The sequence below is a fragment of the Falco rusticolus genome, chromosome 12 (assembly GCF_015220075.1).
Source record: "Falco rusticolus isolate bFalRus1 chromosome 12, bFalRus1.pri, whole genome shotgun sequence".
Taxonomy (NCBI): domain Eukaryota; kingdom Metazoa; phylum Chordata; class Aves; order Falconiformes; family Falconidae; genus Falco; species Falco rusticolus.
The window spans coordinates 20,173,833-20,462,190 of NC_051198.1; the positions used below are offsets into that span (position 1 = coordinate 20,173,833).

The 288,358-nt window shown below is 41.1% G+C and overlaps 1 protein-coding gene across 6 annotated transcripts; it reads right to left on the minus strand.

The window, feature by feature from the left end:
- Positions 1-34,024: 34,024 nt before the first annotated feature.
- On the minus strand, positions 34,025-196,873 carry EML4 (EMAP like 4). 6 transcript variants are annotated; one of them, XM_037405244.1, is made up of 24 exons: positions 196,538-196,873; positions 107,513-107,695; positions 95,796-95,925; positions 89,915-90,088; positions 87,656-87,784; positions 84,370-84,395; positions 83,884-83,916; positions 71,184-71,307; positions 66,473-66,622; positions 64,895-64,964; positions 63,436-63,546; positions 60,959-61,054; positions 58,679-58,813; positions 58,311-58,446; positions 56,350-56,501; positions 54,725-54,850; positions 54,454-54,585; positions 53,760-53,827; positions 49,222-49,310; positions 47,945-48,042; positions 43,232-43,319; positions 41,874-41,972; positions 37,362-37,492; positions 34,025-36,864 (listed from the first exon to the last, which is right to left on the minus strand). In XM_037405244.1, exons 1-24 carry the CDS (start codon positions 196,560-196,562, stop codon positions 36,400-36,402), a joined length of 2,970 nt encoding a protein of 989 aa, XP_037261141.1. In that variant the 5' UTR covers positions 196,563-196,873; the 3' UTR covers positions 34,025-36,399. The 6 variants fall into 6 exon arrangements, with proteins under 6 accessions (XP_037261141.1, XP_037261140.1, XP_037261138.1 ...); XM_037405243.1 differs by lacking the exon at positions 196,538-196,873 and adding an exon at positions 158,015-158,054; XM_037405241.1 differs by lacking the exon at positions 196,538-196,873 and adding an exon at positions 128,629-128,761.
- Positions 196,874-288,358: the final 91,485 nt, after the last annotated feature.

Here is a 288,358-nt window from a genome sequence, read left to right on the forward strand (position 1 = left end):
TTGACTGTTGCTCATACAGATAGTTTCCTCTTCGAAAAACAAAATCAGTTCAAAGTGAAGAGCAGCAGCCGATTTCAGGTAACATACTTGATCAGGATCTGCACCAAGAACATCAATAGATCAATGCCATTTATAAATGACAGCTGGGGCACAAATGACCCTGCCACATGGTTATACAGGAAGAGTCTGTCAGTGAAACAAAACTGTTTATATTCAAATGAAATTATTTTTCCCACATCTATGATGTTTGCAAGAAATGACCAGCAATCAGAGCACCTTCTGCCTGCATGGGAATGGTGATATTTCTTTATTTTTTGTAGATGCTCGGGTGACACCAAACGGTTAATGGAAAAGACATTTTGTTACTTTGACTTTTTGCCAGACTGGTTTAGAGCATGCACAGGTCTTCTTATTTGATAAAAAGTTACCTGTTTTGGTTTTGCTCTTTTATCTGGTACATTGTAGTGCTGGAATGAGGGGCCTAACAACCTTTTATTTGTTCTATCACATGTCTCAGTTTTCTATTCTTACACAACTTTAATTTACCCATCAGTACAAAATGTTTGATTAAAATAGACATAGGTGGGTGTGAGCATAAATTGCACTTAAAACAGCAATCTAAAATGTGCTTAAAAAAAATGATGTCCTTATGATTAATTGCAGTACTTTTTTATTTGATGTGAGGTACATGTTAATGACTACTTTCAATATATTCCTGTTGCTTCTTCGTTATTTATCTGTCCACAAAGGCATTTGACTGAGTAACCGCTGTGAGTGGGGCTTCATATAAACATGCTTTAAAAAACCAGATGAATAGGATTACAATAGGTTTCTTGAAGCAACAGATGCTGGCAGCAGCAGTCCAGCAAAAGCAACAAATTGAGTATGTCAGCCTTTAATTGTTCTACACTTTCAAATAACTGATGCTGGCACAAAAGCTCCATTCTGCAGACAGTGGGAGTTGAAATTATGGGAGGGTGGGTTCAGTCTGTACTGTAGATGTGTATATGCACAAAAACTGTGTTCGGTTTTGGGCCCCTCACTTCAAGACAGAGATGGAGGTGCTGGAGCATGTCCAGAGATGGGCAGCAGGGCTGGGGAAGGGGCTGGAGAACAAGTCTGATGAAGAGCGGCTGAGGGAACTGGGGCTGTTTGGCGAGGAGAAAAGGAAGCTCAGGGGTGACCTTATCGCTCGTACCACTGCCTGAAAGGAGGCTGCAGGCAGGTGGGAGTTGGCCTCCTCTGCCAGATAACAAGCAATAGTACAAGAGGAAATGGCATCGAGTTATGCCAGAGGAGGTTTAGATTGGATATTAGGAAAATGTCTTCACTGAAACGGTTGTCAATCATTGGAACAGGCTGCCCAGGGAGGTGGTGGAATCACCATCCCTGGAAGTGTTTAAAAACCACATAGATCTGGTGCTTGGGGACATGGTTTAGTGGTTGGACTTGGCAGTTCTGGGTTAATGGTTGGACTTGGTGACCTTAAAGATCTTTTCCAGTCTAAATGATTTGATGATTCTATGATTTTTATTGTGAGAGGACAGCAAAGGGACTGTAAACTGGTTGTTGACCCAGGGTGGCTCAAGTTTTGGTCACTCCCATCATTGTAAGTGCTGTCTGCAGGTCTGGTACAAGCTACCAGAGATGCCAGAAGCAACTGTCACCAAAAGCAAAGAACACCTACCCTCCATTGCTCCCACATGCACAAACAAGCCAAAACATAATAAATAGTATCTATATTTCACCCCTAAGAATAACAAAAGTTACATGAACAATATATAGACAAATGAAGTTGACCCAACTGGTTATTTTTCAGCCTGTTTGGGATCTCTGAAATACTTGTAAAGAGGCCATGAGAGCTCACTGAGGAAAGCAAGTTCCTTCTCCATAAGCCTACATCATTTGCCTGGAGTCCACACATCCACTTGAGAACTTTAGGAAAAAGGTTTGAAAAACATTTATTTCGATTACACCACCAGTCAGGTTTCTTTTCTTTGTAAAAAGAGAGATCTATCAGACAAGCAAGATATAAGAAATAAATGCCTATTGAAATAATAGCTTGTTGAATTTTACACAACTTATCTTCTTAAGTATGGGAAATTTAAAGCTGTTTTTTAAACCCACACATTTCTGGTCCCAACAAACTAGTCACAGAAACCGCACACACAAGTGTAAAATAGATTATATGATGAAAAAGATTTTAAAAATCAATCCTTTCTGCAAGGAAGATGCTTTTCTTTCCTTCCAATGTGATAAAATACAATTGCAGTTCCTTCCTGACAGTCAGTTTTGATTTCTAATGACATTTCATGGAAGACCCCCCATGCAAGGTAAAACAAACGCCACATGCCTCAGTGCTGGCTGGCAGCAAACTCCTGTCCATAAGTCAGGACAATACAGTATATATCCCCTTCTGAGGTACATCAGATGGAGTGTGATGCCCTTCTCAGCTGCCATCTCACCTCAGAGATCAGATTTAAGCCACGCACTTAAATGTCAAAGAATGATCAGGACTACATCTGTGATGCTGGAAGCTTGGTGCCTAACTCACACTCTGCTGAGATTCAGAGGTGTGGCTGTCATGCAATCACAAATGTAGACTTCACAGTTAACCCTGTAAGAAGGGTGAAAGGTGAGGGAGATATATATTCTGGTCATCATAGCCATGTAAGTGGGATTCAATGGGCTAACAAGTGACAGAGGAGACGGGGTTTGCAGAACCATTGCTTCTAAATTTCTTCCCTTTGTATATTTATTGGGGTTTTTGTACAACCAGCAGTCTACCTCAGTCAGCTCCCACAAAAATGCTATTTGGCTTACACACCCCACTACTTTTTTATTATTATTATTATTTACTTTAAGTTCTGTTGAAACTCTGGTGATGGAGAGGTATATTTCACTGCAGTATGGCTGATAAAGCTAAATCCAAAGTGTGGCTATCTTACCTTTGTAAAGATTAATATGACTAAGTGAATTCTGTTTGAGCTCAGTTCAGTTCATCATGCAGCAATATCATAAATTTTCTGCCATTATCTACCCTTCTGAACATCACTGTTGTCATTGAGGGCCTCCTTTATTCAGCACCCACTGAGACACAGAAATCACAGTTTGCACATCTTATAAGTACCTCATGGAACAACAGCACAAGGACTTGCATTCACAGTTTTTAAATAAATACAAGTGTTTGACCATAATCAAACATATCATTGTGTGCACATCCTTTTGTTCATTATTTTTTTTTTATTTTTTGAGTCAGATATACATTTACCACTCCTGAGTTCGCAAGAAAATTGCTTTAGTAGCAATTTGCCAGTACAATCCTCAGCTTTTGTGACCTCCATGTTGCAGACATTAGCTAAATTCTTCCTTTTGCCAGCATTTTAAGCCATAACCCTCTGTTCATTATTAAATCATACTAAAAAATACCATCAGCTAAAATGAATCTTTGGGAGGCAGAAGAGTTAGCTGCAAGACTCCATATGTTATCAGTTTTAATTTTATTCCCTCCCAGTCTCATAATCCTCCTTCCATTTGTTCCAGTAGTTCACTTATCAGCTCCCCGAGGGTACCTCAGACTAGTCCCTTCTTATCTCTTTACCGCAAATGTGACATTACTTAAAGTACAAGCTTGAACAATGATATCAGTCACCGTGTTTTCCTCTCCCTTTCCTTGTTAAAGCACGGTACTAACTCAGCCCACTCTTTTGCACTCGATATTCACTGAAATAAACAGTTAACAAATACAAGCTGTTTTCTGTGGGTTTTTTAAATAACCGTATCTCTTGCTAGATCACGATGAATTTGAAACTATTTGCCTATGTAAGATAAACTAATTTAAATGTTTGTTCAGCATCTTTCATGACAAACATGGCTTTTTACCAGTAAGCTTGAGAGCAAAAACTGACAGCTGGGCTGATGGCAGAGTAACCTCTTGTCCTGTGGGATTATTGGCAGGGCTGCTGACGAAAGTAAAGTTAGAAAACACTCCCACACTGAATATCTACCCCAGGATGCGCAAATCAGAACACTGACTCCCGAACATAATGCTATCTGCCAAGATCAGACAAAATGATTTCAACTCACAGGGTCAGGTTTGGAAGGCATCAACAGTAAAGGCTCCAGCACCATGACTTCAAGGACCAGATGGCAAACTAGGGAAAAATACAGAACATCAGGATTATTCACCATCAAAAAATTATGAGATATGCATTTATATGATACATACAGTTTGATAAAACACGTATTCTGCAGCTTGCAAGGGAAAAGAAAAGGCTGTTTACTAAGAACAGCTTTGAATGGAGAGCAAGTTGAAAAGAGCTGGCCAAAGCCATGCATCAGAGAAGACATGAGAAAGGATGAGGTTGTCCAAGAGAAGAGTAAGTCAAGAAGCACCAGCCTGTGGTGGCCGATAGAAAAGCTGGTGAGGAATAGGAAGGCAGTTAGGAAATCTAGGCCTTTTATGGAGACAGGAGAAGAGGAACCAAAAAGTGCAGACATGGTCAAGCTTCAGGGTTGGAAATCAGTTTTACCAGCAGAACATCGGTTTGACTCCAGTTATAAATGTAACACATCCAAACCGAACAGAACAGTAGGTGGTTTGTTGGTCTCAGTTTTTTTTCCTATTAAATTTCTTTCAGAAAATCCCCAATAAAAAGAAGTTTAAAAACTATCTGATCCTTTCCAAGTGTCTGTCTTTGCAAGTCTGATGTGATTTGGTGACCAGTAGCTAACAAAATTAATTTCTAATGGCTACCAGTTCAATACTCAGCTGTTTTATCTGCAGCTCCCTAGAAAATTTGATTTTTTCCGAAGTACTTTGAGTCAAATGTTTAGAGGGCAAGTTTAAATAGCTAATCCTTGACAGATAAATCCTTTCTACCTGTAACTTAACCAACATTTGCAGAGCACCTGTAGAAAAATAACTACATTCCTTCAGAGCTCCTGGTGAAACAAGCCATATGTCTCTGGGAGATAGGTCCTTGTTTAAGTGCATCACTCCTAGAACAAAGAGCAGAAAATACATGGAAATAAAGACCTAGTAATTATGATTGCACAAGAACACATCACAGTGTTTACTGAGAATTGCAAATTTTATGTTGAGTCTTTTGATTCTTAGCTTTTTGTGCCAGGGACAGTACCTGCTCTCTGTGGCTGTACAGTCAGCACAGGCAAGGCAGTTGCCATCAGAATAGGCTTTGAGAGCACTAACGTGAGAAAGCACTTACTATTATTGAGAAGCCTGGAAAATACAGCCACGAAATAATAAAATGCAATTACTGGGAGAGCAAGGGAGAAATTGCCTGCCTGCAATCACTTATATTACACCTTAGAAGCGATCGAATTTTTAATCCATTCTTGAATACCAGTGGAAAACAACCGTTGCCAGCTCAGACAAAGGCTTCAGCTTGCCCTGGTAGCCCTCCGCCGAGGCTGGTGAGCCCTGCCACCCGTGGACGGTGGGTGCACTCTGCCCTGGCCACAGGCACAGGCGGAGGGGCACTCGAGGGTGAGAACGAAGGTAATGGCAGACCTGGGGAGGTACTAAAATTTAGAACTCCACAAGCTGCCTAAATTAGTCTAGGAACATTTCCAGCTTTGAATCAGACCAGAAATTAGCACATAAAATACAAGGTCTGTTTTCCAACATATACCTGCGGGAGGCTAGGCGCAGCATTTGACCTTGGATTTAATATCTAAATGTCCTTTTCCACATTTCCCTGAACACCACCAGGGATCTGTGTTCCCCCATCTGTGCCATGCACCTCCTTACAGCACGCGCCGTTTCTGACAGCTTGTTTTATGAACTGGGATGATTTCATTCCCACTGTGGAAAGCGAGAACAGGTCTCTTCTGGGCCGAATGGATCCTGTATGCGTCTCTCACAAACCACCATTAGCTCTTTCAGCTCATATAAGGCAGCTTCTGACAAATTTGTACTTTAGTTAACTTAGTCATTCTTAGTGCATGCTACAGAATCTCTCCCTCCAAATGAATTCTATATTTCAGCGTAACATTTACAGCATATTATGTAGCCAATTTTCAAAAATATGCAGGTCTGTCTTGTGAATTTATGGAATAATATTTTGTACTTATTTTAGTACCAATGTTAATAATTGTTAAATACAATTGTAATGTATATTTTAACTTTAAATGTACAATAAATATTATATTTAAATATTTGAAATTATTATTTTTGAACTCTAAGAGGGTTTAGAATGATTCAAATACATACCCACAGCTTACCAGTACAGTACAAGTAATCACCTAAGTTTGTATTTTAAGTTTGGTCGCTAGGACTATATCTGGCTGGACTAAACCCTAGCTATAATTCCCACGTGTATGATAAAGTAAAGCATATATGTAACTGTAGTTCAGTGAGCTGTCCACACTTAAACCTGATTGAAGCTTAAGTAGATGAGGAAGATGGTCAGCCCGTGACATACTCTCAAAGCCCTCAGATTGTAGTAATTTATTTTCAAATTGCTTGGCTAGTCAGTCCAAACCAAACAAGGAATATGTTCTAATTAAACAATCAAAAAAGACTTTGAGACCTATTATCTGGCAACTTGGACAAAATGACATGCTTATGTTTCTTTAGGAGGGTTTAATGCTTTTAATCCTGGCTTGTATAACAGTGCTTTAATCCACGATAAATTGCAAGGGAGCAACAAATCCAAGGACCTTGAAAGTTTTGATTTTCAGATTCAGTTTGGCCTAAAGGCGCTCTGTGCTCTCAGACTACGTCAGCAGAGGTCTTTAGGTCTCAGCAAAAGCTGTGGCTGATTTGGCATTGTTTCAGGCTTGGTCCAGAAAATATAGGCTTTTACCTTTTACGCTCTGTACGGTTACAAAGTTTGATCAGTCTTGGGTGTGCATGTCCAGAGTGGTGTGCGCACTTAAACACAGTTCAATGTCATTTTGCTCTTCAGTGGGACAAGTTTTATTCCTCATCTCAGTCTCTGGTGTCTGCTAACTGTCTCTTCAGATCCAAACAGTCCAAAGTCCATTTACACAGGCAACCAGCAAAGCAGTTTTAGTCAGTAAATTGTTACTTTTCCATACTGCAAATACCAAATATCCTGCTTGCAGTTAACTCCTACAGCTAACGCAAATAATACTGAACAAATACTAAAAAAAGCCAAAATCCATACCTCTAAAGAAAGACAAAGAATATAACTGAGGAATATTCTAAGTGCTCATAGCATATTTTGAAAAGTTAGATAAGGATAAATGCTGTCATGTTACAGATATAAAGACAATTATACACAATTTTATTTCCTTGATCCTTGTTATGGCAGAGGTGAGCAATGTCTTAGACAAATTCACAAAATATCAATATTTGCTGAGGTTAGATTTCTACCTAGGAGTGAGTTTTAGGCTCAAGAAAAATGAAAGCTTAAAACCCAAAGACTATAGGTAGATAGCACACACCAGAAATGCAAGGTTTGGGTGAGGGGTCTCCCAGATTTGATTCGCTTCCCTAGAACTGGGCCTGAAAAAGGACCTCAGAAAGGTAGAAGAAGATTCCTTCCAATTCAGTTGGCCTCATCTGAGACTGCAGAAAAACGACAAGAAAGTGTCACATAATGCAGTGGTTTTTGTAGTCGTTCCTATTCGGAATAAAATGGGAGCCATCACACCACTGCTTTGTAATAACAGACCTCCAATCAATCATCATTATGATGACAAATGTAAGGCACTATTCACCTGAGCTGAACGTAAATTAGAGACTGCACTATAATAAATCCTGGCTAAAATATTAAACCCAATGAAATTACATTCATTAATTCAAGAAATAAATTATCCCCTGACATGTGAAAAGCTCTGTGCTGTTATGCGAGAGCGACTGAAATCTTTGGGGACGTTTAATGGAGAACAACAGAATTTTGTTATGGAAAGTCTGCCAAGTGTTTTAGAGAACGTCCTCTCAGGATACACTTGAAAATATGAATAAATACTTTTATATTCATAATTTACTGAATGGTTTTAAGTAAAAATAGATTGTATTTTGTGAAGTTCTACCTCCTCATAAAGAAGGGAGAGGCATTTATTGAAAGAGCATGTTGACTCCCAGGGGGTATTAATGTAAAGACCACAACCCATTGCAAAGCACATCTTTAGCACGGGTTCTCCTACACAATCTCCTTTGAGTCCTCCTGCTTCCTGCCAGCTTTTGACCTTGCAACCACTCAAGAAATGTCACACTGGAGATGAAACTGGTAAGCAATTTCCCTCCCCAGTTTACTTTCTCTCCCGTTCCTCACTTGCGGCCCCAGGATATGTGTCAGCTGGGTGTATCAGCAGATTATTTCAGCAGTAAGCTTTCTGAGGCTAGGTCCCTGCTTGCAGAAAAGTGTCCACCCCCTAGCTAGATGATGAGCTTACATATAGGGGGGTGTCCAGCTTTGATTTCTGCTCCTGAAACATATCTATGTTTTACATAAAAAGGCACAGGCGCAGCATCCATGGCTTCCTCCTCCTAAGTGAGAGACCCTGGGCTGCTGAGCCAGGATCACACTTACTCTCGCAATACTGAATTCTTCACCGGACACTCCTGTACTTGAAAAGAAGACACAGAAGATATGTCTTCCACCTACCTTACCCTGACCTGTAGGATTTTCTGAGAACTGGAGAAAAAACTGAAAAACAAGAGGTCTGTGGATTCATCCCAGCTTTCCTGCTTTCTGTGTGAGAACCCTATTTGCTATTACTAGCAAACTACTTCGGACATATTTCTTCTACTGAACTGACTATCTGAGCCAACTGCAAAGACATCAAAGAAGAATTTTGTATAAAACAAGAAAGAAGGTGAGCAATATGTCTGTCCAGCTTACAAAAACTGAGGCAAAGAGGCAACAATGACAGTTGTAATATTTAGAAGACTGTTAGGAAAAAGGATGCAAGTACATTGTTCTCTGTAAAAACAAAAAAACTTGCCAGAGAGGTGGTGGGTTGAAGACTGGGAAACAATTCTAATACAGGTGGACAAACACAGGAGCAGATTACCAAAATGGTGTTTCTGAATTCCTAGTCAGGGGGGATTTTAAGATCAGGGCATACCTCAGGCGAGGACAGGACTAAAGAAACTATCTGAAGTGGAAATGCAGGTGGTCTCTGTACCCCAGTGGCCTATAACCGCCGGCACATGTTCCCACGCTGGGGGCTGGATCTGGCCCCAGGGGCATGCTCTCCTTTTTGCTTTGGTGCAGAAGGCACAGCACAGCCAGGCACAGCGCAGGAAAAGCAAGGGTGGCAGTAAGGATCAAGTGCTACCACATCTTGCTTTTTCATAAACAGGCATAGTCAAGCAGTTGAATGCAGCATACTTGTTAAAAGCTCCAAGTTAAGGTCTGAGCACTCAGTTTGGCCTTTCCTAACAGCTGCATGACCGGCATTCACTGCAGGGAGGGGAGCCTCTAAGCAACATCACGCTGCCCCCTCCCCAAAGCTCCACCATGAAACCTCCCCTTCCCTGCCATCCCACACGTCTCCAGAGCCTGGGAAGGTCCATCCACCAACAGCACAGTTCCCAGGTGCCTCATCACAGCAACCTGCCCTGTGTGGCTCATCCAACAGATGATTTACCAGAACCCGAGAGCTGTGGGTTCCTGTGGACTTTCATTTCCTATTTCATAATACCGCTAGTTATCCGCACTGGAATGCGTGATGAATACATCCATACGAGCTTAGTGGAAAAAACATACTGGGCATTATCCATTTGATATTTTCAAAGGCTCAGAAAGTTGGCCAAATCAAACCCAATTTCCACTGAAACTCTCCAAAGTCCTTCCCAACGAAAGCTATAATCCCTGCCATATGTCAGTTCTCAACTAAGCTATTCAAATATTATTTTTTTTAATGTTTTCATGAAGGGCAAAAATATTAATTTTTTTTTCTTTTTGCATTTACAAACAGAATACAGGCATCTCATCAACATTTATTGACGACAAGAAAGGGCTGCCTTTTCCAAGCAACATTTTAGCCTCATAAGGGAAAGATTCTGCCTGAATGAAAAGAGGTAATTTTGACGGCTGCCTTGGCTACCTGCATCATAAGATCAGTCTCTGTTTTTTGCAAGATCACTGCAGTAAGTTCATAATCAATGACATTAATGTTAATTCCTTGCTGAAATGAGACACAATGCTATATCATACCCTGACCAGACCATCATCTCCCTGCGTGGGGGAAGCAGCAGCACTGACATCCCAACCGCTCATCCCACGCCTGCCCTCACACCTACTCAACTCAGAAGGTCTAATAAATTAAAGCAATAAACTGACAAATCACATCAAAAAATTAGCACTAAATCATCCAGGAAAGAAAGAAGACCAGCAAGCACATCATGACTCATGCTTATTTACATATTTGTTTTCGCAGACTCCCAAAAGCTTACCGATAGTTTGCTGCATATGGACTGTACTCAACTGCCCACAAAAGGTATGCACAAACTACAATATAATTCATCATTTTCACTCATATGCTGACAAAACCTTTATTAAGCCAGCAAAACGGATATTTCATTGCATCATTTCATTAAAAGAAAATGTCAGGTGTTTTGTATGTTTATGTTTTTTTGTTGCAGTGAGGTACAAATTCCAAGACATCAGTTTTCAGAAAGCTCAGGTTTTAGGTTAAAAGAAACAAAGTACAGGTGACTCAGGCTTACTTGGTAAATCTTTCTGACTGTCTGAGACTTCTTTAGTGTTCTGGTTCAACTCTAGCTTTCACCTGTTGTTTAAAGGATCTTATATCATTAGCCTGTGGGAGGAACAAGGTTAATAAATGATATTCCGGGGGAGGAAAGGGAAAATGATCATGATTAATTTTGTACCTTTTTAAAAAATGGTTTCTTATTCTTTGCTATTTTTATAGGCTTAATTAGAACACACAGTGAGGGAACTTCCATCTACTTGTGCTTGGTGGTTTAGTGGTTTTATGTACAAAAGAAAATCCAAAAGAGAAAGGGAGAGAGGTGTCCTAGCAGAGAACCTGGAGTCACCCCTTCCTTGGTGACAAAGCTCCTGACTGACCTGCTGCACTGCTGGGGACAGTCGCTTCTCTGGGATGCTGGCATCTCCAGGAGTCAAAGGTATGTCACAAACCCGGCCTCGCCAGCCCACTTGTAAGATTGCAGTGCCAAGATCTGGAGGGCTGATCTTCAGCCATAGAAAGCAACCTGGGGAGGATGAAAACATGCAAGAAAGTGTAGCCGATTCTAATCTCAACCTGTTCAGCTTTTCCTGATTTTTTCACACTAAGAATAGGCAATATTTTAGTGTTCATACTCCACTATCATCTTGTAACTGAGTTTGAAACATCTCTGATAAAAGCCCTTGTATCTGTATTTTACTCGGTTTCCACACCAACATGACATTTCCAACTGTCTCAATCCTAAAAGTGAAAGAGATGTTCTATCTCAACTAAACCTATAGTCAGCAAAGTCCAAACCAGCTACCTGTATGGGATCATGGCCAATCTTAAAAATATATTTGTGGACCTTGGGTTGGAAAATGATTAGGCTGATTTCATAGGAGATTCTCTCTAAACGTGCCACCACACTGTCATCACAGTTAGCTCATGGTCTCCAGAAGAGCTGACAAATTTTTTATGGGTGAACAAGAACAAAAAACAAAACAAAACAAAACAAACAAAAAAAAAAAAAAAAAAAAGAGGCAGTAGCTGTTGAAAGGCACCAAATGCTGAAATATGCTCCCCTTTCCTCATTCCACTAGCAATCTAACATCCTGGATATCTAATTCTTTGACCGTGGATGGATAATTCTCTTTACCTGAGCCTCCAACTTCCTGTAATCCGTGTTTCCAGCACATTAGAACACCTCTAGTCTAGGAGTTGCTGGACTAACCAGTGCCCAGTGCAGAATTTTAAATTAGTCCATACTGTCAAGCATAATTATATCCAGTAGATCTGTGTCATCCTCTCCCAAAATCTCAGTAAATTCAACTGACTGTCATCATCCCTGTTTCAAAGTAGTGCTCTTCTCTACCATTTTCCCAGCAGACCAAAATCCAAGGGTTCACATTGCTCACAGAAAGCAGAGGCTGGTTCAAGGACTGAACTACCATTTTGTAATAAAGATTCCTGTTTTGAAAAAAAAAAAAAACGTCTCTGCTGCTTACTGAGGCATCTGGTAAAATTCAGTCCCGCATCAAGATTATTTTTGGCTGCTGCAGACAGTGTCTAAATAAATCCAGAATAAATTTTAATGCTGATTTATTTAAATTAATTGAATAGACATGCATATTAATTGTATTTTAATTTTACTTTCAGATGTTTTTGGTGAATGATGAAAGCAGGAGGGAAAACATCTGTTTCAGGTGAATGAGACACATAAAAGCCATCAGCAGGAATATGATACAAAAGCTGGCTGAGACACTAACATTTCTCTACAAGTGGTGTCTAATGCATCTCCATAGCCTAAACCTAGAAACCATAAGAAAGCCTTTGTTTCTGAATAGTTATGCTAATCAAGGTTAAATATACATAATTAGATATGGAAGATAAACTCAGCGCACAGAAAACCAAATGGATCAAAGACAGGAAATTCTAATGAGGTACTTAATAAAACAAAGGCCAAGTTCTCCTTTCAGCTCTGCTAATGCGCTCGTTTCAGTGTCATTACTCCAGATCTACAGCAGCATAGTTAAGATCTGAATCTGGTCTGATCTAAGTATAGGTCAAGAATTAAATGATATCCCAGCAAAGGATGTATGTTATACAATGTATCAGACTTCTATGAATCCTATCTTTTTTTCCCCACCAGGTCTAGAATTACAGTCATGTCAAAAACGTGGTGTAAATCGTTAAAGAATTAAATAGAGTCAATTAAAGTTTTCCAGAAGCAAATATCATAGTAAGGAAAAAGGAAAAAGGAATGACATAAGTATATTAACTGAAAAGCATCCACTTTTGAAAAATGCGCTAGCTAGTCAGGATGACAAGATACTTAAATGACTTAATTAAATGAAAAAGTTTTTTTATCTAACTAAAAGTTCATCCAGTCCACTCACAAGTGATACATGCTCACCATCATGCTTTAAAAAAATTAAGGATGCCCAATTATTTTGTGTGCTCTTGCACACTGCAAGTAGGCGTGCTCGTTTAGAAGGGCTGCTTTATACTTGCAGCATTTCCCTAGAGGTGCATTCCTGTTAAAAGGAGAGAGTGTGCACAGTAAACACTTAAAGACTTATCAGCAAGCAAAAAACACTTTCTTTAGACAGGCACCCTTTTACACCAATTTGATTTTTTCCATAAAGCTTTATTTTTTACTCGGGCTTCCACTGCTTCTATTGTCAGACCTTAAGCCGGCACAATAGATAGAGGAATGAATATATGTGGAGTTAATTACAGACGCTGGAGAAGAGCCAAGAAGATAGACTGCTATGAAACATTTACTCACATTCCAGAGGTCATATGAACAACAGTAATGGGATTCCCAGCTTCAAAACTGCATGGAAATGAAAGTGGGGAACCTCCCATAGGAATATAAAAATGTAAGCTAAAAATGGAAAGTCAGACAATAGGGAGGGAAGCTTTAGGACTTACTAATGCAAGGAACTGCGCTGTAATTAAGTGAACATGCACCTTTTTTACTGATATGCAGAAAATAGATTTTAAGACCCAGCATGTGAGTATGCAGTATTAAAACACGGGGAAAAACCTGCTGCCAGCAGGTGAGTCCTCTCTTTTCGGTTTCCTGGCTTTGAGAGAAACACTCATGCTCATGTAGTAAATAACAAACATCAGGTGGATTTGTTCCAATCTTCCTTTCTGACTTCCTTCATGTTGATTTGATACTGACAACTGCAGCCAAGATCCGGAAGATCCTGGTTTGGATTCCCCGGAATGGAATTCCTCTTGGTTAAATCCCTTGTTTCTCTACAGTTAAGCTGTGGAAAGCAGGGGTGCTTGGCCAAGCTCCCCAAAGCCTCCAGCAGGACAGACTGATGGATGCACAGACACAAGCAGGGTTCAGATTCCCAGGTACAGTCCTCCCAAAAGCAGGAGAGAGGATAAATTGCATGGCCTGGAGCATCTGTGTGTTCATTGGGGTCAGCAGCACAATTTTGAAGCAAATCTCCTGGTTGATCCCACTCACTGTGTTTTGGTTCATATCCCAAGACTATTTCAGAGCACACAATTAATTCCTCATGCATTAAATTCAACAGGATGATGGACTCCAGGAGTGTGCATGCTGTGCTAATGGGCAGCAAGTCCACAGGATCAGACTAGAGCTATTCAAAAATAAAATCCCTCTAGGCGTATGCTGCAGACATCAGGCTCCCCAGCACTAACTGTTTTACCTTACAGATCATCTCCTACTGCAAAGCATTTTTTGTTAATGTCAGCATAGCCTTAGAGGAATAATTAGCTCATCCAAACCAATCTGAAAAGGAATCAAGTGAGACTTGAAAAGACTTACTCTTCCTTGTGTTGCCTATTCATAGACACTGGATAATCCTTATTCACCTTCTTTTGACTGTTTTTCCACCTGCACTACCTCACCTACACATATACCTCTCTCAAATATACCTCTTTTATACCCCTCAATATTTGTCATGGTCACAGTGAGTCCCATGATTGCTGTTAGGAGAGGTAGGTGTGTCGGTCTCTGTAGATGTACAAATATCTCAGGAAATACCTTCTAGCATGTGTCCTCATGAAGATGCTGTCAAAGGCATGGGTGTGCTGTGGAATACACTACCAAGGCTTCTAAGGATGAGATCACCTATCTACAGATTCACACGTCTTTTTATACTTAGAAACTGTTTTGCCAACAAGTAGTCAGTGTATATCCAACACAGATTACTCAAAGGCTTGTCAGCAGTCTTTGAAAACACTCAGGTTTGTTGAGAAGACCAAAATTTGAGTTCCTCACTGCAACAGAGAAATTGTATATAAAAAAATGAAGCCACATCCACAGCACAGACCAACATCTGATTCCATAATTCTGCATGGAAGTGTTAGAAAAATATTTAAGTACCACAAAACATTAAACTGCTATGAAAGTTCCCATTTGAAGAGTAGACTTGGATCCACATCACCTAATTCAAGAAGACTCACTCTGTAGAACATTCTCTGATTCTTCAAAGAAAAAAAGAGTACCACAAAGTGATGTTTCACTTACATGCCAGGTAAATAATGTCTTCCTCTGCCCAGCAAAATTCCGATGGGTGGGATGACAGTTTACATGTTCCCCGTTCCAGGTGTTTTGCCTTATCACTGTTTTCCAGGAAATTGTTATTCCTGCTCAAGGCATAGTTGACACATTGCTCATATTGCTCCTGTTTTAGCTTTTATACAATAATAGTAATAAAAAAATGTAAAGGACGTCCTTTATTTCACTGTTCTTTCTTCTTGGGATCCTCTTAATAGGCTCTGGGTATTGGTGTTCTCTTTCTTGGTGTTTTCCCTCAAGCCTTTTTCAGGAATCAGTAACTTTTGGAAAGATCATCTCTTTCATCTGTTGGTTACATTTTCACTTGCTTTTTAAAATAAATTTCTAGTCCTGCTAGCTGTAAAGGAAAGCTTTATAGTGTAATCCAAGAGCATCGTTTCATTTTGTGAGCCAGAAAAAAAAAAAAAAGGCAGCCCGAATATTTAAGATGAAAATAAATTCTCCTTATTGTAATTTATCTGGGAAGGGGAGGCAGGGAGAGAAGGGACTAATGCTTAAGCCATGAAATCTCGTGGTTGACAACCCCTTCATCCAGCCCACATACTGACCCAGCCCCATTACAGTTATTTGCAAACATTTTTTGCAAAGTGAGATCTGTACATTGTGCATGCAAAGCACAGAGCTCTCTTAATTGCACAGAATTCAGAACCCAACCAGGTATCTTTTCAACAACCCCAAAAACCTGACTGGAGGTATATGGAAACTCATCCCTTTCCAGATACAACAGACTGCCGAGTAGCAATGGATTTCTCATCTCAACTGCTGCATGAATTCTGGATGAGCTAAATTCTCCTGTGTGAAAACTAACAGCAGCTGGCAAGTGCGGTGGCTTCTTAGGAGGTTCACAGCTCCTTGTACAGAATCTCAAAGTGACATAAAAGCATGTGTGTGCTTTGGTTCAAATAATGAAGTATGCAGAATCTTTTCATGTGCATTACAGCACAGTAACACCACTGACTTCAACAAAGTTGCCTCTGCTTTCATATATGAAAGATCTGAACCTGGCCTCTCACCTTAAAAGGTCTGAAGCTTTCTTCTGTCACTCAGCCAACAGCACTTTGAATGTGCCTTGCTGACATCCCATAGCCACAATGTACATCCACGCCATATCGTGCTTTCCAATCAGACTTATGTATGTGTGGGATGCAACTATATCCTTAATGCAGGCCTCCAAGAGAAATGCAGACTATTAAAAGCATTCCTTCCAATTTTAAACAGGATTCTGCCAAAATACTTAAATATAGCTGGTCAGCAGACTGCACAGTGGTTACTGTGATGAAGTGAGACACCGGCTTAAGCTCTGTCTGCACCACAAATTTAACCAAGCTGGTAGCTAGTTAGCGGTACGGTCTGTTGATCTGGGCTCATCTCTTGGTATAATACATCCTAAGTCATATTTTCTCCCATCAACAGATTATCTTAACGTGTCTGTGGCTCTAGGAAGGCATGTGAGTGGGTGTGTGCCATTCACAGATGTGATGCTATAGACCTTCAGGAATGCAATAGAAGAAATTGCTGAGGGTTATTTATCCTCTAATTTAAGGCCAGACTTTTAAAAGTAAAGAAAAAAATAAAAGAAAGATTGGCTCCCAGCACTGCTTTGCAAACTGAGACCAGGTGAGTTTGTCTTCAAACAGCTGGATGACTTACTTTCTGATTTATAACGCTGGATGCTACCCTCTCCTTTTTCTCACAACACTGACGCAAAAGATTTGCTAAAACAACACAAGAGCCAAACGATAATTAAAACTTTCCATCACATTGCATTGACATTATCAAGCTGTGGGTGGATTCACTGACACAGTAGTGGAAGTACGAAATCAGCATTGGTTCCATTCTTCAGAGATGCAGTGCTGCTGGCACCCATACAGAAACGCCTACAAGTCTTGAGAGAATATGATAGTTGACCTAAAATATTTGTATACACTAGGTTATTCAAACAGTTTTCGAGATATTTCTGAGAGCGAGCCTTATTTCAGTTTGATCTCTGGCTCCGTGCTCGAGAAACATCTTGCACTTAACTGAGAATTTGCTGGGAATCTATATTATATCCCAGTGCTGAATGCTTGGCCAAAGAGATCTAGGGTCTTTGCCAGCAGAAATACACACTGGAAGACAGGCTGCCTCAGTGTGTTTTACCAGTACTCCACCACATATTGGACTGATTTGAAACCACCAATTGCAGTTGGATTCCACCACAAGGAACAGTTAACTAGAGCACATTTCACCACGAACCACCTCAGAAGGATTTGAATTTATATGGAAATTTTTGCAATGTAATCTTTACAGGGAGGGAAGCAATAGCTCACAGAAAGATTAAAGAAAAAAAAAAAGTAGCCTTTACACAAGTGTGCACAGATAACCATTTTTTCTCCTTTGGCTTTATCTTTCTTTGTACGTATGTCTTCAGATAGAAACACAGAAGTTTTGGGCTTTCTTTCCCTTTAGAAAAGAAGAAATCTACAAAATATGCCCCTTTTTGCCATTACACCAACCAAATATCTGTAATGGAACCGAAATTTAAGCTAATTATTTGCAAGTATTTGAAGGGGAACAAATAATAAAGGTATTCCAAAATATCAGAGCTGTCTTCAAGCACAAAACAAGCCCTGGGCTAAAATTCAGGGGCAAAGAAAACAGTCCAGTAAACTAACTATTGGGAAAAAAGTGCTAAACAAATTATATGGCCAGATAGCCAAGGAAAATAGCACCAGTCATTTGGGCCAGTAAAGAACTGGTCTACACAGAGCACAAGAAAAGGTATTTCAGGAGGGAGCCTTTAATATTAGGGACAGGACCCAAACCACAAGGGTCGCAGACTAGCATTAAACCGTCAGCGTTCACCAGCAAGAAACGCACAGACACACACCCACTTGACATGAAACAGATTTGTTCTGTTTTGGCAACGTCTGGCGTTTAGAGGGACCTGAAGCCCGGTTTTCCCTTCCGAACAAATGCCCTGGGCTGGACCAGGCTCTCTCCCTTTTCCCTCCACCCTCCTACCCCCTGGCATTTCTTCAAGCGGGGGGTGGAAGCCCCGCAGCTCCTCCAAGCCCGGTGCTGCAGGTGCTGCCCTGGAGCTCTCTCCCAATGGACGGCGATTCTGGACATGCACCTCCACACGCCGAGGAATAAAGCCAGCCCAGGGTTCCCAAGATATCTGGCAAAGATATCTAACACTGAAATTAGTTCATAAAAAACAGTGCCCTTCTCTGCCAGCCCTGTTTTCAAGGACAAAGAGTGATTCTGGTTGGCTTTCTTGGAAAATGCCTTCAGCTGCCTCCCTGCTGGGAAGACACTGGGCTCTGGCTCTGGAGGGGACAGGTACCTCCAGCAGCCTCAGACATGCCTTTCAAGCTCTGCCAAACACAAAAGAAATTTCCCAACATGCCTCAGCTTAACCACCAAAGCAGAGATGCTTCGTTTGTCCATCTCACATCCTAACTCTCATCACATACTGGCTGCAGTCTCAGGTCCTGAACTCTGTGAGTAGGGGGATGGGTTAGGCTGAAGCAGCTGAGCCTTTGAATCCAGCCATCATGTTCACGGTCACATAGGAAATCTGTGTCATTAGCCTTCAAACATCAAAGCGGTAATCCCAAGATGGGTTTATGTTCTGGGCAATAGGTCACCCTTCCCCTAAAGCCACCCAGAAATAACATTGACTAAGATCAATGGTTGACAGTCATTTTCCAAGTCAGATACTTTCCTTAACAGCACTCATGAACTGGGGTTTTCTAAGACCATCTGTTTCTTCCTGAGGAGCAGCACATACACAAATTCTGTCCCATCCGTGAATAAACCAGGTTTGAAGGTATGCAGAGAGCATACGCAGCATTTGTGCTGCCCTGCCAGGGCTGATCACCGATACCGGCTGACAGCCTACGACACACCACTTGGCTGCATGGGATGAGGTAGGAGCTACAGAGAACAGTAACACCTTCCCATGCTTTGCTCACCTCCAAGGCAGGCAGGAGGGTTCCATTTCTAGATGTCGGCCACCCTAGACACAGTCTTACTGCCTCTAGGCTTTTTAAAATTTTATTTTCTTTTTAGCTTGGTTCAGGAGAGAACTTTTAAAACAAATCCGATTGCCATCACCTGAGCGTGCTTGGGTTCACACCCCCAAGCAGTCTCACTAGTTGCAAACCAGGTTTCCTTCCTGTGAAACCTGCTTAGAAGATGAGCCTCGAGAGGACATCATCCAGCTGGCAGGGGCACTCGGGGGCCCCGGGCTAGAGCTAACCCAAAGTATACCTGTGCACTGAAACATGTAAAGCATGGGTGCTAAGAGTTCAGCACCGCATGTTTAGATTCATGGATTTGGTCTTGCTGGGCCAAGTTACTTTTTAGCATCAATGCAACTTCTGTTAACTGAAATTCTGGCACCTGATTTGGTCCCTGAAATACCTGACTGGAGATGATTTTCACCCAGTCATGTTCCAGGAAATTGTCTTATTGCCTGTATTTAGCTCTGCGAGAGCATTTCAGAGCTCCTTCTCAGATGTGTGGCACATGAGGCACCCCTCTTCCATTTGTCATGCTTTTGATGTCACTAGAGGGGAACTTGAGCAGCATTCCCAGACACCACCTCTTCCTGGAATTAAACCTTAGACGGGTCACAATGCCTCGCTCCAAAGTTATTCTTTATCACTAGAACTGAGTTCCAGCACTCAAGTCCTACATCCATCCCTTCCGTTTCCTCCTCTAATGATTCACCCTGCAAACATACCCACATCATTAGCCGCCACCAGGACCCTGTCCTCCCCTCGGACCCATAGCTGGTCCTGTACATGCCCAGGTAGCATTTGTCCCAGAAACCCACCTGTCTCTCTAAAAAAAAAAAATTATCTTCACACCCCCCCCCCCCTACATTCAGTCCATTAAAAAAAAAAAAACCGATGGCAATGCAAATCCATGAAAATTATAAACAGCGCAGCTTCTCCCCCCCAGCCTCCATGATGCAAATGTACTAAGAACAAATGGGGCAGAACAGACACTCTAGTAGGGGTATTGCAATCACCATCCTATTCTCTGCTGAAGTGGCCTTGATTTATTTTAGAATTGCAACACTTCTCTAAAGGGCACCACATTATTTACCCCACAAAACACCATACTGGTTTCTCAGCAGTAAGTACAAGGAATGGCTCAATTAGAATAAGTAGATGGATCTAGTTTCCTCCCTGCTCTCTCATCCCATGGACATTACAGAGGCTCGACAGCTTTACAGTCTAGTGAAAATTCCCCTCCTATCAAAACACGGGTGCCTACCCTGATAACTTGCTAATGAATCTAATCTCTTTTTGTTGTTCCCCTTGCTAAAATGTTTACCAAACTTCTAAACTAAGGCAAACTGATTTAGATTATAGCAGAGTGCCACCTAGTGCTAAGCACGTTGGAATCCAAAAGGCATGCTCTTATCTGTAAGAAATTATGGACCAAAAATTAAGTCCTCAGTTGCACTGGCAGTATAACGCACTTTCTGAGATCATGCAAGGAAAGCATATGAAATAACAGAGGGGGAGATTATGAAAGAGTGAAATAATTACCTTTTAAGGTTGAGAAGGCTCTGCCATTAACAAAGCCCTGCAGTTCTTAGGTGACTACGTTTAGACTGTTACACGTGCTCTAGATTTTAGCACATAACATGACGTATGCGAATGGAAGAACTAAATGTGACAAAAATATGCTCGAATTACTCTAGAAATGCCCTGAAATGGAGGAGAGGGCCGGGGGGAAAAACCCAAAAAAGTCATGTTCATTTCAAACTTTGCTTTATGGGATTTATTTTCTGTCCCACCAAGACAAAATCCAAATCCCTTACTGAAGCGAACACATTACACAGGACCAGGAACATCTTCTGTATTTCAGATGAAAGGCACCTACTGACCCCAGCAAGCATCAGCTGAAATCTTTATATGCCCCACAGCTCCCTGAAGAGACACAAGGTGAAAACTCTGCTTGTGGGTTCTGAAAATGGCCTTAGACATGAACAGAGATGAGAGACAAAAGTTTTTGCTCCCTACATGTTTCTAGTGGTGTTTGAAGGGAGATTTTAGGCTGGCAGAGTGTGGGGGCAGGAAGAAGTTCTCTGATAGCTCAAACAGAGATTAAGTATTTCCTAGTGCTAAGCTAGGGAAAGCATTTTCCTGGCCAGGATGATGTTCCCATGCTGCAGAAGTTCTCCGAGACCAACAAAGGAAAAATTGAGAAGCGTCAACTTTTAAAAGAAATTTCTTAAACCTTCCACACACCCAACAACAGGTGTTTGTAAAACAAGATTTCCCAGAAAATGATACCCAGACTACAGAAACCTCAGTCCCTTCTCTTGGTGACGGCTACACGTGGTTATGAACAACTGGCTCACACAGTCTGTCGGGGTGGAGCACAGATATTCCCAGGAAAAACACAGTCTGAGGTAAAGTCTATTTGCTGCTCAGTTCTGTCTTCTTCCTTGGGTGTGTTTGAGAGAAAGCTGAGATTGACAGATTTGTTAAGAAAAATACAGCCTATCTTAGGCTAGCAGAAAAGGGCAGAGTGGACTAAGATATAATTCCATGAATTATTCTGAATTATTATTCCGATTCTTTTCTCATCCTGTTTGGTGCTTTCAGACTGCAGCAAAGACATGGAATACCACTTTTGCTGTCGGTGTTTGGAGCCTGTTATAATTTAAAAGTATGGGCTGTGGCATAAAAGTTACCAGATTCTTCTGGTTTAGAGGACAAACAAGATTTCGTAGCTGCTTAGTAAATGCTCCCAAATGAGGCAAATACATCCTCGCGGTGCGAGAAATCAGCATGATTCAGGGGTTGCTTTTTCTTTTTTTCTTTGGTTAAAACCATTTGAGTTTGAGAGGGGTAAGACACAAACATGTAGCAATTTGAACCCTTTGCCTGCTGTGTGACTACTGTGTGAACAAAAGCACCCTGAACTACTTTCCTCATGTTGCAACCAAAAGTCCTCTGTTCTGACCCCTAAAGCCTTATCTTGAAAGACAAGAGAGATGCCACCCTGCTGAGACTGTGCCTATTTGTAGCCAGTGGTGGAAGAATTTCGTGCAAGTCTAGCAGCTCATTAGCAGGCAGGGTGTGGAGATGCTTCTGTAAGCTAGTGGTCTGGAGAAGACTTGCTCGTAACCACCCTTTTGAAGCATCAAGCTGGTCTCACCACACACCCTCCCACACCCCAAAGCTTAGGACAGGTGGCTCCAGCTAGGAAAAGTGTTGCATACGGCTCCGTACTGCACTCTGTGTGACAGAGCTCATATCCTACAGATAAATGAAGGTATCATGTCAAGTCTTTAAAAGCAGAATTCCCTTCACTCAAACCCTAAAATATTAAAGACAAAATTGAACTTGAACTGTGGCTGATTCCAATTGCTAAATAAAAAGGAAGGATGCACTCCCACCCTCTTCTCAGCATTATCCCAGCGTCCCCCAGAGAGACTGTATTTTTCACTAACCTCAGCATCTCACCACCTCCAGTACGCTGCAAGAAATGAAACCACTACAGCTGGCTCAGCTTTCTGGTCCTGAGAATGTTCCTGCTTGAGATAGAGAGAGAATTAACTCCATCCTGGTTAGAGTAATTGGCAAAAAGCTCCCTTTCCTCTTACAGGATGCCCAGATGGAGGCAAAGGGTAGTGCTGCTGTCCCTCACATTTCCCATTTTACTGAGAAGGGTGTCTCACGATGCGTGGAATGAACCTAGTTCGGCCCAAGTACAACCGGCACAACGTGCTATTTCATCATCTAAGTTCCTGGCCCACATGCCAATTTACCATGGAGAAATTTGTGCATCTTTGCAAGTAAATATCATCATCACCACAGCTATTTTTATGTTTTAAAACGTATTATTTAACACAATATTTATCTTTATGTAAATATATATATGCACACGTATTTCTGGCAGGGCAGCACACCTCAGCATTACCGAAGTGAGACGCCCTCATTCTACACACAGGGAAACTGAGGCATAAGGGTGAAGCCCTGTGGTGAAAGTTTGCCCGTTGAGTGGGGAGCAGCGCTCTGATGCCACCAGCCGAGGTGTCTGCAGCCAGCCACAGCTATCCCCATGGGTGCCCCGTAGGTGCAATTTGCACTAGGTCAGCCGCCTTCGCTAAGCTGGGAATCTAGTTTAACACAAGGTCACAGTTGCCTGCCCAGGACTCCAGTTTGAAAGGCTGCTCTCTGCTGGGAAGCTGCTGTCCCAACCAAGGACCTTTAAACCCAATGCAGCAGTCAGTGAAGAGTCCCATCTTACAAAACTGCGCAGACAAAACAAAGGGGCTGAGCCCAAAGGGTCTGCGTGATACCCTGTGATGGAATCCTCCTCCTTGGGTTACTGCATCTGAACCATTCAGAGCAAAACGCAATGCTCAGCTGTAAAATATTTTCTTTTTGGCAGCTCACAATCTTGTTCCAAAGGCACATGTGAAACACATTCCTGGGTAATCTTGGAGTGAAGTGGGCCAGATGGTAGCAGTCAGATGTGACCCAATTCTTCTTAAGCTCTCATATTTTCAAAGACGTGCGCTTAAAAACCTCATGCTTCTCTCCCACAACGTTATATACATATTTCAGGCCGGGTTTTTTGAGGCGGTCGCCGGCACGTACAGAACTGCCACCTTTCAGCTGTGCCCTGGGGACAGGGAGCTATGCACGTCTGTATCAGAACAAGTCATCCCATCGCAGTTTTCATTCCATCTCTGGTGGATGCAGGGGCTATCAGGCAGCCTGCTGGTTTAAGGAGGCTGAGGGAGAGGAAATACTTTCTTCAGACTTTACTGAAGGAAAACAGATAAAAGAGGGATGGAGGTGGAAACTGGTTCCAGTTGTTATATCAGCTGGAGGGGAAGGAATGGTTTTCAAAATGGCCTTACGGCATTTTAGCTTAAGGTTTAGGCTTGTTTTTCTCAGAAAGGCTTTAAAATGGCTGATTCTTGTTCAATTAAACATGCACACAGGCCCTCCCCTCCTTCTGGAGGGTTTACTTTTTGTTCTTATTTTCTTTTCACGTATCTGGCACGGGCATCCGAGTCATATCCCCAGTGCCTAAATGTTTCAATGTTTCAACATGCACTGCAGTATCGTGGAGCTCAGGGTAAGCCCACGCAGCTGATGCTGCAAAACCCACAGCTGTAGGAGGGCCACCTCCCAGAGCCGGGGAAGGAAAAGTCCCACCAGCCGGGATGGAGACTGGAGCTGACCAGTGCCAGAGTGGGGGTAGGACGGTCCCTGACCCCACGTTGTGCTGGACTCTTCACCCACCGCACAGCAGTTTTCGGATGGCAGGTCCGATTTCACGTGTGTATGCAGACAGACCTCTCCATAAACCTTTTCTCCACAAAACTTGACCCTTTCAGTGCTGTCCTTTCTGACAAGAAACTATTAGCACTCAATCATCACTACTGCGTGTAATCATGGTCCCTTCAGAAAAATAAACCAAATAATTCACTACCAAGTTTGTCTTTTCCAGATTGGAGAGACTCAGGGAGAGTTTCCTATTAATGGCTTTTCCGCCCATCAGGAAAGTTCAGCAAACAAATCAACACATGCCTGCCTCCAAGGGCCTCGGCTGGAAATTTTAAAGGTGCGGTGTCCTAAGAAAACAAAACTAATGTTCAAACACTGCTGCCTCCAGCCCGCCATGGCAAGCATGCCTTTGGAAGGTCTGTGTGTGGATTTTGGGCTTGGTAGGAAATGCAATGTCATGGAGCTGGGCCCGTAGGTGCACTTTCCTGTGCCCTGCATACTTGCAGCTGCAGACTGTGTCCATCCCCCCGCCCCAGGCTGGTCCTGCACAGCCCTCAGCACCCAGCCTCACCTGGACCTGGTAATCGCCAGCATGGCTACACCGAGGCGCAGGGATGCTTGGCTGCCTCGCTTGGTTTGGAAGGTTGACTTCCTCCTTCAGCAAATAAAGCTGAAAGCAAGCAACCTGTGCATTAGAAGCATAATATATACAGAGATTTTCAAACTTATACAAACATTTGGTTCTGTATTGTGGATGACCAGATCAAGCAGCTGAATGTAATTTACAAGGCAGAGTTCAGCCTCCCTGGTGGTGGCCAGGTGCAGCTGCTCGCTGTGGAAGGGCTCACACCCATGTCAGGCACTTCTTCAGCAGCAAGAAGTGCGATGCAAGGATCTGACACCTGCACTTCATCAGTGTGACAATTTTTCATTGTCTGCAAAGACGAGATCAATACCTTTGATTTAATATGTTGCTGAAAGTATCTAGTGGAATTTCACTTGCCCTTCACAGTTTCTTGGCAAAGCTGCTTGCAAGATGGGGACTGAGCTGGAGAGAAGTGTTTGCTCACAAGCCAACATGGCAAAACCCCACAGTTAGTGCTAGCAGGATACCTGCAGCATTCCTTCCCGGAAAACGAGCAGCTTAAACATGAGCCTTATAGACCAGCTACATCAAAATACAACTTGCTAATTAAACAAACAAAACAAACAAACAAAAAACCTACCAGCAACAAACACCTATCTTTAAATGTTCTCGAGAGGCAAAATCCTACTTCCACACACTCACAGTCTACTCTCAGCTGAAAACGAGGAAGAAACACCTTTTTGGCCACTGTCCACGCTAGAGGTCCTGATGACTGATGCCATTCACCATGGGGTCAAAGTTTTCATAAAGAAGTTAAACAGTTATTAGTTTCTAGCTGCAGCAAAAAGAAATACCACTTGTTCTACAAGTGAATGAGAAAATAAAAACCATGAAAAATATATCCATATTTTTGGAAGACATTTCTTAAGTTAAAAATAACTGTGCGCACTGTTTAGTGTCAGTAAGTACAAGTGTACACAAAGCCCATTTAGGCAATTGAAGCTATAACAAAGGTACTGTAAATTAGTCAAAATATTTAATCAAGAAAGGGGGAAATTAAAAAAAAATATAATTGCTGAAATGTCTTTGTAGAAACTTTTGCAAAGCTCTGGGGTTTCCCAAGATACATGCTGCTCCAACATGAAAAAGGAAAGAGTCTTATTGTGTATGCTCCTGTCTTCACTGGGTACCAGAGTTTTACAGGTCTAAGTTGGGAGGTGTGAGCATCTTTCCATAGAGGCAGATTTTCAGCTGCTGGTAAGAAAGGCAGCAACACAGCTGGTTATCAGTCCAGCTTTAATTTATACTGACATGGTGGTCAGAGATGAATAAGGGGCACTATAGCACAACTGAAACAACAGGGCTGGCCATTGCTATAAACCAGAATATCCCAGGATCTCATAGTCAGAGGTGGCCTGTATAACAGATAGGATGTTCAGAGGAAAATGGGAAGGCAAAGTTGAAAACTTAGGCTTGAATATCTAATTCCTCAATGGCAATGTGTTTCCTTTAAGCGCAATGGTCAAATGAACCATTATATATTTCTGTATGTTAAGGAAAGTGCCAATGCAGAGCCACAGAATATCTGAGGGATGGAAGATATTCAGAACCTGCTTGAATAGAAAAGCAAAATAATGAAATCCAGGTCTCCTGGAGCGTGCAGCTGAGGGCGAGGGCACGATTTCTGTGGAACAGAGAGAGAATTTCTATCCACATACTGACTCTACGAGCTCTTTTTAAATGGAACAACATCCCCAGATAAGTGTGTCTAATTCTAATGGCCATAGACTGAAAAAGCACTAAAAAAAATGGTTAAAAACAATCAGTGAGAAAAATCCTTTAGGAAATTCTGCTTTGTAACAAGTTTTGACAAGGCATAACATACTATTTGCATAACATACTATTGCCTTTTCTCTACTAGAATATAAAAGAACCTTTTTAAAGTTCAAATTCTTGTAGTTTAGAGAATGAGAATGACAACACCACTATCTAGCCTGCAATGTGCTGTGTGGTGAGCACACTCCTTTGCTAAGAAAAGTAGGATGACCCATCCATGCAAATCCCCTTTTACAGCTTTCTCCTTCCTTCCAGTTTTCAAATTACTCAAGAAACGTATCATTATTTCCTAGAATACACCCACTACTGAATTAACCTGGCTGCCTATACCCGTGTCTGGAGACCACTCGGTTATGATTAAGAAAATTCAGTGGTGCACCCCCTTTTTCCTTGTGTCAGTCACATGAACCCACGTATTTCCTTCCTGTAATCAATGCTCAGAGTCACCTTTCCACTTCAAAGCTTAAACTTGTACCTGTGAAATTTCTTATGTGAATATTTGTTGATGCTAGCTTAAAATTTTCCTGGCGTGAAGTATTCACCATAAGAAGGGAAGGATCTTGAGCTTTTTCTAAATGAATGTCAACAAAAAGCCCGAAGTTCATGTGCGGCCCTACAGGTCAGGAAGGAAGAGTTGTCTTTATACTCATATGTGGTCAGTGGCTGGTGCATGAGAGTCAAGGAAAAACAAGTGTCAGCATCGCTCAGCCAAAGCAACTGCTAAGGGCAAACAAGTCTAATAACCATGTCTACACACCTGCACTACAAATGGTGGTATACCTTTACTGCACTTGGCTTTTATTTGCCATTACAGTTTCAATCGGCTTTTTCTCACTACTATATTCAGTAACTGTGGAGCCTCACCACTGTAATGTTTCATCAGAGCGTCAGCAGTAGCTTGATCGATTTTGGATCACAGGAGGAAAAAAATGGTGCATTTTATTACTGTTTAAACGCAGCTCTGCCCTGAGAATCACTCTGAACTGGAACTCCTTGAGAACTACCAGCAATAATCCTTATGGAGGGCGTTTGAAAATTTGCAGGAAGAAGGGAAAACAAACAGATTAGGTTAAGGATTACAGAAAAGTCGCATGTTGGGCTGATCAAAAACTTGCTTATTCCTTTGCACATGATATTCATTCCCTCCATCTCATGTACATTTCATTAAATACATATTTTACAGAGACACGGCAGGACAGATGTGCAGCAAGGACATGTGCACAGCGCACAGTACCCCCAGGCCAAGCTCTCTGTGTATGCAACTTCATGCGGATATATCCAGCCTGAAACTTGTGAGCCACTTCCCATGGATTTCAGTGAGACAAGTCTCTACAAATGTTTTCAATTCAGCAAAAAGTTAGACTGTCAAGTAAGCAGTTTGTGGCAGCTCTCTCCATCTGCAGGCCTCCCCCTGTGCACCCTTCCCGCGGGGTGATTCTGGGGAGATAGTGCATGCAGTGGGGAAATATTATAGTTGGCAATAATTTGGGAACCAAAAATGGGATATGGCCCATAGCTCCCCCATGCCTTTTCTTATAGCGGAGCTAAACCAGAATTTCTCTCACGCCATCTGTGACATTAGTCAGGCTCCAAAGAGACAGGGGTAACATGGAAATAAGCTCTCCAGCCAAACCTGCGGCAGGCTTTGTGACAAGGTGTTCCTTCACCCATTTCTGGTCAAACAGATTTAAATCCATAAAAGAATGAAGAAAAAGAAAGCAAAGATCAAAGCAGTAAATGAGAATGCTGCATATGAAAACCTCTTACCCTCCTCTCTGAGAAACTCATGGGTTGCGATAGCCTGTGTGCTGCCGCTAAACTGAAAACACTCCAGGAGAAAGCAATCCATGGAAATGAAACTGCTCCAGGAATATCACACGGGTTGGTAAGGATGATGCGCCACAGCACAGTGCTCTACCAAACCCCAGGGAGACCTTGGTGGCATTCTGTAAGCCCCCGTGGGCTGGAGAGCCCTGCACAGCCCCACACCCCACCGGTCCCCTAAGGGTACGCACTTACGTACATACACAGCCAGCCTGTTCCGTCTGTAACTGCAACAGTGGCAGAGGGTAACTTCATCTCGGCAGCTGAAGCCTTAACCAAAATTTTCAGAAGACAGGAGGCCTGTGCGAGTCGCAGCCATTCCCCTCTTTGATGTGTAGGGAGTCAGACTCCCATTTAATCACTGGAAATGCCGTGGAAAGCCATCATGTTCTTAAGAGAAAATCAATTTTGAAACATTCTGTATAATCGAATAAAAAAACCCATCAGAGCAAGAAGCCTGCTCAGGGAAAGATGTTTCAGACGCACAGCTCTAGGAAGGCTTCTGATAGGGTGATTTGGATGATAACTATTCGTGGAGTTTGTTTGGTTTTTTTTCATAGAGAATTACTGAGTCTAATTCAAAATACTCCAATATAAGCAGAACTTATGTGTATACACACACACAAAATATAATGTAAGCAGATTTCTATGGTCCCAGCAAAGAGTGGAATGGATATCTTTCTTGAAAAATCCCTCCTAGGTATGCTTTTTTGAAACTTTAAAATGCTTCACACCCATTTCCCTCCCAGCCGGCAGAAAATCCACGGGACTGCAGATCTCCTGATTTGTGAATCAATCTGAAAAATACATTGCAACTTTTGATGTAAGAAGCCCAGCTTCACACATTCAATTGACATTTAATTTTCCATTTGCCAAACTTGGGGGAAATGGGATCCTCTCAAGAGCCCTGTCTGCCCTACAGCCATTTCAAGTCAAACATCTGTGACGAATCTCTGTTTAGCATCAGCAATGTAGGATACCTGTGCACGGACAAGATGATGACTGCTCTCTCCACTCTTAATTCTGCATTGTCCAGTTCTTCAAGGAAAAATTCTAATCAATGCAGTGCTGAAAACAAGGTTTTCCACAGAAATTCTGCCTGTGGTAGAATCTGCAGCATCACTAGAAAAGAGGGAGCCCACTCACAGTGGGGGTGCGGCTCGTACCCACCTCTGGACCAGAAGAAACACAGTAAGAGCAATTTTGCCACAGTTATACCTCCTCTGTACACACACTACATAGCTCTGTTTGCTCCCTCTTCCTCCACTGTCAAATTGTAAACTTTTTTTCCCCCGCTGCCCTCCTAAAGCCAAAAGCTTTAGCTGGTATTTTGTGGGTTTGTTTTTGTTTTGTTTTGTTTTCCTAAGGTATGAGGCAAGCCTCCAGGCCTCTCTGATATGGCAGTAACACCAGTTTTGTTCCATGTTCCTTTTACCTAGGATCTCAGTTAGTTTTTTCAGTTCCCAATTCTGCTGTCTGTGTCCACACAACACCGGAGACACTAATTTACAGAATACAAAATACTAGGGATTTTTGGACCTACATACTGGATAGCATTTGCAGCTGTATCCCTTGTCTGATGCAGACAGCTTAAGACTTTCCTTCTCCATGACTTTCCTGTATGCAGCAGTTACAGATGCACAAGAAAGTGTGACGGGACTTCAGAGAGACTAAAATGAAAAATCACTGCCCGAGCAAGGACTGGTTTCTTCTTTGATAGAGTGGCAGGGGCTAAAAGGGGACACACACAGCACTAACTGGAATGACAAGACAGTGTATTTCAAGGAAGCTGAAATAAATTCTGAAGCAGCATTAAAAGCGAACGTCACCTCCTGCTTTTAGCCTGGGAGGGCAGCGATGGACACAGGTTGAAGAGCGTGCTGCGTGACAAGGACGATCCGGAGCAAGGTCGACTGGCAAAACAAGCGATGCATGACAAACATCAAATTACCGAAACATTCTGCAATAGGGAACAGAGTGTCTCAAGAGCTACCTGGAACACTTATTTGGCTACCGTACAAAAGCATGTTCTAGAAATAGTAACTAAAAGGTACTTTATCAAAAAATAAAGCTGGGACAACGCAACTGACTACACTTCAGTCAGTCCTTAAGGATTTATAGAAAGTGCTTTTTTACAGTTGCCCCAAAGAACCAACAAAGCGTGGCAGTTATCCGAGAGCAAAATACCGTGAGACACACAGAGCTACGCAGCGGCGAGGCGCGGACCTTGCTGACTCCGCGGGAGATCATTCACCTGGCGAGAGCTGGGAAGAGGCGCCTTCCGAAGAGGATACTGGGCTGTAAACCCCACCACTTCAGTCACAAGGACACGCATACCCCTTCAGGATGTAGACTCTTTCCAGATTTTGGTTTGTTAGGGAAACTTTTTGGAAAAAAGAACTGTTTTCTAGAATTGTTTAAAATAAAACCCTGGCAAAATCTCCATCAACTTCTTTGTTCTCAAAACTACCTTGTAACCACCCAGTACATCTAACAGAAGCAGTGAAAACTTTTCTAGGTTTTAGCATACAGACAAAACCTAACAGAGGGCAATCTTGGGTGTGAAGTGGGGAAAAGATTTTTTTTATTTATTTATTTTCTTTGATTTCTTTTTTATCAGTGAATAATTAAAAAAAAAAAGAATGTCTCCTTGGTCCCTTAAAATTAATTCATTCATTTTGATACAGTGCCTTAAGCACAGCATCAGGTTTTTGTTTCAGTTTGATTTTTCCCTTCCTTCTCCCATGGTAACCAGGGCCATCCCCTAGAGTCCCTCCTCAATGGGGCATTTCATCCCCCTCCCCGCAGCGCTCCCCAACACGCTCAGCCCTGCAGGAGCCAGCCGAGCTTCCCCATGTCAAGTTTTTCTCTTTTTATAAAGAGGGATCTGAGGTCCGTGCTCAGGTAACTATGCAAATTTAAGGTAATGAGCTTGGCAGACCTCTGAAGGGGCTTTTCATTTATCTGGAAGTGTCCTGTGTTTGCGAAATGTTGCTTAGGGTACTTTAACCTTTAGGGGATGTGCCAGGAGCTTCAGCTCAGTCCATCCAGATGGAGGGGGACAGCCAGACCTGCACAGAAGGGTACCGGGGACCCAACCTAGGAAACAGCTCTGGTACAACCACTGTCCCACCACTGCGCCTCCTCTCCCAGTCCTCTTGCCTTGCTGGGAATGCTTTTTTCCCCTGGGCTCCTAAAACTTCTTAATTCACGGCGGTGTGAAGTCATCCATGCTTCTCTCAAACGCCTTGAGCAGCTATATGTTTGATGCTTGCATATGTGTGTATGCACACAAGGACAGGCCATGCACATTAAATACATTAAGACATGTACACTGCCCAGTCTTCTAAAATGCATAATCCTGCTCTAAGCAGTTTTTCATTCTCAGTTGATTAAAGTATTAGTACATAAAACATCTGTCAGAAATAAAGATTAGGCAATGGGCTCAGACTTGTTCAGGAGGAAAGCAAACAAGCAGCACAAATACCACACAAGTAAAAATCCATCTCATGCAGTATTAATCCTTTCATTGCCAGGAACCAACATTTTATTAGCATGAGGCAGCAGAAAGGAGAATTTGTTTGGCTCGGCCAAGCTTAAATTTTACGAGGACATTCTATCCTGATTGAACTAAAATACTGTACTGAACTGAAGGAAATATAAGAGGGTGATACACATCTTACGGGGTGGCACAAAGTAGAAAATACAACATATTATTTAGCATAGACTATAATCAATATATCAATCAAAATTTAATTTTTGCCTTATTTTCAGAGACAAACCCAGAATCTATGCATTCCAGGCATGAATAAAAATGAGAGGCTGGAACTCGACAAGTATCATATGCAAAAACTAGTAATAGTTATGAAAATTACAGTCAGATCAAACCCAAGAAACGCTTGGTTCATCATTACCCATCCACACACCCAGCCACTTCCTGACCTATCCTGGAGCTTCTATGAGGAAAAAAAACCCACCAAAGCATGTGGCCATATCCTTAAAAGTGCCATTTCTATGTAAAGCCCAATTAAGACCACTTTGCAGGGCATGCACCCAATACGGACACACGCTGCAAGAATCCATAAGCTTTGCATTTCCTAACATTCAAGTATTTTACCATGCAGCCTATACAAAAATTTTAATGCAGAATTTTCTATTTAAATTTTCAATAGTGTAAAATGGGATGATGCTACAGCTTTACGCCTTCAGTGGAACTTCCAACCGGAACTTCAGCTCCATGTGACAAACACCAACGGTGCAGCTACCTAAAACGACAGCAGATTCTGCTGTCCCAAATAAAAGTGGGCACTTGAAGCCCTATCCTGCCTCCACCATGAGGGAGGTTCACAGAAGACCAGCTTACCTACTCTTCAGAGAGACTCCTGCCTTACCGAGCATCCCAGGAAAAGAAGTAACAAAAGCCTTGAGCTAAATCTGGAGAGAAAGGGAGCAGAGCCTAGAAAAGCACAGCACTGCACAGATGCCCCCAGGGCAAAGCAGTTCATGATGTTGCGGGTGTGCTGGAACCAGCACAGCATGACCTTGGGACACCTCCCTGTTGCTCAGGTTAGAATAGCAGCATTCTCCTGACAATGTGGTGGAAAATAAGAGTCACTGAGGTTTCCAGTCAAAGTCAGGGGGTAGCAACGATGGTTTTTTGTTGGCTTTTTAATTTAAGCAAGGATAAACATGAGGTATTTGTCTAACTTGCAGGTTTCCTTCTCTGCCCCACCCTCTCCCTTTGTCAAGAACACTGAAACCAGCTGCAAGAAATGGAGATGATTCAAAGCCTTTTTTTTTTTTAAAGACTGAGAATCTTTCACAAGGAATATATTCAACATTTTGTGACCTTCTGCATCTGCAATTGGACAGAGACTATCAGGAATGTGGAAGCATCATGGTATTTAACATGTTATATCCAAAATAAGCTTGTACTTTTCACTTGACTTGCAGAAGAAAGCTTCTGGCAGAACCCTGAAAGGCAGACTGCACTTCACACCAGGACAAAACGCCTATTTCTAATCCCCTGCTGCCCATCAATCACCTACAGGAGGATAATGCTAGTAGGCTATTAATCAAAAATGGAAAAGGGGAATGTCATAAAACTTTCGAAAAGTAAACAAGGTCGATACTTAGGAGTGTCAGCATTATTCATAATGCTGAATTAGCTTCTTTTTAGGCAGTCTGGGAGGTTAACAAAAATGCACAAGTTAAAAAGGTTCTTCCAAAATCATAGACCCAGACATTGCAACTGTATCACAGCATCCACTTTATATACAGAAGGAACCAGAACAGACATGGAGAAAAGACACTGCAACACATTATTTTGATTATTTTAATCTTCAAAATTTTCTGCCTTGAGACAGGAATGCATGATAGATAGAAATGGCTCAAACATCTTCACATGAAACACTCTTAATCATAATTCATTCACAATTATTTTTCTAAAACATCTACAGTTACGTAATCCCACCCATTTCCATCCATTATCACAGATTTAATTATTTGTTAAACAGTAGTTGCCAGCAATTGAAAGCTGTAAGGCTTTTTGCATATTAGTAGAATCTTCGGAACTACAAACACAAGAATATCACAACTATAACTCTCACTTTACATGGCAACCCCAGGTGACAGATGTTCCAAAAAGAAATGTGTTGCTTATGTGGAGTTCATAAAAATGACAGAGAGAGAGCTCTGTGCCTTGTTAGCTCTAAAATCCTTTCTCCTTTACTAAGATTATTTGCTAAACCTACAGCATATTCCTCATTTGGAACCAAGAACTTTGACGAGTTTTATCTTCCATTGCTCCTGTTTGGCAAATTTGCGAGTCAGGCAAACGAGAGCTCTCCAGTAAAACCCTATGTACAGAGCACAGTTTAAACAGATGGGTTGCTTGGAATCCATATCTCCCTCCATCTGAAGGGAACTACTTTGAGGTTTTCTGGAACTGTTGTAAACAAGAGGATATTTTTTTTATATATATGTGTGTATATATATATTTATATATTTAATATATAAATGTTCTAAATGTCCTTTGGGAGTCCATTTGTTTTTGTCTTTCCAAATGATGACTAAATACCTGATCTGTAGCATTTCTCCTGAGAAGATACTAGTAAGGGAATGACAGTTTTGATGCACTTTGGAATGGCACAATCACGTAAACGCTTGCACAATTAAGACTTATGAACTCATCCAAAGTTTCTAAACATGATATTCTAACTAAGAACTAAAATACGAGCACAATGCAGCAAGTTAAAAAAGAAAATTCTATGTAATCAAAATATAAACAAGTACATAGGAAATGGATATCTGTCAGTAAATCTATATCTTTTTAAAGTAGGAAACATATGCACTTTAGAAAAAAATGTAGCTATCTGACAAACTTCGTAAAAAAAGTACTTTCCAAATGCATAACAAATGCCAAGATATCCCGTAACTGGCCAGGTATAGCCACATGAGAGCTGCATGGCTTAGAGCAACCCAGGGAGGAGTGGGAGGAAAAAAAATATCACAAAAACAATAGATCAGCAAGTCTAGGAAAAAAAATAAAATCACATCATCATCATCTAAATTACTGTATGCTTATATCACAACTGCTAAAGGAGCTGGGGGCTGGGGGGGGGGGGAAGTAAGATTGCAGTTTAATGATTCTTAAGAGTTACCTCTAAAAATTCAGAAGAAAACTATCAACTTAATATACTAATCCTAAGCACCAATTTAATAATTTAAATTAATTGTATTTATATTTCTCCTACTAGGGATGGAGCAAGTTCTGCTTGAAGGCTTGAAGTTTAACTCTGGAGCCCATCTGACTTCTGTGTACTTGCCATGCTTCCTCTGCCGTTCACATCAAAGTCACTGTAAAGATTCTCTTTAAGTTTCAGACTCTCTAGGCAAGCAATTCTTTGAAGAGACAATTACATCCTACAGTTTAAATCAACTTTCAAGTCACGAAAAGTGAAACATGCCTGTATTTGGTTAGTCTGTTATTAAATATTCTATGAAAATGGAACAGCCGACAAAATTCCTCGACAGGATTTGCCTTAGAACTAGCAGCACCCAGGGCGGACCAACTGCGAACACATCCAGACTCCACTAGGAATTAGTAGTGTTAGAAAATTGCATATGTGTTAGATCAAGAAGGCATTGCCATACACATGGCACTGTTATGTTGTTTTCTCTTTTTTTTTTCTTAATGTGAAAAATAGAAACAACAAAGGAAAACAGCCCTAGAAAAAGCTTTTTGGTTGTTTTTTTCTGTTTTGTTTGTCTTCGCACCTGGAAAAAGCAGCACAGTACTCCCCAGCTGGAACAGCTCAGTGCTTCCCATCAGCTTAGTTCTTTCAGAAAGCATTTTCACATGGTTAAAGTGGTCTACTTCAGCTAATTCTCAGAGCACAATTTTTTCCAGTATGTATTTCATGCCACTTCCTGACACAGCAATTTCAGAACTGAAATGGATCTATGGTAATGTCCACTACTAACTGTGACCAGATCTTGACACAGACCATCAAGCCAGGCCCTTGGGATGGTTCCACACATCAAACTGAAGCTCAGACTAAAAAAAATCATCTCACTGAAACTCAAAAGCTGGAGTGGTCATGAATCTCAGCTACTTTTCCCTATTTGAACCCTCACCCGGTAATGAAAGCACGCACACCAAGGGAAAATGACAACTGCCTGAGCTGGGAGCATTAAGACACCGGTGAGTTATCTTGCTGCTCTTCAGTGACCGTGGATTCGCTGTGCTCCTCGCTCATCTCGTTGGAAGGCTCCTCATAGCCTGGTTCAGCAGGATCCAGGCTGCTCCCTTCACTTTGCTCCTCGCTTTGCTCTTCGCTGGCCTCCACAGACTGCTCCAAGTTGCTCTCCAAAGAAGCCGGAGAGCTGCCAGTTACACTTTCATTTTGGTTCATTTCGTTAAAAGGCTGTGGGAGAGGTGCAGGAGACTGTACAACGTTTTCACTGGCAGGGATGGGCACTTTGGTTGCACTGATGTCTACGACAATGTCATTCTGTGGTAGAGTTACCTTCTCCACAAGTTTCCACTGAATAATACTCATGTCTTTCCCTCCAGTTGAAATCAAGTGACCATCGCTATGGGTGAAGCTGACATTTGTCACATGACTACTGTGAGCGCTGTATTTGTGGCTTGGAGCCTATTGAAAACAAGCAGAAACGTAAATCACATGCTTGACTAGAAGAGCACATGATACCGAAATCTAGAACTCCTGTTATTTTTGCTTAGCCCTCAAGAAGAAAGCTCTTAATTCACATAGGAGTAAAGAACTATACTCATATTAGGTTTTCCCCCACAAGACAGCCTCTCTTCTTAAGGCTTGTAACTTGGGACAGACTTTATGCAAAAAGTCATGGACAACACCAAGGCTAGTGGACAGAAAGCATCAAGCAAGCCTCTGCTCCAGAACTTTAGGAAAATTATTGTCACTTCCCTTTTAGGCATATTATTTTATCTTTTCTATTTTATATATAAACTTAATGGAGAAAACCGTGCCTTTGTCTCTAGCACTGTTCTCAGATACAAACGAGCTATTTAGCTGCCAGGTTCTGAAATGACCAAGCTGGAACAGGTGCCTGGCAATGAAAGCTTCATGCAATGCAAACAAGCACACAGACTAGACTGGTCTAGACTTACCTTTGGCTTGGAACAGGGATACTGAAAGAGATGGACCTTACAAAAATCATCAGCAACTGCTATCACTTTTCGGTTATGGGATCTAACAAGGGCGTTTATGTCTGTTCCATCTGATCCTTCGGGCCAAACTCCTAGGAGAGAGTAGAGCAGATACTTAGTGATGGTAGCTTTGGAAACAAATTAAAAGAGAATTCATAAACAAAAATAAACTCCATAAAGCTGTGGGAAAAGGCAAGCTTAACAAAAGGTAAGTAAGACATTCAACTGGAAAATGGAATATGCATTGCATTAAATGTCATTAATATTTTGCTACTCTAATGCCACTCCCCCACGCCATTCCCTCAGCCAGGATAACCTCTTCAGCTTAATACAGGTTTCCTGTTCAAAACCTCAGTCTTGTTTAAAGCTTATCTAAGTTTACTGCTAAAACTGGCAACCCTTAATTTAGCACTTTCATTCATGCATAAACATTTTAAAGGCAAAACTGATGCCAAAGTGTGGAACAAGCCCAGGTACAGTACATTATGCAGAGATTTATTTTGGTTTTGTTTTAAATCTTAGTATTTGCGTGATTCAAATTTGCGTGATTGATGGTACTTTGCACAGAAACCTAGCCTGTATGGGCTTCGTAGATCTAAGTACTGTCAAATGCTTAAGTACAATTCAATATGCTTTTAAGTGAAAAGAATGACACAGATATGTCTAGACAAAAGAATAACAACATTGCCTGGACGAAAAGCACTGAACAAATTGGGGAGGGGGAAGCTCTAGTTTGAACAAAAAATAAAGACCCCAGAGATTCCCGTAACAAAACTGATGATTCACATCTGCAAGGAAAGCTGAAGAAAAGGTAAGCAAAGGGTTATAAATACTTATTTATGCAAAGGTATCATATTTTTACCGCTCAGACTTGGGCTTCTGATTAGTTCAAGAGTTAGGAGGAATTTCCTCCCCTCAAATTTCACATCCCCCCCCCCCCCGCCCCCGAAAAAGACCTGTTTGTCCAATTGACTGAGAGGGATGTTCATTATCAGATATGAATATATCTCCTTCCTCCCTTACAATCACTGACTTTGGTAAAATAAAAAACACGTGCTGTCTACTATTTTGTACAGCTCAAATCACCAACTTATTTTTTAACTCACACTATCTCTTCTTGTTTTTAAACAAAATGGCAAATAGTGTTTAACTTTTAAAGCTGTTTTTTTTATTCTTCAGTGGGCAGAGTAAGAATTTTATTTTCTCTTAAGAATAACAAAGGTAGCTTGTTAAGCTTGTTACAATGCCAATAAGCTACACTGTAGGTAATCTACTAAATAAAGACATGAAATGCTAAGGAAAGCATTCAGAAATATTTTAGTGATTTCACATCAATGAAATCGATCTGAAAAATATATACTATTCAAGACTTTTCAAGTAGCTCAAAATTAATGAATTTTAACTTTCTCCTGCATTCTATATATAGAACACTGTCATCAGCTGGGAATAATAACGAACTTCAAAAGAGTTTCCTGAAGTTTCAGCTACCACCTTAGGCAGACTGTGCCAAGCAGCTATGCTATTTCCTCTTATTTTTAATTTAAGATTAAAAAGACTAATATTCAAGATTGCATCTCTTATTAAACATCTTTTGTGTTCACAAATTACTTTAGCAGCTCTAAAGGTAAGACAACCCTCTGTCATAAGACAGCAGGATCTGCTTTCAACGTATCAGGCAAACATGGAAAACCCAAGACATTAATATGACCAAGTTCTTAGTTCTTAATAACTTTTAAAGTAACAAAATATATAAATATCAAAATAAAAAAATAACAAAAAATACAAAATCACAGGACGTTGTTATTAGGTACGACACCACCACTTCACTTTTAATAAATTCTGCTAGCCAGCAGTAAGCCTCTCAAAGAATCTGCTCAGACCAAAGTGTGGGAAATGTGCAGTAAGTCAGAGAATGACTTCAAGTGCGCGGGGTGCAGACTGATGATACTGCCGAGCCAACACAGTAACATCAACTGCCAAAAAGGAGCGATGCTATTCTCATCCAAACCACGCACTTCCATCCCCTTCTGCTGACAACAGTGCAATGCCTAAGCCTACGGACACACTATTCACAGAGCTAAATTAGTAAAACACATACCCCAAAAGCCCAAATCCCGTAAACTTAACCTTCTCTCCTGAACGTCGAAGTGAGCAGCCCCCAGCTTGTTTGGATCCCTGAGCCAGCTGACCCTCAGGTCAAAGCCAGACTTCTCCTTTGGGCAGCAAATATCTGCTAGGTTGGCTTAGCTGCACCGTCTGATTTAATGGGAAAATACTTGCCTTTGTCTGAGACTGAGCCATAATTCTAAGATTCTGCAAAGGGTGTCAGACTACCAGACAATATCAAATTAATGCATTACGAATCCTGGCTAGGAAGTTTAAATATATTTGTTCTGCCCCAGAATAACATCACATTATCTGCTTTATCTACTTCACTCCCAGGTCCTCTGGCACACTGAAGATTTTGAGAGCAGTTGAGACTAATTAAACTTAATCCAGAGTAGTTAAAGTTTGTATTAATCCAAAAGGGAATGCAGACAGGATCAGCAGACTTGTCTACTTTTTAAAAGCAAGAAGTAAAAAGGCTTCTTAAAACAGAGCTGCTCATCTCCAGCCTGGCCCCAGTCACCAGTAGCTTTTATCTGACAGCTGTTAGAGACAAAGCCAATGGTCTAGATGTGAAACGAAACTCCTTCTGCACACCCACACCTCACTCCTTAGCTGAGAAGTAAAGGACACTTCTGGGAAAGCGCTGGGATTCAGAGAGCTGCTCCTCTTATTCTGTCTGCTCTACCACCAAATGTAGTTGCCAAAGTTCAGCAGCAACAGAGCCACAGCCTGCTACCTCCACATTTCTGGTACATTTAAGTACTCTGCATAAAATGTAAAATGGCTTCAGCTCCAAGGCTATTCCAAGAAGGAATATTCAGTCCTTACAAAGTGTTTTCATTGCTCCTGCAGAAAGATGTCACATTAGCATCAAAAGTTTTGCTTTCCACTTTTGCTGGCGTCTCCCGAACCTTCTGACAACTCCGTTTCAAAGAAGGCATTTGTGTTGCACTATTATTTCAGTCACAGTAGCAAAGACAGTGCAGAAACGATTGCTGTGGAGCAATTCCTTGTCAGCCCAGGCTTACGTGCATAGAGCATCAGGAGGAAACAGACATGCACTCCACTTAACCCAGACAGACAATAAAAACCAAACACGTACACAACCCGAATCACAGTTTTCAGGCTAACGGGAGCCAACATTTTCAAACTAGCATTTTGCTTCAGAAACAGCACGCTACTGTTTATTTCTGCTACCTACTTCAAGTTCCAAACAACTCAAAACCACTCGCATTGTTTATCACCCAAGTCAGCTTCCTTCTCTGACCCCTTTTTCCCTGCTCTGCCTCAGGCCTTTGGTACTCAGAAAAGCAATCAAGCCTGGTTATGAAGCACCAAACACCATCCACTCAACCAATGTGCCACACAAGAGTCAGCGCTAGCCCACATATCAACTGCAATCCTTTTAAGGCTACTCGCTCATGAAGCACGTAACGGTCCTAAAACTGGCACAACAGGTGCCAGAAGCTACAGAAAGCACTCACAGTTAACTGATTTTCTTCTACCCTTCATAAAAATTAATCTTCACAGTTGAACTCCTAGTAGCTGTGAAGAAAAGATTTGTAGACCTAACCTTCACCTCTAACGAATTTGTTGATTTTACCTGCTTTTGATCTTTCCAGTAACGTGAAGGACAGAGGCAGGGTATCTTATCTCCGTGGTGGAAGTGAGATATTCGGCATCCTGCTCATACAACTCGGTTTTACAATACTGACAGGTTGAACCATACTTTTCCACCCCTCACAGAGCAGCTCCACATTTATGGCCAACAGAGCTGCGTTCAGCACAAGCAGTTTGAACTGCCTGGCCCGTCTCAGACCGCGCTATTAAAATCAGATCCGTCAGCTTTGTAAATCTTTTTGTACATTTTAAAAATAAACTACTAGGTAAAGAATCCTTTTAATCGTTAAAGCATTTTTACTCTTTAGAAGTAGCGTATGTTACTCCCCTTTGACTACAGGTATCAAAGTGCCACCATGTTTTGAAGTCACGAACTATAACCTACACTCACATAGTCTTGTTCCTATCCCAACACAAGCTTAAGCAAAGAGGAATGCACATGTGACATATGAGCACTTTAAAATACCAGCTTTTTGCTTCAGTGCCTCCAAAATTGGTAGCCTAAAATGACAGCAGAAATACCAAATCCCAAACTTCGAGACTAAACGGAAATCAATCGTACATTGCCTGCAGAGCACCCAGTGCTCTGTATCACAGACAAGTTTTATGGACAGTCTCTTTGGTCTGTCATCTCAAGACCATCCTCAATAGTCATTTAGAGCCTATTTCTAATGACAAATTGAAGCAAAAGGAAACACAAAAGCACAGCATGAACAGCTTAAAAGCAAGTTAAATGGTGCTTACCGAACACCTGGAAGCCTAGCACACAAGTATATGTTGTCCAATCTATATCCTTACAGTCAGAACGATTCCTGATTAGTTTACAGCCACTTGGAATGTCCCCTGTAATAAAAAAAAAGTAAATGATGAGTTATATGGCATATAAAGTTTTATTTACATATGTACTCATTGAGGGTGCTAAGACAGTAAATACATGCATCTTACAACCAACCTGGAATCACACTGTAGAGGCAAAGACAGATCAGCACCTTTATCAAATTCCAGATACTTGAAGCTTCACTTGATATTTAAGTCACATTTACTTCTCATTTCCGTCTTCGCATCAGCACACCTCAAAAATACTTCCCTGCAGCTTGAGTCCCCTGCTACCTACTCTACAAAACACTTTAACGGAGTCTGTAATAGAATAATTTCTCCTTCCTATCAGCTCCACTGATGTGCTAAAATTCAATCAATCATTCAGGGCGCTCTGCTTTTAAACTGTGAGCGATTACTGGCAGAGGAGCCTTAGGCTGCTTTTCAACCTCTAACTAGGAAAGGAAAGATTGTCCATCTTGCAGTATACCAGCCCAGTACTAATGGGTCACAGGTCTTTGCTTCTCTATACAGGCAGTTATAAGCACCAACAGTTCTTTTTGGTAGATTGAGATATTGCACTATCCAGATTTGAAACCGAAGTTGTGACAGGCAGAAATAACATGTTATAGTGACAGGTATTTAAAACTGCTGACTCTTCTTGCCTGTACAGGAACAGAACTACAATCCTCTTGGATCTAGTTAAAGCCACAGGAAGACAACAATACAAAAAACAATTTAAAAACAGGCTGATATGCACTATGCAAGTTGAACTTTTGACATAACCACTATATATTAAATTCATATTTTCACATATTAAAAGAGACAAACATTATTACCACTAACTCACTGAAATACTATTGCTTTGCTTAGTTTTCAACACTATCAGCCAAGATAAAGTTTAAAAGAAAAGAAACCCTAGAACAGACCGGTGGCACAGACCCACTGATTTTATTCCTCTAAAATAACTGGGTTTGTTGACACTAATTAGACAACTGTATCTATTATTTTCAATGTATAGAACTTTGGGCCAACACCAAAATGCAGTGCCACTTGTTCTGTACGCTGTTAAACTGATTTATGACCTTGTAAAGAAGTAAGCTATATTTGGCATTGCCATTAGGTAATACACAGCTCTGAATAACATCAGGGTATCAGGTTACTCGAGTTCAGATCGGTTCCTTTGTCAGTAAGCATCTCGTACAGTCCTGATCAAACACACTCTTCTAAATATTCGGACAGCTAACACATACTTTGGTTGCCAGTATATTTAATTTCATACTTACAGTATAGTATTTCATAGTCTCCTGAGTTTGACATTATATACTTGTTGTCTGGGGACCAGTCAAGGTGTGTAATATAGCTGGAATGTCCCTGGGGAAGAATGCAGTAACACCAGTGTGAAGCACACACTTTAATTCAAACAGAAGCAGAAGTTGCACCCACCGACGGGACAGCTAACGGCAAAAAAGCACCTCCGCACCCACCCCAGGTGTGCCGCTGCTGCTCTTTCGGGAGAGGCTCTTTACCCCACAGTGCCAGACGTGAGTGTAACAGCTAAACAGACCCCAGCTGGGCATCCCACCCCTGCCCCTGCACGGTGCAATCTCCACTTGGAAACCATGTCCCTCTCGGACCCCAGTCCCAATGGACTCCTAGAAAGTACTGCTAGAATATAGATGAACTCACAGTTGTACTTGAATTAAGAAAGTCAATGTAGCTACTAATTGAGAAAGACAAGTAACTTGCACAGGATCATTTTTAGAGCCCAACAGAAAAGTGACAGACAGGACCCGTATTTTACTTCTCTATCCATTCAAAATAATTACCATTAAATGCACGCTCATTCAAATAACCTTTCGCTCATCCTAAAACTTAGGATTCCTTGGTTACAAGGTTACAACCACCACATAAAACTACAAGATCAAGGACAGGTGTTAGAGAATACTCTCGTAAGTTTTTTGAAAGTTTCTGCTGTGCATCTTACACCGCATGCATGTTAGTGTCAGCTTTGAGAGGAGTCTTCCCTATAGGCACAGAGTCATCTATATAAAAATCAAACACTATGGCCTAATAGCTTAGTTATCACAATCAAGAACACACTGAGGGGTAAACACCCTTTCTTTTTTTTTTTTTTTTTTTTGAGGGAGAAGCTAAATGCAGCTGATCAGAATATTCTTCCTGTGCATGAGCTTTTTTGTTGGTAGTAATAATAACAGAAATAATAAAGCTATGAGAGGCTCCAGAGAAGCCATACATTTGTATAAAGGTAGGAAAAAAATATTTCTCTGTAGAGGAAAGGGTAGGAAATCAATGTGACATCCAAGTCGTTCTTTTTCTTCTTCTACCCTTCCATTTCTTCTTACTGCTTCTCGTCCTCTTTCAAGACCAGCCATTTTCTCCCCTTCCTAGTCATTCTGCCAGGCAACAAAATGCCACTTTCTTCGCTGGCTGATACCAATTCATCTCCCTTTCTCAGCAAGCATTATGAAAATAGCGTCCCTCGCCCCCCCTGCCCAAGGTCTCTTGGCCCAGCCTGCACCCGCTGTGCCAGGGCCACCCTGGAGCACTGCCCCAGCTGCCACCACCCGCCACACCATCCTCCTCTACAGAGCCCTAAGAGATGCTGACTGCTCCCAGAATTACGTGTAGAAATACACTGGGTCTGTCTCCCTGTCCCCAAATCCTCTGTGAGAGACTGCAAAAACATTTAGGAGAAAGGCTAGCCTTTAAGCTTTATTTACTTATGAACTAGTCTCTGCCTCAAGCAGAGGAACGGTGTATTGACATAACTGCTTTGCAGTCATGGGTGGGATATATGATATCGACATGCAAACCTGGTATTTTGAGAGAAAGAAAAAATAAAGTAAAAAAAAAAAAAAAAAAAGCACAATTGGCTAGGGTTTTTTCTCCCCCTTCCCCTTATTTTCCAAGTCTTCAAATCTGAAAGTGAACTCCAACATGGAAAAGAATTGGTCAGTCATTTACTAAATCCTGCCAGACATTTGGCAGCTGTTAAAATTCCTGGGGGTGGCGGGGGAGGGAATAAAGCAATTGGCCAGGGGGCTCCGTGCTGCAAAATCCCCTCAGGCAAGCAGTCACCGAATGATGAACTGGAACATAACATTGTCGTAATATTTTCAACAGGAGGATCCCCTTTTCTATTAAAATCTTTGTTTGGTAGCTGTCCACTGATACGGCAACTCTTTCCTTTTCTGTACCTTTATATACAATGAATACAATTACCTATATTATCACTAGCTAATAAAACTATTTAAATAAAAGGAAACTGCCCAATTAATTGGCAATGTTTATCTGTTTCAGACATAAGTAGTGCAAGGGTTGAAATGCCCACAAGCCTATAGGATGGGCACACTAATTATTTCAGGTTAAGTCCAGCGTATCAAACACTTCAGCACAGCTGCCTCCGGTGCTTTCACCCCGCAGCTCTCTCGGGTAAATGCACAGCACTTGCTTCTACTTTGCTAACAGACCTCTCAAGATGCAAGGCAAACAAGAGACAGCGCCAGCTACCCTGGAGCTGCTGACACGCTGGAAGCTCATACCCCAGCCCATACCTTCACCCTGCTGACTGCATAGCTGGAGCCCTCAAAAAACAGCTGCACTAGTCGCAACGGTTGTTTCGGCTCATCTGAAATTCTTTCTGGTCACAACCAACACTATCCCTCACTGTGGGAACACGCTCACAGGTCACAGACTGGCCTCCCCGGCAGCAGCAGTGAGCCTGTTTGTGGCTGAAAGGGGATTTAAATCTAACAGCGGGCACAGAGCCCTTAAGCACAAGCTGATGCCGGTTCAGTAGATAAAATCCTTCTGAAAGTATTCAAATAACGTATTCAAGTTGGAAGAAACAACCAGAAGTTGACTACCAGGAGGACTGAGTCATACTACTTGGAGGTCACCCGCGAGGCTACTGAATGACAGAAGAACGCCAGAAGGACGCGGTGCCAGGACCCCAGCACCGGCCAGGAGAGCGCTCCGGCCCGCAGCGTGCCTGGGTGTCCCTGCGGCGGTCAGCCGGTGCTGGCACGGAGCGGAGGGGAGGCGCAGGGTGCGGGACAGCGGGTGGGCAGCCTCGCAGCACGCTCCGGGCAGCCAACACGGAGCTGCCGCGCAGGCTGGAAGGGCTGGGGCAGATCAGCCCCGACAGAAACCAGGTTGCTAATTTTGGCTTCTACATGCAGCCACTCAGACTGAGAAAAGTGGTTAGCAGAAATCTGCTTTGAAGCCTTAACGCTTCTGCCCGAGTGTAACAACGCCCGTTTCTCCCATCCCCATTTTTACAAACCCCTTTCCTGCCAAGGCAGAGGGACAGACAAATACAGCTGCTGGTTTAAATTACAAAATGTTCTCTCCTGATACATAATTCATATGATGTACAGAAATCTAAGATCTCACACATATTCAAAGAGCTCAGAAAGACCTTGAAGTACACAGCAAGCTAAATATTATGTTTGTTAAGATTAGCCATCTCTGAGTGATTTTATCTTTTACGGTTAAAAAATAAGTGACGGGGTGAAATGCTGCACTGAGGTGCAGCCACCTGCTGCCAACCCCACCAGCCCCACTGGGCTCCCAGCCTGACCCCCCCCATAGGCTCAGCCTCTTCCCCACTGCCTGAGGTCCCTGGGAAGGCTGCAGATCTGATTTCTCATCTCATGACCGTTGTGCTATCGGCTAACCCCATCACCACCCTGCCTGGGGGCTGCAGGATGCTCTGACTTACTCCACACCACAACCCTGCCATTGAGGAGTCCCCAGCACACTCAACAGCCTCCCGTGCCAGCTGCACCCCATGCCAGCAGCGAGACCCCCCTGACCGCCCTGGCGGCTCCATGTCCCTGGCCACAGCTGAACACAGGCTGCTCTGGACCCCCATGCTCTAGCAGCACGTGGTATCCTCAGCAAATTATGGGTAGGAATCTCTCAAAGGCACCACGTGCGGCACTAGAAGACTGGCTAATGCATGTTCATTTCCCTCTACACTAAGTTTCCACTGCAAGACTTGCAGCAAACATTGTAGGAATATTTTTTTTTTCTTAGAAATAAAATAAAAAACCCCACCAAACCCCCACAGTTTAGCTTTATGGTCCCCTTACCTCCCATTTTCAAATCAACAAAGCAACTTCAGAAGTTATCTTATTTTCAAAACCAAAGAAATGCAATCAGTGACAAACACATGACAAGCACTTTGAGTGGGGGATGCATTCCTTAAAAAATACCCCCAAAACACTTCACATTTCAAATGTGAATCCATTTTTATGGTATCATTTGCAAAACCCATTAAGGTTCAGATGTTCTCTATGTAAATATTCCCATTAACCTTTAAGAGATAGCTGAACTTAAGGCCAGGATGTTAGATAACTGAACACTTCAGGGAAAAAGTATGTCTTTTTAGCACTGGGATAACGTCATGTAAATACAAACTCCACTACATGGGCTGCTACACTTACGGTTTATTTGTCCTGGGCCAGAAATGTATTGTTAACATAACCCCCCAATTCCAAATTTTCTAGTAACAATTACAACTGATAATAGCACATATTTGCAACCTCAAAATTACATACTCTAATGAAATTGCACTATCTAATACTATGCAGGTCCAAGGAGTACTTTATCAACAGGGGGAAAATACTCCCAAGTAAGTGTAATATTTTCCCCCAAAAAAGTTTCAGTATACAGGTACCAAGGCACTTCTCTTATCTTCCTGCTAATTTCCCATTTCAAAGAAAAAGTCAGTAGTCTGAGAAATCAGTCATACCTGATGCAAAAGTGTCCACCTAACACTAATGGTTGCAGTACCCATCAGACTGAAGCTTAAAATCAATCAAATATTGAAAAAAACCCCATAAAATGTATAACCAAAACTAAAAATGGAAAAGCATCATTTCGCATACAGTGCCACTGCTTAACATTTTAGTGTATGTGTAACATTGAAATGCAAGAACTGCTCTGATTATATTTGCTCCAAAACTTACAGTGCATTTTCCGTATCTGCTATACTTTCTTCCATTTTCTGTTACTACGTAGAGGTAAATAAAGTTGTCATGGGATCCAACTGCAAGTAAGGTGCCATCTACAACACAAAATATTTGACATAAATTAACAGAATGATTGTTTTCCAAAATGTAATGATTTCAGATTTATCACTAAGACAATAGTCTCAATTAAACTACTGCTTACAAACTGTATTTAAGGTTTACATAACTGTTTACATTATGTTCACATTTTCAGGTCACTATCTGTTTACTTTGTGGGTACAGGTTTTGGGCAAGTTCTTTCACTTATGCTTTTTCTAACTAAGTGTCCAATGGACAGGGTATTAATTCTCAGATTGCACTGGACTTCTGAAAATTGTCAACAGCAGGCAGGCTTGAGTTTTCTGTAACACAAAAAATGCAGAACAGTATTTACTCTACAGTTAGCTTAGCTTTGGAGGTGGAGAATGCGTATCAAGCAGCACTAAATGTCTAAAGAAGAACTAGAGCATTCAAACACCATAAGCAGTTTTCTAACCTATGTCATCTCCATTAAAAAAAAATAAAATACATGGGCAAGAGTTCCTTTGAATCACGATCAAATGCCTCTAGTGTCAATGAACATCAGTGCTTTAAAATAAATCGCCACACTTGGCAGATGTGGCAGTAGCAGTGGAACATTTTGCCCACTGACACGGCATGCTATCCAAAACCAAACAAGAAACAGATTTACAAGAGTGTTCTTCCATCCAGTTTTAACGGAGAGTCAGCCTCTGATCTGTCATGTCATGTCTGAAGAGGAGACTCAATACTGGCTTGGATTACAAATCCCATAGCAAATACCTAATAAACAGCTCTGGGTTTCAGACAGACCTGAGCTTAGTTTTATGGTTTTGTATTAATAAACTTGAAAATTAATTAAGTAGTGTATTAAAACATCACTGAAATACTAAGCTTCTTACAGACTTTTCTGTTAACCTGTTAACTAGTTAAGAACTTTTCATTTTTCTGGGAGCAAAGCTAACATTTATTATAACAGCACAGTTCGACATGCAGGAAAAGCTGGGAAAGGCAACTGTAATGCTTGCAGTTACAAACCCACAAGATTTAGCATACACAGACAAATCTGTAAGCAAGTACTCAGTATATATTGAGCATCTTAAGCGATTTATTTCAAAGCTTTGCCTTTTCTAGTGATTGGGGAACAGCTTAACAACATTCAACAGAACAGACACTGCATTTATCACCATTTATTCTGAATGTACAAGTGTGCCTACCTACTGAGTAGCGCATCACTGAGAGCTGTTCGTTGCCATCAGTGTGTATTGAAACCAGATCCCTCGTTTCTGCATCCAAAACAAACCACCTAGAGAGAGGAGAATTCCAATGAGTATCAGTCCCACTAAACAAGAAAAGCAAGGGAAACAGCAATCATCATTGCTGCCTTCATCTTCCCATGCTCGCCCCTCAAGGGCAAAACAGTGCACATCTGTTTTTAATGGAACATTTTTCTGGTTCATGAAGCCATACGAGTTTCAGTGAAGAATATATAAACGCTTCTAAACACCACCCAATTTTTTCCCCATCCCTTGGACACTGCAGTAATCACCAAAATGTCTACTGGATGATAAACATGCCACCAGAGAGCTAATATGACTGCACCTTATCATCCTGAAGCCTTAAGGCCACAGCTGAATTGTAAACTACTACTTCTTCCCTGTTCTGAAGAACAGCTGTGATATAAAAGAATGATCTTTCAATTTGCATGAAGCAAAGTTTAAAAAAAAAATAAAATAAGAGGAGGAGAGGGGAGTGGAGAACATTTCCATACTAATTTTAAACACAAAGTACATTCTAATTCAGTATTTTCCCCTCAGTCCTTTCCATTTCTTTGAATAATTTGATGAAAGTAAGGAAGAATAACCATTTACTGAAATTCAATGGTTCATAACCTAGCTTTTTTTTTTTATTTATCGGGATGGTTTATAACTAAGGTAACTAATTGCATTTTTAATTATTTAACAATAACTTTTAACCTGCAGTATTAGTTATGAGGCATATGTAAAAAGCTCAGAGAAGCTTACAAAAACTCTGCGGCCCGTACACCGAAACAGCCACTGACTGCACGACAGGCAAGGTCAGCAGAACCTGAGCATTTGGCTACGGTTCTAAAGCCCACCTAACTCCTAAGTATGCGAACATTAGCAAAGCAAAGACAACGATAATTTAATTTAAAAAAAAATATACGTGTATATAATGAAAACAGCAATGTCAACATGGCTAAATACATTAAAGCTGTACTCTGAATTTATTTTTTGGCTCCAAACCTCCGATCTCACACCTGTATGCATACACCACAGCCAGGTTTCCATCTCTAGTGGCAAACGGCAAGTTCACACACTGTGCAAACGAGTAAGGCTATTTCTGCCTGCTGCCTCACAGTGAACTCAGTGGAACGCTGCTAAAGCTAGGACCATTTATTCCACAACAAACCTACATAACCTAAAAGAAACTCCAGGAGTAACAGTGCGCATTGCTGCTTTCTATGGATGGAGATTAGATTCCAGCTCGTGCTGATTCAGTGTCCGACAGCTAAGTGTCTGGAAAGTTGCCTAGACCCCATTGGTTTAAAACCAGCTTGTAATTAGAGAACCACATGAAAGAAATTATATGACATACAAATGAAAAAAACCAGCCCCACATGCCACGGACTGCTGAATAATCTGTGTGCAAGGCAGATGGAACTGGTGGAAAACAGCCAATATGTTTCCACTGGGCAGCAGCAGAAACCATGCTTAGTTTCTCTGCTGTAATTCTCTGCTGAAAGTGGACTTCTGATTTCCAATCTTCAAAACCAAAGCTTTGCAGGTTCTATAAATACATTAGGAGCTTGAAGTTGATATTCTGCTATTTAGCTCAAACTACGCCCCTCCTTGGCCCTGCCAAACACTTCTACAATTTTACCTGGCTGATAAGGGTGTGGATATTAAAGACCAAACCAAAATAAATTGATAAATAATAAAGCCAACCGCAAAACAACCCCAAAACCCAATTAAAACCACAAAAGAGTTTGGCACGGGGGAAGAATCAGGGTACTTGTGCTATTTTGCCACCACAGAAAGAAAAACAGTCTTGTGACTGTTTTTGACCATGACAGCCAAACTGCTCTAGAAGTACATCCCAATGGGACAACAAGAGAAGTGGGAAGAACACACATGGAGGCATCACTGAGTTGAAGTCATCTGGGTTTCAAGCAACATGAGAAGCTTATTTTCTTATTTTTCTATCTTCCTGAATCCAGCACAGGGTGGAGGCTCCTCACTGCTTCAGCCCAGGTGGGCAGACAGCAAAACAGGTTTTTGCATTACCAGAAAACTTAGGCACTACACTGTAAAATAAAATCTATTTATCTAGACACTGCAAGATGCCTGTTTATCCTGAGCAGCATAATTGCAGTGCCTGGATATAAAACCTGATGATCAGCACAGTAACAACCAAAAGCAGCCTTCTTCCACAAGTGGGTGGGCACCCCTTTCCCATGCCCTCCTGCGGGTGACCATGCTGCACAGTGCTTCTGCCAGCCAGCCAAGGGGAGGGCTGAGCCCTCCGCATCCCAGAATACACAGCCAGGGCAGGGCAAGGCAGGGAGGCTGCTGCAGCAGGGACGTGCCTTTTGATGCTGGACCCCAGACCATCTCTTTAGGCTGGTCTTTTGAAGCTGCTACCCGAACCAGGTAATCCTCCAGTTAATATCATCTAAGATGAAAAAACACCCAAAGCCTCAAATACATGCAGATCCGCCCAATTTTACTGAAAGCACAGAGGTGGTATGGTATGGCATCAAACACAATGCAAAACTTCTGCTCCTCTCAACAGTGTACAGTGAACTTCATTTGGCACCAGGAAACAGCATTTTGTGACACCAGTCCTTCTCCAAAAATTCTTCTGAACAGGAGACCTAGCAGCAATCTAAGCTAACCATGGAAGGAGTCAGTGCACTGTGACAATTTTGATAATAATTTAAGAAAGGAAGCACTGGTGACATCTAGTTCAGCTGTTTCTTGATGCTTCCACAAGCTGTAATCAGACGTGCTCTCTTCAATCTTCCAAGCTCACCCAATGCTGTGGCAAACCCTGCAACTGCCAGCAAGTCTCCATGAAACATGTCTCCAGTCTAGCAGCTACAGCAGTTCATGGGGATGCCCCACACAGGCCCTTCTCACAAACAGCTGGGGTCCACCCTGAGGCTGTGTTTCAGGAGAGGAAATTCCTTCCAAAGTGAAGGAATGAAAGACGTGAACTGCAGCTGATCCTGAAAAAGTCCTAAGGGCTGTGAAATGCAAAGCTTGGCTGCCAACTGAACTTCTGAGCCATAGATCGGATGAAATAAGTGGATGAGTAGTGTGCCAGCTGTAACATAGTGACTCTTTGGCTTTTTATTGATTTTTCTCCCAACTGTTACCAAAGAAAACATGCTTAACTTGTTTGTGAGTTCGTGTAAACAAGAAAGAACTTTTGCCATGTTCATCTGTTTCTTGTCTTCCCATTCCTTTGCTTTAAAAAAATACTAATAATCTATCTATCTAAAAATTACATTAGAAACAAACCCCCCTAAACTACTCTCTTTTGGAAAACAAATTCTGACCCATGACAGACATTTATTACTGATAATTGACATCTGTGAATGTAGACTTTTTCTGATTAAATCATCAGGGAAATGGTATTCCAAAGTAGTAATATATTTTTTCACTCACACTTGCAATTCCCATGTTTACTTAATACTGAATGTTGAACCTGCAAAGCATTAATCAGAGTGAACAAATCAACCCATCTTAGGGTTCCCAGGGATATTTAGCCTTCTTCAGCTTAATGTAGTGGTAACAAAACCTGCAGCAGACTATCTGCACACAGTCCAAAAAGGGAAATGATACAGAAATACTCATCATGGGAAATGGTATGTAAAAAACACACCAAAACCATGATGTGCTGGCCTGATAAAAACACGCCACTGTGAAACAAAAAAGACAAGAAGGGGAAGAGAAGTAAAAATCCAGTTTTCTTCAGATGTCAGAACTTTAACTACCAAACCCAACTTCCTTAATGCCCTACCCCTGCGCCTTACTGACCTCCGTACTGGCAGCAGAGCAGCACCAGAACAGCAACAGATAAAGACACATCCAAGGTTTGGCTTTACTGAATCCTAAACAGATTAGACTCATTTAATATCTGCTTTAAGCATTTTGGGCTATGAATCAAGTTATTTAATTACTTGTAATGGGTCTGAGATTTCAAATACACAACGATTTCAGGAAGAATATGAACAGCTCAATAGCACTTCATTTCAGCAATGTGCCATGTTGAACTCTGTCTTACACAAAAATCAAAATACGAGCCTGTTTACCTGTCTCTCCATACCAATTTAAAATGTTACAAGTGTGTTTCATTTGGTAAAGCGAAAGATCTATACCGCACGCATCTTACAAACTAAGATAACATGCACACAATATTAAAATATATGATACTTGGTAAAGCCAATAAGTAGTGCTTACTGAAACCCCTGTAAAAAAATAGTTTAAAAAAAATAAAAATCAAGATCTGGGCTTTCATGGAAGAGTACTTAAAAAACCAAAACAGCCTAACACCTCTGTCTTCATCTAACCCATGTCAGAAAGATCTGCCCCCTTCGCCCAGGCTTTTTAGGCTAGCCTCAAGCAAAAAGAATAAAAAGCAAATTAATTCCAACAGATAAGATGCATAGTATCACAATGTCTCCTTTAAACTTTCAATAATCACAACTTAGCCAAAAGCTATTTACCTGCCCGAGTGTGTTCCTATCGCGACCACTGCTCCACTGGGATGGAAGTCAGCACAGTGCCCTGGTTCCTGAACAGAGAGGCACAAAAACATCACTCACCCACTCACTTCTCTACGGTCAAACATATCTCCTTATACCAAAGCTACCCTAAAAGTCTAAAGTGAACTGATAACGGAAAAACCAATCAGCTAGTAGCATGCTTGTACTCCTCTGACAGATTTTCTTTTAATGTATCAGTGGCATGTACTACATGACCTTCTTGAAAGTAAAAAGCCTAAATTTCTGTGTAAAAAGATACTTTTTCCTGGGGTATTAGGACAGAACTAGCCATGATATGAAATGAACAATGACAGTAAGGAAGGATATCTAAAGCCAAACCTTGCACAATCATACGATATCCTCTTAAGATTGTTTGAATAACTAAGAAAAAAGTTAAATTGTAACAAAAGCAAAGGACTATTTTTTATTCAACTTGGACTGTCAGAATGGCATCAGACAATGGTAACCAGATTACAGTCTATACGATGTCTGATGAGCCTCACTAAGTTTATTGAAGCTTCTGAATAGCCGTTTTCAAAGCCATAACTACAGGATTTTTGCTTATCTTGCAATCAGATGGGACAAGTGTGTTAAATAAAGCTAATGCTTTTTCCTATTTTCCAGCTTTCTATTTAACATTAAACGGTTGACATACATCTAGCAGCCTGGTCCATTCCAGCGTGTGGTCCACAGAGCTCCACATACAAACTTGCCTATCCTGGGCACATGTTAAAAATAAGTCTTTGAAAGGATGGGATGCTAGTCCCCAGAGTTCATCTGTATGTCCCTAGAAAGAAAACACATGTGATTTAACAATGAATAAAATAAAGACTCTCTTAAAATAACACACCAGCAGCGAAAGCCTTTACATTTTTGGGTTATAGTTTTAAAAAAAAAAAAAAAAAAAGGGAAAAAGTTATGCTCACCTGTACTTCTACCAGGAAACCATCATTGAAAGTTCCCCGCAAAACAAAGTTTCTTGAAGTACCCACTAGAAACTGATCTGCTTTTCCTTCTGCTACTGCTCTGATTGTTCCATACTGGTCAGGAACCTAGGAAAAGAAACATCTATAAAACCACATCACGCATCTTGATAGGTGCTTATTTTCAAAGGCCAGAAATAGCGCACAACAACAGTACCAGGACTGCAGTTCTCCCAGTAAAAAGGAACAATCCAATCATGTATACACCAGATCAGGACTTCACCAGAAACCTACCGCATTTATTTTTTATTTGTTCAGTACGAGCATACAAGACTATCTCACTGCAAGACAATCACAATTATGCCATTTTAATAAGTCTCAGTGGAAAAAATTTCAAATTAAATTACATGGATTTTAAAGCATCAAATACACCAAACGAACGCACTCCAAAATGTTACAATATCTCTTGTAAGGACAGGAATAATAGACAGTTACCGCTTACTTTCCAAAATACATTGTGAAAAACAAGAAAAATCTTGTAGCACAGTAAATGCTTTCTGATTTATTTAATGCTTCCTGATTAGCCTTAAGTAAATGTTCATATGCCTTATGTCAGCAATGACTCCAGATTTTATTGAATTTGCTTATTGCAAGCTTTAATACACTATTTTACAGTGTGCATTTATTCAGTTTTCTAAATGATCTATCTTTATAAAATAGACTAATATTAGCTACAAGATAGAATATCAATCATTCAGAAAGTTGTCTGTTAGGGTTCTCATAATATTTCTCAATATAAAAATTAGCTTTAACATAACATTATTAACAAAAGAAAAACCAAACCACTGATACGAAGAGAAGCCTAATGCTTGCTTACTCTCAGCCATGTTTTCTAAAGGTCAATGGTGGTTTCAAGGTAATAAATTCTAGATGTAACCTAACAGAAGTGTTAAGGAAAAAATGTTGCTATCAATGTGACACTAGGTAAGCGGAGTAATCCGTTATTAGCACATTATTTCAAAAGGTCACTTTATTGCCACGGGTGAAAAAAAAAAAAAAAAAATCCATAATGTACAATTTTTTCTAGTTTGTCCCTATTTACCTAGCATTGCCGTATAGCCAAAACCCAAAGACATACATATTCACTAAACACTTGTTTCAGAATAAAGTTAAAACAAGCTCCTCAACATAACCATTTCAACAAAATAATTAATCTCATGGAATTATCCCACATGTATCCTACCAATTATTTCACTTGTGTCAAAAATTCTGTTAAACCCCTCAATTCCTGGTAACATTGCCTTCCTCCAGACAGGCAAGCTTAACAAAAACACTGGCAACACTCAAAAGAGGGACGAATAAAAGAAACTAAGGAAAGGCTTGGAGGAAAGAAAAACTTAAAATTTCTGTTCATTTTAAACAGAGGAGAACTGAAGCCTTAAATAGGCTCACTTACAGGTTGAAAATCTAAACATTTTTGTAATAAAACTTTGTCATCCTCTAAAAAGACAGCAACCAGAAGATATTCTATTGTCCTCACCACCGGTCCTCCAAAGGGTGGGGAGGGCTTTGTCTGGCCAGTCAATATCTTTCTCAAGGCAATTTCCTTGTCACCCTTGCTTTCTTACCTCAATTTCCCTTTCGGGATTCAAATCATGATCCCACAGGATGATCTTTCGGTCTTTCCCACCTCCAGTTAGTAGCATCCCATTCCTCATTTGGCAGAGCGTGAACACACTGCCATCGTGAGCTTTGATTTGTCTGCTTATCTGATATACTCCTACATGCACAAAAAAATATAATAAAGAACACCACTTTTTTTTGACCTGGAGTTTACAAGAAGCTGTGCCTTTTGGGAGCAGAATTAAGTAACAGTGTATAATGAATAATTACGTTTGGACTGTCAGGCTATTAGTATTGCATTAGTATTGCAAACACAAGGTGGTAGTGTTTTCTTACAGGATAAAAAGATAAAACAAGGGGCCTGTCTTTTTGAATAGAGACTTTTTTTGACATTGACTGTCCTACAACTTGTAAAGGCAATAACAACAACTATCTGCAAAACACTTTAATTTCTCTTCTATCCAAGGGCGCACAGTTTTTCCAGATGCAAGAGAAACTGTCCTTTCCAGTCAGTAAGTATTTAGCAAGTGATTATTAGAAAAGAATTAACATTATTTTATTAAAAGAAACTCCAAGACGTGTTGTCTATAGTCTTATGGGAATAAAAAGAAAATTAATTATAGCAAAGTTTCCAGGATGCATGAAGCTAATGTCTAATGCTGGATGTTGCCACACTTAAAAATAGCATAACCAGCATCTGGCATCTATCAATATAGCAGTCTACCCAAAGGAGAACACTGGAAAGATCAAAAAGACAGATGAGAAAATTAAACAGCAAAGGTAGTAAAGGAAGCTTTTCGCATCCCAATCAGGACTTCGTGTCAACAGAACTCCTGCAGGAAAGCACACTTTTAAAAAAAACAAGATTCTGGTGCTATCAAATAGCAATCCCAGAAAAAGCCTAAAAAAACACCCAAAAAGAGCATCTTAACTTCGCTGACTCTGCCTATAACTCAAGTCAGTTCAAGTCAGCATGCTCTCACATTGTGAAAAAGAGTTTAAGACCAGGTCTGGAGACCAATCTAATGTGATAAACCAACTAAAAGATCCCATATTTAATTAAGCCAATGTAAATAAATCTTCTATTCAATCTGTTAAGATTATACCCTGAAAAGGTTATTTTTGCACAAGAACCTCAAAATTAAATGTCAGATAATCTGTTAAATTACTTTTCCACTGCAGTTAGTTTGAAAGACAAGAAAAAGATTTACCTTCAAAAACAGACTTAACATTAAAAATTTACTTTTTACATGAATGTTTTCCTGATGTACCAGTTTAAACCAGTGTTTTAAACAGCTGCCAAGTAAAATAAATACTCCTTAAATTTATAAGTTACCTAAGGGCTCAACCATGCCAGGTCTGCATATGTTGGGTAACAAATAATTTTCCTTTCTTTTTCACAGAAGCTTTGCCCTAAAGAGTAAGTTTAATCCAAATTTCAGATACGATGGGTTTTAACATATATTACAGCCAAGACTTGAGTATCTGCTAAACCAGATACTGTTATTTGTGTAACTGGTACAACTACACATTATATTTTTCCTTCACATACAAGTCCTTTTAACATCAACTTCAACACTTAATGGTATTCCTCTGAGACTAAGCATGGTACCACATAAGCCTTAATAGGCAAAGGCAGCCTGCAGAATCCTCAAGCTGATCCTCCAGCCTTTTTCAAATCTCAAGATGAAAGCAAAGCTGATTAACTGCACATTTTTTCAATGCAAAACATTTAGGCAAAGTAGTTTTCATTCGTTTCAGGCACAGTCTCAATAATTACTGAGAAACTCTAGATTGCTCTTAAGCGAGCAAATTCAAGTGACTTGGAGTTTCATACCACCTGTTAACAATAGGAAGCGTACACCCTTAGGCAGGCCTGTTTCCCTATCCCTTTTCTAATGCAAGCCTTTACGTTTGTCTTCTACAGACTACCTAAAATCTGCTATTAACTGTGAATGTATCCTACCTTTAGGTCCTTTTCCTGGAGTAGATTCTACAGTAGTTTTGCCCCATATAAGTATTATCCCACCTGAGTCTCCAGTGAGCACATCACCATTTCCCAAAAAAGCCAAACACTGAACAAATTTGGGTTTTTCATATTTCTGAAACAAAATAAGCAGAAGCGATAATTGCTTGTACTCTTTACACAATTAGTATAAAGTATCCACACCCATACACCCTGCATACACGTAAGCAGATTTTAACTTTTTTTCTTTGTTTACCTCTCTGCTCAAACAGTACATGGTAACAACAGAGCAAAGTTATAGAAAGCGTGAGCAGATCGTACCATTGATCATACTATTTAAAACAGACCTGACATCAAGACATTCTTACCCCAAATATCCCTTGCTTCCTTGATAATGAATTGCCGCTCCAGGTCCAGAAAAATATATGAGATTTGCCACATGTTATTATGGTATTTGCATCAGTTGGATGGAATTCTACAGCAAGAACAACTTCATTTGTAGTCTGCAACAACAACAGAAATACTATTTATTCAGATGAGACACTAATTACTGAAACCACATGTAAAATCCTAAGTTTCACAACAGAGATATGAAGAGCTAAGACAGCTCCTTGTATTCCTTAAGTGTTCTGTGCTAAATCAGATATCTGAATGACTGCACATATAACTTTATACATATATATATATTGATTTTTTTTACCTTTGTAAGAGATCTTAACAAAAATTCAGTAGAAACGTCAGGGGTTTACATTCACTTTTTCAATCTCAAAAGCTTCTGTTCTCTGCAATAGCTAAGACACTGCTGTGGAAAGCAAATGGTGTATAAAAGACACTTTTTGGGGTTGAAACCCCTAATTAGTTTTTACACAGACTAGTTTGCTGTTCTGGATAACAAAGCTGTGACAGAGGCAAGTGAGACAATGGTAGCATAGTAGGATTATATCCATCATTCTCTTTTTGAAATTCTATAAAAGCTCCTTCGGGTTCTTTCTTCCTCTCCTTTCCCCCTCAGGAAGAAGAGAAGGAACCTGCATAACTCAAAGCTCTGAAACATAGGGTCCCACTTTTTTTTTTTTTTTTAGTTTTACTGGCTGCATATACTGTTACTGAATTACCAACACCTCAGTGAGTATTTCATCCTTTACCAAGAGATTTTACAAATGTAAAAAACCTGAGCAGTCATTTATCTAACTTCTAACTTATATTCAACCAACTGACTTTGAAGACAACCTCCTGGAGGCAATGACTCCACAAACACCAGTAACCGCATCAGTGCATTTACTTCTACGGGATTTAAGCTCAAGCTTTACAGGAGTATCCGGAAAAGTGCTGCTGAACCAGCACCTGCGGGAGCACCCTCTCCTACCTGACCATTTCTGCCTCGCTTTAGGAAAACAGCTTGCTTCAGTTTCAGTTATTGATATCTGCATTTATCAAACTACACTTCTCACGCACAGTTCCCTCTATGCAAATGGATCTGATATATCCACAAACTGTATGGAAACCAAGGACTGAAAAATTTAATGGAGTTCAGCTGAGAAAAGGCTTCTGTTTTGCACCCTGGCTCAGCGGATGAAACTCTGCTCACACCACCTGTCATGGAAAGTGCTTAAGACACTGCAAGATCAAGTCCTAAATGTGAATAAGTGCTGAAGTGCAAGCTGGCCCTGCCAACTGTTTTTAGCCAATTCTGAAACACCAAGGAACTCCCTGGAGAGTGAAAATAGTCAAAACAGATGTCAGTAAAATGGGAAATACAAGGCACATGCCAAATAGCTTCACATTAAATATTAACAAGGAAATGAAAATACTGACACAGAATTGCATTAAAACTTACAAAAACAATATAACCAGTATTGATCAACATTACTTAAAGAAAAGGGGTCAAATCAACCTTATTTTATTATCTAAAACTGCAGGTTTATAATCATACAGACATATACATGTTTGTAGTGTATTCCACTTGCGGAATCATGATTCAAAAAAAATTAAAAATGACTCAGTTCCACATAATATCTCCTTGCTTGACATCGTGTAACACAAAGTAAGGTGTCTCAAATTATGGACTTCAATACTAAGTTATTGGACTGGGTGTTTCCAGTGGAATCAGCTTTAAATGAACATTGAGCACGACACCTTTGAATGCTTCTCATCGATCAGAATTTTAAAAGGTTACAAAAGAAACAGGAAAGATGACAAGATCACAATCTACAAAAGTAATAATGGACTTATTAAATGAGGAGAGATACATGTACCAAGAATCAACGTGTGGAATTCAATTTAGACAAAAATAAAAATAAGGAATGTCTGCAAGTATTTATTTCAAATAAACAACTACAGATAGAATCATCACTTCAGTTACTTAAAAGATCCCAGGATTATTATTTTTTTTAATTAGGAAAATATTAGAGAATTGCTTTATTTGGATGGGCTCCTCGGGATGAGCAAAATGTAATTGCAAGCACTCCAACATTCAAACCCCTTCCAACATACAAGTTAAGAATACATTTGTTTTGTGCCCTCACACAAGCCAGCAGTATTACACAGCTGCCGTTTCCAAGTAAGATCAAATGTGCATCTCACAAACTGTTCTATTTATGGGAATAAAACCACTTGTATTTCAGAATATTAATTTGTGCAATAATTACCTTTATTTCTGCTATTTTTGATTTCCTTTGCCAATCCCACACAGTGAGCATATGCTCATTAGAGTCATCAATTACACACAAATGAGTACCAGAATCCTACAAGAAAAAAAAAAAAAAAAAAAGAAGTGCTGACAAAGTACTACCATACCCTATTTTGAAACAGGGCAGTGCAGTAGCATCGTAAAAAACCACAAAAGGCACAAACATAAATAAGTCCTTTTAAAGCAATTATGAGCTTGATATAACTGTTACTTTCCTCTTTTCTTAAAGAGACATAGGGTTTTGCATTATCTCACAAAATATGAACGTTTCCAATAATATTAGAGGAATGATTTAGAAGTATCTTGCCAAGTCTTTCCCTTTTAGTTTGTTTTTGTTGTCTTTTTTTTTTTTCCCCCTTTCCTTCTTGTTTGCAGTATCATGCTAGCAGCAAAGAGGTTTCTCCCTTTTCTTGTTCTGCAAATGTTTTGTTTTTCCTCAGGTCTCAGAGGACGGACACACAGATCCTCTTGTTTTTTCTTAAACATCACCATAACATACACACAACTTTACACGATCGGATTTTGTAAGCACACCTCATTTTTTCCTCATTAAGTAGCAACAGTCATTATCATGTAGTTGGTAAAACTGCAGCAAAGGTAACGCTTTCTAAATAAAATAATGCTTAGAGAGCAGAAAGACTGTCATCTACGGTATTAAATAACTAAAAGAGCTTATTTTGAAGAATTTTACAACAAAATGGTAAAATGGCTATAAGGAATTAAAAGAACAGACAGCAAATCTTAGAACAAAAACGTACTTATTCAACAGCAACACATACTTGCACAAACCAGTCATTTCAAGGACAGGTGTAGAAAGATTTGGAGGCGGCCTTATTTATTTTAAAGTTGATTCTTGCAGTTCAATTGCATTCTCTACCAAATTATGAAAATAGAGGTGGCTGAAATTTTTATGCCCAGGTACTATTATGAGCAGTAATATGCAAATACACATGTAAATTATTAAGTGGAAAGAAACCCTGGAGACCGCACTGGCAATACACTCAGCTCTTGTGTGTATTAGTGAAATTACGTGGCAAACCCGTAGTTCTAGGTATGGCACATCTGTGTTTGGTGAGGAATCACATGAGACTGCAACAAGGCATCAAAATCAGTTTCAGCTGCAAAACAGAACTAATAAAAACTAAAATCTAGTCCTCAAAAAACTCCTTAGTGATCCGTTTTGTTTTTAACATTATGGAATGTGTATTTATTCTCCTTGGGGGAAAAAAAAAAAAAGTATCCGAGCTCAACAGTGTTATTGGTTTGTTAGAGTGACAGGAATGACAGTACTCCTTTCACATTATTCTGTTTTATTTATGTTACCCCCTATTTGCAGGGAAAAAAAAAAATTATTTTATTTACTGAATGACAGAAGCTAGATATAACAAACCTAGCAACATTTCAATGTTAATTGAAACTGCAGCAAGAGAGTTAAGCATTTTGTTTCCACAAGTCACCCAGCAACACTGAGTTTCCACCCTTGGTGACACTGGGCACCCAGCTGGGCTCTGGGGAGCCTGCTGTCAGCAGGGTGGTGGGACCTCCAGACCGCCCTGCCCACCTCAGCTGTTCTGTGAATCTTCTTCCCCATCAGCAAAATACAGCAGACATTCTTTCTCTGCATTTTTTAATTTTCATACATATTAATTCTGCAAAATCTGGGATGCAAAAATTAGAGTCTGGTTTTTCAGGAGGTCTGATATGTTTCAGCGCTTTGGTGAAAATACAAAGGCAGTGTAAAGATTAAAATATACACGTATTTTACAAAAAGATGGACTCGTGGCCAATTTTGAAATGAGAACTTTAGCAATGCCAAGTCGCACATCTTCATTTACTACTGATTTTTCTGATAAACGTTGCAGGCCAAGTAACAAGACTTTTTTTTTTTTTTTAATGTAAAAGTAGAGGCATAAATTAAACAAATTATTCCTCAGGAAAAAAAAACCCCACAATATAATGTGGGTTTTGTTGGTTGGTTGGTTTTTTGTTTTTTTTTTTTTCATTTCCTGTTGGTGGATAAAAACCAACTCCAGCTGCGCAAGCAGAAAAGTTATCCCTTCTACCAGAACCCACCAAAATTCATCTTCACAAACCTCACAAACTTATTTTTAACATCCAAACTAAAATCCAAGCCCCTCACAAACAAACTGAGCCACAAAACCCCACATGGACTTCCATTTCTAGTTAAGGCTTTTCTTGCCTGCTATTCATTCACTGTGCTAGTTTGTTACCACAATTTTCACATGTGCAGTTTCCAGTTTTTTCCAGCTAGCTCACCCTCAGCTGGTTTTATAAAGAATACATAGACTTTACCGACATGCTTTTAATACCAAAACAGATCAGCTAGACAAGTGCATAAAAAACATCCAGAGATTTCCTTCCTGTTCACATAAGATTGGGTAAATTATTTAGCATAAGTAACTGCACCCGTCTTACCGCTTTTGAAAAATCCAAACACCCCACTCCACGCTCAAAAGTCCCCAGGCCGATAACCTGCAGCGTCACCAGGCTCACCGAGTCCCACACTCTAACATGGGGCTGCAGAGGCTGCATGAAAAAGCAATGGGACAAACAGTGTCATCAACAGGGAAAGCATCATATGCAGACGTCAAGTTTCGTTAAGCAGGAGCTACCTGAATTACCAACGGCAGACTGAAATGCAGGATGACCTGTGTGGATGCTGCTGCTAGATAGTGTCTTGAAGCTCAAAGGTGAGAGTCTAGATACTCCTGCGCCCTGTGTCTGGGCTACAAACACGTTAGCAGTGCTGCTGAGGCAGGAAATTACGTATGGTGGCATTTGGTAGTTGTGAAAATAAATCTTTGCCCAATTTAAGTCATTGAACAAATAATGAAAGAGTCCTCTTGCATTTCAGACCCCAGATCTTACGCAACAACTGAAAACAATGATCAAACCTTCTTTTTTTATATATGAAGTAGGAAGAAAAAATAATTTAAAAAAATAAACCCTGGTGCACCAAGTCCCCTAACCATCACCAACCACTCAATGAAAATATCCATAGCTGTATTTCATACAATCACTATCCCAAACCAGCTTAGCTTCATAAATGTGAAAGAAACATGAATGAAATGGGAATTAAGTTGGCTTAAGGACAGCATTCACCACAGAAAGTGACAATAAATCATCCCACTGATGGAAAAACAAACCAACCAGCCCTAAGAAGAGTCAACAGATGTTCAGTTGAAATCGTAACAGCTATACAAAAGAATCAATTTCTTACAAAATCCATGAAATTCAGCTGAACATCTGAGTAAGGGTTATATTTAACATGCTCCTACACCTCATAGTATCTCTTCCTCCCACTTTTTTTTCCCCCCTCTGTCTATAACTTCATGAAGATAATCCAATTATTCAAATACTGACAGAATTTGCCAAGAGCCAGGGACAAGAGCATTTAAACACACCTGCCCTCGAATGAGCAAGTTTGTAGGAAAGCTTGACACACCTTCCATGAATTCTCAAAGTTGGTTTCATCTTCCACAAAACCTTAAGAGCACAGTGACCCACAGAACTGGGGGCTTGCTCTCTGCGGGAAGACTTATTGAAAGAAATGTGACAGAAATGATATGGCCTTATAAATTGATTACAAGCTTTGTGTTTGCTTGCAGAATTAAAATTGAGTTTCCTGTGTCACAGACAAAAGACTTTATGAGCTTCTGCTCTTTTTGATTCATGTCTCAGTGCTTAGCTGTTACTGTCTTTTGCTAGAGATACAGGCTGTTACCTTAGAAACAGCAAAATATCTCAGTAAACGTGGTGCATAAAATAAACCGCAAACAGAAGGTGATAATGAGATTTAAAAAAATAATAATCCAAACACTTTTTCCTGATTTTCAAAACAAGGATACTACTACTCAACAGCTCTATTACTTACCCTTCCATCTTTATCCACTCCAGCTAACTGTCCTGTTGCAATTCTAATTTTGTCTGGATGAACTGCAAGACTAAGACAGACAGAAATATGACTTGCTTTTTGCTGTCATAGGTCTTCAAAACTGAGAGGTTTTTTTTGTAAATTTTTTTTCTTTCTCAACAGAAGCCCATGAAGACACTTATGATCCTAAATCCCACTTTCAATGAGACAGCTTGAATGCTTTTCATCAGACTATTTCATTACACAAGGTACTGATGTAATGTGTATGGCTTTATGTGATGTACATTACAAGCCATACACAGGCTCTTGTGATGGCTGGTGGTGCACAGCCAGGAATGCCAGAAGAGCTGCCTCCACATGGGCACTGGCAAATCTAAGGTTTGCCCTGTATTGGGAGTCCACTGCAACAAAATACACACTGTCTCATGATGAGCTTCCTACACGCAGTTACGTGCCATATTTATAAACACTATGGCATGTTTTATGCCTAAACCTACAGATAGCAGGAACCTAGGGAAAAAAACAGCGGAGAAGTTGGCTGAGGGCTTGTGCACCCAGGAGTCAGGGATTACTGCCACCTGAAACGAGTTACTGATGTAATTGTACCTGTGAAGTTCTCCGGTATGTGCGGTACTAGTTTAAGTAAAAGTCTGATTTTGCTTATCACATATTGCTTTGAAGCTGATGGGAATAAACAGATTTCAGAGTGCACATCCTCTTAGTTAGTCCTAGCGATTTTTGACTGACCTTCTTATTTGCTTTCTCTGTAAAATTACCAAGGTGAAGAAAGCCATCAAAACAGGAAAGGGGGAGCAGGGGGAATCCTGAATGATGGACACCAAACACATTTGCAATTCGGTCTAGATTTTTGAATGAAAGTGAAGAACACAAGACTGACAGCATTCCTCCCACAGGGAGCAATTACAGTTATCAAAGCACAGACAGGAGAAAAAGAAGTTTAGATGGCAACTCTGCTCCATTCAGGTACGGTAGGGAGCTTACATTCACCATTACATTATGTGCCCTACTCTTCAAACTACCATTGTAAAGTCAGCAACTGCCTTTACACCCACAATGATGCTGGCTTCAGTTTCCTTGCTTCTCTATTCTGTTTTGCAAACATCTTTCTGATTTCCGAGACAGTCTTAATGGGTGAAGCATATATTAAAAAATGAGAAAATTATTCCTCACTTTTCCATTTGGTTTTCTAATTCTCCTTTAAGACCACAGCTTTACCATACTGCTTGTAAACAACTGATTTAGAATTAGGCTGCAAACAAATTTTAATTTCTGGGACATCTATTTAGAGTAATTTACGCAAAGATCCTTTATCTAATCTGGCACTCTTAGATTGCCTACACATCCCGTTGTTTTACATTTAAGCCAGAAATCCTAAAATAGCATGGACTGCTCTAGCACCATCCATTTGTGCAGTGTTTACTACTGGGACTGATGAAATGGAAAATAACTACAATTACGATGACATTAATGAGCTCATACATACAGTAGGAGAGAATAAAAGAAAAATTATTTCTGCATTATTACACACATACTTACATGCAAATGTTATATACTAACCATTTAACACAATCTGTATGACCCAAGTAGTGTCGCTGAGTTCTCTCCTCATAGTTAAACAGTACCACCACTGATGCTATGAAATATACAATTTCTCCGGTAGGAAGGAGGTAAACATTGGCTCGACAGTCTCTTCCACGATACCCATATCTATGTGTATTTTTTTTTAAAGTCAAGGTTTTCATAATCACTGTGTACCAGGAAAAAAAAACACCACCCAACTTTTTTTTTCTTAAAGGATTCTTGGGGACCTTTCATGTCAGCAAATGGCCTCTATGCTTTTCTTCTGGAACTACAGCACAATTTCACTAACAGTTTAAAAAAACAAACCCCACACAGTTGGACTTCAGGAAACCAAATCCCTTAAAAAGTGATGCTCATTGACATTAAAAATAAAATATATATGGCATACTGAAGTAAAAGAAATGTAGTGTTATTATTTTCAAAGCCCTCCATGTGAAGTTTCATTAAGGAACAGCAGGACTGGCCGTTCTGATTTAACATTTTTCACAGCAACAGAGCTGTGCATCTGCATTCCAGGCACCCGAGTATTATTTTCATTTGGCCTTTTAAAACAAGCATGTGAAAATTCCTAATGCCCTTCAGAAAAAGGCAAGCTTCTGCACAGCAGCTGCCAAGTTCAGGAAATATTTCTTTAGACCATTTTAGAGTATTTTTAAAACAAACAAAGCTCAAAAGGAACTGACACAGTGAAAAATACCCTATTCAAATCTACCCAAAATACATAAAGGGATGATTTTTGTAGGAATCCTGCATGACGCCAAATGACATTCAGAAGTTTTACAGCCTGCAAACCACCCTTGGTTAGCACTAATCAAACATTATTACAACTCGTTATTTCTTTGAAACAGGTGACATTTTCTTCATCTAGATTCCTAACGTGCCTGTCTGCCTGTATTTCTGTTCCCAGGGTCACTAGGTACAATTAATACCGTAACTCAGACTTTAACAGTAGCTCTGTAGCCTCAAAAAAATAGAATTTTCCTGTTACGCCCTGTGCTTCAGAGAGCTTTCCACTTCATTGCCAACTAAGGCACCTGCAACAGCAGCGAAAATACGGGAAATACATTAAGCAACTTTAGCTAAAGGATTCCAGCCTTAGGTCCTGGTTAACCAGGTAAGCAAAAGGGAAGTCAAAGTCCCACATGGAGAAAGCTAGATGGATGAAGCTGGCCCTTCCTCATAAATGAAAGCAGGTGCAGTAGTCCAAGTTTGGGAGTATCTAAACTGACCTCTCCTAAGCTGACAGCCTGGCCTCTATTCTTGGAAAAGGACTACTTTTCCACCAACAATCCACACACATTACCACATTCAGTGCCACCCCCCACCCTAAAAAATCCCCCTCCCACACTACTCTTCCTCTTGCGGTCCCACTCAAGCCCAGGGCTGCTGTACCACAGGGACACTTGCAAAATTAAACACATGCTGTAACTAAGCAATGGTTCAAAGAGAGACACTGCATTCTGGTGTCAATTAATCTCTTAAGAACATGGAAAACGAAATAGATTTTTATATTGCTGTCTTCCATTTATTACAGAAAAACACAATGGCTCCTCTGAAGCAGAGGTTATGCACTGGCTTGCTTAGCAAACGGTATCGAGGGAAATGCTGATACAACCAATGCTGAGGGCGGAAACAAAGGGATGCTTCTGTTTCTCCTGCATCACTATTTACTTTCCCACTAAATTTTTCTCTTCTTCTTTTAACCACCGATGGAATAAAAATAAACTCCAGAACTGCCTTTTATTAAAAACAACAACAAAAAACTAAAACCCCAAACACAGAGACACATAAAAAAAACCCCCAAACTAAAACAATCAGACCACTGAACTTTCAAAAATGATGGGCTACAAACCTATGAAAATATTTTTTCTATCTTGAAGCATCAAGAACGCTTCTCAGCGGAGAAAAGCAGATCTTGTTAGACTGCTTTATACAATAGGGAATGTATTGATAAGGATTTAGTAAGATTGACATCTTTGAACATTCATCCTAGAAAAAGCATTAAAGATTTATGCAAACCTGCCTTTCCACAGTAGAAATCTGCCATGCAAAGCTAAGGCTAAATATTTTGGCACCCACCATTGAACTCTGGCATTCACGAGGCTGCAAAAAACGGTCACGGTTTCTCAGTCCATTCCTTTCCTTTACCCCTCCTACATAATAAAGTACCAAAGAGCAGCTGTGTTTTCTAGGACCGTGTTTTTTTAAGAGCATGTAAAGGAACAACTTGTTTTGCAGAAGAAATTTTTTTGCTTTCTTCATTGTCCATCCCAAACTACCTTGAGAGAAAATGAGAGGGACTGTTGCTTCACACCCTCAGAACAAAGCTTGCTAATACAATAATTGACTGTCTCTCTCCACAGAAAAAGGGATGACGAATTTGATACTTAGTTTCCCCTAAATCTCAATATTCATCTTGCAACGAGACTGATGTTTCAACAGGAAAATTCAGAGATACTTGTCTTCATATCAGGAACGTTTCTCACCAGTTACAAGGACTGTTTTGTCACATTTGATATGCTGAAGAGATTTTAGTTTGGGGTTCTTGTTCTTTTTAATTGCCTAAGAATAGCCATGGCCCCCATGAAAAGTGATCCCCTGTACACCAGAATTCAACAGTATATTTACCACTGGCTTCAATTATTCTTAGACAGAAGAGCACCAGTGCTAAAAATAATCTTATAAAACAGAGTCAGAAATGCCCTCCAGAAACCGAGCTACTGTATACTGGGAGAAAGAGTATAAAGTCACTGCTTGTCCACAGCAGCACTGACTGTGACCCTGTAGCTGCTACAAGCCCACTTTGCTGTTACTAGAAATGCCAGATACACTTTAACCAGTTCCGAAGTGCAGTAGGGAAGACTGCACTACAAAGCAGGGATACACAAATTAAATTATTTAAATTAAATCACTCATGAACCAGACATAGTAAAGAGCTCAGACTTCCCCAGGAGCTACTTTATCTTGCCAAGCAGCTTAGGCATTTCTTCAATGGGAAGTAATCTGCAGGGCAGATAAAAACTAAGTGTGTTTTGTGAGTCTACAGTACTGGCTATCTAGTGGAATATACCTGCAGGACACAGTACATCTGAAAAGGACATCTCCTTCCCAAACCAACCAACTGAACAAAGAAACAAACAAAGAACCCACCCACCCCAAGAACCCTTCTGTTTTTGCTGTGAGGTTGATCATAGCTGATCAGCATCTTTGAAAACAGTAGTATCAAAGGAAAACCCAATTACAAACAAACATCCAGAAGGCAGGAGAATTAAAGGTGTTCAAACAAAAACGTATAGATCGAACAATTCAAGGCTCAATTGACCTTTCAGTTGCAAAACACCTGACATTACTAAAATATTCTGTGAACCACTATCCCCACATCTTTTTAATAAGGGGTACAGGTTTCAGTTTGCCTTCACATAGGGAAGTTACAGCTGGCTTGCAGTTTTCTTCCCCTTGCTAAACCTGTGCATGAAGTACAAGATCTTCTGCTGCTGTATCTTCCTGCCTCCAAAACTGAAGAACAATTTTGTGCAACTTCATAGAGACCAATATCAAGCCTGCAAATTTTACTGCCTTTTCCTCATCGTTTTCTTCACCATCCTATCCAGAAGATACCCTATGCTCATAAATATACTGGTCTGATTTAGGATAACGTTTCCTTAAACAGATCCCAAAAATATACGGACAGTCTGTTTAGACACTAGATTTATTTACCTTTAATTAGCCCTCAGCAGGAAACTGGTTTAACTTGAACTTAAGGCCTTTGGACATTAAATAAGTGTGTCCACATCGGGATTTGCACCTACTTAACTGAGGGTGTGATTTCATGATCAGTTTTCATCAGTCCAAACTGCTCACTGCTGCCGAAAAAGTAGATCTGATCTTCATCCAGCATGCCTGCTTTCAGCAACATCAGAAGGATCAGACTTGAGATTATGACACCAACTCAAGTGCTGCCTAGATGTGTTATTTTACTGAAACGCTAAAAAACTTACTTAATCACAGCTTACTGAAGAATCTGCCGAGATGGGGGGTGGAGGGGGGTGGGGTGACAGGAAGACCCAAACTTGTGCAGTAGCACCTCTCTTACAATGAACTTAACATCTGAACCACTAAGCCTGGAGAATTGTCAGCAGTCACACCAACTCCGTTCTTCAAATGATAGATTTATTTCATGTATTTAATGCAAACTGGTCCCCAAGAAATTAACCCCCTTTGCTTTGAAGCTGAAACACAGCAGCAGTGCAAAGGATGGCTGCTTCTGTAATCCTCACTCCATAGGCAAGGACAACAAGAAATGCAAGATCTTTCATAGCTCTAAAGCCTCCTAAAAATGAACAGAGATTGAAAAACTGAAAACTAACAATCTGAATGCAAAGCCTACGTTGATATATTGGGGGACATTTCTGAAACTCTAACTCTCCAAAGACTTTCACACTAAAAATAAATTGCAATTAGTTTCAACAGCAAAACAACAAAAGAAGTATGTCTTTTCTTTGCTTACATATTTTGCAGCTTAAAGTTGTACTATACAGTAGCTACAAACCATTTCAGTTGTTAAACTTTCTTCCGCCACTGTTAAGTAATTTTTATCTCTGAACAGAGAAGACACAAGACCAGATTGTAAAGGGAAGAAAAAGCAAGACAAAAGGGAACATCAAGTAGCTACTGATATTAAGGATACACCCACTCCAGTTTTAACTTTTCAGGAGGCAGCTCTGTCCTAATATCATCATAGTTTTCTACATCAGAAGGAATGAACATTGTGATCGGGCGGCCTCGCATGAACATCTTGATATATTCTCCCTCTGTTGAAACAAAAAAAGCATATTAGTCATGTGGCAAGTTTACACTACAAACAAGCACAGAAGAAACCAGTAATAAAGTACAGAGATGCAAATAACGCTTGTGATAAAACAATTATTTTTGAATTGTGAGCTTGGTAAAGGCTCAGTTTTTTGTTTTGTTTTGTTTGTTTGTTTTTTTTTAAACGGAACACTACACGTGAGCGCACACACACAGTGTTAGTTGAATTTGTGATAGAACAAACACAGCATGTAACATTTTAGACATGCAAATTGAATTATAAAGGCAAATTTACAACCCGAATCTGAAACTGAATAAGCAGTCACGGAATCACAGGATAGATATTTCAGGTTGAAGGTGACCTCAGGAAGTCTTTAAGTCCAACCTCTGGCTCAAAGCAAGCTCAGCCATGAGTTCAGACTAGGATGCTCAGTTTTGCCTCGTCCAGTCTTGAAAACTTCCAAGGATGGAGATGACACAACCTGTCTTGGCACCTGGCTGTCTGCCAGGACCCCTAGGACCTTTCCAGCAGAGCTGCTCCCTGCAGCCCTCTGTCCCCAGCCTGTATCCCTGCCAGGGAGTTTTCTTTCCCCCCTGTGCAGGACTTGGCATTTGTCCTTGCTTAATTTTGTGAGGTTCCTGCAGACCTATCCCTGCAGCCTGCTCAGGTACCAGGTTGGTAGCTCTACCCTCCAGCATATTAATGAGCCCCCTGGTCTGCTGTCTTGAGAGTGTGCCATGTTGACCACTCCAGGTCATTGCTAAAGACGTTAAACAGGAAGGGTCCGAGTCCAGCCCCTGTAGGCTCCACTGACCACCAGCTGGTTCTTTCACCCACCTAGCTAAACCATGACAGCCAAGCTAAGATGTAAGGATGCTGCAGAAGAAAAGTGTCCAAAGTTTTGCTGAGGAATATCATCTGAAATTACATATCATCACAAACTAATACACTAACCTGAATTACTAATTTACTGAAATCGTTCCAATTGCACGCTATCGCATATTGCACCATATCCTGAAGAATGGAGAGAAGCAACAGCTCCTAATGACTCCAGCTGTGAGACTGTCTATAGCTGTGACAAAATACATGCGTGTCCGTTGGAGCATCGGAGCACCTCACAAACCTTTAGGAGTTCCTTCTCAAGGAACACGAGGTTATTTTCCACCAAAGAAAACTAATTACTGAGTAGCTGAGTGGCTTGGTCAAACACATTAGCTAGCGGTTGGAAGGTAAGCGCATCTAGATTTAAGGAATACATGACTGCAACTAGTGTATTAGGTGCCCTACAGGAGTCTTCCCTCCACACTATGACAATAATCATCATCTGACTTCAGAAGACCAGAAACCCGTTGGAGACTTTAAAAGCCTTTATGTCCTACTCACACGGCAAAACCAGCACTGTAGTGCCGTTTAACTGTTGTTAAATCAGGCCTCAAATCCACCAGAAGTAATGCCAGCCTCCAACGCTGCTGACACCGCAGTTTGTTTCGAAACGCACGGATAGCAAAGGCCCAAGTATTTCGCTGATTTCACATCCAACGAAATGGCAACCTATCACTTTTCAACTTCTTCAGTTATTAAGACTCATTGTTAATGTAAGCGATATCACAAACCCAAAGTGATATAATATTCTGCTGTGAGTCTGGGACTCTGACATTTTTTTTTATGAGTAGGGATTTGAAAATCACAGCAGACAGAGGGAAGTCAGAGTTTCAAACCAAAATGAAACAGCCGAATAGGACTGGAGTAAAATAGCTGTGAATGAGCAATACAGTATTAAGAAATCTCTAATTGCATTCGATGCAACCAATATTGAGCTCTAAAATTAAGACCTTTAAACAATTACTATTGTATTTCTTTCAAAAGGCAAACATGAGACACACTTTGCCTTAAATGCCCAGGGAATGCTTGTAAATAATTCCCCAATTAAATGTAAGATTATTACTCAGACGGCATGATTGTGCAATCTATGTTTTGCATTCCATAGAACATCTAAATTTGAAAATAGGAGAAACTCAGACTTATTCCCACAGAATTATAGCTTCACAGCTCAAGTCAAACTTGGAGATGTAAATTGGCAAGAGAAAGCTGATAATTTCAGTGTCAGCAAAAGCAACGTAGACTCCAAAATAGTCTCTTGCTTAAAGAAAACATTTTAGAAGATGCAAAGATCAAGAAATGAAGTTGTGAGCAAGACCAACCTTAAGCCAGAGTCTCTACCCTTCTACAAATATGAAACACCCCTAACTACACAAACTGCAGAAACATGGTGTCTTACCGCCGTCAGAAGAGAAAGAGAGAGGAAGAGCCTGTAACTATTTTCATCCAAAATTATAAAGCAGTCTTGCACAAAGTTTGGAAATGAATTCTTGACGCTCAAGGTCTTTCTTCTACAGCCAGGTAAGATAGAAGACTGACAATCATCAGTCTAACAGAAAAATATAGTGAATATTTCAGGTTATTTAAAAGAAATATTTCTGATCATAGAGGATTTTATCAGAGCCGGGTGAAATTCTGTTGAATACCACCCCAGCTCTGAAAACACTAGAAAGCACTAACTTTGAATACAGCAGTGATGACCCTAGCACACAGCAATGGCTTGGACAGCACCGACACATCCAGGAAAAACCTGCGGTGACCAAATCATATAATATATTCAGTAACTCCCCCTAAGTTTGCATGGTTTTAACACTGCTTGTCACAGCATTTCCCAAACCTAACTAGGTCAATGAATCCACGCACCTGAACATAAGGCGGTTACAAGTATTCTACTATGTGCATGATACTCACTTTGAGGATTTCACAACATATACGGCTTAATTTGTCAAAACATTCTGTTTTTCTCCTTAACAGACAGTAGTTTGATTTAAATAGCTTAACTATTTAAACAGGTTTTTTTAAACTGATGAAACAGATCACAGTTTATCAAATTTAGCAACGATTATAAAATAAAAGACATGATTAATGTGACTCCTTTACCACTTTCAGTGTACTCAAGTCAACCTTCTGAGACCAACAATTCATTTTACTTGATTTTGTGTCGCTTTCGACCCTGACAGATTTACTCTGTGCTGGAGACAAGAAAAGGGAATTTTTCTGTAACAGTCCAAATATAACAGAAAACTAGTGCAAAACCACCACACGTTCAAAAACTATCCCTGAACACAATTTGTAAAAATTGAGCTATGTAAAATTAGCATAAAAGTTTTTCCTTGTTTAGAATATTAATATCATGAAAGCTGAGCCATTTAAGTCCAGCACCAATGGAACAAATACTGAGAAGATCAAAAACAGTTCTCCCACTTCTTTCTAAGAACAAATAAATATACCTCCTCTGAATGAGAACCTTGTGAGTCCCTCCACTGACAACACCAGAAAACTTGCCTCAGATCAAAGGACAAAGAAAATCACTGCCCAGGAGCTAAATTAGAAGCAATAGTTATTTTACCAAATGTGCACTGCTTAATTGCAGTGCTGAGAAAAGCTAAAGATTGGTGTTGTCACTAGTTTGACACAAACGTTTAGATAATTACTCCAAACTAGTAACACATCTCAATTTTCCATCAAAATATTTTTAATAGTATTTTTCTCTGTAAAATACAACAACACCGGCCAAACCCAACAGTAACGTATTAATGACCTTTCTATCAAGATCTGGCGCTCACACCCTTATAAATTAAAACACAGCGTAGCCTGAAGGTATTTAGAAAAGACCACTGGTTTGTGCAAGTCAAATTCTTGAGTTAACACTGAACTTGGCACTTCTGGTTCCACAAGACCAGTACAAAACGACTCCAGAAATGTAGGATCACATTTCTCATCGCTGCTTAGAACAGTGGAGACAAACTGCAACTCACATACATACAGATGGAGGCAGTTGTGCCTGTTGGACTCTGCAGACAAGAGATGGAGTGTCCAAGAGGAACTCAGTCAGGTCTTTGGCCAGAAGGGAAGAGGCTCTCCTGGAGCTCAGGGAAAAAAATATCTGCAGGGCATGCAGATACAAATTAGCTCTCTGAACTTCCCCACTGAAGAACAAACGTTTTTGCTTTTATTAGCTAGCTGTCACATTGAAGATACACATTTAACACACTTGTTAGAGGGGCACAGGCTAAGTATAACTTGATTCAGTCTCTCCCTACAGAAGAGGAAGAATTAAAAAAAAACCCACCCAAACAACTAAAGAGAGAATCCACTGAAAGATTTTTGCCTAAGACTAAATTTCCTTTCATCAGAATAACCTGTAGGGGAGATACAATATTAATGTAAAAATCTTTTGAAATACTAGAGAGTATGGCAGCATATCAACAAAGACATTCTCAAACAGCAATTAATTGCCTGAGGCCAAATTCTTGTATTTGCAAGTTAAGAAAATCAGTGATTTAACTCTTTCATAGCATACTGGCTCAGCTGAACGCTCAGGACCATTAGACTACCTGTTTCTTTCCTGCATTCTCACTACTTCCAGGTACAAAGTAGTATGTCAAGACTATTTTTTTCCTCACATATCTGTTGGAGGAAATTGGCCATCTCGTAACAGCAACACATAGGTAAGGGAGTATATGGGAGATAGAAGTTTTAAAGGAAGGGGGGACACAGACCCCAACAAACAAGAAGTCCTCAACAGTTCTGGTATCTACCAGCTGAAAACAGTAGGCATGAAAGTAAAAATTCTTTACCCCATATAAAGTGATGCTTGGACCCCACCACCCACTGTGCAGAAGCATTTCAGGGGTGGGGGGAGGTGGGAAGGTGCTAGAAGGCATACCTGAAAGGACCTGGGCACTTGCTAAGTTAACGAATCTGCAATGGCAGACATCCTAGAAACTCCTTCAAATATGGATCAAACCAATCCAAAAGTACAATTGAAGCTCTGTAAATAGCACACTCAGGTGCCAGGGATTACCCACACCACACAAAAAGAAACAGCTCAGGCCCAGGGTTGCTGCAAAAAGCAGCATCAAGTGGATGCAGTGCTCCGGCTTCAGGGGACAGCTCTTCACCGGGAACAGCTGTAGCTGCTTTTGTGCAGCTCTGAGCTCAGATTCACAGACCTTGCCAAACTCCTCTTGGCTCCACAATAATTCACCTCTGGAGCCTCAACAATCTCTTTGCACAAGTGCCAGAGGATGCAGGACCAACACTCCCAATTTTTGCTCCCAGGATTCAGGCTTATTAGCCTCACAGGGGAGCCCCCTGGGTGTGCTGGAGCCAAGCAAACTCCACGTAGGTTTCAGCTCTCTCTGTGGGATTCCCAGAGGACTGAGGAAATATATTAACTCAGCCCCAAAGATGCAGAAACACTTGATCTGACTACACCATGATTTCACCAGTCAGCTGAAGGGGCACAAAACATCACTCGGGAAGAATGACACAAAGACAGACGCAGCGACAAGAAAGATAGAGCCTAGCGACTCGGTGAGGGCCCACCTAAAGGTGGATTTGAGTGCTGATCAGCCACGAGGCTCTGCAAGCCCATGTCATGAGCTGGAGGAACATCACAGCTGAGCCCAGCCCAGCTCAGCCCAGTGGATGCACATCGTGTCCCCCAGTGCCCTCTCTGACCGACTGAAAATGGGAGTGATGCAGGCAGAGTACTGCAGCACTGACTTCGGTCAGCAGAGACTTGGCCGTCACTGGGATACACAGAAACACACTGCTGATTCTGGAACACCATGTGAAAACTTCCTTCTTCTAATAGTTTGGAGCCCTCAGCTCCCAGGTGACAGTAAAGCATAGCCAGGTCGTTCACTTTTTGTGCGTGCGGGCTGTTAACCTCAGCTCAGGTCTGCCCATCTGCGGCCCGAAAGTCCATTATGTGAGCATGAAAACAGTGATCATGCCCTTCCTCCTCTCAGCCTTCATGTGGCAAAAATAGAAATGTCCAGCTATTTAACTCTCTTTTTGTGTGATAAGGTTTCAGTCTGTCTCCACACCACCACAAAATTTACCTTGTTATGACTGTGGGTGCTGTAACAGCATGCAGTGTTACAGAGAACCCATCAGGGTTTTGATGCATTAACATTTTCCATAAGGCTGCATTTCTCCTTTAGCATTACTTCTGATAAATCCTGGGATTGCATTTGTGTTTTCCTAATAAGTGAAATAAGCTCAATCTTTGTATGAATAATTAGCATCTCACAGCCCTCTTCCTCGCCATTTACTTCTAGCAAATAACCAGCTAAAACACTGCCAGCAACTCCTGCATATATGATTTTGAATAATTTAATTTTGTCTTATACTAGTCCATGCCTCAGGAGCATCTAGGTCTTACTGTACTAAGATCTCAGCTTCCACCATATCAGTACGGTCTCTCAGTTTCATGTCATCAGTGAAATTCCGTCAGTGCTCCTACTTTCCTGTGTTAAGTTCATTAGTGTAAACACTAAGCCAAATAGGTCCCAGCAGGCTGGAGGCAGATGTTAGCAACTGGAGTATCTACTGCAGGTTCTCTGAGAGTTTATAGCCTGCTAGAGAAGAAAGGAATAAATACATCAGTGAAACAAGGTGCTGCTACTGAGAGGGAGGCCTAGAAGCCTGCCAGATCTGCAAGGAAACAAGTGCATCTTCTTCACAGTCACTCTAAGCCAGCGCACTTACCTTGCCTGCAAGGAAACTGCTGGTAAAGCATGCAACACCAAGAATCCAGGACTAAACTAGGGGCCAGTAAAAAAAATTGTAGACAAACAGCAGACAGTGGCTGAAACTTTTCTGCAAAGCCTCGTTGCCTCAAAAGGAAATTTCCATTAACATAAATAAGCTTTTAATCAGGCCTTATACAAGAGAGGAAAAAAGGGGGAAATAAAGAAAAAAGGGGGAAATACAGAAAAAAAAAAGAAAAAAGCAGCACAAAGGTTAACAGTAAAATTCAACTTCAAACAATGCCTATTAATTCACTCTTGGAAGAGAGTGTAAAACCCAGCAATTCCGGGAAAGCAAGCAGACAGGTAAGACCGATGAAAAACACGGCAGGTGATAACAGAGAGCAAAGATAGGGCAATATAAACCACCTGAAAGGCTGGAATTGGCGCTTCTCAGCACAGACTCATGCAATGACACTTAGGCAATTTATTACTTTCTGTGAATCATATTCTTAGGGCAATATGCGAGGTTTTCAGAGGACCATAATAATAAGAAGTGAAAGGAGTAGTAAAAAAAAAGAAAAAAAAGATCAAAGAAGCCTTTGTAGATTAAGTCAGAAGTACTTACAGAGAAGAGCAATTCAGGAGACATGAAAGCTACTGTTTAGATCCTTCTGAAATTTGAAGACAGTGACATAAAAAACCCAAAATCCTCCTGGTTTCCAAAAAATATGCATCAAAATGAAATTCTCAAGGAATACACAGGAGTCTCCTAGAGGCTTGTGAGAAGCCCTCATCTTCGATTACTGATTTCGTCAACAAAGCTAGACAAAATATTAGAAGGACGTATTTTATATCACACTTTTCCTCATTTAGGCAGACCTTGAGGTAGCCCCACAAATCTGTGCTGTAATACTCTGCTCTTCAGCTAGCAAGTGTATGCATAATGGAAAGTCTAATGAGTAGATTTTATATATAAAGTCTATTTTTATATATATATATACGCATACATACACAAAGTAGATAATAGTGACTAAATAACAAAATTATCTGGTTCTCTAAATGGTCATAAATTTAATTCTTAAGAAATCATTACAATAATCTTATCTTGCAAGTTATTAGTGACTATTTTTTAATCGGTCCCACCCCCCCTAGTTTGAAAAAGCAACATGAAGTGATGCATCAAATCCCTCAGCTCAGTTCTACTTGTGTTTAGCAGCTGAATCTTAACTTTCAAATGACTTCCAAGCAAATGATAAACCCAAAAAACCTCCAACTAGCTTGGCCAAGGAGAACTCTAATAATATACAATAAACTACCACATCCAGAGTACATTTATTCATCTGTCTTCACCTTCTAGTTACTTGACCAGTGAAGTTATGCTTTTTAATACTACAAATAGCTTCTTTCCCACAAGCTTTCTGCTTTCAGGCCTGTGTCCAAGAACTCTGTAGGACCACTAACCTGAGGGACAAAGGCTTAGAAGCCTGTTTCTAATTTAAACTAGTGCTAACAGCACAAAGATGAATACAATCAAATTCAGCCACCATACGCAGACCATTACATTTGAAGAAGGAATTCAAACACGGCTGCAGGTTTGCCGTCTCTCACCCTGAGCGACGTGTCAATGCTTGCTGAACCTGACAAGCCGACATGCACTGACACTATCGAGCGGTGCTGCAATGCAAGCCACACAGTCAAAAAAAAGCAGATGAGAGATTTGCCTTGGTTTGGAATGGTTTTACTGCTTTGCCTTGTGATTTTTTACTAGATCTTTCGTTATTAGTTTTATATAACTAGGCAAGTAAATCATAGTTAAACCCCTGCTTTCGCATGTACCAGGTGACATTAAGAATCTAGGTATTAACCAACAGTCACCATCTGCATTGAAATAATTCCAGTTTAATATTATACTCTAGCTTTTTATTAAGAAAAAGGACTCAAAAAGGAGTGCTGGACACAAGTGCAGTAAGACTGCATCTAAATGCTCCCTTCTTAAATAAAATCATGACTTCAAGAATCCACGACCAAAAATCCCAAATACCAGTTTCTTTTTCTGACAGTATCTGTGGTTTTTACTGCCAAGCACTGTGCCTGAATGACAGCAAGCAGCCCAATAATAATGAGATAAACAGGATCTCCATTTGCCCTCAGGTGCGTAAGCACCTTCAGTAAGCATGTGACAGAAAATCTGTGTCTGATGAAAAAACCTGATCTGTGGTGGTTACTGAATGTTGCACACTCGGTGGACAGGGCACACTGTCAGCAGGGTAAATTTTTCCATTGTGTGCTTCCCAATTGCTCTGTGAAGCTAGAACTATAGTACTAGTATTAAACTAACAGAAGAAAAAGTACTGGAAACTAATAAAGTGCAATCTAAAAAGAAACAAACTTAGGAATGCAGTGAATGTTTTTCATTAATGCTTTCACATATGGTTTTTATTGCCATCCAAAAACATCTAAGTGTCTCTTATTACTTTATAATAAGTGAACAAGTGATTCATATGCAGAGCTGCTATCACTGAAAACCAAACTCAAACACAGAACCTCAGTGAAAAAAATTACCTTTCCTCTTAAAATAAGCCAGGTCTTCAACTTCTGGGTATAAAAATACAAATACTTTATGATTAATACTTCAAAAATGTCTCTGCTGAAGTGAAAAGCAAGATGGCTTTTATAGGCAATTATAAACACCTGCTGGTAAAGGATTTAAAACAGTAACTTTAGTTAGTGTCCTTTTAATGCTTAGTAAGCACCTGTTCATTTCACCCACAGCTTTACTGGTTTTTCGCATAATTTTAATACCTCCTAGTACTGGATTTTATTGTAAAAAGGTTGTCCTGGTTTACAAAGCTAAACGAAGAAGTGTTCAAAAATAAGTTGAAAAACCTAAACCCAAAAATCTCTTCATCAAATATATGGAAGTGTGTGTATTTCCCTCATTGCACTGGCATGACCGAAGTGCTCCTGTCTGCATTACCTCTGCTTCAGCGTGTACCCAGCTGCATAAAGCCAGGACTAACCTTAACGTGGAGCAGATGCAGCTCAGCCCAAGCGGGAGCGAGAAAGGCACAGAGGGAACAAATGGGTACTGAGGCAGAAGGTAAGTGAGTAACACCGGTAACACACGCGGCCTGGGCACGGTGCTACACAGAACCTGAAGGGCTGCCTGGGGGCAGCTGCAGGGGAGAACTGCCTGGGTCTTGCTGTCACCCACATGCAACACCTTCAGCATGCTCTCTGGGGACTCCACACCAAAGGCGATTCAGACGTCAAAGCTAATGTCTTTCACTGCTGAAGCTAAGGTCCTCACTCGCTCCTCAAGCCTTTCACTTGTACAGCTAACACATGCTATCAACAGAAATCACAGTGAATGTGCACAGATGGTCACAACACAGATAATACTGCAGTGACTTCTGCTGCTCAAAAAATAAGATGTGCAAAAACATATTTCTCTATATTCTGTGGTACTGCACTATACTGACAGGTTCCAAAGCAGTTTCTTTAACAGATGAATCAAAAAAAGGAAACAAACTGATTCCAGGATGTTCAAAGCTACACAGAATTGTCATCTTCCATCCCGTTACCCCATGCAAACACCTTCTGCTGTGATAATTCGTGGTTGCACTACGTTTCCAAACTTGTTTCATGTGTGTATAAAGACAACGTATCTATGTAGATTTTCTTTGAAGCTTGACAGTTTGCACACCGGCAGTCTTTCCAAGAGCCTCCTTCACACAGGTTCTAGGAAGCGCACTGACACAATTGTTAGCAAGGAGGTGGGTGCCGGGGGTGGGGGGTGCGGGGGGGGTGGGTGCGCAGTGTTTCACACACAGCCCACTGACAAGAGCAGTTCAAGGGAGCTGCTGTAACTTAATGAACACCGTGCTAGAGACTGCTCGGGTCTGGCAGCAAAGGCTGGCAAGCTACAAGGGAGTGTTAAAGCAGCTGTAACTTTTCACACCTTTGGGTTGCAGAGCAGGAAGGTCCTGCCCAAGCGGCATGAGCAGAGGCTACCCTTCATCCCACCCTGCCTGAGCCAACTCTGTCCAGCTGCACAGGATTTACCTCCACAAACCATGTTAACTGCCTGTGCCATGCCAACCTCCTGACCCACTGAGTCAGGGTGCCAGCTCGAAATTGGTTATTTACGTGGCAACCAACAAGTACAAACCAGGCTGAAGTCAGCTGCCCTGAACAGGACATTGCACTACACAGAACCAGCTGAGTATTGCCAAACGTATACTGGAAAGGATGGAGGGACCCTCTGCAACTACAGTAACTAACAGGTGGTTACTTCTATGGCAGTAAACGCAACCCAAAACCTAACAGACCTTACGCACACACACAGACACATACTCAAAAGGCTGTCAAAAGATATATTCATTGGTCCATAAGAAACAAAAAACAAAACCCAAAACTTTGCAGGCTAAATCCTGCTAATTCTAACTTCATCCATGTTAAAGGCAGAATGACGTTCTGCCACTATAACATGTTTAAAATGTTAGTAAATGCATTTTCTATGACAAGACTTCCTCTCCATACACTTGGGGCCACGTCATGTGCATCATATTTCTCTTTCATTCCAGCTGGGCTCAGAACAGACTACGGCAGCACACACATGGAAGGTGCCTGTTCATCATTCAGCAAAAGTTCACATCATCTGCAGAGTAACACAACGGATAGCAGGGCACACATCGAGGCCACGTAAGTTATAGCTACCAGGATGAGAAAATTGAAGGATGGTCCATTTTTGGCAGAACACACAGAATTGTAAGCAGCACATTGTAAGAAAAGAATTAGTATTCAAAGTATTTTAGCTGTATGCAACCTCATTTTGTGAAAAGTTGTGTTTGCTAGAAAGGATGTTTTCAATGTAACAGTTTAATTCTGGGAAAGCTAAATTGCATCTGGTCTGGACAATACTGATTAGTTTTCTTTTTACGGTAACCATTGCTGCACATATGTACTGTTCCACAGCTGGAACATTCCTTTCTTTGTTCCTGATGCTTATACATCCTTTCACCCCTCTTGTCTTTGAAGGATGCTTTTGGTAAGTAACAATATAAACTGTTTTTAAATCTGTAATTTCTCTATGAATTAGAAAAAGATAAAGCAATTGGATTCAAGTTGATTTTGCTTTCATTACAACAATTCATATATTAAGTTCCTAAAAAATTTGAGTGTTTCTTTCTTTTTGAAAGAAAATCCAGAGGAGACCAAATGTAATCAAACCATGTATAATGTAATCTTGCTTACAGCACAGAATTTTGAGATTACAGATTTGTTAATTAGCAAAAAAGCATGACAGAAAACCTCTGTACATAGATACATGTTTTGTAAAGCATGCACTTGGGTTACATGCTTCAGTTTTGAAACTGCATGCTTCAGTACAGTTTGCAGGACATCAAAGCAGAGTAGTTTTGCGGCACTACAAGTGGGTTTCTTTTGTTGTCATGTCCCACCATGTTCAGATAGATGGCTCCTTTTTCTGTCTGAACAAGCCAGCAGCAGCAGGTAGCCACAGAATGCAAGATTAATCAGTGCAAAGATATACACGTTAGAAGAGACTAATTTTTCATTTTAGGAGGCTGTATTAAAACCTTCAGTCTCTGTTCTTGTCTAATCAGAGTGTATATGTTGTAACATTGGCAAGACAGCTGAGATAAAACAAATCTTTTAGTTGGCAGTTCTTAATATTCTAGTATCTTGGGCAACAATGCAAGACTTATAGAACCTTATTTGAACACATATTCTTCTCTGAGGAAATTATGTGCGTAGTAATTTATTTTAGACTACCCTCAAATAATCCCTACATAGACTGCGAAGTGCATATGCATACATATTTCCATAACAAGAAAGCTGAAATATTTATTTAAATGCTCAAAGTTTTTAAGAGATCGTGCACCGATGCTCTTTGATGGTGAAAAGCCAAATAAAAGATTTGTGAGAGCGCTAAATTAGAAAGCAACCAAAGGGCATAGGTTAATTCTTACCTTGGCTGTTTTTTTCACGAGTTGACATTTTTGCTGGTTATGGGACAGAAATAGAATATCTTAAAACTATTTCTAAAGTCTCACTCATACCTGCTTGGATGAAGACTGGCACATAGGTCAAAACTTTACTTTTTTTTTTTTCATAAGCTCTCTCTATTTATGCACATACACACAGAGAAAATAATCAAAAAGGCTTTTTGTTTTACAAAAGTAAAACGAATCCTCCCACCACCCACCGAAAATTTCTGTCCTTCCTAAAGATCCAATTTGATGAGGCATTTCTCCATAATTTCAAAGTTCCGTATATAGGTCTTGAGTAACATTTGGCCAGATGAATTCTTGGAGTAATTATTAATGCTATTTTAGTTCTATATCCCTGTTTCATAAGCAGATGTCCCAGTGTATTCATTTACAGGAAATACTATTCAGTCAAAAGCCAATCTTTTCAACTTCATCCAGTTTTTAAAAATAAATGTTTTTATTTACCTTGGCTGACAATGACATCTTTGTGCCTGGCAAAAAAAAAAAAAATAAAATTGTTAATAATATGTGAAATTCTTATCAAGCCCATACCATCAAGTTCTTACACATTATCGCATTTGGCAATCTCATCAGATTCTGCGTACAGTGTAACTGTAGTATAGGATGCTAAATAATAACTGTGGTCACTGCAGTACCTTTTTACCCATGTATTATTTTATGCAGTTCACTGTATCTTTTGAGTCATGTAAAAGTCTTTGGCCCTATAGCAAGGGTTCCTAATAATTACTGTAATAACAACAAAATACAAAAAGCTCTTAAAATTAAATGATGGAGGACGTATTCCTTGTGCATGGAAAATTCCATTTTGAGAGAACAAACTTGTAATAACCAAATGTTTTAAGCTGCCAAACACCCTCAGGCCTGCAGGCAAGGCATTTAACACCTGTCAAAATAAGCTGTCAGCACACAACAACATAAATTTTTCTAGGAATTAACCCTGTTGGATGCATGGATTAAATATTAGCAAGCTGTGGTTTCATTCACACTGGATCCATGCATTACTGGATGTACAACGCAAAGTCTTCAAAGCAGTGCAGTTGAGACTAAGAACTAAGAATGAACTATTGACAAAAAACATCAGTCCTTTATTTCCGAAGAGGGAAGAAATACTAATTTCCAGCTTCAGAGCTACTTCCTACCAGAATAACACTCCTTGATGGGAGAATGTATTGCACAAAAAACCCTCTTGAATTCAATTTGAAATTCAGCAGAAAGGTATGAATGGCATCCAGTATTTTTAGCTGGATGGAGGTCAAATTTTTGTAACAGTGACAAAGGGTCAAACATACGCATGAGGCAAGTCATCTCGGACTACTGGTAGACTCACCCTTCACCACACTCCACGTGAAAAATTAAAACTGGATTCCCAGCCTTGCCTGAAGAACACTGAACGATAGGCTGCTGTGGGGTGGGAACCCTCTTACTTCTTACGGCTTTATCAGGCTGATTTACAGCCAGTGCTGACTTAAAGACTGAGCTTACTAAACAAAGTTCATATCCTGGGCTGATAACACAAAGCATATGTAAAACATTTCTTTCCTGGGGCCCACATGAGGGGCTGAATTCTGCTCCTTGCACAAGACTCTGGTAACTTCAGGCAGATGAGGCCACCATTTCTTCACTGGGAACGACAAATGCAATATAACAATATGCCTTTGAACAACACTAACCAATTCTTTTAGAAAATGGGCACATAGGATGTGATTAAGAAATTAGTGTTAATGTGTGCTCTTGAATGCAAATAGTGCTTTTAGGGTAAGTCTGAGCTACGACCAAGGTATACAAACAGCCAGCCTTCAATCAGATGAATGTCTACAACTGATAATGTTTGAAGCCTTGTTTGTTGCCAAATCCTTTAAAACAAAATATGAACAGACAACTTTCTTCCACAATAATGAATCCCAATCTTTCCTTGTATGCTTTGTTGTTAGATACCTGATTTTTTTCTACATTAGATTGCAGAATGGCATCATTTAAAGTCTTTTAGAAAATAAGTAGAATCACAGGAAAATGCATCAAGATACTCTATTTTGACCATGCCTGAACCATTATACAAAATGTCAGTAAGAGTGAAATTTATTTTTTACTATTAGAAAATTTGAGTATACCACATTGTGAAAGATATTTTGGTAGCATTACAAAAACCAAGAAAAGAAAGTTGATAAGTAAAAATCAAGACAGAGGGTTTTTTCAGTCCAAAGTATTACCTAACAGCATCCTGCTGCAATCTGAATTGATTTTAAATTCTAGGGACTTTTAAATTATATTTTTAATTTTTAAAAATTATTTCAAATTATTAAAAATTAAAATTTTAAAATAAAAATAAAATTTAAGTAAGAATAAATAAGATAATAAAAATTAATAAAATATAAAAATGTTTTAATTAATTAAAATAAATTTAAATTCAAAGGGCTTTTAAATTCTAACAGTGAAAATCAATTCTAACAGGAAAAGAAGTATTTGCAAAATACGTCACCCAAAATCCCTCAAACACAGCACTTCACTGCTTTGCAGAACTCTTCAGGCTAAGCATAAGGCTTTTAGTAAATGTACCGATATCCACACCCAAGATTAATTTAAGATGTTTTTGTTCTACCCATTCCTAGGAAAGAAGGAATGCACTTGCACTACTCTTGACTCTAAGTATGTATTTGACAGTCTTACATGCAAGCTAAGGAGAGCGCCTACAGACACAATCATAACAAGACTGGTAATTACTCTGAAAGCTCTGAAGAGTTTTATTTGTCATAGTGGGAGGGATTTTCAAATAGTTTTGCCTTGGACTAGTTAATGGGTACTTGAATGAAGATTAACGAGCAGATGTATGAAATCTGCAGATAACATCAAGCTGCAAGAAGCTGCCAGCACACTGTGGGGATCTCGGCAAACAGGAGAGGGGTCAGTCAAAGAATCAGCACATCAATTTCAACAAATTCAGTGAAATAAAGTTAAAAAAAAAAGAAATTAAGTGAATATGAAGTGGGAAGCCCAACTGGCAAAGAATACTGAGGACAAGAAGTGGGTAACAATAGGCGTCAACAACAAAAAGCAAACTCCTGTCTCTCTTAATGACAGGAGTAGGAGAAGTAACTACTCCGTGCTCTTCATCCTCGGTGAGGCCTCCACTGGAGGCCACAAACTGAGAAAACCTGCTGCTGAAGAAGAGCATGAGAGGGATGATGGGCTATAGCACATCACCTCCTGCAGGTGAAGCTGAAAAGAAGATCCTGCCTATTACCTAGAACCTGCAATCAGGAACCTGTTAAACAGGTAACTTGAGAGACCCACCTGAAAAATAGTAAGAATATATTCTTACCATTACAGTCTACTTTAGAAATACACATACTATGTCAAACTCAGTAAATTAACTTCAAGGAAATAAGACTGATTTGAAAATGCAAGTGAAATGAGGGAAAAAATGATTGGAATCTTCACAACAGTGGCATTAAGCCATAAATCTTAACTCACAGTGCATAATTCTGCTAATCCAAATGGCTACCATTAAAACACATTTATACTCAAATCCTGTATTCACATTTTATAATGATTTTAAGATTCCACAGGCACCTAGAAGCACAACATCAGCAGGTTATGTAGATAATTACTCCTGGTAAAAACGAAAATGCAAACTGTCTCAGCATATTCATAAATAAATTCATTAAAATTATGCAATTTCATAATATTTTGACTGTAAAGTTCACTTGCTTTTATGTACCAAACTGATACATACTTGTCTGCATTCTTTGCCACTTTGGATATTAATTTAGATGTCGAGGCTACTCTCAGCAGCTTATTACGACTGTCATCAGAACTCTCCCAAGCACTGTGAGGTTTTTCCGCAGTCAAGGATTTCTTTATGCTAAAAGAAACAAAAATGTATTTTAAAATTACAAGATAATAACAATAACTGGAACTGGTACGCAACGAACAGATCAAGCAGCAGGAGACAAAAGCAGAGCTAGGTCTTCCTTCAAGCTGAAGCATGAAACAGGAAAAAAAGATTAGTCAAAAAGTTCTAACTGGATGAATGAAAACAATTGAGCAAGACAGTTGCAAAATGTCTTATCCATTCCTTTCCATTTCCAAATGCTCTTACATAAAGACTTGAACAAAGTAACTCTATACTTCATTATTATATTGCTAATGAATCACAAATGTGGAGAAAAGTGAGTCTACAGTATACTAGCCTTAAAGAATAAACAATTTTTTAAAAAAATCACTACAGAAGGTAGGAAAGAAAAGTAGAAATTTTTTTTCCCTTCTTGATTAACTGTTCACCAGATTTAACACACTGATTTCTGAGGCAGAACAGTTCTGTAAGATTAGTTTCATACGGCTGTTTTGCACACAGCACATTCTAAACCACATTAGTGGCTTTAATCTTCTTAAAACAAACATCCGCAAACTTTTTGCATGAATAAGGCAAGCTACGTTTGGCCCAATACTACGGAGGACTGAATCCATGAATACCAGTATAATTTTTCAGCAATCTTATTGTAGCCAATGTACATTAATGGGGACCTGCATGTTTTGCAGTCACTGGTTCATTAATTTCATGTACATTTTAATCATGGAAAACATGTTCAAAAGTGATCTAGCCCAAATTATTCTTCAAGCTGGTCTGCACGTGTCCTGCTAACAGTATCGTACTTCATCCCGTCAGAAATGCTTTTTGCAGGATTAAGTCCTGAGCTGCAACCTTAGAAACGGCAAGCAAGCTCCTTCCACAGCACCTCAAGAAGCTGAAAGATCCTGCGACAAACAAGTTAATCAAATCAAGTTAAACCATTAGGAGACTACAAAAGGCACCTTTTTTTTTTTTTTTCTCGCCACACTGCAAAAGATTAGTAAGCAAGACTTCAGACAAACATCTTTACAGTGAGATACCAGGCAGGAGAACAGGCCACAAGTTCAGCTTCAGACAACTGAGAGTTTGTGCAAGACATGGAGACAGAGCCTTTATGGAGTGTTATGACATGCATCAGTCAAGTGAAAGTTTAAATATTTATTAGAGCTGTGAATTCGAGCAATGCAAGACAACATAATCTTGTGAACTACAGTAAATGTCAGAAGAATAAATTTCATTTGAGAGTTTGTTTCAGTCTCCTAGAAAATTTCACACCATCCTAAACAAGGTGACAATGAAGAAAAAGAAAAAAAAAAAGAAATCACACGAAGTGATCTGCATAGTTTTGAAACTCAGAAGTAATCACCCAAATCTTAAAATCCATTTCCTTGACCTTAAAAAGCTATCTAAAAAAGGAAAAAAAAACCCCAACAAAAAACCACCACAACAAAACCAAACTACCAGTTTTTTCTGTGCCTAATTCCAACTAAAATGAGTGGGAACACAGAGGCAATCCTAAATAAAAGTCTACATTCACTCAGGTCAAGCAGTTCTATGATTTGGGTGTAAACTCAGAACTTCACTCATGTAAAGAATCAGAATAAAAGTGAACAACCCTGCAACTTAGCAGGACTTGAAAAGAGAAGGGCCACAAAAAAAAATAAATTTCTAACTGCAGTCACTGTATAGAATAATTTAAGAAGAAAAACTCCCAAAGGAAGACTTGCAATGACATTTAAAAATTGCTATTACGAGTTGTAGAACACAGCCATGTGCAAAACACACAGCACAATTCAGCTATGCCAAAGCCTGTGAAGTGTATTTTGAGAAGGATCAATTCAGAGTCACCATTAAATATTTTAGAATGATGACTGATTAAAGATAATCTACCGTATAAGAATTTCAGTCACAGAGAACAAAAACACCTCTGTAATCTTAAAAATTTACTCAAAGAAAAAAAATTGCATTTTTACATATGGTCTGTTGCAATGCACAGTGAATGCATCTTCTCTAGCACAAAAAGTATCAAACATTTATTAACTTGATCATGAGATCAGAACTATTTCACATGACTTGTTGTCAAATATGAACTTGGTATCATTACAATAATTTTCTAGTTCTGTACTGTGGTACTGTGAAAACCTTTTAGCTGGAGCAGAACTCTTGCTTTCTTGAGTTTGCCTGTGTGTTTGGAGAGTCTGTGAGGAGGGCTGGGGAGAAGGTGATGCTTGAGTTTGTGGACTTTGATCATTAGAATGAGATTCCTCTTTTTTTTCTTTCTGTCCTGGAGGTTTTTCCTTCTTTTTTTCTGTACCGCTGTAAAATAAAGTATAACATGGGGGGAGGGAAAAATAAAAATGAGAACAAGCAAATAAAAAGGTGGGAGAAAATGTCCTCTGTAAAAGATGGGAGAAGCATGTAGCAACTTACTGTATATAATCACCAAAAGAACACTTTGATTATTTACTCACTCTCTTCAGGTTAGCATTTGCTGAAATAGGATTTGTTCACGAGCTCCAAAAATCAAAAAGGGGAGGGAGGCATGGAAGATTATTTACTTATTATTACTATACTGTTGCACTAAGTTTACTCTGATTTTAAAATAGATACAACTTAGATTTGAGTGTGTTCTTCATTTGCAGGTGTTTCAACAACATTCGAAGCTGTCACAAGTTGATGCATGAAAACTCCGCCATCCCTCAGAAAAAACCCCATCCTCTGGTTCAGCTCACTGCCGACCCTACCGTGCTGCCAGCCGTGCTTCGGGGCAAGCGAAGGGCAGGAGTGTGACTTGCACCATTCTCTGATCAGCTTAAGCCTATAAAGAAGGAACTATACTTCTGGCACTGTCTTTCTGGACATGCATGGTACCGCTTATCTTTGCCCTGTCACTGAACGAGTGAAATGCTGTTGCTGGCCCCTGGGCTCTCCCTGGCTGCACCAGAATTCAAAGAAAATTATCCCCAACAACTCATCGCTATATTGATCTGTAGTTGACTAACATCAGACTGTCTTGCCACTTCTTTAATGTCTTCAGTAAATGACAGCTAAGAAAACATCTTAACTTCATATTGCTGTATTTACTAGGTTAACATTTGAAACAGCTTTAAATACGTCATTAACAACCATAAATTCATTAAAATCCAAAGCAAAGATCCATTAAGTAAACAGAAAGATTAATTAAAAGGCTTTTCTATAAAACAGCGTGCTTTGCAATATACCGAGTCACACTAACAATAACAGGACCTGAAAGAGAAGAGTATTCTGTAGTACACAGCCTATTTTTTTTTAAGATTAAAAAATAATAATATTCCATGGTAAATTTCTCAGTGAACAAAGTAAGATGGAAACACCAGCTAAAAAGGGAAAAGAGACTTTTTCTCTTAGGTTCAAAGCAACCTGCAAAGTAAAGAAGAATCAGCATCTTTCTGAAGGGAAGAATCCAGATTTCTATTCCCCCACATCAATTCCCCCCCTGCTCTGAGCCCATCTTGACTATTTGTGTTTTCATTCACCTTTCCCCCAAAAGCAAATTTAAAACAGTGAGACAACATAAAAAAAAAAAAAAGAGTAAAAATGGGCCCTTGATTTTAATACAACATTCATAAGACCCTTTTTTGTTTCATTTGCTATTTCAATTAAAATATATCATCTACCACCAAGACAAGGCCCTCAATGCTTATAATGAGTTCAACTTTTCTAAATGCTTGCAAAGAAGCACTGAAGAACAGGTCAAAATGTGAAAAATAATATAAAACCCAAAATACATTTTATAAGGATCACTCAGGATTATTTCTGTAAACCATATTAACTAGTTAAAAAACTCATATAATCCATCAAAGTTAATTTTCTTTTCAGAAACACAGATGAAACAAAACAGAAAGAGCTTTCACATTTCTTGAGGGTATATATGTGATCACAGAGAACAAAGCATGAAGAACTGTGGGGTTTTGGTTAATAATTTATAGCCAGAAGTCCTTAATTAACTAGAAGCATAAAAATTATTATTTTTTAATCAGAAGACTTAGCTTGCATTGCTGGATGCAAAAGCACACTACATGATCTTAATCTCTTCACAGTCTGCGGCAAGAATTGCATTATAGTGAAATAAATTATTGGAATCTTATCACTAAAGAAAACAAGAGTCACTAGTCCTTCTCCGACAGGTCCAACCACAGACCCCTGCACTCACTCTCCCATAAACACAGGATTTCTCATAATGAAGCCCATCTACTAGGACAGAGGAGTGTTGCTTTTGTTTTTTGGAGGGGTGGGCCTGTGTGTGTGTGTGTTTTCTTTTTTTAAAAGAAACTACCTTTTAGAAAGACAGGCTTCCAGTTTTCCCTTTCCCTGTACTTGGGGATTTCAAAATAAAGCCTAATAATAGTAAAAAAGATAAAGGAAGCAGGAGGAGAGAGAACACACAAATGATTCCCATAACTCCAGCCTGCAAATCTACAAAGAATGGTCCTACTCGGTCAGAGCAATGGCTCACCTGGCACCATGCCCTGTCTCTGAGAGGAGCATAAAAGGGGTCGTTGCCTGCAGCCCCTTTCACCACATTTTTTGTAATACCCTGTTACAAAGACACACCAGCAATCCTGCAATTCACCCCTGCGTTCCTCCAGCAGGCTCAGATGAATGACACCTGCTGATAGCAGCATATCACCTAACTTACCAATTAGGTCTCTTATTTTCTGTGTTCTTGCCCAAACTCATTTAGCTCATCGGATCCATCTCCTAGACACCACAGGTTCAGGGTGGCAACCTCTCCAATGTCTTCACCGAGCTTGTCAGCTGTTGACTACACATTTCACACCTCTGCCATTAGGTTCACTCCTTAACTTCTCTGCTGGGGCACAAGAACCACTGGACCGCTCTGCTTTCCCTCTGGGTTGCAGTGCAAGGTATACCTGGGCTTCCAATACAGTGCTTTTATCTACAACTAAGTTGCAAGTGGGCTTCTTTTTTTGACTGCACTTAAATTGGAAGGTGAATTATGTACATATGTGGCAGTCTGGGTATTGAGTATCTTTTGTGCTGAATTTACTTGGTTTGCTCACTACTGCTAAAATCTTCAACCTAATTGTATTATAACCGGCTATTACAGAGTGGCTCTCCTACTAACGCTTCTTCAACCAGGTCTTGTGCAACAACCGACACAAATCAAAACCAGCACCTTTTCTTGTGGGTTTCTAAAGACTAGTTGTTCCGGGAAGCAGTCATTTAATGCATCCAAAAATTCTTTCCAAATCCCAACTCAATGAGGCATTTCTTCAGTCTAAATGTGAGTAGTTGAGAGCTATTAGTATCTATCCTAATTGTGCAGATTCTCTAACTTCACTTTGCACGTTTCACCCTTTGAATCACAGCAGCTGGCAGCTATTGTGGAGGGTGGTCATTTCTGAAACATGAAGACTATTCCTACCAGCTGTTTTCAGAAGAACCTTTAGTCCCAAGGGAAATGATCAAACAGGTCTCTGTGACAGTCATCTGCAGTACAAAATACAAACCTGTTTCCAGCTCTGGTGATATACAAGCTATGCAGCATGTTTTTTTTTCTCAAGTGTTTTGACACCTCTATCACAAGTCAGTTCCAGACTATAGCACTAAAATTTTCCCAACATGTACATGATTTCATCTCTGTCAACTGGACATCTTCTACCAGCTGTTCATGGTACGTTCCTGGGCTGTGATTTTAGTGACAGTGGATATTTTAGCACACCTTTGTTGAAACGAGATGTGCTGCTGCTGTGCAGCTACGGAGCCATCAGACCATCTCCATGATCTCAGTGTTCAGGTTGGTAGAACAAGGATTAAACAGTCCAAGAAATAAAACTGTTTGTCTATAGAAGAAATTCTCAGAGATGGCAGGTCTACAGAGGCCAGAGCCCTAGAAATATACAATATTAAGACAGACACCAAACTTCAACAATAATGCTCTGGACACAAGTGGGCCTTCTGTTATATGTGACTAGATGTATAGCTACATACATTTAGAACACAAAAAGCTACAGGCAGGCTATGGGGTCTCTTTGGTAAGTAAAGCATAATTCTACATCAAGAGATGACAGTGTCCACCTGCTGCACTAGTTCAACCTCCAACCTAAAGAAAAGCCTGGACAAGCTGGGGTGAAGTATCCCATGACCAGCTGGTACTTCCTTTTGGCCTTCCTCCTCTTCACGGTAACAAGAGTGTTAGGAACAGTCACGTTTACCCTAACTTTGTTAATGAAATGGGACTACTATTGACATTCACTTGTTTCTACCAGGAAAACTATTTGGTGTTTAACAATTTTGTTGTTATTAAAAGCACACATCCAGAAAGCCTGAGGTTAGACCTCTTCTTTCACCTTTCTTAGCTGGTAATTTTACGAAAAGGCGAGTCTATTTTCTTCCAAATACCAAACTAATTTCATAGAAGAATGCATAGACAGGAAAGTGAAAGGAACTGCTGGTAAAACAGCTGAGGAGAGGACTCAGGTCTTCCTAAACCAAGCCTTGAAGAAGGGAATCAAGTACCTTCAGCTGCACCGGAAGCACCAAAACCTCCACTGGACAGTTATATGGGGGCCCAGGGAGAGCTGCCCTCCCTCATATTAAGGTTTTCCTTTTTTCTCCTTTTGGCCTGTCCAGGTCTTCTTTTAAAGACCTTAACTCAGATGAAGGAGCTGCTGGCCACTCCACGCTGCAATTCTGCTGCAGTCAGGTGCAGAGCACCCAGTGAATCAAGAAGGTGATTCAGCGCAAATGCAAACTGGACATGACGGGGAGCGGGCTGGCTCTCACCAGAGCGCCAAGAGCCACAGGAGCAAGATTAATGGTAAAGCGCTAACTAAGAAATACCTTCCTGCAGGAATGTCTTTTGTACTGGTGCCTGTCACACTAGCAGACAGAGACATACTGTGATCTCTTTGGATTTATTGCTGAAAAGTAAACATAAGAATTCAATAAAAAGAAAGATATGCAGTGCCACACAATGGAGAAGAGCAAAGAGCAGGGCATTACCCTTGCTCTCCAAATTCCAAAGGGCATGAAAGCTTTTCCTGGTTTATTCTCATACAGTTTATATTTGCACATAGCATTTTTATTCCCTGAAGTATATAATTTCCCTGTATTGTTAGATAGCAGTGTATTTACACCCATGGTGGAAGATAAACCAACCACTGGATTTACTACAGCACTCTACAAAAGCCAAGAATTTGTTCACGTAATTCACCACAGTTAAAACATTAAAGTATTCTCTGCCCTGCGGCTGTTTCTGGCAGCCTGTTCTTTTCAACAAATAGGAAAAGTTGCAAAAAGCTGAAAAAAAATGCAAAACCTACTAACTGAAGAACCCATGCAATGACTAACAGACCCGCAGAAGAAAGTTATACACAAACTTTGTTTGCTGTATGCAGCTGAAACCATCACATGGAGGGGAAAAAAGTTATTGTTTGGTACTTAGCTTAACTTAAAAAAATAAGCAGTGTTATTTCTACGCATTTGAGATCTGATACAGGTATTCTTCATGAAGATTAAGTAGCCATAATTTGTGTGAAGATTTTCTAGGCAAAACCATAAATTTATCTTGCACAATCCCCTGTTGTCTCACAGCTATTTTGCTATTGTCTACGCTTTACACTCCAGGAAATGAAGTCAGTTTTGTCCTTTAATTTCCTTGAAAAAAAAAGAGGATGAAAAAAAAAAAAAAAGATGCAGATGAATACCAGAAGGAAGAATTTTCCATTTCTATTGGAAATATATCTACCTGTTCTGTCCCTTAGTGAGAATGCATTTTGGACACTATACACTATAGAAATACCCTCCACTCATGAATTCTTTTAAGAACCTGCTGTAAGCAGCCTAACAACACGGTACATCTCAAAAGTTTATTTGTGCCTTACTGGACTTCAGGAAGCTCTGCTGAGAGTCATGCAGAGGCAAAAAAAATAAAATAAAATAAAAAAAAAAAATCAAACTTTTGCTCTTTGTTTTTGTTGTTTTTTTTTTTAAATCAAATTTAATTACAAGTCTGTACCTTTTTGCAGCAGATGAAAGAGTTTCTTTTCTGGCAACAGAAACAGATGAACTGTGGCTTGTTTTCCTGCTTCCTGTACTCCCGTTAGTTATACAGGACATTGAGATAGCTTCTCGAAGGGTTGGCTGACCTAGGGGGGGAAAAAAAACAACCATTGAAGAATGCAAGGTTTTACAGCTGTATCCAAAGATCCGTCTGAAAAACCAAAAGCTCTCAGATGTGGACCTGGTATCACACGGCAGGAGCCCCAGCATTCAGGACAACCATCTAGCCTATATCCAGAGACACACAGTCATGAAAGCTTTAACCTAGGCAGCTGGAGACAGGAGACCTGGAACACTAAGACAGGCAAAAATATGCCTTGAGAGGCACCAGCTTCTCCACTGCCACGCTGCCAGCAAATACTTCAATTCAGCGACATGCCACATTGCTTTCCAGTTGCGGTCAAAAGGAAGAATTATAGATTACAGCAAGCCTTGGGAAGCTGGTTGGCTCCAATAGCTGTGGAACAGCAGATCTAACTATTTCAACTCTGTTGTTCAAAACCATCACAGCTCAGATAACACCACACGAGGTTTGTTCCTTTCCATTTGTTTGGGTTTTTTTCCTAAAGTTAAAGAACTTGCACACAGAAGTCCTCCTCATACTGAAAAAATTACTAAGTTACTTAAAGGTTGTGATTCTAAGGGTTCAAAAATGAAGTTTTTCAGCTGCCCCTTCCATCTTAAAAAGGTATTGACCTTTGAGCATATGCACTATGGTATAGTTATTAAGTTTCTGGTAAAGTTCACTCCATAGAACATCTGCCACATCCAGTGAACATTACAGACTCCCTCCAGGGATGAATCAAGACTGTCTATGTGAAGAAGGCTGTTGTCTGTCAGATGCCCACTTCACTCATTGCAGAAGTTTGAAACTATGCAGTGAATGTGGGAGGGGATTGCAAGGAAGACAGGGAGGGAAGGCTGTTCTATTTAAAGAGCTGAATGCTAGCCCGGCAATTGGCTCCCAGACCTGCCTCTGCCACAGACCATCAGTGAAATACAAGGCATTTAACTCGAACCTGACATTTCACCCTTTCCTACTAATTGTGTCCCTCTCCTTTTTTGTGTGCCTCTCTTATCCTGAGTAAGACCTCAGAGAAAGTTTTCCCCCCTCCTCTTCCCAAGTGCTAAACTTGTGCTTTTCCCCTCTGAATCATTACATGCCCTGAAAAAAATCCCTGGGCTAATCTAACATTAAGCATTCAAAAATCAGCGGTCACTTCTGACCCCATCTCCACGCCACATCCCCATTCCACAAGCAGCAAGTTGCTACTGCATCTCATGGGGTCACCGTGTCCGGTCACTCTGACTTCACAGACAAGCACAAAGGACACAACTGACGGGAAAATAACAGGTCTGTGTTCGTTGCAGGCTTGGAATAGTGCGAGATAGATAAGGCATGAGGCCACACACTGAAGAAAAGCGAGGAGTAAAAAAGCAGCCAGGGGGAATCTACTGCTCGGCACACAAGGGGGCTAACTCACACAGATGCACCATTTGAACAATACCAGCATTTGGTCCATTTGTCACATTGCAGCTCTATCAGGCAGGCTGAGAGGCAAATCAATTCTTATTTTAAACCAGCAGTTTACATATGAGAGACACCCATCAAGGGAATATTAGATTTCAGAAGTATTTGGATGGAGGCAGAAGGGGGCTGACCTGTGCTAACCATGTACTGCTTCAAACGCACTGAGCACCATGTCACCACATCTGAAATTCAGATCAGGAAAGCCAAAAGGAGCACACAGAATATCCCAGGCAGAAATGAGAACAAAGGAAATCTGAAGAAAGTGAAGACACACTGGAATACAGAAACGCTGCAAGTATCATTGTTCTTCCTAAATTCTGCATAAATCACCTTAGCGTGATTCCTTCCAACTGGTACTTCTTAAACACAGTTTCATTTGCAATCTACATATTTGGAATATAGATTTTATTTTAAAAAGTTAATATTCTGTACAAAACCTCTAAAGCTCAGAAGATTTTCACCCCTCTGCATAACTTAGATGCAAGAACAGAAGTGCATGAGCTTAAAAAGCACTTTTAGCATCAGAAGCCTATAAATTAGCTTATTTTATTTCCAGTGACAAAGTAAATCATCTTCTTTGAGGAAATGTGTAATATCAAGGATATGATTCACTCTTGAACTGTATATGACCTTAACATCTCCGTCTGCTCATTGCAATAGATCAATGCTTCTCCAACCATCACTATCATGGCCTTCAAGAAACGTGAATCAGGAGACGTAACAGCGGTCATTCGCAGTACGGTGGGGAAAGCGTTCAGTGGAAACAGTAAAGAACAACAGGGCTACAGGCAGGGTAGAGGAACCTAATGAAATGGCGAACAAATTGTCTCACTTTTCTCAAGCAAGGAGCACGCTGCTATTTTGTTCGCTGATGACATCTAGAATAAATCCCCCTGCTAGGTGTGAAAAGCCTTAGCTCCTGCTTACGTCCAAGTACAAAACCGATTACAAACACATGTACATCATTGTACACTCATGATGGGAATATGCGCTGCTCCACACAGAGATGAATGCAATAATAATATTTTTTTTAAAAAGGATCCATATGGCAGTTTGGGGGTTATTTGCTTTTCAGTAAAGTGGATATTGATGGTAGATCTGCAGAGTACCTCCTAATTTCAACAAGTGGCATGCAAAATTAAGTTTGATATTAAGATTTTTAATCAAAGTAAACCAATTTTTGGAAAATGACTAATGGTTACACATAACCCAGATCTCTTGATTCATTAATTTCTTGAAAAAGTGACTGAAACATTTGGACAGAGACCAAAACATTAATATCTAGGAAAAACTGCACTGACAGACTTGTTTCAAGCATCAAAAATATATCAGGCTTTCCTACACTCCAGAACAAAATCTTCGTCAGTCACAGTTGACTGTGCCACACAATGTGCAACAAAATGTAAAAAACAAAACAATGGAAAAAAACCCCCGAAACAAAACCCAAACCTCCCAAATCCCAAATGCAACACTCTTAAGCCTCCTTATAGACTCTCTGTGTATTCCATTTTAACTAGATATTCAAAACTGACCTTTAGAATACCTATTTTCAAAGAGAAAAATACCGAAAACTTCCACTAATCGCCGGCAATTATATGTAAAGAAAATGCATTTAAATGTTGAGCTATGAGAAGGGCAGGCAGGTTTAAGCCCTGTGCACATGGCAGGCAGCCGCGCAGCGAAGCCTGGCTGCCCACGGGGTCAGAGACACACAGCCACGGTCTTCCCAGCCAGGTCAGAACCCCAGGACACCAACCCACCAGTCCACACCATGCAGCTCTCCATGACTTTTAACCAGGGCATCTCTGCAGGCAAAAGATGTCAAAAATTAACAATGCTATAACCTTCTTCCTTCACTGCAGAGACAGTCCTTCATAGCAGTCAGGCAACTACGCTTCAGAGACCCGGGACATAAAGAAGTAGCACAGGAGAACACAAATTCCAGATCAATTAACTAAAACAATTGAGTTCTCCCAGCGCTTGGATTGCACAGCTCTGCCAATATCATGTCATACGTCACCTGCTAGCATAAACAGTCTGAAATTTTTCAGACTGAATAGCACTCAGCTTTATCTGTTAGCTTGGAACAAAAAGCCAGACATAAACTGAACACAAAATGAAAGCCAGTGTATGGTGACCAGGATTAAAGCCAAATTGTCAGAGATCAAAGCGGTAAAAAATGTGGTTTATGGATAATGGATTCATCTCCGTTCCGATAATTTTCATAGAATAGTATCGAGTTCAAAAGCAGCATTTCATTAACATCTGTCAAGTATACAAGTGTGTGAATGAAAGATAAGTAGGATTAGAAAAAACAGACCACAATAAACTAAGAATCTATTTCCAACTCTTTATCAGCCTCGATTAGCTAAATGGGAAAGAGCTGAAGCCAAGCTCTAAGAGAGACAGTGGTAAGTTCTGAAAATGTGTGTCCTCTGATAACATAGCTTTTCCTTCCAAACATACATATAAGGTATTAGTGCTGAGGATCACTTAGTAAGTCACTTCTTTTTTCCACAAACCCAAAAGTTTCAGATTTTATGTTAAAACATAGTTTATCATGTTATTGATTGTGTTAACTGGAACAACAAGTTGCTTAATATCCTGACAGGTAAACTGCCTTTCTTCCAGAGAAAAACCCAGCCCTTCTTTCTCTTCTTCAAGTAATTTTGATTTGAAGTGTCTGCAGCTACAGTAAAATAACTTCTCTAGACTTCAAGTGGACTTAAAACAAAAAAGCTCAACAAAGTACATGTTACAAAAAAGGGATTTACAGTGTGTTTTTTTAAACTTTGGGGTTTGGTTGTTGGGGTTTTTTTGGTTTTGTTTGTGGGTGTGTTGTGGGTTGTTTGTTTTTTTCAACAGTAAGTCATACAATATCCAAGTCCTTCAACAACTTTAGATTACTTCATTTTCAGCAAAACTTGACAAAGATTTCTAGATTTCAAACATATTACATGGTGAGGTGTTTTGTGCAAATAAAACTGATGGGTTGAAGGACAGAAACCCAATTTAGTACTGTTACTAAAGCAGCATACAGTGTGTCTTCAGCCACGCTATTAGTTATCAGAGAACTCACACAGGTGAGCGACAGAAAACCTGACTGAAATAGTTCTAAGTTCAGCAGAACGTAAGATTTTATCTGCATTTCCTTCCTAAAATAGACATCAAAAAAGAACTAGAAATTATGACAAATTCTAAACTTACTTCAATATGTTACAATAAATTGAACCAAAGCAACTACCTGTAGTCATCACTCTGCTTCCAAAGTTTAAAAGGACACCAAGTCCCTCAGCTGATGGAAGATGCTGGCAAAGAATAGGTTGGGAGCACTAACACTCTTTTCAAATAGAGTACTGTATTCTGAAGGGTAGGGAAATATTTTCTTCGGCATTTTATTTTATTCCACTATTTTATTTACATAGTAAAAGTCAAATTCTCATTGAGACTTAAGTAGAAAAAAAATGTTCTCTTCTATCACGTGAACAAATGTTACAGATCAAGGTGAGATACTAGTTCTCAAATAATGACCAATATAAATCAGGAAAAAATAACTCGGTTCACTACCTATGGGTTATACTTCATCTTGTTTAATAATCCCATTTTAAGAAAAAAACAAGTTTTGAAAAACTTTATTATTCGTACAGTAATTATGTCTAGTTAAAAAAAAATGCTGTTTATACTTTTTACTGAAGCCAGATTTCACAGATCTCAGCTGACAACTGGCTATTAAACATACGTTATTTTTCATTTCCTATTAAAAGGAGAAGAACTGTGTGAATAAAGGCATGTAAATATGCAACAGTTTGAGAATGTATAGCTAATGCATTAATATCTTGAGATGCCAGTGAATCTCTCCCAAGAGGCAGGTAAACTAACTGCAATGTGAAGAATAATTACTTATCTATTTCAGAGATTTCCTACAAAAATTTTATAGCTAGTGACTTAACCTGTGAACACATGCATTTCTAACTATACCTGATCCTCCCAGGGACATACAACCAGTTTCTCAGGTGTTATGCTCTTATGAGTCTAGGGGAGCCATCCCCCTGCTCTGATGCTCAGCTCTTTGGGCAGGCATTTTAAAACCTACTGCCCAGGGAAACTGGAGACTTCTTTGCCATGGGACACCTAATTGCTTATTCAAACCACACAGCCCTTTTCCTCTTCCCTCCCTACTACCTTATTATTTTGTTACAATTCCCCAGAGGCACCATCTACTACTTCAATCAATTGCCAAATGAGCTACCTCCAAGCAGAGGAAGTAAAATTTCAACTATGGTAATCTGAAACAATTTGATATACTCTGGCGAACAGTGATGGAAGAGCTACTCAAGTGTTATGAACAGCAAGCAGTTTTTATCTGAAAAAGTCAGTGGCACCATTTAACTCTTCCAACATTGCAATTCTTATTTTGAGAAGCATCACTGAAAACAGCGGAGTACTGCTCAGCAGAATTTGCCCACGCTGTTCTAAAGAAAGGCACAAAAACGCACAAAACGTATCCAAAATTTTAACAAACATATGGAAAAATACTGACACTTATCACCACAACTGAAAAATACTCCTCTACAACGCTCTGAATACCTTCTCCAATGAACAAGATTATTAGGTTACAGAAGTTAAAAAACCAAAACAAAACAAAACAATGGAATCTTTTTCTTCACTTCTCGTTCCTTAAACTTGGTTTAGCTCGTTAGCAACCCTTAGTTTATTAGTGCCCTCTACAACCTACATCCAAATTCTTTGGATTAGGGAAAAATATTTGAAGAACATCAAGAATAGTAAGTGTAACAGAAGAGAAATAAAGTATTAAAGACAGAGGAGAAGACAAAAAAATGGGGAAGAAATGCAGAAAAAAATAATTTTAATGCAGAAAGAACAGATGGCATTAAAACTGATATCTGGAAAATCCATTAAGACCTCAAGAGTATCATTATTTGTTATGTGAGCATACAGCCTGCAGACTTCAATCGGACCATTCCCGTGAGCATAATGACACACATACAAGCTTGCCAGGTTAGTTTTAATATTGTGGATAAAAGCCTATATCCTACCTCTACCATAAGCATTTTCCTATCTACACCTATATTTTCTGTTCCTGTTTAACATCTACTGATTAGACAACATAAACATGTACCCAGTTATTCAAACAATTCTGCACATTAAAATGTGCTAAGAGTAAAATCACCAAGGCAAGTCTATCTTTTGCTTTCATTAATGAAGCTTGCTGAACACCTGAATTCAATTTTTGTTAATGTAAAACAAAATGGCTTAATGTTATTAAAATGAAAACATTGTTGAGATAAGGTAAAAACTACATCAGCACTTCGCTTAAATTAGTGCAATGAGACAGAATTTGATGCAAGAGACTACTTAGGATTTTTCCTGTAGAAGGGAGACACTTATTTCACATGAAAGGAGGGATCAGGAAAGGAAGGAAAACTCTCCCTATTCCTATTCTAAAATCCACTGCACAAAGGGGGAAAAAAACCCCAGCCAAACAATAATCTACATTCCCAGTACACAGCTGCTTTTGCAGGTCCCCAGTATCACTGTTTTAAATAAAAATAAAGCGTGGTAGACCTTCTCTGCAAACTGCCATCCGCTGTTTCAGTTTCATTTTGTGAGTTGAATTTACATATGAGTTATTTGATACTAATCCTTGTTGGAAGTGATGGGAAATGTTCCTTCAAAGTTTTAACCTGTGACAACCCTCCTCGTCACTTCCGAGTCCAGAAAGAGGACATGAACTCCTTTCTCTACAGACGTACTTTCTGGTAGATGACCACTTTTTCAAGCAAGAGCTCATACCTCAGTGATACGATTAGTCTGAGGTATTTTATTGGTGCCATTGTGTGCCACAAACTCATCTCCACACCCAGAGCCTGAGGGATGGATTCTCCTGTTACACACATTTTGACACCCTGGAAGATTTTAATAGGTTTACCAGGCACCAGCTGTGAGCCAATCTATCTTGCTGGCAGCCACAAGTACCAGACCGCTTTATGTTTTCCTTTTCTTCAGCGTCCAGGTAATCTTTGTTTTTGCAATTTTTTGTGAAAGTTAACAGCATCAATCATGCATCAACAGCAGAGACATGTGGCAACAAGAACACTGAGCTGCCAAAAGCAAAGAACTTCCCACCAAAGAAATCCTTCTTACCAACCATCTATTCAAAAAGAAAAGAAAGAGAGGAAGAAAGGAAGAAAAAACCCCAACCCACAAATGCACCCACAAACTAAGGTCCCCCCAGCCCCGTAGCTGCTGGGGACCTGTTCTATAGTCAAGCCCTTTCACATTTCTAATCCCCAACACTATCTTTGGACCCAGTAATTTCTCCTTTGTTATTAAGGATGTAGTTATTCGTAGCTGTGTGTCACAATGGAGAAGTACTATTGTAGCTTTATTATTTTGAAAAGATTTTCTCTATTTACAATGACTTTGCATTGAGAAATACTGAAAAGGAAACAAGCCACATGCGAAGACTTCCAGTCTGCTTTTCACCGTGCAATGACAGGTGCTAATTCTGTTGCAATCCCTACTAAAGGTACTTCCTTCATACAGTATCTCCATTTCATGCTTTACTAGGAGGCACTAAAGTGGCTAAAAAAAAATCTCACCCTGTAGATTGTCTCATACAGTTCACAAATCACCTATCCCTGTACGAAGAGCAGCTTGCTTCTGAGACAGGGCTGGACAGACAAAATCATAGGTAGTAACCTCCTGATCAATAGCCCACAGCGTAGAAATAAAAATCTACCCATGCCCATATGAATTTTTTCACTGAAGACTGGATTAAATTCAAAATAAGCATGCAACGAAAACATAGGGAAAAAGAAAAACAAAGACTACAAGGATAATGCAAAACAAATTATCTATTATCTTCAGCTATGGTTGATCCAATCTGTCAATCTCAAATAAATGAATAAGAAAAATAAGAACATAATTAGCTCACCAGGTATACAATTCAGACAAAATATCACAAAGGATGAAGAGATCTCTTTTTCCACTAAGCTGGACCATCAACTTTAGAATGGGAAAAATCAGTGAAAAAGTGATCGGGATTGTACCTTCAGGCACGATTCACAGCCTGCACACAACACTTACTTATAGCCTATAGGAAACTTCTATTCAAAGACACTGCTGAGGTGGCAACAAGAAAAAAAACGGAGAGGTTTCCTAAAAACACATTTCAGCAGCAAGTAGGAAAGACTCCTTCAAACTAGGTTAGATATCTTCTGTTACTCAGACTAAAAATCTTTCATTTGATGGGAAGATTCAAAATGGTTTTTCTCCAGTACCATCATTCTTGTAAGTTCGGTTTATTTTATAAGTATTTATCTCACTGTGTTGCCATCCTTCAAATTAAACACATCTCTCTCAATGTATTCAGAAATACATACACATCTATTCTCTTTACTCACCATTTATGTCAGCATGTATTTTAAGGGCTGTTGCGGAGACAAACACTTCTGTGAATCAAAGACCATTTATTTTTTTTTAAAAAAAGAAAACCTACCTTTAATATTTACCATGAAACTGCAATTGTGTAATGCAGAAATCCAGATTCTTGACAGGATCATGAACACCATAATGAGTTTTAGAGGAATACAATTACCTTTGCAGCAACCATAACTTGACTAGTAAAAGCCTGTTTCATACCCATAAAATAATTAAAAAAAACTTAACGACTTCTTTGAATGTTATTTTTGTATGACAATCCAGATCTTCTGCTAATCCCACTTGTTCACAAAACCAGTACGCATTTCTCTCTCCTAAAACATTTCAGGAGTTCTTTATCTATTGAACTCAACATACAGAAATCAAAAGTAGGACCTAAGGTATTGCAAAAAGGTATGTATGAACTTGTTTTGAAGTATTTATTAAAATACTGATATTTAGGATTAAATTAAAGTCAATCTCAAGCTCATTCTTCACATCTAATTTTAAACTTTTGTACAAAATTCCAGTGACTTTATGTGAACATTTTATTTTATGACATCTTTATACCGTCTATATGCAGCTGGTTTAATGATAAACAGTGAAGTTAATGTGTGGCATGGTGATATTAGGTAACCGAACACAAAGGGGACACATCCACCACAAATTAAATACTCTGCCAATTAGTCTTAACTCATTTAAGTTCAATGTATTAGCTCATATGTGTACATCTCCGCCTCTGCCCCCGTAACTTTATTCAGTTACATGATGTTGTCAATTAATTGGTATAGATGTAATAGCTGAAGCTATTTAGACATTCTACCACTACACTCCAAAAGAATTAATTAATTTTTCACCGAACAAATTCACCTAGAGGACTCAGGATGGCCCCAAGACCCCCAGAGTCACAGTAACAAGACAATCACAAGGCATTTTGCAGAACGCAGCAAGTTTGCCCTGTCTGCGCACGGTTTGCTGAGTACTAGACAGCTCCGAGCCAAAGGCCTTCAGCCACGCTTGTGCGTATCCCAGCTCCTTTGCATTTCAATGGGAAGATATGGTTCTATGTTGCACACGTTTTGCCCACAGTTCTCCACGTGGACATTTTCTTTTTTTCATAATGGGACAGCAGATAGCAGAGTGATTTAGTTGAAATATTTGCTAGAGCTATATTTATAGAGTTAGAGCAAGAGGTCTCAAGCTGGGTGAGACCAGAGATGCATAACAGGTAGAAAAAAGCTGTATTTCTACGCAGGGATGACAAAAGCCTACCATTTAGCAAGCAAGAGAGAATAGCAAGATTCAGAGCCCAAGCCAATTAAGCGTCATCACTTCTTTCCATCTGGCAGAGAGACTGCAAAAACACTTAATTAAGAAATTTGATCTCTCTGCCACATCTGAAATAATTCAAACTTCCAGCATTTTCAGCCTGTATAATGCAGCCGTACAAACAAAGATAGGCTATGATGTGTCAGGTTAGTGTTAAACTGGCACTGGTGTAATGGGGGCACTCCGAGGCTGTAATACAGGGACTGATCCTAAAGAACTCTATACTGCACAGTGTGATGGGGATACATGCATTTATGGCAAATTAGAATATGACCTAACCTTTTATTTATTCAGGGGCTTAACATATACCACAAACATTCACAGCTGTAGTTCTCTCCGAACACACCACGTTAAGCTGGAGCAAATTCAAAGAACTCTATTCAAAGAGTTATCCAGAATAGAAAGGGAAATGTTTGTGGAGGGGAAGTATGTAAAAATTTGTGTAAACAGCATTGAGTTTCTTTACGACAATCATGTATTTCAAAGTTGCAATATAAAAGTTACTAGTCACTAACCAAAACAGATACTGCTGAGTGGCTACTTGGCCACTTCTTACAAGAAACCTACTGATTTTGAGTTATCTCTGTAGATGAACAGTAACTATATTCAGAAAGCTTCCTTATTAGATGGCAATGTATTTTGTTGGGGTTTTGTTCCTTTTTGGGTTTTTTTTTGGGGGGGGGGGGGGGGCGGTGTTTTGTTTTGTTTTGGGTTTTTTTTTTTTGTTTTGGTTTTTTTTTTTTAAACTTTAGGACATGGTGAAACATAGCCTGTAATACGCCCCTTCAGCTGAGCAATTTCTAGGTGAAGTCAAAGCCAACACTCACAACTGCTAACAAACAAAGCCCACTGCTTTACCTTGAGGGTGGTGAGGCACTGGCACAGGCTGCCCAGAGAAGCTGTGGATGCCCCATCCCTGGAGGCATTCAGGGCCAGGTTGGATGGGGCTTTGAGCAACCTGGTCTGGTGGAAGGTGTCCCTGCCCATGGCAGGGGGGTTGGAACTGGAAGATCTTTAAGGTCCTTTCCAACCCGAACCAGTCTATGATATGCCCCAGAACCCCCAGTGGCAGGTTAAAGACCACAGCTGTAAAACATTTCACCACTTAAAATTAAAACAGGAACCTTTTCACAAGAAGGTAAGTTTTCAGGGGTGTCACATACATTTAAATGTTAGCAAACAGCAAAATTAATAAGCATGTTTCAGATATCTATTAGCTACATACTATAAAGCCACTCAAAAAACTAACCTCTCCACCTCAACCTGCCTTTCCAAATGAGACAGAAAAGGAAAAAAAGAAGTTATCAATGGAGAACATTCCCAATTATAACCTTCTAACTCTAGAAAGAATTTACCCAATACAGGCTTACCTTTATTTGGTGCTGATTTTCTCACAGCAGCTACATGGTCTTCAGAGATAGCGAGACGCCTTAGCACATCAGCCAGCGCTGCTTTTAGCACGGTGATTTCATCTTCTTGTTGCTGCACTCTCAGCTCCAGGGCTGAAAGGCGGTCCTGGACATCAGATGTGCTCGCAGCTGAGATGCTGTCATCTGTACAGCAGGAAAGCAGAGCAGAAAGAGGCATTCAACTGTTTTGTTCTAAACTAAAAGCCACAGAAAGAAGTATGTACAGCACGAGCATGTCCGACCCATCATTTTGAAATACTGAAGACATTCAAACAAGCATGTTCAGGCAAATAAGGAATGGATATTAAGTTAGACACATCAAATTAATGCTTCAAGACAGAAATGTTACTGATCATTAGCTAAGACAGAAGGCTTAAGGAGCGTGGCCCTATTACCATCATAAGAGGCAATGTGTTTTCTGTTAAAATAGCATAGAAAGAAAAACATGCTTACCAGTAGAAGGAAGACTGAAACAGCTTATTTAAATAGCCAACTGAATTATCTAAAAAGCTATAAAACTGCGGTAAAATTTTGCAATATATTCTTTTGGAACTGTTGAAGAATTTTAACTATGATCCTTAATAATAAAGCAAGTTGTAAAGTTAAAAAAAAAAAAAGCCACTGTTGAACATGCAAGTATTGCCACTTGATGCAATTAGGTCATGGCTAACAATCTCAATTTAAATGGTCTAGATCAGAGTTCTTAACTTCAATTCCTTCTCTAACTTTCTTCACATCACCACCCTGTATGTGCCAAAAAAGCATATGGCATTGTAACATTTGGCCTGAAGTGAACAGAAAATAAATATGCTACAAAAAGGTTCCAAAAGTCTGTCTGGCCACACAGAGATAGTTTAGCATTAAAGGCGTAACGCAGCCAAATCTATTCTTCAGTGGTAAGAAGGAAATTACAGCTTCTGCGTACTCTTTGCCTTTGACAGTTCTTTGCATTATTTCTGCCAAGCCAAAATAACACGTAACAGATTTTTGTACTTGGCTGTTCCAATAATTCACAGGCCAACTGCATTAAAAAAAAAAAAAAGCCAACAACACAAAAAGTAGTAGAAGAAGAAAAGATCATAAAATAATTTGTTGCTTTATCACAAGGTACCAAATTTCTATTTCTTATCCATTTTGGTTTAGCCTTAGTGAAAAGTCAGGAAGTAACTTCTAATACCGGTTTACAAAATTTACTTGTATTACACAAACAGACAGTATAAGTCCATATTCTATGAAATACATATAAACAGTGAATTTACATGTAAGGGTAAAATAGCTGGTATTACTACCGCGATTGTATACAATCTAAACTTTAGTTCACTAATCTCATGAAGACATACCAAGGGGAAAAAAAAAAAGTTAATATAAGCCACAATCCTTAATCTTTGAAATACTTGCATAAGGGCACTTCTAAAATAAATGTAAGCAAAAGAAACACTAAGACAAGCCCCTCCAATGAATAATTATTACACAAGAAAGAGATTAAAGAGTTTAACGCCAACTTCCATTCAGTTAAAATGCGATACTTGCTACGGAAAGACCAAGAATTGAACCAACCAAAATAAAGAATCACAATAATACCTTCACAACACAAAATTCCTACAAGGAATTACAAAACAAACTATTATTAGTAGTGAAATGTACTCATAACTATTATTAAACTGAAAGCAATGATTAAGATTACATTGATAAAACAACTCCTACAAGACGACAGCTTTGCATATTGGTTTAACTCACCATTTGGTTAAACCAAAGCAGAAGTGTATCCCTTCATGGTTAATACTGCATTAATTCAGGCTAATAAATAAAAAGAACTGCAGGGGAATTAATAAGGCATGTAATCAGACTGAGATCTGGAGACAACAGATCAGAACAACTCTGAAGAAAACACTGTAGTATCACCAGTCATAACTGTACCTCCTATATACAGAAATATTATTTTAACAGCTCTACAGGCCAGCATATCCAATGCTCTCTCAAAGGTACAAATCCAGACCAGCGACAGCTACCCCAAGTCGATAAGGACTGTTAAGATTCTTTTATTAGCATCCTCATTTTCAAAACATAAACCTCTATCTGTTTTCAGGAGCTAGTAGAAGTTCCTACAAGCACACATACCTATGCAGCATATAAAAAGGAACTAAGGTAAATTTACATTAATTCATGAAGAAAAGCTTTTACTTTAGAAAAGTAAATGGGACTTAAAAGAAGTACCATGTAATTAATACTTTTGCTATCCTTACAATATTAGCCTTTAAATATATGCAGTGGACCAGTCAAAATGAACACTGCAGAAAATAATTACAAGTTTCAAAACATTATAATCTTTATAACTTATCTTACACCGGGTAGCAGTCCGAACAGAAGAGAAAATTCTTTAAAGAAGAAAAAAAGAAAGAAGAAAAAAATGAAAGCTTAACTTTTTTCCTTTATTGCCTGCCAAAGTCTTTAATTAATGAACTATTAAAAGGTCTTATAATGGATAAATTATGGATTAATTCCCATGCTGGATAAATATACAGCAGATCACTACAAAACATTTGTAAAAGGAATAAGTAACTACGTCAAATCATCATTTTAGAAGCCAGACTTTATTGTGTTCCCTGTGTGAAGTCCAAATAATAGTAATTACCAAACCAGGAAAGCCCAGGAAAGCCTCCGCTCTTGGTCTGTCTCTCTGATCAGCACAGATGCAAGTGCTCACCCCGATGGGGCATATTTTTTTCTCCACCAGTTACTAACATTAACTAGACTGTTTCTGCTGGACCTCAGCACCCCAAAAACCCTCACACAGCAGATGGCTTCTGCAGCTCCCGAAGCCACAGTCAGTAATTAGGAACTCCAAAGGAGAACGGGAGAGCAAATCTTTCTGCCCTGGAAGGGTGAGTTGCAATGCTTTGACCTCCCCCATGTATCAAATGAGATTGTAGAGGAGCTGGCCAACGTTCACCTCTGTGACCTGTGCTACAGAGGCTTAAACCCTAGACAGGGTATGGAGAGCCAGAAGGACCCTCAACTTCAGCCCAGCACCTTGTCAGAGGTCATAGCTGTATAGATGGGGTGTGAGTAGGACACCAAGAAGGTTAAGCCATTTCGCTGATTCAAAAATAGGCAAAGCGATGGGTTATGTGTGTACAATGAGCAAAAAGACATTTCAAACCACCAGTGGCTGCTCTGCAGAGAGGGCACACGAGGCACAGCAACTGAAAGAAGCCAGTAGCAAGAAGATCACTAGGAAATCAAGAATATTTTGGTTGATCAACGAACACAGTAGCACACTGGGAAGATATTTTATTGTTCTTTATCACTCTACAAAAGCAGCATCTGTTTCAAGTGATGACAATCATCTATTACCCTGGCAACTGTTAGAGGATTAAAATGAATGATTCCCAACCCAAATACCTCACCCATGACAGCAAATATTCAACTGAAGTCCAACATGCCCTTCTTGGCAATGTCTTGAAAAGTCAGTCAGCTAGGGATTAGCTTAGAAGAAGATGCTGTGAAAGTAAACACAACTGCGATCATTTTGACAAATCTGCACATTACAAAACTGTACTTTTTTTTTTATAGAAGTTTTCAAAATCTCTTCCAGATTTCTTCTTCTGTTAAAAATACATTATTATAATCTAAAGAACTATTGCAAAAGATGTTTGAACTAAAATCTCTCTTCAAGGGCATGCCCTTCTCCCTTCAGGGGGGGAAAAAGCTCTTAAACAAGTACAAAGTCAGTCACCTGTGAAGAGAAGTTAATCTCCTCCCCTCCCCCTCCTCTTTTCCCACTTCCAAACATCTTGCCATCGTGCTGTCTCAGGTATCTATCCAGACCTTCCATGAGCCACTCTTAATTTACAAAACCAGAGGAAGATTTATATATTTAGAGAGGGAAACTTGTTAAGGGAATATAGCAAGAAATCTGCAAGTGCAGTTGACCATTCATTCACCGAATTAATTTTAAAAAGACCTTCTTAGTTATCTGGTTATTTTAATTCCAACCAAGTATCATAGTTTCTGATGTGTTGGTCACATTTCCCAAGCTGTCCATGACCTATGCCTTCAAAAGAGCCACTGGGAACAAGATTCACTGCAAAAAAAGCATCATCTGCTGCACTTGCTGGTAGCGGATCACAGATGTGGATCTAAGGTCCTTCAATCTTAAAAAGTGGTTTAAGATACGAGTATTGACACTCAAATGACAGCAAAAACATGCCAGGCCTAAACATACAGTACTGTAACTTCCAAAAAGATGTCTTATTATTTTATCCTAGTCCACTACTTTGATTTTTAATTTTAGCCGTTAAAACATCAGTTCTTCCTGCTTTTACAGTAAGCACAGATGTGTATGGGATGCTTGTATTCAGTACTCATGAGACATCTGGATGATCCTAAAAATGAGGGTTCATTTTTTACCGCCAGTGAACAGCACTGAACAGACTCATTAAGCCGCGTGGGACCCCTCACAGTCATGTGTCAAACCACTCCCAGCAGAACACACAAAGCATCAGCTCAAACTACCCCTTAGCCTTTGGCCAGGAACTTCAAAAACGGGTATCCAGCACACAGTGATGGTACTTAACAAACCTCCCAACCCATGGATCACTCCTCGCCTCACATGTCACCAATCAGGCACGTGAGCATAAAAGCATTTGAAAAGCATCATCCTTTATCGCTCACTGCCTGTGAGAAATTTGAACTGACTACATTTGACAAAAATATATCTTACTACTGAACTGCCTACGCTGGGGCCCCTCAACAATTCCAGACCAACCATTATCACTCCTCTGAGTCAATTCCTCCCAGCCTCGACTAAACATAAGGGCTTCATTTTACACATAAGCAACATTTCAGAAAAACAAATTCTACAAACTCCAGCACACGGAAATTTAAACCACAGGGTGGAAAATCCTACATTTTATCCAATAAAGCCACACAAACCACAGATATTTTTAAAACCCTGTGTGCCATGGCACCCACACGGTTTTCTGTGTTTCCCCCAGAGTGGTATGAGTCTTTTATTACAGAAAAGTAACAGAAATTACTTGGACTGGTATAAAGATCTGCCCGACAATTTCAGGGAATAATTGGCCCAAAAAACCCCTCTCTCACTAGGGCTACAAACTGTCCATATGCTCAGGACGGTATGTATTTGCACAACTTGTAATTTTTATTCTGAAGAACAGTGAATAATTTGACTCTGGATGAGGCTTGCATTTCCCAAGAGATAACTGACAAATTTGGTTTTCCTACCATGTTAAGTGAAACATAATTCTCTGCAGTTTTCTGCAGCTCACTTGTTGTATGACTAGCTTATAAAGGGTGCAAAGATCAGGAATTCTGTTGCATATCTCCAATACATAATCTCAAAAAAATACCACCAACCCAAACCCAACCAAACAAAAAAAGCAGAATCTGACTCCACACTTTTTCCCACAGTATCTCCTTCACTTCCTCCAGATGCCAACACACAGACAAATTATCTTGGTTTTGTAGAGGACACAGGTCACGGCAAGAAAAAGAGAACGGGAATTAAAACACACAACACAAATGTGGAAGATTAAAAAATCTTCCCCCTCCCCCCGCCCCCCCCAATGATACAATGATACTGTATTAGTATTAAGTTCTAACGTGTCCCTAGAAGCTAGACCTGGTGCCACGGAAGTGCTGTGGGAAGTTCTCCTCAAATTCTCCCTTCCTGCAAATGCAAGACATTCTCAATTACCCCACATATATCTGACCTCCTTTGCTACTTCTTTGTTCTCTTTCCCTAATCTCCCCAATTTTTCCATTCAGAATTTAAAACAATGCTCTGCTTGATACCACACTTATTGCCAGCGACAAAGCTTAAGTTCTTTCTTTACTTTCTTGTAAAACAATAATGCAGATGTTTTGAGATGGGTACAGGTAACTCATTGACTGCAGACAGTGGTTGCGCCAACTCATGGCTCTCATACACTGCATGTTAGCACTTCCAACCCTAGCTAAACCTTACATTTCTCTCTTCCACGGCCATTTCTTTAGGTTTTCAGTAAAGCTGCATGTGGTCAAACACTACTCATCTTCTCAGGGTTGATGCTGCACAAGGGCCATCATGTTGACAAAACTGCCTTCCTTGTACAGCTCATGAGATTATTTAACATTGTATAGTTCAATCTTATTTTAGTCCCCTACAAGCTAGTTAATAAAAAATAAAAAAAAAGGACATATTACTCTCCACTAGCCTTTCACAAGCCATCTAACAAGTCCACAGCAAGCAGTAAATCTATTTGCACAGATCCTACTGCAGAATCAGACCATAAATTAAGAGCTCGATGTCTAGGGGATAGTGCCTTAAACATCAGAAGTGAGCTTCCCAACGCTCATCTGCATTTTTGATCATAAACCATGTAAAAAGATTGCTTATTACTCACTTTAAAATACATCAGTGCAATCCACCATGTTAAATGATGGATACAGAACCTGACCATAAAACCCCCACAAACAACAAACAACCCAGCCTCCCCAACCCCAGACAACTCCCACCAACCCTCACTCAAGTCTGAAAATCTAGACTGTGTCTAAAAACCTCAGCCAAAACTCTGAAAGCAATATAATTTGTGTTGTTGAGAATTTATGCATGACTTGAACTGGTCCACCTGGAATAGAACTGAACAGGTCTGTATATAACTGTATAGATAATCATACAGCCCAAAATTCAATTTAGAAAAACAAAAGGGCCGTAAAGTAGAAATTTAAATTGTTACAGCACAGCATTAAATTTTAAAAGAAAAAAAATATATTAACTACATTGGACAAAGCTTCCTTAGGAATTTTCAATTAAGCATGACATACTTTCATTATACAACTGCAGGTTTTAGTCTATAGATGATCCATGATATAATTTTACTGTAGCACATGAATGCTCTGCAATGCAGTAGTTGCTACTGATCTTTTCTATTTGTGGGCTGCTTTATGCTTTATTTGAAGCAAGTTTATGCCCACGAGCCTACTACTGCACCATTACATTATATAGTACATCATCTATGTTTTCAGGCAATCTCATTTTAAAGGGTTGGTCTGACATGTAAGATGATCTGCCACTTTAACCCTAACAATTAGTAGCTCTGTTTGTATATGCTAAACAGATTTGTGCACACAGGCTTTCATATCTATTTTTTTCCTGACATGAAAAACCAAGGGAGAGAAAAAAATAAAAGAAGATACAAAAACATCCTGAAAAAATAACTTTGTAATAAACAGAAGTTATGATAAAAATATATTTGTAATAAGCCCGTGCATCTGCTGCTGCAAACACTCATATTATTTTTAATACAGATAATCTAGAAATACATCAGCATGAGAATTGCAGGGCATAACTCCACCCATGCTGTATTTGACCAACACGAGTGTTCCGCTTGCCCAAGTTTCTGGTAACTATAATTTATTGGGCATACAAGTTCTAAGAAGAAACAGATCAGACTTTGTACTTGCCAATACAAGTTTTGATGGGTAGACTGAGAAAGCAAAACAAAGCCAACACTTACATACACTTCTCGTATTTGACATTGGTATCCATGTAATTACCATGTAATGGAGGCAGGTAATTAGGCTGGTGCTGTCACGTATCCTTCCCCAACTGAACACTTTGTATCAGCTCCACCGCCATTACGATGCACCAGTAGGATCATTCACGGGATTTTCACCACTGAAGAAGTCCTGCGGTTTTTAAGTATTTTTCTTCCTCTAACACTGCTTAGCTCTTGATGTTCCTGATACTGTTCTGAAGCTCAGGACTCTTCGGTGCTTGGCCTTCCACCAACATGACAAGCCCTTACCTTCCAAAATAGTGTTTCTGCAACAGGTGAGCAACCTCTACCCTCTGTAGACAGAACTCATGGTGGTTACAGGTACACGCCTGGGATCCCCCATGTAATTCTCTCAGCAGCAATCCCAGTCTAATATCTGATGCCACTCTATTTTCACGTCATAACAGAAAGAGGGGCTGAGAGCATCTTTTCTAACACATACGCTTGGAAGCTCCTGCAGCAATCAAAGAGACAGCTGCAACGAGCTGCTCCAAGTTAGGCATGCATTAAAAACGCTCCAGCACACATGTATTACTACTCCTCTGTTGAAAGTATTTCATGTTGTGCTAGAAGCATTAGAATATATGATATTCTAATATAGAATGACATGATAAAATGCTAATTTAAAAATTAATAACTTCACCAAGCATGAAACTAAGCTAAAAATTTCAGGACCTGGATTCACTTCCCCTATCCTCCCTCATGCCCAAATGGATCTAATTAAAATTTTCTAACGAAACAACTTCTCACATGCTGAAGAGGGACTGGATCTCTGACACCGTCCGCTCCACCAAGGGTTCTGCACCACGAGCAGATGGCACCCTAGCCACCCCACGCAGGATCAACAGGCTCCAGCTCTGCAGGACAGAGGGGAAGCCAGACACTGCCTGGGGCTCCAGGGTGGCCAAAGCAGGACAGCATCTCTCCCACACTCCCAAGGCTGCACGGAGGGAGGAAAAACCTGCATGTCCTGCCTAACTTGAAACACTGGACACCAGCATTGAAAAGTGATGAGCTCTCACAGGTAGGTGGCCAGAAGTGGTCAGGCTCTTGATGCCTACAGGACTGTCCTACCCATGCACTTTGACAATCAAGTCTTCAGCGTTTCAAATTGGGCAATTACTTAATTAGAAAATCAGATAATTAGCAGATGCTTTTGACCTTAATCTCTTTTTAACTTCACTCTTCATCTGCTAAATACAACCATAGTCCCACACCGCATAAAACTTAACACTTACGGGCTACTGAGGCACTACCGTAAGTACTACAGCAGTCGATATTTAAATTCATGCACGTATTTGAAAAGCAAGACAAAAAGCCTTGCCATAAACATAACAGAGGGAGACACGCAAAGAAAACAAAGGCAACTCAAAATACCAAGCAACTGCTTTTTAGGCAAAATCACCTTTTCCAAGTTCTGACTTGGGGGAGCTATGATCGAGCAATTAAAGGCTGCATCTTAATACTGCTACAATCCACAAGATTAAATATAGGCTTGAGAGACTACCCCAATTCTGACTTTCATGTTAAGTCTTTGACTTCCCACTCATAACACTTTTCTTTAACCATATGTCTTTACTGCATAAATCTACAAAAGACAGCATCAATTGTCAATGATCTGCTCAACACAACAAAGGATAATAATAACCATATTCAGGCTCAGACAAAAGTACCACTATTGAAAACATCACAAATCCAGCAAACATTGCACAGTTCACCAAAAAACATGGGATCATCTGAAACACTCTGGTTTTCCTGGAGTATTTTGCAAACTCATTTGCAGGCAAGGAAGTTGGTGTGAAGGCTTGTAAATGGAAAGGGAGGGCAAAGGAGGGGGAAAAAAGAATTAAAGAGTACTCACAGTAATCTAGGAGGGGGAAAAAAGAATTAAAGAGTACTCACAGTAATCTCAGATTCTCCACCTGTCCCTTGCAGCCCTCCCTGTCCCCATGCCACTTATTTTTTAACTGCTTTTGTCAGAGCGATGGTGATAATTCCTGCTCAGAGAACGGTCCATATATGTAGGGTATCTTTTTGTCAGAAATTAAACCCCAGAGGTAACCTTTATGAACTGATTTTCCAAAATATTTCCAATGTACTTTTTCCAGTAATGTGCCAATAAAATCCAAGTTTGCAAAACATTCAATCTTTAGATTGTAACAATGTATAGGAAGTCCAATGTCCCCCATCACTGTAGTGCATCTCCTCTGCTGCAAAACATCTGAATTCAGTAGTACCAACATACTTTTACTCTGAAACTTACAGAAACCTGCCAACACCTTAAATATTTATTGTTTATTCAGGCAGCAAACTTACCTGAGTTTTTGTTTGTGATATGCTTTTAACAAGAACATAAAAATGTTCTTGTCCTGGAGAAAAATTATTTCTACTCTTTGAAGCTTGCCATATTCTCATCAATTCTAGGGTATAATTTCAGCAGCAAAACAGAAAAGCACTGAAATCATTAAGTGAGATAACATCAGGCAAAGCAACATACCCTCTTCTTTTACAGATACAATTTATTTTGTACCATGCAATGTTTATTTCAAAATTTTACTAATCTCAAATCCTGAAACACAAATTAATAATCTCCAGCTTCTGTTATCGAGCAATCAAGTTAGACATTATCACTGTAATTAAAAGTGTTGGAAATTTGTTGTTCTGGCTGCTTCATTGTACTGCTCTTTTTTCTTTCCCCCAGGACTGATATCTAATTTGTAACATCAAAAATACCACTGTACAAACTATGTTTCTTTGATCTCATTCTACGGTATTCTAAACTGCTCTATCATAAATGCCACTACGAAAAAATCCAACAAGTCAGGAAAAATAAGAGTGCTGGTCTATTTTATTTATTTCCTTTCCCGAAGAAATACTTTTTTGTCCTTAGTGTTCACTTACAAATCTGGTTTGTAAAGGCTGTGCAGCTGTCAGTGGTTGCTTGTGTTTCACAGGCAATAGGATGTTATCTTGCAGGCTTAGTATTATGTTTACGCAACAAGAATAGCCTCCTATTGAAATGACGGATATGCATATAAAAATACCAGTATTAGTGTACTGCCACATTAAAGAGATTCACTTCTTGATATCGATTCCAAACACAGACACAGTGCACGCTGTTCTCGCTCAACTTCATTTTCCTTTGTGCTTAAGGGAAAACCGCTTAAGCTTGTCCTCTGCAGCATCATTTCAGGCCCCAAATTCAGCCTTTAAGTGCAGACACCCCTGCTCAGCAGCACTCCCCCAAATTCACAGCGAGCCTCTCAGGGGTACCTTGACGGGAGGGCAGGATGCCACACTCTTCCCATGGGACAGTCCTGCACCCCCTCCCAGGGAGGCTGGCGGCTCTCCACAGGCCACCAACTCACAGTAATTTGGTTTCATGGCACTGGCATTCCCCTGGGCACTCGGAGGTCCTTCTCCCAAAACGCTTCCCTACCCTGCGGGGGAAGCCCTCCCTTTGGGCTCTGCAGGGCAGAGTGGTACCCGGTGGGTTTCTGTGCTCAGCAGAAATGCGCTTACACCAGAGGAGGGGAGAGGCACCAGGGCTGCTGTACACAGCAGGGTATCTGAAGGCTCTTATCTCTCCAAGTCACAGGACACGGTGATTTCAGATAAAGGTAAAATCTGTTTGGAAAGAGACTTAGCAACTCACTGCCTGATCTTAGTTTTCTGGTATTTCAGGTATAGGAATTTCTTCCACTTATGCAGAGCCCTATACGTCACTGCTTCATTACCTCTCCGTACCAGAGCCCATTCAGTAAAATGCCAACTTTCTTTCTGACAAGCTAAAGTGACCTTGAAAAGTTATCATCCTTCTTTACATTTCCTTATCCAAAAGCTAAGGATGACAATGTAAAAAAAAAAAGCTCTATTAAGAGGGAGTAATAATTATAAAGGAGTATTAATCCCCATGTCTGGTTTTGTCCTGTGACCACCCACCAGAGCTGAGGCGCTGCTGCAGCCGGCCCAGGGCAACCAGTCACAATTGCGTGCCCATCACGCTCCGACCCAGCGGGCAGCATCTCCTGCAGGAGGCACCTCTTATCCCAGCTCCGCACTGAAAACCTTACACTCACTATTGCAGCAGGAAACCTGGTCTCGTGGTCATTAAACCTCTCCTGTACCTTGTAGGCAAGAACAGACATAAGGTGTGCTTTTGATATTTTTAAAAGTTCACTGTTCCTTGGGAGCACGAGACTAAATCTCTCTGATCACAAGTTAGATCCAGCACAACACTTGCAACAGCAGCAGCCAAAATCCTACTTTCATTTACCTCCACCAAGACGCCTCCCCAGATGTTGCCACTGGTTGCAGCTTTTGTACTAGAGGAACACCTCTACAACAACTACTGCTTCTTCCAGGTGGAACCAAATAAACAGCAGTTTTGCAAGGTTTTGTTGCATAGAAAGGAACTAAAACCTCTCTGTACAAACTACTCGTGTTATAGCCACTGCTCTCTGCTTAGTTTCAAGAATAAAGCACAAGCTGCATGACTCCCACACAGCCAACCTGCAAGGTGGTATCTGCAACTACTCATCACACATTAGTCACAATCTCCATTTCAGTTACTACAGAGGAGCAAGTATTGGGAAATAAAAGGGAATATTTTCACATTGTATGTCACAGAAAACGTTTCAGACCAGACAGCAAGCAGAAATAGCTATACCGGTGTAAGTCAACAGCCACCCTCAAAAAGGGGAACCAAGCATAAATGTAATTAAAAAACCCAACTAGTTCTTTACTTAAACTCCTTTTTTATTATTATTTTGTTAGCAAATAAATAGCCCCAGGGAAGCCTTGAAGTTAACACCTATAAACAAGGTGTGGGTGGAAAGCATTGCTCACACCTTGCCTGCCACTGTGGCTGCTGCTGCTGCCTGACAGGAGGCTGACTGCTTGGGCATCGATCCTGCCGTTCTGCAACCCACCACATCTGAACAGCTGCAGAAGTATTTAATATCAAAATTTATTATTTTACAAAGAAAGATACTATTTTAACCAATTCAGACGGCAGATCTACCATCAACCATTGCCACGTTTTCCTTCGCATGGGCACTATCAAAAGTAAGTTTCCACAAATGCTCCACAAAAAAATGCGGTAACTGTGAAATTAAACTGGCTTAATTGATGAAGAACTCTTGAAGAGCATAACAGACTTCGGTATGTGTGACTACACATGTATTTTAAAACATTATAGTTAAGCTGCTTCCACAGAAAATAATACATGAAAATGAAGCCAGTTTCAATGACAATTTCAGTTGCTAATCCTGGCACTATTATACCTAAAATGGATAAGTCCACTGGAAAAGAAGGAATTAGGTCTCATCTTTATTTAGGCTAAGCCATAAAGCAGGCTTCAGAACCAATTCACCTGCAAGCAAACACAAACACACAGACACAGTGTTATGGGATGATACAACTTCCCAGAGAAAAAACAATCACCAAACAGAACATGCTGGACAACACAGGCAGGCTAAGACCTTCTAAGATTTCACCTTGAACATATTTTACATAGAAGTCCTGCACAAAACTGAAGTGTCACAATTGCTACTGATAAATCATATGAAACCATCATGAATGCATGCATGGAATTTGCCTGCATGGGAAAAACATATGCCTTTTCATAGGGATACCTTTTCCTTCCTTCTCAAAGGATCCTGTAGGAAAACGCATACATTTCTTATGTGGAAGGTTTGCCAAATTTTCTAAACCCAAAAGAGATCATGTTTCTATCAAAGTTGCTTTAATACATCACACCTTGTATTATAAACAGATTACTCATCTGTTCTTTCCACAGATGGAGCCTCTGAAGCAAAAAAAAAATATTCCAGGTTTCTTTTCCTACTATTTGCTACAAAGCAACAGTTTTTAGGTACAGAAAAGATCCCTGCAAATAGCAAGGGAGACAGGACTGATCATGGATGTGTCTAGTATTAGAAATGATCAAGTACCACAAATACTTGATAGGGAAACAAGAATTAAATCTGGTGTGGACCAAGTAACAGCAGTGTCACAAGCCAGAATTAAGCTGCATTTTTTCCCCGTTTTCCTCCTTCTTCCCCAAAATCAAGTTATTAATTTATCAAGAACTGACATCAGTCAGTCTCCTCAGAAAGAGGAATCTTTATGTGCTAAAATACAGAAGTTCAAAAAGAGAAGGAGTATTTTGCTACAAATGCACACCAGCACCAATGCAACCGGGCAGCCTCTGCATTGCCACACAACGTGCCACGCCAGCCATCGCTCCCTTGCACACCTTCCTCAAAGCTCTTCAGTACACTGGGCATCACTTCCAGCTTTTAAGAAGAGATCAGGAAGAGCAATGCTAGGTAAAGCCTGCCCGCAACCCATAGAAATAAAATTTACAGTTTCATACTAATACACTTCAAATTAATGAAGTGAAAAATGTATTGGAAAAAGCTATATATCATCGGTCTCCAGTGTCTGCAATTCGGTTCTCTTTTAAAAATCCTGGAAATTTCTCTAATTGTGTATCGTATCTGGGGGGGGGAACAATCTAAAGCCAAAAAAATAATATTTATTCTGAAAGTAGCTATCATCTCAAACAACAGAATTACCCAGTTTATTCATCTAATGCTTATGCTTTAAGATTCATTCATTCTGCGCACACTTGTTAAGCATTAGCTATACTAATTCAGATATTTATACATATAAGAACCATCCAGAAGCATGCTATTTCTATATAATACTGGCAACCAAAATAACAGGATCCTTCATGCATGAAAAGGATCCCCCCTCCCCCTCAACAGAATACATCAATAACAAAATTGTTTTATACATTTTCAGCATCTTCTAACCTTTCCGATAATCTTATTTTATGAATTGTATTTTATCTTTAGTGTTAGCATGAAAGAATTAAAACCGAGCAAGTATGAGAATGTTCTTTGGGCTGTGACCCGGGGGACGGCCACCTAAACCACCAGGGAGTGAGCCCAAGAGGGAGTTAACAGTATCACAGCTTCCATGTGGTAACTACTCAAGCACAGGCTCTTACTCAAGACTAAACACCAGGTTGTTTCACCTACTAATCTACATTTAGTAACTTACTGTGTCAACATGCTGTAAATTCCCACCTTCACTTAACCCTTTGCAACCCATGTGCAAGCCTGCACGCCAACTAGGTGTGGCCACCCCTTGCGACTTGCAGCTTACATAGCAAAAAGCCCTCGTACAAGAGCATGACACGAAACACAGCCGTCGAGAGAGCTGGGGAAGACCTCCCGGCGTCAACCCTCTAGCAGAGAGGACAAGTGACCCTTCTCCAGTAGCGCCACCGCTCTGGCATGGAGGGAGCACAGCCAGCAGCACAGCTTTGCCCCTGCCAAACCCCTGCCCAACACCCCCCAGGGCCACCCCACCACCGGCCACATAATGTAACCCCAATACAGAAATTGTACGTGGTCAGCACAAGCCACTCAGGAATAAAAAGCCACTTCCAGCTCTGATTTTTGCCCCTTTATCACCTAAGAAAACTAACTCCTAAAAACCTTACTGCTCAAGATACCATGCCACTAAAGCCACAGAGCAAAATGGGTAAAAGCAACGGTGGCAGCAGCATGCAAAAACCTGGGAGACCACCTCAGCTTCTCGTGGAAGGGAATGCTCCCTGTGATGCATTTCATAGGTATCAGAGGTCTGACTGCGGTATTCTCATGGTTTTAAATGCTTCCGAAGAGGAAACAAGGGCAAGCCCCAACTAATTAATGCATTTTTAGAGCGCACGAAGCACAAAAATGATGCTGGGAGAGAAAAGCAAAAGCAGAAGACATGACACCTAAATTCTATCTGTTTTTATGATACAGCAGAGCGTCTTCTCATCACACAATAAACCACTGTGACTAATGACTGTCATGTCTGGTCATTCCTTCTCCTTCCCTGTTCACAGGATGGGATCTGTAGGTCAGGCATGTTTTCTGTGTTTCTTTGCAAGTTCTGCTCTCAGAGCTGCTTTGGCTCACTGCAGAAGAGGCAGGCTGAAGAAGCACTTTAGTTCTGCATGCTGCAAAAGGGAGCTCTTCCAATGCTGCTGCTTTCCTGATTAGTTTTCTTATCCATGTGAAGCAGCAGCGTGACGCAGGGTTCATAAAGATACTTTCTTAGGTTTCATAATCTGGGCATCACTCAAAGTTTGAGAGCAAAGACTCAGTGCTGAGAAAGTGTGTGCAGTCTGAACCTTTTTATCTGACCTTTAACAAGTTTGCTGAGTCAACTGCACCTTTGATATTTCACTGGTTTTGATACGTCAGCAGCTTCCGAGCATGGCTTGCAGTTACTTCACCTTGCAATTGCCTTCTGCGACTGCTAAGAAAATGCTAACCATTATCATCCACAAGTCACCATTATCTCCTCAACCCCCTTTTGATGACTAATACATATTCCTAGAACTGTTAGAAGCAAGATGCCGAACAGGCAAAGCAGAAGAAACATTACCAAAAAACGTAACCACATTTTTAAAGGGTAAATATCAAGTTAAAGAAATCAAGTTTTTTCCATTGAGTCAGGGTAAGTATTAACCTTCTAAACAGTGTGAGATGCAAACTCCTATGGACACCTTTATGATAGTGGTAATTTGATGTTGTATCTACATAGCACTTCTGCTACAGGACAATACTGCAGGTATTTAGTCACATGCTACAGATTAATAAAGCAGTTATTTAGCAAAGTATGTACCTGATGCACTATTTTGGTTTCTCAGTCAAGACAGACATTGGAAGATTTTTAACGAGCTGAGTACGTGCAAACATCTACAGTGGGCGACATGCAGAGTCAAACAGTGTGTGTGACCTGGCAGGGGGATCCCCACAGCTCTGCACGACTGGCACTGCACCGGTCTGTACTGTGTGTGCACCGCTGTGTCACACCAGCCACGTCCCTTCCCTCAGTTACCTGGACAGGGGGTAGCATCTGAAGAGGAAATAGCACTCTGACAATAAATTTAATGTAATGAAGCCTGGAAACATCAGACAAGAATCCTAGCTGAAGATGTCAAACTGGTGTGGAAAATTATGCCAGCAAAAAGTGGTGGCTGTCATAATTCCATTCTATAAAGTACAGCATAATAAGCAAAGAAGCACACAAAAGGAGAGTAATTCCCCATCCATTGCTACATTTGGAAAGCTCCATTTCCAGCCATTTAAGCCCATCAATTACAAGCATGAATGATCACGTCTGCAAAAATGCAACCATTTGCATTCTTTTCTTGGTGACTACTGCTCTTCCTGGCAGGGACCAGTTTGCCCTTCTTTCAGGGGACCAATAGGAAGCAGAGAATTTCCCCCAAAATAAAGCCCAAAGCATTTGGACTACCGCAGCCTTGGGGAGAAGGAGCTCCAGGTCTTACAGAATAGCTGGGTTGCATGTCATTATTTCTAGAGAATAAAACACTCTGCCTCCTTCAGCCAGGAAACTCACTGTGGTTCTTTAAGTGTGCTCCTATCAAATGTTGGGGTTTTTTTCTGGAAAACAGGAAAGCAAGTTCAGAGAAGCTACTAACAAATTTCTAGCCCAAGACTGTGGACAATACTATTCTAATATAGTTTTTAATCCTTTAAACCTCCTCACTGATATAACTTCCCGATAGCAAAAATGCTTAAATGAGTTTTGGGCCTATTAGCAAGCCTGACCCTCATCCCCCAGTGCAAATGGCTGCTCACTGAACTCTGGATTCATACTCGTGGTATGACAAAAGCCTTTCCCCTGGGTCCTGCCAGTTGGAATTCTTGTACTAGGTAAGCCGTGTAGGTTCATAAGGCAGGCTGCTGGGAATTCACCCTCCTTTGTAAAAATGTGTCAGCTGAAGGCAGGAGAACTCGCTCTGAGTCTGATATTTTGGGAGATGGAAATGACAACACAGACTGATTACTTAACAAGTACACATTACAAATAATTTAAACTAGTTTTAAAACAACTAGCTATGACAGCACTGACTCTCACATAGTTAAATTGCGTGTCAAATGCACCAAAATCCACAGCGAGTTAAATTTTCAATCAAACACTGAATATTGTAACATTCTAGGTGAATCAACTAAGAGGATACAGACTTTTTCAGACTTTTTTTTGGTTGTTTTTTTTTTTAAGTATTAAGATAGTGATATGGAGTTTTGTATTTATCATCATTATTACTGGTAGCACCTAGAGTAAGGCTAGCTGAAAAGTTTTCAATGCAATTACAACAAAAGCTGTCTTGTTTAGACAGGCTTCACTGCATCAACACAAATGTTGTAGTTGTGGCAGTGCAAGACAAGAAACAAACTGTTTAGCAAGATGTAATCCCCTGAAATAGGCTGCTACTTGGTTTATTTAACTGGTCCCCATCCAGTACCTAACTATTTTAGGTAGAATATCAAGCTGCAAGTAGGACTTCTATGTCAAATTTGTCTATTTTTGCCTACGTCATAGGCACTAGAAAGAAAAATGCCCTTGTGACATCTAAATACTTAAACCAAAGTTCCTTACATAAGATACTAACTCAAAGTAAGTACTTCTCTGCAAGCGCGCAGGCAGGGAAGCGAGGCAGCAGGAACAGCACCATGCACCAGGCATGTCGCTCCCTGCCAGCGAGGCAGAGAACAAAGCTTCTGCTGGCCGAGCTGCCCTCCATGGCACGGTGAGAGCCCCTGGTGCGCAGCACCAAGCCTGAGGAGGGCTTGGTCTCACCCCTGTAGAAACCCTGCAGGGCCACCGCAAGATGACCACCACCTTTACCATCAACACCTCCAGCAACTAGCAAATCCCCACTGTGAAACACCCCCCAAGAAAACTCTCTACTAATCTTAACATTAAAGATAAATGCATACAAATCAATCTAAGATTCTGCAAGCAATAATGCCTACAAATCTGAGGACATTGGTGTTGGGGTTTTTTTCCATTTATAAATTCTGTTTACAATGTCGTGTCGTTGGAAGCAAACATTTAATCAAGAAGCGTGCCAAACTGAAGTTTTGTTTACAGGTAAATATTTTCCTTGGTCAAATTGAAATTTTCTATCCTGATCTGTATCACTTAAGCTAAATTCTACCCCAGGTTTAATTTGATACCTAAGATTTTCCTGAAGGGATGTGTTATGACATAAGCCCTTGTCTTAGCTTTAGTTATAACCAGCTAATTAAATACAAGTAGGAAAAAAAAAGAAGGCATCCCTACTGACATCAAACAAGCTTTTTTAAAAATCTAATTAAGTTGCCCATCAGCACTGATATCCCATATGTTAAAAGGGAGTACTAGTTCCTCCACTACAGAATTAGAATTTATTTTTAGCTTTGGCAAGAACTGAGCAACTGGATGTATGTACAATGATACCTGTGCACAAAACAAATCAAAATTAAAGAGAAGGTAGAGAAGTTCTATAGAAAAGGATATCACTATAGGACACTTACTAAAAAAAAATTAAGTTGTCCCCCAACACCTCACCTGAAATACCATACTGTTAGTACAAAGCCTTAATCTTCTAATAAAGCGAGAACAAGCATGTATGGCCAAAAAGTTTTACAAAAATAAACTCTTTCTACAGCTTAATCTCAGGCTTTTTCCTGCTGATTACCACTGCAAAGTTGCTGAAGGCCCTCAAGGCAAGGAGCTCTCAAGGATGAGGTTAGAAATTTCGTATGAACAAAGCACTTGTTGATTCTCCATCATACGAGCTTCTTATCACTGTGAGTTTACTTGCAAGTAAACACACATTGCTCAGCAAACTTTATATAAAGGTATATTAGGTCTAATAACATAAGCAGGAATCAAGCTTTAAATCAGCAGAACACATTACACTGCTAAGACTATCCATAGTCACATTTTCTTTTAATTATAAATGCTGTCTTTAAGTCTTATTCAGCAAAACCCTCAGTTCTACACCAAGATTTTAGTCAAAATTATTTTCTAAAATGCAGAAAAAAATTAAAGCAGAACATACGCATGAGGAAAGAATGTATTCCGTGCACCTTGTTTTGCTGGATTACTAGACAAATCTCAAAGGTAAGTCCGTCACGTCATGCTATCTTCCAAAATCCAAGATGCCTCAAGCTCAAGTCTGAGAGGCTGCTATTTTTTATAGACGATCAGACACTCTTGCTAAAAGCCACTGAAGACAACAGATACGTCTTAACACAAGCCTGTACTCATCAGTAACAAAGTCGCAACTTGTAGCTATAAAAATTGTTGCTCTTGCGAATTTTGTTCTGAAGATAATCAGCTGAACATTAGCCCTTCTTTTTTAAAGTAAAAATCCTTGCAAGCCTGCAAAAGACTGTATGAAGTGCTTGTAATTTTAAAATATTCAATCTACCCTCCCTGTTTCCCGAGGGTTGCAACATCTTGAATTCTAAACCGAATGCTTTGAATTCTGACGCAGATAAAGCACAGCACATTGCTCACTTTAAGGAAGTACATTGCGGCAAAGTCACTCCTTTCTGCCACTAAACACACATAAAAATCTGCGTGTTAAATACCTCCCCTTGATTTTGTTTTTTTGCTGTTGTTTTTTGTTTGGAGTTTTTTAAACCAGCTTTCCTACTGCCCATGCCGGTTTAGGGCAGAAGGCACACTTCTCTGTGCAGGATGTTGTGCTTTTTACCAAACCCGCACGCCGTGCATCAGCAAACAAAGAATCGCTGTTCTGCGATTTCATTCGCAGGAACAACTTCCCCACCGCACACAGGAGCCATCCGCTTCATCTGGGATGAGATTTGTCGGTGGGGGCTATTGGTTCGTTGGTCTTTTTAAGACTTCACTCACAATACTTTTGGTTGATGCAGCTAGAATGCTGCTATTCATTACCTGACTTGCACTCGGGAGAGGCTAGGTTAATAGCAGCCGTTTAAAGAAAGAAAATGTCTTTAAGTATTTCAATTTTAGTACAAGTAAAGCGGGGAGGGAAGGTCGTAGCTCCGCAGGTCAAGCGCCCGGGCTGAGCCCACCGAGCCGCCCCGTCGGAGTCGCCGATGAACGACCCTCTGCTGCCGCCTGACGGGCCGGGGCTTCCCCGCGCTCCGCCCTGCCTAAACCCGGGGGGTCAAAGCGAAAGCCTGGGCACCAGCAGCGGCTCTCGTCCCCAGGGCTGCCAAGGGGGCTCTCGCACAGCCCCCCCGCCCCGGGCCGGGGACCCCCCCCACGCTGCCGAGGAGGCACGGAGCGCCCACGGGAGCCGCCACGCCGGGGGCCGCCTGCCCTGCCAGCGTTCGCTTAGCATCGTCACCTTCCAGTCGTTTTCTCTGCTGTCCGCATACATCAACATCATATTGAATTTTTTTTTCATTAATTTTCTCAAGGTTAGGATGTTGCGGGGCAGCGAGCCGCCTCAGCCCGAGTACGCACACCTTGCCTGCCGCCGCTGCGGGCGGCAACATTCACTTAAACCACACAGATAGATATTTACCCCAGTATTTACTTTACGGATCTCCCTCTCCCCGCTGCAGGGAAGGGGGCCGCTGAACGCAGGGCGCCGGAGGGCACCTCCGGGGACCCCCCATGCGCGCTGCGCGGCGGCCGCCGGCACCTTACCCGTGCAGAAGCTGACGAGCGCCGAGGGGTCGCAGGCTGCGGCCAGGCAGGGCAGGCTGCCGTCCTTGCTGCCGTCCATGCCCGCCCCCGCCGCCCTCCCGGCCGGCCTCAGGGCGAGCCCCCGCGCCCCGGACGGGCCGGCATGCCGCGGGCTCCCAGCGGCTCCTCCCAGGCCACAGAGCGGGGCGGGAGGCGGCCGGTCCCCGCTGCCTCTGCCTCCCCGCAGCCCCGGGCAGAGCGAGCGGCTCCGGGGGTGGGACGGGGACCGACCGCGGCGGCCGCCACAGGGAGTGGCCAGCCCTCAGACGTCAGCCGCCCCTCCAGCGCCGCCGCGACACGGCCCCGCCGCCGTGGCTGAGGGGGAGCGGAGCTCCCCGGCCCGCTCCCCAGCGGGAAACCGGCGGCTGCTCCCGCACGGCCCGGCTCCCGCACCGCACCGCCAGGCTCGCCCTCCCCGCCCTCCCGCACCGCCCGGCTCCCCCCCGCCCCGTCCCCCAGCTCCCGCACTCCCCGTCGGAAGCCACCAGCCACCAGCCTGCGCCCGCGCTGAGCGCGAAAAGCCACCACAAGCGACGAACGACAAGGACTTGTCTGTACGGGGCAGGCCGGGACAAAGCGCCCCCGGGCCCGTCCGTGTGCCCGACGCCCACCGACCCCTCGGCGGGCCAGGCCCGACGTGAGAAGTTCACACGGGGGGGGGGGGGGGGGGGGGGGGGAAGCAGAAGGGGAGGCTGGCCCCGTAGCATTGCATCTGAATATTTTTCGTATGACATCTTTCGAGCAAGCCATGACATCACTGGCAACACACTCACAACCCATTCTATTAAAACCAAACAAAACACGGCAGCTTAAAAGCAGCAGATTTGCAAAGCGAGGGTTCTGCTCACCACACGGGCACGCGCAGCACACACGTTACCGTCTGCTTCGCACCATCACGACTCTGTCTGCCTTGCAAGACGAAGCACAGCCAGATGAGAACTAATGAATGCAACATGTGTTCATTCTTTTGGTAGCCCTGCCTGAAGCCAATTGGCAGAATGACTACAGCAAGATAAATGTCAAAACAAAACTATTTGTGAATATGTACTGCATAGATTTTGCTTCTTCTATCATACTTCAAATAGTTTATTATCTTCAAGCTTTGCAAGCGTATTAAATGACTCTGGATTGAAGTTTTGATTTCCAGACAACAGTGGGATAGTAAAAAAAACAAACAAAAAAACCCCCAACCAACCCCACACACCCATCCCACACAGAGGGCAAATCCATGCCTCCATTTGAAAAATGAGGGGCAGCCCTTTCTGACACATCACAAAGACTTGATAAGAAGGTTCATAACACCACATGCAGTTAAGACAGCACACAATGGGTTTTGTGTGTTTTCCCCAGAATTACCAGCCTATTGTGATTTCAGGAGTATCTTCCTTTACCGGCAGTCCCTGACATGCTGGAGGAATCGACCTCTGCAGTGATTTTTTTTTTTTTTTTTTTAAAAAAAAAAAAAAAAAAAAAAAAAAAAGGCAGTCAGCTGGAGCCAGCTTTGCAGTATGAGGCCTGCCAGCCAACTACCATGGTTAATAAAAGGAAGGGACTGAGAAACTGAATGGTGCAAGACGATAAAGGGTAAAACGAAAGGGCACACAATTAAGGAAAGGGCCCTAATGAAACCATGCGCCTCAACACGCAGCCATGGCACTAGGATTAACCAAGAACTCATGCTTCCAACTTGTCCCTGCCACTACCTTGCATCACATCATCAGATTAAACAATCTTCATTGCAAGGAGAAACACAGAGTCTTATCTTCGGTGGGTTGGGCACACAGGATTGTTTCACATGCACAGACATACTATTTGGTATCCCTTCAAATTCAACATCCTTCCTAACACAACTATGAAGTCTTGAAAGAAAATGTGGGCAAAAATCTGCCATGAGGCCAAACATACATTGTACATGTTGGTAAAGACCAGCACAGAGCGCAAAGAGGCTTGATTTGCAATTTTAAGTGGCCGTTAGTGCTCCCAACAATGACAGATTACATAGAACTGGCAAGAAGCATCATTTTTTTAAATACCATGTATTTAAAAAAAGATTGGGATCCCCTACTGGACTAAAAAGATATGAAATACTGGTATTTCCAGGTACCTATGGCCCTAATTTTTAGCTCTAAAAACTATGGATTTTCTCAGCGTGGGGCGGGGGGAATGTTGCACTAGGGCAGTATTTTAAACAGAGCTTAATGCCTGCTGAGGCAGAAGGAACTAAAGCAAATGTTAGAGCACCTTCAGAGCGATCCTCTGAATGTCAGCGTTTGAAATAAGATTTCAGATGGTGCACTGTATACAATTCACCCTGAAAACAGAAGAAGCAATCTCAATCTACCCATCACCTGTTCCCTGCTGGACTGAGGACTTGGATCAAAATTTCTTCATCTGCCTTTAGATGTCTCATGAAAGCCTTAGCTCTTCATTAGGATTTTGCACTCCTCTAGCTCTGGCCCATACCTATCCTTCTAAGTAATCTATCTTCAACAGCTGTCTACCCTAACCTTTGCAGGCTTAAATACCATCTCAAGCTCCTCTTCCCTGCTGTTATTTAACATGAATGGTGGGGGGTGAGGAGACACTCTTTTTAGATATTTTAAGGTAGGCACAAACGATGAAAGAATTACTTAAAATATGGCATAGACCAAAATGAAACACATATGACATAGGAAAGTAACCTTTGCCTAGAAAAAAAACTCTCAGGATATTAGAGGTGCAAAGTACCGTGTTACACCATGAAGAAACCACCCTTTTCAATCTGACAGAATAAAGCCAAAGATCAGTAACACGGCTCTGCACATTGCGCAAGTACAGAGCCGTTTGTTTGTCCTCAACATACAGCTATTTAGGAACATTATTACACAGTTCTGGTAAGAATAGCGGATGTCTCAAAGACCGCGGCAGCATGTCAGATTATAAACCTAAATCATTTTAGACACGCTTCAGGCTTTCACGCACCGAAAACCACTCCAACCCACCTGTTCTTCAGAGGTGGGAGCAAACTGTTCCTCCAGCTTTTGAAGAGAGACACAGGAGGGCACGAACTCTTTGGAGTCATCACTTTGACATAAGGAGGAGGAAGAAGCAGGTCCCCTGCCCCATAACCCAACCACTGCCTTCCAGTGACCCAGAGCCAGCTAAGGAAGCTGGGTGTGTGTGTATGTGTGTGTGTGTGTGTGTGGCACCAAAGCCACCACAGCCCCAGCCACACAGACTGCAGAACAGACACCTTTAGTAATTAAAAAGAGGAAGATTATTTACTGAGTTTCCTTGGCAGTTACTAAGAAAACATCTGCAGTTAACATGAAATGTGGAAACCGGTTTTCACAGAACCAGGGTCTCTTCATGTCCTTCAACTTCAGGATCCAAGAGCTGCTGCACGAGGCAATCTCATTGTTATCTTCCCTCCAAAGGATTACTGGGAACTCCCCCTACCCACCTTTCCTTCAGAAAACCTGTAGCTGCAACTGTACCTAAACAATATGAAGTGATAACTACTGAGACCAGTTCAATGACTGTCTTGCTGTTGAACTGCAAGAGGGCAGCACTAGTTAATTTTGTTTCTTCATATGTATACGAAGAAATCAATCGTGTTTCCACTGGCAAACAATCCTTCAATTATTTTGCTTTTTCCTTCCTGAAAAGGAGCTGCAGCAATGTTTCAGTTGGCAATTAACCCCATCACTGTTCAGCAGCTGCATGCATCTCTGTTCCAGTATTACCTTCACCCCATGGAAAAGAGAGAATAACAATGATTTCTTTAATAATTACCCAATTCCTAAAGATTTGAAGCCTTCTATTCCTTTTTCCTTAGAAAGGAGGAAAAAAAATTCCTTTCTGAAACCAGACTGTTTAAAACCACATCTAATCTGCACTCACCTAACTAGTGCAACAGATCAGAACCATCTCATCAGATGAGCCAAAAGTAAATTAAGCAGTTTTAAAATACACGCTTTGGTCAAGAACGTTCATTGCGTCAGGCCTGCTCCCAGCCAGACTTGCCAGGTGTACCGAGGTTAGTGAAGGACAAGGACAGCCCTGCAGGATCCAGTGCTCCCATTAACACCCGTGGGATGCAGCAGACTCTGCTCATTCCTCCTCTTCACTCCAGGTGCTGGCACTGTAATAAAACCTATTAAAGTCCCCTTCTCTGAAGCATTAATACCAAGAGTGACGGAAGGCAGGACCTTTGGCTATGATTAAGGTCACTTATAGTTGGCATATGGCAGCGCTACTGCTAAAATAAGCATCCCTGCCCTTCTCCCGCATCCCTCCCATCCTCATCCTGCTCCTGGCACTGGCACAACAGCTCGCGGGGCTGCACAGGGAAGCACACTGGGAAACTGAACAGCATGCAAACTAACGCGAACCAAGCACCAAAACAAGAAAACTCACCCGGCCAGTCATATGGCATATGGCACAATGAACCCTGTTGCAGCAGCAGGGAGGTGGCAGCACCCTTTGGAAAGAGCAGTGGGAACTGAGCCTGTCAACAGCAGCTCTGCCTGTGGATGACTTAAGGTGATTGGGAAACAGCTGCAGTTGTAAAGCATGTTTCATTGCCAGAAAACTGAGTGAAACAAGAACTGACACAGAAGAGAGTGAAATTCCCGAGGGAGCAGTGCCAGGGCAGGACATGGTGGGCAGCACAGAGTGGTGCCAGAGACCATTCCCTTGTCACCCCCTCCCAGACTCTAAACTGAGCTTCATCCTACAGGCATTTTTCTCAAACAGAGAGCATGCAGAAAACATGAGAAACAGGTGTACCCAGGTCTTAAAAGTTGTCCCGAGGCTGTTCTCCACAACTCAGCCATACCCACGTCCACGCGGTCAACTTAATCCATGTGGATTAAGCTGGTCTGTCTCAATCTAGATGGCTAGGAACACCTTTCAGCTTCCACACTCTGCAAATGTCAGCAGAACCCAAATCTTCCACCTGAGAGGTGGGGTCATCATCTCCATTTGTGACCACCCAGCATAAACATAATTTCTCTGATTTAAATATCATCTAGTACACGCAAATGTGATGTAGCCTCAGATCTTCAACTATTACAACAATTCAGAGTTTGACCTTATTAAAAGATCGTTTGCAGCCACACAGTTCTGTCATACTATCCCAGGAAAGGGATCTGAATCGGGAAAGTATTTTTCTCCCCAAAACCACACTGCCTGACTCGAAAAAGAAAACCCCCACACAATACAAAGCCCTCCAAACGCACACACGTATTTTAAGAATAACCACCTGAATATCTATTTTTGTCAGGTGGGTTTTCTACTGCATCAGCTGCACAACACGACGGAGATGGAAGCAGACCGATGTAGAGGGTAGGACGGGTGGCAACGTTTTAAGGCTGGTATTTCACTGAGCATAACCTCAAACCACAGCTGTAGCATGCCTTCCGCTGCCTGCTTGGAGCACTTGCACAGCAGGCTGCTTGCAGCTGCTTTCCTGCCTACCCATCAAGCGCAATGCAGAACCAGCCAGCAAACAAGATGAAAACACATCAAGTCTAAAACACAGCCACGAAAAGCTTTCTCCCACAAATTTTAATTTGGCTTTATGCTCCAGACTACAGCCCAGAACATGGATTCTATATGGTAGCCTATGAAAACGTGCAACCTTGCCCCTGGGGAAAGGAAGAGTCTAAAGAGCAGCATCCTCCTTGAGAGGCGCAGTCTGTATTTTTGCAGAGATAATCACAGTTTCGTCTCTGGTCAGGAACCTATGCTGATTTAATGACACAAGTTCTACACAAGTGATTTTTAAAACTACAGGTAAATCATACAAGGCTGTTAAATATGAAGCATTTATGCTTCCTGAAAGTATTCAGCAAAAGTTTAATTCTTCATAAAGACAACTAACTGGTAGCCTTAGTCAAACCAAAGCTATGGTTATGGACTAGCTATAGTTAAGTGACCACTGTCCGACCATTTAGCTCATGCCAACAGAAAGGAAAACATTGCTTTTGCCACGCAGAAGTGGGGAAACAGCGGTGGACAGGCCAACTGCAGAAGTGTTTTCTAACACAGCATTTTCAAAATTAAGTATCTACTTCTATAAATGCTTAAATGTTTTTCTTCCATATCAAAACATCTCCAAATGTTAGCTGTTTCCACTAACATTGCTGCAATGCAGTTTATTTTTCACTACTTTTGAAGTGTAAAAAAACCAACAGGATTTGAAAGAGCCCACTACTTATGACAGACACCAGACATTTACTATCCACTTAGAGATGGTGAGGAAGTAGAAAAGCCTTTATGAAAACACTACCGACAAAAAGGGCAATCCTTCACACAAAACTAAATCTTACTGAGGACATCCACCACAAGATTTGCAGATGACACTGAGGGCTTGCACAGCAGGTGACGGGCTCAGCACCACGCTGGGATGGCACAATCCTTGTTGTGCATAGAAAGCTACCCTTTGGGCAGCAGATAGCGATGGGAAATGCATCCCGGGGTGGCTCAGACATAAGCATGCATCTTCATATGGCACGTAAATGAGGAACAAAAGCCACAGATGCTAGTCTGGCTTAATCTAGATGGCTAGGAACACCTTTCAGCTTCCACACTCTGCATATGTCAGCAGAACCCAAATCTTCCACCTGAGGGGTGGGGTCATCATCTCCATTTGTGGCCATGCAGCATAAACACAATATCTCTGATTTAAATATCATCTAGTACATGCAAATGTGAGGTAGTCTCAGATCTTCAACTATTACAATTCAGAGTTTGACCTTATGAGAAGATCACTTGCAGCCACAGTTTTGACATACTATGTATAACAGCTGTACAGTCCATAAATTAATTACCCTTCTGATGGCACAGACTACTACACAAATCGGTTTAAAAGGAATCTGTACAGGCAGCTTTATATCCATGTCATTCCTTTGAATTTAGCTGACAGCAGATTTGGTACTCTCAGTAAAATGGGTCACAATAATAAACATCATGATTTATTTACAAATACAGGATTGAACTGTTGTGAAATCCTCAGGCAGGGCTTATGACAATGCTGCTGGAAGAACATAAGAGATATACACGTATTTTTTTTAAAAAGGCAAATATGGAAACTCCCAGTTTCTTCTCTTGTTTTTCAGTAGTACTCTCAGTATTGTATTTCAGCTGTATTTTAAAACTTGGTGAATATACAATGGGAAGAACAAGCCACACTAATTCCATTAATTGTTTGATAAAAAAAATTGTCAATAGAAGGAACCAGCTTGGTTCATAACACAGGCGTCAAGAGATCTTTCAACTAAGTCAACAAATAAAATCTGCCAGACTAGAAGTGAGGCTTACTTGAAAGTCCGAATAATAAAATTAAGTATTGATTTCCAATTTATTCTTTCTGCAGGATTGTTGCAAACCCTGCTACAATGATGCAAACATTACCTTTGTGTGCAAACCCTGCTACAAAAACCTGCCCTAAGCTGATACCTTTGACAGCCTCTCTGGAGAAAAAGCCAAGAGGACAGTAAGAGACAACAAACAACCCACCACTTCAGTTGTAGCTTTTTCACAGGTCAAGACAAGGGGTCAGCTTTTGACTACAGAACTGTGTGGTGGTGTTGCCAAAAAACCATTCTACAGCTCAGGGAGAATAATTTCTTCCTCTGGATCATCAATCCTGTTATCACAGCTAAAGGCCCGAGCAAAGAACAAAAAGGCTAATTAGAGAGAAGGAGGAGAGGGGGACCTGAGGGTGCCAGGGGTCTGGCTGAGCAGAGGGGCTGCGCGGCAGTGCTGTACGCAAGGACCCACCATGCCATGGGGGAAAAACACCACACATGGAAAATGGGGATGGTCCTTGGTGGCTTTAAGAAACACAGTTTTATTTTTCAGGAATCCAGCTTACCAAAGCTTCAGAGCCCTACTAAAGGTCAGAAGCGGCAGGAATTTGATGGTATCATATATGTAAGAGGCGTTTTCATACACTGCAACACCACCAGCCTGAGGGGCTGGGGATCATTACAGCAGTGTGTGATCAAGCTCTCTACGTCCTTACTTCACCACAAGAAGCTTCTGTACTCCAGACATACCTAGCCATCTTCAGTAAGAGCCGGAAAACAAGAGAAGAACCCAAAACATATTGAAGTCATGACTTCAACAGCCTCAAATGAAGAGTTTACCTATCTGTTCCTTGACAAGGATGAACGTCCATGATCTAAGTGAATAAAATACCAGGGATGGTGGGACTACAAGGAAAAGCAACTTCTTCACTAGCAGAAGAGACAACGGTACTGACTGTACTAAGCTCCTCAGGCATTAGGATAAGGAACAATCTGTATACTTGCATAGGAAGCGAATGGAAAGAATGAAAACTATTTCCCCACCTCCACCTTTTTTCTGAAACACAGACTACGGCCACGTTTGTATTTTCTTATACCAGAAGGTATCCCCAATCCATTAAGTCAGTAGGTTTCATGTAACTAACTGCTTACGTGCAAGTTTGCACGATCAAGACAGATACAACCACAATTGCACCATAGGATTTTTAGATAGCAACTTGACAAACACCTTTACACATTGCTTTTTTTAACCCAGATTTTGCAGATGCTTTTTGTGCGTCTTTCTTTATAACACAAAGTTCTAACCTACAGACAACCTGAACATAAAACTTATTAGAATTACATATTCCCTATGAAATGGGCTGTAAACACTTTTTCTCATATCAACTTGTATGATGCTTAAAGCACTCCACAAAGCCAAAAGGATTACAGAATTGTAAATGCACATGGCTACACAGCTTTTAAATTATGGCCGTAATAAAGCATCGCTGTATTTACAGCCTACGTTCTTCTCTCCGTATTTTTAAAGTTAGTGACACTTGATCTCAAGACAGTCTTAAAACATAAAAGATGTCCTAATCTTAGCAAAGTGCTCTAAATTAGAGAAAAAAATATATATTTTTGTATATATCATGTATACATAGGTTACATCTGACCATTGAAATACTCAGTCCAGTATACAAACTCCCCAAAAACCACATTCCTCCTTTTTCTATCCCCAAGCCAAAATAATTTATTGTGTGTGTACAAAACTTCTGTCAAAACAAAGTCTCAGAAGACAAAACATAACAGTGATTTATTTATCAGTAACTTTGTAATCGACACAGGAGCTTACAGGACATTGAGCAGCTGACAATATTACAATTTCAGTGTAAGTTTTATTTAGAAGAAATTTTTTGCCTGCTACCTCTATAAACAGGAAGACTCAGCTATTTCCTTCAACCAAGTGCTGGAGACTTACTAACATAACACAGCCCACAGCAAACTGTACTTGAAAGCAACAAACCTGTAATGCTGGACATTTTATTATATTTCTCCATTGGCTATATTTACAGCATTAATATGCTTTTTTTTTTCTCTATTTTCAACATTAATGATGGCTTCTACAGGAAAGCACACACTACCAAATCATACTGCAGGACACCAGAATGAAAGGAACAGTATTAAGCAGCAATGAGAAGACAAGCTAAAATACCAAAGAAAAGAAAATTCCAGTCCCTTTTCTGAAGTTTTCACTAGATGTTGTGTGTTTCTTTAGGTATAATTTGAGGATGCATTCAGTTTGCAAGGTAACAGATTTGAAGCAACCTTAAGAGTCACCATCCCAGTAAAAATACAGTTTTTCACTCATCTGTCAAATTGCTCAATATTCTGCCACTCTATATGGAAATAAAGTGTAAAATTACACTACAGCAATGAGGACTTAATGAATTGTTCCAAGTCACTTGTGCAGCTTTCCTATACTTGAATAGCTAGGTTATTTACATTTTAACAGAAAACATACTTGTGTGTATCTCAAAATTCTCAAAAGAACTGCTTTGCATTTTCCACCCCCGTGTCATTACACACCACCTTGTTGAAAAGTGCCTATCAATCTGCAAGGTGGCTCACAAGGAGACAGCTTCCCCCAGCTCCTTTAAAACAAAGTCAAGAGAGAGCAGTTGTAGACTACAAACTAATATACTTCGTAACTTTCAAGATTTTCTTAATAAAAGGATTGATACCTCAGTATTTTTCTTTGGTAGTCTCTTGACAGAAGTCAAATCACTCATTCTGTTTCACCAAAGGAGGATGATTTGATTTAATGAGTAATTTATCTGATGGGTAATAAGGCAACTGATTTTGTCTACTTCATCGCTGGTACCTTCCATTAAGGCAAGTTACAGGTTTGAAAGCATATCTGCAATCAGAGGAAATCAGTTTGTTCTTGCAGTATCCTCAAAACTCATGGAGGATATGTGCATTGGAGGGAGGTGGGGAGAAGTGGAGAGAAGATTAAATTAAACAACAATCTGGAGGAAGCATTGTGCTGTTTTCTCTCTTCACTGATGAAATTTACGGCATTAAAATCAACTTGAATGAAGACTGCTTATTTGCATTGTCTCCTTCCTTTTCTCACATAAAAATCAATTGCTATCCTTAGGCAGGTTATGCATTGCAAGGAACAAACCAGCAAAACAATAAACTGAATCTGCAATCCAATTCTGATCGTCCACTCCGAGAGCCATACTAAATGGTCCAGAGGCAGACTGCATCTGAGACCACTGAGCACGGGCATCACATGTCAAAGTAAACATGATGAGCGTTTGGCATACAGAAAACATGCACTTTAAAGAAAACAAAAACACACCCACCTGCATGAATCTGTAGTGGCAATTATTTTTACACATTAATTAGCTGTTTATTTCAGTGAAGTCCTCCACTCGACAAGAACACATTACTGATTTTCAAACCCAGAGCCACAGCTCAGGCTGTCTGTACCACACACACATGCATTAAGGTGCTCCGCACCACATACAGGTGGAGAGAGCACGGTGGCTTTTCAGTACAGGTCCACTCTTCTACAGACCGAATGGAGCCTGGCATCAGCTGCAGGAACGAGTCCAACCATCCCTGAAAACACGCCACAAAACACTTGCAGATAACTGCTTTCAAGGTACCTCTCCTTCAGTAAAAGGATTAGAGTGGAAACAACCCCTACCTGGCATGCACCTCTTGAGTCAGTTCGGTTTAGATCATTAGCAAATTAGCAGTTTAAACTAGATTCACTGTTGGAAGATTTGATTTGGTAAGAAATTTCTAAATCCTGCTGCACAATTTTGCAGAGAGTTTGCCTGGCAGCTGTGGCACGGGACAGATGGGGGACACAGCTCTGAACACAGAGCATCCTTCAGTGAGGTGCTGAACAGGCTAAAAATCAGTGAGAAGCTCCAGTTACCTACAAAGGGAATCCAGACTCACCTCAAGACTGCTATATCCTATACCCTGATAGAATTTAACATAACATGGCAATTCCAACAAATCATTAACACAAGGCATCCCTGTAGACAAAAGTCTTTTAAAAAAAGGTATTTAATAAAACCATACCTAAACAGCATTTAGACAACTTGGGTTATATTAGTAAATATTATATGATACTGTCATTCCTTCTTTTATAGCATCATGTTCCCTATGACTATCAGAGCTACTTTTGTAAAAAAGAATGGCTATTAATATTACTCCATCTGTTGAATTTTAGATTTAAATTTTAATTGTAAATTATACAAGTACTGTTATTTCTCATACTTCTTTTTCTAGAAAAGAAAAATGTTTAATGAATTCATAAAGATGACAAAATAAAAATATGGGGACTTAATAGAATTCCACAGAAAAAAAAACCTGCTTTAGAATAACCCATGAAGTATGACCAGCACAGGTTTTATTGACTTTCTTCTTCACCACATATATTCCACTAATGTGTACTAAGATACTAGGTAAGTGGCCTATGTACTAAAATTATTTTGTGTTATACAGTAATACATTAAGGAAAGTTTTGCTTCCTAGTAGACTGTAAACCTGAAAATTGGCCCACATCAATTAATTCATTCTTAAAATCTGAAACACTAGCTACTACTAGAGACATTTTCCTTAGAAAGAAAGTGTTACTGATATGTCATTTACATTTTAGCTCTATCTGAAATAGAAAAGGTACAATGGTACAACTGAAGTCTGAAATATAAATATCTTTATAGCTAATAATAGAAAGTCATCTTTTCCCCCTATAGGTTGTTGCCCCTATACTGTTGTAGACGCCACCCCTCATGTTAGGGAATAATATGAAATAACTCCTAGAGCAAGGCATTCCATTTTTCAGTGGGTTTTGGGTTTTTTTTCCCAAATGTTCCATTGCTTTGAGTTTCTTTATGATCTAGCCTAAGCAGCGATAGTGTACCACCTACACAAAGCATTAACTTACTCCAAGCCTTCTGCTGGCTTGACAGAATGCGACAGAGGTACAGGAGAATCAGTGTTTCAAGCTCACCCAAACTGAGCACAGCTGACGTAACACACCAATGCATCGGCTTCTCTGGATTTGCTTTTGAAATGATCCAATGTTTCCAGAGGAAGGGGAGGAGAGGAATATCAGCCTCCTGGGAGGGGGGCAGTTTCTTCCACAATTGCAAAAATATTTTTCAACATACAGGGTAGCCGGAGCAGAGTGAAGCCCCCCCCAACACGTGAGGTTTTCTGCTGGGCAGAGCCACTAGATAACAGGATCTGTTCAGCGAGAAGGCAGCTTGAACAGAACAGCTAGAAACAGTGTCAGTTTAAATTAGATGCTTGTTTAAACCGTATGGTATATGACAGGTATCTGCCATATCCAAGGTTTTTTTATAAGTTATGAAGCAGATCTTAAATACAAGACCAACCTCAGAATGCTGAATTACTGTGGAGTGGGGGAAAGGAGGGAGAGAAGGGAGGATTATTTTGGTCATCCTCTGTTTGTTAATCCAGGATATTTTTTCCCTTAAAACTGTATCCCTGTGAAGCCTGATTTTCGTGCTTTTTCCTTTTGCAGCTTTGAGGGCTGCTAACTTCCCAGCTTTATTTAACAAACACAGAAATCCTCTTCCTTGTACTGAACAGCTCTCAAGAGCAGCTTTAAAGAAAACCAAAACTTTTGAAACATTCACAACGAAGTCATATCCATCAGCAACAGAGGCTGATGATGTAAAAAACCCCACGTCAGGAGCTCTACATGGCCCCCTCTACTAGCAGGATTGCTGGAGTTCACTCCCTGAATACACAGCCCTTGGTAACACTCACTTCACTTCGGCTCACGAGAACATACGCAACAGAAATGAACAAAGCCTCTTATTTTTATGGGTCATATCGGGCGTTCCAACATGTGCTGATTGTATCTTCTACAAACAAAGTCAGGATTTAATTGCACTGGAGCATTAAGCAGAAAGCCTCTAAAACTCTTTTCTATTTAGCCTATTGAAACTGCAAGTGGCTGTATCAGAAAGGACCGGAGTGTGTGCCATTCTGCAAAGTAACATATATGGGCAGGTACACTTGCAAAGTAATTTCAAAACACAGAACTGATAAGGAAGAATTATGAGTCTTTCTAACCTTCCCACAGATTAACACCACTTCAGGTGCCTAAAAAAAATAACCACATACCCTGCTCCAGGCATTGCTGACATTGCTGGATTACTCCCAGGACAGTTAGGAGGGGCTGCATATTAACAGCAAGTCCATATATCTGAATTATCAGTGCAAAATTCCTAAAGTTTCAGTTGAAACTAGACAAGACCTTATTTTTTTATTCTATTCGTTCTTCTAGATACATGCCAAAATCTTGTGCCTGTTACAATTTTGTAATTCCTTTGTAGATCATGAAAACAAAGCAGTAAAGCATATTGACAAAAACAAACTCATGAATTTTCTGCCTTAAGGAAACAGACAAATTTCGAATCCACTGGGAAATACAGCAAAGTGGTAACTTGTTAGCCATGCCCAACAATTCAGAGGTACACAGCAACACTGCAGATGCACAGAGTAAAAAACAAAACACAAGCCACAGAAACATGGATCACCCCGCAAGCCCTCCTGTACTCTCCTAGTGACAGGACGGATCTCCCTACTCCAGCCAGCATTTTGTCTCCCGAACCTGGCACTGAACAGGGCCGTTCCCCAGGTGAACCCTTGGCTGCAATGCTTTTCTAGCTGATACAAGCCGCTTCCAGCTCTGTGACAGTGTGACACATGCCAGCCCCAGTGTCGCCAGAGCCATGATGGTCTCCTGGGAGCACCATGGAAGGACACACCACAAGCTCCCAGCAGCACTCACACAAAGGGTATGTTTACAAATTCCTCCAGAAATTGCATTTAAATAATGCCACTATAACAGTTTGCTCCTCTCCGTCAACATGCGCAAAGGTGGTGACTGCACAGCTTTGGGAACAGAGGTGGTGTGAAATGGGCACGTAGACACCATGCACCAAGAGAGAAACAATATACAGGGGACATTGGCAACGAGGGGAGAACAGAGGGCCAGCAAAATACCTTTATTTCCTTTAAATATTTCCTTTTATCCTGTTTTTGCTTTTCTTGCCTATTTAAAGCACGGACCGCTGATGACGGGGACTGTTTTGAGGCTCCTGTTGTGCTAAAAGAGGTGCTTCAATGTGTTATGAAAGGATATATTTTACTACTCAACCTAATGCGTTCTCTCGGTATTTCTGCTTAGAAACACACCACCTTAGCCCGCCAATTCTCACAACACACACAATTCCAGCTCCCTCTGAGCATCAAAAGGTCTGACAGGGATTTGAAATTTACACTTCATTCTACTACCCAACAGGGCCTTCATAATAATGAAACCTACACCTGGATTAGCAAACATCAGCAAGATTTCAAACGCATATTTCTTGGTTTTCTCCCTTCTTCCTAGCCCAAAAGCAGAGCGCTGAAAGACCTGGAACTAACCCTTTGTTTGTCAAGGGGCAAATAAAAGATCTCAACACTTGGCAAGATTTGCACTTCCCCAAATAAAAGACTTCCTTTCTTGACAAAGCAGGTCTTGGTTATAATAGTCCCTAGATCTCAACATGAATTCATCTTAAAAATAATCTGTTTATGGGGTTAAGCAGGTTCCCTGGTGATAGGAGCAAACAAGATCCCACCTGCACAGACACAGACAAATTGAAGTGGCCTTCAAGATTTAGCAGGCTTCCTTACGAAATCATGGCCCCGATGCACCTTATCCCCCCGCTGCAGGCACCGGCACATGCCCCCTCACTGGAAGGAGCACGGAGGAACCCCGATCGCTGCCAGGGCAGTACGTGCGCGCTCCTCGGGGAGGGCTCCACTGCAGCAGATGAGGGGAGCTTGCACCATGGCAAGCCCCCCACGTGGCAACCACCCACACTGAGCAACGAGCTCTGCTGGCTCAGTAGCACCTTGAACCACCCACAGCTCTGAAGCAACTTAACCCCAAATGTAGTTTAAAACAGCTGGCAAGTCCGATTTATTTGCATATACGTGTCTGTGTGCACGCACGCATGCCTGACTGCGAAGGCAGGTACGTAGCTGGCCCCTCAGAGCAGCTCGCTTAGGGTGCGTAAAGGACAAGCTTAGCACTGAGGCAGCGTGCCGGCTGTAAAATGCAACTGAGTTTTAACAGGTGCTGTAACTGTTCAGGGATCATCAAGGAGAGGAAGGAAGTACTGTATTAAGTGAGGAGACAAAACTGTATTTATAAATGAGTAATTTCTGGGCTCAAAAGTTTTGAGACCCCTTCTCTGCTGTGAGTCACTGGTCAAAGGGAGATGACACTAACATCTCTGTAAATCCTAGACAGAGTAACAGAGACCTTGTCTCAGCCTGCCCCTTCTGAACCACTCAGCCTCCTTCCCTGAATCTGATGGCACCGAATTAAAAACACATTCACTTGTTAAGAGAGCAGCAGCAACAATATGCCTGGGGCTACTTGACTGCGAAGGTCTACAGAGAAGAATCAAGCCAGGAATTGTCCACCAGCACAGACAATATTAGGTAGAAGCCTCAATAATTGACAACACTGAACATTTTTCACATAGAAAATAATCTGAACAGTATTACTGCACTTGCTGCAAAGATAAACCATAGAGCATTACAGAAGTTGTTAGGCAGGATGTGTCCCATTTCCTCTTCCTCCTCATCGAAAACTAAACAACATAAATCACAACTAGTTATTTCAAATGTAATCAAACCCCGCCAGGCATCATGACTCGCTAATGCTTTCCCTCTGCCCATCTCTCCTCACCACTTACTCAAAGAATAGAAGAAAAAACCAAAAAAATCCCACACCCTCTGCACACCCAGGCCTACAGACCCACAAGTAACAGACCTGATGATGTCTTCCCTTTCTGGAGTAAGAAGTAAAGCTAAACAAAAACACCCACTCACCCAACAACAGAGGGGAAAAAAGTGAGAGAAAAGGGAAAAGAGAAAGCACATATACACACAGAACAAAGCCACAAAAAACCCAGCAAGCACAGAAGAGGGTCTCAGCATCTTTAATGAAGGCAACACTCAAATGGTACACTAAGATATATAGCAGGTCCAGACGTACAAGTACATTTTAACCATTCAAAGCTTACATTATTTCACAGCACAATTAACATCTATCATGCCACTTTTAGAGAGGAACCACCAACAACTGCATATATAGTACACATACCTTCAAGCAGGTGCATTACTGTGCACAAGGAATTAGAAAGAAAGAAAAAAAAAGTCAATTATTGGTATGATTAGACATTTTAGATGAGTCTTTCCATTCCTAAACGTTTTCATAACCTAAAATTTCAATTAAAGGTAAATGGATCATGCCTGGAAAAAGAATTTTACGACTTCTTGTTTTTAAACAGCCACATTTCTTGTACAGCACTTAAAAATCTGCCAGAATTTCCCCTATAAGCACGTTTCCAGCAATTTCAGCTCTCCCACACAGTCTTTGGTCCTAAAGTAACAGTCTCCTGCAGAAAAGTTTTTTTTAAACACACACAAAAATTAATTCAGCCACACATTTCTCTCGTATGATGGATCTCTTTCCACATTAAGATAACAACACTAGCACTGGAGTGTCCTGGCACAGCAGGCAATGAAGAGATTCAAAAGAAAATGTGTTGCCATATTGTGAAATAGAAGAAGTAGATTAAGAGAGACATAACCTTTGAGAGGTTAGCCAGTACTTACACAGAGGCTAAAATTGCTGGGTAGGATAGTCAATGAGGGAGGAGGAAAAATAAAGGAAAAGAAATACTCAACACACACAAATCACCGGCGGATTCATCCATCCATCAAAACTGACGAGTGTAGAAAGACAGAGCAAGTGACCGTATCAGTGAGTTTAAGAGCTCAACTTGCTATATGTTTTATTGCCAAGGAGGATCAGGCTGACTTCAGAATGCAGAGCTGGCTGCTGTGCAGCATGCTGGCAACACCAACCCTCTACACACCAACCGCAACTGCAGCACAGGCACCAAAGGCTGCAAGATATTCAAGCTGGATTTTTAAAAAATAAAATTAAAAAAAATATATAATGAGGAATCACTGTATACCAAAGAAGTGGTTAAGAAATAAAGAACAACCGAAATGTAACAGACTTTTGGCGATTATCACTTTGGAGAGCAACTGGGATCCTACAGAGATTTACACCTGAACACAGACGGTAGTCCACAGATTATCCCTCATAAAATGCTGACAAAAAGTGTGAACTCTTGGGAAACCAACATTTTATTTAAAAAAACCCAAAAGAATAATAATTTTTTTAAAAAAACAACAAAAAAACCCATGAATGTTAGCAACAACACAGACAGGATAGCTGAAGGATTACTCTGGTCAACAGTCATCGTCAGTCACAGGTCTATAGGGATGCTGTCTCAGAGCCAGTTCATGCTTGGACAAGAGAGATGACCAGTCGCTCAAGCAATCACAAGCCAATCCTGACCACTTCCCATCACCTCCCAGGGACACGTCAAACAACCTGGAATTTGGGAAGGGCAAAGCTCACAAAACAACTGGAATCTGTTAATGGGGCAAGATTCCAGAGGGTATCTGCACTCCAACTGAAACCCGTTTCCACTCAGGTGTGTTTTCCTAGTTAAAGAACAAAATATGGTGAACTCCAGACTACCTGGATGAATAAAAACCCGACCTGTAATGCTAAAAATAACCAGAAAACTTTTTTTCTACAAGCAGAAAAAAAGCTTAAGAAAGAAAAGCATGTTTCAGAGATTACAGGGTACAAACAGAAGAGTAAAACCAGCTAGGAGCTTGCTTGAGCTGAACCATGCAAGGAAATACTGGGGGCATCACTTTTACTGTGTACTGCAGCTTCAAAAGAGGGAGAGAAAGGCAGCTACCTACACACTGATTTTTAAGAGGACGTTTAGGAAAAGATAATCAGGAACAAATATCAATTGAAGTGAATTTTTTGCCTTCTGTTTCAATAAAGGTAACAAAATGATACAGTGAAAACGAGGATAGGATAATGGTTATTACCACATGTAGTGTGGAACAAAATTAGACCATTTACAACAAAGAAATAAGGGGATCTGGATAATCTCCACCTCCCTGAAATAATTGGCACACACAACAATGGCAGATACGCAAAACATCATTACAAGAGGGAGGGGGACAGGAAGTACTTTGGGAGAGAAGGAAAAGCAATCTTGGTGCTACAAGTGCAGAAGTATGATCTTGATAATACAAGATCTGAGCAAAAGAAATCAAGGCAATGTAATTGAACAGTGAAATAAAAACAAGGCAAATTTGATTTTACCTGGATAATTTATTCCTAAAAAAAAGTATAATGCCATGAACTTAATCCAGAGTTAAAGCAAGAACTGATATGACATCTCATGGAATATTGAACGTACAGACCTAACAGACCTATAACACTTTAAAGATGGACAAAGATGGCTTAAAGACAGACAATAAAAAGGTAAGATAACCAATGACAAGGTAGTGGCTTCCTTATGTTTTGTGACATCAGGGCTATTAAACGAGTTATGCAATGACTATATGAAAAAGCAGGTATCCACTAATGACTTCTGGGAAATCAAAGTTTGGAGAATTCGCTGTTTGTGAAAGCATCTCAGAAATGAAAGAGTGTTTTGTGTTAGATGGAGCAACACAAATGCAACGGAATTTAAGCATATAAAGTGAAAAACAATTCTGAATAATGACTTCTGCTATGATCTGGGACCCATTAACAGGAGATAAAAGGGGAGAAGGGAGCTGTCAGAACATCAAAACATCACAGGATCATATTAGTCTATTTAATAAGTGTTTAATACCAATGCTTTGCAGCATACACAAAAAGAGAAGTATTTTTAGTAGAAAGCCAGGATCAATTAATTATATAAAGTGTTGGTAAACCCCTATCTGTAATATAGTTGCGGCTACTTAGTCTAAAGCAAAACAAAATCACAAACCTTTCCCCAAAACCAATTTAAGGGAAACAGGTGCAGGCTACTCTGAATATACAGGATAGAGAAAATGCACCTTGTAAGGGAAGCTAAAGCACTCGGGATGCTCTAGCCTAGTAATTAAGTGTTGAAAGCAACACAGCTCTGTAGGTGTGTCTTCGCAAAGCAGGGCAGACCTCACAGGAAAAGGCAGGCTTGTGTAGGGGTGAAAAGCAAAGGCTGGTCCCAGTGCAAAGGGTGGCAGTGCCTGCCAAACTGGATGGGGCAGGTAAAGGAGCAAAAACTGTTTCAAGACAGAACCTCAAACATTTGAGGAACAAAGGCGACCCAAGCCCTCCTGGCTCAAGGCTTCAGGTGTTCAATCTGACCAGTTTCCTAAGACACAGTTCAAAGGAGGTTCATGAATACGCCACACACTATATTATAGTAATTTAAATTCTGTACTGATAGCTTCTGCTGATTATCTGAGAGACAGAAAAAGAAAAATTCCAACACCCCGCTGCCTGGCTCAGGAGTGGAAGGGCTCCCGCTGCCCCCAAGCAAGAGGTCTTACTTCAGCTGGGAAGTTGAAGGGCAAGCTGCACCTCAGTGTGAATATAAACTTCAGCAGGGTCTGCATGGCACCTCATTGGCATCTTTACTACTGTTTGAGTGAATCTTTCCTGAGTCAGACTTCTGTAGTTTAGGTATGGTCTGTTCCCCCACTCAGCTAGACATTCACATTTAGTACATTCCCTGCTACAACAGGAAAAAAAACAACGTGTATGATCTTTTTACTGTCTCCCGAGGGCACAATACAGTTTATTCACTCTTTAAGCCTTTTTACTAATGCTTTACATTTGTTAGAACACATAGGGAGAGGGAGAAACAGGCCCACCTAGATTTCAACTTTTCTTTTTTATATGACTGTTTGGGAAAATTGTCCCCTCCAGCCCTCCATTCCCAAGTCAGCTACACTTTAATAGTCCATTACAAGAAGAGAAACAAATCTCAATATTTACTTTCTGCTGAGCTGTCAGATAAACGCTGGGTCTATTTCTGTTCTATTCACATTCTCCCACAATTTCCATTACAAGGTATGCACTAAGCACTTTGACAAGAAGTTCCCCACTGCTAAAAATCTCAGTGCTAAAAGAAAAAGGATGTATTTATTTAGGTTTTAGTTTCAAACTGAAATAAGTTTTCAAAATTAAACTGGAAATTCCCTCCAACATATCCTACCGCAAAGCGGGTTCATATAGTCACAAACTCTAGATATTGTAAACTTAATTTGAATCCCATTTCTCTGGCAATACCTTTGGTTTGTTTAACTGTTCTGGACTATAAAGAAAACCTACACTTTTGGATTCATTTGCTTGGAAATGCCTCACAGCAACTTTTTTTGTCTTCCCAAGTCTGCCTGGCATCCAGCAAACAAGAATACCTGCACTGCCTGCAATATATAAAATACAATAGCATCTAAAATTAATTTTTAAAGATTAAATTGTAAAGATACGCATACATGCATGTTACTTGTTTTCATATTCTTGGTAAGGCAGGCATAAGGCCTAAAAGGGTTATCTGTATGACACTTCAATAGAAATTATATGCATGCCCAGAAATTACTGTTTTTCAGTAAATTTACATATTATCTTGCAGGTGCCATACCTCTAGTCTTACCTACTGGAAAGCACGCCAGCATTCTTCTGATGAACCAGCCATCCCTCTGCCCCCTCCTTTTGCCACTTTTGTTTTGCCATTTGGTTTGGGTTGGGGATTTTTTAGGACAAGTTCAGCTTGCCACACCCTATAATACTTTGGAGTAGCGAGCTTTGAAAAAAGCTACCTTCTTGAATGTTTTTCAATAAATTATGCAATGGTAAGCTGTGAAAAACTGCCTGTAGTTGTCAAAAAGCAGCAGGTTACTGTCAAGTCCAAAGCAATATGATGAACTATGAAAGCAGGAAAACGTACTTGATTTGTGTAACTGATTCTGATTTTATCCCTGCTCAATGGCAACTTTACAGTCAATAAAAGGGGGGGGGGGGGGGGCGGAGATAACAGAAAGGAAGAAAAGGAAAAGTTATATTAAGCCTACTTCAGCATTTTTTTATTTTCTCATTATTTTCTATGCATAAATGATGAGGTCTAAACCTCACTGAAAAGCCCTGGCAAGACTGGTGTATAAGAAAAGGTATCGCATGCATATAAGAACCTGAAATTACAGTCCTAGGGTAAACATCCTAATTTATTTCAGTTTATGTTCAAGTGTTGCCGTTTGCAGGTCATCAACCCACACCCGATGTTTCTACTGTTCAAAACCTGATAAAGTAAGCAAGGATACCAGAAAAGCAGTTGGGTAGGACAAACAGCTTAAAAAAAATAATAATAAATCAAGACTTCCAACTGCAGGGGAATGACTACTTCTTTTTTCTTTGCTTTTAGTAGAAGCACTAGAAATGTTTCACAAAGCTTCCTTTACAGAGCAGTGTATCTATTTTGCTGGTTTTATTAAAGAAAAGCATAAATGAAGACAGTATACAACCTATTCAAAACTGTTCAGAGTATTTAATATTTCTCTCTCACCACCTTTCTCTGCTTTATGAGAATACAGTTAGTCGCGCTTATAGGAACTCTTGTCCTTTCCCTTCCTTCCCTCCTCCATAGGAAGGTGTGGTTATTTTTGACAGCACATCAACACGTTCTGTCTGCTATAAATCGATTTTGAAAATACAGTACATCAAGTTAATTTTGTTTGGGGATTATATGCAGTCAAAAGCAAACACGACAACCACACACAGACCAAAAAGCAAGAAAACTCTTCCTGAACAAAGCTGTTGGTTTCACATAGCAGTGGGAAAAGAAGGGAAATTCACTGGAGACCCTGAAAATTTTTATAGATATAAATTATTGTGTTTAAATGCAAGAGGCTAAATATGGGGCTTATTACCACTAATGGTTAAATATCAGTGCCATCTGAAACTCACTCTAAGCAAGCACTCCCACCATTTCTTCCGCCAGCATAACAGGAGCATCCTTCAATTGATACCCACCTGGCACCCGTAGGAACGGCAGATACATCTCGTGTAAGAAACCATTTATCCCCGTTCCCTACAGGAATGCCCGCACAGCTGCTATACCTTCACACCACTGGAAGAACTGGTCACTGTGCAGTTCAGAGGAGGTTTCAAACTGGTACTGGTATCAAACTGCTCGCATTAAACTTGTAGACTGCGTGCTTTTAAAACATGGATGAAAAACCCAGCTATCGCCAAGAGCTTTTCCACAGAGTATGTGATTAGCAGCAATATTAGCTCCAGGACCTACTGCCAGCTCAGTGCTGTGAGCCCCAGTATCTCCTGTGTGCAAGTTCATACCAGCTGGTGGCACCACCTACTTCTGAACTAGAGACCCACTAGGGAGTTTGACATCAGGGTAAAAAGGAACAGTATCTCCATTTCTAGCTCAAACTGGCAACTTGGTGAAAATAATCCTGCTTGTGGAAGCATACTGGAGTGACCAGTAAGAAGGAACTCGTTCAGAAAACTACGATACTGTTCAGAAAGAACTAACACTCTTTTAGGCAACAAGAATTCTATCATTCTGGGAACCTCAGGTGTCCCACAATTCAGGGCCTTCTTGACCCGATCCATTCTCGAGCTGCATTCACTGTCAAGTAGCAAAAAGGAGCTGCTAGGGAAGCTTGGGGAAGACCACCAAGGATGGTGGAAAGACCTATTAACATATGGGGTTGGGAGCCCATGACCCCTCTGCTGAGCCTGGGCACTGCCTGCTGCTGATCCTAGCTCTGGGGCAGCCGGCAGGACTGGGTGCTAGCACACTCACTCCTCCACAGAGCACTGCCTCTGCCAGAGCCAAAGGTGGCTCAGGCACGGAGTTCACGACTTTCAAAAAGCACTGCCTCAAATGCAGAAGCCTCACTGAGCATCATCTGCCTTCCAGCCTGGATCCCGGCGGATGCACAGCTCCTTGGCTCATGGCAAACGCAGCCACGGGGTGGGGGCGAAGGGGTCGGAGTCAGCTCTCGGGTGCCACCCGAGTCACGCTGGGGAGCCCACAGTTACTGGACTTGGAGAGACAGCATCAACAACAGAATCAACATCCTGTTATTGAACTTGCTGAGCATCTACCCGCTCAGTTTCACTTGATTAGCATCACCGTTTTAACTAAATTATTCTCTGCAAGATTTTCTGGAGCCAAGCCCATAAACCAATGATCCATGGAAAGCCATTAGGGCTATTTCCTTCTCACAAATTATGTAAGCAACAGAGATTCTATCACTCAGGGCTGGAAGAAACCCATCGTACCTTTTTTTCCCTCCTTCTATTCCCCTTCCTCCTTTTCAAATACATTATCCCTCCATAATAAAGAGCAGTTTTCTTGCTTTTATATATTTTGCACATACCAGCCTTTGGCTATGCTGAACAGAGCGCTTCCTCACGCATAAAGCATCTATTCTCTTGCTTGTGCTCATGCAAGCTCAATCCAAACAACCTGAAGAGACAGGATGTTTCAATTAAAAAAAAATGCTCTCTGGAAAGCATAAAAATGGAGCTCTGTAAAGAACATCGTCCATTCCTGAAAAGCGACCCAAAGCAGGGCACCCGCTTTGCCCACCTCTCGTGGCCCGGTGCAACGTTTCAGTATAGCACCCGCCCCAGGCGGTTTTAGTTTAGGGTTGCGGTAATAACCCAGTGACCCCTCAGAAAAGTTCTTCCAGAAAACATTCCTGATGACAACAAAATATTAACACATCCAAGACGCACGTGATTCTAGCTTTACACACATCTCAATTTATTCTGGGAGTTCACCTGCTCTCTGCCCCAGAAGTCAAGGGCGCAGCACCCACTAACCCCAAAAGCAGCAGGACCTCTCTCAGCTGTTAAGACTCGACTCTAGGCAACACCACTGCCAGCAAACTGAAGCTGAGCTGACCACCGGCACTGCAGCAGCCTGGCGCACCGAATGGCACAGCGTGCCTGTGTGTGATGGCAGCGCTCCCCTCCCCCCCCCGCGCTGCCACCTCACAGCTACAGGGGCAACCCCAGCGCCCCTGCCCTTCCAGTTGTACCAAAATGGTTTAACTCCCGTAACCCGTCATCGTACTAATGGTTATTGAAGAAAACCAGCCAAAAAAAAAAACCTATATACAAATATATGTATGTAATGTGTATATAAACCAAATATATACCTATTTTATAGGTATCTATGATGTTCACATTTTTACATATGTATACATAATATATAGATAAATATGTATGAATAAATACAGGCTCTGTCAAGTTTGTGGCAGGAATAGGAAGTTCATGATTTTCCTCAAGTGAAAGGTGTTTACATGGGATGCAATAGTCAAGAAGGTAAAAGCATTTGTAAAAGGGAAGCATGCGATTGCTATTAAAGCACAAAACCTACAGTTAAGTAATAAATAATCTATTCCCAGCTGTACATTTTTATTATTTTTTTTATTATGCAAGTGAAGGACAAATGACATTTTCCAGAAGCCCTTCAGTACAGAGCTACTCCTCCAGTACATGAATTCCTAAGAACTGGGCATGAGTCTGCCTGAGCCTTCAAAAGCCTGAGACCATGGATGTTTTAAAAATAAAAAATAATAAAAAATTAGGACACAGAATGGCACTTGCTACCCCTTGACCTAGGACCTACACAAGTCAGCTTATCACGATCAGGGCTTTCCTCCTTTTCTCCCATCCCCACCTTCCAGCTAAAAATATGATAAAAAGATACCATTCCTCCAAATATTACATTTAAGCCACAGACAGGTTTTTAGGTTTAGTAAACAGTATTTTGCATCTTGGGAAGCGTAACGCCAGCAGACAAAGGTCCTCCTCAACACGCATCTGCCACCACAGATCCTTCAGTCAGGTACTTCAGGCCACGGTAAAACGCGGACACTTCCAAATTCCCTACAAAGTTTTTCATAAAAGCCCAGTTTTTTAGTGACACCCCTAATGACACAGCATCACACAGAGCTTCTTGAACAGCCATGAACTGCATGAAGATCTCTAAAGTATTTTTCAAGTCTCATAAACACAGACTTATGCGCTATTAACAAAAATGGCAATTATCAGTCTTGAGTATATAGATGTACATAAAGTATTTCTTTAGTACTCTTATGCATGTCTGAGCAACAAGCCTCAATGTAACCTCCCACTGTGATTACTTCTGTTCTACGCACACTGCAAAATGACCCACTTCTTTTGACCATAATAAAAAGGCCACTAATTATACGCATAGATATTTGGCATTTTAGCAGACTAAAGAGACACCCCCACGATTTTTATCTAAACACATGCAGCAATATCACTTCATGAGAATTTTCACTTTCTAGAAGCAGCAGGCATACATTCACAAGACAGACCCCTCCAAATCTATACACACACACACGTGCTCTCAAGCAGGCTGTACTCCCCTCTAGACTGACAAGATACTCCTAAAAATGTTGTATCTTCATTGTAAGTTTTACACATCACAATGTACATGCTGAAGTAAATGAAGTAAATAGAAAACAGTTGTGCTTACTCATTTGGTACCCTCAGAAATCTGTTCACTAACAGCAAAACAGAATAAAATTAGCTCTGCATCCTGGATCAGGCAGTGAAAAAAAGCTTTATTTAAAGGCCAGGTACACTGTTCCAGCTAAGTGCAAGCCACAAGACTTCAACTGACATTTACTTTGGCAACCTCACACAAACCAAGATCACCCATTCTGCCTTCAGAAAGGGATTCAGGATCAACCTCGTTAATGGGACATTGTTCATTTCCAGGTATGCCAATTCACACAAACCAGGCTTTCAATAGAAAAAGTCACAGGCGAAAACTATTTCAATTTCCCTTGGAAGAAAAGAAGGTTTTTGTAAAAGCTGGCAATGTCCCTTGCCTTTTCTCCAATTAAGAGAGCAAAGTCAACACAGGAGAGGTAAAACTAGCTATGCAAGAAACATGCCGAGAGCACAGAACGATCTGTGCTGTAACTTATAATTGCACGGAGCAAACAACCATTTTTTAACCAAAGCACAATGAAATGGGCAATAACGCAATAAGAAGCCAGGGTGTCCAAGTGTGGTACAGAGAAGACAAGCCCAAACTAAAAAGCTCTCAAATTCCCCCACCCCAGAGATGAAAAGGGGGAAGGCTGTACGCAGAGCATACAAAGAACTGCTGCTAAAGAGGAAAAGCAGCAAACAGCAGCATTGCTGTCCCACCCAGAGGAAAAGTGAGCGAGGGGGCACGAGGCAGCACCTTGCCTTGCCATTAAGCTGGGTGCACCCCGACACCCCGCAGCCGTGACCCACCAGCTCCAGCACACAGCGTCCCCGCCATGGATGGTGCTCCGAAACCTTTCCTGCTTTCCAAGCCGAGAACGCTTTTTGCTGCACTTCTTTGTTACTTTGGAGCTATCTCACAATCGCTCACAGCTCTTGAATCTCAGGATAAGAAACATTTCAAAGGCTGCTGTGTTAAATCTTCCTATCCTCCCCTATTTAGAAATCAGCACTAATCACTATTCATGCTGAGTAAGCTTTGGTAATCTTCACCCAAATGTATTTCGGTGTTTAATTCTCGGGGCAGGTAATAGAGATGGATGTTCTTTCCGTGACTAGAGAATTTTCCTTGAGCTAATTGAAAACAGGCATATTTTGAGTAACATATTCTACTGCCAATAGTCTTGCAGGGAGGCAATGCAAGAATGACTTATGGGCTGTGAATATCACATAAATCTGTCTTCAAGTACAAGGATCATCTCTGCATAGAATAAATTTAAGTCCTCCATTATCAACCCTCTTGATTTTACGTATTTCCTAACTAAGCAAAAAACCCCACAGCATACCCTAGCCTTTCTCAGAGACTGTCACGCACCAAGTGAATGGGTATCATTTATATCTAAACGCAGCCAGAAAACCAACGCTCAATTAAAATACTTTTGAATTAGATTATTTCATGCTTTTTCCAAGTCTTTTACCATCCCATTTTCACATCACCTTAGCATTCACCACTTACTTTGTGGCCCAAGGAGAAGGCAACAGCCAGTCTCCTAGAGGCTAGGAGAGCTTTCTCGTCTATAACAGCTGTTGTATACCTCCTCTTTTTCACTCCCTTTCACAGCAAGCTTTTTCTATTTCATTTTAATTTGAGGCCTGACATTTCTGACTATTATATACAGGGAAAAAATGAAAAACTTCCCCCCGCCCCCCCCAAGAAAACTTTCAGCAAATATCAAATACTTGAGCAATTATCCTGATTCTTGGTGGAAGTATTCCCCAAACTTCCTCTGAGGTACGCAGTTTTCTTTTATTTATCATTTGGGAGACACCACTCGAGCATCTGGATCTGGTTCCAGGTATCTTGTATCTATCACGTACAGATTTACATCAAGTAAAGCTGAAGCTGTTCTCTCTGCAGATACTCACTGTTTCCTGGATAGATGTAACCTCTGACCACCGTAGATCTCTGTTTGCTTTGCAGCAGGCCCGTCAGCATATATCAATGACTGGGAATGCATTCAACGAGGAAATTTATTTTTTTTTCTAATGGAAAACCACACTAAATACTGCAGTAACCATATTAAAATCTTAAATACAAAATAATTTTTTTAAAATATCTGAATCTAGTGGCCACTCAGTTGGACAGCGCAGCCCAAGAAAAACAACTGGGTTTGTAAGTTCATTTTCCTAGTCCATGCCTAGTGGAAACTACAGTTTAGTCCCTCAACATAGAGAATATGCCTATATCCTTTACCACCCCCACCCCCCCAAGAAAGGAGTAGTGTTGAGGAGTCCTGGAATAAGTCAGAAAACAGGAATGTAAGAGAAAAAACCATGGCATTCTTGGCAAGTTAGAGAAAAAAAAAAGTCTATTTTCATAAATGACAAGTTTTGCATTCCAATTTTAATTCATAACAGTGGACTGTGGTGATGAATGTCACATAGTACTCAGCACGGTGCTGTATTTAAAGGTAACTCCCCACAGAAGATTACAAACTCCTTTTGGTAAGGGTCTTTGGCAGCTGTTCCACAATTTGGCAGTAAATCAGGGCAGTATGAAGATGAGGCATAGCTGAACACGACAAAAACTACAGAGGCTCCATATGCTACTACTATCACTTCTTCACAAGTCATTTATAAAAAGACTGCTTTATTTACTTCTGCTGTAAACAAGGGTTCAACCCCTGGCATCGCATCTGGCTGGGAAGGAGTATGAACTACACACTGAACGCTCTCCCAAGACCACGGCTCGATTCCTGCCCTCTGTGTTCGGCAAACATTCAAAAAGGATGCTTAAAGCACTTAGGGGCTTTATAAAACTTTGTATCCGAGGGGCAAATTTCAGAAGTCTTAGTATAAAACTTCAGCATTTGATAATGAAAAGCCACATGTGTACGCAAGTGCACGAATATGGATGGCTCCAGGCAGAAATGGATGGATCTCCTCTTGAAATAGTGATCCTTTAGGATTTCAAAACTTTTTTTTCCCCCAAAGCAGTTAGAACAGCTAATTTGTAATTATAAGCTCACTTTCAGTTTGATAACGGTGAGAAGTTACACTCATCAGAGACCCAGCCCCGTGCTCACCGCAGCACGTACAGCATGGGAACAGAGGCACGGTGCAGGCAAAGCAATCAACCCAGCAGCTCAGCGCATTAATAGTGAAGCATGCTTCAAAACTGTATTTGCTGTCCAAAAACTATTAATTTTGAAGGGATTCTTACAAATCCATAATTACAGAAAAGAAAATCCTCATCATAAAGCACTGAAAACTACATTTACCCAGTCCTGGAGGGAGCACTTTCAGCAGCATGGCTCATTAGAAAGGTATTCTTGCATTAAACACCAATACCAAAGACAAGTGTTAATGCAATACCCCAAAGCCGCACTGGAAATGACACTACAGCAGTGAAGATGTACCTACTTAATTTGATCCAGTATCCCCGTGCAACGGAAGGCGACTGGAGCCCAGCAATGGCATTCCGTGTTGCTTTTCGGATATCAAGCATAGCTCATTATGAAATCCTATGCTACAAAACCCACACCATCTAAACCATTCAGCACTTCCAAATATCAAGCGTTATCCTTACCACAGTGATTGGGAAGAGAATCCATTTGTCTGTCTGTCATGCAGTTACCTCAACACAAAATTACTGCAAGCCTCAGCAGTACTCGCTGCTGCTGCTTCTGCTAGAACTCTCCATTTCTTTACCACAGCTTCGTTGCAAAAGGAAGAAAGAAAACCGCCTCAGATGTTCTGCTGGAAAAGGAATATAGCTATGAACAAAGGTTAAAGCTGAAAACTTGAAACTGCTTAGCAGAGGTGTGGCTGCTGAAACCTGACATAGTTGCGTCACCAAGATTTTGCTTTGGCAAACACTGCTTCCTGAATTCAAACAAATCTTAGACAGAATTATTTTTTGTTCCAGCAATAAGCAATTATTGCACAGACATGCTTTCAAGGTCACTAGCGGGAAGAGTAAACTACACCAGGATGTGTCAGTCATAAGTAATGTTTTAAAAAAAGCTAACACCAAGTAACACATATTGAAAGCCTTCCACACTTAGCAGGATGCAAAGTCCTTACTTCCCTCCAACTGACCACAAATAAACATGAACAAAAAGATCCATAAAAACGGCAATCAATATTTCAGAGGCTCATGTTCTTCTCTATTACACCTCGTTTTTAACATTCCTTACAACCAAAATGTTTCATATTACTTTGCCAAAGTAAAACAAAATTAAATGCCTCATTTTAATGATGTTGGGAGAAGAAAACTTTGCCCTCAAAACAATTTTGAGAAGAGGAGAAAAAAAAAATATTAACTACAGACTTTGTTCTCCTTTATATTAGGAAATCTAACACACATGTATATTTGGAAAAGAAACATTTTCATATTTGTTAACATCAGGCTCTATAAGCTATATCAATATTCTCCTTAAAGATAGACCAGCACTCTTAATTTCAAGTATTGTTGTATTTATAGTAATAAAAACATTTACATTTAACAAATGCAAAGTCAAAAGTTGCAACCATTCCTACAAATGCCACTTATTCTTTACAGGAGGGCAATGAATAAATTCAGATGACTACTGACAGGAGTAGGCATTAAAAAAATCCACAATGAAAAGCCAGTTTTAAAACAGACATGATAGGCAAGAGTATAAAAATAAACCAAACAAGTGCTTTAGAAGAGATACGAAGCACTCTTCTTAAGGACATGAAACAACTTCTATCAAGAATAAGGAGGAAGATCATCCCACATTTGTTCAGCAGGAAGGTTTTACACCTTTCTTGATCTTGCTGATGGTGCCTGAAGTTAAATACAAGATATCGGACTAGACATTCAACAGTACGTTCTCATACTGAAGGTCACCAGGCGTGTGGAAATTATTATTAAGGGCTGTCCTACACAACTGTTAAAAACAGCAGTTTCTTTTAATTCACCTGCGTATGCACCCTTCAGTTACAGTACACAGAATATTGCCAACTGAATACTGAGTGACAGTGAAGAAAATGATGCAATTGCTGTATTTTTCTTGCCTATGACGAACGTGTGACTTGTCATCTCTGATGCTTTGGTGGCTTTAACTCTATTTCAGGAGGCACAACTATACTTCAGTTTTACCGTGCTTCAGAATACACACTACCCAAACACCACAAGACCGTTTTTCTTAAGACACTGTTCACCAACAGTAACTGGTTTTAAAAATGCTTTCAAAGCACCTAACACAGGAAAAGCATACTTGAATATCTCACTGCACACACAGAGCTGAAGAAAACATCTTGAATTGGTAAGATTTACTGCCTGCAGTGAACACATTCTCTCTCAAACTCATACACAAAAGAGCAATGATTAACTAAAGTAATTCAATGCAAACAGTAATAAAAGGTGGGGTTTCTTCCCCCAAGCAGAAACGTTCGTTAAGCACCTTCCTTTTGCAAGCCTCCCAAACGTGCACTGAGGCAACACTTTGACATAAGGCATCCTCATGCCAAATAAAGCGCTTTAAGTCTAACATACAGACTTTGAAGTGTGGGGTTTCTACTTGAACACATCTGCACAAGCAATTCATGCATGAAGGATTTACACGCACATACCTGGGTTAAAAAAAAAGGTAAGAAAACCAGTATAAGTGCAGTAGGCATGTAAACTGCTTTGCAGACGTGCTCTGTAACACATAATGAATGAGAGAAGAACACTTGTTAAGAGCATTATAAAGTCTAAAGCTCCTCTGAAAAAATATTTCATTCCATTTGATGCTTACTAATGACAACTGGATAGGATTTAACCTGACCATCAAAAGAAAAGTTTACTTCATAATCACAAACTATGGAGCTCCCTGTGCCACAAGACGGGGGGGCACAACCACCAGCCATCATCTGCACTACATTAAACTGCTCTCCAGCGTGACTGGCCAAAATACCCATGTCCTACAAATTCAGCTTATCATTTTTGCATCGTATTTTGAAACTGCACAACAGACCCCAGAGATCTCAAGGACTGACAAGAAGATCCAACTCGGACAACCTGACATCAACTCACTTTAGAAAGAGAAGTCAAGAGTTGCATTTGACAGCATTTGACTGACTCTTACTGCACCAGCCTTTGCTCAGCCTTCAGATCTTTATTTCCATATCTGAGAGAGAAATTCCTGTGCTACAGGGCAGATCTCAGCTCCTCCCCACAATCCCTTTCCCTGGTGACAGCAGTGGCTGCAAAGTAGCCAGAATTGGACAGATGGATGCAACACGGCTCCAACAGTCACTAGTGGTTGGAGGCATGTGAACTGCTAAGGCAGTTCAGTTTCCAGCCAGAGCAATCCCTGCTTAATTCTGTTTATACTCACAGAGCCAAGCGCCTACAACATCTCCATTGATGCTACAATCTCATACCGACTTCCTAGAAGTGGGAGAGAAGATGTGGCTCCTATGTTTGTAAGACAAATTGCTTCTTACGGTTTCCCCAGGCAAAAGTCAAGCAAAGTACAAATCAAAGCATTTGATTTTTGTTTTGTTTTGCTTTTAAAAGGAAGCAAATGAATGTACCTCCCATCCTAGGAGGACCTGACGCACACCATGGTCACGAGCTGCCCACACAGCAGGGCTGTACTTCAGAAAATAATTTTTAAGTCTGGTGAGACTCCTGGTGAATCCAACCTATGCCATGTTTCTAAAAATGAACAGCAATTGCTTCTCCATTCATTAATAACAGATTCAGAGATGCTTTCTTCTGGAGGGGAAAAAAACCGCACCACACCTCTGAAATGCGCTTATGCTGAAAAATGTGATGATAACTCTACACTTCTCTAAAACCAGATTATTTACTCCAGCACCACCTACTTGCTACTTATATGAATACCTAAATAATCTCAATTCTCAGGAGAGCTCTTGCATTCAGTAGCCTCCAAAGGAGATGTGTTTTTCAATGTAAACACCAATTCTGTGAGAAAAAGGATAAGGAAAAAAGAGCGGGTGGGAGTACTTCCTTTTCCTTGGATTTAGTTTTGCTGAGTGCTCATTGTTCACAGGAGATGCTCTACCTTTCCATTGTTTCATATGCTTCCCCCACCCACCCATCTTTCCCCCCCCCATCCCTTGGAGATGAGCACTAAGATAAAGGAATCTGGTTTATCCCATGTACTTAAAATTTGGTTGCCCAATTCTGGATTTATCATCTGTATCAAGGCACTCCTTTATCTGTAAATTTGTGTTTGTCCTGCCCCCTTCCTTCGCAAATTAAGACAGTAATTAAGCCTCTGTAAATCCTCTTAGTCCAATGTGCTGTCCTTACCTCCTTGTTGCTCACTTATGCTGCTTCCTTAGGTTACTCTGTATTTTTTCATAAACATGCCTAATCTTACCCAAATTAAATAACTGATTATTGTCATACAATTTCTGCCATTTCACCACGTTGCTCACAGTGAGAGAAAAACCACACGTTTGGAACAGAGCAACCCCATCATCTTTAAATGCTACCAGAATTCTCTGGCGTATCCAATGGGTCACAGCAGTTTGCTGCGCTTCAATACACTGGCTGGAGCATCTTTACACTTAACACCCAAAAGCCTGACAGTATTTCATCCTTACTAAGACGACAAAAAAACCCCAAAACCCTCACAGAACCAGACTACTTACCACCGCAGTCCCACCTCATTTTTTTTTCCTTTAACTACTACTTCCTATTTCTGTAAGGTGACTCATCATAAAGCAGACCATCTGCTTCACAGACTTATCACTCCTCTGGTTTCCTTCCCATACGTTTGCCTGATGCATTTTATGGCTTTCTGTATTGGTTTCAGGAGGGCTGAATTCCCTTTTTCCAAAGCTCCTCTCCCAGCCCAGCCTTGGTGCACTGCCCTGCCTTCCTCATTCCCTCTCCTCGCTGCCCCTCGCCTCCCCAGGCACATGTATCCTCTCCGAGATGGAACATTACTTAAACTTTAATGACCTAAATTTAATTACTCAAGTCGCTTTGCTTCCCAAGTCGAACTATCGATGGCACACTTCTGCCTGAAGGGGTAGGAGGCAGGAATTAAACCCTGTCTCCACAAACGCACTGGGCTTGTTTGGGCATGGCACTGGTTACTGGTTCAGGGTTACCACCTCAGCAGTACCCCTGCCTATTATACTTAGGAGAGGTTTTTCTAGATAATTTCCTATGTAAAAAAAGGCAAGTATCACTGCTTAGTTTCCATTGTCTTATCACAAAGATTTTCAAAACATTTTTGACCTAATCTGATTTCACTTTAAATAAGGGGCAGGGGGGCGATGGAGATAGAAGAGAAAGACCTTTCTAAAAATGTTAATTTTGTTTGAAATCACAGCTGGCATGTCTACGTTTCGATTGTTACAACTGATGCAGCAGGACTTGGCCAACCCCAGCAGCTGCCTCTGTACTGGGTGCACATGGGGGGTGGGCATTCGGAGCGGCACGAACCTGCTCAAGCACGTTGCGCAGCTCAGCTCATCTTCCCAGATCAGCACGTACTACCAAAATCCAGTAAACACCTTTTAATGCAGGATTGTATAAAAGGGATTTTGTACTGATTAAAAAATTATTATTCTTCATACTTCTGAGAGGTAAGAAACACCAAGCAACAAAATGCAAAAGCGCTGTTCAGAAGTAAGAGATTTCAAACCCTACAGCTAACCAGAACTAAGTATAACAAAATGTTCCATTGACCATAAGCAAAAAACCAAACAAACCCCCCCCAAAAAACACCACACCACAAAAAAAAACCCCAAACCCAACTCTAAGGTACACAACTCTAATTATACCTCCGATACAATTACTGTATCAGTAATTAGCTAAGGCTGGGAATATTCACTGTGTAGACAGAGGTTATTTATTTATTTTTAAAAGACCTTGCACTCTACATAAAAATATGGAGGTAACAAGCAATGGGGTCACGATTAAGCCCCTTATAATATGATGTAAAATTCAAGCCAGAAAAAAAAATAATCAAATGTTAATTTATATTTATTTAACTGTAGACTAGTACAGTTTGTCAGAATATCAATAGTCTATTAGGTATGGTAGCATTTCTACTCTGCACATTTATAGATCGGATTTGTTGGATTTTTTAATACAGTGGTATTTTAATACAGTTTAATAGAGTACTAATGGTACGTTCAGACTCCCATATGTGGCAATATCTGGAAACCTTTAATTAAAGACAAAAATCCATTTTGCAATTTTAAGTCTGATTTGTGAACTACACTCAGGTTCATATTTTGACCGAAGTAGTGAAAATAATTATCATAAAACAGCCTCAATGTATTGCCTCAGTTCACTTTGTTAGACATGGCACAGTGTTTTACAAACGCACAAACAGTAATGTCAGCTCTTCACGCAAGTTTTGAAAGCATACACACATCTTCCTTAAAACAAAAAAAAACAAATCCAAACAAATAAACAAAAACATCACCTTATTCAAGAGTTTCTCTTTAACATTTTAGAGGGTAAAGACCTGTTTCATGCCTACCAGTTCCCTGGTTCTGAGACCACGAATAAACCACCTGAGTAAAAGTGCAATTTTCTGCACCTCGCCTCATCTGTAGTATTACAGTCACACTCTAAAACATTTTCTTCAGCTTCTTCATTTTTCTCTTCCAAGTTAAATATATTCCCGCTTTTTTCAAGCACACACATTCTACAATTCAGTACCTCCCCAACAAAGTAACATACAGTGCAGACCATCACTACTATCCATGTATGCTTTTTAAACTATATCCTACACTGCAGCAGGCATTTCCAGCATATCGCCAAGAAACCCATCACTCAGTTCAGGTGAGTTTAGTAATTTGTAGACATCTTTGTTTCCACTGTTATCCCAAGAAAAGACGAAGATCAGAGCAATGAGCACTGGACACAGGGTCCTGGGGAGCTCACAGGTGAGCTCTGCTGCCAGCTGTTTTCTAACAAACAGGAGCAGCAGTGGAGTGCTCAGTGATGTACCACACACCAAGCAAGCTCCAGCTGAGGGGGATGGACACCTCGGAAGGAAAATACCTGCTTGGAAACAGCGTACGTGAATTTGTGTGTGTGTGTGAGTGTCTTAACAGGTATGAATTACATATGCATTACTTTTTCTTCATAATGATGCCATTACTTTTTCTTTACACCTAAAAAAAAAGTCACAGTGAGAAAGAGAACAGAAAATAAATAAGTCTTAAACATTGGAGGTGACCATTTATTTATGGAAGTTATACTCTAACCTCACATCTCCAAGCTAAGTTTTAAATATTTAGGTTAATAGCTACTTTGCCTACTAGAACAACCATTTATGCTCTTCTTTTAAGTATCACCTATATTGAAGAAAAACACAAAACTCACCAAAGCAGAGAGCAAAAATACTATTCTACAACTAAAGCAAAACAGCAAAGAGGAACGTGTAGTTATTTTTAGAAGTCGTACAAGGTATTTCATACTACAGTTATTTTAGTCAACTTATGAGCAAATACATGCAGTGACACGTAATCAGTATTTGGGGAAGGATGCATTTACAACAGCCGCAATCAAAAGATTCTGGCTCTAACAACAGAATTAAGACACGTATGATTTCAGATCAGTCCTTTTACAGCATGTTAAAAAAGCTCACATTGACCCTTCCCATGATATGAGTCCATTTTACTCCACCACCAATATAAAAAGGTGTTAGAAGCTGTATTTCAGTATTGATTCAAACATCAACAAGCGATAACAATCTGGTCAACTTGGAAAAGTTACACTAACAGCTTTTTTACAAGTTCTTCCTTCCCTAAACAGCAAGCTGAGGGTTAGACACGACAGAATGATCTCCCAGATCCTGCACCCAATTCCTTCATTTATTTGTCCTGCCCTGTAAGCAGGCAGTAAGACTGCATCATTTCCAAAGTCAGCAACACAATAAGCCTTGACTTCCCAGAACTCCAAAACTGCCAAAACGCCCATATATGATTTCACTTGTAAAAAAAAAAAAAAAAAAAAGCTAAAGAACCCCACCAACCTCCCCCTCAGTCCCAAAAAACCTTTTCACATTATACATCCCTTCTCCAATTCTCTTCCCAGTGGAAGAAACTGAAGAAAGTACACTGGTACATGGACCACCTAAACAACCTTTTCAGAATGCACCTATTTCATTAGACCAGGCATCATGCCAAGTCAATCAAATCCAAAACACTGTATTTTAGTTAAAGCTAACACTACCTCTCCTCTTCCACGGAAACAAACTACTAGCCTTTTCATTCAGAAAGAAACTGCAAACAAATTTGTTTTGCCCCAAGACATTAGTCACCTCTTACCTGCACCACTTGATAAGTGTTACAGATTCTTGCCTTGCCTTCATGCAATTTAATCTGCACCTGAAGTGCAGATACTCCTGAATTTAGAGCACCACATAAAAATGGATGAGTTACTTTATAACGTCGATGGTGAATGCAGCTTTCTCCACGTGAACTATTCCTGTGCACAGGCAGGAGGGTGGGGGGGGTGGTGTTTGAAGAAGTTAAGATTGTCTATAGTCTTCAGAGAATGAGCTGAAGGAGACGTGTTCTTGCACAATGCATTATTTTAAGCTTGCTGAAAGCTGATGCAACACACAGATGTGCATCTTCCTTTCTTATTTTTAGCACGGGGATCCACTTCCTTGCTGCCCTGAGCTACACGAAGGGAACATTAAAATAATCTTCCAGTAAGGAAGAATTCTGCATGCTTACTAGACAGGATAATTACCGCTGTCCTTACAGTACACGCTGATTGTACTTGGCTACAGATGGTTAAACAAATACATTGAGAGACTCGCCACCTGACTTTCAAGCCACACTGTGAAATTCACATTTTATAAATATTTAACTGGAAATAAAACCAGTAAGGCTTATCATAGCCGTCACAGCTTCATGCAGCTTAATCAATTAACAACAGAAACCTTAAGACAATACAGATATGGGAAGCTTGCAGTTACTCACAAAATCCTAACTGGAACAGACTGCAACGCAATTTCCCAGCTCCTGGATCAAGTGCCTGTGTGATCTCAACAAATCCCGCCAACAAAGAGGAAAAAGCTGTTAGACCCTGCCAGCAAGTTTTTTTAAGCACCTGCCTGCACCTGGGGGAAATAAGAAAACGCAGCAGCGAGCCAGGGGAGCTGAGGGATGGAGCACAACAAGAGTTGATGGGGGAGAAAAGGCCAGTGCATCACCAAGAGAGATTTCTAGCTCTTCAGTTCTCATGCTACAAAGTATTATTTGCAGTCTGGATTTTATTTATACGTAGACGCATACATACACAAACAAAGAGCAGATGAAACTTCAGTCAGCGCTTCAAATCTGCAAGAGAAAAAAACATTCAGGAAAGTAGTTGGAACTTCTGCATTTCTCTTTTGCTTTGTGGTAAAAGTGACTATCTAATTGGATGAATCTTGGGGGCTGATCATACAGAACTCAGCAAACAGATTTCTTAAAATTGCCTCTCATTTCAGCTCCAACCTTGGGTTTAATTCCATTTGTTCATTTTAAAGCTTGCTATGCTAATGTTTCTTCTGACAGTTTCTGGCCATCCATTGACATAATCAATGACAGAAACAAAGAATATAGTATTTTCCCATTATAGGCTTTCAGGCTCCTGCAGAAATGAAGTTTCTTCTTCCTCTTCTACCATGATGTTCACTGAATGTAAAACTTAAAGCTGTTATGGACTGAACGCCGGCTCCAAACCTGATGCATCCATACAACAGAAAACCCTAAAAGCTCCTGCATAACAGAATTGACTTTAGGCAATCTCAGATAAGACCACTGCATAACAGAAAAGTATCAAATCTCAGTTGCAAAGCAACACACAAATTTTTCCCTTCTGTTTCAGCAAATCATGAAAAAAGGACAAAAATTCACATTGAATTCATCACCAGCTTTCTTCCTGACAAGATATTATAGTCTGATGTTTTCAGAGCTCAAGTGCTTTAGTTAGAATCCACTGCCTTATACCTGCTGAAACCACAGAATCCACTGAAATTATGCAAAGCTTTGAATTTTAGAAAAAACAAGTTATCTACAAGAACACCAGCTACTAAAAAAAAAACAAACGAAAACCAACCAACAAACGGAAAGCTACATCACAGGCTCAAAGAACCGAAGTCATATGTAATCAGAACCAGGCACTTAAGGCTCAGTATCCTGTGAAAGAGTAAAATTTGTACATCATCTGATAACATGCTTTACATAATAAGACATGCACAACCTATAGTATACTTTCACACCTATATTGCTTTCTGATTGAAGATCCCAATTTAGCATGTATGTGATGCTGTCAGTAAAAAACTAAGCTCTCCAGCTAACAGTGCCCTCAACTATATATCTGTCTTTAAAAAACAGTGTATAGAACACCATGGGCAACCCAATAAAGTTTCTTCTGCTGGAATTCCTTACAAAGCTGCGTGCTAAAAAATGGCAAGTCTGGGATCCCACCACCACCGCTGGTTCACACAGTGAAACTGCTCTGTCCATACTCACCCCCACCAGCTCCAGCTAGCAAACTTACAGATCAGGGTCAGATTTTTATCATAAGTTTTCTTGTGCTCATTTCTAACAGCACAGAAGACAAATCAACCAAAAAACTCAACACAACTGTTCCTCAGACTGATGCAGCTGCAAAGTAATGACTAGATTACTAGGAATTATTAGAATAAAAATTATATTCTCCAAAATACTTGATTTTTAAATTTCAATCAGATTTATGGACCAATATGTTTGAAGCATATTTGCATATAATTTATATTTATAATTTAAATTATAAATTTAAATATAAATATTATTGCTTAAATTATAAATTTAAATATAAATATTAACATTTTAATTATAAATTTAAACTTCATAATTGCAAATCAAGGGTTACACCTAGTGGCACGTGTACCTGGTGATCAATGGAACTGCTTAGAAGTCAGTGGTCTTTTCTAAACTAGTTACTGACTTGTGTCAGAAACTTGAAGATCGCACATGATCTTGACTAAGTCACCACAAAGACCAAGATCTCCAGCGATTATACACAGGGAAAACAGAATGAACGGTTTCTGCCTGCAGCACCGTAAGGGAAATTCCCAACTGCACACGTGGTTTTCCCTCCCAAAACCCTGCCCCATCTCCCCCAACACCAAAGTCCTTTTTTGCAGCAAGAGCAGTTAAAGGTGAACTTGCAGCTCCTTCCAGCAGGCACAGCTCACTGCCCAGTTCCACATTCAACCACAGAAGAGCTTCAGGCAACATGTAGAGAGGGGGGGAAAAACAAACAAAAAACACGCTTTCCACTGTCAACAATGAAAAGAAATAATAATAAAAAGTTATAACAATAAATAAAAACTTAACATAATAAACATAAAAAATACACATCTTCCATCAGGTAAATGAGGCTGCAAGTTGACAGCTCTCACTTTTTCCCTATATTTGACAACAGATTATTTTTAGGAGAGTGACTACTCCTCAAGGTATGCCAAACAGGCTTCTACTCAAAACTGAAGGCATTCGCTTTATTGTAAGTACTACTGCTGGCATCAGTCCAGCATCTTAAGCAATAGACCATGATTTTATTCTGTGCCTCCAGCAAACTCGAGTGTCTAAGAATAAAAGGCCAATGCATCTCCAGTCACCTTTATATTTGACAAGTCAGTATCTCTAGTACCATTCACAGCTGTATAAATTCATATCTGGGATTTTTTCCAAGTTCATTGCAAGAATTCTTGGGATTTTTGTTTGGGTTTGGGGTTTTTTGTTTGCTTTTTTAAAAGAGCTATTTGGAGAGAAAGTGTTACACAGTTTTATTATAACTTTCAAACTAATTGTATCAACACTTAGGGGGAAAAAAGAAAAACAAATCTGCACCTGGATGAACTCAAAGTGTTTCAGGACAGGCCTGCTTACAGGCCTTGGGGTTATTCAAAATAAAGTGAGGTTCATTTTCAGATGAAGAAAAATGTACAAAGCAAATTCTGGCTAGCAATAATTTGCCACCAGCTCCAGAAAAGTGTCTCCCAGATCTTACATAAATAAGTCATACAGAAAGATAGCTTAAAATTTCAGCGAATTTAAAGCAAAAACAATTCAAAAATAGTTCCGATATGCTGAACCCTCCCTGATACTTTGTGGTTTTTCTGTCAAGTATTTCCCTTAAAAGCACGCTTCCTCAATTGCTTTTCCCATAAATGTCCTCCACATGCGACCAGCGCAATAAAGTTCAAACAATGTAAATTTGTATCAAATTAACTCAGATCAATTGCAATTCTCCCTTTAATTTCTTTCCAGTTCAAATCACTTTGAATGTACACCTTCCACACAAATACAGACTGGTTAAAAAAATAAATAAAAAAATTGTTCATCTGCTGCACTCTGTCCTTTTAACAAACAATTCCCAATTCCTTCTCAAAAGCAGTGATGCACTTTTAGAAGTTGACAATAAAAACAATTTTCTGTTCCACTGTTCAGCTTTCCACTGATCTGTTTATTAAATGTGGATCTCTGAAACATAAGGATTGGGTGAGAAAAGAAGATACATGATCATTTTCAGAGGTTGGGTGAGGAACAAGTTGGAACATCAGGCTTCCAATGCAGCGTTTGTGGTCTAACAGGTCTGGCCCAAATGTCAACGGCCCAACTGGTGGCTGATTTCCACTCGTGCTTTTACTGTCATGTATTTCCCCTAGAACTGCTCACATACTTCCCTTAAACCCACAAACGGTCTAATGGTCCAGCTGGCCGGTGATTTCCAGTGGTGTCCCCCATGGGTCAGCACCAAGGTCAGCACAGCTTCCTCCGGTCAGTGGGATGGGCACACCCCCACCCTGTTTGCGATGACACCAAACCGGAGGAGGACTGGCTTGCCAGAAGTCCCACAATATTCAGAAAGACAGAGAGTCTTGCAGCAGAGCCAGGATAACCCCAGTTATCCTGTTATCCCAGTTACCCAGCAGCATTGTGGGCTGGGGTGACCAGCAGAGAGGAGCTGGGGATCCAGGTGGACAACCTGAGCAGGGATCAGCAGGGTACCCCTGCAGCAACCAAGGCTGACCACACACTGGGCTGTATGAGCAGAAGTGCAGCCAATGCAAATGATTATTCCATTCTGGGTCGCCCCTAGACACATATCTAGTCTGGGGGGCCCCAGTACAGTGGAGACTGGCCAACTGGAACGAGTGCAGCAGAGGGCCACGAAGATGATAAGGAGGCTGCAGCACATCGTGTATGACCAGAGGATGCAAGAACTGGGCTCACCTGGCCTAGAGGAAAGCCAAAGCAGGATCCAGTTCTACTCCTCACTACCTTGTGGGACAGGGCCTACAGAGAAAAGCATGCCAAACTAGTCAGAAGTGTGAAGGGCATGCAGGAGGCAACCACCACACATTGCAAGAAGGGAAACTCCAATTCAACCACCTTATTTTTAGCTCTTCACTATTCTCAATTCAATTTTTTATTTTTTTTTTCCTTTGTACTCAGAGGTGTAACCTTTCCCTCCTTGGAGATACTCAAAACTCAACTGGGGCAAGACCCTGAGTAACACGATCCATCTTTGAAGCCAGCACTGCCAAGGCTGGGCAGTATCGGACCAGATGACCTCCAGCGGTTCCAGCCTACATTTTCCAGTGATTCTATGATCTATTCTAGGAGGGCATGCACGGTATAGGATTACAAATGTAATATACCAGCAAGCCAAAACGCACTGCCAATCAAAAGGCAAGAATAGAAGATAACTACTCTACAGTCTTTTGACATACCCTTGTCAGCAGATGCTCCAAAATGCTGTCAAAACTCATGGGAAAGGGGAAGGGGAAGAAAAAACCCCAAACCCAGAAATGCAAACGCATGTTCCTCCTGACATACCTGTACGTAAGGACTTCTACCTTAAATACAGCAGATCATAGCTTTCTCCTGCTCAGCCCTGAGCAACAGACACAGGTAGTACAGATGCTGGTAGCATAGACTTGGCTTGAAGGGAAACGAACATCTGCGACAAAAGACAAGAGCTCTGAAATGGAAATTTTCTTCAAGGCACCATCCACTGGTTTACTCCCACTAGAACCTACTCTGAAGTCACAATTCCAAGACTGATTTATCAATGCATTTGAACAAATCCTGCTGTCGCTATCAAAATGGGTGTTAGGTGTGTGCTTGTCTCAGCCAGAGGTGTCTCACTGCAGAACATCTTAAGAAAAACCTGGTGAGGAAAATTCTCTGTTTAGACAGAAGCATCTGATAGCTAGCCAAAGTCACAATAAAGAGTCTGTAACAAACAGCTCAGGGAAAACAGGTTTTCTGTAACTGACACAGCAAACCGCCCTCCAGATAAGCATCCTCCTGGTGTCTCAGAGCCACCACGGCTATGTTTGGGAACTGGGAGTGCTGGACGTGCTGGGCCAGAAATTCAGCCGATGTCAATCGCTAGGGCAGTGATTAATAACAAGGATCAATAACGATCAAGGGCAGTGGTCCTGGCCTGCTATGCTTTTGTTGCATGTGTTGAAAAGACTTCAGTGAAGTCTGTTGTGACAATTTTGATTCACATTGGTGGACAGTCCTCACGACAGAAATTCTGCTAAGGAGAATAGGGTAAGAGGCTGGTTGTTTCAGCATCTGGCAGTTTAAGCTGGGAGTGGACGGAAGTACACCAACATTTTGGAGAATGTGAAACCAGTCTACACATAGAAATAATTATTGCTTTTTGCTAATAAATATAATTAAGACACCGTGTGTCACTTAAATTCATGTTAGCTTTAGGAGACTAACTTAAATTTACTCTGAAGACTGGAATCTGGCCATAGTTTAGGTTTCCTATTAAGGTGAAACAAATAAGGGGAACCTACATGGGTGAAAAATGTAGGTGCCAGTAGAACCTGAAGACAAGATGAGCGCCAGTAATAACCTCATGCACACTCACCCTCCTGCTTCCTGTAGTGACAAGGACAGACCTCATCTATTCTGCTGAAAATGCTATTTTCATTTCAAAACCACTATTTTGAAGAATTCTGTTTCTACTAATAGCCTGAGGGAGGAGGGAGAAGGAAGGGAGATAAAAGAAAACAGGACTGTCCAGCACTACAATGCCAAAAAATATATTCACTCACTCCACCTTGCTTAAAGTTGCAGGTATTTGCAAACAAGAAGTCCACAAGCAAATCAAGGAGACCGAGGTGACCAGTTCTGGATTAAAGTAACTTTAGAAGTTGAAATACTAGAGAGGTTATGCACGAAAAGGTCTGTAATTAAAAAACAGAGGTTGAGACACGTTGCAGAGAGGGTACTCAACCATTAGTAAGAATGCCAAATCTGACATTCGGAAAATGTAGCCTCTCTTGTAAGAGTTTCTGCGTGAGATGTAGAAAGAGTTACTGAGCTGGGTGCAATTTATATATGCATACATGTAAGAAAAGGAAAAAAAACCACCAAAAAAAATGGAAAAGGGGGAAAATCATTTCAGTAGAAGATTCCCTGTTTTACTGGCCAAAATACTAAGTCTTCTGAGACATCTGACAAAAGCAGTGCATTTTAATGTGTTGTATAGGTAGCACAGGAATGCTGTCAAAAACACAGGAAAGATGTTAAATGCTAAAATTCACCATTCTTGCAGAGCTGCGAATTAACACTCTGAGCATCACATTGTGGCAAAGTAAAACCACATACATCAATAATGTGTATTTGCACATCTCTCAGGTTAATTCCAACAGGTTTTGCTAGCTCCTTGGTTGCAAAGAAATAAACACAAAAATAACCAAACTAACATATGGCTGCAAATCAGCTAACGAGCAAAGAATAAGTTCTATATGAAAAGATGTAAAGAGAAGGGAAAAAACCCTCAGAACACTAAAATGCTTAGAGAGCGCAACTATGGCAGAGTTTGATCAGTGACTGAAGATGCCAACGCTTACCGACCAGTTTGTAAATTCCTGTGCTGGCTTGTCAAGTGTCATTTACAAAAATGCAGTCTGAGCGAACAAGACACACTTCACGACTCGAGATAGCATGACATCAGAAATGCAGGATTTAAATAGATACACCTAGTTACCCATTTAGAAAACAGAGAAAAACTGAGCAAACACCTAGACATTTGAAGAAAGCATGTAGTCACAACTAATATTGGTATCACGGTTCATTAAACTAGGAAGGTTATACAGATTAGAGGTTTACATGCGTCTACAAAAACAGCAAGAAAACTCAATTGTACAACTGCACCCTTTTGTCCCCAGTGGTCTCCTTATGTCACTCCAGATTTTCTTATCTGGACAATTAAAGTAAACAAACTAGACTACCAAAAAAAGTTGGAGAAACCACTGTCTAATCCAGGCAGGGAAACAAAAATATGAAACATTTCACAGTACATTTTTACACATTTAAGGATTTTAACCTGAGAACACCTGCCTACAGGTATTTTTTAAACAGTTGCAGCTCCTCTTTTTAGCAGTTTTACTCTGGTACACCACCTTTTTACAGAATCAAGAACATGCCTACCATTTTCCTCTTCAGTAGTCTCAAACTAAAAATTTCAAACACACCCATACAGAAAATCAAAGTAAACAAAAGGTACCTTTCAGACCAAATACTCTGCGTTTATAAACATATCTGTGCCAAAAGCCATGGCATGTTTTTTGAGTAATGTTTTTGAGCAATTTCTTCACAGAGAAGAAATTAACTGTATCACAAAGTCCTGTCACTCAACAATACTCTGGATTTTTATGCAATGCATCACCTTATCCTTCAACACATTTAGGTTACTGCAATTGCCTGTGGCATCCCTGACTACAGAAGTGAGACTACACATTATGCATAGCACAAAAATTACTACATATTCAAAAAGTCCATACTTTCATAACAAATTTTGCTCTGCAGGAGAGGACAGCATGGATGTCTTATTTGTGGTAACGTTTGGTATTTCTTCAATTAATATTTCATCCTTAAAGTAAGTCAGTCACCTCTGACACCTCTAGGAATGCATTGACAACACCGTGTAATAGCTCCTAATACATCCCCTCCTCCATACACCTTCAGTTTTACGTAGATTTGTGTGGCATATTAATTTTTAAGTGTTTTAGAGATATAATGCTGTCTTTTGCGCTAGCCCACATTTCACCTGAAGGAACACCGTTCACTTGTGCAGAAGGATACGCTGGGGGTGCCAACCACACCTCCCATTACAGCATGCCCTTTCCTTTTTCCAAGTCTTAATTCTCCACAGCTCCAGCAAATTAATTCCATATAGGCCCGTGCTCTTCATGCCCACTTTCTACCCAAAGGTAATTTCTGTAGAAAGACCAAATATAACCGATTCAGCCACTTCTCAAGGTGTCTATCCATCCACCCCACAGCAGCTTCCTTACGCTCTGCACAGAAAATTGGTGCTGACATAACTGAGCAATCTACACATTTCTGCTCCAAAACGCAGTTTCTATCATGTTACTCCAAGGTCTTAGGTGCACCCACACCCCCCACCAGCCTCCCGCCCCTAGCCAGGGCACACGCTGGCAGATTTTCTCAGCTTGAGACAGTTTTGCTCAAGGGCTCCTTACTCTCAAGCAAAAATCCTGTCACCTCATAGAACAAGTTGAACAAATGCTTCTGAACGGCTGAATCCCACAGGCACTGTAGAAAACAGGAGAAAAAGGAGTCCCCAGAGAAGAGGGAGCTGCTGGTGGGTAGGGCAGCAGCATCCTCCTGAAACCCTGACGGAGGAGAATGATCACTGAGCTTAACAAAATGCCAGATGGTGCCTCACTGCTGCTACATCAGCTGTTTAAAAACACAAAAATGCATGCAAAGAACATCACACTGTACACATGAACCAGCCTTACACATCAAGTGTTCCAGGTGAACTGCTCACCAAATAAGTTGTCTTTAACTCCAAAATGAATCGAACAGTAGGTAGGATTTCATTCGCAAGGCAGCATTTCTGAGGGGGTTCTTAGAACAGCCACTGCACAAACAAGCCTAATATTGCAAAAGCTCATTCATTCCTCGGTTTCTCAAAACAACTGCAGGGAAATATACCTTTCTCCTTATACACAGGGGTTTGTGAACACGTTTAAACTTAAACACCAAGTGAGATACAAGCCAGTCAACAAGAATATCTAGCTGCACAGGACTCTCTCACCTAAGATGTTGAAAGGTCTGGGCAAAGGTTTCACATAGAAAAGTGCCAAAACCCTCTAAAATACAGAATTCAAACCAAAAAAAAGTCTAAACCACAGATAAAGACGACCACAGAAGTACTTGAGCCCAAAGAGGCATTATCACGTCACCCCTCCTCTGAACGTTTTAAAAGACTGCTGTGTAAAAATGGTACAGTCACGAGCATGAGAAAATGCTTACCGTTAGCAATCCTAGTCCTCCATACTGCTAAATTTTGCTCTCCTTCTAATCCTGGCCTCTTTCCTAGCAGAATTTCAGAAATAGCACTGTACAGTAGGTTCTGTACTCCCAAAACTATTTTACTCAAGTTCCACTTTTCCACAAAGATGATGCTTCTCAAGTAATCAAGATGATTTCCCTTAAATCCCACATACTCATAACATGGATTGAAATTGATCTGATTTTTAGAAAATGTTCACATTTAATTCGTGTTTACATTTATCTTAAAAAGGACATATCACAAACCTCTGTTTTCCTGCATTACATAGAGGCGACCCACAGTTTGCAGACATGAACAGCTAATACCTCACCAAAGCACGTGAGGAGCCTCTTAACAACCAGCTGAAAGTCATTGGGGCAAGATTATAAAGGCTTAAAAGCCACAAGGTTCTGAAAGTCCTATTTTATACTACACATGACTCCTGAGCAATCAATAAACAATATTTTTAGCCCCAAGAAGCAGTAAAAGAAGGATAAAGTTCTCAGCCATGAAAATGAGTTTTCCAGATATTCTGACTTGGTAATTGTCATGGCCAAGACTAAATCCTACACCTTCCCCTGCCATGGAGTGAATACAGTACATAGCCTTCCTTAAACTCCAGAAATTGGACTGTGGCAGCAGAAATAAAACAAGGGAGGGCTGAAGATGAAAAACCAACTTAGAACAGGCACTTCTGATGCCAAGCCCGTCATCTATGTTGGTCATGCACAGACCCCATGTGTTGCTCTGAGTGAAACTAAAAATAAATAACCTACTGACACAGGTACAGTTATTATTTCCTACAATACTGACTTACAAAATACTGTTAAAACCACGCGAGGAAGTCACAAATAAAAAAACCCAAGGAAAACAGAAATAGACACACATAGTAAGAACAGCAATGATCATCCTGAATTACCTTGGGATATCCTTGTACCTTATCATGAAGAATAAAAAACAAGGATCGATAAGGACCTGAAACATGACTCGGGCATTCCCCACGGGTATCAAGAACGATCAAGTTGCTCAGGGCAGGAGGGTAAGAGCACTACAGGATTACTACAAAGCACTCCTGAAGCAACGGAGTCCCAAGTGACCTCAGATACAGGAACAATTAAGACTTCATTAACTATAACCTAAAACTGCATTTTTCTCACCTCATCATGTACAGCCGCAGATACTGAGATGGGATGTGTAACCACTGCTTCTGACAACATGAACCAAACTTACACCTATTTCTAAGGTTGCTTTTGTTAAAAAAGTGTCTTTAAAATTATCTGATAAACACAAAATACTCTTTTTTTTATTTTTTAAGAAAGAAATCATTAGAGAATAAGCTGGCAAGCTCTCAGAGTATGTTTCTCCCAAAAGCAGTTGCAGCGTGCACTAGTGCTGCAGCCAGAGCCAAGGCTGCAAACCAATTTCCCTTATAATGCTGTTTTCAGAGGTTTGTAACTTTCTCAAATATTTACCTTTTTATTTGAAAGGTTTCACATTCACTCTGGGAACACTCTTGATAAGCATCTGAATATGCTTATTAAAAATACATATTAAAAAAATAATTGTACTGTAAAATGTGATCGCTCAGGGACTACATAATGATAATATATGTAAAGGTCTATACAACCAACCTAATGCTGACACATCCCTGATAGCTCGCTATGCAACCAAAACGTTGGGCAGTGGGAAAGGAGAATGAATAGGTGAAAAGTTTAGATTTACAGACCTTGCAAAACAAATACATGGTTTTCTTCTGCTTGTAACATACCTATGATCGACCTGTTTACAAAAAAACAGAAAGAACTGTGACGAACTCAAATCCAAAACAACAAATTATAAACCAGCAGCCTTCCATCTGGAATTATTCAAAGGCACATATGGTCGTATTTTTAATGTAGAAAAATTCTGTAATGTGATACTTATTTGCCCTTCTTATGATTAGCCGCCTCACAACATGCTCGTTTTAGAATATGGAGCTTGCAATCTGGTCTTGTAAACTAAATACTAAGTTAAAAGTTGTTAATTCATTAATTTGAGGCCATTTACATAAAACATATACATGCTAAAAGGCTGAATTAGGTCAGCTTCTCTTTTTCTTTTAACACACAGGAACAGTAAAACCAAATTAAAATATATTTTGTCATCTGGAACATATAACTACCTTAATAAGGAGAACTAGACAAATAATGATAATCAACAGGGATCATTATATCATTTGCTGCATTGAAGGTTGGGGTTTGCTCAGTTCAAAAAACCAGTAATACATTTGTTTAAATATGATTTTGGAAATTACACAATGACATAGCCTAAGGCTATACATTCACCTTTTTCAGAAGGCTTTGGAAAGGAAAACCCATTCCCAAGATGGGAACACCTGGACCCTTTTCACACACCTTTTTTGAGGATGGTGTGACAAGGAAAAGGAAGAGAAGAAGTGGAAGAAAAGGAGCAGAAGGGCAAAAAAAGCTAGGTTTTGGAGAGAGGAAGAAGGATGTTCAGCTGCATCCAACTGGCTCCCCAACTGCTCTACCACCACAGCAAGTAGGTTTTCCTCCCTCACAGCATCAGCCCCGGAGCCGTGCCCCGAGGAGGTTATTTTCACCTTTGGGGTGGGAAGTGAACCAGCTCCACCAGGCTGGCAGACAGGAGCTCCACAATGGAGACAGACAGGTCTTTGCAATGGGGGAGCAGACGCTTTGGCAAAGGCACAGTGCTCTCTCTACAGTTTCCAAACCAAGGTTTCATACCGCCATTCGCCCACTCGCTTCCAAGACCCACGTCTTCTGTCCTCCAGAGATGCCAGATCGCTCCTCCCGGTAACCTCCCATACAGCCGCTAACAGCAATCCACCGAAGCCAAAGGCAGCACAGATGGCACTGGTGCCACCTCCTGCACCTGGGCTCCTCATGGAAGGCAAAGCTGAGCCTGCAAGGCTCAGCATCTCAAATTCCTCAGAAAGGCTGGAGGGCTTCTCCAGCATGACTGAAAGGATTGAAGAGTCACTGCTGCCACCACCCCTGGACACACAAGAAAGCAGTTACCATGAGGTAAACCATCTAGCCTGGCAACCCAAATCATTGATTAGCCGACTTTCTGCAGAAATGTACCCATTATCATGCTGATGGGCACGCGGCTGATCCTAAACATTTTATACTAGATATTACTGGGGCCTCAAGCACTCACTTTTCATTTTTCTCATGCCTCTGAGTAATAGCTACACTTGGGGGCAGTCTTCACCTGAAGAAGTTTTATAAAAGTGGATGAGGAAAAAATAATAATAATAATTCAATAACCTTTTTTTCCCCCAAGGCGGGAGAGCAACACTGGGGAGCCTGCTCCTTGAATGGCACTGGGTAGCCCACTGCCGTCCCCCAGCACAGCCCCACGAGCCATGTGGCTCGAGCCACAGGTTTCCGAGAGCACCTCCAGACCGGGTGCGGCACAGCACGGTACCGTGCAGATGCGTTTACACACACGGAGCAGAGCATGGTCCCAAAGGCAGTATCGCCTGTGGCCCAAGGAGGGAACACAGTGAGAACACAACCAGAACTCCAGTCTACCCGACTTGCCCTCACCAACACTTTTAGTGATGTTTTCACGCAGGCAGGAACAACGACCTACCAGAGGACTGCAAATACTGCCTCAAAACTAAAACTAACCTTTCACTGGTAGTTAGGAAATAGCTGAACTGTTCAATTTGCAGCTTCTCCCTAAGGCTTCCTCAAAAGGGAGCAGAGAGAGAAATGCAGTGACTATAGAGGAACACCTATAGCAACAGCAAGATCACACTATGTAGCTGAAGAGCTGCACTACCTCTTCATAATTGTAACTATTCTACAGGGCTACTACAGGTCACTTCTTATATCAACAAAAGCAGCAGCACTGGAAAGCACTTATGTACAACTGTGTGTTTGATTACAAAACCCTAGTTTCCTACTAATTATGTTGGCACATGTGGGTTCAAGAAATATTCAGTCATAAGGCAGACATGATATACACTATGCATGTGGAACAGAAGACGCACAGCAAGAAATCATTAACTTTGCCACCATAAAACATAAAAATCATCTGTAAAAGGAGCAGAGAATCTTCAGTGATCTGATGTTGCACTTCTTTCTAGGCTTCCTGTTGTACGTGTATAATTGCTGCCATAAAAGTCCTTGGAAAAATGAGTCACACATCAAACAAAATAATCAAACCGTAATGATTAACAAAGTAGTGAAGCATCCCTTACAGTATAACAAAAAACCCCACCTCTTCTCCAATGTAAATACTTCTAAAATAAGATTATATGTTAGACATTACAAAAGCGTAGCTCTATTTTGGAAAAACAAGTTGAGTCATACTTCCATAGTAAATTATTTTAAAATGCATTAACCATTCTGCAAACAAAAGAAAAAGAACCCCAAAATCCAAACATCAAAACCCCACAAATGTAAGAGCCTTCAGGAACACCTGGAGTCTATTTTACCAACATCAACCAAACATTTTCTTAATTCACTAAACTGTCCTTAATAACAAGTACAAATCTACCCACTTTCAGTGTTACACTGGCATGGAAAATAGTCTTCCTGATGCTTTTAGTACATAAACACACATGCAAAATTAGAAGAAGGGAAGAAGGGAAAGAAGAAAGCCTTATGGTTGCCATCATGTTGTTTAATAAGAAGGATGGTTCTTGTTAGAAGAGAACTTGTTAGAAGATCCTGGTTGGACTGAACAGCCAGTACCGTGCAGCAGCAGCAGCAGCACCCTCCTGCTCTAAGCTCCCTGGAAGTGGCCCAGCCACACGTCAAGTTCTCAGAGCATCAACATGATTCAGTTTTCCATTTCGAGAATAGGAAGTTAAATGCTAAAACCTATTCTAACAGCTGCTTCCAGGAGACAGAAAATAGCTTCTATAATGCTGAAACCAAAGTCAGCATCTGAGGAGGGCACAGGTTAGAAAAAGGTTGACGTGACATAAAATAGCCTATGATAACTAAAAGGGCAGCAGGAGAACAAGGGGGGCATGTTGCATACCCCTAGATGTGGACAAACAGAACTATTTGCAGAGCAGGGCTGTGCTAGCCCTGCTGTCTGCATGCCCCAGCAGCCCCCAGATTTGAGGGATGGCTTTATTCTGTCACCACCACAGGGTCGGGGACACACGGTTGGGGATCCCAAGCCAGGGGCATCAACATAAGTGCAGTCACCAGCTGGGGCTAGGGAATCCACGAGGTACCAGTCAGAGAAAGCACGGATGGCCTCCCCAGTTCACCATTCATGTATTTTTAATGTATAAAAATCAACTTTAAGTTGATGTCACCTCCACCATTCTCCCTAGTGCAGCAGCACTGCAAAGGAAGACCACAGTACCATATTTCTCTGCTGCAAAGTATACCAGCAGGATGACCAGCACCTTTCCCCACCTCCTCTTGGGGGATCAGAGTGCAGCTTCTAAAAACAGCAAAAATACTCAAGACCCACCTCAATAAACTTTCGGCAAAAACTTGAAGTTCAATAGCAGTCAGTGAAAACCAGAAAACAGTATTTTCCAAGAAACGAAAGTTTAACACACAAACAAAGAAACAAAAAACCACATTAAACATCCATATAGATACTCAAGGGCCAGGGAGAGCAAGTTCTACAGAATTATATAGGGTTGGACAACCTAGGCATTTATCGTGAGGAGCACATGTTATGGCAGCCTAACACAACAGGAAGAGAGAGGGCATGCTCTGCAGAGCACTGCTCCGGCTTGTCAGCATCCCTGTGACACTGCCCAGGGTAGACCAGGGTGGCTCCCACAGCCCCTGATTTAGAGGCCTTTCTTCCAGGGGCAGATATCTGCCTTCTCCTTCCCTACTACAATATGCTGCTTGTTCACAGCAAGCCTTAACTGCACTTAATACCTGATGATTAACACTACCCCTGTTTCATGCAAGCACACTTAGGTCTCTGCTGTCACACCGCCCATCTCCAGCTTCCCTAGGCACTGCTCAGGACCACATGTGCAGTGGGATTAGCAAACAGCTGCAGCGATGGTTTTCATCTTGCGCGAAGGGTTCTCCCCCAGACGGGTTACCCCAAACTCCAGTGGGGACCCAGCTCTGCCTCCCAGCAGGATGGTGCCCATGGGTAGCATGTGGCTTAAGGTCACCAACCAGCTACAGTCATCATGGAGCTTGGAGGAAAACACTGGATACAACACGTACTATGCACTGCACAGAAGAGGGGACACTAACACCTACACATCAAAGCCGATGAAACAGATGACTAAAATTGCTATGGAATGGTGATTTCTGCACCCCTGTTCCACAGCAGAGAATGATGCAGCTCAAAAGCAGAAGCCGGTACCCAAGGCTGTTCAGCCAGTACTGCCACTCAAGAGTCCAGAACATCCCAGGGTAATTAGGCTCATGAAGAAGAGTGAAGAGGGGCAACTCTTATATGACATCAACCCTACCCATTTTTCTTCTAAAAATACATACACAGATCATAGGATAGTACAGAAGAGTTGTTTGCCAAATGTAGCTTCTTGTTCATCTTAGGCAAGTCACTACTTCCTTCTAGAAAAGATTTCTATCTTCTTTTACTTGCCCATTAGTTTAACTTTGATGGTATTTGAGTTTTAATCCATATATTGTATGCAAAAGACTTGTAAATAGCAATATAGCAAAGAGGAAAAAAGCTACTTCAAAGCTAGCTTAAAGTTTTGCAAAACCAAAATATATACTGCAATGCATGACATAATCAAGACCCGGTAATATTGAAAAGAAACTAAAATATTTATTAATCATACATAAAGTACCTGAAAGTAGGGCTATATAACATAATAGAAATGTTTCAACTGAAGAATGAGATTATAGGAACACTTTGTAACGATTTTACGCAGTTTCTGTAGAAGTCAAAAAGCCCTGTAGTAGATGATGCTGAAACTGTAAGATATTACCAGGTCCAGAACAAACTAACGACATTCTTTGAAATGTTCAGTTATGAGCTAGAAAAGGTCAGACTTCAGGCCCTTTAAATAAAACCAGGGTGTGTGTATACATGCACACACCAGAGTCTGGAAATTTAGTTCTAGAAACAAAACCCATTCAAAATATATCTGTTTAAATTAACTTCAACTAAAGGCTGAAAGGCAGATGGAAGTGACCCTATCAAACACAAATCTGCACATACCAATAAATACACGTTATATGCTGCAAACACTCTGTGCATGCTTTCTTGTCAATTCCCTTTTGCTTTCTTGCAATTCCCTTTGTCGTTTTATCTATAGCTTTGAAAAAATGTCCCTCTGTGGTCTATAAAAAGCAAACAGCAAATGTTGCCATTAATTCACAAAACCAACAGCCAAGTTAAAGCCCTTTTGCTGGTAAAGCAGCTATAGCTATAGAAACAGGAAATTGAAATTTCTAGTGCAAATAATTACGTAAATGCAGATAATTAAAAGCATATTAGCAAATACACCTACACACACACCTCTATTACTTAGCCAGGCAATAACCAAACCGATATCCAGAGAGCACACGAACACCTGTTCTCATTTTCATATTTCTGAAGGTTTCAGATCACTGTATTTAGGTATGCTGGGGGGGTAGAAGGGAGGATGATCAAGTCAGTCAAGTCCTACCTGGCGTTCAGACCACCTTCCCTCTTTACTCTTCCCCAGCCCCCACCCCGCACGGGCAAGGCTCAGGGCAGCGGAGCCATGCTCAGCGCCACTGGGGCCAGCAGGGACAGGAGAGGCCACCAAGCTGCAGGAGGACAAGGACAGAAGCAGGGTCTTCTGCAGGGCAGGGACACAGAAAGTGAAATCTGCACCATCAGCACTAACAGGACATTTTTTGGTTTTATTATTCTGGACTTCAGCACAGCCAGAATTTCAAATGCATAGTTTACAACCCATAAATATGTTAAAGGACAGATGTTTAACTCTTGGTGGCCCAGCCTTGCAGTACCACTTAAAAGAGGAAGATCTGACAAATAAATAGGAGGAAACAGATGGGTATCAATGGTCTGAGCCCCCTGTAACAGCAACAGGAAAAAATGCTGAGCAATCCCTGGGGAGGGGCTGCTGCGCGTTCGTACTTCGTCCAGAGACACTCTCTTGCTCAACGCACTGAGCAACTTCCTCCCTCTCACAAAACAATTCCTTGCCGGTCCCAGGCGAGCACCCCGGGTCCAGAGCAGAGACGTACAGCAGCACTCATCCAGCAGCCCAGAGCCTCCACACGCACAGCTCCAGCCACACTCCGGGACAGGTCACGTACGAGGCTTTCCACAGGTACACAGAAAGAGACGCTGCTTGCTACTTGCACCGTTCGCCATCTTCACATCCACGTGTTTTGCAATACCTTCACACAGTATTAAACAGCTTACATTCTTCATGCTTGAGTCCAATGGCCACTTCAACGCTTGACTATTAAAATTCCAATTAAACACTCTACACAGCTACAAACACTTTTGCAGCAGAACCACAAGCTTGGTGCACACACACAAAAGGAATGATCAAAAATCTGTTCAAGACTCGGATGACTTTATGTTAAAAAAGACCTCTCATCGCAGTTCAGACAATAGGATGCCAGCTGAAATCCCGCCCAATAACATACAATTCGCTGACAAATTATCCCAATGAAAAAGCAACCTGTGTTTACTAATGCAAACCAAGATACGCAACTCAAAAGAAACCATTCTGCAATACACCGAGATCAGAGATCGGTAACAACTGCCAATCCGATGCACCAAAGTTACTGTGGCAATACATTCACAGACCCTGCACATGTATTTCATTTTCCTGCCAGCATCCTCAGCCCTTCTTCAAGGTTCACAAGTGCCTTTTGTGGGTTCCGCTGCAGAAGGACCGCAGCATCTCCTATGAATTCGAGCCAGCCTCCACCCTGGTTCTCACGGGGCTGGAATTCAGCTTCCAACAGGGACACAAAGCAACACAGCCACCTGGACCACAGCTCTAAGCTCTTCCTTGGGGAAAGGGTCAGCAGTTTTACTGTGAAAGGGCACACAGAATCAGGTAAGTGGAAACTAGCATGTTGATGTCATACATCACATTGCTGGCCTGGCACAGACAAAGAAACAGAAAAGCCAAGTAGGGTTAGGATTTCAGTAGGAAATAGTTTTTAAATAGAGGTTTTAGTAGGCTGTTTACAGATGCACCAAAGCACAGGATCTAATTTCTCTACTTGAACAGCAACAGTGAAAAGTAGAACCACACGTCAAGTTTATCTTTAAAAAAACCCGTCCAAAACACACGCAAAGTCATTGCAGGACCCACAGTGACAAAGCTGTTTGTCTGCAAGCCCAGAAGGGCACACAACAGCGTCACAAGAGCTACCCCCTCTCACAGGTGGGACTCCTGCACATATTAAATCTAAAGATATGGAAGTGTCATGCTCAAAAGACCAGGACAGGAGGGTTCTTTTTCCTCTTGTGCCATACACACTATGTACTTAACAGTTCTAAAGAAGTAATTGATGCAGATTACCTGGAATATTTAACTCCCTTCACCTGCATTAGCATCTTTCCCACTTCCTCTCTCCAATGCTAGCACATATAATCAGTCAGACTTTGATTACCCTAAATTCTTTAGGCAACTCACTGGGTGTATCTGCACTGTTACCAACTAAAAACAGGTACTTTCCATACAATGCATCTTAAAACAAAAGCTTGCGTCCACAACATTTAAATAACTAATACTTATTAACATATACAGATCTGGCGTCTAAAAATGAAAAACTGAAGTCTATTTTAGATTTAAATTTGTCACTGGATGAGGCTTTAAGCAACCTGATCTAGTGCAAGGTGTCCCTGCCTGTGGCAGGGGGCTTGAAACTTGATGATCTTTAATGTCCCTTCCAACCCAAACCATTCTATGATTAAACAGTAACTTCTAATATGTACTTTTCTACATCATGAATAAAATCAGATTGGTTTTCAGTTCTTGGCTGCGGTTGTTCTAAACATCAGAGTTTATAAATTTGCAGATTGCAAGCCCTGATCTATTTCCTTTACACTAAATCAGCTGTCATGGAAAAGCTTGAGGCCTGATGTTAATCCCACACAGAAATTACTTGGATTCTCTGCACTTTGGAAGTTTTCAAATCAAATGTGTATCAATTTGTACCATAATTACTGACTGAGGTGCTGGGTAGATTCTGGAGATGCCCCACCTGAGGCTCTGCCGCACTTGGGGTCTGCAATCATTTCCTACCAAGCCCACCACGGGATGAGACCAGAGCTCCTGACCCAGCAGTTCCCAACTCCCTCACACACAAGAGAACCGGGCTGATTAATTTCTGTATCCTTGTTCCTCCATGGTACTGCAGTCCCACACCATGACACGCCTTAGCTTACGATCCACAGAGCATCCCAGCCACCCAGCCGGACTGGTCCCACTTGGTGAGCACGTTCACCTCCAGAACTGAAGAGGCACACGAGCAGTAATAGATATGGATACACACCTATTCAATGCTTGCATCTGACCACCCATTTGTGCTAGCAAAGAGCACAGGAATGGTGCCATACTGCATTTCTCATGGAACACTAGTAAGCCAGATCAAGTACTAAAAAAAGAAAAAGTTTTTGCCCAAGAATCTGATTTGCTTACGGTTTTCTACTACTATACCCAATACCCATTTTCCTCTATGTTTAACAGGAAAACAAGCAATTTCCTTTTTAAAGCTACTCTGAAAACCTCAAATCTCCTACCTCTTCATTTAAAGCCACCAAACACTCACAGCTACAGCTTCCAATCACTTCACAATACCAATCATATGTGGATGTTCATAGGATTTTAAAAATCAAACAGAACTGAAAGAAGTATAAATGAAGGCTAAATACTCTACCTTGGGGAAAAAAGATTTTAAAAGCCCAACCACAAACAAACCAACAATACAAATTGGAGGACACAGCTCTGCTAGATTACCAAAGCCAGAAAACACAGGTTTAGTTACAGAATTAAAGAATATTATGCTGCTAGGCAGAACCTGAAGTCATGAGGAATTATATGAATACCTGTATTACCCTGCCTTACTGGATCTGTCCTCATCACCACTCCCCACACTACACGTTCAGTCTACCACTTTCACCATAAACCCTGCACCAACATGGTGTCTTTTTGCAGTTGCTACTCCCTCTAACCTGGCCTGTCCGAAATAGAGTCCTCAGCCACGTCAGCTACAGCAGATTTCTGGTACCGGGTGAGAAACAAAAGGAAAACAAGCCGGGAGGGATGCTGCAGAAAATACATATATCCCTCGGGAAGCTTTCTGGAAAACAAACACATGTACCAAACTCAGAACAAGATTTCAAGTATTTTTTAGCTTCAGGCTAAACACTTGCCCAAGCTACAGTAGTTTTGCAGATCCAGCCTATTAAAAAGACGTTAAAACAATGTAAAATAAAAGTGTTAACAGATACAGCATCTCCCCTAACACATTTTTAATTCAAAAATAATACTTTAAGAAAACCACATTTACATCAGGAATACCATCATCAAGTCTACACTGGCTAAATAAATGGCCTTACTACTCTGGTTCTTTACAGTAAAGAATAAACTCAAATAAATCAAGCTCCTAAGCATTTCACTGTGTCTACTTCCAAAAGCAACTTACATATTCACAGTAATCATACATTCACTCCTCTACTGAGGATTCACTTCAAGAACTGGGGCAGGCAAAAAACCAAGCAGGCTGTTAGCACGGTCAAAACCTAACTGCTGCCTCACCCCATCCTAACCAAGCCTTCACCCCTCTGGGCATCTTCAAGAAAATACAATGGTCACAGATTATACAAAATACAGCAACAAATCCAAATCTGGGGAACAGCACTGCCAACAAGTCAACTTTCTTAAATACATCAGATCATTTTCATGGAAAAACGCCATCCCACATGTTAAGTGTTCAGAAAACAGGCACGCAGAAATCCTCCCCATCACCTATCCCGCTGCATGCCGAGACTAAAACCATCTCACAGCAGCGCTTATTGCAGCTATTGCAAACCTGCCAACAGGACTCTGAGCTCTTTCATGCTTATCCTATTAGGAAAAAAAAAAAAGTTTGAGCTGCTGGTTATTGTTGTCCCCCTTGCCTCATGACTTTAACGGACACATTCAGAGTTCAGAGAGCAAGCATGACAGCCACACAAACCACCGATTTCCTGCTAGATCCCTCTGATGGCATTTGCACAGTACATGCTGGGAGAGCAGGCGACAGCAGTTCAATGCAGGATTTCATAGCTAAACAAAGTTGTAATTTTCTCCTTGTTAAGAGCTCTTGTTTAAAAAAAAGTCAAGTGATACTATGCAGACGTAAGTATCGCCACGTCTCTGAATCTTGCAACTGAAAAAGTTTAATTTACAGTTCCTACCACTCAAGGTTCCTTCTTTCCACACCTCTCTTTGGAGACACCAAGCAGCACATTTTTAGGTACGCTCTCCTGAAATTCCATTCAGTCAAACTGCATCCAAAAAAAACCCCAAACCGTCACAGTTCTAACACACATTAACACATCTGAAGTGGACTTTGCTCCCAGGGAAGCCCAGATGTACATGTGGAGCACTCATCTCAGAACTGCTCCAACTCAAAAGCAAGATTTCACCACACCTACATCACACTAGAGATGTATGAGAAAATCTCTAACAGCAACACTTCTCTTTCCATTCCACACAGTCGGGTTTCCAGTATCCACTGCTCCTGGAAAGGAATTCGGTCAGCCGTGCCCTACCTAAAGGATTACGTCTACAATCCAAAGCCACTCCAAAGTCTGTCTATTAGTTGTAAAAGCCAGAGGTACTGCAAGATGTATAATAAAAAGTCTAAAAGAACTGGTTAGTTTGGGGAGGTGACGTCCATCCTCAAAAACGGAACCTGCAAGACCAGGCTTTATTCTGCCGTTCTTAAACGGAACTTGCCACTGAAACTCAGAGGTCTAATTAACTCAAGATCCATATAACACACACAACAGGAAACCTCCTGAGAAAATGGCATGGTCTGCTTGTGGTCTTGAATAAGGGGGAAGGAAACAAACTACAGCCCATCCTACTGCTGTTGTTCTGCACAGCGCTGGGCGCAAAGCTTGTCAGAACCCTGACGTAAAAGCGACATTTTCCTTTTGTTCTCAAAAGAGGAAAAAATGTAACATACAATAAACTGTAAGCAAGCTAATAGTTCTACCATTCATTTTATGTATATTTGGGATTGCTAATTTAGCCATCACGCCTGTGAGGGCTTGCTTACCTCAGCTGCTGACTGAAATCAAGCATTTTAAACCCGTTTCTACTACCCTCATGTCATAATTTCATTAAAAACCATAAAAAGTGATGAAATCATTACCTCTTGTGTTTGGACAGCAACGATAAATTTCTCTTGTTAATAGCCATTTTCTTGTTTTTGTGTCCTCAACTCAGAATAAAGAAATCCAACTCTTCTGTCTTTAAAATTATAAAGTTCTCATGAAAAAGTATTTTCATTTACTTTAGCTAAACCACATTTCTAGGCCTAACTAATTTACAGCGTCCCTGTAGGGAGCCAAATCTGGGGCTTAGAAGCATTTGTGACTTTAATTTATCCACTGGGTTTCAAACTCCCAATTTTCCCAGAGGATTACGAAAGCCTGCCAATTTAGCTTGATGCATTAAAACTGTTTACACAAATCCAAAATACATTCAAACATAAAACAGTTTGGTTTCAGTGCCCCCCCCCCCCCTTTTTTTAAAGCCCAAAGAAACTGGCAGGAGAAGTGGGAACTGACTCCAGGCTGGAGCACTGCATTCACAGCCACAAGCTGAGTTTCAGTGAAACAAGACAGGATCAGGCGAGAGACAACAATAAGTATTTCTTTTTAATTTAATACAACATCTGAAATCCAAGGTAGTTGTACCTCTCCCAAATATTTAACTGTTTATAGAGCACAGCTGTGTTGCTTCCACTCTTGTCCCTTCCACTGCACTTGTATTATGCATGTCACTCATGTACAAACAGCCCCAGAAAGCTAAAGAAAATATATTTAAATACAAAAAGACTACTTCTACAGTAAGACAAATTTGCACTGAAAAGTGTCTGGCCTGAAAGCTGTGAGAGCACACAATCCACATCACTAAATGGGGCAGAAAGGCAGCGTAGACCATCAACCAAAGAAAGCAACTGGATTCTCCGACTTGCTAAAAAAAAAAAAAAAAAAGTTGTCCTTCCCAAGGAACAGTACTGTCATGCAAAGTCGAGCAGTACAGACATTAAAAAGTCAGGAGAGTAATTGTGAAACCAGCAGTTAAAAGATCAAGACATAGCTATATTTAGTAAACATTAGGCTGAAACTATTGATGATGAGCAGAAGAGACAACTGAGAGGCAAAACAATCAAAAACCTAATAAAAAAACCTAGTTTTTCCAACCCAGTAAGAAGTCTTAGAGCAGAAAGCTTAAGAAGATTGCAGTACTCACTGATGGTATGTACTATTTACAACACTGAGCAAAAAGAAAAAAATAATAATTAAAAAAGGGGAGGGGGGCAATACCAGAAGAGAAAAAACATTCTGGATGTTCCAAGATTTAGCAATAAGCTTTAATGACTGTGGTGTCTCTCTCTTCGCATCCCACCCCACATACAGCACCACCCATTTACTTCCACTGTCTGAACTATCGGCTCAGGCTGCAAACTGCCCCGCGAGCACAGCCTTCCTAAATCTGAGTTCATGTCTGTTTCCTGAAGTCGACTCAAAACTCTCAAGAAGAGCTTGCACCTCACCACGTGGTGTTTCCAGGTACCCATCCTTCAGCACCCAATGACAGAAAAGCCTAGAAAACCAAAATTCTGTATCCATTTCAACAAGCAGATGAAAGCAAACAATTCCTCTTTAAACTGTTGGTGCCTGTGCTCACTTGTTTACAGAGAGGAAAAACGAGGCAAGCAGTGGCTTCACCTGAGCTCGTAACTAACTATAAAAATATTACTTGAAAAGGAAAGTAGGGAAGCTTTTGAGTTGTTGTTTATCAGGTGATTCTCATCTCCCGAACAGAAGCACGTTCCTACTAGAAATGCTCAACACCAGAAGAGCAGAGACTTGCACTGTCATCATACATGCCACGTGCTATAAAATTAATTATGCTCTAGCGCCCTTCCTATTACATTATGTGTGGGTAAAGCAGGAATAACATTCTTGGCCTTAAAATTACATTCATTAAGGATTAGATTTAGCAAGGACCTAAACAGAGAAGGGAAAATAAACCTCGATAACTGACAGAAACCACACCAAGGAGGGAAGCTGCTACTCTGCAGAGCAAGGAGTGACATAGAGCTCTCCCTGTATGTTACTAACAGCACAATTAGCAACATAATGCTGCTTACAAAACAAAACCATGCTTCAGAGGGCTTGTAAGAGCACTGCTCTTCACCATTTTTTTTCCCTCTTACATGCTTCACAATATGAAGCACAGAAGAAAAAATATCCTTTCAGAGTAGGCTCTTCAGGCAAGAGAAAATTGTGTCAAATAACTGTACTTCCCATATCAAAAATATTCAGTTAAAAAGAGTATGAAAAACACACTGTGAGGCCAAAAATTCTTCTCAGCATCCCAGGCATTAAAAGCCTTTCTAGAGGACTAAGAAGAGAGTCTCTCTATTAGAGAATGCTGTGTTTGGGATTGTTTCTTTTTTTGTTTTTAAAAGTAAGAGTGTTACTCACAACCAGGCCAAATATTGCCAATTGCTCTGTGCAAAAAAAAAAAAAAAAAAAAAAGATTGTTTTGTAAATACACGATCCTTTGCTTCTCAGCTGGCTACAGAGCAAAGGGCTCCTCCTCGCTGCCCGTTAAGTAGAGACCCCTGCAGCAAAAGGTGGGCCACCGCCGCGTTTCTAAAGCAAACAGCCTGTTCTCCTTGCTGCTATAGTTTAATCATCCCTGGCACCAACCAAGGCCATCCTTCTCAGGCAAGAGAGACTGACATCCTGCCAAAGTTTTTATTTTTCAGAAGACCAGCACACTGACAATAGCACACAGCAACCCCACGAGCAGCGCCCCGCAGACCGAGCTGAACTGGCCCTGGCGATGAGCAATCGCTCTGCAGCACCACTGCCGCTTCTGCAGTCTAGACGGGCAACCATAAAACTTCACATTCTAGCCCAAATAAATGACAAATACCCCAGCTTGCTGTAGCCAGTCATTCCACATGCTCGCATTTCTCGGTACTGAACCCAGCCAGAGATGAATCATGATGCACACATGCTCCCCAGGCTCCGAGCACCACCAGCTCCTCAGCTCCAGCTCCCCTGGCCCCTCCAGCGTACCTGCCCGCCCATCGCTGGGGGCTCCAGAGGAGACCACTGACTGGGGTTTAGCAAAGCCATGGGGGGGCTCAACAGGCTCTGCTGGCTCTTCCAGCGCAGAGCAGCAGCCCGCACCCACGTCACCTCCCCAGCAGCTACACGATGCAGACCAGACACACCTGTGGAACAGGAACTTTTCCCAACAACTTTTATACAATATGTAGTAAAAGAAAAGGGGGAGAGGGGAATAATTAGGAACTGACCCACATGCCACCCCTCCAGTAAGTAGCTGGTACATATACTGCAGTTAGCAGTAGTATATATACAGTGACAGAACAGTATGTAGATCCTACATACAATGAAAAAATGATTCTTTTATTATTTCTCCAGTTCTTCCTCCAATAACATCAACAACAGAGCAAAACGCTGGTCTCCAATTAGTCATTACAGCTCTCCTTTGTCTTCTGCTTCTCTGAAAAAAAATGCATAAGCTCAACTACTCTTTAAAAAAAACAACCTAAATTATTCTGCTTGCCCAAGACCTCAAGAGAAGATTGATTTTGTTTTTTCCATGAAAATATTTTCAATCATAAGAGAATTTTTCAGTAAAGACTACTTATAAGCTTCAGGACGTCCTGCACAGCTGCACAAAAACCACAGCTAGAACTCAGAAATTGAGACTTCATTTATTTTTATGAGTTATTATTGTGCCACAGACCTCATCGCTGGAGAGAGTTCTATTGAAATGCTTTATACCATGTTATCATCATACACTGGTGACAAACTTGGAAACGGTTGTAGTCATTTTTTAACATAATCTGATGAATGCTTCCATATCTTTGTTTACAATGAGTTATTGTTACAGAACTCAATTAGCAGAGGCAGGGAAAACAATGCAACAGCTAAAAGCAATGGAAAACTGTCCACCAAGGAGCACCCCTCACCAGCCCCAGGCAGCCAGTCACAGCTTACTCTTCATCAGCCTAAACCTAGTAGATCTCATACCTTAGCCAATTAACCTTACAGAAACTGAGATAAACAAACAGCTTAAGAGGGCCACCTAAGAGCTGCCAACAACACACACTGCCACCATCCCACCTACCGCCAGCTGAGGACTCCTACCACTTCCCTCCCCCTGCCCCACACGCTTCTCCTACCCTCTAAAAAGCCAATTTCGGCAGAAAACCACGGAAACAGCTGGGGCAGGCAGGAAGGCTGTAAACCGATATACTCCACGATGACACGTAAAAATCAAAATTACTGTTTGCAAAACCATTGGTCTTCAACAGTCTTGCAGCCCTCTGATGGGCATCTCCGAACCAGCTGACCACGGGCTCACAAGCAGCAGTGTGAGGGTGGAAATGATGCAGGGCAGTAGCGCAGGACAAAGGGAGAGGGCTACAGTGGGACGACCCTTACCGGCAGCCTTGGCTGTACTATGTCCTACATGGGCTTTCTGGTTAGCCTGCCCTTTTTTTTTTTTTTTGGGGGGGGGGGGTTGGTGGGTTTTTTTGGTAGAACTCTAAGCTTGATTCTTTTGGTAGAATTAACAGTGTTTTCTTTTCCCTGAAGATGCTGCCGCGAGAGAACTTGGCAGAGCCAGAGCCAGACACCCATGCTGTGCTCCTGTCTCGGCAAAGGCGCAAGGCAGGAGCCTAGGTGCTCCGTCCAAGTTCCTGGGCCTCTTGTTCCCATTCAGAAGCACATTCTTTCACTTCCAGGGATGCATCTGAAAAAGCAGCTGGCCAAAATCCATTGAGACCTCTGACAATAGTCGCGTGGGGAATGCTCAAATGTAAGGTACGACTCTCCTACTTGGGGCAAATAAATGCTGGTGGTGATACTCACTTTGCTGCTGGTGATATTCAAAAAGATACTGAAGTCCCAGCAAATGTGAAATAACTCTGTGTTTTATCAAAAAAGTAAATCAACATCTATTTCAGCTGTACAAGTTAACTCATAATACAGAGATACTTTTTTACTGTATACAGTAGTTGCATACTCTTGAGTGCTGCATAAGCATTTACTAAACCAATAACCAAAAGAATTTTCTAAATTACATATAAAATAGTTTCTTTCATCTTTTTATTCTCATAAAAATTTCAGTGTGGAAGCCAAAAGAAAACAGCTGCGTAAAGTATTTTCAACTGCAAGACATGTAAGAAGGTATTTCTGCCTGTGCTGGAGGGCACAATCTGTAATAACATTTTGCCTTCCAGATAATGACAGGAGGCATTAAAAGGACAACTTGCTCTCTAATAAGCTCGCTTGACTGGTTGAGCATGCACATACACAGATAGCACAGTTTTGCCAACAATAATTTCAATTAATTTTTACATTTCATTCTAAATTACATTAATTTATGGCCTTCCTAAAAGACACTTAGCAGACAGCTAATTAAATTCAAGCCATTAGATTTTAATTAGAGATGTTTAAAAAAAAAAATTATCTCAGAACAATTCACACACCGTCGTGGACAGACACTACAGGCTTGTTAGCAGCTAGAGCAACCAACAAGTGATTATAAATACAAAGAGGACTAAGCAAAACGATTCAAACCTGAGAACAAGAAAGTCGTGTACTTCAAAGCCACGGATTCTGGGAATGCCCTCCCCTCAGCCCAAGCCCAGGAAACCACTGCGCATCAGTGCTCGCCATAAAAGCAAAATCAAAGACCAACTAACAGTGAATATCACGATACACAGTTCAAAAGGTTGAGCTGAGCTTAATCCTCATTAAATTCTAATAAAACCACGGTGCCTTCCTGACCAAACAGTGAAACAAATTAAAGGCCCAGATGGAGCCTCCCTTAATAAGACCAGCGGGATGCTCCGAAGCGCCCATCACCCCTCCATCCCTGCACCAGCGCAAGGTGCTGGGCCACCCGGCCAGCCCACGCCATCGCTCAGGGAGCAAGCTCCGCACAGGAGAAATGATGCTTTATTATTTCAAAATAATTAGGGGTTTTTTCCACTTCCAACAGAAAACAGTTATTCTAAACATCCACCTCAGCGGGGCAAATACTCCGGGCGTTAAAAGCAATATCGGTGCCCTTTGATACGGTGATCAGTTCCGCTACTGGGTAAAGAGGTTCATTAATATTAACCGTGGCACATTTGCATCTGTCACCCACAGGCACAAGCTCCCCTCTGAAAACCGGGCACAGAACCCCTACAATTCCTCCCTGTGTCGCTTTTTGATTGTCGGATATTAAATGACCGTGGAAGTTACTTAAGCAAGGAGAGTGTGTCAGGCAAAGAGCCAAACTACCAAAGCGTACTGTTAATTACGGTGCACCAGTTTGGCTTGGACAGGTGCCCAAAATGCTGGAGTTGACATTTTGAAAACCTGAAAGGTTAGGATCACGCTCGCCAGTATTTAAACGAGTCAATTTTTCCAGAAATTTGAGAACTATTCGCTATTATTACAGATTTCACAGGAGTGCCGTAAAAATAAATTAATCTGATTTTTAGAGTCACGGATTTCTTCTGCTAGGGGAGAGGGCGCGCGGCGGATCGCGCAGCGGCTGCGGAGCGCTGGGAGCGCGCGGCCGGCGGGGGAGGCGCGCAGGTAGGCACGCGCGCAGCGCCCGGGCACCCTGTCATCTGCGGAACATACGCCGGAACGCGCGGGCTATACAGCCCCGGCATCTGGCGACACTTGCGGCTCACGCTTTTAATCGGGACGACTGCATACGCCGCGCAGCCCGTCCTCCGCATCATTCAGAAAGTGGGCTGGCGAAGTAATTCTGCCTAAAGAAACCGCTGACAATTTGCCGCAGCCTGCCTCCGCAGAACTGCGGAGAACGCAGCCCGGCCGTTTTCTGGGAACACTGGGATAAACGAGCAGTAAACGTTTGCGATCCCCCCACAGCTGCAAGCAGAGGCGCCTGACGCCGCGGGGGCCGGGAGGGCTCCCCGGGCACACGGACGGATGCGCGGCCACCGGGAAGGCGCTGGTCCCCCGCCGCTCCGCACTTCCGCGGCGGGCGGGCACGGCGGGGGGACACGAGCCCGGCCCCGCCGCTCCCCGCCGCCAGGGCGCTCCCGGGGCTCCCCCGCTGCGGCACCCGGGCCCGCTGCGCCCGCCCGCCCCCGCAGCCAGAGGGGAAAAGGGAAAACATGACAGTAATTTCAAAATAAAATTAAAAAGCACCAACGAAAAGCAACAGCCCAAGCAACTAACTCCGGGGAAGCGCAAGCCCACGGCGAGGAAAGAACAAAGGAGGCAAGTGCAGCCGGAGCGCTCGCAACAGATGGTTTGAAGCTGACCAGATTCCGCACTGGCATCCCCTCCCCTCCCCTCCCCGCCCGCCGCCGCACGGGCGGCGTTTGCGCGCACCGGCCCGGCCGGCACCGCGTCCCCGGGCAGCCCCCGCGGCACGGCGCGGCACGGCTCGGAACGGCCCGGACCCCCCGCCGGCCGCAGGTGCGCGCCCCGCGCAGCCCCCGGCACGCCGCCCCGTCCCGTCCCGTCCCGCCCGCTCCCCTCACGCTTCCCGCCGCCGCTTACCCAAACTCCCGGCGAAACCGTCCATTTTGCGGGGGGGGAGACCGGCGCCGCAGTCCGAGGCGAAGCCGCCGACGCCGGCCGGGACAGGTTCATTCACCCGCGGCGAGGCGGCAGGCGGCAGCGCCGCAGCCCGGCGCTCATGAGCCGCCCGGGGCAGCGGCGGCGGCAGCTCCCCGCGCTCGGCGGCGGCGGCAGGAGGCGGCTCCGGCGGCTGCTCCTCCTCCACCTCCCGCTGCTGCTGCTGCTGCGGGGCCGGCGGCGGCGCTGCCCGGCTCCGTCCCTGCGCCGCGACCCCAGCACAGCCGCTAGTGCCGAGCTCCTCCCGCCGCCGCCAGCGCCGCCCCAGCGCCCCGTGCTGTCGTGCTTCCGACTCCGCCCGCGCTGGCACCCGCCGCTTCCCCCGCGGGCGGCCCGGCCCGGCCCCGGCCCCGGCCCCGCCGGCGGGCAGCCCCGGCGCGGCGCGCGAAAGGCCCCCGGGGCGGGGGGCGCCGAGCGCAGCTTTCGGCCGGGGGCGCCGGTGCCCGGCCCCGCTCCTCGCCCGCGGGCACCACGCTCGGTTTGCGCCCTGGAGCCGCTACGCGGGGCAACTTGCGGGAGGGTTAATGGGGCGGCTTAATATAATGATCCCAGCCCTCACACCGGAGACGTGCTTCGATTAACGCACGAACGTTGGGTCACACTAGTTTGGGGAAGCTGCCCCTGCTTAACGCCGAGCCAGAGGAACTGTCAGTTCCGCACCCTCGGGCTGCTCGGAGCCGCGTACCGGCGCTCTCCCGCCACCAGCCACCCGGCTGCCTCCTGCAACTGCCAGCCATGTGCTTGATGACGAGGGAAAAGAGAAAGTAGAACCAGAAATTCAAGTCAGCCATGCTGCCTACCATCTCATGCCTCAGCCGAGAGCGTTTCGCGTGTTAGGCAACACCACCAAGTTTTGCGAGGCATTGCTTTTCTCCCTGGTCAGGAAAACCTGCGTCCCCATTGCAACACCCTGCCCTGCTGCAATCACTTCCCTGCAACGCGCTCAAGTGCTGGTGCTGTGGCTGCACAGGCAGACAGGCCATCGCCTCCCCAGCACGGCCCTGGCACTTGGGGCTGGGCTGGCCCTGGCTGGGCACCAGGTGCCCACCAAAGTGGCTCTGTCACTCCCCAGCTCAGCCCAGGGGCCCGGGGATCACTCAGCAATTACTGTTACACACAAAACAGATTCAGCTTGGGGAAAATGAGTTTATTAGCATCCAAATCAGAAAAAAACACATTCCCCCCACCCCTCCCTTCTTCCTGGGCTTAACTTAATTCCTGATTTCTTTGCATCTTCCCTGAGTGGCACAGGGGGACAGGGAATGCGGGGTGAGGTCAGTTCATCACACATCATTTCTGCTGCTCCTTCCTCCTCACACTCTTCCCCTCTCCAGTGTGGGTCCCTCCCACGCAGTGCCGACCTTCAGGAGCAGACTGCTCCAGCGTGTGTCCACCTCTCTCCATGGGGCCACGGGTCCTGCCAGGAGCCTGCTCCAGCGTGGGCTTCCCACGGGGTCACAGCCTCCTTTGGGCACCCCCTGCCCTGGCGCGGGGTCCTCCCCGGCTGCAGGTGGGGATCTGCTCCCGCTGACCTCCATGGGCTGAGGGCACAGCCTGCCCCACCGTGGGCTCCACCGCGGGCTGCCGGGGCATCTCTGCGCCGGTGCCTGGAGCCCCTCCTGCCCCCCGTCCTGCACCGACCTGGGGGGCTGCAGAGCGGTTGCTCTCACACTGGCACAGATTATTTTTTTTTTTTTCTTCTTAATATGGTATCCCAGAGGCACTACCACTGTCACAGATGGGCTCGGCCTCAGCCAGCAGTGGGTCCATCTTGGAGCCAGCTGGCATTGGCCCCTTTGGACATGGTGGGAAGCTTCTGGCATCTTCTCACAGAAGCCACCCCTGCAGCCCCCTCCGTTACCAAAACAACCTCGCCATGCAAACCCACTACAGCAGCCATGTCCTTTAATGACTGTGGATGTTGTTGAAGAGGAGTGGGGAGAAATGTGGTGCTGGAGAGCAGCACAGACCTGATGCAGCACACACTTCCCCAGCACCTTCCATCTGCTTAGGCAAAAGTGTCATTATCTTGCTGATGTGTAATATAAAATAACCCAGAAGGGTTTATCCTTGCTCACGTTAGAGGAAAATGCCTTGAAATTTTTCATCAAAACCTAATCTCCACCAGATTTTCCAGAAAATTTTACTGAACATCTGCCACAGCAATGAATGTGAGTGTGGCCACCTGCAAACTACATAAATAATCTGTCTTCGTACATCCTGTAGTCTTGTCAAAAGAGATGCCTTTCAATCAATCTGCTATAAATGGGACACCATTAGCCACTAAGTTCTGGCCTTAATTACTAGCAGGTATTAGACTTCCTATCAGCTCATGGGGTCTGTAGCTGTAGGATGGCTCTGTATAGACTTCCATGGTCTTTTAGCTACTGCAAATAAGTGCTGCAGTCAGTCCAGTAAAAATTCCCTTTTAAATGCTTCATTTTACAAACAAAAGCAAGAACAACAAGGCACTACACCTCCAGTCCTATCTCTCCACTCCCCATTTATTACTTGCCTCAGGCCAGGTTTTCAAGATGCTTAAAGCTTTGGGAGTACAGAGAGAAATTTCCTCCAGCTAGGAAAACTGCCCTGGGAATTCTAAGCCTGTGGACAGTTTCCTTCAGAAAAGGGCCCCTTCCCCCTGAGGCAGAGCCTTATGTAAATTTTTCAGGTGGAACTTGTGTGCTGTTTTGTAAAACAAACAAAAAAACCAACCAAACAAAAAGCATGCCCAGCTGTGCCTTTTGCTCTCAGCAGGGTGGTCCTTCAGGCACAGCAGTGACGGAGTTACTGCAAACATCCTCATGTTTCTAAGAAGCGTTGCCTCTATTTTATAGACTGAAAACTGAGGCACAAAGGTAAAGATGACAGCATGAATCCTTATCTAGATGTTTAATTCCTACTGAAATTGGTTAGGAGGTGAATGAATACCTTCGATTATCTGTGTCACGCAGAGCCCGAAGTACATAAAAAGTTAGAGCTGCAAAAAGCGCTAGTTCTCTGTAATCTTATCTTAAACCTAAGATGAGAATGTAACTCAAGTACTGCTGAAGTCTCAAAATTTGGTTCCAACATTTTAAAAATAAAACTGTATCACTGCGGAGTTAAGGAACTGAACAAAACTGAAGAATTTAAAAAGCAAGGAGTTTGCATTAGTGTGACTTGTTAATTGGGAATTTCTGAAGAGCAAACACTATGCAGACTTCACAAAATATAGCAAACTCCAGCTTTTAAGTCCTTATGTTAACTTCTTCAGGAAAGTTTTATGAATGCTACCTAAATTTAGGAGGGGTTTTGATTGAAGTGTTTATTTACTGGTTGCGTTTGTGGTGTACACAACGGATGTCATTGTGGTATAGATTATACACAAGCAGAGTTTTAGCAAAAAATCTACAGTAAATACATATGCAGGTACATGTATATCGTCTTTAAGAATTTTACTTGGCTGCTGAGCAAAGTAACTTACAATTACGGCAAAAAATACTTTTGTTTGTGTAGGTTTCAGACAGGTGCTGGCAAATTACTTAATATAGCCTGTAGTCTGATAAACAATATGACTGTTCCAGGTGCAAACCCTAAGGACACAGCGATTTCCTAACTCCGGTATAGTACCTAGTGCTCAACTTAGAGGAAGGAGGAGGAGTGGTATAGTGCTTTAAAGGGTTTAGTTTCTGTTTCTTAGTTGACAATGATTCAAAAACATGAACAAGATAATTCTTACAAAGTTTTAACAAGCTCGAGGATTGTCTCTTTTTGGTTTACATTTTGATGCTAAGGAAAGATTACATTATTCAGGGATGGAGTAAACTTAAAATATCTCACCTCAATTTTCAAATCAGCTAACCATGCAGTGCTTTATTGCATGTACAGGTGGTAAATAAACAAAGACAACTGTGATACCACAGGGCAGGAATTTTACATCAGTTTGACAGTTTCGGGAATCCAAATTCTTGTCTGCAGCACGACCCTTTCCAATTCCCACTGATGCGGGAGGTGGCTGGACCGATGCTGGGGGAGGGAAAGCCTGAGCTGTGCTGCTTGGGGCAGCAGGTGAGCAGTGAGCTACTGCCTCTGCTACAGTATATCAGTGTGGCATTAGTGGTTACTACCTGTAGGTAGTAGTCATACTACGCTGACAGGACCCTAGCTGAGGACCTGGACATACATGTGGAGTCTCCTTCTTACTAAAAGGAAGCTATGGAAAATATGAACCACAGAAAGAGGTCACCTTGAAATACACAGTGGAGGCTACGCACATTCCAGAGATTTTTACCCAGCCCCTGAAGGAAACAGGCTATTTTTCCCCCATTGTTTCATTTCTCTGGCACATTTTTCTTGGACTGGGGGTTTTTGAACAGTAATTCTTGTAAGAATACCTTTGTTTATCTTGTTTGGTTTGTTGGGTTTGGTTTTAATTGACATAGTTTGGCAACCTTCAGCCTGGGAATTGTTTATCACTTTTTGGTGGCTTGAATGTAAATTATATTTAAGCATTTTTCCACCAAGGAAACATAAAAATGATTAACAACTGAAAATGAAATTACTGAGATTCTTGTACGCAAAGCTGGGAGTCTGAAGCTACGAGCCACTTCATCTTACCTGTTAGAAAGAGCAACGTGCTTCCCGCAGCACTCATCTCCCGTTACTCAAAATGGTGTCTGGTTTCCAGGACCAAAGTGGAAAAATCTGAAAGAAATCTTCTCCCTCCTGCAGTTTTTCTGGTGCACCTCTTCAGAGTGAGCAGCAAGAGCCTAGATGTGTGACAAGGAGCAGCCAGAGAGCCTGAGCCCCAACCCCACCAGCCTAGTCCTGCCTCTCCCCTGCTCCCACCTGCAGGCCTGGGAAGGGGGAACGAGGTGATGTGATTTGTGACCAGCTGTGCCCCACAGCTGCTGCTGCTGGTGTGATCAGCGTGGGATCACTCCCGGATCTCGTTTGAGATGTTGATCCTTCGCAGCCAAGGTGGGGTTCTTTATGGTGCCTTGTTTTGAAGAACAACAGCTTTGTTGGCTTACCATAAGGCATGGGATATTGTTAATTTTCTTAAGTGAGGCTCGAGTTTTAAGAAGTTCCCAGGGGTCACTGATGTAAGGGAAAAAATTTGATGCCTGACCTTTAGGAAGATTAAATTACTTTTTCCTGATTTATAGAGGGTACTTCTCTTACCTCCAGCACAGAGTCTCTGGAGTTTTTCTTTCTGAGCTGGGATTTTGCCTCCCCACAGAACCAACTTAAGGTTCAGTCCCTCTAAATTACCCAAGGGCATGAATCAGCACCTGTAATGCTGAATAGGCTGGAAGGCACTAGGAGTCTTGCCAGGGACTTGAGGAGAACTAGAGAGCTTCCATTATAGCTCTTAATTACACTTAATTAAATAATTTAACTAAAATATGGCATAGGGTTTTTTAAACGGGGATGAGTTTGTTGGCTATTGTGTCTGTCCTCGTTAATTTTGATAAAGTCACCTAGCTACTTGTGTATAATAAATGTTAGATGCCAGCCTTCTTGATGTTGCTGTGTATCTGCTTCACTGAGGTTTTGTGAATTGTTCCTAGAGGTCTGAGTTTAAGGCATACCTGAGCGTCTCCTGGTCTTCCTCCATTGTCGTGTAAAGTAAGAACAGAAATTGTCTTCCAACACAAAAATATCAAAGTTTGCCAAAAGGTTTCAAGTGGCTAAACTCTGGTTATGTGAGTTCTTTTGTAGTACGGTGGATGGTAGTCTTTATTTCTATAATGCTACTACTTCATTGCTGGCTAACATAAAAACTCGTAAAGAGGCAGGGTTGACTTTTGCAGCTATATATAGCTGATCTTTACTTCTGCATGTTTAGTTTTTCAGTTTATTGCAAATCAGTTTTGATCACAGTTTGCCAAGTTGTTCCCAAATGTTCAGAAATGTCTTAATTTAATAGGATAAATACAATTTACGAACAGTCAGAATAAAAAGCATATTTTTTAGAGATTTGTGAGGGCCTCCACATATTGAGAGGCTCAATAGAGATGGTTAGATTTTGAGGAAGTGCTGAGCATTCACTTCCTGAAGAATCAAGTTTACACATTGCTGCTTTGTTTTGGTTATCTCAAAATTGCAATTCCAAGCCATTAATGAAACTTCAGCAAGAACTGCATAATTTCCTGGGCTCCTCATTAAATGTGTATTTTCATTCAAGTGTAGAACCTACAAAACCCTGTTAGCTTAAGCCAAATTTCATGTTATTGTGTTAATGTATGTAGAAAATGGCAGACTCCTAGAAATGTGACTATCGAGTAGGAGCAAAATAGCAGAGCTTTAGTGCTAATTCATTCACCAGCCCTGGTGGGGAATGAGCAGATTCAGTGTGATTCCTAAGCATTTGAAAATTGGCAGAATTTGAGCAGAGATAGTTGAAACCCTGTGTGCGCAATATTTTTTTTTTTTTCTCATGAGGGGAAAAGCTTAGCATTTTAACTGGAGAGCGGGTTAAAAATTTTATTCTGAAACTTTGTTTGTATCGAGCTTATATTGAATGAGGAAATCTGAAAAACATTTAAGAAAGCTGAAAAAATAGAATATTATCTTCCTTCATCTCTCCCTGATGGATAAGTGGTCTGGTTTGTCGTACTAAAGAGCACACTCAGTTGTTTTCTCAAATTAGTGAGCTCCTCATGAAGTTCATACCTTGGTCCAAGCCCTATAAAAGCCTAATGTCTTACATAAGTGCTAAGTTAAGGATTTAGCTGAGGCATAAATTGGTGCATTGGCTTAGTATCAGCCATTTACATTAGGGTGCAGTTTATTGTCTGCCTCAGGAAAAAATGTGCTTCAGCTTGTACTTGAGAGAGCTATGATGAGCTCTGGAGCAATTCCTTTTCTCTTCCCCTTACTTAAAAAAACTGGGAAAAGGTAAAGCTAGCAGGTTAGCAGTGTTAACTAGCGATGCTGCCTAGTAAGTGTTAAAACTGCTGCAAGATGAGCTGATTTTTAGACTGACAAGCTTATGGAGATCCCCCTTGGGGACAGAATAAATTAGCGATACATGTGGAATTTATATTTTTTTTCCCCTGATTGTTAAAACATCTCGTCTAGCTTGGTGTTTTATACAGTTCATTATCCACAATAAGAAGCTGGTCCACACAATCGCCTGTGTGCATGTGTTTGTAAATAAATATGCTCATACAGAGCCTTCTTCATCAGTGCTGCTCACCCCTCTGTGCGATTCTGTTTAAGCTATTACTCCACTTGAACCATTTGTCGGGGGAAGGAAGTGCCTGCAGAGAAGTGATACATTACTGTACAGTTTCTGAAGTGTTGATTTTAAAACAGGCTGGCAGTCTGCAGCCGACCCCACAATAAAACCGAACAGACATGGTTTAGGTTTTGGTTTTCTTTTGTCCTGTTGTTATGCCCAGATTAAGGAATCTTTTATTGTCTTTCAGCTATGCCATACTCAGTGATAAATTTCTCCCTTATGTTTGGCCTTTTCCCCTCTGGGAGTTTGGGATTCTTTCCCATTTCCATTTCTACATTTTTAAGCTGTGACATCCATCCTATTGCCTGGTTATTAGCTAGCAGGGCAGGTGTGTGATGTTTTCTTTTAGGAAAGATAGTGTTAGCACCCAAATTCAGTGAGCAGCACAGTGATCATCCTCCCTTTTACAGACTGCGAACACCAACAAGGATGTTTATGTAAGACCATAGGCTGGAAAATGAAGACCAAAACCAGGTCAGCATAGGCTAAACTGAAATAAAGTGGAAAGAAACTCTATTCCCATTAAAAAAACTATTAGTCCTGCAATAGTATCTATATATAGATAACTTGGATTAAGGGCAAGGCTGCTCTCTGTATACCCACAGTACACAACTGAACTTCCATATCTGCACTATCAGACATTTACTTTACTGCTCCATTAGAAAATGTAGATCTAGCAAAGAGGCCGCCAGGCTTTTGGACACCCTTATATCATCACTGCATTTGCGAGTCATACAGAAATAGTGTATCACTTGCAAAGCCTAGTGAGATACCTGACTGCATCTTTGTGAATTAATAATATCAGGACCATCATTATCAATCAAGAAAATAAAAATTCTGATCTTGATTTCTTAATGGTCATGAAAACACGTCTCAGCTGAATATCTCCTGCTTTAAGAAGGCCTTCAAAGTCATTTATGCAGCTAGTGTAACAGGGGCAGTGATAACTGACCTTTCTTTGGACCAAATTTGTAAAGACTCAAAGACAAACCTTCAAACCTGTCCAGCACCATGATTCCTGGATGTGCATCCCTAACCGATGTAACCAGGGGAGTTAGATTTTCTGTAGTCAAAGGCAGTAGATTATTAACTTCTTCAGAATAAGGCTGTCTTGGGCATGCAGTGCGTAGCTGGGGTGGCTGAACTCATTTTCAAATAGATTTATCTGTACCTGAAGAACTAGTTAATAAAGGACATTTGTTTTAATTTCCTTTACCTACCCTACATTTACTAATTATAGTTCCTAAATAATGACATCAGGAGTTGGACTTTGGCTTCTCAAGCACCAGACCCATGCTGTGCTGTAGACACATTTACATTCCATTTATGCAAGTCTTCCAATTAAAATTTACTCATAGAAAGTATATAATACACCAGAATGAATACATTATTCCCCCTATTAATCTTCTTGCTTTGCTTTTCAGCAGAAGTGATCATCCTTTCCCTTTCCCCCAAATGGGAATTCATGTCAAAAAAACTCCCTTGAAATAGGCAGCAGAAGTAAAGGAAAATTTCTCAGGTCAAATAAGTAAATTATAGTTCTTAAATAAAGGATTGGGACAATTAAAGCTTTCCCTTTCATTTTGCTTATAGGACTGCCTTTAAAAACTGAAAACACATGGTCCTACACAATACCAATTCCTTCTCATGTCAAGTGAAAAACGTCACGGGACTGAGCCGCCTCTGCCACAGGACGGCCCCTATCTCAGAGAAAGCAAGCCATTCAATAATAGCACCACAAAGGACTTCAGGGTTTCCTTTTAAAGATAATGAGCAAAATTTACCAGACGCTTTCCAAAAAGAGACACATAAAAAATTATTTCCAAAAGCTTTCTGGCATACACTCTTCTCACTAAGCGTGGGAGCAATTTTCATGCAGCATCCGTGAAGTTTCTTGTAATACACGCCACAACTTTGGCAGCTCCTGAGGGGTGCCCTTTAGTGCATCCCTGCTGCCCTTCTGCTCCCGAAGGATTAGCAGAGCAGCTTCTGCAGAGCGTTTCAGGTGTGCAGCTAGCATTAGCCTTCCACAGGTTGGTTTTCTTGCAGGTGCAGATCTGAGTCTGGCATCTTCAGTAACAGCAGCTGCTGTGGGTGACTCTGCAAATGAAAGAGCTGCGCGTGCTGTTTTCTGCAACCACGGAGTGAATGAATCAGCGTGAATAACACATCGCCCCACATGGCCCATGAAATTTTGCTAAATTGTAGGTAGGGTTAATGCAGTAAGTAGAGAGAAAAATCATGGTACAGTTTTTGGAATTTTCCATGCTTCCACAAGAAAACAGCAGATGGCAGCAAGAGAGACAGCGTGCATCCTCATCTGGGGTTTGCCTTCCTTGCTTTGGTGGGTAGCCTCTGAATCGCTTATTGGCTGACATCTCTTCTACTTGGTGATGAAAATATAAGTTGAAAATTCCGTTTTCTTTTACGCATGTGATCTCAGTATCTGTGATCTTCATCCTGGAAAGGTATTTCTTGGCTCAGGTCTCTGGCCTGGCACTGAAGTAACCTTTGTCCTTTTATGTGGTTTATAATGCTTGAGAAATCATGCTGAAGGCAAAGGGAGTGCCCAGAGCAATTCTATCTTTTTATTTTGTTGTAAATATAATATTGGTGAATAGGCAAAATCCTTCCCTTCATGTGTCAGGGCTGCAAGTCCTAGGGTTTACTGCTGGATGCAGTGAACGTTTTAGACTGGAAACAACGTATGAGAAAATTGCTGCCTGAGCATCATGTGATAAATAAATGGAGTCATAGGCGAAGGCAATGCTTTTCAAAAGGGAAAGAAAAATATTGTTCAAAAGCTAATATTACCGAAGTTGTGAGACAGGCATTAAAGACAAAAGTTTCATTTAATATCCAGCTACTCAAGAGTTCACCCTTTAAACAGCAGCCAGCAGAGGTAAGATTTCCACAGGTAGTTTGGGGCATCGATATTAGGTTCTGCAGCTCCATCTCTGTAGAGGTGTAATACGTTTTAGGGAAATAAAGTTTGAACTGTGTAAAGGGCAAGTTTCCTTTACAGCTTGATAGCTGAGGAAAGCAAGTGCATTGGGACAGTACAGAATCAAATTCATCAAAAATGTCTCAAGTTAACCATTCCTGTGACATTATGAATAGCGTCTTTTTTATTTTTTTTAGGTTTTTTTTAGCAAGCTCCCAATTCCATTGTTTTGACAGACATTCTTATGTGATGGTTTTTCTTTCTCTTCCTGCACATTATACCCTGACTATGCAGATATCTCAAGCTCTGTAGATTCCTTTACCACATTTCAGATCAGGCAACCCAGTCTTCTTCAGAGCTACATATTTCTAAATTTTTTTTTCTTTACTCTGCTAATTCTTTCACCATGTTCTTTTCTACTGTGGAACATAAGAGATTTTTTGGCTCAGATGGCCCTGCCAGGTTGACTGCATGTTCCAGTCCCAGTCCACAACGGACAGTGATTTTCTGAAGGTTCTTTGTTTCAGATTTAAAAAAGACAATTTCTTATGATCTCCAAGTGACTTCAAAGTTACAGTGATCTTCCTATGTAAGCCTTTTAAAGGTTTCCTCTCTCTTTCTGTCTCTTTGCATGTTTTAGTTGAAGTATGCATGATAATGAATTTCGTTTTCTTTCTGAATAAAAGATGCACCAGACAGACTATATTGGCTATACATACTACTTTTCTCTGCCAATTCAAAGGATTTAGAGATGTGTCCAGCATTTCTTCATAAGGAAAACCATTGCGAGCTCTTTTATATTTTGCTGTTCCAGCTGTTACAATTTATGGAGATCAAAATGTGATTTAAATGTTCTTTCTACAAAGACTATCAAACCAGATTCTTGCTGGGAGAGGACAGGTGGCAGCATAGGAAAGGGAGATTATTTCTCTTATTTTTCTTATTTCAGTATGATTGCTACTATATTTTGTGTTTCAGGCAATGTTCTGAAGCCCAGGAGATCTGCACTGAATATTTTTTGTCCTGTCCCTCCCTAACTATGTCAGCATCCTGCCAGGCTGGGAGTGCCAGAGGGGTTATCTGTACTGACCATACAACTGGATAACACCATTTCCACCCATTTTGCCATGGCACACCACACCAGAAGAGTGGATGAAAGGATGGAGTCTGCCCAAAACTTTTACCAACGTGGAAGAAGGGGGTGAGCAACTAGTCCTCTGGCTTATGAGGAGACTGTAAAGATAACAGCTATGTGGAAATGGCAAAAAGCACCATCAGGCACTAGTAGACCTTAGTCAGTAGTCTAAATGAAAATATCACTACTTAGACTATAAGGGTTTCAAGTAAATGAAACAGTAACATTTTGGTTGCGATGACGGACGTTTGGAAGGGCTTTTAAATTATTCTAGCTGGTTTGACATCAGTAGAAAAGAGTGACTGATCTTGAGGACTGCAAAAAATGTAGATTAAAGCTAATAAACACAACTAAAATTGCAAGAAAAATACAAGTCTGCAGCACCCGGGGGGGGGGGGGGGGGGCGGGGAGGGGAACAGGAGGAGAACTTATTACTTATGCCTGATTATGGGAAGAACGGAGCAGCCTTGCTTTAACAGACCTGAAGTCAAGCAGTAAATTTTTCTGTGCCTTATGGGTTTAGGTTCGTAGGAGGAGTACTGCTGAAAACATTTTAATTCAGGCAGCAAGTGAAGAGCTGCATTTGAATCATCTTTGCACGTAGCCAAAAAAAATTACTTGAGGGCATTCTGCGTGCTACTGTCTTTCCCCATGGTCCAGAGAGGATTTGGTGAGCAGGTATGAGTTTCCCACTCTGCTCATCTGCCCATTGCATGGACAATTGCACCCAGCAAAATCAAAACACTGCCCTGCCCCAGCAGCAGTGCTTAATGCACATTCCTGCTCAGCTTGCTCTCATTTAAAGAACTGTAGGATCATGAGAATCCTGACATAAGAACGTGCATCTCACAAATGGAGGAAAACTACATGATGCATAAAGGGACGTTCACAAAAAAATGGCATTTGTCATGTGAACTCATTTCCTTTTACTATAACAACCTTGGGTTTATTTTAAATACAGACTGTATTGGTAAATGTTTTGCTGAAACCACATTATAGCTGGAATGTAAGAGTATGGAATAAGCACAGTTTGAATGCAATGTGAACATACAGTGTGAATAAAAGGCTTTTGGTGTACTTAGAATTGGCTGCGTTTTATTTTTTTCTCAGCATTCTTCCTGCTGTCTATACTGATTATTTACACAAATTTGGTCTGGATTTCATCTGAAAAAGCAAGGAGGGTCATATATGCCTTTTAAGATAAAATTCATCTTTCCTTTTTAGTATTCCTACTGCTTGCTGTATGATTGCAAGTACAGTTTATCCTCTAAGTTCATTTCAGCAGAAGAATTTGAATCACCACTGGAATGCATGTGGCAGGCAGAGAAACTTTACCAGCAGCGAAGCCCCTCATCAAAAAGAGCGCCTAGTCGTTTTAAGACGGCATTATGGCTTGAATTGATTTTGTGGTGACTTTTGTTTAGTTTCTTGCCATTATTCCAGAAGATACAAAGATCAAAGAAAAAAAGTTGTATTGATTGACTCAGGTCTGGTCAAAAACTAGATTTGTGTCTTCTAATGTAACTAACATTTTACAGATGGCTTGGTTCATGTTAAAGCTAGGGATGCATGTAGATTGAATTATCAGAGGATTAGAACCAGCTGCATTTAGTCTGAAAGTATTTTTGTGCATATTCTGTCCAGCAAAATGCACGGAGCAGACTCTAACTGTATGAATTCTAGCAAATGCCTAAAAAAAAGCCCCACGGAAGCTAATTGAAGGTCTGCCCCTATTAGTGCGGCTTGCCTTTTCTTCAATGAAGCCACATTGTACATGGTTGGACTCGTGAGTTCAGGTCCTTAAATCTCTTCTTTGACTGTGAATTGATAGTAAAAAGGATCAGATCTGAAGAATTTACTTGAACAGAACTAGAATCCAGCCCAGTATCAGTAGGAGACCCACAAGACACTGGGAGTGACTTTCCAGTTTCCTGCCGTACATTTTGTGCACCTTCATAAAGGGATTTGGAACGACCTGATTCTAATTTTGTAATGTTTTACACTGACTCTGCAGATCTCTGAATGACTACACCAGACGCAAAATGATGAAAAACTGGTACCTGTGAATAGTGGATCCATCTGCTAGCAAAATTATACTTAATTATTTACTTCTTCAGATTCCTAATATCAAAATCTTTTCATAATGTCGCAGGACACACAGCAATATTAAACACAGTATTAAAACAGACTGTCAAGATTTTCACTATTAAACTAGATTTACTCTGATTTATTACATTTATTTCAAGCTCTTTGAAGACACTAATAAAAGAACACTTACATTCTGAAAGTACTCCAAAGATACTTTTACTTACCATTAAAATACCAGTATCCACACTTGCAGTAATGTTAATACCATTAGGTAGATAAAACATAACTAGTATTCCTAGCATTAGTACTATGTTTATATAGTAATATACTAGTAATATAGTTTATTCTATTCCAGGTTCTTAGGTTCATTACATACGAAGTATTATGTAAAACAAGGACAAATTCTTGCTTGGTGTCCATGAAGTCTTCTGTTGCTGATGTCCACTTACACTGAAATTATTCTGGATGCTCATCTGTAAGGAAAATAATTTGCTGCAAAATTTGGAAATCTTTTGCTAAATTAATCTTTGCATATGTGTCTTGGATTTAAAATATGTTATTAATGATGCTTAGTAAGACCAGTTAATTTTTTAAGGGGTGTTTCTTGCCAAATTTATTGCATGGGATAATCTCACCAGAAAAAAATTAGGCTTACTAGGAATAAGCACTTTATATTTTTTATTAAGTTCAGGGGATATTTCTTTGCAGAACTTTTTTCCTGAAGCAGATTACTTATGGTAAAATCAGCATGCTTCTGCGATGCATGTTTTTCCCATAAGCTTCAAGTCCCTTTACAGCATATGCTGATGCTTCTGAGAAATAAGATTTTGTCTTGAATACAGAGCCAAATCAATTATTGACTTCTCATACATAAGGTTTATGATGCAGGCCAGGCCTCTAAAGCCAAGCGCGATTTTGCATCGGGTATTATAGCTGTATGATTTTACTAAAAATGTAGCTTTAATCTTGTGCATGTGCATTTGTATATCAAAGGAGAATGCAAAGCAAAGTCTTAAGTCTGTCTTCATCTCATCTCAGATGCTGGGCTGAGGATTGCATCGGAGCTGTACATGTTCACCCAGCTGGGCATCTCTCACTGCTTTTTTGCTAATCACCTCTTTAATTCTCAGCAGTAGTCAGTACAGTCTGACTTGCTGCAGCAAACTCCAGTGAAAAGCATCGTTCAACCCCTAGGAGATTCTTTTCTGGAAGTCCTCTCTTATTTTTTTCTTTTGAATATTAGTTTAAAAGGAAAATGTAGCTCTTAAAATTTCTGGGCCATACCAAGGAAGGCTGGAAGGCATTCAGGCCCAGAGTTCAGTAACAGCCTCGTATTTGTACAAAGCACCATTTCAGTTTTTGCTTGCTAGCAATTTTTACTATTTAGGCGTCTAATCAACTTTTATCTGGCTTCTACTCACAGTATGAAATCACCTTATGGAAGGCTTTGACAAATACATTTCTTCTCCTCTGGTCTCTTCAGTTTGCATTCAGCTTAGGTTTTTGAGCTTTCTTCATGCTAGAGGATATGGAAATTGCTTTTAACTGATACCTGAAATTCTCTTGTAATCAGATTTCATGTTTTCAGGATTTCAGAAAAGACTTCTAATTTCATCATCAATCTTACTGTATTTATAGTTTATGACAAGAATAATGATATGATAGATACATAATAATGTATTGACTAGATGATATATAGTCTATGGTATACATTGTATTTTAATACAATATATTGCAATAAAAATCTGTAAGTTCTATAGTCTTTTCTGAAATGTTGATGTCTGTCTCAAAAAAACCAGTGAGTAAATCATTAGACATCCACAGAGCTGCAGCAATTTTCAGAAGCAGAAAATACTATACGGTGTTTCTGTGCTGGAATAATCATAGCACAATTTTATTTTTTTAGAAATGCATCTATTAAGGGAATAGATCTGATCTTAGATTTGACTGCACAACACTTAGTGAGAGAAGGCATGGATCAGCTGGGGAGGCACCAACCTGGGCTGCAGAGAGCAAAGCTCTCAGCCTCTCCTGGGGCACTCTGGGCGAGCAGCTCTGCTTCTCTACATCCAGATCCGACGGAGGGATTCCCATCCCACATCGGATCGGGAGGGCCCTCTTGCTCTTCTTACTCAAATAGTCACGAGAGTACCATGTGAAAAATGGTCATCAGCAAGCAAATACATCTTGACCCACCAGTGTGATACTAGGAGCAGATATTTCGAACTTTGTCTTCCAGCCTTTATAAAGCAAACTGATTTGGGGAAATAATCTTCTTGTTTCTTGGGGGTTTTTTTTCCCCAGCTCCAAACCATTGACCGCTACTGACAGGTCACATAAGTAGGTCTACGCTAACAGCTAACGTAAATCACAATATTGAAGAGAGGAAAACCACCCGTAACATTTTAGGTTAGTCTGCTAACTTAAGGATAAAGTAGGAATGAAGAAATTTAAGTAGAAAATTTAATGTAAATGTAAAAATTTAATGTAGAAATTTAAGTAAAGATGCATTAAAGAAAAAAAATCTAGGCCAGCTCTTCTTCCATTTACTTGCCAAGACTGGAAGACAGATTTCATATCGTTTTGCGTGCACTAGCCACTTGGGACACTGTCACCTAATCATATCCATGAACCTCACGAAACCTGGCTGACAAGAATCTCCATCCCAAAGGACTCACACCAGAAAATAATTGCGCAGAGAGGTGTCAGTGAACATGGGTTCGTTGTTTAAATGCAAACCACATTTCTACCACCTCAGTTTCAACTCTAGCCAACATCGTCAATGTAAATACCAGACAGTAATAGAAAGAGATAAGTCTGATGTCGATTACCTAGAGGTTTTGTTATAAAATAAGGCATGAGATTTAACAATTCAGAGTAGCCATGTTCAAGAAATTGCTTCACTGATTGTTTCATTAAGAGGGGAAAGGGAGTACAGAGGAGGCCAGGTTGCATGATATGATGGCTTACATCATTAAATGTATTAATAACTGATATATAGTATATTATGTGGTGTGGTTGCAGATTTATGAAATGGATCCTAAAACTCACTGGAAACTGGTAATGCTCGATGCTGTGTACATCTGGATATCTACAGAGCTGTTGAATTATGCCTATGGGAACTTACCTCTAGGTATTCCTTTCTTCTTATTTTTTGTTTTGTGGTTGTTTATTTTGGTAAATCTTGGTGCCTGTATCTGAAGTTTTCTGCATCACTTACAGATTATATCTCCCTGGTAGGTTTGTGTTTCTGAGGGCTGTTGTTCTGCCTGTGGATTCACTGATAAACTACATCTGTATGATGCCCTATGGCCTTAATTGGGTACACAGGCAACAGAGATAAATGGCAGACATAAGATGGTAAGATAACAGTCAAAGAGAACAGGTAGAAAGCAGCAACCATCAGATGTATTAGTGGGGAGCAAAGTGGTGGTCAGAAGGAGGGGATGTGCTCATTTTTGTGGCAGCAACAGTTTGTTTTATAAAATCTGCTTTACAAGCAGCATTGTGCTGCAGATGAAGCAGCTCCCTGGAGTGTGAAAGCTGACCAGGGAAGGTCTGAAGTCTAAATCAAGGTGGGAGCCATCAATCAGCAGAGCAGCTTCGATCTCTGCTGACCAGGACCGCAGCTCTGAACCCTCCATTGACTTTGTGGTTCTGCAAAGATATCTGTAATTTAACAGGAGCACAGCTTTATTTTTTAAAACTACCTGGAAATAAGGAGGGCGCAGAATCTTATGTCCCTTGTACAAAGAACACTTTTTTTTTTTTTTTTTTTTTCTGTAAGCCTTGCTCTTGTAAGGTCAAAACTGAGAACCTGTAATATAAATATTCTGGTGAAACTGCTCCATATGGCTTGATCCCAGTTCCCTGAGATCACTGACAACTTCTTTTTTGCGAACTTAAATGGACTTGGGATAGAACCTGGCAATAATTAGAGTACAAAATGTCTGGCACTCAGGAAAACAGGTGGATGAATCCATAACTAAGCAAAAAATGAACTTATACATATTTATTGTGGACAGCTGCAGGCAAAATCCCAATGTTTTAACCCTATACAGCCTTCGTAATGTGCCTGCATTCCTTTGCACTAGCCACCTGTTATTTATCAGTCGCACCACACCAGCATTGCCTTATGAGGAAGGGTTGGCCATGACTGATACGGACACCATCCCCTGCACATGGCCTTGCCTGAGGGATCCCCGGGGAAGTCGGGGACATCCAGTGTGACAAACGACTACAGGCTGGCTGTGCAGTGTAGCCCTTGAGTTTGGATCTGATTTGGAATAAATACACATGGCTCTTCATCATCTCTTTGAAAAGAAGGATAAATTGGCAGAGCAAGAGCAAGAAAAGCAATGATACAGGTCTGGTACCATACCCTCCAGTTATGACCGTGCTTTTCCAACCTTTCTTCAACCAAATGAAACTGTCAGTTGAATGCTGAATGAAATGTGGCTTAATATTATTTATCAGTAATCATTTCAGAGATTAGGAGATTCTGTGATAAACTACATAAAAAAGAAGCAAGGACTGTGTCTAGCAGACACTGAGTGCACACGAATAATTTTCAGGAGAAAAACCTGCCTTAGCAATACTGTGTCACTGATTCACTTCATGATCTGCTCTGCCTTGGAAAGGACTAGGACTGCTTCCAACGAAAATGAGAGACAAGCCTTCACTTACTCCAAATCCAGTAGGCTCAAGTTTAAAATATTCCTTTCATTTCACCCAACTTACTGATATATGCCTGAACAACCAATATGCTGTACAGAATTTGAAACAGGCATTCTGCAAGATTTGGGAAATATTCTTGCATATTTTCAGTAGCTCCTTCATACATTGCTAATTTACAGCCTACTCCCACTAAATCCACTGACATCAACTAGAGTATTTGTCATTATCTTCAGAAGGTTTTGCATTAGGCCTTATAATTTCACTCGAAAAAATTAATTAAGGATGAAATCCTGTGTTCTTTGAAGTCAATGACAAAACTTCAATATTATTTAAGTGATAATGTCAGTGATTGAAAAGATAGCCTTCCACCATGAATTCAATTCATTTTATATGATTATATTTTAGTGTATGTAATGACTAATGTTTCCCCATTATTGTTTAAAGAAGATTTTAAAGTCTGTAAAGCTATGTTTGCTTGCCTATAGAAGACAGAAATACTTAAGAAAACCTTCCTAGGACACTGTATGTCTTAATGAAATTATTTTTTACTTTCACTGTTTAAAATCACCTCTTTTTTTTTTTTTTTTTTTTTTTTCTTCTTTCCCTGCATATACCAGGGCAATGCTGAGGTGGCCATCAGTTGTCAAGATGATCTGAATCTGCGGCTGGTAAGCCAGATGGAGTCTCACATTTCAGGCACTGAGTGTTGTGAACATAAAAAAAAAAAAAAAAATCAGGAAAAGATTTTAGCATCCACCTCCTAATCTGTGTTAGCTTAATTTATTTCTCTAGGTGTTTACTGGTACTGGAAAACCACCATGACTTAGTCTGTGCCCTTTCACCATTTGCATAAAATGAGTTGGTAGAAGACATTCCTCCACTGCCTTCAAATTTCCAAACTGCTGTTTCCCATTACCGCTCTACCCGTAGTTGGTGGGATATGTAGTACAGGATTAAAATGACACCATGTGAACCTTATCATTTCTTATCCCTCCTTCCTTCCTTCTTTCCTTCCTTCCGTCCTTCCTTCCTTCCTTTTAAGGGTTCATGACTGAACTCACAAATAAATATCAGGTATAAATTTCCAGTGTTTGTTTTTATTAATATCCACAGTAATTCTTGCAGTCCTTGTGGTGGTATTATTCGGGGAGGCAGAGTGCTCCTCTTTCTGTGTTGATTGTCAAATCATTTTTTCCTATCTTCTTTCAAAAGAGGAGTTAATCCCTCACCAAGTAGTATCAGTCAAAATTTAAGATGTATTTTTAAACTACATAGAGTTTGGTTTCAATGGAACAATTTTTTATTTAGAATAGTGTTGAATTAGAGCAAGACATTGCATAAAAGACACATGTATGACTGCTGAAAGCTATTGCTGGGCTAATTCTGCATTGAATTAAGGAATTTTGAAGTTTTACTACTCTCTGGAAAAAAATGTTCCCTCTCATATCCTAGGGCTTTGTGTTCCTACTAGCTCACATTACCCAGTCCTTTCCCTTCACTGAACCAAGAATGGTTTCTACAATAAGGCAACTGGTGCTAGTGGGAAAAGTGAAGAAAAGAACCAACTGGTTTTGCTGTCTTTTTTGTTTAAGTCAAGAACAGGCCAGCATAATATTTACTGATGCCTAACCTTACCTTTTTCACCTTTCCAGTAGATCTTCAGTGCTTCGCACCCACAAAGGTTATGCAAGGGAAAGGAAGCACACAGTAAAAATGTGCCTTTCTAACAGTAGGGATGAAGCTTTGGCCGTTTTCTATTGCACATTAGCTGTCTCATTTTGAAAATAAAATGGAGATACAGCACTGTGCATCTGCTGCTGGACAACATAGGAGAGGTCAAGCGCAGGTGCATGGTATCATCCCAAACCCTCCTCAGTACCTGCTGTGAACACTCTAGACACCTTGCTTTCATCTGGGACGTGCGGGGAGATAACAGCTCAGTAACGCATTTCTCTGCAAACTGCCTCTCCCCTCCTCTCCACTTTGTCATAAAAGACAAAGTCTTGGGCTTATGTATTCATAGCAAAGCTATCACTTTTACTTTAAGACATGGAATAAGGTACCTCACATCCATTATGCATTAGGGGTGTCCGGGCAGGAAGCTAGTGCTGGATAACTGGTGCTCTGCAAATTCACACACTCCGTTACGGCACCGTATCATCCCTTTGTAGTGAAGCTGCAAGTATGAAATCTCCATAAGCATTTTTCGTGACAAAATCCTGTCTAGATGTGATAACAGCTTTTTGCTTGGCCACATCTTATAAATTTAACATTTTCCTAAAGCTCCCATTCCCAAGATTTGGTTTTAAATATAGATGTCTTCCAAATCCTCATAAATATAGCTGTTACCCTTAATCTCATATTAAGGCAGGTCTATCTATGATGAAGAAAATGCTATACAGTTATGTTACCTGGCATACAAAAGTGTTACCTGGCAGGAAAACTGGGGAGATAATGGTTAGATAAAAATCTTTCTTCCTCTTTTGCTATTGTAGTGCCTTAATCACATCAATGGGTTGCCTGCAACAGCCACCCTGACAGCAACCTGATCTTTATTCCTAATCCACTGCAGGAAGCATGGATGAACAATAGATCCCTTGTGCTTGCTCTGAATGGGCAAATAGATAGGAACACGGTCAGATCTACTGCGCCAGTTAACATCAAGTAGAACAAAAAACCACTGGAAACTGGATCCACCTCTGGTGCATGTAAATCTAAGTGTATTTCAAACAAAAGCTATGCGTTAATTTATACTTGCAATGCAGTTCTCATTTTCCCCATGGATTGTGAATTGTTCTATCTATGAAGAATGTATTTTGCAAGAACTATTTCTACACTAGCAAAGTAACACAGTTATTATTCAAACAATGTGATCTGGAGTTTTGATCTGGATGTACCAATTACTTCATTAATTTCTGTTTCATGATTCATTGCGTACAATTCTTGGAATTCTTTATTTATTTCAGTGGTCTTTTATATTTCTCCTTTATTACTGTTTTAAAGCCTAATGCTTGGATTTGATGAGTTTTCTAGAAAATAAACTTTTGTCCTGCTGGCTTCCATGCTGGCATACTTTGGAGAATTCAGCGTTCTCTCCTGCGAGCCCTTGGAGAGTGGTGTAATGTGTTTAGCACAACAGAGCGTTTTCCTTTTCCTGTGCTCTGCCTGTCAACAGTACATTACCTGTGACTTTCCATGTCTCCAAACTGTTCCTCAAGCAGATTGCATACGTAATTTAGTGCTCTCCCCTCTTTATAGTTTTCCACTTGTTATGTGGAGGAGGTAACAAATCCTTCCCTCACCATGAAATTCCTCTCTTGCTAGTCACCAGTCTTTAATGGTGTTACTCGTACCCTGAAAGGGCTGCTAGGCTCCCTGAGAGGCAACAGAGTTAATTATTTATGTTCAGCTCAGCCTCTCTTCCTTTTCCACGCGGTCAGCCCATGTTTTCAGCTCACTGCAGGTGTAGGAGTCGGACTTCTCATAGGCAGACTCAGTGAAAGAGGGACACCTGAGTACCAGCTCCTGGTGGTACCTCTCTAGCAGTACCAGCCGAACAACTGGCTCCAGACCCAGCAATTCCTGCCTGGGACACCGTTTTGTCTCAGCCCACTCCTTAGTCTCTGCAAATCTGCAATTGCTACCCCCTCCACGATATCTTTATGAATTTCTACGTTTGCTCTTTCAAGACGAGCAGTCTTGAAAAGAGATGTTTTCAGCAGGATCTTTTCAGAAAGAGGATCCGAAAAGGATGTGACTATAAATTAAGCAAATTTGATTACTGTTTGGAAAGTACATTTCAGTACAGTTTGTGGCTGTTCTTATCCATCAGTGCTGTACACAGATGGAGGGAAATTGTATGTATTTACAGAGGAGAAAAGGATTTGGCTGTCCCCAGTGCCTTCAGCTGACTCTTAGGTATATTAGCTAAGAGCATGTTATATTCCTATCCAATTTTAAAAAAATATTTTAGAAGGCCTCTGTGGACCATAAGTGCCACTTCCTCACCCTTTCACAGGTGGCTGAGTTGTGCTGTGGGCAGGGGGTCCCTGTTCTCATTGCTGCCCGTGGAGGTGCAGATGGCGGTGGCAGCTGGTTGTCCGCAGGCATCTGGGGAGATGGGAGGTTGGTGGGGAAGCCCACCGTGGCTCCCCTCTGCAGAGGGCCCACAAAGCCAGGGGCTCTGCTGCATTCCCCTGGCTGCCTCACAGCGCTCGGCTACGGCGAGGCTGTCCCAGCTCTCTGCTGGTGCTGTCTCCACTGGGCCCATCGCCTCCAGAGCCCTCAGCTCTAGGGCCAAGATGTGCAAAATGAGGATCCTGGAGTCAACACATAGTGAGATGAGAGGGACACTTCCTACTCCTCCAACCTTTTGAAATCAGATTTAGTTCATATAGAAAAGCTATTTTTCCTCCTGTCTTTTCTTCCCCCCAGCTCTGATGTCCATCAGAGCTGAATGATCAGCTGAGACCCCATGCAGATGCAGAGCCCACAGGGGAGAACCTCAGGACATGGAGGCCGCAGCCTCTCACCCCACCATTTTGCAGAGACTTTAGCTCCTTCACAAGAGACATGCAAACAGAGGAAATGGTCCTTATTCCTTCTCTCCGCAGCGTGTACACACTCCAGAGCAGCCAGACTGTGGCCTTCTGGTTCTCATTATGACTAAATGTTGGAAATGTGGTGTGCATTTGCCAGAAGGGGCATGTTGTGTATTTAATTTATGAATGTAAAGAAGAGAGGAAGAGTCTTCTAGATTCCTTTTGGTTCAGCGCTTTGTATAAATGCAAGAACTGGGGTAGTACTGCGCCATGTCTTCCAATGATTATTAGCCAGACGTCTGTGTATATGCTGTTAAAAAAAATTATAAAAAAGACATGTGCTACTGTTTTATATGCAATGTGGTTGTGTATAGTCTTACGAACATTTCTTGATAAGAAGGATATACCTAGATGAAAAAAAGCTGCAGTATGTGGATGCTATTTCAGTTCTGAAGCCTAGATATTTTTAGCACCTTCATTTTTGGAATAACCTCTACCGTAGCTGTATGAAACAGAGATACAAAATACGTGCAGAGAATGCAGGAAAAGACTTACTTTACTTCAACTATGCATATGTACTGGGCTGCACAGTACAGCCTGTGTATTGGGAACTGGCTTAGAGCTGAGACTTGGCAGTACACGGGTGTCCACAGGACAGATAAATGAGCCGTTTGCACTGACGGACCCTGGTCTGCGCCTACAGAGTTGTAACAAGACCTCACTAGTTGAAAAAAAACTCAGGAGAAACATAGGATGTCATAAACCTGATTTGTTCCTACTTTGTAAAGATGTAGATCAGGAGTAAAGTTTTTTTGATCCAGTGAGTTTAAGATCTAAATTGAAGAAATGGGCTGTCCTTGCCTGATAAGTGAAAACTCATGTCTGCTTTGTACAAGCTTTTTGCAGAGCAAAGGCTGGGAGGTAATGCTTGAGCAAGCATGAGAAGCACAGGCAGAAAATTAATAAACAAAAACCCACCTTTAATTACTGATGGAAAAGATAATGTCTCCTTTCTTTCAGCTGGAGCTGCTGTTACCCAGTATTTGTTCCTTTCTTTATGGGATGTGGGCAGCATCCTGAACTACATGGTAGAGTTACCTCCCAATAAAAGATTTCTTCCCTAAGAAGTGCCAGAATTTCAGTGTGTGAACACTGTGCCCCCTCAGCGCAACAGGGACTGAAGCAGATGCACCAGCCCTATGCATTCTGAACTTGAAAGGCAGATCACAAAAATCATTAGATTGGTCTAAAAATCATGAGATCGAAAAATACTAGCTGTGCAATTCTTTTCATTTGGTTTTGATTGTTAGAAGTTTATAATTTCATCTCAATTTTTCTCTGTAAACCCAGGGGCAAATTAATCTTTAAATTAGATGTACAGGACTCTAGAAACCAGAGTTAAAAAAAAAATAAATCCACAAACCTTCAAATGGCAAGAGTTAGAAATATTACACTAAAAATATTACATGAGTAGCTGGGAAGGATTGGTCTATTACGATTAGAATGAAGAGAGAGGACATCAAATTAATTCCAGAACTTGATACTGCTGACATGATGAAGGAAGGTAAAGGACAATATAACTTACTAATACAATGCATATGTTTGCAGTGAATCTATTGTAGTGATGGGAGGTTGCCAAAGAGTTTAAAAAGCATATGCACACACACAAAAGCCCTTCTATGAGAGGAGAGGAGAGCTAAGCATCTCTCTGCAAATTCTGGAACTAATCATGAAGACTGTATTTCTTTCTTCCCTAATCTCATGGTAAAGCAGATTGGGTGTTAGCTTGGGAAGGAAAGCCTTGTTGCCACCATGAAATATTCTTGGGCTCCCCTCAGTACTTTGCCTCACTCATTGAAGGAGCCACAGACACAGACAATAACTATTCTTTCTTTCTACGGCTTTGTTCGTAAGAATTTGCATGTATATTCAGGGATGTTGGCGGTATGTCTTGTAAGTAAGGGCAAAAACTCATGAATATTGAGGACAGAGGCCAAGCAACAGCAGGGCAGATATTGGTGGGAGTCTGTCATCTCTGTTATGTTTTGAAGGACAGGAGGGAGGGCCAGTTGTTGAGCTCAGGTGGGCTTACCTCTGGTCCATGCTCCCATAAATCTTATCTGCTTGCCATGCAGATGAAGGCAATTAAGTACATTCAAGATGGGCTGCTGATGTTCTTCAAAGCAAAAGGGCCATATGCATACAGCCTGCGCCAGCTGTGCCAGAGCCTGAGCCACGCTGCAGCGAGCTGGTGGCACCAAGCGCTGCTCGCCAGGTACTGTGATGGTACATGGGAGCAGGAAATTCTGGCTTCATGGAACAGGATAGCCATGTACTCACTCCTCCAGGAATGACTGGTGATGCTTCTCAGCTAGCAGGGGTTTGCTGGAGGTAACTTGGGAGGGTACTGCCCCAGGCAGCCACCAGACTAAGGTGCTGCAGACCCTGTTTTCCCATTTACAAGCAGCCTGTGTACTGCTCCACAGGATCCCAGATACCCTTCTCAGGCGAGAGTAGCTTTAGAGAGACCAGAAAAGAAACATATTTTCTCAGCAGGGAGGGAAAGAGAAAGATGAGGAGTGCGGCACTAAACAAGGAAGAAAACCTGATGGGGAAAAAGAAGAGTTGGCAGCAGGGAAAGCCAAGTCCAAGTACTAGCCTGTGGGTTGCACAAATTATCTGTGCAATTAGGATAATAGCTTCCAGGGCAGTTACTGTAGAAGAAGTAAGACTCCAAGAGAAATAATTAAAAAAAAAAAATCCCACTACCAAAAAGGAAAACAAAATGATACACAGATGAGAGATCCCATTTTGTATTCTTTAACAAACTATGCTCTAGAATATGCGATGATTTTTTATGTCTTCAGTATTTTTATTCCCTCTTCTAATCAAGAGTTTTCTCTCAACTTTGTTTTTTTTTTCCTTTTGGTTCTGTGTGCATAAATCACCATGGTTGGCACCTTCTTGTTGACCTCATCTGCACTAAGAAGTCTCATGCATGATATGGTGGCAACATCTGAACCACATTTCACATGGATGCTCATATATCATTGTTTGTAACACCGTAAGTGCACGATTGCTGAAGACAAGTACAAATTACCCTGCTGGAAGAAGAGCTGCTGAGATTTATGTTGTGTTGTTGCCTGTTCTTCCAATACCAAGTTCTCTTTACTGCTGCAAGTATGACCCTTCTGTTGAGCAATACATGGTCAGACACATGGAGTCTAGCCTTTCTGTCTTTATGGTGCAATACCAAAATATGCTACAATACCTGACATAACTCCAACTGAACCAGCTCCAGAACTGGGAACAGTTTAGCTACATCAGCACAGTGGTATGCCCAGGCTAATTAAAATAGGGCAGAGGCTGCACTGATACAGCTATATTGTTCCTGAAACCAAGATATTATCTCGGCAGAGTTGCACTGTGCAATATAGATATAGTCTTTAAGACTGATGAGAGATATGTGGATATATCCTTCAAGATTCAGAGACAAGCACCCATGTAATAATTTTCATCTTACCTACCTGTTTTAAATATTGGCACAATCCTAAAGGATTTACATCTCTCTTCCCAGGTTTTCCCCTACATTCCAACATCTGCTGAAGAAAAAGAAAAACCCCATAACCAAAAATTACTCAAGGAGGGAGTTCAGAAAAGTCCTCAGCCAGTTCTTGTAAGATCCTTGAATCGAAATTTTCCAGGCCTTCCCACTAATATCAGATGTTCTCACTTATTTATTACTATTGAAAATCTGGCCATTTTCTCAAAGCTGACCATTTGCTCCAATACATGCACTGAACAACTTAGTCCTTTCACTCCCAATCTTTTAAAAATCTCTTCTTAACTGTGCTGGCCTTAATTTTTTCAATTCCCTTTTCAAGCTTTTACAATGCTTTGTGAAATGCATTTCCAACGCATATTTTTATTATAAACTTCCTTTTTTCTTCTACTTGCTATTTTTTAATTTCAAGGCTGCTTTCTATCTTGTCTGTGCTGCTGATGCTGCTTGAGTCCTCCAGCTACACAGAGTTTTACCCAGTTCTTTTCCTTTTCATGGTCACAGCTTGCTGGCCATTTTCTGCCTTCCACCATATGAAAAGTAGGCTCATCCACTTCCACGTTCTATGTAGAGGAATTATAGAGGAATGAAGGCAGGTTAATTAGCATTGATAAAATACAGCTGTGGGCTGGCTTCAGGGGCGGTGGGTTGGCTGATGTGGATAAGGTGCAGCTGTGACTGGCTCCTGCTAAGTAGTTAAATAGCTCTAAGGGGGATAGAAGAGGAGGAGTTGTTAATGAAGAGAGACCTGGGAGAAGCAGAGGGAGGCGAAAGAGTGCCCTGGATGGAGAAGGGACAACGACTGGCCTGAAGAGTATGAAGAAACAGCATGAATGGTAGATGAACTGTTGAAACCTTGTGGGGGATTGGTGACTAGGCTGGGGCAAGGTGTGGGAACTACTTATTGAAGTTAACTTGGTATGTGATGGTAAAAGCCTTGTTGCAGCCTACTAGTTTTAGTGCTGTGGCAATCCTAGATATAAATGGTTGAGCCTTCTAGCTGATTTCTTGTTGGCCAGTTCTTTCTACATTTAACTGAAGCAAGTGATACCTTCTGAATATGCTTGCTCAAGACCCTCTCAGTTTCTCCATTGGTCTCAAGTAGTGTTGGAGCTTTCCTGTAGATCAGACTCAGCAGAGCTGCCAAGAACTGGCTTTAGGGAAGAAAACATGACAGACTGAAAGCGCAATTACTGGTTGTTGTATGACTGCATATAGAAGTCACTTGGGAAATTTAAAGTGAATTAAAATACCTGTAGAACTTTCTTATTTGTTGCATATGTTGATTAAAAAAAAAGAGGACAAGGGATAATCAAAGATTGTATAGCCTCACCTTGCTCTGTCCTCCCACAGAGAGTGGTCAATAGTATATCCTGGGAAGAAGCTTAAGAACTTCAATAAAGTATTTCTTCCAATTCCAGAAAACTCTGGCTTGGAGTCTTCCTGTCCTAGAGGTAACGTTTTTTGGGTTTTACAGCCCAAAATGCTGACTTACATATCTTAATCCACCCACTCCATGAAATTATGTCATCACTTAGGAACTGCAATGCCCTGTGACAAAGAGTTCCAAAACTCAGCCAGGCACTGTGTAAAAAGACTTGCGTAGAGAAGGGCTGAAACTTTGCCAGTCAATTCAGTTTTATGTGAAGCTTCCCTCCTGAGCTCTATTGTTTCATTAAAATGCAGACAGACAAATAGAGAAACACCATCAGCTTGAGTTTGGGGATCTGCAAGTTAAACCAGTGAGAAGCATGTGCAAATATAGATGCCTGTTCATGAAGCCTCAAACGCTTGCTAATTAACTGATGATATTTTAGAAAGAGCTGAAGAACCCCTCCTGGGGTAAAGTTTTATGCTTTGACAAGGCAAGGAAAGAGGAGTTATTGGAAACATCTGTGTGGTGTGCAGGGCAGTCCAGAACCTCAACTACTGCGGAACCTCTTCAGTTGGTGAATGGCCTGGCTCAAACACTGAGACACCAGAGTGCCTATCCAAAATAGCTGATATTTCTAACAAATCTAATTGGAACCAATAGCAGTAAGTCTCAGGGGAGATTTGTCATTAAGGATTGTCAGGAGGAGGTGCACAGGAAAAATTCAAAAACAAAATCAACCCTCTCCCATCTACTCTGAATTTGTTGATCTGTACCAACAATTCTTTCTCTTTACTTGAGCTCAGTAAATAACAAACAAGACATTCTGTTTCCAGATTTTCTTTTTGAACACCCTAACAGTGAAGATTAACCAGTGTTAAGGTTTGCACACCTCAAAGAAATGAGCTTGTTTCTAGAACCTGACATAAACATGCTCATTTTCTTTTGAAGCTTAGCCATCTATCTAAAAGTAGCATAGGGAATTGCATCTGCCTGTGCTTTAAACAATGACACCATGTGCATGAGAAGCTGGGGGCAGAAAGACATCCTTTTCCACATCAGTCACAGTATCAGATTCTCCTTGCACATCCTGGCACCTATGGGAGCAGGAAGAGCCAGCCCAGTGCTGGAGGCCTGCTATCATAGCTAAGATGCCATGCAGGATGGTCAGTGTGGAAGATCACCCTTCAGATGATCACACAGACACAAATGTCCTGGGATAAGCCCTTGGGAAGTAGCACAAAACAGTATTCCCAGGGAAAAACACACATATGTGTTGTAGTTTCATGAAAAGGAATTTCCTGGCGTTTGACTTGCCTTGTCTCCACCACCAGCCTGGGCAGACAGCTGTCCTACCTGGAATACAGCTGAAAATTATTTCTTCTTGAATGGTCCTTTCTATTGGCTTTGTTGAATTACTCACGTCCTCATCATTTCCTTCTTTGCATGTGAAATAAAATCAGGCATTTTCAGCTCTTCTCATAATGAAGGCGCCACAGATCTGTAAAAAAATTCATTGCCCTAGTCTGAGCATTTCCTTTTTGTGTCTTTGGGTTAGGTGAAAGTACTTCATTAACAACAATAACACACCAGGACGAAAGAGTGATATCTCCTGTCAAGCGTAATAACTCTTGTGGTCATTTCCAAGAAACACTTTTTACTTCTCTTTATTTCCTCTTTTTTTACTTTGTATTTTGACTCTTCTTAATATTTTTTGAAAACTTAATTGGATTTATTTTTAGGTGTTTTTTTCAGTCTTGCACCAAATGACATTTTTCCAATACAGATCTTCATTTAGAGAGAGAGGGGGAAATTAACAAAAGGCAGCCCCAAACCAGCTTTGCAGACACATTTGACCTGCTTTGTATGATAGCCAGTGCCAAAAGTAACTCCTGCAGTGTAACTCAGCAATCACACTGGCGCTGCAGTGTGTTTAAATTGCTTTGCAGATGACAAGTAAAAATAAGTGAGCTAGACATAAAAGCAGAGGGTGAGTGAAAAAGCAGGCAAGAGAGAAATGTCCTGAAATAGATTATACGGGTCAAGTCATGCAAGTGCAGTTATTACTGCTGATTAGTTCTGTCAGCTGTTACGTTAATGTGCCGCATGGCATAAGCGGGCACTGAACAAAAGTACAAGGAAGCTGAGACTATTCTCTAAACAAGGATGTGGCCCAGACTGCTTGAAATGGGGTTTGGGGGGTGTGTGTGTGCCTGCGCCTGGCAAAGTGATGATGGGTGATAACAGGGTGAGGATGACATCTCTATTGATGTGCTTTGGATACAGATACATGTCTCTCCAGACTCCAGGAACTGGAGGCAGGTTTTGTACTGCCAACCCCAAAGCTTCAGAAATCTTGAGACAGTCTGACATCATGTATTTTTTTAAAAGAATAACTATAGAATCTGGTTTTGGTTGCCTTTTATTTTCTGGACTGATAGCATTTAATTTTCAAATCTCCTACTTCTGTAAGGGCTGGAACTGTACTTAATAAAACAGAAAGCCAAAACCTTGCTGTGTGCCAAGAGCTGGAATCTTGGGAAAATTACAGACTGCATGAGCTTCTGATAACATTGTGCAAGCTAACCTGTCTGTACGGCCAGAGCTCGGGATGGGAAGCACAGTGAGAAAGATGTAGGCAAGCTGTGACAGGCTTAATCTGGGAAGATTCATCATTCAGGACTAGAGACCCCAAAAGGCTTTGGGAGGTGGCTGCAGCACGAGCCCGGCGTTCCAGCCGAGAAGGTATTTAGGAGAAGGTGAGGACTACTGAAGCCCGAGGTGGAGCAGGGCAGTCTGCTGGAGGCAGCTGCCAGCTCTCCGATGAGAAAGGCACGTGCAGCCGGCGGTGTGACAGCATGCCCCGGTGTGCTGGGTGAGCCGTGCCTCTGTTGGGTGGGAGCCGCGTCCCGCGCTGGGCAGCGGGGCTGGGAGTCAGGCCAGGTCCCCCCAGCACTGCGGCATCTGCCCCGGGCTGTCATCCACTGCCCTTGCCACACGCGTCCTCTGCTCTTCTCCTCAAAAGCAAGGCATGTGCATTGCTGCAATGCCGGGAGCTCTTCCGCTCCTACCAACAGCTGGGGTTCATGGAGCTGACAGCAGTGAGCCAGCACAGCCTCCCTGGCCTTCCTGCGATCCGTGACACCCCCCACCCCCCTGCACCTTCTAGCACAATTCCCTGCTTCAGATGTGTGATGGGGACTTGAAGTGCTGCCTGCAGGGCCCTGGAGGAATTGAACCTCAGGAGAACTATGGCACGGCCAGGAGGGGACCGTCACCTGGGGCTAGGGCAGGGTGAGGGGTGGGTTTGCCTGGCAGCAGGAGGAGGGTGGTGCTCTGCCTCTGGCCTGAGGCACCCAGGGGAGCCCCTGCCGATTTTCACCTGTGCTGGACTATGGTGCGTGACAATCCCCCAGGAGACCCAGAGGAAGACCTGGGGGTAGCAGCAGGGAAGAGCCACAGGGCATGGCTTTTGCATGGGCTGTGGGGCCAGGGGACCCCCTTGGCATGCCAGCATCACCCATCTCCTGTCCCTGTGGGTGCCCCCCTCCTGCTGTGGGGTGCTCGCTGCCATGACAAGGCCACACGCCCAGCAGCCCGATAGCCCAGTTTGGACCCTGACCTGAGCAGCAGCCTGGGCTGGAGACCTCCCTCCCAGCTGCTGATCCTCTCACCTACAGTGTTCATCCCAATGTGCATAGCTAATACAATAATAATCTTTAAAAAAATCACTAAAGCCGGGAAGTTGATGTCTTTTTACACCAAAACTTTCATCATCAGTTTCCTTTTGACTTATGCCTTGTTATATACAGTTCCTCTGATTCCCGCACAGTCAGGCATCCTGGCTACATGGTACAAATAACATTTGTGGTGTAAACACAATCTGCCAGGACAAAATCTATTGAGAGGGTAACTTGTTTTATGATCTTTAAACTTCCCTGAACAAAAAAAAAAAATCCTTTCTGTGGAGTAAGGAGTGGCTGGGGAAAGAACGGGCTGAAAATGGTTTCAGATGGTGCCTTGAAGAAGAGTTTGTGTTCCTCAAAGCTTGTTCATTTCTTCCAAATATGCCAACTAGTCTAATAAAAGAAATTGTTTTTCCCTAGAAGCCTTGTCTTGCTTATAGCTATAGTGATAACCATCTGTTATTACGAGATACTATTGTGATGAATAATGTGGTATTATTTGCGATCGTCTGCTGCAAGAGTGCTTTGCTGTGCAGGAGACTTCTTTCTTGCTTTTAGTAGTAGTTTGCATGGGCTTATGGGTTTGAGAGGGAAACTCGGTGCTGGCTAAGGTCTCACTATTATTTCAATTGCCGTTTGCTTAATAAAAGATGCCCCATGTCCAGCATGCTACATTTCAGCCCAGAGAAAATACATCTGGTCAAGTGGTGCAGGATGGAAATCTTGACAGTCTCAGCTGTAATCTGTACAACTGTGTGCTGCTGTAATGAGCAACAGACAATGCGAATGTCAAGTTGCCGGAATCTGTTTTCACCAACACTGGGGCTATTTAATAGGCAATCTTTTTTTTCTTTCCCTTTGGCTGTTAGGAAATCTTCTTTTTTTTTTTTTTTTTCTCCTGCTAAAATATGGGTATGGTTGTAGATCAAAGAAAAATGACACTATTTTATATATTGACTGCACTACATTTCCTTGCAGGAAAAGAATGAATATACGGCAAGAAATGCAGAGGTTTCAAAAATCTCCCTTCTTTCTGAATTTCTCTGAGGCAATATACAATGCTGCTCAGTGTGCAAGTAAAAATGTGTCTTAGATGTGGGTAGTTCTGGTGCCTGACAGTTGGCAGATAAGTTTATTCTTTGTGAATTTGTGAAAGGCTATTAGGATAGTTTTATTTTCTCTTCTTCCTTCTCGGTGAGGGGGCTGGGAGGGCTGGATTTGAGTGGCAGGAAATGAAAAGCAGGCTGGAGGGGAGAAGGATAGAGACTGAGCGGCTGAGATTATGGCCAGAAGGCTGAATGCTGACAAAAATGGGAAGTAACCCTATGCACTGGCAGATGCTTGAAGAATTAATTTAGCAGCTTTCAGTGCAGCTAGAAGTGGTGTTCATTTTCCTAAGGGGAGCCATAGTTGTTCAACAGGCTGTGGGAGGAGGCAACTCCAAATTACTGGAGCCGGAACATGAGCATGTAGCACTCATGGGAGACAGAACAAAGAGCAGAAATGAAGAATTACAGGGTGAGAGATTACATTGCATAAGGAAGATACTGGATGTTAACAGGAGACTGAGTGAATGAATTACACAGAGTGTGGTCTCCTCCTCCCCCATGTTATCTCCTCTGTCTGTTTGATGTTTCTCTAAATTCACCTTTGCAAACTTTCTGCCTTTCCATGCTCCATGAAGGGGCAGTGAGGAGGCCAAGAAAGGAGCACATCTGCCCAGGTGCTGAGCTGCCACCAGTTCCTCTGTGCTGTCCTGTCCTTTGGTCCTCTCATCTGTTCCAGAGGAGGGGTAGCCATGAACTCTTACACCGGTACCAAGGACCTGGCACTGCCAAGCCCTACATCAGTAGCAAGCGATCTTTCTGGCCACTCAACTTCACCTGGTTTTGGCAGAAAACAGCCAGAGATACCCAACAGTGAAAGGAAGGCAACAGGCATTTTGCTTGTGACAACAAAAAGCCATCTGACCGTGGATCATATTTGTAACTAAAAATAGGCTCTGAACATGTGATAGCATGAAAACTCTTTTTAATAGATACCATACTCTTTGTGGGTGCTTGACCCCTTTCTTCTGGCAGATTAGTCAGTTTTCCTTACACCCCTTTTTCAGCCCCATTTTTAAGGCAATGAGGCTCAGCTAACCTCAGGTCTCTCACGTGTAGGAGAAAAGCCTTGAAATCTGATCTGCCGAAAGCAAACATACCCTAACTCTGGAAATTCATTTCAGAATATGGACTTTGGGGCCTGCCAGTGAAAGAATAACAGAAGAAGAAGGGAAAATGCATGTTTTAAACTGGCAGCTTGTATATTTTATTCCTGATGCAAAAAGACAAATTGCTACATGAGTGAGCATGCACCAGAATGTGATTACATCTAAATCCAGTCTCACCTTCTACACAGCAGGGAATTGTACAGAGCTCTTTTCTGAGTGTTTCTGTCTATTTGTGCTAAAAATAGGTGGTATCTTGTCAGAAAGCCAGGCCAGGCAACATATGCACAGCTTTTAACTCAGCTATTTATTTGTTTAAATCCTCTGATATATAAAATTTGAATTTGTAATGAAACAGCCACAAAAGCATCCTGGAAGTATTTGGGACCACACTCAGCAAAAAATGAACCTTCTTTTTTTACACAGCTTTGGAAACAGCAAGTGTAGTGCTGGTGTGCAGTTTAATTAGCTTGTAAATGTGTACAATGGCTTTGACACTGTCTTCTCAAGGAAAGACTCTTTGAAGTTGATCTAAATGAGAGTTATCTCATGCAAAGGAAAAGAAGACTTTGGAATCACTAATGAAAACTGTGAGAGAGAATGCTACCTCTGCTAAATGCAATGGATTTTGGAAAGGGTTTATTTTAAGTGCATGGTCATGTAACAAAGTATGGTATGGCTCACTAGCTGTCAAAAAAAAAAAAAAAAAGCCTTCCAGTTTCTGCTGTAAACAATGCAAATAATAATACAGATAAACAAAAATAGTTGTTAAAAATTAACAGTAATGTAAACAAAAGCAGAACCTGGCACACACACAAAAAAGAGAGATAACAGTAATTTCCCTCTGCAGACAAAGAAGTAAAAGAACAGCATCATAAAAAAATAACAGATTTTAGAACTCTTCCACTAGTCATCATCAAGAGCTCTTTTAGTGATGTAAAGCTTCTACAATCTATGTACGGAAGGAGGCTGACTCTAGACAACTACAAATCTGGGCAAGAAGTCCACTGACGCTAATGTATACAAATCACAGAGGCTCTAGTTGTGGGAATAGCCCTGAGCAGAATGATCCCATAAAACTGAAGCAAATATTGTTTCACTGGAAAATCGCAGTTTGTTTTGTACAGTACTTGGTGAGCAGTACCATACAAGGTCCTCTCAGGAAAAATTTTCTGACATCTACAGTAGCTTAGCTGACTAAAAACTGAAGTCTAAACTGTACAAAGCAAAGAGAGAAAGTCCAGTAAGCAGATCCAATTTCTCGTTCTGTGTGATGAGTCTTGCTTGTCTTGCATGATCCCTTACCCGTAAATCAGTGAAGTTCCGTGTGAAGTTTTGAACAGGAGTTTTCAGGGAAAATCCCAGCTGCTGCAAGAGTCAGTAGGTGACATGTTTCCCTCTGAGTCAGCCCCTCAAGCACACCTACAGAGAGTTTAGAGGGATTGCTGATAGACCCATCTTTCAACCAGCGCTGACCCAAAGCCTGGCCGCCTCCGACCCCACGGGCCTGGAGCTGGGTCACCGCCGAGGCTGGCGGGTGCCCCTCTCCATGCCTGCGGCCCCGCTGCCAGCCAGGGCGTGAGGCTCTGGCCTGCTGCCACAGTAAGGCATTTTCCTGCGTGAATAGTGATGGCAGTGTGGGTACCCTAGCAAAAGCTCTGATTCACCCGCTGTGGTTTTGTTTGTGGAAAGTTTTAGATCTAGCCGTAAACTGCAGTTCAGCGATCACCTTATTTGTCTGTACTGCTGCTTATTTGTCAGCTGCCCTTTCAAGAGAAGGCTGTGCCTTCTTCACCTGCCCCAGATTATTATTATTATTATTATTATGTGGTGTTGAACTGGCTTTTAAATAAACAATTGCCAGGCAAGAATTTCCGTCTATTATTTTACTGCATCCTTCAAGTTTCCTTGGTATTAGCAAAGGCAAAGGTTTTGGCCAAAGTTGAAAGAAATCCCGTGAGATTCAGTTACTACTGAGTTTTCATATCTTGAAATAATTCCTTTCTTTTCACATCTGTACTTGCATATGTTTCAGAAATAGAATTAGATGAATCTTCTAGACTTACAGATTGATCCCAAACAAGAATCTAAACATTTTGCATTTGTGACTGCAATTTTGATTTTCTGCGGTTATAATGCCTTGGAGAATAGACCTTTACCAAGATTTGAACAGTGACATAAGATCTCCTCGGAAAAAAAAAATATGGAACAACCAGAAAAGAATCTGCTTTCTGCATGTGTGGCACAAGTAGATGGGTTGGCAAGGAGCTTCTGGGCTATTAGTTTTGATAAAAATGAAAGCAATAAGTCAGATATATGGACTGGGCCATATTTCAGATGTTAAGACCTAAAGTGGAATAAACAGACCATGCATGAATCCAGGATTTTACTTAATATTTTAACATTTGAAAAATGTTATATTCATTTTTTTATTTCTGATGGAACCAACTTTGCCTTCTTATTTTTACCTGTTGTTTCTTTAACCTACCTCTATCACATAAGATGTAAGAAAGGCATCATTTGCAGAGAGGAAAAAGGAAACAAAAGATATTCAGAAGATGTTCAGTGTGCACAAGGTCTGAGTTTATCTCTTTCTTCCTGTAACAGCAGCAAGTCTAATAAAATGTATTGCTTCTGCTTACAGACCTTGCTTCAACTGCTGCATCATCCTTGCTCTCTAAATACCACATGCTGTTCTGTTAATGTTATGGCCATTTGAGGCTGCAATCATTACAAATGGAGCTAAGATGTATCAAAAGCAGGAAAAATACATACAGTTTTCAGATCTCACACACGTTTTTTTCAGGCTAGTCTTGGCATATGTATGTGTTTTTGAAGTACTTAATGCCAGACATGCAGATAAATCTGAATATTGTCAAGGTGCCATGGAAGAATCAGTATGATGAGAAGCTGAAATCAATACCACCCAGGAAGAGACAGTTTCCTATCTTACAGATGTCTACCGAGGCATGGTGAGTTCTCCACCCTGCATATGTCTGCATGGATGCACAGTCACGTCCTGCTGAGGACAATCAACCCAAGTAATAGTCCTGGAGAAGAAAAATTAATACCTTGTTAGTCTTCAAGTGCTACAGTATTGTCTAAGATCATGGGGTTTGGTGCTGTCATGCTTAAAAGTAAGTTAGGCTCAGATCTACCCATTTATGTTTCACTACCAGCCTGGATCAGAGGCAGGTTTCATGCAGACTTAGGCTGCAGGGGCCATTCCACCTTGCTCAGCCTCTTAGGTCAGCCTGATGTTATCCACCGGCTGCAGGTGTTATCCCATATGTTAATCCCCCCCTTCCCTCTTCTGCAGTTCGGCTTCACCCTTACTGCAGCGGGGCTGTCTTCTGCAGCTCAGCCACCACTCACTCAAGGTTTCTCTCTGCCTCCCCGGAGAGGACAGCACTGACCTGGGACAGAAACAAAGGCTTGGACCCAAACTTACACAGTATCGATGAGTTTTTCCTCCCTGATCGTGTCTGCAGCAGGTGCAGGCTTGGAGGCTGGATGCAGAGTGCAGTGGTGGGATGAGGCCCATATATGCTGGGCTTCACAAGGGGGGAATCCTCATGGAAAAGGGCTGTGATGGGAACCCAGAGAGTCACTGGTGCTGCATCACGGGGAGAGGTTTCTGGAGAGGTCAGCAGCTGGGCAATAGCTCTCTAGTGCCTTGGGCAGGATTGTAGGTGGGCAGTAGTGGCAGAAAGACAGCAGGGAACACAACCTCTAAAAAATATTTTTTTAATAAAAGGAGAAGCTAAGGAAAAGTGTAAGATGGCTGAGATGAAGGCCTGTAAAAAAGATGAAGTGGTGTATTTAAGAGCTGGGGCAGGGGAAGAATCAGCCATATACTGTTTCGATCAATGAACTCCTTGAGGTGGAAACCAGAGGAGGTGTTGGCTCATAAGCTATTTTCCTTGAAGTGGAGAAGGGGTAAAGTGCACAGCTGACCATCCAGGGCCAGAAGAAAGTAGTGATGTGAAAGAGTTATGAAAAGGTCCCAATCAATAAGGTAAAACTCTCCTCATAAGTCAGCATCGCATCACCCTCCAGGCAGGAAGACTCCCTGTGGAGTCCCTGAAGAACAGAAAATCTGTAGATAAGACATTTGACTTACTTTGTGTGCTCAGACTCTTCCTTTCTTTGAAAGGGAAGTTCAGGACAAGTCAACCCCAGGGAATATATTTTCAGAGAGGGAAAGCTGAGGCAGCACCCAGACATTTAGCAAAGGTCAGTTGCCCCGATACCACCATGGGTGTGTACACCAAACCCAATCAGCCTCTTCATGGATAATTTCCAGAATACCCACAGAGCTGTTTCATGCATCTGGGACTGTGATGAATCTGTACATACGCTTCCAGCAAACGTACGTATCTATACCCTATCATCACTGAGCAAAACTGATGACCCAGCCGTCTGACTGAATGAAACACTTGGGTGTTGAATGAGACGTAGTTGCAGCGCTGCGAGGTTGGTACACCAGTCTGAAAACTGGCTTTATGTTGGATGCATGTGTATGAGTGTGTGTGATCTGGAGCTTGCATAACTGTGGAAGGCGATGACTGCTAATGCCCACCTTCCCTCTTCTCGAGGGCTCAAGAGAAAGGTCTCTGAACTGTCCCTCAAGTTTTTATTTTCTTAGACCTTTGGCGGACAGTGTCTGCTGCTATCCTCTATTTCCAGAGAGGAAATCCACTTGACACTGGCTGTAACTGGTGGCCATAAATCTACTTCATAAACCTGCTGTCACTGAACAGGGCTTTTGTAAAAAGTAGCAGTAATCAATTTTCTGAGTGTTTAAGCTTGAGACATTTTTGTGGTCAATGTGATCTTATGGGAACTGATGTTTCCCGGATGTTATTACTGGAATGCTGCAGCTGTGCTTTTAACTCTTAGTGAGCTGGAAGCGCTTTGTTTTCCTGTTCCTCACCAAGCAGCTTTCACATGGGACTTGATAAGCAAGGTGCTGCAGAGCCCTCTGTCTTAAAAATCCAGCACAGCTCTTAAGCTCAGTGCTTAAGTGCTTCATTGGATTAAGATAATGTCTAATAACCCCTTGGGGAATCGTATCTTAGCTGCCCAAAGTTTCTCAGATAATAAACAGCGATTCAAGAAAGTGAAGGTTTCCACTCAGCATCTGACTTTTAACAAGGCTTTGGAAGGTTGCTACGCACCAGCGTAGTCATGCATCCTGAAAATACCATGGGCTGGGGGGCGTCAGAACATAAACAAATGTACCATAAATGCACCCTATATTATCAGTTTATTTTTCTTTTACCCCAAAAGCTGTAGTCATCTAGTCATCCAACAGGTCTTGGATCTCTCTGAGTCTTCAGCTCACTGAACTAAAATCGCTGGCATTTCTTTGTGTAAAAATGAATGTAATACTTTCTGTCCATTCTTGGTACCTGGGATGAAGCCTTGGGCTGAGCAGTCTCCATTTCTAATGCATTTGTCTAAGGGAAGATGTTTGGTCTTTCTTTTGATAAGGTTCAAGTCATTACAAATCTACAGAAACTGGATGATTCCTTACCAAACCAGGCGACAGTCTTATCATTTAACTGCATCTTGAACTCTTCCTTGGAAACCTGAAACAGGAATAGAAAAGCGATACAAAATGTCATAGAAAGGCTAGTAATTTAAAACAAAGCCAAGCACTCTTGTACAGCTTCTTCCCCTTAAGCGGCACTAGCATCCTAGAATTATTTCTCCCATTTTTTGATTAGCAAAAAAGACAACCTTGTTTGAAGGGCTATTAATTTAGGGCTTGTCAACAAATCCTATATTTAGAAAGTGAGCTTTTATTTAATTAAAGGAGTGAATTCCAAAATAAATTAATTAAATTGAATTAAACTGCGCTGTGGACACTGTTAAACACACCACTGAGGCTGCCAGTGTTTATTCCCTTTGGAAGAGTAAAAACATTTATGTGGGAATTTAATTTAGTTTAACCAATCCACTTTAAAGACAAATAAGGATTAACTTTCCTGGGTGTCCTCATTTGTACAAGCCTACAGCCCTCTCGGATGTTACTAGCCTGAACTTAAATAATGCTGGGACATTTCTCCTGTAGTGACTGCTGGGCTAATTGGGCTGATACAATGCTTCTCTTTGAAGTCAGTAATATTTCCCGGCCCCTTCCCCCCCCAAAAAAAGACCAGTGCAGAAAGAGGGAGGAAGGGAGAGATTCAAACCAGGCTTAACTGGGGTACACTGCATCCTATCTGGTAGGCGATGCCAATCAGTGCGGTGCCTTCTGGGCACCCTCGCCAGCCACCTCAAGGAAGGAGGGCAGAGCAGGTGTCTCCTCCTTGGAACGTTACAGACAAAGAAGTGGATGAGGAGATGGCCCTGTGTACAGGTTTTTTACCTTTTTCTGAAGAACCTTCCCCCAGTATCATGGATTAGCTGATCCTTCCACCCCTTTTTTTAGAAGCTCCCTTTTTAAAGGCTTTTTAGCCTTTCTGTGATACTTATTTTGTTTGTCCCTCCAGATAATCCTTGCTGTAACCACTGATATGGGTGAGATAAGGCCAATTGTAATGGTTCAGGAGCAGAAAGGGAGCAGAAAATATTCCTAGGGAAGGGTTTGCTACAGAAGCACGCTGCAGGGGGGAATTTGACAGGAGCAAGGAAGAAAGGGAGCAGATTTTAACCCTTGTATACAGAAAGGCACATTCAAACACATTTATTTTTTCCTTCTTTGTTGTGTACTAGTCACTTGAAGAAGACTCCCCTGTTGTGGGACAGCTCTTACACTGTTTGGATCCAGAAGCCCCTTCCAACAGGAAGAAAGATCGTTCTGCAGTTATGTATAAACATTGCAAAATGTGAGTGTTACTGGGATTTTTTCGGTACGCATAACTTGTAACATTGAAAGCCATTCTACCTGTCTGTGGTAGAGAAGAGCGTGCAGATTCCCTGAGCAGCCTGGGAAGAATGGAGGTTAAGCTGTAAAGGCCACTTCAGCCTTCCAAAAATGAGTTTCAGTAATCTGTGAGACATCACAGAAGAATGAAAGGGAGTTTCAAAATAGCCTTACTTTAAATAAAAACATACTTTGGCAATGCTACGTGAAATGAAAACTGACGTGCTTGACCATCGTATTGACATGTTCATCAAACCACTTGACAGACTTCAAATATCCATGCAGATTCAGTGCCAAAAGCTTGAGCAGTCAACCAGATGTGGAGCAGACTGGCTGAGCTCTCTGCTCCCTTGGCAGGGAGGGAGAGAAGCAGCTCATTGGGGCTACAGTCCACCAGTTCTGCCCCAGACATCCCCAGCAGCACAGACACCAGCATCCCTTCTGCTTGGGAGATGTTTTGGGGGGGCAGGTTTTCTCCTGTTGGGGACTTGGCTGATGAAAGCCCACGAGGGAAAGTGTTGTAGTGGAAGCACAAGGAATTTTAGGATGGGGAGTGGCGGTAGAAAATATCAATTCTCTGCAAGTATTTAATAACATACAAAAACGTGAAGCCGAGTGTGTGTTTGCTGAATGCAACTGTTCCAGTACATTCCTCGATCAGATGTCTATACCTCAGGGAACTGGGCTCCTACTGAGATTTTTCATGATACCAATTCAAAATAGAACTCTGTAAGAGCCACTTCAGACTTGTTTTAACTAATGAGTATTTGTGCCAACAAATTTGCTTGCTAAGATATTGCCAGAAAGCAATAGCTAGTCCAGTCCTGAGCAGCCTAAAAATCTGCTCTTGTATGTATTTATACAATGTCTGCATGCAGGTGCCAAGACATAGCTCAGGCCTCACAAGTTCCACCAGCTCAGGAATAATAGACATGATTGCTGTAAACACACTGCAAGCAAACATGCTTAAAAAACCTTGAGAGAAACATTACAAAGGCCTCATTCTTCATAATGTTTTCTGAATGTAGCAGATGTTGGGAACTAAGCACTGTGATGCCGATCACCAGGTATCCAAGACCCACAATGCATGTGCTATTAATCACTGGCTGCACTTGTTCAGCTCTGAGTAATGAGGAAATGCTACAAGAAATACTGCAATCACCCCGCTACAGTAAAATAGAGGCTAATGTCAAAACAAAGGGATGTCAAGAAGTAATAATTTCTTGCAAACTTAGTGTTATAACCTGCTTAATCCTTGGGCAGCTAATGGTGTGTAACGATGTCGTCTAGCTCTGTGAACAGTGCCCAGCCCCAGCCGGAGCTGTGGGGAAGCTGCACCACCAGCCAAGCATTTAGACCCCTCTACCTACCCTCTTTCTTAAAATCTGTCCATCCAGTTTGTACAAGAGTTGAACTGTGGTAGGTCAAGGACCTTGTAAATCGCCAAAGAGAAAACAGGATGGGTTTGGAAAGTAAAGGGAATGAGAATAGGCTAAGGAGAAAGGAAAAGAGAACTCGAAGTGCCGATTCTGAGGGAAAAAGCAACCATTCTGAGTAACAATGGTTTAGTGATTGTTATGAGAAATGTAAATAGTGTTCTGTAAATATTAGTAAACACAGAAATAAGACTCTGGTGCTGAAACACACAGTCATATGAACATATTGTGTTTAATGAATCAGAAATACCTATCTTACCACACACTTAAGGAGGAGGAAGTTTGCCCCAAACTGTAAAAACAAAGTTGAAGAATTGCTTTTCGTGAACTGAAGACTCACTCCTGAGCCACTGAAGAGTGTCACAGGGGACTGTGACACATGGGTTTATAGCTAGACAAACGGAGTGAGATTCAAGTTTAACTTCAGAAAGCTGTACCACTCTCACCAGCTCCCTGTGAGATGCTGAGTGGGATACGGGCTCTCCTTATGTCTCACTGGCCGACCCTCCTTGTCTGCTTACACTGAAAACTCTTCCATGTGATCTGTATCTTTCCGTGTAGTTTATATTAACCTCTTCCTTAACTTTATTTAGCTGCTGCTTGGAATCATTTGGTTTTGATTACTCTTAAAGTTGCATAATAACAGAAAATATCCCAATGGAAACAAAGGGAGAGAGCTTTTTTGGGCCACAGCTGCTGTTCTGCTTTGACTCTTTTCCAAGCACAGAAGTGTTTTGCCCCATCGCAGACCAAAAGCAACCTTGAGCACATTAGCTGCACACTCCCATCATAAAATGGGATTTACTCATCCTGTAGGCAGCAAGATGAATCAAAAGCCAGCACAGGGACAGTGGTGCTAATACATTTAATGGTAAACATAGCATTGTTCTGTGATGGGCCTCTACACTGACAGCCTGGGATGGAGCCAACCCAGCGCACAGGGAGCTCCCACACATGCTTCACCCATCCCTGCCACAGGCAACATATCCCTGCTTCTCTGGGACTGAAGAGCAAGCTTGTGCTCTCTGGAGGAGCCAGGTTTTACAGCTCACCCACTTCCAGAGCCACCTCGTCACCCCCAGAAAATGCTGTTCTGGGTAAATGAACCCCACCAGGCTTTGAAGTTTTATTCTTGGTAATTCATAAAAGAATAAAAGGTTGCCCCATCTCTGCAGACAGTGTGTGGCTGAGGTCCAGACTAAGGGAGCAAAAATCACTTTTTCAGAAAGCTGCAGGCTTTCTTCTTGCCTGTGAAACCACAGGCTCAGCCCAGCTATGAAGGAGCCCAATGTAATGGATGTATTTTCTTGCACTGTATTACAAAGGGACAACTGAGGGTGCAGATTTAATAGTGAAAAGAAGACATGTCCTGCTGTACTGCAGTGCTCCTGCTGTACTTTGCTCTTTGCCAAAAAGCTCTTGTATGCTATCACTGTTCAAAGGATTATGGAAATATTTTAATGAGGAAATGCTACTTGCTTTACAGTTTGGCTGCATGTGGAGGTGGGGGTTCACTTTTTAAAGTTAATGGGTTGCTTATGTCCTGATTTGCAGTGGGAGTGAGATGCCAGATAACACTTTCTCTCTGCACCCAAAGTGTCTTATCTACATCCTTTGTGTTTTAGAAAATCTGACCCTTGGGCTCTAGTGTGCTGTTTAGGCTTGCTTTGCAAAAGACAAAAATAGCACACGAACTATTTCTGCCTTTTGCAAAGCAATTCTAGTATTTCTTAGCTTGAGTCCTCAGGCACGTGTTCCCTCCTCTCCTTCCCTACTCCTTCCCCCCGCACAGGATCCACACCATGAACTCTATTTTGCAACTGCTTTTTTTCTTCCTCTCAGATTATTCTTATATGTTGTACCAAAAAAATCCCTTTAACTGCTTTCCAATCTTTCAGTCTCATCTCAGTGGGCGTATTTGCATAAATGTTACTGCAGTGGTACAGGAATCTTTACAAGGGAAATGGATTGCAGAGGACAGGTGATTAGTTTCAAAATTTATAAAAGATTTTACATTTCCTGGCAAATGTGTCAACTATACCATTCACAAAGCAGCATTTTCAATATAGCAAATAGTTAAGCCAAGGAAAATCAGCCTTTAGAATTCCTTTTCCCCCTTTGTATTGAAGGCATGCTGTATCACAGTAGATTAAAAATGAAAATACAGAGGTATACATATTTGCATATACTAAATATGTATGTTTGCATGGACTGCTCTAAGGTTCTTTCAAGTGAGTACAATACCATCTTTCAAAAAATGGCAACTAAAAAAAAAAAGTCAAGTACTGATAATAAAAAATACATTAAATATTATCCAAAACTTGCCAGGGAAAATAATACAAAATAAAGACACCCAGAGCTGTAAAATTATAAGAAGTATACAGTTCTGCATTGCAAAATGAAAACTGTACTCACTTCTTCAGTTTTATATCCTACTTTTCCCCCCTAAATTAAAAGTGGTAAAAGGTAGTGTCTGCAATGACCATAATTCATTGTATCATCATATAAGGTCCAATAGGGAATATTCTAAAACTTTCTTTGGTCATCCTTTTCTGAGCACAGCATAATAAAGACCATGAGGCGAGCCGTTTTCATTGCAGATTAAAGTCAAGCTTGGAGATAGAGGAGGTCAGAACGCCCCTTCTTTTTTCCTGTTGAAAATTCCCTGGGGAAACTTCTGTCAAAAAAAGCAAGTAAAAGGAAAATGGAGTTCTTCATAGCACTTTTAAAAATGGAACATTTTGTTATGAAATGACAATATTCAAACTTGCATCCATTTTCAAAATGCAAAACCAAAATGAAACATCTGTTTTGACTTAATGCCATGTAATTTTGGCATTTGGAAATTTAAAGATTTCAACTTTTGGATTCCCATGCTTTTTAGAAAAACGGGCCCCTCCTTTTCCTCCCCCCACCCTGAAACCTCAAATCTGGAAAATATTTAAAGCAGCATGTAAATATTCTCTTTTTCCCCTGCTTCCCTCCCACCCCCATTTTCCTGCCGTTTTCTAACCATTTCCAGTTGTCAGGAAGATGTGCTGGTAAAACAGAATGGAAAGAAAAATCATATACAATAAATTCAAAAAAGCATACAGGTGCTTGAGCTTGTGTGTCTGTGAGAAAGATCTCTAATCTTCATATGTCCTCTGGAGATACAGACTTTGAAATAAAATGCTTCAAGCCATGTGTTCTTCTCTCCTGTGCATGTTGGTACGAATGCATCACTGGGCTGATTCTCTTTATAGCTAGAGCTGCACTGAGGAAGCTGCTGTCTGAGGGGACCGTATTTTATGGTAACTACATCTGTGAAATAGGAACCATCCATTTTAAATAGGAATAGCAATATTTCTCTTCCTTTGTAAAGTACTTTGAGATTCATGGAGGAAATAGAGCCGTAGAGCATGATTACATGACATGTTTGCGTTGCAATCACTGATGCTCACAGTACAGAGTGTTAGCACTCACAATAAAGTGCAAAGAAAGAATGAGTGAAAAAGCGTGATTTTTTCTAAGTGGGGCTGTTTCTGAAGAAGTCCCATCCCTGTTCCTCATATGTCCCTTGTTAGCCTGTTGCACTGAATCTGAGAATAAGATGACTCCATTTGAAACTATGTGTTGGTTTGGGATGGTCAAAAGTCACCAGTAACCAGCAGTCACCTGGGAAGTAACTGAGGCTTGAAATGTTCTACCTCTTCTCTCCTGGCTTAAGTATGTTTACCTGAGTATTTTTTTGGTTTCCCAAAAGGAAAGCACTGCTGGGTATTGTAATGGACACAGATGTGTGCACAGTACAAAGCCATCAGCAGCCTTAGGGTGTTTCTGAGACCACTGAATTACCCAGGTTGAGTGCATGAGGGTAGGAGCCAGAGATGCTCTTCATGTCATGCCTACTGCTGAAACAGTTTGACAGTAATTCTAAAATAAGAGTTTGGTCAAAATGCATGACAGGATTACAGTAAAAGGTAACTTTTTCCATTACCATCTCTTACCATAAATGACTGATTACAGGTTTATGAGTAATTGCTTTTGATTTTTCTTAGTCCTCTGATCATTTTCTTACTCTCTAAACCTGGAACCCTCTTGCCAGTTGCCTGTGCTGGTATCAGAGCTCAGAAGACATGCTTTCTGCTGGATCTGGGTGGACAGTCACTTCTGTCGCCCATTCTGCATCCCTAGAGAAGTCTGTTCTGAGCAACACTGAAGCTGGGAGGACTGGTAGGTCAATGGGGGTCACTGTGCTGTCTGGAGTACTTGAAGGAAATTGCTGCCACGTGTCTTTTGGCCAAAGAAACTGCCAACATCATCTTCCAGGACAGAGCTCATTTTTGTTATCAGCAAAACAGTAAATGTAAATGTGCCGCATTAAACATTTCCTACTGAACAAGGGGCTTGAAAAGTTAGTCTCTTACTTAGCTTCCTGGTCATTACCATGTGGGTCTTCTTACTATGTATAACTAATTTTGAACAGCAGAATCACGTGCCCCTCTTGGAGGAGCGTTTTAGTAGTAATACTCCTGGGCTCTTTGTTTTTCTTGAACTATATTTGGGTATATTCATCTCACATTCTGCTTGAAATACGAAAGTATTTTTCTGCATTGCATATTCAATTAGCATTGAACTTTTCTTCACTAAGGTGGCAGGATCAAGGGAGGATGAGCACAGATAATGCAGGCTGTAGTTTTTCTTCCTTTAGTGGGATGGGGTTTTTTTGGTACAGCTGAGATAATCCCGACATTGGCTCCAACCTGTGCTAGCAAACAACAAGCAGAGGACAGCCTGGTACCCAGTGACTGGTGGACTGCAGGGAGGCATTAATGATGTTTACTTTCTTTTTCATGGGTCCACAGGGCTGGTAGCGAGGAAAATTATGTGACATGGCTTACTGTGATAGCCTAAGCTCCTTCCTAGTAGGTTCTGTTTGTTTGCTTTACTGTTATGTAGACTTCATGTTCAGTTTGTGCTGAAGTGTTGTTTAGAGCTTAATTGTTTTTTATTCAAAGTAAGTTTATTGTGCCATGACAGCCATTCATAAGCTCTCTAAGATGGATTGGTATATCAATGGATATCCTGTTCCGGGGAAGTGTGTGTTTTACAGTTCAATTCAGAGAGTCAAGCTTCAATTCACTATTGCATGAGTATTCATAATGGTAAGGGCTGCGAATGCACACAGAGGCAAACATCCACCCCAATGGCAACTGAGTACATAATACGGGCTGGGAAATGGCCAGCTTTCTCTGCAAAGTAGTGGCAGGTAGTAGTGACTTTTATTGGCCGTAACTTTCCTTTGGAAGTTAAAATGCTGCCTGATGCTGGTTGACACCAGCATATAAAGCAAAAATGTCAATCTACTTTGCTGTTTAATATATTATCTGACATACATAATATCTGACTTTTGTTTTTTTCCCCAAAAATAGCAATTAGATTCAAATGGTCTTTTGCCCTCTGTCCACTGGAGTCAATGGTATTCCAGAGAGAGAGACTGAGGTCATGATTTTGCCCACAGTCATGATCTACATTAAAATGTCACTTACTGCTCCTGGTGGGTGTCAGTAAAGGCTGCTGTTGAACTAGCTCTATATTTAATAAGACTTGCTATAGTAGACAAGGACAAATTATTCCAGAAAGAGTGGTTAAAACATGCTCCTGGGGGTTTTATGGTTTCATGGTGTAATCCAGCCCTGGCAAATCTGTTGTCCTACCAGTATTTTTCCAGTTGGCAGTTCTTACATAGATTTGTTCCAGCTCTGAACAGAGGTGAACAAAGACTGGAAATATTATATTGCATGTGTATCTCTAAATCTGAAAAGGTAATTCTAATGGATTAATAACCTGACATAGAAAAGGTAGACTGTTTTTCTGTAATGTTCTAGCTGATGGTGAAACAAATGTGGTAGAACTACTTTGTGGAGATTAAAGTTTTTTTAAAGGCCATTATAACTGATAGAAATGGCAAAAAAATGTTGCTAATTTTAGATCGCAAAATATGGAATTACATATTTAGTACCTCCAAAATCTTGCTACAGTCAGACACGCCATTTGTGGAAATGCACCGACTTATGCATGGTATATGGGCCATGGTATATGTGTTCAATTAACTGATAATTGCATATGCCAATCTTCACAGCATTTGAGAGTTTGCTTTGCAGAAGTCAGAAGCAAGTATTGGGGATGTGGAGATCCTGTACTTCCTATTCATAAGGCTTTTTAAGGTTGAGTGCTTGGGAATCTTGAGATACTGAGACTTGGAATCTCATTGGCTTGGTATGCCTTTTTGTGTCACTGGTGAGTTTGAAAACACTAGCCCCCACACTGTGCAAGCAGCTGGGGTTTTTTTTATATTTCCTCATTACTGATTGAACTTTGTCTATTAAAACCTTGTGAACTGACTTGGTTTTAATAAAATGTTCAAACTACTTTTTGAAAAATAATAAAAAACCCTATCCATGGTGTAATTCTAGACAATTTAAAATAGCTTGTAAAGCTTCTTGCAAATAGCTGCTGAACACTGTTGCAATGAAGAGACTAAAACCTGATTTATCATTAAAATAAAGTCAGAGTAATCAACAAGTTTAAATGAACATTTTGAGTACCTTTTTTTCAATAGACCAGCTTTTAAGACGTAAAGTATCAATCTAACAAACATTCATAATTTTACTTTACTCACATTATTCTCTTTGTGTCAGTGACCAAATGGAACTGGTCCCCAAGGTAAAATTAGTCAGTCCTACAGGGGCTTGTAGGAGCCCATAGGAACAGAGTCTTAAATTTGAGGTGGTGTATTTTGTTTCAGTGGCAGCTGAATGAATAATTTGTAACAGCTTAGTGAATTTGCTTGGCTTGTAAGCAGGAACCTAGATATTTCACAGTTCTTGATTGCTAATAGTTATTATAAGTTTTGGAAGAGGTGGATGGTCTATAAAGAAGCATGAAATTTTGCAGCTGGTGGTGAACCAGCAGTAACCACAGAGGTACTAGAAATGTGTTTAGAACAGGTGTTGATTAAATGTTTCATAAATGCCTGGTACTGGGGTGTATCTGTTGCATTATCAATATTGACCATGAATCTACAGTTCAGTGATCATTGGTTAACTATATGATATTAATAACCATACCAGCCATTTCAGTACTATTTGGTTCAAAGATGTGAGCTTAGTTTTTCTCTGTGACGTGATGCACTTGTGCCTGATCAACAAATGGCAAAGTACGGTTGGCACTTGATTGAAAAGGCAAAATTCTTGATCCTTCACCCTGTGTGGTTCTTCTCATATCCATTTTGAATTCACTGTATGCAGCAATTACTTAAATTTGTAATAAAACCCAATCACTCTCAGATAAAAGAAAAAGGGAGAAGACACCAAAACTAACTTCACCTATGACTCCATTTTCCACTACTCACAAGTAAAAAGTGCTCAGTATTGAACAGCACAGCAGATAATCACAATGAGAAACAAACCCAACACAATAGATTTTCCTCAGAAAGTAAATAAATCCTCACAGATTATTAGTGAGATTTCACAAATACTGACTTAAAATATCTGTGCACTAATTCTTTAACCCCCCTGTGAACTCATTATTGTTGCTTTCTAGAATATACAGTGTACCAGAGGATAAAATCACTTTTGAAAGCAATTTGTGGAGTTTTGTGAGTGTCAATGATGAAAAACTTCACTGTTCCTGTGTTCATCTAAAAAAAAATAATACTTGAGTAGAGGCAACACAGGAAATTAATAAAACCCCATGAAAAGCTTTTCAGGGTACATTACTTAAGCTGTGAATCAGATGAGGAACTTGTCTAAACAGATTAATTTCAACAGTACATAGCTTGTACAAAGTCATTATGATGTACACATACCTTACCACAGCCAAAGTACTTTTGTTCTTTAAAAGGCTCTATAAGAGGTAAAAATCTGTAGAGACAAGTTGGTAAGCAGCCCCTTAGTGCCCAGGATATTGCAAACACCACTGACTGCTGTTGCCAGTCTCCAAGTGCCACATGTGTCCATGCCGGCCAGCAAAAGGCATAGCCTCTTCTCAAAACATCCTGTCTGAAAGAAGAAAGTGCTTGCTTGATGCTTCTTTTGATGGAGATTTGGATGATTCAAACTCCAGACATTTGAAGAAAATAAAAATGTTTGAATGCCTTATGAATGAGTCACAACTCAATTTTGGATCTGTGTGTTGGCATGACAAAGTATCTATTGTAGAGAAAGGATTTCCTGATCTTGAAAATGCTACTGAATCATTGGCTTATAAGAGCAAACTTTTTGCAAAACCTCTGCCATAAAAAAATGTCTTTTTAAGCTTTCCATTCGAGACACACCTTGTTTTTCTGTCAAGTGCTCTCAGGAGTATTTACTCTGCATTTTCACTGTTGTAAGTTCCTATTGTCAGACTGCTTGGAAAGGAGAAAGGAGCAACAACTAACTTTTCATGGAGGGCAGGCAGAAAGATTTGGAATTTGCTACCTGGAGACCATTACTCTAACCCTCTTGAATTTCTAACTTAAACCAGCCTGCATTTTTTTTCAAATAGGTCTTATTTTTATGATAGTCTAAATTGCCTAGCTTTAAAAAAAAAAAAAAAAGGAAAAAAAAGTAGAAGGCTTACCTATTAAATGAAATGTGAAAATAGTAAAAGTAAACAAAAGTAGTAAAAGAAAACAGCAACCATCAAGTAAGCAAAGCAAAAAAACCCCTCATGAAATGTTGCTCATATATTTTAGGATAAATGGAAAGAAGTCAGGGATCTTGATGTCCCTTCTCCTAAAATTGCCCAGAGGCTGCATAGTCAAGCATTAATTTTGCACTCTAATTTTACACTTAAGAACATCTGTCTCTGTATGCATGCATGCATTATAATTCTAGCATTCAGAAATCTGGTATGTTCCAAACAGTAACACTGGACAGTTTTAAAAGTGTCATTCTTGTTACCTGTTGTTTATTCTCAAGGTAGGGCATGGGGAAAACAAGAATTTAATGCTACTATGCTGGGAAACACTTTGCCAGTAATTTTATTTAGTAACAGGCTGGGCAGCTCTTTCCTGAGATACCTGAGACAGGTTTTCTGTTTGTCTTCTCCACCATAAAAATCACTGGTGTCTACTGAAATGAAAACTGCAGATTACTCCATCCCCTAGTTTTCTGCTGTTAGACAGTCAATGTGCAATGTTTGCACAACATTTTAAGCATTAGCTGAACTTTATTTCTGTGAAGTGATTAGTTAAAACACAAGCTGTTATCTGTTTTTTCTTAAAACTTTTATGCTGCTTAATAACAAATCAGCATTTTTGAAAAGTTCTAACACCTGCCTTTGTACATTTAACATCAAATTATTACTTGATTTACTTGTGACATTGGAAATCAGCCGCGTGGGGTCAAGACTTGGACTTCAGGGAAATCCGAGTTGCAGTGCATTCATAGCTGTCAACAGAAATTTGCTACCTCGTTGCAAGGGCTCAGATGGCTGAACATTGCTTCTTGGGTAAGAAAATGTTGAGAAGTATGTGAACCTTAAAAGGTCATTACTGAGAGTCACACTTTCTACCTATATGTATGCTGTATTTAAGTGATTCCTGGTTTGGACTAATTTCCAGGTTCTAGGCTATCGGAAAAATAGCTTTGAGAGATCGATGGCTCACTATGTATTTTTAGTTCAGCAAGTATCTTCATAGGCTACCTTTTCAAATATATAGGAGACAGTGATCAAGTCAAGATATGTTTATTTTAACTCACGCTTCTAGTTGTAAAAAAGTCTATGCCACAAACTCAGAAATTTTAATAAGGAAAACATTTCATTACAAAATTAATTGGTGAGGCAATAAAGAAGGGGAGAAATGTTTCTTCCTGACACAAATTCAACATATATTACATTCATCCATGAAAAGATTTTAAGTATGATACTACCTTTCCTACATCAAAGGAAGAATATTCAAGGCAAAGCCATGGCAGGTAAGGTTTTCTTTAAATCAGTGAATCACAGATTCATCTAGGTTGGAAAAGACCTTTAAGATCATCAAGTCCAATGTTAAGCAGCACTGCCAAGTCCGCCACTAAACCATGTCCCTAAGTGCCACATCTATATTATCTTTTAAATACCTCCAGGTACAGTGACTCAGCCACTTCCCTGGGCAGCCTGTTCCAATGCTTGACAACCCTTTCGGTGCAGAAATTTTTCCTAATATCCAACCTAAACCTCACCTGGCACAGCTTGAGGCCATTTTCTCTTGTCCTTCACTTGTTACTTGGGAGAAAAGGCCACAACACGATATAAAAGTATTTAATCATTTCCTCCCAAAATGATTATAATTCTGAGTGTCTTAAGGGTGTGGAGGAACCACAGCAATTCTTCAGAAAGGGAAAAGAATTGTGACTTTTATCCAGTCTCAGTGATATTCTAGACCTAAATCAACCTTGTATTTACTTAATCTTATCCCAGCAGAACTGGTAGGCATGGACTGGCTCATGTACACTGCTGGACAGACTGTTGGTGGCCAGCACATACCAGCCTCAGGAAGGTTTGTTGAGAACTAACTCAACTTGAGTCTTCTTTGGCTGCAAAGACATGATCTCACTCACACGTCAAAGTGAGTGCAAATAAACTGATGTCAGCATTGAATAAAGCCAGTCCCAAGAACAGGTATGTGCTATGCCAGGCATATGTTGTGGACCCTATGCAGAGTCTGTAAACTCTAAGAACCACTTGTTCACCACTGTGCCTCCTCTCTTAGCCAGGGGCAGAAGTCACCAAACAAGAGGATACTGACAGAGCCAGAAAGCCTTTGGACAGTAACGTCTGTTCCCAGCAGAATCTGGTAGCTGCGTGCCAGTGGGCATGTTTTCCATGAAGTCCACAAGCTTTGGCAACCACGCCAGTTCTAACTGACCAGAGCAACATCCACTTAAATCCCTCACGTTTCCCAATGGTTCTCATACTCTGCTATTTTATGATAAACTATTGAAGTCAGTAGGGAAGCTCGATCACAGACAGTTTGTCACAACCGTGTGTAGATGGATGCTAGGGAAATGGGTCACGCAGCTAGCACAGATCTGAGTGCAGATTCCAGCTGTCGAGGGTGCAGCTGTGAGATTACCCTTAGCTGTGGAGGGACACCAGTGTAAAATACGATGCGATGTAGGTTTTCTGCATTTCAGAGATAAGATGCCAGATTTGAAAGATACTCTATTTGAACCGCTTTATGAGCAGCAGTGAGGGAGCCCATGGGTTTGTGGCTGGTGCCCCGCAGGGCACCGTGGAAGAGCCCCATGGCAGGCTCCCTCTCACTTTGCTGAGCAATCCGTCCACACCAGCAGCATTTTGTTCAATGTGCATTGTTCAGGTATAGCATTACCGAACAATGTAAGCAGTGCTTTGTGCTTGTAGAAGTCAGAACAACAGAATTAACTATGGGGCAAGCACTACACACAACTTGTGTTTCCTGGCAGTATTTATGTTGGCAATGCTGTTTGGAAGCCAGTGTGTTTTAGCGAGTGTTTACACTTCTGTGTATAAAAGAAGTAGACAGTAGATTTGTTTTCAATGAAGGTAGAATACTGTATTTCATGCTCTGTTTTTTTAAACAACATTTTCCTTGTTTATTTTTTTTTCTTTCCCATTTGTTTTAGCTATATCCCTTTGCTGCATGTTTCCTGAACTTTTCTTTCCTATATTCTTTGCCACTGCATACTTTCACTAAAGCTTCATTTACTTTTGAGTATTTCAGTTTGCTTTCCTTGCCTTGGTCATAGTATTGTGCTTTGCCAATCCTTATATTTTTTGGACAAAGTTAGCTATATTTTCATTGACATAAAGAATATCTGCTTCTAGTTTATTTTTTATTCAGTTGTATATAATTCGATAACTGTAGGCTTCTATAGAGGAATATTGGAAATAAAAGTGAACTGTTCTAATGTGAAATTATTGTATTTACTGACATCTATCTTTCTTATTATTTCTCAGTTACAACCATAAAACTGTATTTCTAATTTCTTTTTAAGCTGATCAATAATTACTGGAGGAACAGTAAAATGATACTGGAGCTGTTATCTGTGAGCATTTCAAATTCATAACTGCAGTGAAAACACTTCCCCTATTTTTTAAGGTTTTTTTTCCTTCTGTTGATGACCAGAAGGTAACTGTTCCTTCTCTTCGTTCAGCACACTTGGAATACACGATTTTAAGGTCCTGTGTTGACAAACCTGAACCTGATATTCATCTTTTTTCTAGTGCTCCAAGCACCTTCCTTTCTAGACAGCAATATTATCCTGATCTGTCCAGTCTAGCTCCTGAGATAGATGAACACCTTCCATCCTATAAAATTTTCCCTCCTGTAGCAACCTCACATTCCTGAAATGACTAGCAGATCTTAAGAGTATTCCAGTGATGATAAAACAGAAATGCTCCTAATGAACATGCTGCAATGAATGCTTGTATTTCCATAGTAATTCATACAAAATAATAGGCTTCTGGGCCTTTAAAATCGCTCCTGTGATATGAGCTTTATTCCATATCCCTTGGGGTTTCATTAGTCAAGACATTCAGTGCTGTATATTATATAAGCTGTTAAAAGATATTTTTTTTCTCCAGAGAGAAAATAGTACTTTCACTGTGTCGCTGTTTGAAGAAACCGTTCAAAAGCATTTATAACCAAGTTCTTCGAACTTACTGTACTAAGTTGTGCACAAGATGTTATGGAAAACAAATACACAGGAGTTGTCATTGAACCACACTTTCATTGTCTGTAAAAAGGCTAAAACCCCCTGTAAAACAGCATGAGGAAGGTATAAAATTTTGGATTCTGAAAATGTTCTGTTCACCACTGAGCTGTGCCATAGCGATACATTTTCAAATGTATCAAACCAAGTGGGTTTTCACCTTCCAGCCAGTGCTGTTGGGTACAGCTCCGTGTCCTCACGAGTCATGTATACTGTTCCTTACTCCAGCTTTTGTCTCCTGCATCAGATGGGTAGGTCCCGAGTGATGCTCATTGGTTTGGTAATCTTTCTTCATGAATATTTTCTTTCTCTTTGCTGCCCTCAGCAGTATTATGTCAGAAAAGACTCATTGGTTTTGCCTGAACACCCCTGTTACTTGTGTATTCAAAAGTTTATTAGCACTGGTGAGTCAGGGGAACAGTTGTTGTAAGTACGGACACAATCACTGCAGAAATAAATCACTGAGAAGGAGGCTGCAAGGAAAATGTTTGCTGATGCTGCATATAGCTCCTACAAAACCTGACCCTGTAGTTCCTACAAAACCCCACCTTTCCTTAAGTTTTATAGCAACCTTGTGAAGTCAGCTTGCATTATCTGTTGGCAAATTCCAAACTCAAGAAATCATACATAAAAAGGCGAATAAATCTGGGTTGTTACCCTAATTCCTGTCAGAGGTCTGCACAGTATTTCCCATTGAAGCAGATGCTTTATAGAAGAATGAAGTGCACGCCTCCCTCCAACAGTTCTGCTGAGCTACTACTGCCCATGGCTTGAAGACTGAGTGGGCAGCCCTAGGGTCTTCACTGTCCATCCTGATGGAAAAACATTGCAGAGAGAGAGGGGAAGGGTAGATGAAGTCACATAGAAGTTTTTAAAGTAAATTATTGAGCAATGTAGGGTGAGCTAAAGTACTGCTTAATGCCTCAGAGTGAACCACTTCTAATTCCTAAGTATTGGATCTTTTTCATGACCTTGAGGGACCACAGAATGCTCTTAAGCATGGTTTCCAAGCCTTTATTAATCAAGGGAAAAGAAACTGTGTTCCTTGGACTGTATCCTTTGCTACAATGTACTTAGGCTAAATGATGCATCGAGTTTACAACAAGTATTTTGATAGTCCAAACAGATGCATTAGTCATTCTGCATTAACTCAGTTTCTAGGGGAGTGGGAAAATGTGCTATCTATTCTTATGCTATGGGAAAATATACCTACGCACTGTCAGCACGATACAAGAAGAAACATGGACTTCATTTTCCAAGGCACTCTTCCAAAGCATCGAATGAATTTAATTTGGAAAAATCACTGCAATGTTTGCAAAGATGTGGTCCAGGTGGGTCACCTGAAGCTTCTGATTATTAAGTCTATAATGTGATGAGGATTTCTCCTCTGAATGTTTCTCTTCAGATTATATGGTGATCTTTGTTTTAGCCAAATCCTTTTATTAAACCTGAGGAAAGGGATTTGCGAAACTAATTCCTACAACCACCTCTAAGAATCAGATGCCATGGCACAGAACATGAAGTGCAGCCTCCTTGATGTGTTAGTTCAGTCCCTGGGCTGCTGTAAAGGATCCATGACCATCTCGTCTTCATTTCACTGTGTGCATAATGGAGAGGTTTTACAACCATCTGACTAACCTACGTTTATGTGAACATGAATTTTACCTTGTAACAATTCATGGGAAAGACATTGAAGCAGTTTTAAATCTATTAAGGTAGAGTCTAAATAGCTGCACAGTTGCCCATTAATTAAAGATACTTCTGTTTATGATCCCAGGCAGCCAACATGACTGCAATGCTGCTAACCTCAGTTTTCCTGCAGAGTTGTGACATATGTGATATCATCTGGAGCACCACATCACGTGTCTCTTCACTGAAGGGATAAAAATATTGCACTGTAGAATGCACCTTTATGAATGTATATTTTAAATTTGCTGTCTCTGCATGGCAGTATGCTTGTGAGGGAGTGAGGGAGTCATTTACCTACTGCTTGACTCCAGTGCTAAAACATGTATATCTGAAACAGCCCGAGTTGTAGGATGGAGTTAATACCAAAATGGCTAACGTTTACAAAAGCCAAAGCTGTTTATTTTTAGTTCTCTACCCAAAATGAAACCTAGAAACCTGTTGCAGGCTTTGGCTCACACTCTCTAGTTAAATTGTCACTGTGAAATGTGTTTTCCAGATCTGAGAACATGAAGGGAGCTGCAAAACGTAGTAGAGGACTATTTTATATAGCCTTGGTGTGTTTCCTCATGCAGAATATGCCTGTTCATATTTATCAGCCATGCTACTGAAGACCTCATCAACACTGATCTAATTTGAAAGTCAAAAGGCCAAAACTCAAGAACTTGTTATGCTGACCCTTTCCAAAATTCAGGTAAGTAAGGCTGAAATTTAAATCATCCACGAGCTTAGGCAGATTGGGCTGCACAATTTTCATTTATGTTTGCCTTCTTTAAAGACCAAGTTGCAGTTTGGAGCTTTGATCTCATCAGGATTTTGTCCTGTAATATATTCTCAGGTGTACAGAGCCAGCTTTAGTAATGCATTTTCTATCCACTTATTACAGCTAAATGATCTAAAATTCTGTTCATACTAGTGAACTCTGAAATATTTTGTCATTTTGTGGTAATCAGCAGCAAATCTAAGACTGACTTTATTAGTCTTTACACTTACACAGCACTTCCATGGTATTTTCCCCACAGGCAGCAGCCCAGCCCTGCACCCAGTGGACACGGTTCCTTTTGAGATACCCATTGAGGCTTGGGCCTGATAGGCAGCTCTCTCAAGTTTTCATACAATCACACTTCACTTAGTAGATGAACAAATGGGAAAACCAATAAATTAATGCCCTTTTCCCAGATTCTAATACACCATTCTGTGCATGTTTAATAATAATAAGCCATAAACAAGTACAGTAGAACCTTTTCATTTATTCTCTATCAGGAAAAAATAAGTGTATCTGTGTGCTATGCAGCATGATACAGGATTTTCATGGCTTTCACAGTTTTCTCATGGTGACTGATCTGTATTTCTGCTCTGTTCAGCTAAGGCTGAACCCAGCAATATTGTGAATGGGAAAGACAGGACTCATGACATCTTCCCTATCACTTATCAGTGAAGGCACATTGACCCAAGCACTGATGATGGAAGACAGGGGAAAGAGATGAGTACAGTCCACTTAGTCTCCCTTCACCATCTTCAGAACACCCACACAAGGTAAAGTGAAATCTAGCCATGACTCCTGGAAAGGTCTTTGCCAAATTTTTGTCTTTCAATCACTTATTTTTCTACAAAGGAAATAGAACAGCACTTCCATCCAGCTAAACTTTTGCAAGGACCAAAGAATTCATATTCTTTCAGGTTTATTGCTCATAAGTGTTGTGGAAATAGAAAGCAATAATATTTAGAACTGGTCAAAAATAACATCAGTTCTGCAGCTGAATTCAGTATTTTGTTTTGTTTGCATTGGGCCTCAAACTGCCATTGAAAAAATTAAACTTTCCAGAATATTTAATTTAGACTTTATCTTAGTGTTCTTCCTCAGATAAAACTAAAATACTTGATTTTAATTCAGTCATACAGAAGACTGAAATTAATATTTTGATAACATATTTTACACAGAAAAAAATGTGGAAAAATTAGTACATCCCTGTGAAATGTTTCCTGTAATCCTCTCAGCCATGTGGATAAACAGCTCATTTAACATTTTTGACTGTACCTCACTGTCACAACAGAAAAAAATATTAAGAGAAGATGGGTCACCCATAAAGTAAGGGGTTTTTTAAAGAAAGAAGGCCTACTATTTGAGGGACTCAATGTCTTTGACCTACCATTTTCTCTGATGAACAAAACAAATCTTAGCCATCTGTTTTCAGTTATCTGGCACAAGTACGTATCTCTTGTAGTTTAATCTTGATTAAGCTGAGAAGGGAAATGAATAATTTAATTGAATTGCATTTCTATTTGGAAGATTTATTTGCAGGATTAGAAGCTGTCTACCCTCCCAGGTCACAAGTGTAGATGAACCCTGTGTCCTTAGCCTACTCTTCTGTGGATGTTTGCCTGCGTCATGAAGGATGCACATAATCTGATACCGCTGATGGCATTACATCAGAAGAATCAGGGCTGGAAAAGCTTTGAGAGCAAAATGTACTCAGAGCTTCATGGGATACTCAAAGATAACTTGCTTGCTTGTAGCTCAGTCTGACTCTAGCCAAGCATGATTTGTTCTCTTTTTCAAGCTCACTATATTTTTTGCTAAGTTGAAGAAGAAAATGTCTTCTCTTTTTTTTCCTTGTAACCTTTCTAAGGCTGCTGGAAGAGTGCAGAGTTGTCTCAGATAACCAAGTACACATGAGAAATTCTGGGCATGCCAAAATCCCTCTACTAAAGGAAATTATTTGAGATTTCCCTAGAGATAACACTGATAATTTAAAGTGTAGTTGGATTTACTCACTAGTGCTGCAAGGTAATTGAAAATGGTCTCTAGACCATGGATAAACCTTCGGGCATTACAGCTTTTTCTTCTTTATAGCACATGACAGAAGAATTTCTCTGGAAACGCTCCAGATCACTCAAACACATGTCAATTCCTCAGCTTTCAGGGCAAGAACAGCAGAAAATTGTTTTAATCTTTCCAGGTAACATAATTACACAACTTCAGATTTTATGAACTACATTCTTTCCAAATAAAAGTAAAATTTAATTAAACTTAGGAGAGAGCTGATAAAATTAATCAAAGGTACATGAAAATTACTCATTTGTCTCTGTTTCTTGAGCAATAACTCAAATGAACAGATGAAGAATGCCACCTACAGTTAAGGTCAGGAATCTTGGTCTCTCCCAGGGTACCTGTTTTGGGGTTTCCACCCTGTGACCAGAATACGAATGATCAGTTGCTAAGTCACAGCAGCTGCATCATACCAAGCAAGGTAATTAATTGCTGAAGCTAGATGATATTGCCATAAATAAAATTAAAAAGTTTAGAAGTGATTGCCCTGTAGGCACGAGCATGCAACTCATTTCTTCCTTCAAGGGCATATGCAACTTCTTCTGTGAGTGTGTATGATAATTTTAAAAACACAGTACTCAGTGCGCTGGAACACAAGCTATCTACGTGGACATTTACGGCAAGGATGGTGGGAAGCTGAAATACTGAGAGGTGCTTTATAGCCTTTTCCACCATTATGCTACAATGTAGTGAAAGGGACTTGAGGAATGTAATCTAAGCTGGATGCTGGAAAAGGAGGATTTTTATTTCTAGCCAAGGAATTATTAGACTATGCAAAGCATTCACTACTTGGAGATCCTTTGTAATAGTGGCAATAGGTGAATGCACAGGTCTAGGTGTTGATCAGGCTGTTGGAGTTAGAAGAAGAAACACTAGAGCTAAATGAAATCTGAAGTGTTTTACTCATCCCTCTTGCTTGATACGAAGAGCTCCTGGTAAGATAATAGCCTCCCTGGCTCTTTCCATTTAATTACCCAAGTGCAGTGGGTGTGATTCAGTTGTTCAGAAACTGACTTCTTGCCCTTCTGACACTGTCCAGCTCCTAGTCCTCTGTGACTCTGCTTTGCTTTCCAGGAGGAATGATGCATATGCTGCTTCAGAAAGATGGGTCACACAAAGAGTATCCAAGATTGTGCTCTGGGCAAATGAACAGTATCTGAAGTTTCAGTCTGTAGGATGTTTTCCAGTTTTTGACAGCAAAATACTTCTGAGCAGAGCTTGCACAAACAACAGTCCTTTAAATTCTAAAGCTGAACAAGCTATGAATTCTTTGGGCATTATTAAGGTGACTGAACTTGTATTACACACTAGCTACCAGCTTGATGTTGTCTTTCAGAAACAGCCCAAGTTAACAAAATTTCAATTTTACTTTTCATTTGGGTCATAACTTTGATTTTATTTTAACTCTTGGTAATCTAGAACCCTTTTACCAATTGCATAAAGAACTGCACCTCCCCAGCAGCCTCTGGCTGAAGCTTGCAATGCTGCCCACCAGTGCTACCGCGATGAGCCACTGTCCGTCAAAGACCATCCCTGCATGGGGCTGAATGGCATGCTGAGGTCCAGGGTGCTAATCACAACTTGGACATTGACTCCTGGCCTTGGCTGGGGCAACCTGATTTACTTCCCTCTGTCTAAAGCAGAGAGATAAAGCCTGCTCTGAGAACATCATCAGGTTTCAGGTTTATAAAGGGTTATGCATAAGAACTAGGAAGTATAATGTAATGATTTCATAGACTTCCTCATAGCCCATAAAAATCTTTGAAAGCAAATCTGTCCCAAATAACAAAAAACAAGACAAAATGCAAAAATAAAAATCAAAAATAGTAGTGATTCTTTTGGGTCGTTGATACTTCTTTTTGTGAGATGGCCTTCGCTGACTGGGAGTTGAACAGCACTTTAGCAATGGTTTCATTGCCATGAGTTAGGTAGCCGGTGCAGAGAGCTGGCTTCCTGTTTTGCTTTGAAAACTTGGCTTTTTGTAATTTGGGTGCTGCTAAACCAACTTTTCTCTTCTGTGAGTCTTCACATGAGAAGTCAGCAGAGACTGCAAGGCTATTAGAGGATATGCAGCGCCCTCAGGCTTACCAAAAGTATTGTGAAAGTTGTGACTTTCTTTTCTTTAAGGCTCCATTTTCTGCAGTCCTGGCATTAAATATCTTCTCTTTCTTTTGCAACAGTAGGAAAGCTCCTATTAGCATAAATGTCTCTATTGTAAACCCAACAATTTCAAGATCAAGGACAAACAGAGCCCAGGAGGTATTGTATATTTTGACAATAAAATGCTCCTGAGCAGAGCCTGGACAAACAACAAATTTGTAATGCTGATTTGACTATTGATTCCACAGACAAACTGGGAAAGGCCTTCCATTTGCATTTGCTCCCTTTAGAGTACAGGGAAAGAGGACCGGGTTAGAGGCAAGGCTGCCTGAATACAGAGAGACAAGGAAATAAGCCTATGTTGGAAACTGTGGGCACCTCTTGCTGTTTGGTATCAGCTAGCAGGTATTTGTTGCCTGCCAGGCTGGAGCCAGATGGGCAGCTTTGTCTGTCCTTCCATTATTTTTGCCCCCCTCATAATACCATACCCTGATGACGTGCAAGATAAGCCCCCTTATGTTTAAAATTTCATTCAAGTTGTCAGGAGCTGTGGCAGAGGCTTGAACTGTAAGAATGACTTTGCTGCGGGCCAAGATTTTCCTCTGAATTTGTCTGGTTTCTGTTTCCTTTAATACAAGGCTCAAGAAGAGAATAGGTAACATCAGCTGTGTACTTGGTACTTCCTCTGCAAAACTGCAGCTGCGGGTTTGTCTGTGACCTTGTCCCCTCATAGGCAAGGTCATTTCCTTCCTCAAAAAGCCAACCATGCTAATGTCTGCTCGCATGAGACGTGCTTTGGGAAGGAGCTGTGCTCTGCGGCATGCACCACTTTGTGAAGTGGGTGTGTTAGGCTCTTCTTGGAAGCTTGAGGAGCCGAGTATTTCCTACCACACTGTCAGCATAGCTATACCTGTGTTATATTGATAAGAAAACTGAATCATTTTTCAATAGGTAATTATAACGCTAAGGCATCAGGATTTCCCCTCTTCCAACTTCTTGTAACAGGTTTTCTATAACTCAAAATTTATGTTTTGTTTTAAGCAAGGCAAGAATTCTGCGGAAAAGTAACAACATCTCTGGCATTTTTTTGTCTCACTGTAATCCACCAGCAAAACACCCACGCTCTGGAAGTCAGTTTGAGAGCAGGCACTGAAGGTTGCTCTGTGGTTCTTGAGAAGGGGAGGGAGACAGGAGCTGGTGAGAGGGGGAAAACCAATGCTACCTTTTGACAGAACTTTATGTTGTCATCACAGATGTGTGTTTCTGATTGAAGTTTTTTGGAGATGGTAAAAAAAAGTGTATAAATTTATCTATATCATCATAGGAAATACAGGTTGACACTTCTTATACTGATTTTTACCCTATGTTGGTTGTAATTTAGTCAAGGTTGTGGTCTAACACGTATTAGGAGGTACCTTCAAGGGATAATTCTGAAAGTGAAATTATTTTTTGTTTGTTTTAGAATGAAATATTTTTTTTGTTCAGTTGGTTAGTTTAGAATTGAAGATTATTATTCAAAAAATCTTTCTGGTGAATAAATGCATTCAGTTTGGATGGTCATGAGCTTCCTGTGAAAACTAAGGAGCTTACACAGAGAAAAATAAGAGTTAAATGTGGAAGTGATCAGTATAAGACCATAGGAGCACTCATGTCTTCAGGAAACCATGTGGACATTTGCATTTACATATTCTCTAACATGTTCATTGTTGAAGCCTAGAATCTGTCAACAGCATAAATCAATTCCCTACACATATCACTAGGTTCAAGTTTATTATACCATGAAGGTGGAACTCAGCTATCCCTGCTGTCATGCTGCTTTAAATAAGCAAATAGATGAAGCTAATTTAAATATCATCTGGTTTTGAAGAAGTTTGTGCTCTGTGCTTTCTTATATTGCAAAGAATTCGTGTTGGATTGGATTGGAAATAACAGAGCTGAGTGGGGAATTTTTTAAGTGAGGCAGAACTGAAGGGGAGTGAAAACTGATACTGAGTTTTTATATAATGCATCAAAGCTTTGGCATGGTTATTGGCTTTCTGAATGTGTAACTCTATCTCCTAATGTGAATTAGTTTCACCTGCGTGACAGAACAGCAAGTATTTTGCTGCAGAGCCAAGCATTACCTTTTGGGCCCTGATGCAATGAGCCCAAACTGGTATGACAGACATATCCTAACTGTTGACTTTGCTTATTCTTTCCCTATAAGAGAGAACGGGCCAGGTACGTATCTTGTGGTGAGACTATATTAAAAGAACTACATAATTCAAATAGGGGTAAAACTAATGATATTTTACAAATACAATTTTAGGACAGCCCATACTTCCCTCTATGCCTGCTAGAAACTTCTATAATTCTCCCCCACATTCTATAAAAGTTCTAAAATGTCAGGCTGATAAGAATGTGCAAGTTGCTGCGCTTCTGAACTCAGGAATAGTTTTGATATTTTTCCATTTTCTGTGCATCAGTTTCCCAGCATTCCTGCTAGGCAGATGGAAAACTTTCTATCCCATGAAACCATAGAAGTAAGGAAAAGATAAATTGTATGATTCTATTTTACCGCCAACATTAATTTACATGGCAGACCTGCTTTTAACTGATCCAGATAAAACTCTGTAATTACAGTTAAGAGCAGTTGTCCATGGATCTTTTCTTGATGTTTGATTGAAAAATATCTTTAAGCATCCTCATCCCGTTGTTTTTGGGCTATGATGAATAATTCTGTTCCTCTTGGCTGCTTATGTGTCTTAGTTGCTCGTGGTAGGATCTGATGGTAGATCCTCACTACAGTTAACTATTGATATTGAAGGTCAGTAAGTCAACAGCCCTATGTCCAGGACATTCAGCTGGGTGACCTCAATCCCTGGACATCCTCTGATTTGTATCTAAAAAATGTCTACAAACCAAAAATTATTTAGCAAAGAGTTTAATAGTGGCTTTCTGCAGATTTGATGCAGACAAGAGGGAGAGGCATTTCTATCTTAAAGAGGAGATCGAAGTTTGATATCCTGTTCTGAGAGGATTCTGGAAGAAGGATTTCAGCTGAGATCTCCCACAATTTAGCTGATTGCTTTAGTCATTCAAGAGCTGATAGTTGGGAGAGGGAGGACTGGGGAAACAACCTCTCCTTCTCTCCCAGATGTATACTGTGTTCATTAGCTATTCTCAGAACATGCATAACAAGGAAAGGGCATAATTGCCCTGGTGGGAAATCCCCAAAGCAAGTTAAGGACTCAGGCCCTGGGTACTTCCATTGGACACTGCGGCCAGAAAACATCCAGAAAATGTGGTGCTGAGAGTATATGGGTATTTGTAGTGTCTGGGAAGCAGGAGAATCAGCAATGTGGGACTTTGGCACCTCAACTCAAAGCCAGATCTCTGAGTGCTTGTAATAGGCATGGCCCATAGCGACTAGTGTAGCTGTTCCGTGGCAGTGACACACTCCTCACCATCAAGAAAACCAGGCATGCCATGCTCAGTGTCCGACCACCTCACAAACTCTGTAATAGAAAAGGCCTGTCATGAGCACTGATAAAAAGTGTAATGACAGACTGGGGGTGAGCTGAGCGGATGGATGCACGATGATGGGGGCTTAATTTTTGTTTTCATTGCACATCTTTGGCTCTGGCCTCTGCCAGTAGTAATGGAAAGTTATTGCTTTTGGCATGTCTGGATTTGCTGCCAGAGACATCTGTGCCCACCAGAGCTCCCCTCAGGAGCAGCATTAATTAGTGCTTTGGCAGCCCCAAAGAGGACACCCGAGCTGTGAGCAGTCAGAGGCGCAGCAGCTGGGCAACATGGGGCTAATCCACAGTTTACGGGGGTGAAACTTTCCTGGGAGGCAGAGTTGGTAAATGAGGGCACACACCAGGCTGTCAGCTCTGAGCTGCTTGTGTTTGGTGTGGGACATGGGACGGCCTCTAGCTGCACCTACGCACACACACAGAGCAGCGATGGTCCATCAGCACTGCCTGCCTATGTTATTAATCACTTGCTAATGCGGTCTGTTTTCTTAAATTAGTACCGAAAATAAAGAGGACACAATGACTGATTGAAAAAGGATTTTCTTTGTCCCTAATGGGCTGCATGGAAGAAAATCTCCTGAATAATTTATCAACTGGCTAATGACTGAATGCAGCTTTTATAATGCTGACGAAATGGTGCTAAATTCATCCCCGATATACTCTGTGGAATTGCACCAGGGAGCAATTTGGCCCGGTCAGTCTAGTCCAGACATTTTTAACTGTTTCAGTATCAAAGGGAAAGTGAGTAGGTAGCAGCAATAGATAGAGCCTGAAGGGCCCTTCAGACTGTTTAAAATAAAGTGGGGTTTTTTGTTTTGTTCATTCGTGATGTTGGATCTACAATTGACAACAGAAAACCTAGAGAAACCGTCATTCAGATAAATATTGTATGCAGTCCTTTATTCCGCAAAAACTGCAGTGAGAGGAAATAAATAACCATCTAAAAAAAATATTGCATACCATGTTGAAGCATAGCTCTTTCCTGTTGAATTAATTTTCTCTTCTAAAAATGATTATTTGTTGTCATTTCCCTTTCAAGCAGAGGAAATGTAACTTGTAATCTATCAGAAACTATTGATTAAAAGGAAATATTTTGTTGATAACATAAACTTGCCAGAAAAGATATTAACCTTTAGTGAATATAATACAAGAAAATGAAGTAAGAAGCAAAACCTCTTCTTGATTCTTATCCTTTCAAGATCTGTGTCCAAATGTTATGTTATCTTTCTTTTTTGGATGAAAAAAATTGTATTTGAAGAAAATAAGGGACTGTAAGATAAAAGAATTGAGTCAATTCTCCTGCTGCTTTTTACCAATGTAGGAAAACAAGCCAGGCAGCATTTACGGAGAAAGGTGTGGATCTGGCAGCACAAGAAAAATGACAGTGGCAAAGGGAGCTCACTTTGCTTAGCTGGGGAACAGTGAGAAGTCTAATGACTGGGTTTTGCAGTAATAAGTATTGAGTGCACAGTAATTTTAAATTTAAAATTAATTTCCTGATAGTTTGGTCTTAATAAATATAAAAGTCACAGCATGGGGGAAAAAAGAGAGAGGCCAAACTTCATCTTCTGAGCAATTAGGATGTTTCCATCACCTACTGTGTCATGCTGCTTGTGTCTTGAAGTGTTGCCATATCTCAAGTGCAAATTCTGGAAAGCAGCTGAATGCTTTGGAAGGTGATAGGTGCTTCTGCCGCAAACATTCATTGCCATGGTATGTCTGCCTACTTATCAACACATGCAAAAAATGAAAGCAGAATTTAATGCTATACTAAAATAGCATGTTTTCTGAATTCAGGGTGAGCAGAGCAAAAACACTGTCACATTACAGAGTTTTGCAGGCACTCTGGAACTGGCATTTATGGCATCAGAAATGACGCTTAGCACATAAATTCAGTGTGACGCGGGCAGCAAGTCTGACTCGCCAAACAGTTGTTTTACAAAAGCTCCAAATCCTCCTAGTTTACAAGGCTAGTAAATTCCTAAAATGTACTAGTTACTAAGCCAAAGAATTAGACATTTACAACTTTTGTTTCCCCATGGATATTCTCTGCGAACATAAATCTTGGTGTGTGTCACGGTCACTTTTCTCACAGGAACCTTCCCTGACGCATATGCGTGCAAATATATTAAGCAACAGCAAACACTCTGGAAGCTTAATGCGTTCATATCTTGCAGTACTTTGTCACAAATGTGAGTTAATCAGTGATGCCTCACCGAGGTCTGGTGCCCCATGCCTCTACTTTCACTTCCAGTGAAAAACCCTTGGGTTTCAGCTCTTCGGCTGAATTTGCAGTTCAGGTTTTATACCCCTCCTGATCAAAAAGCTTCACCGACCCCCTCCCATCACCGTTTTTATATCTATTTCTGAACCAAGGCCCGGGCCGCCGCCGGACCCAGGTTGCGGAGCGCTGAGGGAGGCGCCGCGCGCCCTCCCGCCCCACCCGCCGCCTCAGCCCAAGGGCCGGCCCGGCGCGCGGCGCGGCGCTGCCCCCTGGCGGCCCCACCGCCCGTCCCCCGCGGCGGCGGGAAGGCGCGGGCCGGAAAGGGCGATCGCACCGGGTCTTATGTTTTTTTGCGATTTTTAGTTACAAAGCGGCCGGTTTTACAGAGAGAGGCACCGCGCTAATGGTCAGAGCTCAGAGCTCTTCCCAGGTGTTACCTGGGTCTCGTGTCCGCGCGCAGGGGCACTAGCTTGGCGCTCCTCCGAGGTTAGTTCGGAGGATTTAGATTTATATGTACGTTTTTCACAGCTTCCATCGGGTGAGCTCTCTGGGTGGCGTGAGTTAACGGCCGGGGGGTCCCCGGGGGGAGCACCCCGTGAGCCGAGGCCCTCACAGCTCCTAGCGAACGGCAAGGTGCCCTGCGACTGCTGGCCCGCGGGCCGTGAGGGAAGGGGCGGCGGGGCAGAGCAGGCAGGCAGGGCAGGCAGAGCAGGCAGACAGAGCAGAGACAGGGCAGAGCAGGCAGGCAGGGCAGGCAGAGCAGGCAGGGCAGGCAGAGCAGGCAGGCAGAGCAGAGACAGGGCAGAGCAGGCAGGCAGAGCAGAGACAGGGCAGAGCAGGCAGGCAGGGCAGAGCAGGCAGGCAGGGCAGGCAGAGTAGGCAGGCAGAGCAGGCAGGCAGGGCAGGCAGAGCAGAGACAGGGCAGAGCAGGCAGGTAGGGCAGGCAGAGCAGAGGTCTGTGAGTGCCCGCCTCGGGTGCAGGGCGCAAGGGCTGAGGCACCGACACTGCGCTTGGAGCATCTCATCTGTTGGTGCACACAGCCACTGGTACTGCAGGAAGGGATTCATAAATTCACAGGCAGATTTTTGATGCCAAAAGGCAGCACTAGATCATCCAGCCTGATCTTTTGTACAGGACAGGCTGCTGAGTTTCACCCAGACCTGCACTGAGCTTCTAATTTGCCTACTGAAATCATCTTCCCCAGAAAAGCATCTACTCTTGATAGGACAAGTAGCAAGATGTGGGGAACTCACCGTTCCTTTGAAGTTTTTCCTCAGTAGTTAATCACCATTATGATTAAAATGTGCTTCTGCAGCCTAATTTGATTTTGGTCTGGCTCCAGTGGCTGAATGCAGGTCTCAATCTTTCTGTCCTTCAAAGTGAAAAGCTCTTGAATACCTGGTGGTGTCTTTTCAGAAAGATTTTATGTGACAATCAGCTTGCCTTTCACTTTTTTTGTGTGATAACCTGTACAGATTGAATTTACCTGCTCTTACTATCGTGTTTTCCCCAGCACTTGAATCACATTTGCAGACTCTCCAATTTGTTAACGTGCTTTTGAAATTGCCTGTGCTAAGCAGTGAATACACAGACCCCAGAGGACAGGTATGCATGGTGCCACTAGTCTTATCAAGATACCCTTAAGGAGCTGGAATTTGTTTACCAGATGCTGCACTTCATAATAGCATTGGCTATGACTAGGCTGGTAGTAGCTTTCTGGGCTTGAATTATGAAACTTGTGTGTTTAAAAGCCAATATGTATTTAAAAGCTTTCTGCTCCGGCTTGGACTGCCTTATGTTGGAGAGCCCTGCAGGTGTCTGATTGAGAGGCTTGCAGACAAAGAGTTGTTCCTTAGGGACCACAGACTTTGGACTACACTTCAGACCTGCTACTTGTGCCTGAAATAGCTCAAAGCAGATGTTCAGGATGCTAGGCCAGGGGGTTTTAGGACTGATCAGAACCAGCAGACTGTGGGCTTGGAGTCAGGAGGAGTTCTCCATTGCTGTCTGATCTAGGGGAACTGCTCTGTTTGGTTTTATGGGATGGGTTTTCAAATTCAAAGTGCCAGCCATACTCAGAGACATGAGTCTTACAGTTCATTGGAATACAAGGCCACAGTTTGTCATATAAACTTTAAAGATTCAGTTTTCTTGTTTTCCCCCAGTTCTGCTGACCCACCTTTTCCTCCAGATTTGCTCTGCCCTTTCTGGGGTTAGGTTTTCTCTTTGGCAGTGGTGTTCTGGAAGCATATTGGCCACCTCTTGCCCCAATTTAATTCCTTTTTTATGCTGTGCTTTCTCTTTCTTATGGGTGTTTGTAGAGGAATGGAGGCAGTGGGTTGATTAGAATTGATGATATGCAGCTGTGGCAGTGGGTTGATTGACATGGATGATGTGCAGCTGTAGCTCGTCCCTGCTAAGTAGTTAAATAGCACTGAGGATTGTGGGAGAGGGGGTTGGATGGAGGAGGGGCAGGGTGGTCTGGCCTCTGGAGGAAGAAGAAAAAGAAACAGCACAGACAGGAGACTCTGGCTGAGGTAAAGCCTTGTTGCAGCCTGATATCTTGCTTGTGCTGCAACAGGTGTTGTTCTTCTTTTGCATGTTGCTCAGTGTATGTCATTTTTTTCTTTCTCCTTACCAATCTATTTCCCATTCAGCTATGGTGCTTATTGGGTTCAGCCTGAGATACTTGTTCAAGCCTATCTGTCCTTCTTGTTCAGGGATATAGCTTGCTCTTGTTTGAAAGTTCATTCATCCCTTTAAGGCAGAAGCTTCAGACAGTCTACCTCCAAGATGTTAACTGGACATTCAGGCACCTAGATGCCAATAGCAGAACAAGCCATCAGGAATAGAAAAGCATGTACAAAAAAGTTTTAGCAGTTGACTGGTTGCTGGAAACCTGATGAGGCTGAGTAGCAGTTCAAAATGTATTTTTTGAAGCACTTGTTGAAAATTCCCACTTGAACTCCTTTCTGTAATCAGATCAATGAGAGTGATACAGCACTTGGGGATATTTGATTGGCCAGACTAAGCAACTTGTCTCCAAGCTGTTCCTGCTGGTTGGAGTCAGTATATTAAGGGTGAAACATCTGAAAACCTGCTGGTTTCTGGGTCTCATTCAGTCATATCCAAAGATTTGTAAATAAAAGGAATCAACCCCCTCCCTTATGCAGCATTAAAAGTCAGATGATAATGTGATTCCAGTTAAAATACCTGCCTAGATAACTGCCTGATAACACCTAACTGACTTGGTTTCAGCCAGAGCTGACTTGTTGGTTTCAGCAGTGCTTTCTGACGTGGTGCTATTTGTGCCTAATTACATGTTGGCTCATGGCTTCAGTCCAAGCTCTCCCACCATCCTTGCTTCCTGTTATTGGCTCATGTTTCAGCTTGGCCGCAGGCAAGTCAACTGTGTTTTCTCAGGCAGGAAAGATCAAGCCCCGCATGGGAAGTAGCTTGACCTTGAACCATGTCCCACCAAGCAGTAGGAACTCAAGGCAGGTTGGGCCAATGACTTGAGGCCTTACTTGGCCATGGCTGATGAAGACAGGCTGGGATGTGGCTTGTGCGACTTCAGTGTATACCTGTTTCCTAGACAAGCAATCTCCTGAGCTGTTTCATGTCTGTTTACCAGTGTTATCTCTTTCCACAAGAATTTCCAAAGTTTGGATACTCCCTTCTACACTGGGAAAATACAGTGGAGCAAGAGTGAAAAGATGTACTTTCATTGCCTTCTTATGCTTTCAGAATCTGCTACTTTTTATACAGTTTCAGAGAATTCTCTCATTCTGGCATTTCACTGAAACACAGAAAATCAAGTACAATAACATCACTTTCTAGACATTTGAGGTGATAAATAGCTGAGGCATAATTTTTATGATTTATAACGTCAGCAGCCACCTGGTATTCATAACATGCATGTGATTAACATCAGTACTTTAAATATCCAGATATCCTATATCCTAATACATATGATCTATAGATCACTCTTATGTCAGCTGACTGACAGTACTCTATGCCTACCAGTCATTAATAACTCCTCAGTCTGTGCATAAAACTAAATATAATAGGTAGAATTGTTTCCAGCTTCTGATTATGTGAAAGGCATGGACAAAGATCTTATGTATGTGGGCTCTTGCATAGGGCACAGGCAAAAGAGATTATAGAGGGCTGCTGTGTAGCTGTTACACAAAGATGGGTAGGAGATGGTCTTGTGTTTGCTGGTTACGCATTGGCTGCATCCTGATGCTGGGGACCAGACGCCGAACAGGACAGGAGCCTGTTGTTTGGTCTGCCCCCTTTAGCCCTGCTTTGCCACTAAGCAGGTGGGTATCATGATGGAAGTATGACAGCATTACAAATTAGGTTGTCCCAGTTAGAAGCACAGCCCCAGTTAATAGGTAGTGTAAACTTATTTTACTAGGGCTTTGCACAGTTTTGAGGCAGCAGCAAGTCCCCTGGAGTTACAGGGCTGATGGGGGGTGCAGGGCAGTGACAGGAATCTAGAGGTGGAGAAGAAGGCTGAGGAGAAAGGGTGAAGTGAAAATCGAAGTGCAGATCCAGTATTCGGCTTGCCAGTTGTGCCTACACAGATGCTCTGGTAAGAGGGACATTAAGATGAAGGTACATGCATTTACTTAGTGTGAACAAAAATCAGATGTCAAATGGAAGGAGTGTTTAAAAGCCCTGTGTTTTTAACTGCTTAACTGGTAAACTGATTGTACCCTGGGTAGATCTTTAGCAGAGCTTTTCTATCCCTACTGTCTCACTGCGCTCCCACCTACATACAATGGTTGTAAAGTCTTCAGGGTGAGCACCTGCTAACAAATACTGTGAATCCTGCTGTGTGGTTGACATCAGAAGGATATTGATATTCTTGATAACTTGGTTTTGATTAAATCAAGAATAAATGAGTTTGATAAATATATGCAAATATTACTTGAATTTTCAGGACACAGAAAAATTTTTCAATAAGGTCCTTTCAAAATTGCTTTCAATAAGCAATCCAGTGCCATATTACTAGCTAAATGTAGAATCAGTGATTCTTTGAACACAAAAAAAAAAATTAAAAAGGAGACTGATAGCTGTGCCAGATCACTCAAAACTCAACAACAAAAAGGAAAATTACAAAACCCAAAAAAGAGCTAGCTGAGGGAGCTGGGGCCCAAGGCAGGCTATGGTTGTTTCCCCTTTTTGGGAGATAGAAATACCTTTGTCTCAGAGGAAATAGAGCAGACATTCTTTGTAGCTGATTTCCTTCTGACTTCCTCTGTGCTAGAGATGCATGCTTTCCTAGAGCTTTTTTAGAAACTAAATCTTTCTGCTGTGATTTCACACTTCAGCAGCTTAAGTCCAGCTAGTTTTCAATGATACCAGATTTTGCTTACATCAACAAAAAAAACCCCACACCTACCTAAACTTCACTTTGCTTTCCCTAGCAGACCATTTCACCCACTTCAGAATATTCATGTGCTCCAGCTCGTGCTTTCCTTTATGATCAAGCTAAGTACTTAGGTTGCTGGTGGCAAAGTTCATGTTTGCATTGTTTTCTCCACTGTTTAGTCTGGCATCTGTTTCAATATCACCACATTGTGTTAGAATTAGCAGAGAAAAAAGTGTATTTATGCAGTACAATAAGTTTTCGTAATAGTTTCCAGATGGCAGATTCCATCCTTCCTTTTCTTATGATTCACTGAAACTGAAAACACTGTGTCAAATGTTCTGAAGGTAAAGAAATAAGAATAAAAATCACCTCAGGAAAGGCTGGTATGACTTGCTTTTCATGAAAATCTGTCAAACAAAAAGAAACTTAAAAAAATAGGATGTGAATTGGTAGTCACTGATGGAGGAATTTATTAATCACGTTGAGTGTAGAAAATGGCCTAGTGAACTGTATGATGGTAAGGTCATCTTTGCAGTATCATGCAAATGGACCAAATTCATGGTCTTTTTCCTCAGTCCTTGCCCATATGAACCATTTGAAATTAAATGTATTAACTTGCTTGTCCAATGTAATTTTCTTTCTCTGTTAAGGAAAACACAGAATCTGTTGAGCTCATGGCAGAAGGTTTACCAAGGCTGAGTTAGCCAGCTCAGACAGCACCAGCAGCTTCTGCTGTAAGATCTAGGGAGGGAGGCTCTCTTCCCATGTGTGAGGACACATCCATGGCATGCTGTTGCTGTTTGGACAACATCTTTTCACTAGGCTCAAAGCTGCCTTACTGAGGAGTCAGTAAAAAATTCCCTTCCAGGCATGGGAGATGTTGAGATTCCTAGCTACCTGCCCTGTCTCTTTCCCCAAGGACTGCAGGCCAACATTTGGTTTTAACAACCTCTGTTCTTTAAAGGGGTAAATGGCTACCTCTTGCCTTGTTGAGAGTGTGAAGATGGGAGCCCTTCATGGATGTGAAGGAGGAGATTAGAAAGCTATATAATACTAGAGGCATTCAGTAGTGTGGGGCCTCTGGGTGGGAAGAAGGACACAAGTAACAGTTCTGTCTGATAAAAGCCATTCAAGCAAAAGTATAGTTCCTTACTTACAGATGTTAAAGAAATGCTGTCTCTTGGCTGTTCTTGTAGCTCTTGGCCTCTGACTTTTGAGCATTGATACCATAAATTGATTTGTATTGGCCAATGTAGTGCCAAGAAATCAATCTGAAAGAGACTTTGTGACAAACTTGATTTATTTTTCCTATTAACATCATCTATCAGTTTCAGAGATGATAAAATGACATGCGGTTGCCATCCTAGTTTTCAGAGTTTGGCAAGTTCTCTCTTCCTGATTCTATGGAGAGGGAAAATGTATTTCTTTCTACATGTGAGATTTATTTATTCCCTTTCACTTCTATCTCCCATTCATCAGCCCAGGAAAGGAGCATGTCAGTTTTAAACAAACAAAATACCCAATACGTGGGTGGCTCCAGATTCACCACAGATCCCTACAGAAGCTTTCATTGTGAAATATGCCTGTTTGGATGTGACGGAAGCTAAGAGTTTTGTGGATTCCTGCTCCCTTCCACTTGGGTGACAATGCTGTACTCTTTAAATTGACCAGCATGATTCAGTATGTTTTGGTTTCTGTGTTGTTTCTTTTCATGCCTCCCATACTCTCTGTCGCACTATCCTCTTCCAATCTAAAAGTACCTCCCATTTAGCTTGCAGCTGTGTTTTACTTCATTAGCAGCATATCCAGAGAAATTTAAGTGTTTAACTCTCATAATTTCTCTTTTGCACAAGGCATGTCATAAAGAGCTTCCTGCGCATACTATAGTCTGCTTGATAGATAGTTTTAAAGAAAAATAAATTTAGTTAGCAAAGCCTGGTTTGGTGGCTTTGTGGCTGCTTGCAAGCTGGCCATTTGCAGGGCACACACAGAACTACAAGCATGGAAGGAAAGGAAAAATAGGAAGAAATGCAAATTCTCTTCCACACCAAGGTATGAGGAAGACTATTTGCAATATAGACACAGTTGTTGCCCAAGAAAGACTCGCTGTTTCTAACTTCTTGAAAGATACTTGATAAATGTGTGGACTGTGTGTGGGCTTTTTTTTTTTCCTGGCACAGATCCTGTTAAATACACAAAGGGTCAAATGCTTCTCTTGGTCTTCCTTCACAGAGGCCAGCTGGAGAGCTTTAGCATAACAAAGAACACTTTTCCCTTCAGCTATTTACCTCTTGGTGAACTGACAGTGGGCACTTGAAACTTGGTCTTGTTCTCCATGGCTACAGACCGTATCTCTCTCCTTCAACACGCTGCCAAATGGTGGCCTTTCTGAGTGAAGAAGATATATTATTGAACATGTCTGTCTTTGCTGTAGTAGAGTTATTCTCATGTCTGTGATATAAGGCACTGCTGTTTTGACGATATTTCAAGTTAGGATACTTTGAGGTATTTCAAATAGATGAGCTAGTACACTAACTTAGTGAAAGGAAGCATTTCCTGAAAGTATAGGGAGAAGAGGCATCCCTGGTTAGCAATTCTTGGATGTTCTGGAGTATATGTAGGGATATTGGAAAGAAAGAGGAAAAACTAGGGGAGAAGAGGGGAGCGCTTCTGTGAGAGACTGGGTCAGCTGGGAAGATGCTACTGAATGGTTTGTGGGGGCCTACTGTCACTGGAGGCTACCAAAGTGTAATTTGAGGATGTAGCTGGTACTTATCCGTATTTAATCTATTATAATTGCTGTGAGAAGTGTATCTTTCTGTGATTGCACTCTGCTAGAAACTGTGAATTTGCCTCAGAAGTGCAAAATCTGTACCGAAATGTGGAGGAGTTTAAGTGAAATGGTAAAAAAAAATATTCACACAGACACCAAGACTTCTGTTTTATGTTCTCATCTTTTGAGAACGTGCACCTTTCTATTTCAGATGTCTGGGTTGTGTTTCCTTTTTAAAGAATGGCTGGCTGTTGACAGTTATCCAGTTTCTCTGTGTCTATCAAATTAAAAATGGCATCAGGAATTAAAGAAGTATCCCTAGAATGTATTTGTTGTAGCTCACATTGTTTTTAACAGCTTTCACAAAGAAAGGGGATCATCTCTTAGTGGTGCATGTGTAGACACATCCCAAAATGTAGTTGTATGGGCATCTTTGCTCCTCAGGGCATGCCAGGGGTGAAGTGTGTTGAAACAGAAGAATCTGAGATCTTTTGCTACAGCAGATCATTGTTAGTTTTTTAGCAGAAAAATCTCTGAACCCCAGACTTAAAACTTTAGTGATGGAAGGCAGAAGAAATGGAAATATTCTCTATTGAATAAAGAATTCCCTGAAGCCTGCTGTGAATAACAATTGTGTAGGAAAAGACTATCAAAGCGGGAGGGGGATAAGTGCTTCTGAGGAAACCAGAAGGCTTTACGGTTTGAGACTGCTTGAACAATAAATATGCAATCAGTTCAAATTATATGGCAAACTCTTAAATAACGTCAGTGTATTTTGGCATGATGGTTGAGTTTTAATGCATTAAGCTTTTCAGTGAGTTGTAATAATATGGCATTAGAGCATTAAGAACAGGATGAGCTTTGCCAAACCTTTGCTTTAGCTCTGTGCCTAAAGGCATGTTTAAAAGGTAATTTCAATGTGGTTTTAACTGGCTGCAGCACTAATCCAGGAAGGGCGAGGGAAAATCTGGCAAGAGCTGCTGAAGTTTTGAGGTCTTAGATTTTTGGATTACTGTCATAGTGGGATGCAGCTGGATTATTATATGAGCAGAGCTTTGTTGCAGCTTGCATGGCTGTAAAGTGAAAGGAATTTCGCAAGCAAAGAAAAGCAACAAAATAATATATGGTACCAGTGTATGTATGCATGGGCCAGAACCGTTTATAACTGCAAAAAGATAGCTCTTGTGCTCCAGTACCTGCTGATGCTCCAGACTGTGACTTTGCCACATGAGGCCCTCTTCATTTTTAGAAAGTACCCTTTTAGTCATTAGCTGCAGGCAGGATCCCAATAACCTCTGGATCTGATAGTGGGATAAAAGCTGTCATTCATCAGATGGTTATACATATATATATTCTCTAGTGAATAGAGTCAGAAAGAGACAGAAAAGGGGCCTGTGGAGGGGAAGGAGCTCTGGCCTCCATGGCACTGTCTAGCCAGTGTTAAAGGGAAGCAGTTCCCAAGACATTTTGTAGCTGGAAGCTAACAGAGCCTTAGGCTGAGACTGTGATTCAAGATGGCTGGCACTAGCCTTGGGAATACCGCTTTGGAAAATTCTTAAATTGAAAACCAAACCTCCAACTAAAAACATATTTTTTGACTCCCCCGTCTCCCTTTCAAGTATTCCTATTTAAGAGCACAGGAAAACAGGCTTGCCATCAGTTTCTGATGGCAGAAGTGATATAAGGGTGATCACACCTGATTTTGTGCAAAATTTCAAATTGATGTTCTAAATTTTAAAATTTAATCGGGTTCAGGGTGTGCTTTGGTTGATGTGCGGAGTGAACTCTGTCATGACCAATGCAATTTTTGACTTTTCTGTCATGATACTGGTGGATACAGTTACTGTTGTCATTCAGTCATTTTGATGGTCTAGTTATCACAAATCTACACTCAAAACAACTGCTCCAAGAAACATTTTCAGAAGTTCAAGGTATATCTATTTTTTTCCAGCTTAATGAAATTTTTGTAAACTTCTTGGTTAATGATCCCGCATAGAATCTCTGCACTCAGCATGTGCAGCTGGCTGCAATGTGACCTGAAGTGCCTATACTGATTTGCAGCTTCTTTGGGTATCATTTTTTAGCTGATTTGAATAAACTGGTTTACCAGGGCTCTGCAATGTTGGGGAGTGACCTAATGGCCACATCTACAGTATCACATCAGACTTCCAGCTTGAACACTCAGCAAAGGCAGTACCAACACCTCCAAGTTCTATCCATTCAGATTAATTTAATTTCATTTAAAAGAAGAAATTCTGTTGTCAGCATTATTTTGTTTGTTACCCAAATTTCCATATGACCTAGTATTCAGAGTGTTGCATTCTTCCTGGCAAATCAATGATATTCTTGAGTTTTCCTATGTGTGTCACCACGCAAATGTCCAGGTTTCACCTGGAGTTCTTTAGGCATGTGGCTAGACTAAATGCTAAATAACACTGGGAAAAGGGTCCTCAGGCCAAAGAGTCAAGAATTTCCCATAATTTCTAAAATGTTGGACTCCTCCATGATGTAAAATACTATAGAAATATAGGCCACTTAAGAAGCACTGAGGCAGTGTTGTACATTTAACCCATTTTCAGACACTTTGGACTTTTAGAAAGTTTCCATTATCTGAAGCCAAATTCATGTGGAATTCTTGCATAAAATACTTGATGAATATTTTTATAAAGACTAAATTAGTGCCAAATACTTTTTTCAAGAAGCTGTTTTACCTAAGAGCCTCAAGCCTTAGCCAACACCTGTGCAGTCTACAACATATTCGCTTTGAATTCTAATCCAGATTAAAAAATGTCTGTGAGTTTGCAGCATCCTCTTATCGGACAGTGTGGCATTTTGAATTATTGATTCTTTAGTGAGAAATATCTTGAAACATGTCCTTACAGTCCCACAGCATAAAAGAATAAAATAAGGTAGTGATGAAAAACACAAATTAAAAGATGTTGTTCTCCAAGCCTTAGCTTTTCATTTCTCCATTTTGACAGTAATGTTTTAACATTGCTTTGTTAGTGATATCTATAAAGATCATGTTCATATATCTATCTGTCTGTGTATTTGTCATGACTGGTAAATGAAGTATACAAACACTTGATCTGCAAGAGGCTACTTAGATATTTCATGGCCTATTTCGTATGAGAACATACTGTTCAAAGCTGTGAAAGGAATAACATATCTCACAAAATGACAGAATAAGGGCATCACTACTGAATCGACAACATAAAGAGCTGGGAGGATAACATGCCAGAGATGATTTACAGATACCAGAACACTGCTGTAACTGAAAAATTTTTTGCCTTCTGAACACCTTATGAAATCTTCTTCCACACAGTCTGGATTACATTCTTTTTTCAACACATCTGGGTAGAAAACTTTGATATAGACAGGATATTTTTTTGAGGAAAAAATGCTTCTTTATGTTGGAAAAGCATCTGATGTTTTATGCTACAAGGAGACTTCTGTGGCTATACATCTTTTGTAACTATGAGTTCCCTGGAGCAAGGGGTCTTCTCTCTTTCAATATGTAAAACATACCTTACACAGTGGGGCTTTGTTCATCATTGGTCATCTTTTTTTTGTCTACATGGAACCCTTTAATGAAATATGGAATCTGCCTCTTTGCTATGCTGTACCACAAAGCTGAGACAGCCTGTCCCAAAAGAAATCTGTGAAATGAACTCCCTCCTGGGGCCTTTGACACTTGCCTCTTCTCGCATGCTTCCTTTTTATCTAAAATAAGTCATTTGGAGTGCAAGTACATGGTGGCTCTTTGTGCATGAAGAAATCATAACTTTCTGGATTTTAACTTCAGTGAACAGAGATTTTTGCACTTATTTTGTCTTGCAAATGAAGCAAAAGCAATCATCATACAATTTGAAGAATGCATCGTAGAGCGCCCAAACCTTAGTCTGTAATGACCTGGAAACTATTGTACAGGTGTAATAACCCATCTGAAAATTCTGAGAGTTTCATCATAAGAAGGCCAAAAGAGAAATGGATGAGTTTCACAGGTATGCAGCCTATCTGTGAAAAACGCAGAAAATTCCAAGTTTTTCATGATACTTTTGTCTTTACGATAAAGTAATTAAAAAAATCCCCTTTAAGTTATTTTTTTATTTGGTTTTGTCCTTAGCTGTTCATCAGCAATTATGTTCCACCTTTCCCCAATTAACCTGTACTGATTGAAGGCAGGTCCTTTCTAGGCTGTTTGAATCTGTACTTTTTTCCTTAGGAAGAAGAGCCCCTTTTCACAACTTGCCACTCAGGTTTTGGCAAAAGGTGAAATTGCAGCCATGAGAGGATTTTTGTTCTTTGTGTCCCCCAATTTTATTCAAGCTATATGTATTCTGCCAGAGGACACTTGCAGAAGTTACTGAACAGGAAATGGTGCATCATCTAATTCAAAGATGCTATAAGCAAAGCAACAGGTCTTGTAAACAGATGATGTTTGGGTAGTGTTCTGTGGTGCAACAGATAGGAAATCAAAACACACATTAAGCAGGTTTCAGCAACAGTCAGACTCAACCAACTGGAATAGCAGCTGCAGCAAGCAGCTAAGTTCAAGGTAAGGAAGAAAGATAAACAACAACCTGATGGTGATAGATGAACTTCGGTGAAGTTAGTATGATGCCATTTACAATAATTGCTATTATAGAGATCAGAATAAGTAAGGAAACAAACTCTAAAAGCAGAGATTTCTATGAGATGTTGAAACGCTCCCTGCAAATGCCCTGGTTCTCATTCTGGAGCTTCAGTTCTCCCATTGTAGGTGGTGACAACGATTGCAAAACGGCAAAAGAAAGCCTTGACTTCTGTACAGCATTGCGCAGCTCTGCTTTTATCCTCATGCTACTTCCAATACTAAAGAGGCCAGTTCCCCTTCTGAACATGTTGGCAGAATTTTTTTCCTCCTGTTCCTTCCAATATAAATCTTCTCTGAACACAAAAGGAGTAACTTCTAGGGGAGGGGAGAGAGAGGCAAATGAAAACTCATATTTGGAAAAAGTCTTCAAAATTTTCATGAAGTTATTAAAGAAAGGACAAAGTAATGTAAGATAGGAGAGTGAGATTCTGGTGTGGACTTGAAGTGAGCAGCAGTGATATCCGTTCCTGGGAGGAATTTCCAGGTGGATGCTGAAGTGCTGCATGATATAGAGGATATCTGCAAGTGATTTGGTATCCAACATGCAGAATCGAGCTTTAATCCACTCAGTGATGTATGTATCAGGACACCTGGCCAACGTCTGGAAAAACTTAAAACAGGAGGGGGTTCGGTGCATTCTTTCAGATAGTTTTTGCCTATTACTGTTTCCCCAGTAATTGTTTCCTGTGTGTGTCTCATTTTCAAATGCATAAAAATAACAATTTGCTTTCCAGATCTCCGTTTTTGCAGTTCAGAGAAAGGAAAAAGGTGGACCAGAGTAGATGAATCATAGTCAACTCTGAATCTGCCCTTCAAAGCTTCTCAAGTGCCAAGCAAAGCACAATGACATGAACTGATAAGAGGGCATGAATGAAGTAAGGATGCTGGCCCTCACAAAACCAGGGTAACAGTCCCATTAAGATTAGATGAAGTCACCTTAACTGAGGATGCCAGCATGTCCTACTTATAGCAAAATGACCAATAGCTGCAGTGTGGAGATTTGCTATGTTCCTATAGCAGTAACATAAAGCATCTTTGGAAGGCCATTGTGCATGTGATTAGTGAGGTTTTTTAAAGATGTGGAGTTTTCTGATGTAGTTAATGTGGTATTACCCTGCAGAGAGTTGGAGAGGAAATAAGTCTCTCTGGGTGGTATTCAGGAGAGCTTGTTCCTGGTGACATTGCTGCCTCTGAACTGGGAGCCGCTGTGGCAGCGGAAGTGCAGGATGGTGAAAATCTAATCAAAAAGGCACATTTTGTCCAGAGAAAGTAGTCTTGAGTGTTGAGACTTGCAAGGCATGAGGTTTGTCCATTCTTCAGTTGACCAAACTGGGCACAATGCATGTGCTGTTCACAGTATGTGGGTTTTAAAAATAAAAAGACTGTTGTAGGACAAGAACACTTTAATAAGTATTTGGTCTCTGAAGCAATTGTTTTGTGATTGCTTGGCAAGGACACCTCTGCCCCAAAGCTTTGCACTGGAAGGCAGAAACAGTTCTGACATGAGGACTAAGTACCCCATGGGTAAAAGACTTGTTCAATTTTTAGGGATCCTGCCCTTTTTAAGTAGGGCAATCTGTCTTTAATGATGTTATGACACACAGAAGTACTGTGAACAAAATGATCTTTATTTTCTGGCCATAGTAACATGATATGGGCCTGATGTTACAGCCATTTACACTTTATCCAGTGGCTCTTACATTATTGTTATAAAGCTTTATTCTTATCATCAGGATGGTCCTGAATTCATTTTTTCCTATTCTCACAGTGTTGCAGCCAACATGGCCTGTATCATCCTGTCAGACACACTGGAATGGTATTGTGTGGTTTAAAATAGATTCTGGGAGAAACTTTAGCCCACATAGAAAATACTGACTGCTTAGTCTTATTCCAGTCTAAACCAACACCAGTGATTTTTAAAAAAACAGCATGCAGCTGTATGATTGCAAACTGAGCACAATGTACATGTTTACAATGTAAAAAAAAAAAAATAAATTAAAAAAATCCCATCTATTTTACCAGGCTGTATTTACAAGCCACCAGGCACTTTCCTCTCTCTTGGGAGTTTGGAGATAGTCTTCAAATAATCCTTAACTTTACAAGGCATGAAAATAAATTTGGAGCTAAAACAAGCAGATTCTTGGCAGGGTTTTTCTTTCACTCTGCCCTACACAGCTATCGGTGCAAACCAGGGCCAACATCTCTGGCTGTGAAAAAGAAAGAGCTTATAAAAATAGTACCACAATGTTTTGTGCAGGGTGTGTGGCTATAGTCATATTAAAAGACTAGCACGAGTATTATTACAATAGGCTGCCTATACAAAGAATTTGCTGAAGTCAAATGATCGAGTTTTAAGAGTTAACATTTTCAGTAGGACTGGCCCATATGTTGAAGAATAATTGTTGCACTAGATGAGAAAATGAAAGATCAACCTCTTGTAAGGCCTTCTGAAATGTTACAGTCAAATTCCCATCTCTGTTCGTATATGAACTGGTTCTGACAGAGGAGAGCAAGGCGAGATCTCTCCTTTTGCGGTCACAGGGTAACAGCAGACCTGCTTCCTGGAGGCCAAGACATTCAACCTGCAGATATTTAACATCTGTGCATCAGGATCTGGCAAGCACATCCTTGCAGCCATACCAGTCCTCTTCCCCAAGGGTCTCCTGCAATAAGGTGGTGCAAAGCAATGCCTGAGTTGCACCCTTTCCGAAAATAGCAAGAAAAGAACCAAGAAAGGTTCTATCTTGCCCCAGTGGGCTTGTGACAACTCATTTATCTTCAGGGCCTTCTTCAGATGTTGGCAGTTTAAGCAAAGAATCTCTCTTCCTCAATTAATCCAGTCCTGTAAATGACCAATTTAAAATCAAGTGGATAAATCTTATTTTACAACACAGGAGACTTCAGGGGAAACAGGGAAATTGAGTAAAAAGATTAATTGTAACAGTGCTGTTCAGAGAGAATGAAGAATTGGAATATGGCCCAATATATCTTACGTTCATCAGTAGTGAAAACCAAAGTTTATTTTCTATCACAATGATATCCTGCACCAAGAAACACTGTCTCCTGAAGTGATGATTAGTTATGGTGGGGTAGAAGTTGCACATACATTTCAAGAGTTCTCTCAGTAGTTTGCACAGAATTATTTGCTAGAGTGGGTAATAAAATATTGTGCTACTTCTCATTCTGTCTGAGCACTTCTTGTCCTGTCTGAACACGTGTTTTCATTCTTCTTGGAAACATCTAAATTTTATTCAATAGGAATTCTTTGCTATCCACCATAAGACCTTCTGGCACTAGAAATTTGTTTTAAAGAATGATGAATAATGTTGAACGTTCCAATTCTTCCACATAGCAAAAGGCAATACTCAAATTTACTTCAGGGTGCACAGGATCAGATGGTGGGTTGTTTCTGCAGTCTCTCAGTTATTCTGGGCTGAGTGCTGCTAGGCCAGTGAGGAAGCAAGGTAATGTTCATTAGACACTTTTCATCTCCCTGCCTGAGGACAGGCGGACCAGTGATTTCCTAGAACTGATGACACATTGATATCTGACAAATGTAAATGTTTTGAAGATATGCGGCATGCTGCCCTCCATACAGGCAGGAGAACAGTTTTACTGATACCAGGCTTTAAGCAGCGCTGGACTTTTACATCAGCCCCAAAATGCAGCAGTTGCAGGAACACAGCAAGAAGTAGCGTGCCAGGCTGAGAGCGAGGATGGGAAGCAGCAGCAATCCTGGGCCTGTGGAGGCAGAGAGGAAATGAGGAGACAGCGGGTGGCTGAGGATCTGGGCATGCTGACTTGAGCTGTTGTGCACCCTAGAGTAGGCTTCCCTTCACCAGGACTGTCCCCAGGTTCCTTTGGCAATGGCAGCATACAGAAGGATGTACAAAACCCACGCTTGGATCAGGTTAACTTTTCTCATTGCTACCTGTAGCAATAAAGCTGTGGCTGAGGAAGATCTGGAAAAAAAATATTTCATGAGATCCTGCTCTTGAAGGATCATACCAAACATGTCTTAATTCACAGGACTGCTGTGGGGATCCTGGTGGGACTAATGATAGATACTTGTTTGGCCAAATCCTTGATGATGGGAGAAAAAATGTTTCAGGATTTGTTTCTTTTTGAAATAAACTGAGAGGTTTTGTCTCTTTCAAACAAATCCAAAGCTCTTTGAAACACAGTCAGAACAGGTTTTTCTACAGTTTCTTCTGTTCTCTCATTTGAAGGCAATGTTTCAGTTAGTTTAGCTGCAGTAGGTACTTGTGTAGCTAGAAGCCAGATGCCAAGAGGCTGTGACAGAAATTGGAGAGAAAAAAAAAAAAAGGATTATGCTTCTTGAACCTTTTAATGAGTGCAGCAAACTTGGAACGGGGAATACATGTAGAGACTTGTTATTCAAAAGCCTACATTGAGTAATTAATGGAAAAATCATGATTTATTTAAAGACAAGAGGCAAGATTGGGAGATAAATTACTGCTTGATATCCACTTGTGCATTGTGTTTTCTGTTTGGTAGGAATTGTTTCTATCAGCAGTAAGAACTAGGTGTAATTAGAAAATTATCTTGGGATCATTTGAGTTCTGGTTTACTAAAAAAAGCCATGATGCTTTTGGCATCTGCAGGTGTTCTCAGCATGGAAGAATCCTGGCCTGGTTCATCCCTGCCATGTTACCAGTTGCCTTTTATCAAAACGGTGATACCCTTGAGAGAGTTGCATGCTCTGAGGATCAGTCAAAGAATGCACCAAGATAAGCGTGTGTGAAATGAGTAGTGTGGTGCCAACTCTAAAGTAATTATGATGCTATAAGCAATGTCCTGAGGTGTATATTAACTAAATACAGTCTTGTAAAAAAAATCAGTGAGGCACCCTGCGCACAGTTATACAGACCAACAGTAGTTGCTCTAGCTGCTAAACTCCTGTTTTGCTTTGCCCTCAGCTCTTCTGGACAAAAAATAAAAGTGCATTTACCCACTCTCAGTGGTATTGTTTTTGCAGATTTTAAACATGAAGAGCTCTCCTGGAAGATGGCGTTGGCCTCACAGAGGCTGCAGAGGTGAAAAGAGAGCTGCATTCATCACCTCGGGGACGTCACTCCTCATCTCTGCTGCGGTGAAGGCAGCCCTTCGAGCAGCCCTGCACCCAGATGGGTCCTTGTTGTTTGGCTGGGAGAAAGGGCTGTGCCACATCTGTGGCTTCTTGTACGTTCCTGGGTACAAGCATTACAAAATATAAAGAGACAAAATGCTATGTGTTCAAAGTGACCTTTTGAATTGTCAAGATGAGCAGCTCACTATCAGAAAACAGTTTGTTTGCATGCTCAGGGCTTTCTGTGTCCATGTTGGTTTGTGCTTCAAGGGCTTGAGTCCAGTCCCAAAAGAAGCAGAGGGATACACCCATTAATAGCTACTTCAGTGGAATGGGGACAACTGGGAAAATTAACAAAAGGAAAGCGGGAGGGAAGTAAAAGCCAGTAAAATATCATAACTGTTCACTTACCTCTACTTTGACTGGTCAACTGCAGTCTAAAAAAACCCACCAAACTACATTTACAAATGGAAGCAATGAAGTTATTCTATTGACATTTTGTTCCATATCAAAAGAACTTTTTCTGCATTTTCATGGGGGTTTGTTTTTTAAAGGAAATATTAATGAAATGTATTACAAACACAAGGCCCGCTTCTGCTTGCGCTTTTCCTGTTAGCATGGAGCTGTTCCAATGCTGTTAAAGTCAATGGCAGGAGTATCATGGTGACACGACTGGTCTGGACCCACAGGAAAATACAAGTGCTGGCAAGATGACAAGAGGAACTGTGCTTAGTAAGGTCATTTGTAACCTCTCCATGATGTGAGCAGCTGTGTAGTAGCTCTGTTGCAGAATCAGATCTGTAAACCAGACAAACCAATGGCAGTATCCTGTTAGGCCATTGGTTGGAGATTTTTGTAAGTTTCTGAATGTGATAATTTATAACGCTTAAAATGATTGTGCTTTATTTTCCAAAAAGAAATTCCCCAAACTGCAAAACTGTAACTTACATATTTTAGAGTTACTATGTTTCCAGTAGTTGTTCTTATGGTTGCTTATTACAGCCATGATACAAAGGAGCATTTGGAGATGTAGTTTAGTGCCTGCCTTTCTAGAGTACTATTTAGATTTACTTTTCAATGGTTTTTTTTCTAATTAGAGACTCCGATATGAATTAGGGCATATGGGCTGAGTCCAATGCTATTGAATTAGAGTAAGACTCTGACTTCAGGGGATGTTAAATCAGTCACTTTGGCCGAACGTTGAAATTTCGGTGTTTTCATGTAAAGTGTTGAAAGGCAAGAATCAGTCTCAGATCAGATCCAGCTTTCTTGACTGTTTTTCATCCTTGGCTAAGCCTTCAAACAGCTTCTGTTGAAAATAAAAGGTTTGTTACTGTCTCCAACATGAACAGAGTTGGTCAGTTTCTGAGGAGTCATAGTATGAACAGACTAGAAAATGAAACTCAGAGGTGAATATTCTGTGTTGACAGTCTGCTTACAAAAACGCAGCCTTGTGTGAAGAAGTGGTGCTCCATAAAAATAAGCGCATACTCTATGAACTAAGGTTGGCAACATTTAATAAATACTGCAGTTTAGGCATGGAACATATGTTTATTGTCAGTGATTTTCCTTTAGTCCTAAACTAAACGATGCTATTTCTTATGAACTTTAAATTAGAAATCCCTGAAGGGTTAAAACTTTTGATTGATTGCTATCTTATTTTGTTTTTCTTCTTTCCCTGCAGAATGAATTTCAGAGTACCTAATTTTCACTCCAGGACAAATTAAGAAGGGGAAGAAAATGCCCTTTTTATAACAAATATTTTGTGATGCAACAAATATTCACACAATAGAAGTATCAGCTAAGAGAGCTGGGAAATTTGACCCAAATACCTGCTGAAAGGTGAGCAACAGTAATCAACTAGCACGTTATCTGAAAAGCAAATTATGCATCCAGCCAGACTAACTATGCTAAAATGAGTGGCAGGAGAAGATGTCAAGGTTTTTTTCTTTATGACCTCCATTGGAATGTGTTGATTTTTGTTGGCACTACCCCAGGCCCCAAGTGTGTACAGTTGATTAAGGGAAAAGGCAGCAGATTTTATTGATTCATAATATGGCTTGCTGTAATGTTCTGAGGGAAAACAAAGGGCTTATGTTAGCTATAAGGCACTGTAATATATATTTAACTGGTATAAATTATAAGGTTTTCCCTCCTTAAGAGTATAAAATATAAGGTTGTTTCAGAGAAACCCTGAAGTAAAAAATGATTAAAGCACTGTCCAAAGTAGACAAATTCATCAAACAAACTCAGTTATTAAAAGAACACAAACTTATATGTATGAATTATTTGCTCCTGCTCAATTTTACCACAGATGGCTAACCATTCCCAGTCCGAGATGAAGGGTAATTTTATACTGAAGACAGCACCATGGCACATGATGTATTGCAGAATGGATCAGGTAACTTGACTCAGTTTTTCTTCTCATTGCTGTTTCCAAGCAAACTTCCTAAGGGTGGGAAGCATCATTTTCTCGAAATGTTGGGTTCCTTTTGACTTAATACAGTGTGGGATTTGTATAGCTCCAAATAACTTCCAGAGATCCATGCCTTTCTCTGTGGGCTGTCCTGAAATCTATGTACTAATGTCCTTGAGCACCAGCAGAGCTCAGTGTGGTGGATGCACTGAACTGTCATGGTGCACGACAAGGTTTGTGTATGGGCAGGTCACTGTGGCAGATCTATTTATGACATTGATCAAAATGTGAAATCATTGTCAGAGGAAAGTTACAGCATCACTCCTGGGTTTAAATGGGCCTTTACACTGATTTTAGAAGAAGAGGCAACCAAGGCTCAAGACTGGAATGAATGCTGCCATGTAGCATCCAGGATCTTAGCGTGTCAGGGACCCGCTACATGGAGGCAATCAGTGGGTTGGTCTGGGACAGGCATAGGGCAATTGACTACACAAGACAAGACGGAAGCCCTTGGTTGTGTAAAGTTCATGATGAGCCTGGGGTACCAACACCTTAAACTGTTTGTAGCCACCCCAAAACCTATGTTACCTCTTCTAAGCACCAAGAAGACAGCATTTCTTAGGAAAAACTGTAATTTGTCACATGCACTGATACTTTTTAGACTGGATTTGATATGTAACCAAAGTAAAAGGGCTCCAAACCTAATCAATGGAATATAAATCCTGAAGTTATACACGCAGCATGAAGCACTGTAGAATCTGCCAAACTAGTTATCTAAAATGTAGCTAAAAGGGTTATGAATATCTAGGGTGAAATTTTGGCTTGCTGAAAAGAGTGGGAATTCTGCCATTGATCTGAACAAGGCTAGAATTTCTTTCTCCTTAGACTCCCTCCCCTGCATCTTTTCATTTTATTAGCCATTCTGCTTGCTGTTTGCATGCATTTTTATTTTACAGGGAGAGATTATATTATGTCAGAATATAATATTTCACAATTGGCAAGACACCCCTGTCCTGCAACTGCAGTTGTAGTTGCCCATAGGGAAACAGCACGTGGCTAATGGCCAGCAAAGTGCAGTATCAAGGAGGGGTTACAAGGGAAGCAGAGCAGCGATGGAGCAGAGGAGGAAAGGGGCCCCTGCCTTGCATTCTTCTATGTGAGAGTCAGGGAGAAGCTGCAGGCATCTGTGCTCTTAGATGCTTATTTTATGTACTCTGTAATGGTAAAACTGGCTGCTGCAGTGACCATTCAGGCTCTTTTTTTCCCCGCTGTCATTATCCAGCATGAGCTGCAGCAGTTTGAATCTTCCTCTAACTCACTCGTTGCATGTGTTGACGGTGGAGCTAGGGACCCTGTTCCTAAAGCTGAGAGGCCGGTAATCTGTGCTCCTGCTGATATCTTTTAAGGGGTGTTTCACACCCAGTGTACAATACTTCACTGGTGACGGGAAACACAGGTAGGAGCTGCACACAAAACACTACTTCTCTGGACCAGGTCCAGCTTTCCGACTTATTGGAGTCTTCCTTTGGATCTCTTCCTTTGGCAAATCTTCCAACTATCTATCCCTGTTCTTATTTCTTTATAAAGGAAATGTTGCTTTTAGTAAAAGAAGAAAATTTGTGAAAAATACACTTGGTACATTTACTGTTCATGTTTCTCTGCTAGCTTCTGTTAACAGTTTCAAGGAAGCTTTCAGGAGGCAGGCCAGCCCTCCAAAGGTGACAGCTAGAATGCTTTGTGCACCCCTTCACTCACAGCTGTGGTCCCAACAAAGCTGCAGTCCTCAGTGGCATTGCACTGGATCATGTTATACTTGCAGTCCTTCTGGAATGCTTTTTTGCCATATACTTTATCCAGAGTTTAGTCATATATTATCTGCCTGACAACTCGACACCTATAAAAATTTATGAATTTGTATTAAAACCAATACTTGATTATGTCAGTGTTTATGAGGCTTCCCATGAGCCCTATATTCTTCAGTTGAATCTAGCTATAGCCCCTCATAATAATAATAAAACAGGCCATATTTCACCGTTTCTCTGTTAACGTGACCTCCTGCTAGCAATTACAGTAGCTACCAGCTCACACTTTTGTTGATTTTAAGGATTTGCTGCCTTGTAAGGGTCTCTGCTGATCTAAACACACATAGGCATATATTCAGTGGGCCTCCTTAACTGGGCTACAAAAGGCTGTGGCTGCATTTTTCAGTTTTCAGAGAACAGCATCTATCTACAGTTATTCATGCAGAAGTGTGTAGTGACTCATAATGAATGTGCAATTGCGGGTTTATGTACTGATAATAAGAAAAAACTGACACTACTAGGTCTATTGTGTTTGCAAATGCTCTGGATATGGAGACTGACCATAAAAACAAAGAAGAAAAAGAAAATGTGCTTTTTCCTCCTGCAGTACTGTCGTCTTATTCCATCCCTTACTTGTCTGGATCAGCCTCTTAAGTACTTCATTCTGGGGCTTGATAGAGAATTTGAGGGGAGTGCCAACTGCAGCCTGTACACTTAAGCAATATATGAGTTGTCTTCTGGCTTCTGCAAGGGAGGGTGTTTCACCTAAAGTTAATATTTTACTGTCTGGTTTTGGTATTGTGCAATTATTCTATCTTCATTATCCAGTTTTTAAAGTCAAAGTAATATATGCAGTAAAAGCATAAAGAAGGAGTAAGAATCTAGCATTTTAAATCAGACATTTTTAAAAATTAACCAGGGAAATAACTTTTTTTTAATAGATAAATATATACATATAACATAAAACATACGTCAACATTTTCCTAATTCAGGATAACCTAATTACTACAGAGGAAGAACACTGAGAGGCACAAACAGAATATGTGAAACACAGGAGCAAATTTCTTTTAATTTCTATTTCTTTACTTCCCATAACACATAGCTATAATATTTCTGTAATATGAGAACTCCATAGGGATAATTTTTGCTGGTTTGAAGGATGAGCTTGGTAGAAGTTGGCTCCGGAAGTTATAGCTGTACATAAATTTACAATAAATGTAAATTTACAATAAATGTAACATATAAACAACTTTTAGCCAACAGTTATATAGCATTGTAACATATTTTATGGAGACACAGAACTCTGATGATTCCTGAACTTTTTAGTTCGTTCTTTATCAGATTGTATCTCCAGGAAAAGAGCAGATGACTTATGCCTAAGTTTAAATGATTTGGAGGTTTTAAATTTAACAGATGTAGGTAACACCACTACTACTCTCCAAAGATTCTTTCATGTCTCAAAATACCTCATATGACTTAATTGTCTCAGAATCGTGGTGTAAAAATCCTTCAGAATGATAGGTCATACTTTTCAAAGTCAGATTAATTTCTATTCCTACAGAAAGCATTTATTGCATTTGCAAACCTTAAATTGCTGGCAACTGTAGCACGTTAGATTTTGGAAAATCCTGCAGGACATATCCCTATAGTCTGTACAAAAAGCAGAGATTTAAAAAATGGAGCAAAAGGGGATACAGATTGGTAGACTATTCTATGGGTATAGAAAATCCTGTAATTCCTAGAAACTCCAGTATTCTAGAGCAATCTTATAAAACTCTTCTGATATTTGTACTGCCAAAAATGTGGGCAATGGAAGATCAATGTTTTTGAAAATTATAAAGATTAATCATTTAGAAGTTGGAATCTAGATTCACAGAAGCAGTTAAAAATCATGTAGGTCAGGAGAAGGTGGTGGTTACTCTTTTACACCTCTTCCAATATAATAATTAGACAATCTTCCTCTTTTATTCAAAGTGGAGTTCGGTATCTGTATCTTCCATTTTGTAAGAATATTTCCTAACTGGTCAGAATGTTGTAGTCAAATTTCTACTTTAAAGATTCCAGGAAAGGAGTTAAATGCATATTTTCCTTGCCTACATAGTGCTCTGACTACTGGGTAGAGAATATAAACACGCTAGGATTATTTCTTTCTCTTCCTTATCCTTGTGAATGTGATTGATTGAGAATCTTGCCTTTTACCTCTTTTGAGAGTTTGCTGAGCATGATGCAATTCTTACCTGCAGTTCCTATACTGTGGCTATGGCAGGAGGTGGTGACATTCACTCATATGGATGTATACATGGGAGCTGAAATACAGCACACTAGCTTGTGCTCTCTGCTCTCTCCCTCCTACAGTTGAAGTCAAGATAGTTTCTGCATGGCTGCGTGAAGGTCTTAAGGGGTATTTGGATGGCTGTGCAAAGCTGACTTGTTGTCTAGCTATATAAATAGCAAATACACAATGTATTTCACGGACATTAATAATGTTCCTTCATAGAAAGAAATAATCAAATTAGTAACATTAAATTTTATAAAATATAAGGAACTAATTTCAAGGTCAAGATAGAAATGGTCCTCCTTTTAATTATTTTGATATTACAGACTTTCTTTACTTTTATTGCACTATAATTGTTAGCTAGAGACAATTGTAATTTAAAATATGATCCTATAGCATTAGATAAAAACTGAAAAAATCAGTATTGGACACTATGCTTTCTTTATATTTGCTAGTAAGAGCTTGTAACATCTCCACCTTGTGGTTGTTTCTCTGAGTAACGAGTCTGGACTGCTGCATCTCAAACGGCAGGTTATTTT

Excerpts from the sequence above, each read along its gene's own strand:
- EML4 (XM_037405241.1), bottom strand. The coding sequence starts at position 128,707 with ATGGACGGCAGCAAGGACGGCAGCCTGCCCTGCCTGGCCGCAGCCTGC. Across the intron at positions 66,623-71,183 it reads AAGTTAAAACTGGAGTGGGT|ATATGGGTATCGTGGAAGAG; the intron begins GTATCCTTAATA and ends AAATACACATAG. Across the intron at positions 54,851-56,349 it reads ATCCCGAAAGGGAAATTGAG|GTTCCTGACCAGTATGGAAC; the intron begins GTAAGAAAGCAA and ends TTCTTTTCCTAG.